General features: G+C 42.6%; 3 protein-coding genes across 4 annotated transcripts; all 3 read right to left on the bottom strand.

Annotated features, from left to right (window-relative positions):
- Positions 1–1,806: 1,806 nt before the first annotated feature.
- Positions 1,807–3,300, bottom strand: LOC148009274 (uncharacterized). The gene is made up of 4 exons (XM_087673625.1): positions 2,999–3,300; positions 2,456–2,529; positions 2,053–2,220; positions 1,807–1,944 (listed from the first exon to the last, which is right to left on the bottom strand). The coding sequence occupies exons 1-3, from the start codon at positions 3,156–3,158 to the stop codon at positions 2,080–2,082; spliced, it is 375 nt and encodes a 124-aa protein (XP_087529751.1). The 5' UTR covers positions 3,159–3,300; the 3' UTR covers positions 1,807–1,944; positions 2,053–2,079.
- Positions 3,301–45,985: 42,685 nt separating this feature from the next.
- Positions 45,986–51,249, bottom strand: LOC148009273 (uncharacterized). Its single transcript, XM_087673522.1, has 2 exons — positions 51,229–51,249; positions 45,986–46,384 (listed from the first exon to the last, which is right to left on the bottom strand). The coding sequence occupies exons 1-2, from the start codon at positions 51,247–51,249 to the stop codon at positions 45,986–45,988; spliced, it is 420 nt and encodes a 139-aa protein (XP_087529648.1).
- A 56,945-nt stretch (positions 51,250–108,194) lies between these two features.
- LOC148009272 (vacuolar protein sorting-associated protein 9A-like) lies at positions 108,195–241,530 on the bottom strand. 2 transcript variants are annotated; one of them, XM_087673512.1, is made up of 5 exons: positions 241,154–241,527; positions 181,962–182,109; positions 180,899–181,069; positions 121,663–121,830; positions 108,195–109,564 (listed from the first exon to the last, which is right to left on the bottom strand). In XM_087673512.1, the coding sequence occupies exons 1-5, from the start codon at positions 241,231–241,233 to the stop codon at positions 108,638–108,640; spliced, it is 1,494 nt and encodes a 497-aa protein (XP_087529638.1). In that variant the 5' UTR covers positions 241,234–241,527; the 3' UTR covers positions 108,195–108,637. The 2 variants fall into 2 exon arrangements, with proteins under 2 accessions (XP_087529638.1, XP_087529639.1); XM_087673513.1 differs by lacking the exon at positions 180,899–181,069 and having other exon boundaries at positions 241,154–241,530.
- Between the last annotated feature and the right edge of the window lie 46,828 nt (positions 241,531–288,358).

Genomic DNA, 288,358 nt, shown 5'->3' with positions numbered 1-288,358 from the left:
TTTTATTGTCTTTTAAATTGTCTTTCCTCTCTCTATAATTCTCTTTCTCAAAGTATGTAAAAATTGTCATAAATTTAAATTTAAAAATTAAACAAACTTAATTAAAAGAGAAAAAATAGAGTGAAGTTTAAATAAAAAGTTTATCGAACTAAAAGAGAAAAAAAAACCCTCTGTTTCTTCTCTCCCTCTCCTCTTTTTTCCTTTTTTTCTTCTCTCTATTTATTTTCTCTTTAATTTTTTCTTCTCTTTTAAATTTTTTCTTTTCTCTCTCTATAATTCTCTCTTCTTCCTCTCCTCACTCTCTCTCTCTCTCTCTCTCTCTCTCTCTCTCTCTCGCTCTTCCCTTTTTTTATTCTCATTTAAAGCATGCAATCATCGAATTTTATGAGAAGTTATTTGAAAGAAACAAGTCAGAGAAGTATTGGATAGTAAAAATTGGAGGGCCGATGGAGATAATTTAAAAATGCCAAATTGAATGAATGAACAAACAAATAACCGAACGGCTATGTACATAATGAATAATTGGGAGAGCCCTAGTTTTCCTCGTCTTCATTCTCGAGGTTCCTTTTCATACCTCAACTTCCTTCCTCTGCCACAAGGCAAGCTCGCTATGAACAAGGATCTCTCTCTCTCTCTCTCTCTCTCTCTCTCTCGCTCTTCCCTTTTTTTATTCTCATTTAAAGCATGCAATCATCGAATTTTATGAGAAGTTATTTGAAAGAAACAAGTCAGAGAAGTATTGGATAGTAAAAATTGGAGGGCCGATGGAGATAATTTAAAAATGCCAAATTGAATGAATGAACAAACAAATAACCGAACGGCTATGTACATAATGAATAATTGGGAGAGCCCTAGTTTTCCTCGTCTTCATTCTCGAGGTTCCTTTTCATACCTCAACTTCCTTCCTCTGCCACAAGGCAGGCAAGCTCGCTATGAACAAGGATAAACATTTCGGTAGCTTGCAAATTTCGCAGATACCGCACTTTGATCTACCGCATTTGTTCTTCCTCACATAGATCTCCTGTACATGCTCATGACAGGGTTTGAAGTCTTTCTTTAAGCTTCATAAACTGACTGATCATAGGAGAAAGACAGGGCCCTCCTTTAGCCCAAGGAATATTCATGCTGTAATTGTGTACAGATCTCCTATATATGCTCATGACAGGATTTGAAGCCTTTCTGGAAGCTTCAAGATTCAACTGATCATAGCGCAAGGACGGCACACTCTCCTTCACTCGAAGAACATCCATGCTCTACTTGTGTCCCGATCTATATGTGCTATTGACAGGATTTAAAGCCTTGAAGTTTCCCAAAATGACTGATCATACCACAAGGACATCACTCCAAGGAATATCCATGCTGTAATTGTGTCCTTGAGTCTACTACACGGGAAGCCTCTCTGAATCTTGGTCCTGAGAGAAAGAAATCTTGACACAGCTTCACCCTTATGTTCTCCTCTGCAAAGCTTATTTCCGAGCATATGCACGAAGCTTGAGATTATATCAATTACATCTTTCTTACAGGGAGCTTTGCCGTATGTAGACTTCTATTGACGGGATTAGTCTAACAAATCTCCACTTCAGACAAAGAGCTCTCTCCAGTAATTGTTAAGACTTGACATATCTACAGGCATTCTACTTCAAAATCTAAAACAAGACCCTGATCAGCGATGCATAAGAACCAATTCTCACAAGATTAGTCGAACAATTCTCCAAAGAGAGATCTCTCCAGCCATTGTCGAGATTAATCTAACAAATCTCCACTACAGGCAAAGAGCTCTCTCCAGTAATTGTTAAGACTTGACATATCTACAGGCATTCTACTGCAAATGCTAAAAACAAGACTCTGATCAGCGATGCATAAGAACCAATTCTCACAAGATTAGTCGAATAGTCTCCAAAGAGAGATCTCTCCAGCCATTGTGGAGACTCAGCACCTCTGCTACTGCAAATATAAACGACAAACTTCTGAACAGCGATACATAAGAACTGATTTTGACAATATCATAATGTTCCTGCCTTGGCATTACAGCATAACGCACAACTTTCTTACCTTGCAAATCGCTGCCAGATATCCCGTTCACGGAAAGCAGCAGAAAAGTATTGAGAAAACAGAGAAGGGGCATCCGTCACACTTGATAATTCCTCTCTGTGACAAGGATGGCACCATAGCTGCCATTGGATTTGGAGCCCTGATTGTAGGCGTGCTATTAGGTTCTTCCTGCACAGCAAGTCCATATACCCTCCTTTTCAGCAACTAAGATTGACAGAAAACATATTGATCACTCGTGTAGTCTTAATTATTAAAAAGTTTGAGATGTGCCTTTCACCTAAAACCAGACCTCGGTTCATTGTAAACACTAACGTTATACTACTCACCCCCTTGGGATGTGGAAACAAAAGGAGAAGTGCAGAAGAGCGAGATTCAACGAAATAATGAAGTGTTTACGACATACCTTTGGCTGAACATGCATGGGAAGAGGGCTTGAAGGTGGAGTTTGGCATATCCTTTTCTTCTCATGATTGCACCCTGCAAAAGAGTTCTGACAAGGTTATTTTCAGGTTTTCTCTCTGTTATATTCACATGTATTCTCATAACAATCTCTTATGGTTATGCAGAATGGGGCTATGTTTGCCCCTGAGAGTCCTTAAACTTAGCAGAAAATGCCGATGGCGAGAATAAAACGAATTAAGCACGCATGCCGACAGACTTTACCAAGTTTGCTGTGGTTATGAATGACAATGAGAGCATGCTGATGCTTATAGAAAACGAATCAAACGAGTATGTTGGGACAGTGTGGTTACAAATGAAAAACGCAAAATATTATTTATGATTTAACGGAATCAAAGAAGCATTTTCGAAAGACCGTATTAGAGCTGTGGATACAAAATGGAAATGCTGCTAATGAAGATTAGAGAACCAAGGCCTGGATTTACTTTTCTGCAGGTACTGAAAATCAGGTTGAAAGAGGAAGATTCAAGCAAGGGTATATGGATACCAGCTCTCCTGCAGAACCATTCATGGTCGTCAATGGCGGGCTCTTCAGGCGAGGAGGTGAAATCCATCCATTTAGGAGCTTCGATGCTCTCATAAAACTCGTCCTTAACGAAGGTGTGATTCGCGGCACTTCCGCTCCAATCGATCTTCAAGCACTCCATAACCGAGAAACTTGTGCGTGCGTGTGTGTGTGTGTGTGTGTGTGTGTGTGTGTGTGCAGGCTGCAGGAGGAGGAGGAGGAGGAGGAGAAAAAGAAAAGATCCCGAGAGAGAGGAAGCAGTAGAAGAAGGTAGCGCAAGAAGAAAACCAGCGGCACGTCATACGGCACTATAAAAAAGATCTACACGTGCAACGGCACCTAACGGCCCGATTCTCATCTTTGCACCCCCGTTCACGCGTGCTCAACGTCGTGCTTGTGGAGCGATCTCGCACACAAGTCGACCTTAGCTTCTGGTATCCAAGCAAAAACAATGTGCACCTTTCTTAGTGACTTTCAATACACTAGGCGCTAGCCCCTCGATGAAAGATCTCTTATGTTAGCATATATGGCAATTTTCTTTCCAAATATCTTAAGAAGCAAAAACAATGTGCACCTTTCTTAGTGGCTTTCAATACACTAGGCACTAGCCCCTTGATGGAAGATCTCTTATGTTAGCATGTATGGCAATTTTCTTTCCAAATATCTTAAGAATATTTTAGATCCTATGAAAGAACTGTTCTTTGTTAATCAAGCTCAAATTGATCAAAGACTTCATGTTAAGACAAAAGTTTGGTACGTAGCATAAGCACATTGGACAAAGGCATGTGTGGATGATGATAGCTATTTTAAATTGTATTCGAAAAAAGGCAGGGATGGGATTATAATTATCATTACATTGAAAAAGAACAAACCTATTATGGGTGAAATTGAGACATGATGTGGATTTTTGAAAAACAAAAACATATTGCATTTGTTTGCCTTTTGACGAATAGTGGTGATGGATTACCCATCCCTTTTGCACCCGAAGGTGGAGCACCGCAGAGCTGCTTAGTTGTTTCAATCTTGAGACTTTCCACGACTCACACACCTATGCAACCAACCGAGCTGCCACTCATTGGTGCGTAATGCATATTTTTTAGGAATAAAAGTGAAACACAAATGCATGAGTCTGTTATTTTTGCGAGCTTTCGAGTTCATGCTTTTGCAGTTGAAATTAATTTTTCAAGTTTTTTGAACCTTGGATTTCTTCTGCAAATGACATCGACATTACAGTTCACTACATAAAGGTCATATCATACACTACTGCTCTTACTTAACATCAATATATATGATAGCTTGGCTATCCAAAGTAAAATAATTGGGAGTCTTTTGCCTTGGTTAGGCTGATGAGATGCAAAATAATTTTCTTCCTGCAAAATGTTACCCACTCTCACAAACATACACACCATAAAAGTAAAAAATACAACCCCTGCTTTCATTAGATTGAAGCAAGTGTAGCATTTAGGCACACCAAACAATCTTACCTCTTTGGGGGAATTTTGGAGCGTGACAAGCAATATAACTTGTCGCAAGTAATCTTCACCATGCTTGGTCTATCCCACTTAATCCCATATGATACTTTGAAATACTCTTCTCCATTGGGGCAAGATTGGCAATGGAGAGGTATTTCTAGCCATATGGTCTTTCAACCGTTCTTGCTCTCACCTCTTATGGCAACTTTAATCTTTTTTTGTGTTTCATAAAATTGACCAAGTACATCTCGCATTAGCCCTAGAGACACTTTCTTTCCTAGTTGCCTGGAGTGTTTAGATTTTTGCCCATCTTCCTTGTCATTTTCACCACTATTATCATTGCTATTTTCTTGAGGATCATTAGTGGCATTAGGCTCATCATTTATTCTTAAAAAGAAGCATGCATTTAACTTTACCATTTTACAAGGAGACAAATATGAAAAGAGATTAAGAATCGCATACATGTAGCCTCTATGTCATCATTCAAGTTGTTGCAACTTCTGCCTCATCACCACAACAAAGATGCAATGTTTTTTATGACGTCCTCTTTTCTAAGGAGGTGTGCTAAGAGGCACGACTCTAGAAGAGACTTCGTGATTAATTGTCCTTTTAGACATACAACCAAACCTAAGTTTCATGCTCTCATGACATCTACTTAAGGATGATGTAGACTTCAAACATCTCTTGGTTGATCTCTTTGGAGCCATGATTCCAAAGAAACTAGAAAACATCATAACACATAAATGTCAGTCAAAAATATAATTTTATACATATACATATACATCAGTACATGTGCGTAATGGCCATGCATGCATCATTATATCCATCCATATACATGCATGATTGTATGCCTACATCTATTTGTGCATACATACATGCATACATATATAGATGCCATTGTGCATACATACATTATATATACATCATACTAATTGCGGTAATCATATAAAATCAAGTGTTAAGGAGGATAGAGACACCCATGTAATGATACATCTTGCCAAATGAACAAAAAACTGCTATGGTATGAGCCCATACAAAGTATGGTTCAAATCATACATGTTCTTAATCAAGGCTAAGAGAATAACCTCCTAAGTCAAAAACATAATAGCAAGTGACTCTAAAGGAAAGCATATTTCTTCTTCTAAAATATTGCATCCTTTTCATAGTAAATATGAAAAAAGAAAACTTAGGCAAGGCATGATGCATATCTATATGACTTAGTAGAAGCATGCAATATTGAGCACCTAAACATGAGAGAATTAAAATATCAATATAAAAAGAATAAGCTAAGAAAATTAGTGTGACTTTTGTACCATCTATATCAATTGTAAATCATGCAAATATCTTCTATAATAGCTTCAACCTATACAAATTCAAATAATTACTTTTGTCGTAAAAGAGTATCGTTTTTCTTAGGGTCTGTGTTGTAAGTGATGCAATCCACACATAACTATGATTGTAGCTTGTGAGAGTACGTGGACTGAAATATTATCCTAAGAGTTCCTTAGCAACCAAATGGATAAGCTACTAAAGTAAGAGTTCACAACACCCTCTGCCAACATGGGACATTAGTCAAATCATAAACCATCAACTATAAGGAAATGGCATTAATGTAATGAATGAGAGAGAGAGAGAGAGAGAGAGAGAGAGAGAGAGAGAGAGAGAGAGAGAGAGAGAGAGAGAGAGAGAGAGAGAGAGAGAGAGAGAGAGAGAGAGAGAGAGAGAGAGAGAGAGAGAGATGCCCCTAAAACATCAAATATAAGAAAATGGCATTAATATAAGTAACATGTAGTAAGGGTGTCAATGAATAAAAGAGAGTGTGCACATGTGTGATAAGAAAGGACCATAAAGAAGGAAGATAGATAGATAGATAGATAGATGTGTGTGTGTGTGTGTGTGTGTGTGTGTGTGTGTGTGTGTGTGTGTGTGTGTGTGTGTGTGTGTGTGTGTGTGTGTGTGTGTGTGTGTGTGTGTGTGTGTGTGTGTGTGTGTGTGTGTGTGTGTGTGTGTGTGTGTGTGTGTGTGTGTGTGTGTGTGTGTGTGTGTGTGTGTGTGTGTGTGTGTGTGTGTGTGTGTGTGTGTGTGTGTGTGGAGAGAGAGAGAGGTGCCCATGTGAGTTGTAACTTTGTGGGAGCCAGAGAAATTGAGACAAATGTGCTTAAGTAGTGGAGAGGGAGGGGGGATGTGTGTGTATATGCACACGTAACTTGTAACAAGGAAAGAAATTTGCAAGTTATGAGAAACCTTGGTCACGAACATAAATGAGTACATATAATTAGGCTAGCAAGGAATAATATATACAACATCAGTGGCCAATATACTTTCAAAGTATATTCTTGTAAGTAGTTCTAGGTTTATGTCATCACTTCCATACATGTAGTATTTTTTGAGCAACATCCGACTACTTTAGCTTGATCTTTACTTGTTTGCATAAGATTACATCCCAAACACCCAACCTTTCTAGAATTTATAGCCACCTTTTTTTCCATTATCCATAGTTTTAGATTGACCAACAAAGTCTAGTCAGAATGTAGCTTTTTTTGGGCACATTAATCTTATTATAAAATCATGTAGAGTGTCCATAAAAATCAAATCTACTAGAGTCAAAACCATGTAGAGTGTCCACCTTTGTTTCCAATATCCATAGTTTCAGAATGACCACCCAAGTTTATGATTCAATGTCCATGTAAAACAAAATCTACTAAATTCATGATTCAATGTACATACAATCAATGTGCAGTAGAATCTAGTTAGAAACCATGCCCCCAAAAAAACCTAGGAAAAAATCTCCATTTTAGTATTCAACAACATCCATACCTCCACTGTTAATCTATGTGAAGCAACACCTTAAAACATCACAAGAAATAATATACCGAATTTAAAAAATAGGGGTTTAATGTGGTATCAAGTCATATTAACATGCATGACTCTTCACCTAACGTGCTCTCAACACATCTCACCACCTCTTACTTACATTGCTCTCTTAGAGTAATAAAAATATAAAAATGGCAAGAGTATTATAGATCTTGTTTTTGGTGTGTTGGTTTGACCATAGTAGCTTACAGATTTTTGGACATGATTTGCCATGTAAGTTGAAAGGTTCAACTTGATCATTGTATGGCCATGTGTTAACAACTTTCCTCTTATGCTTGTTATCACTTATTCCTATGTGTAGTTCTCAATTAGGAGTGTACCATACATCATGCATGTAGGTCGACTTGGTGTTCCTCTGAGATTGTAGTGCTTCTATTGGTTTTATGCTAGACTCGAGATTGCAACCAAAGATATGCATTGTCTTGTAACAGAACTCTGCAAACTGAATCTACACTTAGATTTAATGCTCTACATGAAAATTGAATCAATACTTAGATTTAATTCTCTAACATATTCTTGTCACACACTACAACATGACACAAGTCTAGTTAGGATTGCTTTACATGACAATCTGTATGACATGACACGAGTGGATAGTCATGACTCACACTTCTCATTCCAACTCCATTCTCTATTTCAAGATTCTTTGAGAGGGAGAGAGCTTGAGAATATGTGAAGAGGGTACCTAGGGAGTGTGTGTGGTAGTGTTAGAGGGAAGTCATGCTCTAAAACTAATGCTAATGGGAATAGTTTAAGGTAAGTGGCCAAGGTTTATGGGTGTGGCTAGGATTAGGAATAAGTGACTAGGGTTTGATCCATTTAAACTAAGAATTAAGAGGTGTAGTTTATATAATAGAAAAACCGAGAAGGCATAAATTAATATATATTGGCTACCAGCTGATGTGGTGAATAGAGAAAGCGTTAATTGGCTTGATCTGACATGATAAACATTCGCATTTTGTTGCCTACTCTATATGAATGATAGCTAAACCTAATGTACACTACAAGATACAGGCCTCATACTGACATTCAAAGTGACAAAAATGTTCATTAAAAAAATTTCCCCGATCGTCGCTAAACGCATCGGTATTAACGTCTCCATGAAACCGTCACTATTGGCATTGGTATATGCGTCGCAAAACCGATGCAGATACCGATGGCAATAGTGACTGTTTGTGATGTGTATTGCGACGCCAATAGCAATGCGTGGAGTAAATTTGGGATGCTAATAGCAATGGTTATAGAAAAAAAAAGTATTCTACAAATGGATTACATGTTAAGTGTGCAATGGTCGTCAAAATGAGTGCAAAATATACTTGAACCCACAAGACTGATACATATAATAAATACAAGATCGTTGTGATGAAAACTCATGGAATCATGGCAAGCTACAAAGGATGATAATAACATAGTACATAAAATATGCCTACATAAATCACACGACCAAAAAGGAAGAGAATGTGCACTCCATGAATCCAAGTGTGAGCTATAGATCCTTGCCATCAGAAAGCTCGTCCCGATGCAAAGGTGCAAAAACAACTACACATCAGTCTACCGTACATAATGCATTTTAATAAAAATAGTAACTACAGACAAGAAATATGAGTGACTTACTGGGACATCGCATGCATACAATCTATCGATCAATGCAATGAGACACTGTCTCTCTACGTATCAAGTCTGTAGGCTGGTGGGATTGCGGTTTGTAATGGAGTGCTGCAAGGACAACAAAATACAACTGTTAGAAATACGATTGTCAGTACAAGTGATATCGCAAAAAAGAAAGTGAGAAGAACAAAAGAAAAACTTACAAAGTCCTCCAGATAAGTCATGTGGTTGCCACTCCCAAGATGATGGACCACCCCTGCCTCCAGTCGTGCCCTCGCTACCTTGTGTTGCTATCTCCAACGTCCTAGAGAATCTATAACCTCCTCTCTAAGTCTTCGCTAATCATCTACATCTAGCCACTTGGGCTTTGAGGCCCCACTCTTAAGTGCCTTGCGTGCGTCTGATCGTCTGTGTGACATGTACGCATGCATGTACTCCATCATCCATCCTGTGGAAAACATATACTGCTGTGGTGGGTATCGGAAACTCCTCATGCAAGGATGCTACTATGTAGTCCTTGCTCCCCTCGGGTATGCTCTTCCAATGATCCAAGACTTTATGCCAAAAAACTTATTGGCTTAACTCTCTAATACAAGCCATCACCCTCCTCCCCTCATCATTCATGATGACGGCTCCTATCCTGTCATCTACAAGGTATCCATACCCCTCTGGGATATGTCTAAGATGTGTCCTCTCGCACCTATGATCGTGCTCCTGGGCATAACCAAGAGACCCCTGTACATCTAGTGTACCCTCGGAGTAGCACCCATAGTCCCTCGAGAATTCCCACTCCTCAGTAGAGATCTCCACCCCTTCATGAGAGGTTGCGAGCGATCAAAGCTCCATGTAACCATCGCATATACATACACCGTAGCATCTCCTCCATGCCCTCGAGATATCGAATCGATCGATGGTGCATACTGCATCAAAATTTCGATCGCACTTCTTCTCGATATTTCGTGGCTTGCTCGTACCTAGTGAGCCACATCTCCATGGATGCATGGTGCAACATATAAAAATGATTCAATTTCTCCTTCATTGCAACATTCATCATTTTTTCTACCCCATTTCCAACCACCACATCTTCGGTCAATCTATCATTGTCCTTTAGTGACCATAGCATATTGTTGTTTGAATCCACTATTGGTAGCCACTGTGAAATATGTATTAATGCCTTCGACACCAACCAACCTTTAGACATGCTACCTTCTGGCCAAGCTCATTGTCATACAAAGCCTTTCAGGGTTTTGCATGAAGTTCTCTAAGAAGAACATCCATCATGTATGGATAGGCTCCGCAATCTCCACTTTATCTACAAGATGCACCAAGAGGCGGGTTTGTATTGTGAGCATGCTGGTGGGCAAGTACTTCTCAAAGAGACAGACCATCTCCACTACTCTCCGCCTTGCGGATTCAATAGAGGATGTCTTGATCTCCTTCTATGAGATCCATTGCACTAAATTTGACAATTTGTAAATCGCCCCACGTATTTCTGGAGTGAGGCATCCTCTGATCGCGATCGGTAGTACAAACTACAAATTTTGACGATCATTTTTGGATTGGGATTTCACAATCAAACATGGCCATATAATGTACTATGCACTTGAGCTATCATCTAGATAATCTCGAGTATCATAGGGTAACATGTCCATATTATGCAAATGAAAAAAATGTGTAACCACACTTGTTTTCATGGCCACTTGGATAGACAAGTGAGCAGGGGGTATCCTATTATAGTTGAAGGCAACTTAAGCATTATTTGTCACTATTGTTAAAAATCTATGTCTTCCATTATAGTTTATACCTGCATGATCTATTATGTCCTACCATGGATAACAACATAATATGTTTGGCTATACATGTTGGAGAGCATTCATACAATGTCCAGCAATGAATAGGAAGGGTAGCTATTGAGAAAGTATGAAAGATTGTAAGCACAATGATGAAGATTGAGAACGGAGGTCCTTGTAAAGTTCAAATGATGGTTGCATGTCAAATATTATTGCAATCTCTTACCAACGAAAATGACTTAGTGGCAATTGACAAAGATCTCAATCACTTCCTTGAAGAAATGATGCCACTTATGCAAAACAAAGGGTGACATCCAAATGTTTTTAACATTTTTGTTTGCTACTCTATTGTGGATGTTGGTCATTGACATGATTTGTTTTGACTGCTAAACAATATTAAGGAGAGAATCTCACAAGAAAAGGCCAAACAAGGTACTTTAGTTGATGATGGGTACAACAACATACTACAACTACAGCGACGCTGCACGTTTCCCTTTTTCCATGGAAACATATTTCTTGGATGGGAGGAGCTTAGAACAAATGTTATTTGTTTAAAATGTTATTGTATAAGGCAAGTGTATAATGTGGGGCCTCACTAATAAATGGAAGTCAAAGAGAGGGCTTGTCTTTTTCATTAGGAGCAAAGCCTAAAGAAATCCACCAAGAAAATAGTTTCTTCAGATAGGTAGAGATATCATATAGACTTATACAAAGCATGGAGGCATGCAAAGATGACTCAAGAAGCTACTCAGTTAGCAGGAAAATTCAATAAAAAATTGGTGGGTTAGTCATGTGACTTTGGAAAACATGAAAACCCTACAAAGATGGTTGAAATTATGGGAGTAGAAAATTACACATTGGGGAGGCATAAAATTGGATATAAGTTTGTGTGTCAAGATTTCATGTTATGCATTTAATGTATGTTTTTACATGACCTAAATTCATAAACCTCCATATAGGCTAATAAAAGTCCCTAGGAATATGTTCAAATTCTAAGTATTAACATGTTTGAGAGTGTCCATGCTAGTTGGTTTCTTGATGAGAGTGGAAAGAGGAAGATATCACTATCTGATGCATGTGTCATAGATGTTTTGAACTCATAGATTCAATGTGCAAAGCATTGGTGGAGGGAGGTTTATTGGATCCTGTATTGGATGAGGGTGGTTATGTATTGGACACAAGCAAGAAATACTTTTACCCTAATTCTGTTGGTTATGTTGAGAGTATGCCATGTTGGTTTTGTTTTGGTGTTTTTTGGATACATTTGATCTAAATGCAAAGAGTCATACTCTTTTAGTAATAGTGAAGAATTGTTATTCTATTTTTGTATGCATGAAAATCGTAAACTAGGATCTTTTCCTATTTTGGTTGATTGTGCTTTGAATGTATGCATGAAAATCATGCATGAGCTAGGATATTTCCATGTGGGGGTATGTTATGTAGAGATATTTATATGTAGAATGGGTATGTTGCATGGAAAATCTTTAAAAAAAGGATTGATTGCAAAATAACAAAAAGGAAAGCTCACAAAATAAAAATCCCCCAAATGCGTCATATGACTATGCATATAAACTTTTCACATGCAAGATTTATGCGAGGCAGTGCTCTATGTGTGTGTAAAGAGTATTTGTATTAATTACCAAAACATAATCTCTCTCTCTCTCTCTCTCTCTCTCTCTCTCTCTCTCTCTCTCTCTCTCTCTCTCTCTCTCTCTCTCTCTCTCTCTCTCTCTCCATTTCACATGCTAGATTTATGAAATGATTGAGTGGTGTGTGTGTGTGTGCGTGTGCGTGTGCGTGTGTGTGTGTGTGTGTGTGTGTGTGTGTGCGTGCATGCAAGGGGAGCCATGGTAGCTCCAAATCTTGAGTGCTCACTTTCTTCCTCTTCTTCTTTACATTTTTTTTCTTGACTCTCAAGCCAAGAAAGAAAGATGGGAATAGTAGCAAGAAAAACAAAAGTTACAAGTCTTTCAAATGAAAAAAGAAGAAGATTCCACACTTGGGCCACACTTTAATGAAAATAAAATGCACTTCACACCTTTACCCATGCTCTATGTGGCAAGATTGTTGTTGGCTTGAAAAGCTTCACATGTAGACATCATAATTTGTTATTGCGATAATGTGGCCCACCCCTAGAGGTTCATCAACAAAGCATGTTAAATGCACCTGACCTGATACTTGCTTAAATGTTGTATTGTTTCCTTGTTGATTTTAGATCTTAGCACCCAAATTACATATGTTCCAACCTATGGCCTATATCAAAGTTGCCTTGAGGTTTGTAAGGAGCATAAAGCATCTTAGGCCATTATTTATATAACTACTATGTAAATAACAATATATAAATTTTTTTTATTCTTAGTCATACGTGTAGTTATTAATACTAACAATTATATTGATATCAATAACGATGAAAAATATTAATATTATACAAAAAAGTGATGATAATTACTATAGTATCGTAATAAAGTGATTATATTAACAACTAAGTTTAATAATATTAGGTATATTTATAATTATATATGTGAATATTACTCATATAATCTTATTAATATGTACATATAGTATTCAAATTCATATATTACTAATTTTAATTATGCATATAGTGATGAAAAATGTTTGCTAATTATTAACATTGTGAATGTTACATATAATTACTATCATTGCATGTGATGGTGGAACTTAAGGCTATGGTGTGGGATTGAAGTCTCATGTAATGATATACAAATTGACAACATTTTTTTTCATATTGAGAGAGAGAGAGAGAGAGAGAGAGAGAGAGAGAGAGAGAGAGAGAGAGAGAGATGCATGTGTCTCTAAGGGGTCACTCATTTCTATTTGAAGACCCATGAGGGTGGTGTAGGCCAACCCTCATGAAGGAAGTATGGTGGTGCTGGTAGAGGGACGATGCGCTAGTGGAGCATTGGTCCACGAGTGGGCCATGGTAGTGACGTTGAGCTCGATGAAGCCATTGATATGTTTGGAGTCGGGGGACTCCATGGCATTGTGTTATGATATACCATGGCGAGCCTCAAAATCAAAGTGTAGAACAAATTTCTCAAAGTTTTGAGGCCTTGTGTTATTGATGAGTAGAAACTTTGGAAGAAAAGAAACTAGACTCAAGGTTGAACTAAAGAAACCTACAATCTATGAAGAGGGAATGAAAATATCTTGTGAAAAGTAATGGAAGATGATTTGGTTAGGCCAGTTGAATGTGGAGCAACCTCCTCAATCTCATGCTTTGGTGCAACACATAGTCCCTATTCAAGCAGCCAATGCATAGACTATCTCAAAGAAAGATCTTATGGAATCACGGAGGAAGGTGATAAGGACACAAGAATATCAATAGGTATGTTATAATAAAGCTGGTCACTTAAGTCCAAATTATCCTTATATCTACCTAGAATCAAATGAATGATTATGCAATAAAAATAAAGGAGGAAGATGGTACTACTAGAATAAACACAAAAAGATAGGGAAGTCATAGTTGAACCTAATTGGAGTACAGGAAGGTACAGTACCTACAGTAAAATAGGAGGAGGAACCAAGCTAGAGATAAAATGAAACAATAAATAGACGAAGCCAAGGATGAAATCCAAAGAAAAGGATTTATATTTGAGAGAAGACCAAGGAAGCTATGATCTAACAAGAGACTTATTGAATAAAAAGGTGGATGTGACTTATGTTCAATTGATGGAATTATGTCCAAAATTGAGAACTACTTGGAAAATATTAGTGAGCCTTCCTAAATCTAAGCCCAAGTAAAGTATGTGTGCAAAGCATTGAGGATCTCCCATATATATGCCTAGTAGTAGAGGCTTAACATCATTTGAAAAGTATTATAGGACCATACATAGTTGGGGAGCCTAGGTTTGTGTCATAACTCAAGTATGTGTTTAGAGCTTGGGGACTAGAGAGGAAAAATCTCTAAGAATTTGGAATTTACTTGACCATTCATGCAAGGATATGGTGTCTCAGAGTAATCTAGGATATTGAGGTAAAAGTTTTTGGTATCCTTGCTAAAGTAAACTACCATGTCATACTTGTAGGTATAAGAGTTTTCTCTTTGATTCTAGGTTGGCTCTAGTTACTATACAATTAGCATGAGATTAGGGAAAATGTATTATTACCCTTTATGATAACGGTGAAGAAGAAGAAAAAATGCAAAGTAGAGGTGAGTGTTTTTTTTTGGAGAGCTTGCTTAGGAAAGCTTTTGAGCTCTAGAACTAAAAAGGAGAATTTTTGCATTATGCTAACCCAAAGATTGGCAAGTTGGTTTACATTCCATTATAAGCAAGAGAAGTAACCATTACCTACTCCTAAATACCCATCTACCAACTATAGTAGTTTAGGGTTGTAGTCTTCAAATCTATTAATTTACCTACCAATATACTAACCTAAACTATTAATCTACTCCTAGCCCACATATGTATTTACTAATCTAATATTATTACTAACCTACAAAACTTTTGATTTGATTTATCACTAATTAATATATTTAATAACTTAGCTAGTTAATGTAACATAGAGTAACTATTGCACTTTAGTAACCCCCAAACCTATAGCTAGTAAAACTATCAGTTGATCTTGAGTTAATATAATAGCTTGAAGTACCATAATTATGGATGACTAATAATAGTCATTTAATCTGGATAATGAATTTTATACCAATTCTATCACTATTATTAGCACGTTATCTAACCCTAGACTTAACACCTACCTACCAACAATAGTAGCACATTATTATTACTAGCGTGTAATATTTAGCAAAAGTTAGTAGGTGGCATGAAATTATTACTAGTAATTGTCTTTTATCTAGCTAGTAATTTAGGATTGCAAGTGAACAACTTTAGGGAAGTGTCAAGACTTTAGAAAGAAACCACATCATCAATTTTAGTGAACAACAAGCTAGCTACATGTAGGTGAACATGCACGTGAACAATGAACTTGTTATAGTACTTTCTATTCTTTCTTCTTAAAACAAAGTATATCAATCCCATAGCCAACATAGATTTTTCTAGACTCAATTAATATGACCATAAAACATATACTAGCATATATCTAATGATATGGCTATGAATAAAAAAGGCTATGAATACTGCTCACATAACTCTTAGACTGTATGTTGCGAATAACGGATGCGTGGTTTGCACGTAACGAATGGAAGAAGCTCCCTCCTTCTCTTATTTACTCATAAAATTGCACAGGACTCATGAGAAATTGAAAATAGACTAAAGGAGAAGGTAAAGTAAGATGAAATGACTCAAGATTGGGTTCAATCTCCCCCCAACATGAAGTGAGCAGCTCCATTCATGCCGTATTTATAATAATATTATGAAATCTTATTTGCCCAAGATTTAGACCCTTTACAATCACTCTTTGCATAAAGAGTTTGAGTGAACTGAAAAAGAGATAGAGTAATCTGAATTAATGGATGCTAGCAATTGTGTATCCCACAACTCTCTAGAACCATTAATATTTTATTGGACATATCTTCTACAAATCTATTTTTCTAATAAATATTTACATAGAGGCTATGCGCACGCTTTATAAGAAATAGCGGTGCATCTAATACAATAATCCAATAACTGCCAAATAAATTCTTAAGGAAATAATCTTTAGAATGCTTGCACGTGGCGCGCTTTTTCAATTCTTCTTGCTCTACACATCAACTGCTAAAAATTCAAAAAATCATGTTAGAATAATAACCAACTGAATAATTGCAGCTAGCCACATAAATCAATTAATTTGGAATTCCATACAATAATTAGTTCACAAAGACATTAATACTTGTGTCGATAAAATGGTACCATCCGCGTTCACACTTGCATCGATGCCCAGAAAGGATAGGCATTCCCATCGACCTTCCGCCTAAGACAATTCTTAAGAACGTGCCCCGCATTGACGGAGAACCATTTAAGGCGCTCATCCTGCCAATGTACACACAAAGGAGAACCATTTAAGGAGCTCATCCCTTTGCGTAGGTGCCACCTGGCAACATATCCCAGAGATGGGATAGCAATTGTCCTCAATTGCTATTGGCTGGATGTGGAGACAATAAATTGGAAAAAGGTCGCAAATCACGAGCATGCATCCATTGAGCTTCCTCAACATGGTGATTGTGGAATTTAACAAGATAACAAGGATAAGTATTTCCAGTTCTAGTGGTCATATAGTCAACATCAATAATTATTTCAGGGATTAGGATTTCATGGTCATCTTCAATCAAGGGTGGTGATTCATAAATAGGGTGAACAGGAAGAGAACCTTTGAGGGGACGTAAAAGACTAATGTGAAAAGTGTTGTGGATTTTCGAATGATGAGGTAACTCTAATTTGTAAGCATTAGGATTAATACAATGGAGAATTTTAAAAGGTCCATAGAAACGAGGAGCTAATTTTACATTTGGGTTCTTTTCTATACTATGGAGTCTTAAGTTTTTCAACACGTAACCAAACATAATCTCCTTCCTTATAAATCATAGCTTGCCTCTTTTTATTTGCTTGTTTCACATATGATTGTTGGGCCTTTGCTAGTATTTGTTTAACTTGCTCATAAATACTTGAATGATTTTGAATCTAATTGTCAACAAAAGGCATTTTTTGAGTTAGACGAAATGTGGGAGTTGGCAATTTGTGACCATAAACAATTTCAAAAGGTGCCTTTTGTGTAGCAGTGTGAGTGGCATTATTGTAAGCAAACTATAGAAGGTGCAAATGATTATCCCATGTGGCAGGAGAAGAAATTGTGTAAGCACGGATTAAATCCAAAATTGTGCTATTTGTGGCCTCTGTTTCACCGTTAGTCTCTAGATGAAATGCAAAACTAAAACCAATCTTAGTTCCTAAGTTAGTAAACAAGGTAATCCAAAAATTATTACAGAATCGAGGATCTTAGTCAGACACAATAACTTTCAGCAATCCATGGTGCACAAAAATATGCTTGAGAAATAAGTTAGCGGCTTGTGCAGTAGTTAAGGTCTTTTTACAAGCAATGAAGTAAGCATGTTTACTAAATCTATCAACTATGGTCCATATCATATCATTTTGTGAAGAAGTTTGTGGTAAACCTATAATGAAGTCCATAGAAATCTACTCCGAAGGTGAATTAGGGATAGGTAATGAAAGTAATAAACCATATGATTTACCATGATGCCTTTTTATGTGTTGACATACAATACAGTTAGAAAAAAAATTAGAAACATCACGTTGCATATTTGGCCACAAAAAAACTTCATGTAAATTTTTAAGTGTGGAGATAATACCACGATGTCCCATATATGGAGGCTCATGTACTTCTTGCATAATGAAATGACGAAAAGGTTTAGTAATACATAACCGTTTTTCATAAAATAGAAAACCATCGAAAATAAAAAAGTTATTAGTAGGGATCCATTGATTGTTAGATAAATTTACCCAAACATCATGAAAATCGGGATCTTGAAGATAAGTATTTTTCATTGTGTCTAATGAAGAAGTAGAAATGACAGAAATATTGTTTAATGATGGCCTACGACTAAGTGCATCGGCTACTACATTTTCCTTACCTAGTTGATATTGAATGAGTGGATGAAAGGATTGAATAAATGATGCCCACTGTATGTGTCTATCAGATATTTGTGGTTGTGACAATAAATGTTTAATACTTTGCTGATCGGTTTTGATCATAAACTTTGAACCCATTAAATAATGCTTCCATATGCACAATGCATGAACTACGACTAGTAATTCTTTGTCATATGTACCATATTTAACTTTAACAACTAGAGTATGCTATAGGGTGATTGTCTTGCATCAATACTGCACCGATGCCAGAACCACTTGCATCAGTAATAACCACAAGAAAGAATGGTCTATTGAAATCAGGTAACTGTAAAACTGGTGCGTGTGTGAGTGCATGCTTAAGTATTTCAAACGATCGTTGTTAGCTATCACCCCAACGATAAACAAGACCTTTCTTTAACAAAAGAGTTAACATTAAAGCAAGCAATGAAAAGTTTCTGACAAATTTTTGATAGAAGCTAGGTAGTCCTAGAAATGAATGAACTTCATGGACATTTTTAGGTGTTGGCCAAGACTTAATTGCGTCAATTTTACGTGGATCTATGTGTATGCCTTTGGCAGACACGATATGACCTAAATATTCTATTTCAGATTGAAAGAAAGAACTTTTGTTAGGGTTAACATATAGATGGTTTTGTTTTAATAAACTAAACACTAAAGATAAATGTTCTTCGTGTTCTTTTTCAGTTTTGTTGAAAACAAGAATGTCATCGAAAAAGACTATTACTGGCAATGCTAAAAATACAAAAATATTCTATTCATCATTCTACTAAATGTAGCTGGTGCGTTGGTAAGTCCAAAGGGCATTACCAAGAATTCATAATGTCCAAATTGTGTACGAAAAGCTGTCTTAAAAATGTCAGAAGTAGACATACGAACTTGGTGATATACTGATTTTAAATCAATTTTACTAAACACTGTTGCTCCTTGTAATTTATCTAGAAGGTCGTCTATTCTAGGTATTGGATACCTATTTTTAACCGTTATCTTATTAAGTGCTCTATAATCTATACACATGCGGTAAGTTTGATTTTTCTTTTTAACTAATAATACAGGAGCTCCAAAAGGTGAACTACTTGGACGAATTAATTTTCTACTTAGAAGTTCTTCAATTGCTTCTGAATATCTTTATGTTCTAATTGGTTATGGCGATAGGGAGCTTTGCAAGGTGGTTGACTACCAAGAAGTAAATCAATTTGATGGTCTTCGGGTTGTGATGGAGGAAGTTGTAAAGGTAAATCATTAGAAAAGCAATCAGAAAATTTGGCAATAAAATGTTGTTGCTTTGGAGTTAGTTCAGTTTTTGTAACATCAACTTCATTAATCCATACTAAGAAAGCTTTTGATTGTTTATGCAAAGCTCTCTTCGCCTGTGTATGACAAATAATTGGAAATAATTCAATTTTTATTAACCCTTCGAGTAAAATTTGTTTACCTTTGTGCTCAATGTGCATTGACTGTGTACTGTAATCTATATTGGGGTTGAATTGGTGATGCCATGGCATGCCTAGAATTACGTTAGCAGATTGCAAAGGTGCTACTAAAGAATTTCACTTTTCCTTATAAGATCCAGTACAAATTTCTAAATTATGAACTTCTTTAGTACCATTATATCGCTGTCCTAGAAATACAGCCTTAATTTTATCGGCTGATGGAATAGTTTTAAGTTGTAAGTTTCTAACGACTTTTTCTGAAACAAAATCATGAGTACTACCATCGTCATGCAAGATAGTCATATCATTATTATTGATTTTACATCGCATCTTTAATAAGGCATGCATAGAAATTTTACCAACAAGGTCTTCAGGTTTGTTAGAATTTTTGCTAATAAGTGTAGCCTCATCGAAGTCACGCATTGCTTCAAGGTCTTCATTGGATTCTTTAGCTCCAAGAAAATTTAGATGCGCCATGGGTTTCTTCCAATCACGGGTGTTGCCCATGGGACAACGACTTGCAATATGACCAGGACGCTTGCAATTATAACAAATTATGTTTTTGGAAATGGCATTGGAGACACTTGGGTTAACATTTTTAGGTTCACCAGATTTAGGCAAATTTGAAGGTAGATTGGGAGGTTTAGAATTGGAAATTGATTGAACATTTCGCATCCATGACGGTCGGTTAAAATGATTCTTTCCATATTGAGAATTGAAGTTACGAAAACGAAATTTACCCATGTTGTTACCATTGGATGCCGAAAATTGCCTTTGGTCTTTAGACTGCTTCTTTTCAGCATCGTGAGCTAGGGATATGGATTCGTCTAGGTTATTGGGCTTGAACATGTTGACTTCAGCTTGGATGGATAAAATTAAGCCGGACATATACTTTCTCTTGAAGGTAGATTCGGCCACTGGCTCCATCATTTGGAGCTGCAAGAGAGTGCTCCAAAATCTTTCTTTATATTGAGGGATAGACTCACGTTCCCGTTGCATGAATAGATCCCATTGTTGTTGCATGCGAAGCTCGAATTGTGTAGGGAGAAAATTTGCAAGAACCTTCTTGCGAAAGTCATTCCATGTGAGAGGACGATCAATGCTTTTACGCGTGACATCCCACCATAATGCAGCTTTCTCAATAAAATAATGAGATGCACATTTAATTTTATCACCTTCTGAATAATTCTCATTGTCAAAATAAGCTTCGAACTGGCTTAACCATGATAGAATTTCGTGACCATCTTTAAGACCATCAAAAGAATTAAATTTGAATATATGCTTGCTTATCTTGAACTCCTTTCAACTAGCATGGACATGCAAAGTAGCATTGATGGCGTGGACTAGGTTGTCGTTGTTGGTAGAAATTTCAGTAGCAGGATGCTTGAGGGACTTCAGTTCTTGCTCCAGATGTATGTGGTGTTGATGCTCTTCTTCAAGTTGCATGGATATTAAATCCATACGCTGCTCCAAGGTTGGTCCAAGAAGCGGCGATGCAGAGTCGAAATTGGCCATGGAGAAATCTGGAAATTTAGGACGCCTTACAAATGAAAAGATGCCTTGCTTGTCATTGAAGAATTTTCGCATGTAAGACCAAAATTTTAAACGGTCTTTGGACAAGAAATTATGGATGAAAGTAGAGTGAGAGGGAGGGTGAGGGACCAAGAGGGTTAAGCATGTGGATAGTAGATAGTGCTTTTCTCATGTGCTAGTTTTCCAGCTTCAAATCGTGGGGATTCTCATTAGCAAATCATGACTACAACTCCTCTTATTGTAATTCATGGGTCTGCCTGACATCTTCAACATTGTCATAATCTTCTCTTGCATCTATTTGTACCTTCTTTCTTATTGATTATTGGGTAGCATAGGAAACATTAGAAGTATTAACTTCTCCTACCAATTTGTGCCCTATGTTTGATTATTGTGACCTACATTGGAAACAACGTAATCATCATGATCTTCATTAGTTTGTGCATGTATCCCTTGCAGTTTGTGGCCAACATCATCAATGCACTTGTATTCCTTGCAATTTGTGGTCAACATCATCATTGTGACATGTTGCTTCTCCTATTTCCAATTGTAGATAGTAGATAGCACTTGTGTGCTACTAATCATGGGCATCCTAGATAGCAAATTTCCAACCCAATCTCTTCTAGTTTGCATGTGATTCTTGTTGTTATTTGTGGGCTACTCTATCATTATATTTGTTTGCATAGATTATGCTTCATCTTATGGTTGTGGACTACATAATTGTGGGTAGCAAATCTTCTTCATAACCACCTATAGGTTGAGTTTCATGCTACTCATGTGCATCAACATAATCATCATCTCCATCTATGTTGGTTCATACCCCTTTCTTTTTGCTAATAAAGGGTAGTCCAATCATCTTCACCATATCTATTCTCATCATTGGAATTGGGTCCAATGATCTTAGAATCTCCATCAAAGTATTCTTCATTAGCTCATGGGATAACCATTTGTGTTGACAATATTATCATCTCCTTCATTGGTGCTTCTTTTACCCTTTGCCTTCACCTCTATTGGTTCCCTTTCATCACCGTCACCATCATTTGCATCAAGGTCATCTTTAACACTACCATCATCCTCTTCCTCTTCATCCCTAACACCACCACCTTTAGGAATGAGAGAAACTTCTTTGTCACAACCACCATGGTTGCTAGACAACAAGTATGCACTAAAACCACATGTGCAAAGCATTCATTATATTGTGCAAGAGAAGCATATGCTAGCAAGAAGGACCTGTCAAGAATCGCATGGTGGGGGGACTTGCTTGAGCTGCGGCGCCAAACACACACTGTATACACAAGAGTAAGTTCACTCAAGAACACAAGAAGAGAGATGGAGGCCAAAACGTTTTCTTGCTGATTTCTTATTCTTCTTACACACACAATACAATGTACACAAAGTATAGATAAGATACAACTCAAAGGAAAGTGGCCTACTAAGTCAAACAGTGCATAACCGACTACACTAATCGACCGGCGCTATGTCTTTGCCAGTTGTAGGTAGGTGTAACAAACTAAATATAATAAGTGATAAGTCAGTGACTATGTGAGTATCATAATGACCACCAACGTGCTAAGTGTAGATGTGCCGACCCATCTAGCCAGGCGGTCCATCATCAATGTCCGCACGTGTTGAGCTTGCCATCTCAACACTCCCCCTCAAGCTCAACTCTATCTCTGCAACTCCAAGTAAGCTTCGAAACTTTCGACGCTTCTCTACACCCAATGCCTTTGTGCAAGTACCTTCTTGCTCACAAAGTGGTAGTGCAGCTCAATGTGTTTTGTCCTAGCATGGAACACTGGATTCCTAGCTAGCTGTATGCTGCTCATGTTGTCAGAATGAATGACAACTGGACCATCTCCGTGCACGTCCAAATCACCTAATAACTTTTGCAGCCATACCACCTCACATGCTGCCATAGCAGTACCTCTGTACTTGATAAAGCAATTGTAGGTTGCTTTTTGCTGCTCCATGTAACTGCTGCACTACCAAGGGAAAACATGAATCCACTTGTAGAACTTCTGTCTGACATGCTACCAGCCCAATCTATATCTGTGTATCCAAAGACCTATACATCCTTACCTGCCTCATAAAAAAGTTCATAATGTAAAGTGGACTTCACATACCTCAATATACGTCTAACTACATCCAAATGAGGCTTTCTAGGCATCTGCATAAACTGACTGACAAGGCCAACAGCGTAGCTCAAGTCTGGCCTTGTAATAGTCATGTAAATCAAACACCCTACTATCCTCCTAAAAATAGTAGGGCCTTCTATCTCATCCCCAACATTAGCACTCAGCTTCACATTTTGCTCCAATGGTACTGAAAGAGGCTTACATGCTATCATACCATACTTGGATAACATATCTAAGCCATACTGCCTTTGGGATAGCCATATACCATCATCACATCTGATCACCTCAATACCAAGAAAGTATCTCAGCTCACCCAAATCTTTCATCTCAAACTTCTTCAAGAAGTCCTTAACTTCAGCAATCCCAGTGTCACTATCATATGTAATAATCAAGTCATCCACATAGATGACTATGATGACCAAACCTACATCTCCCTTTCTCACATAAAGTGAGTGATCAGCATCAGAAATACAAAATCCAATATTGACAAGATGCTCCCCAATCTTTTTAGACCATGCTCCAGGTGCTTGCTTCAGCCCATAGAGTGCCTTCTTTAACCTGTACACATATGTGTGATGCTCTAAATCCTCATAACCTGCTCGCTGCTCCATATACACTTCTTGTAATTCATCATGCAAGAAGGAATTCTTATGTAATATTTTCACACGAAATATTAAAGAATTTTAACCACTACACACCCCGCACAAAAGTAGTGCTAAGTCATCTCCCGCGATGGAATAATGTTAGTGGCTAAGTCCTTACCCCTCGTGCTTCAATAAACAGCTCACCCCATCGAGCGTAGGAGGCCGAGGCTAAAAACCCGCAAGACCACACACGAACACCCTTCACGGGAAAGGCAAGTGGATAATGGATAAGAATTTTGCAAATTTTTTTATTAATCCCTCCCCTCAGCCGATGCATGGCAGGGGGAGAGGGAGTGTGAGAGGAGTAATGAGAAGTAGGAGAAGCACGGGGGGAGGAGAAAGTATGCAAGAGCCACGTGTGTGGCTATCTCGCCCCCCCCCCCCCCCCCCCCCCTTCCCCCTTAGCCTATAAGACTCCCCCCTTGAAGCTTGGGGAGGAGGAAAGGGAGTCAGAGAGTTGCCGCCGTATCGTGCTGCCCCAAGCCACCGCCATCCATGCCACGCTTTTGCTGTGCTGCTGTCACCCATCCCATTGCCATCAACATAATCATCACCCTTATCTTCTTCGTCGTCATCCTCTCCATCCTCCCCAACATCATCACATTTTTTTTCCCACATTTCTGTCAGATTCAGAGAAGCATTAGAAGCTTCTTTAGAAGCTTTTTAAAAATAAGGCTTCCATAAGCCTTGTACACACGACCTTTCCCCGGGTTTTTATAACCACGCCTTTAAAGGTAAATTCTGCGCGCAAGGGGAGTAGGCAGATTTTGAGGCTGATTTCCCAAAGGCTGGAGGGAGTTCGTAGATCAGATAAAGGCAAGGACAAGTTTGCGAAGTCAAGAATATACGTCATCGATGGCCCCCAAACAAAAGATGCGAGGTGCACACGCAGGAGCCTCCAACCCAAGTTTACGCGTGGACATTACTGCGAGTCCTCATGCCCAGGTTCTAATTGTATTTCTTGCATGAAAGGGATGCATTGAGTACGATGGGTTTTAGAAAATTTTAAGCGCAATTATCCATTCGTTTACGAAGTTAGTGCATGTCATGCCTTTGAAAAATGCTTGCACTTCCAAGTTGCAATCCCCCCCGGGGGGTCCACCTTACAAAATCATGGATATCACGTGCGTGCAAAGGCATATTTTAAAACCCCTCTGTGACCTTTTTTGCCCTATTTAATATATACCTCCTGTTATCTTTGTGGTATATTATAATAACCCTCCTGTAATTTTAAAATTTTAAGCTTATGCATTTCTCCCCCCCTCCCTGTATAATTTACATTACAAGATCTTTGGTACTACGCAAGAGTGGATTGCCAGACCCGATGAAGAGAAGTCCCTAACTATGAAGAGAAGTGTTCAATGAGTTTCTAGATTGAGAAAGCAAAATGCCCAATGAATATGCAAAAAAATACACGTGTTAGATATGCAATTGAACTCTTGCTTGAAGAATCAACGACGAGTATCAAAATACAACTAGATGGTGGAGTTGGGAAGAATAAAGGGTTAAAAAAGTATTAATAGCCTCAATTGCACCAGCCTTTGTAAGACCTACAAAATTGAGAGATGTCTATGAGGATCCACCACTACCATATGCCCTTTTGAAGTGGGAAACAACTGAAAACAAAAAGAAAAGAGCGTAGTTGTCAAAATTGGAACCACATGCAGAGGTATATTATAGCCATCCCATCTAATAGAATGGGACAAAGAATAGATGGACAATAGTAGCTGCACTTAAGGAGAGAATATTTCCTTGAGAATAGGTCTGCTAGACCCATCCGATCTTTTTATTTCTAGTATATTCTCCAATCCATAAAAGACAAAATTGGCATGACTTTGAGAGGATTACAAAAGAACACCCTAACTGCTTGAACCACCCAATCTTTCATGAACCATTGGGTGAGCCAAGCTTCAACCATAGGTACACCCCTCAGAAGTCACAAATAGGCTTACTTGAAGAGATAAATAAAGAATGACAGTATTGCATGCTTCACCATATTGATTTGGTGTGATAACCTTGTAAGAGTATCATTTTATGACTCTATTTCGCACATATTCGCATGGCTCATAGGCTTTCAAACCATGGCAACTATGGCTTATGACCATGTGTGCAACCACTCCTTCCACAATTAAATATTATGCTATTCGGCTACACAAATGTTTCTATCCACAAAACTGTCCATTAGTAGAAAGATGGAAGACGCCAAAAAAAATTTTGATAGCTTAGTAACAGAAAAACAGGTCTACTCTCAACATTTCTGCTACACAACTTCATAATGCCAGACTGCATAGGGCTTGCATGAGTCTAGACTTTGCTTTAATAAAGTCTTAAAATAGACGTATTCTAGGTGACAATCTGGCACACTTGGGCACTAAGACCTTGCTTTGATAAATTCTTAAAACAGAACTATGCTAGGTGTGACAATCTAGCACATTTGGGTACTAAGATAGACATTGTCAGAGCTGCAATAATCATTCAGGCCCACTTCTAGCACTTAGTTCCAAGCTAACACAGCCTTTAAATGCAACCCATAGAGACATTTTCTAGCGAAGGACCCTCCAACGACACTTAGCTAGGTATTCAGAGAAAGACCATTCTTGTCCATGGGACATGTGTCGAGGCTTTTGCTGAATCGTCCAGGCCCATTCACTTGAGGCACTGGATGGAGAAGACATTTTATGTGAAAAGTTTCCTTAACATCGTATGTGGCACTTGAAAGCACTCGGTTCAAAAGTAATCTAAAAAACTGGCTTGTCTGATTGCAGATCTTTGTCAAATGTATTTGATACTGCAACTAGAGAGTGGCTTTCCAACCTTGACTAAGAACCTTCATTAGGACAAAGAAAAACACCTATGCAGGTTGAAATCCATGCTATTAGGGCCAATACAGCAATAAGAAGCAACTGTCCATCTTGTAAAACGTAGTGCGGTGAAACACATCAGCCCTTTGCCAATATTGGGCATGCCATGGAGTAAAAAAATAATAATAAAGAAAGCGCAGCATTCCATATAGAGAAGAGAGGCAAGTGTGTCCTTGTGAGATCACTCCATAGTTCAACCCTTGATGCCAAGAGCTCGAAAAAGCAGGAGTCCCTACTCAGATTGCAAAAAGTTCTTCATGTTCTTATGAGACACAAAGTAGAGGCCAACATTAAGAAAATGACGAGTGTATCAACACTGACATTTTGGTCACATCTCAACCACCCTCAACATTTAGGGTATGAAGCTACAAAAATAATACGCTACTACATGGCAAAGACATGAAGACAATGAGGCTGCTAAATATAAATTTTTGACTTCACTATATTTCCTTGCATATGATTTGAGCACCAAAGAGAACTTCTTTATGCCACCAGCAGGCAAATGGGATAATCGGTACAAAGTTGACTTTGCATGCCAACGAACCTAATAAGGTATCACATGATACAACTCAGGGCAAATATGTTAGTTTTCTCACCATGCACCAGGAAGATTGTAGAGAGTATTACCTGCCTAAACATAGCGGTCACTAAAAAACTGCATTTCAGAAACCAAATTTGAAGCTGCCAACTTTGGCATCCATCACTGTGTCCCAAAATGAGCCAGCATTTCTTTGCTTAGCTTTTGCTGCAGCTTTACTCTCCAGTTCTTCAATAGAACCAGGAAACATCTCGACATACAAGCTCTTGAACTTGTCATGCAAATTTACACGGTCTCTTGTGCCTGATACCAGTTGAGCAGAATTTGGCCGCTTTAGAAAGTCTAATACATTGAGAAGATTGCTCCTGCTCAACAGTGTAAAAAATATCAAGTCTATGTTCATCATGAATCAGCCCAAGTTTACAGCAACGAAAAGTCGACAAAGAAAAGAATGATCATGGTGCTGTAACAGGTATAAAAAGAAATATGTTCAGCTACACAACTTTCGTCTAGTGGAAAGCTATCAATGCAAATCAACAGAAGAAGCTACCTTTGAGCTTTGTACTCCCATGAGCATGATCATATTGAAGCTTAAAATTAGATGGAACAATGGAGCTTTGTACAGATAGGTCTGCATTTTAAAAAAATGAAAAAGATAAGATGGAATCTAAAATATAACTGCCACTGACCTCCTTCACTTAGGCTCCACTTATTCTTGTGAAACTTTTATACCAAAGAAATACATAATACAAACAGTAAAGTGAACAATAGAGCTTACCTGGTCCTGTGTCTGTGTTACTGGCATGATTACCACTACCATAATCTTTTATAAGCCTCTCTTGAAGCTTCAGTTTTTGGAGTATTATATTAGAGGAGTGCTTATTTGCTTCCTTGTTGACCTCTTCGAGTTCGTCGTCACCTTCTGAAGGGGCAGATGCAGATACACCATCCCTCACAATGATATCTGGTGTTTCGCGACTTTTTCGACCGAACTTCAGCAAGCGCTTGAAACCTCTTGCAGGTTCTTTGGGTGGAACGATCACTACTATAGACTTTTGAGAGGAGCCCAACTTCTTTTGTGAGTGAGTGAGATCCGTATCAGAAGAATACTGAACTCCAGAAGAATCCCGAGAAGCAAGACTTCCAACTGGGGACTCCACAAGGGTAGCAGCAGAGGGACTGAAGTAGTCAGGAATGATAGCGCCTAGACGCTTCAAACTTGAGCTAGCCATGTACGCAGCTTTCATAGGAGAGACTCTGGGCGCATATTGCTCTCCACTTGCTAGATTAGCACGAAATGACGCAGAACCACTTGCTGAGGATGCAATATGCACCACCTGGCCAGTACTCTCAGAGAGAAGTTGAGACAAAGTAGCACTTGGCACTCCCTTTCCAGCTGCTTCATCCCAAGGTGTGTGAGGTACAGAGTCTGGCTCAGATGCAAACTTACTATCGTGACGTTCATTAGTGCCCAATTCCATGGGAAATGAAACAATGTGACAACCCCTCTCAACGTGTGGCAATTTATCATCCTTCAAAAGTTCAGTAGCCTTGGCATCTTCGCATACAGCAAAGAAGCCACCATCTGAGTTATGAGTTACATCAACATCTGACAGCTCTAGAGTCTGTGCTTTCCCTTTCTCCTCCTCCTTGTAAGAAGATAAGGAAGCATCTGCAACTGGGGCTTCCACAGGAATGCATTCCCCATCGCTGGTGTCCATGACGCTCCTTGCAGATGCATGAGCCTCTTCATCAGAAATTCTTGTAGGAGTTCCTGGGACATCTTCGTCAGAACTCTTCACTGCTGATCAACGATGGAGAAAGGCTGAATTTCCCTTTTTCTTCTCTCATATTGTAAAGAAATCAGTTCTTATCATTGCATAATAGATAATGCATGTGTGTTTGTACATCTTTGCATGATCTTGTGAGAGTGAGAATTACTTCTTCTCACTCTCAGGTTGATTGTAACTGAGCTCTTCTCTAAGGGACTTGGGTTGAGCAGAAATACATTCCTTCGGGGGGGGTTGCCCATCTTCAACCCTCAATTTTGTCTCCATTACTTTTACATTTTCATGGCTGTAATTTTGTGAGCAATTTTCATTTTCAGCTTTAAGTGTTCATTCTCTTTTATATTAAATCTCGAAAACAAGCGAATATCATAATTGTTAAGCATACTACGTTGTTCGGGGCGTTTACAGTTTCCTACAGAAATACAAATCCCAAGGCCATTAAATGTTCCGAAACCTTAGCCAATCAAAGACATTCTGTGTTGAGGTATGTGGACATGCCATTTGCTAAATGCTCAAAACCTCATCTATGAACAAAATCAATTGGTTGAGCATCACCAAAGTCCATGGATATCTAACGTGGACCATTTGACAATGATCTTCAAAATCTCAAGGGGTAATCACGTATCCTAGAGCTGAATGAATTACTAAATTAATTTGTGTACACTAAAGGATGCTTATGCTGGTTATCCCAATGGTGAGAAAATAGAAATAGCAGTACAATTCATCACCATCTATCATTAACAGATAATTTAAATGACTCCTACATCATTAAGCAAGAAAATATGGTAGTTTTTACCTGTCGAATAGAATGTCATTTGCCAAGTAGATAATATGCAATTGTCGTACATCATCATCTAAAGCAAGCACTCGCTCACGCAGGGCCTCAGCCAACACAGGTGCAAATGGGGACCTTTGCATGAACCAATTCTTAGCCCCCTTGATAGACTCCTTGGTGCCAGTTAGGTTCTCTAAGACTCCCTGTAATTCAACTGCAACATCTGTAGGAAGAGGGCCCGAAAGCCCCTTGAACCCAGATTCCTGGTAAGTAGGTTCAAAGTATGGCTGCGACTGTGGCAGTTGATGATGTGGCTGTTGCTGCTGATCGTAGTAGTGAGACAAAATTGGAGGACTTGGGCCACTGTGAAGAGGTGGAGTGAGGGATGCATTAAAATCCGGATTGAGAGACGGACTCACAGAATGGCTCAGAGGTGCCAGTGCAGGATTCAAAGGTGATAATGCCGGGTTCAAATGCGGCAGGGGTGCCGCCACGGGGCCCATGAAACCACCTAAAGGAGGATTGACCGTGATCCAAAGCTTGTACCTGTAGTAGCCATAGCCCTCGGCGCCAAACAGGAAAGCGTAGGCAGGGTTCTCCTTCTGCTTCTCCTTGAGCATTTTCTCAAACTCGGGGCCATTCTTGGCCGCATACTCGACGAGCTTGTCTATGCGCTTGTGGAGCTCAGGGTCGGTGGGAGGGGGCATGATGGGGGGCGGGGGCTCCCAGGGGTTGAAGAAGGCCTGGGGAACAGGCTGGAGGGGCACGGCTGGGGGTGCGAAGTGAGGGTAGGGTATGGAGGGGTAGGATCCAGGGTACTGCAGGGGGGGAGGCGGGGGCACAGGGGGGTAGATGAGAGGAGCGGCTACCTGCCCAAGAAATTGCTGCAGCGATGGCATGGGGAACTGCCCCACGGGCGCAGAGTAAGGGTGTCCGCCTCCATAGCCCGGCTCCATTGCACCTGCACCAACAGGAGAAGCCGCAAAAGAAGAATAAGCAGAATTGTCTGCTGTCTCAGTCCCAGTCCCTTTGAAAAAGGGCCCTAGTCGGCGGCCCGCCGCCCACAGCCCTGCCCAAAACTTCATTGATATTTAGATTTATTTATATTTATATTTATATTTATAGTTATTTCATTTATATTTATTTACCGGATCAAAAAGTTGGTTCCCTTGGAGTCATTATCTCTGGAATATTTGTATTTTCAAAAATAAAACTGTTTTTAATAATGTCCCAATGGATCCTGTAAGCGGTTTTAAGTCCGATTTATTACTACAATGACACTTCGATCTAAAGAACCTGGTTGAGACACCTAAAGCAAGATAAAGAAAAAGGAAAAGCGACATAGAAGAGACAAAGATGTTTGGAAGTGAAATCTACATAGATAGTATCCACAGAAGAATCCAAGCTACCCTTCATAAAAACTAGCCCATTATTCATTGCTAGTTGTAATTACGTAAAAAGTTATGGCAAGCTATCAAACTATTTATGCTATATGCATGCAATTATGCTTCTTGGAAAACAACTATGCTACCCCCTTTATTTTTTCTTTTTCGATATGTTTTTCAAGTTCTCTTTAAGAAATAAAGGTTCACAAAGCAAGTAAGGCAAGAAACTGACAAGGCGTCCAATATTCCAACCCCACATGCATGCAAGGGAAGAGGGTGGTGCTGCACAAAAAGCAAATCAAGGGCACTTTGTGACCAAAGTCTTGGTTGTAGACATGTAGAAGCTCAATCTTGCGAGAAACACTCTTTGGCGCTACTAGAAAGAGGATTCACAAACTATAGGTTATGTGACTTCCCCTTTGTGTGGTGCATCACTATAGACATGTAGAAGCTCAATCTTGCAAAGAAACACTCGTTGGCCACTACTGCAAAGAGAATTCACAAGGCTAGTGTCTCCCTATCAATTAAATCCTTCTACTCTATGAATTATGACTCCATGACTATAGGGTTGTTCTTCTATTTCATGGGGAGGGCACCTATAAATGGAGTTTAATAAACTTAACAAGCCCATGAAGGATACAAAGACAACACTGATTGAGTTTGGCTTTTACAACAAAAGTTATGTTCTTCTTGCCCTTCCTAGAAGATGGATTATTAAAGACTTGGGCCATTCAAAATCATTAGCCAAGTGAATCCACTCACTTATCATATATATATATGTAGAGAGAGAGAGAGAGAGAGGGAGGGAGGTACCTACTGGCACTACATTTATTAGTTGTTGATGGTTTCTCACGGGAGGAAAAAAAATCTTCATTTTGGGCTAAAGCTGGGGCCAGTGGACAATGGGCAATGGACATTGGGCACCGGACAATCCTTTGATAATGAGTCGTGACTCATAACATTCCCCCCGCTCTCCACTCCTTAGACTAGTTATCTTTACTACGACTAATAACACAAAAAAATGACAGGAGATTGATACATTTGAGCATGTCAATTGACATGCAAGGTTTTTCAACACTTGTCAAAGTGACAGGAAAACTTTTAAACATGAGTTGTTATTTGACAGAGAAATTTTTCCATTGCTTTTTTTGACAGGCAAAATGGCCCTTGATAGGAAAAACAGCCGTCAATTTTAGGCCTTGCATACCAGCCCTAAAGGCTGCACCCTCCCCACATGCGTGGAGTTGAGTGAGGGAGTGTTGGTGAGGGGGTTGTCGAAGGTGTGGATGGTGTGGTTGCTGAAGTCACAAGACATTAAGTACAGACTCTCTTTCTAAAGGCCCATTATCAACACCTTGTGACCAAAAATCGCCAAATCCAGGTAGCTCTCAAAATGGTTTCCAGTCCAAAATTCCAAATCAATCCTCTTATGAAACGGAAAAAAAGGCAATCAAAGACCTGGAGTAACACCACAGGCTGGGGTTTTCTATAAAAAGGGATTTGTGTATGGTTTATAAAATGAATTTTCTAACTACAATAATGATGAAGATGCCGTGTTTGTTTTTGACTTGATTTTATAGTACTTTTTGTTATATGATGTTGGGAGAGTTTGGTGTATTTTTTAAAAAATGCCTTTGAAATTTAGTAAAAAAACATCCTAGTTCTTGCTTTTATAGGTTTTGTAAGCTCTTGCACATAAGTTTATTTCGAACACTGGTAGAAACCCATCACTGGAGAGAAAAGGAAAAGATTAAGGTTAGGACTTTTTTTTGGCCTTGGTATACGCCTCTGTATAAGTCTCGGTATATGCCTCAGTATTTTTGTATACCGACGCACATACCGAGACGTATAGAAAGACTTATACCGAGGCATATACCGATTTTTGCGTCGATAGGCCATGTCGGTATATCCATAATACCTTGTAGTGTGTGTGTGTGTGTGTGTGTGTGTGTGTGTGTGTGTGTGTGTGTGTGTGTGTGTGTGTGTGTGTGTGTGTGTGTGTGTGTGTGTGTGTGTGTGTGTGTGTGTGTGTGTGTGTGTGTGTGTGTGTGTGTGTGTGTGTGTGTGTGTGTGTGTGTGTGTGTGTGTGTGTGTGTGTGTGTGTGTGTGTGTGTGTGTGTGTGTGCTAACAACCTAGTTCTGAAGATTTATGGATAAAAATACCCCTTATTTTAATTTCTCAGTATACAATATTTAACCCCCTTCTTTCATTTTAAATCTGTAGGTGAAACTGATATTAAACCCCCTCCTGTTGAGTGCACGTGCTACACCTACGGGCCTATAAGGTGGACCCCTCGGGCAATCCCCTTGAATGTATAATGCATAAATTAGAAGAGGGATCGTGCTAAGAAGGATAGAGTCGCATGTTGCACTTATGATTTAAATCCATAGACGTGATTCATATAAAGGTTAATCTTAGACGCCATTGAATGTTGTCCAAAGAATTGCATTGCATGAAAAGGAAACCATGAACTTGCCTGTTGCATGCGAGGATGCTTGCATTTTAAGTCGGGTTAAGTGCCATAGAACGGATTAAGTCAATAAATAGTCCTATGACATTCACTTATGCATGAACTTCCTTATCGAAGTTGTTTTAGAAGAAGATGCATTTCATATTAAATCATGAATTCAATGCATCGGACAAAGGGTTTATAGGTATAGTTCTTGATGCAATTCAACGCAGGCTTTTATAGGAGTTACCCATGAATTGTCTATCATTATAGATTAGGCAAGGAAAAGAAATGGTCATTTTACATTTTATAGTTGCATAGAAGGAAAAAGTCTATGAATCGCAATATTTGCATGGAATGTTATGTCTTGCAATAATTTTCTTTTAGGGAAAATATTGGCATCTCTAAGGAAAGATCTCTTCTTGTCGCAAGACAATTAGTTCAATTAGGTAATTCACTTGCAATGGTGTAACTCAAAACGATGACTACCCCAATGCGCTAGGAAGAGTTAAATCGCGATAAAATTCTGCTTAGTATCGCACTCGGATAAACCGACTTGATAATTCCAACCTCAAAGGTCCTATCCACATTCATGGAATGTTAGGGTTAGTTAGATGCCCATACAATATCGATCTAGGGTTTTTACCCTAGGATAAATTGGCCTAATACTAGACTTTTGATTTGAGTTTAGAAACCCTAAGGCCAAACGTTGTCGGCCTAGTTGGGTTAGGATTGGATTGGGTCAAGAGGACTCCCAAACCCTACATCTTGACCAAACATATTTCTTGACCAAGGAACGCCGTTTGATGGGAGAGATGATCCCATAAGTTAGATACGACTCCTATGCAACAAGTTGCAACGTCGCATGGTTTTGTGTTAAATCACAAAAATAGAATTGCCACTCCTTAGAACGAGGTTGGCAAGTCCTAAGTTCAAGTCAAACTATCTTGAGGATGAGTAGTAATCCTGCTACATCACCTTTCCTTGGGCTGATTTGCCAAGTTAGGGAAGTTATGTATTGCCGAGCAAGCAATTGACCAATCAAGTTGGGGCGATGAGGTTGCCCAGGATTTACTATCTTAGTTTAAGGAACCTAAGATGTTTGTTAATTTGGGTTAACAAGGTATAAACCCTAACCCAAGGATAAAAGGGTAAACAAGCAACGAAACCCTTGGGGATCTTGCCAAGTCGCAATTGATCCCGGATCGAATGCTGGATGCATTCAGAGAGAAGGATTCACACCTTAGTAGTTGGCCAAAAAAACAACCACTGGATTGATTGTGTCTGTATAGTTAGGAGCACTGTTTGTACTTCTTTGCTCAAGGAATCTAATGCTGGAAAATAACTAATGCTTCATGTTGAAGGCATGGAGGGAGAGGCAGCATTAGTTACCCCCGACTGTTTGCCTGACCCTAACCAATGGGGTTGTTAGCCGCGCCGGGTACGTGGACCGAACCCGCCGCAAGAGGTCTCTCCGTGGGTGCTACTTAGAGCAGGAGGATGCTTGGGTGCCAAGGGGGCTCTGGCCGTAAATCCCTTACCTCCGGGTCCTGCACAAGAGGCCAACGTGACTTGGGATTGGATCTCGAGGCCTGCATACTAGTCTACGGGCGGAAACTTGGATTAGTAATCCCTGAGGATTGCTGGATTGCCTTCGGGTGGATTGTGGAATTGTCTTCGGGTGGATTATGGATTAGCCTTCGGGCTGGATTATATGATGTATTCCAAAGAAGGATAAATAAGATCAATTGTTGAAAAGGAACTTTCTTGACATTGTTTTTCTATGTCAGTGCTAAGATTACGTGAAGGAATCGGTGACTAATTGGCTAATTAAGGAAGCTGTTTTTTGCATGTCCAACTAAATGTGGTAGGTAACTAGATAACTAAATTAACCCTAAGGAAAGTGTGGTGGATGTGACCATGGGTCCGTCCTACGGAAGGGTGGTCCCGATTGGTCGGGAACTTTTCTCAAAGGAAATTGACAGCAAAGAACAATGACCTAGAATCTAGAGTACTAGAGTCTCGATTTATATATGCCTATTTTTTCTTTCTGCACCACCATTTTGTTGTGGGGTATACCTGCAAGTAAATTGCCTCTTTATCCTGTGAGTCCTCAAGAAACCACTGAACTCATTAGAGAGGTACTCTCCCCCTCCATCTGATCTCAAGCACTTCACTTTTAAGCATGTTTCTGTTTCAATAGCTGCCTTAAAAGATTTGAAGTGCTCAAACACATCACTCTTTTCCTTCATGAAGTATACCCATAACTTCCTTGAACAGTCATCAATAAATGTGACAAAATATTTGCTGCCACCAAGAGATACATTCTGTGTAGGCCCCCAGACATCTGTATGTACTACATCAAGTATGTTTCTGCTCACTTCTCTATCATGCGAGAAGGGTTGTCTCGCCTGCTTACCAAACTGGCATGCCTCACAGACTTTATGCAATTCTGCAACTCTAAAAGAAGGCAACCCTGTAATCAATCCTTTGGACTACATTAATTTTAGCCTTTGCACATTTGCATGCCAATATGTTTATGCCATATTTCAATATCTGCAACTACTCCTTTCACTTTAGCATACATAGCAGTATCCATTGTAGGAATTCTAGTATCTAAAGTGAACATTCAGCCAACTCTACTTCCTTTTGTGACTAACCTGCACTTATCATTAAAGTCTTCTACAAAATAACCTTTTGCATTGAATCAGACCTGCAACCCCTGCTCTACCATTTGGCCAATAGATACTAGATTCTTTGTAATTGATGGCACACGTAATACATCTGTGTAAGGAAATGGTTGTACAGTCACTTAGCTACTCAACAAAGGTAAGACTTGTCACTTGGAGTGATATATGAAGGTGCCAACAGATGCGTTTTGGAGCACTATCAGAAGGTGGAAGATTCAAGCGAATTGTGGCATGAAATTTTAAGCCTTCAATAGTTCTTTTCATATCTTCATCACCTTCTTCATACATGTTCTTTATCATGTCCATCAGTCCAGCCATGGGATCCTTGTCAGCTTCCAATTTAAGCTTCAGCTTATCTGCCTTGAAGTGTAGTTCAGGCCAATTGCCCTTGTCAGTCTTCTTGAGTGTGATTATGATTCGATTGGGCTTGACAACAGTAGTACACTTCTCAGGTAATATAAGTTTGCTTAATGTGGATACAGCACACCGATAATTTTTGCCAGACACATCATGAATCTTGACATCAAAAGAAGTAGACTTGAAATCTGTGATAACATTTTCCTGGGAAGTAGCTTCACTATCTCGGCGTCTTAATCCCAGCTGAAGCTAGACAAGGTTGTGTATCGAATTTCCGGTGTTGATGGGACCTTAAGGAGGGGTACAGGTGTTGAGTGATTAGATGAAAGCGGAGCCTGAGCTCTGTCTAGGCTTTGAATCTCTGCTGAGAGTAGGATTTGGACGCGAGGCCGTTTGGCCTGGCTAAGCAAAGCTTTGAGCTTTACGACATCCTCGGATAAGTCCAATAGAATCGAGCAGCCCTGTTGATTGTTCAGAACATTGCGCCTTCTTCACCTCGTGTTTATGCATCACTATTACAGCGACGGCTATCTCTTCCTTGTCCAGAAGCAATCCATTACAAGAGATTAAAGCGATTTTCAACGGTTCTTGTTCAATGATTAGGAGATGAGTCTCGTGTGTATCCTCGAGAACAACGACGATGTCCGAGCTTGTAGATCGTTTATGCCAGCAATGCAAAAGCTCGCCGTCTTGCTGTATTTGTCTATTTCCTTTGCACATCCTCCGCAGCTTCAAGTCAAAGCATTTGTCCTTCTTCCTCTCGGCTTCGTCTTTTGCAGCTTTGTCATCACCTTATAGCATCGTCTCCTCATTTTTCATTGATTATGCCTCCTCGTTCCTCATCAATTGTGCCTCCTGTCACACACAGCAAAGCGCCCGAGAGGCGGGTACTCAGAGAAGGTTTCCACAGTCATGGGCTTGGTGGAGTTCTTCTTCACAAACCCAGCTTCTGTTCTTCAGGAATTTCAGCCATTACCTTCCCCTGTTCATCGAATTCCCCCCCTTTGTATGCAAAGTTCCTCCCCTTATCGCCTTCATTTTCTGATTCTTCCTTCCTTCCTTCCTGATTCCTGAATCCCCCTTTAGTCTCCTCTTTTTCTTCCCTTTTTTCGTCTCTCCTCGTCTTCTATTATTAGTTTTCTTTTCATGCCGTTCACTGCGTGCCACAGTGCCAAAAATATACGAGGAGAAAATAGGGCCTCCCCTCGAATCAAAAACCATTCTTCCTCTCCAAAACAGCCTGCTTTTTTCCCTCGAAAATCGGTTTAAAAACCCAAAAATAGGTTTCCCCTCTTCATCCTTGGATAACCTCTTATACCTTTAGCTTTGGCGATTATCTTCCATTCTGCCAGTTTGCTCGTTGAGAAATCCAAATGGGGATCAGTGCATGGTTTTAGATCTGAAGATCCAGCACCAGTTTCATGACTCAACAACTTCTTGCTATCTGATTTAGGACTTGTTTCTTTGTCTTCTTCCCATGCATTGCCACTTCTCTTTACGGTCTCTTTCATTTCTTTTTGTAGGCTAACCTTGAAGACCCCTTTTACTACTTTTTCCACAACACCATCCACCTTTGAGCCTTTCTTTTAGGGTATTTTTGGAGTCATCAATTGCCCCATTAACAGACAGCTTTGTGATGGGTGATCTATGCACAAACTGCAACTTCTGCCTTGAAGATTGGATGGCAAAGTATTCCCTCGGTGCTTCACTAACACTTTGCTCGCTTCAGAACTTTTGAGAGACTTCCTTCAACTATGTCATGGAAACTTTTGAACTAAGATGATCGCTTCCACAAACCTTCCTTTGATTCCATAATTTCCTGCACTTTTCTTAGAGATCATCATTGAAATTATCAGCTTGATAATGTCCTTTGGCATCAGTTTTTCATATTTTTCTAACACATACACATCATGCATCCAAACAAAATCATGCACATGCACTAAGGGAATATATACATTGGATGCGAATTATCAAAATGCATCACACAAACAATGAATCACAGGCAGAAAATAACACAAATGCACAACAAAAGAAATGGAGGTGTATACGACTCGGATGCGCAGCAGCATGACATCCACCCCCTCTAAACCTGCGCATCCTCCAGATGTGCCAACTATCCAGGATCATTCAAGTCCACAAACAGGTCGAGTCCATCATCTGTTTCTAGTAGACCTGTTTCTCTATCAGCTTCATCATCTATGTTCTCTGCTTTTTCTGCTTGTCTTTTTTCTACCTGCTCTTCTTCTGTCAACGCTTCAAGTGCATATTCTTCATCTTCTCTTCTCTTGAAAATCTTGACTCGTTTTCCAGCAATGGGCACCCTCAATACTGTTCCATCTAATTCAGCCAACTCATAGGTACCATTGTCAAAAACCTGTTTCACCTCATACGGTCCAAACCATCTTTGAACCATTTTTCTCATACTACTATGCTGATTCTCTAGACTACTGTCGTAGACTAGAACCCAATCTCCTTCTTTTATGGCTCTAGGCGTCAAGCGATGCCTTAAATCAAACCTGTCCTTGTTTCTGAGACGGGCTGCCTTCAAACGATCAACTGCTAGCTGTACATCTTCTGTCCTTCTCTCTAGTTGACGAATCCGAAGAGCTAGAAGCTCTTCCCTTGATAAATTCTCATGCCACGGAAGAACACTCCAAGTGAGAGCACAAATTTCTATAGGCATGACAGGTTTTTGCCCATACATCAACTCTGCAGGCATGTATCCAGTAGTCACACTATGTGTAGAGCGATCAGCCCACAACGCAAAAGGTAGTAATCTCGGCCAATTCCCAATCCGACCTCTACAAGCTTTTGCCAATGCTTTAACTATTGGCGGATGTCCTCTTTCACTCTTGCCATTTCCCTCTGGATTATAGGCAGTAGTAAGAGCCAATTTAATCCCAAGCCGTGAGAAGAATTCTCTAGCTTCATCTGCATCTAGCTCTCCACGATCAGCTGTAATCTTGCCTATACATCCATACCTGCAAAATATTTCTTCCAACAAGAATTTACATACTGTAGTGGTGGTCTTTGTCCGCAAAGATATGCCTTCAACATAGTTTGTAAGATCCTCCCTAGCCAAGATAAGATATCTCATGTGCCAAAGTCCCATTGGCAAAGTAACCAAGTCTACCACCCACTTATAATGCATACATAGTGGATAAGTCGGATGCAACTCATCACAATGTCGCACTAAAGAGTAAAGCTGGCAGTCCCTGCAAGTCTCCACAAAATGAGAAACATCTTTATACATCCCTTTCCACCAGTATCTTTCTTTGATTTTCTCATAGGTAGCCCACACACCTCTATGTCCAGCCCATGAGCTCTCATGAAACTCTCGCATAATCTGTATCTGCATCGCTATATCACAAACTACTCTCAAGGGCAAGCCTTCTCTCTTCTTTGGATGCTTCCAAAGAAAACCATCTTTCAAGAAATACCCATAAGCCTTCCTTCTGATTTTCTTGAATTCATCATCTGTCCTTGCAGCCACTCGTCAACATAAAGTTCTTCAATAAAGGATTCAACAGTAGATACATGACAATCATGAACAAGGACAGAAGCAGCAAACTGTGTCTCATCATCTTCTGCAAGCATTGACTCCTCATCCTCATATCTCGCTCTAGATAGCATGTCAGCAACTGGATTATCTTTCCCTACTATGTGTCGAAATTCTGGATTCAATGATTTGATATAGGCAATCCATCGAAGCATCGCTATATCTGGAGTCGAGCAACTAGTAATCATGCCAAGCAAAGGCAAACAATCTGTTTCCACAACAACTGAAGCTCCAATAAAAAACTCTTTGTCACACTTCAGTGTAGTGACTACTCCCCACAACTCTCTTTTGATCTGCGGATATCTCCTCTGTCGCTCATTAAGAACTTTAGCTCCAAAGTGGATTGCATACCTATTTCCATCAGCATCATCCTGTCCCACAGCCCAACCTATGCCAATAGGGCTAGTATCAACTGTCAACATGATCGGCCGTCCACACTGATAATCCGCCTTGCGAAGAGTAGGAGCTGAGTGCAACAGCTTCTTGAGCTTATGCATGGCTTTCGAATGCTTCTCATCCCAATGAAATTTCTGCCCTTTTCGAAGCAGTTGATAAAGAACATCTACTATATGAGAAAAATGAGGAATCCAAATCATGTAAAATACACAAGCTCCCACAAATCTCCGCACCTCTGAAGTAGTCGAGCAATACTCTGCAATCCTGTTTATGGCATCCACCTTTGCAGGAGAAGGCTTCCTGCCATAATATCCAACCATATGCCCAACTATAATGACTTCATTAACACCAAAGATAGATTTCAGCCTTGAAAGTGTCAAATTTACCTCCTCTAATCATGTCAATATTTGCTCACAAGCAACCAAGTGGTCAGCCACAAACTGTCTACATCCACAAGAATCAAGACTTTCATTCTTTTCTTCTTCTGCACAACCCTTAATAGGCACATCATCTAGAAAAGGCATGGTATACTGAGGAATATAGTCTCGTAGAACTCTATGCATAGCATTCATCATATGAGCAACTGAGTTTGTGGCACCTTGGGCAAGGTACACATCCTCACAAGACCAATAGGTGTCCGCATAGTAGTAATATCCCTGCTTTCCAAGGCAAGCTGAAACTGATCATAACCTGAATACAAGTCACCTAGAGAATAGATGGCTCGTCCTGCAAAAGCCTCAGCAAATTCATCCACAACTGGACCTGTTCCCACATTCCTGATTGTCACTTTGTTCACGGGCTGCATATCCTGAATAAATCTCAAAGTACCATTCTTCTTTGGTACAGTAAACCACCTGTTAGAATAGGGTGTAGAAGAGGGTTCCAAAATCCCCATTTTAATCTTCTCATTCAGCAACTCTATCAGCTTTGGCAAGTGTGCTTTAGGCACAAGTATAGGACGTATATTCCATGGTACATGAGGAACAGTGAAGATGACCATAGGTGCAACCAATTCGGGACTAATGCAGCCAATTTCATGTGGAAAGAAAGCAAATGCCTTACCATGACGTCCAAGCATCTCTCTAAAACATTCTTTTTCCACTGGAAGCAAAAAATCATCATTTCCAATCTTCAATTCTGCAAGAGTTTCAGCTGTAAACTTATGTCCAATATTTACAGGGTCTCTCAACATAGGCTGCTTCATAGCTTTTTCAATCTGTTCATCACTATCAGAAGGAAGCGGGCCTGCAACCGGCTTAACCTTCTTATCAACTGTTTTATATTTTGTGTCAACCTTGGCATCATTCAAGCACTCTTTTCTTTGCTGCAATTTCCGTAAATTTTCAGCAACTTTCAACTCTGTTGGCTGAAAAATTTCAGCCTTTCGCTCTATGGACTGCATGGGTGCATCCTGAAACTCTGTATGCAGAAATTTTTCTGCATTCAACTCTGTTGGCTGAATGGATTCAGCCCTCGGCTCTATGGACTGCATAGGTGCATCCTGAAACTCTGTATGCAGAAATTTTTCTGCATTCAACTCTGTTGGCTAAATGAATTCAGCCCTCTGCAGCTCTGTTAGCTGATCAAGATCAGCCATAAATTCAGTTTGCTGAATTTTCTCAGCCTCTAACTCTGTTTGCAGCATAAAACCAGAAATTTCCTGAAACATATCCAAGGTTTGCACAGGTATGATCTTTGAACCCTTACATACATTAGTTTTCAGCATTGCTCCCATCTCAAACAATGTATCTGCATAAGACATCCCTTCATACAATCCATCTACATGCTCTTCTGCTTGCAAAATACCTGCATTCTTCAACTCTTTCTCCTTACGACCAATGTACTGCCTGGCAGCTCTAGGCAAATCTGAAATTTTCTAATAACTCACTAAACTATCTGAAGAAAAACCAACAAAATTATTGGAGAAAGACTGGCTGCCAGGAGGCGAGATCTCCTCTTTTCTCCGCTCCGTACCACTGGCGTCTCGCAAGACAGCAGTACCTAATGAAAATCCAACTCCTTCGCAGGTAGTGGTGCCTCACGCAAGGAGTCCCTGTTTCTCGGATGATTTACCCCAACAGTCATAAACTGAACAGCTCGCATACCATCTTTACTGCGTATCCGCGCATAAGCTGACCCGTCATCCATCACTTTCGTTTCCATTCTTGCTTCTGTAATGAAAGGCTGTCCAAGAATAATCGGATAAGAGCATGAATCCTGAACAAAGCAATGATAATCCTCTTCAACATTACCAATAGAAATTCTGATACTCGGACAAGCAGCATACATATCACCAGAAATATTATTGGCGGCTCTCATGCGCCAGCCATGCTCTGCATCCATAGGCCACTTGCCACTCTCATAAACACCTCGAGCAATAAGATTAATCTCAGAGCCATGATCAACTAAAGCGACCAATGGAATTTGTTTCTCTCCAATCCTTACCATTGTCTCAGTGGTTGCTCTAGCCCAATGACTTCGTGAAAGATGGCTGCGAGGAATGAGAATAGGGGTATCATCATCTTCATACTACATAGGCTGAACTATTTTCTCCAATTGCGGATTAACAGAAGCATTCTCAACCATCACTGCATTATCATGCTCTTCCCCAAGAGTTCCATATCTCAATCCCTGTAAAGCAGGTCCTTCCATCGCATGTCGTTTCCTCCATAAAAGATCCTGCATCTGATCCTGTATTTCTCTTCTAGCAATCCCAAGTGCTTCTCCAACAGTAAAAGTAACTTCACTATTCAAAATTCTTTCATGAAAAATCTTACTCATATCCGTATGCATATCAAGGTCTGACAAGAGCTTGAATCCTGGCTCCTTTCTTGGTTTCCTCTTTTCTTTCATCTGCTTATCTCCCATAGGTTGTTCAGGACCTGTTTGAGCTGGAGAACTTGCCATAGGTGGAGCTGTAACAGGTGGTGAAACAAAGTCACCCCCTCTAGTCTTTTTGGAGGTGCTGGGACCCTCCTCATCTCTTCTTCTCTTTTCCTCAACCATGGCATCTAAACCTTGCGTTTTAGCCATATAAGCAAAAATAGAATACCTGTCAACAGGAGAATCCCATCCTGTTTCTCCTCGGATACTGGAGCCCACACAAGTCATAGTAGATGCCTGAACTTTCCCTCTTCTCGCTTTCTCCAAGGCAGAGGACCATAAAGCAGAGTCTCCATCAGATTTCTGCTCAAGCTGGACTCCAAAAGCTGAAGCATCTCCTCTAACACTCACATAAGCTGATCACGCAGCCATATCATCAACAAGCTTCTTCATGCCTCCCTTACCGAAGTTTGTGTCAAGAGGAGCGCTAGTCTCTATCAGCCATATCTTCCCATCTTGTCCCCAGAACACTACATTCTTTATACGTGCTTCCTGAAAAGCATCACAATCTCTGCAGTGTTGGTGCTCTGTACTATCGCACCAAATACATCGTCGCCCTTTTCTTTGACCAGCTGGAAAAGCAGTCGCTAGAGCAGGTGCTACAGCAGGTACTGACATAAGTTGCTCCTTTAACTTACCAACTTCAGCTTTGACTGCTTCAATCGTCAAATCTGCCAAGCCTTTAATAACATCATCTACAGATAAGGGTACTGGAGCAGCAGGAACTGGTGGATTCACAGCAGGAGGAGTAGGCTTAGGCAAAGAAGTTGCAGCAGGGGTAGAAGAAGAAGTCTCCAAGGATTTTTCAGGAACTGATCCTGTATTACGATGCAATCTTACTCTCCTGCGCTGCTTCTCAACAAGTGCATTCACAGCATCAATGACATGTCTCCACTCAGTCTTTAAACCTGAATCAGTAGCTTGATCTTCCAAAAGATCATCCAACTTTTCCTGTAAATCAGCATCAACAGCTTGCAAAAATAACTCCACTTTCTGCATCTCCAAAGCTTGCTGCTCAGTCCCATCCAACTGATCATAGCGGCTCTCAAACTCTCGCAGAAGAGCGGTAACAGAAAGTCCCTTATTAGGCATAGAAACCCATGCTAAAAAATTCCTGTGATTCATAAGACCTGTATCCTCCAGGAAATATTCATCTTTTAATGCCTTCTTAAATTCAGCCCAACCTGCATGTGCTTCTTGAATTTCTGCAATTCGGCCGTCAAGAGCGCGCACCACGATCTGCAAGAAGTAGCAGCTCCAAACATCTTGAGAAACCCCAAAAAACTTCATCTTTTCTTCATACAAATGCAGGTAAGTTGACACTTGCTGGCCATTAAACTGCTTCATCTCCTATTGGACAGCTTTCAAGGCATCCATAGCATCACTGTCACGTTTTGCGTGAGCTTGCTGCTGCATATACATGGTAAATGACTGAAACAGGTTCTTCATGACATTATCATCTGTCATCTCTTCTTGCGAGTCTCCCATCTTGCTGAAAAAATTGACGCAGCACTTTCACGTCGGGTTCACCAGAAATGTCGTAGATTTTGTGTAAGGGCTGCTGAACACGGAGTTCAAGTTACAACAAGGAAAGAAGCTAACAAGAAGAAAATGAATTTTTGATGCCAAAGTTCACTATATTCCTTGCCAAGTAAATTACATGAGGTCCATGTTCAGAAAAATTTGTAGTATCTCATAATCTGTTTTACATTCAGGTGTATGAAGTCAATTTTGCCATTGGCACATAGTCTTGAAGAGTTTTGCTGGAAAGAGTTCTGCTGGACAGCAATTCTGAGCCTTTTTTCAATCTAATCATTGAGCAATCAACCCATATGTCTACTCAACATTCAGCACCAGTTCTAGACTGTTCTCAGCATTCAAATTTCAGCAAGAGATTGCCACAAGAGAAGACAATAGCAGTGAACAGCAAAGAAGGCAACACCTTCAACGGAATTAAGACTGAAGAGGGAAATGGGTTAAGGTTATATATCTCTGTGCAAACGAAGATGATGGCTCTTGGTGGAAACTTAGAGTTAGCCATGTCCTGCCATGAGCAAATTGCAACTCCAAGTCACAGTTTGCCTTGTCTGAACTTCATCTTGGGGTCTTCCAGAACATTGAGTAGGTCAGAAGATACCGGCAGTGATCTTGTTGACTTGTTTTAAACAAGTTCCAGGAGTGATGCACCAGCCTTGGCATATGGAAGAGGCAGAGAGAAAAGAATCGGTTGCTGAAGTAGACTAGTGATAGCCTTCACAAGAGATTCCCCATTCAAGTCTTCCAAGATCAGGTTTCTTCTCAGTTTGTGCCTCTGTCCATGCTTCAGCAATAGTTCTTTTCATATCTTCATCACCTTCTTCATACATGTTCTTTATCATGTCCATCAGTCCAGCCATGGGATCCTTGTCAGCTTTCCATTTAAGCTTCATCTTATCTGCCTTGAAGTGCAGTTCAGGCCAATTGCCCTTGTCAGTCTTCTTGAGTGTGATTATGATTCGATTGGGCTTGACATCAGTAGTACACTTCTCAGGTAATATAAGTTTGCTTAATGTGGATACACCACACCGATAATTTTTGCCAGACACATCATGAATCTTGACATCAAAAGAAGTAGACTTGAAATTTGTGATAACATTTTCCTGGGAAGTAGCTTCACTGTCTCATCGTCTTAATCCCAGCTGAAGCTAGACAAGGTTGTGTATCGAATTTTCGGTGTTGATGGGACCTTAAGGAGGGGTACAAGTGTTGAGTGATTAGATGAAGTCGCAGCCTGAGCTCTGTCTAGGCTTTGAATCTCTGCTAAGAGTAGGATTTGGACGCGAGGCCGTTTGGCCTGGCTAAGCAAAGCTTTGAGCTTTACGACATCCTCGGATAAGTCCAATAGAATTGAGCAGCCCTGTTGATTGTTCAGAACATTGTGCCTTCTTCACCTTGTGTTTATGCATCGCTATTACAGCGACGGCTGTCTCTTCCTTGTCCAGAAGCAGTCCATTACAGGAGATTAAAGCGATTTTCAACGGTTCTTGTTCAATGATCAGGAGATGAGTCTCGTGTGTATCCTCGAGAACAACGACGATGTCCGAGCTTGCAGATCGTTTATGCCAGCAATGCAAAAGCTTGCCGTCTTGCAGTACTCGTCTATTTCCTTTGCACATCCTCTGCAGCTTCAAGTCAAAGCATTTGGCCTTCTTCCTCTCGGCTTCGTCTTTTACAGCTTTGTCATCACCTTATAGCATCGTCTCCTCGTTTTTCATTGATTATGCCTCCTCGTTCCTCATCAATTGTGCCTCCTGTCACACACAGCAAAGCGCCCGAGAGGCGGGTACTCAGAGAAGGTTTCCACAGTCATGGGCTTGGTGGAGTTCTTCTTCACAAACCCAGCTTCCGTTCTTCAGGAATTTCAGCCATTACCTTCCCCTGTTCATCGAATTCCCCCCCTTTGTATGCAAAGTTCCTCCCCTTATCGCCTTCATTTTCTGATTCTTCCTTCCTTCCTTCCTGATTCCTGAATCCCCCTTTAGTCTCCTCTTTTTCTTCCCTTTTTTCGTCTCTCCTCGTCTTCTATTATTAGTTTTCTTTTCATGCCGTTCACTGCGTGCCACAGTGCCAAAAATATACGAGGAGAAAATAGGGCCTCCCCTCGAATCAAAAACCATTCTTCCTCTCCAAAACAGCCTGCTTTTTTCCCTCCAAAATCGGTTAAAAAACCCAAAAATAGGTTTCCCCTCTTCATCCTTGGATAATCTCTTATACCTTTAGCTTTGGCGATAATCTTCCATTCTGCCAGTTTGCTCATTGAGAAATCCAAATGGGGATCAGTGCATGGTTTTAGATCTGAAGATCCAGCACCAGTTTCATGACTCAACAACTTCTTGCTGTCTGATTTAGGACTTGTTTCTTTGTCTTCTTCCCATGCATTGCCACTTCTCTTTACGGTCTCTTTCATTTCTTTTTGTAGGCTAACCTTCAAGACCCCTTTTACTACTTTTTCCACAACACCATCCACCTTTGAGCCTTTCTTTTAGGGTATTTTTGGAGTCATCAATTGCCCCATTAACAGACAGCTTTGTGATGGGTGATCTACGCACAAACTGCAACTTCGGCCTTGAAGATTGGATGGCAAAGTATTCCCTCAGTGCTTCACTAACACTTTGCTCGCTTCAGAACTTTTGAGAGACTTCCTTCAACTTTATGTCATGGAAACTTTTGAACTAAGATGATCGCTTCCACAAACCTTCCTTTGATTCCATAATTTCCTGCACTTTTCTTAGAGATCATCATTGAAATTATTAGCTTGATAATGTCCTTTGGCATCAATTTTTCATATTTTTCTAACACACACACATCATGCATCCAAACAAAATCATACACATGCACTAAGGGAATATATACATTGGATGCGAATTATCAAAATGCATCACACAAACAATGAATCACACGCAGAAAATAACACAAATGCACAACAAAAGAAATGGAGGTGTATACGACTCGGATGCGTAGCAGCACGACACCGGTACGATCAGACCAGTCGGACAAATTGGACCGCCCAAAATCAGACCAGCCCAGAATCGAATCCCTTGGCCGATTCTTCGAACACTTGCCCGTCCGATTTTTGAGAATCGGACACACGGACCTGATACACCTGGTCCGATTCCCACAATCGGACCGCTGGTAAATTGGATTACTGGTAAATCGGACGTCCGATTCCCAGAGCCAAACCAGAACAAAACCTGACCCATCCAGGGACACAGTGGGGCACTCCCCCAGCGGCCCACCCCCGCGTGAACAACAGAAAGCAGCATAGGACCCTAGAACCCGTAGAACGGCCAGAACTAGAGTAGCAAAGCCTGTCAGGCCCAAAACGAGCAAGAGTGAGTGAGACACCGGGGAATTGCTCACAGCACTCAGGTTGAATTTCCGCACTTGAAGTACACTTAGGAAAGCCGAAAGCCTGATTGAGCACAAGTGCATGAGGAACAACACACTCACGAGTGACCATAAGTTGAGCACTGCATTCAAAAATTAAAGGAACTCACTCAGATAAATCGCCCAAAAAACCCACCAATAGGAGAAGACCCAAGGTGTATGCAAACGCGCGGAGCGCAGGGTAGGATCAAGCAAGGAGCGTCAACGACAAGGATCTGACTTACGACCAGGCGCAAGAATTCAACCATGACAGAGGGAGGCTCAGACCATCGGTTTACAGGGGAGCTAGATGTTAGCGCATTCCCAGACGCCATACAACAGATGGTGAGTAGTTACGATGCGCATGCCAGGTACGAGCACCGTGGCAGGATGGCAGATGCAATCATTGCGGACCTAGAGGAGGAGAGAAGGCTAGCCCACAAGGCATTGCAGGGCATAGCCGAGTACAATAGGGACCAACAAGCCAGGAGCCTAAGGTAAAGCATGGAGCTGCATGAGGTGCAGCGAGTGCTGAACTTGGCTGGCCGGAACCGGACAGATCAGGAAAGAGCACTAGAGGAAGACCTGACGCTGGGCGAGCTCCTCATGAAATGGCTGCTCGATAACACTGCGGTAGAACAGAATGCCACTGCGCTAGCAACCTCGCTACTTGTAAGGCTGGGGGCAAACCAAGGCTCAAAGAGCCAAGCCAAAATACCTATTGTCGCCAAGCAACTCGACAAGTACCACCGGATGACCCGTACAGCTTTGTCGAGCAGTTTGAGCAAGTCTGTGAAGCCAATGGCCTCAACGACCAGGCCCAACGTTCGCAAGCATTCAGACTTTGCTTAAGCGATAAGGGTAGGACATGGTATACAAGCTTAGACGCCATAGAACGAGCCAACTTCAATAACCTCAAGGACCTTTTTGTCAAGAGGTTTGCCGAACCCGGATACTCTGACAACCTGCTAGTACGCCTGATGAACGTCAAGCAGAAGGAGAAGGAGGGCATCCGCGACTATGTGACCCACGTGATAAGCCTCCTTAAAAGAATCCCCTTAGGCGAAAGACCGACTGACAGGGCAGTGTCGACCGTATTCATCAGCGGGATTCGGAATGAGGAATTGTACAAGGCACTAGCAGGTAACTCAAGCTTGCAACGAGACGTGGTGGCTAGGGTTTTTGAGGAATCCATTAGGGTTGATGACCAGCTGAAAGAGCGGAGCTCCAGGTGCTCAAACCTAGAAGAAACCAACCCACGAAGTTTAGAGCGAACGCCAACCTCTAGCGATCGATCAAACCCATCATCCCAAGATAAGGGAAAGGCCACTGAGACGGACCACGGCTTGGTCGAGGTCAAGACGGAATTGGAAAAAATACAAGACATGTTGAGGCGACCGATGCATCTGCACGTTCAGTGCATATACTGTGGAGGAAACCACCTGCCTGCAGAGCGTCAGGACCCTAGGTCAAGACCCTGTGCTAACTGCGGTAGGTTCGGCCACGATGCCGCACACTGTAGACTACCACGAAGACTACCATACACGCAACCCTACGGCCAGCTTTACCCGGCTAATAGACCACAGCCATTCTTCGAAAGGGAAGCCCCGCTAGCCCTACCGGTGCCTAACGATATGAAACCAACGATCCCTAGGTTGGACATAAATCCTACTGGTATTCCTAGATCGCCTGGTCCCTATGTGACCCACCCACCGAGCGATGCTCCCGTACACTATGCAGAGGAGCCCAGTGACGAAGAAACCTACATATACCCTTATGTCTCGCATGATGACGAGGGCAATGCAATCCTCATGGATTACTGACCTGTGCCGGTGATGGCATTAGGACGAGGACGGGGTAGAGACCTAGGAGGGCAGCCACAGGATCCGGTCACTTGTTGGACTTGTGGACATCCCGGTCATGTCTCATCACGCTGCCCCGAGAGAGAGCACCAAAATAGGGACAAAGCTGACCAAAGGTGCATAGAGTGCGGAATCACCCATCTTTTCATAGACTGCCCAAAACGGAAGTCGCCTTCCGGTTCAGCTAATTTTCCATCCGTCCCGCTAGGGCTATTTGGTGTTGAAAGCCCCTATGGGGAGGCCACACCATGATTCCCTTGCGAGTTATGACCCGAGCACAAACAAAGCAGGCCGGCGTCTCTCTGCCAAGACCTAGCAATCTTGACGTGACCTCAGTAGGAAAGAAGAGCCATAGGCGGAAAAAGAAGAGATCAGAGGCTAAGGTCGCACTAAAAACCGACAGTGATACGACCTTACCCCAAGGGAAGAAAGTCTCAGATGCAGAGGCAGAGACTTCAGCCCCTAAAACAGCCCAAAAGGGAAGCGCTAAGGTAGGGGAATACCCACACCCCAAGCGGCAATTGGAAGCCATAGAAAAGGTGAAGGAATGGGTGAGGGAGGCTCAACAGCACCTCAAGGATGTTGAACCCATCACGGAGGACGAGATTGAGGATCTCTCCAGCATGAGCACGCCACTATCACTGCCCCAACCTAAGTCTGCCGAGGCTACTACACCATAAGCAGTGCCATCGAGGCCAAGTCTAGACGCAACAGACCTGCAGATCAGCCGCGGCCATTGTCCCGGACAGTCTGGGCTAAGGGAAGAACGAGTGTTTAGCAATCTCCTGACCACACTAGTGGCCACCCCTGTAACAGTTGGCCTGGGAGATCTGCTTAGGCAGCACTCTGCCCTATGTCAGGACCTCAAGCATTGGGTCGAGAGACCGCAAGAGCAAGCCCCGGCAGATACTCAAGACCAGGATGTGGAAACACACTTGCCAAGTTTGACGCTACACTCCGGGCCTAAATCCTTGCACGTCAACGCCTTCTGGGAGGGCTCGAAGAGGCACACAGTCCTGCCAGTCCTAGCCCTGGGAGATGCAACGAGGAAGGGGATTGTAGACACAGGAGCTGGGGTTAGTGTGCTTAGCCACGCAGTGTTACAGAAGTGGGGAAATCCGCCTGTCGAAGCTACTCGGTTTAACGTCACGCTAGCAAACGGTATGCGAGTGAAGCCATTCGGGGTCTTGAAGAATTGGCCAGTGAAGATTGCAGGAGTCCAGTTCTCTGTCGACTTTATCATCATGAAGGGAGTGGACTATGATATCTTATTGGGTCGACCCTGGATGCGCAATGCTAGAGTTGTCGAAGACTGGGGTAACAGCCTGATCTTCCTGGGCAACCAAACTAACGCTGTGAGAATAGAGATAGACACTTGGAAGACCTCGCCAGTCGACCTAGACGCCATCTCTACTCTGCTCAAGGGAAACACCTAGGACAAGGAACCCTATGGGTCCTTAACTAAGTATATCCCATGCCCAGAGGACGAGCGGGATTGGATGCACGTTCTCGCTACACTCGACCTGCCGTTCTCAGATCATGAGGCATACGAGCAAGCTGTCAAACAATTGGCAAGCCAAAAGAAACACTCCCTACACCTGTCTACATGATGGCAGCAAGCCTCCATGAAGGGCCTAAGCCTGTCATTTTCCAAGTGCCTACCAACAGGAGGGAACTCCAGGGAATACTAGGGCACTTAACGGACCGACTGGCACGCAACGCAGTCGCCAATCTCAAGCCTCTCCAGGACCTCTTGGAAGAACCTGAGTGGAAGTGGACCAGGGTACATGAACTAAACCTCAGGTATAACTGGGCGTTGGTTCCCGACCAACAAGACGAGGCAGAGCAGGCCTTGGGGGATGATGAGTAGTCTAGCGACGCAGATTCCTGTGACGAATACGAAGATTGCCAATCCTTCGATGAAGGAAGTGAGGGTGAGGTGGATACCATAGAATACGACACCGAAGGGCAAGAAATTGAGCAAATCCGGGCAGATGCTAAGCCGCAGACGAGACCAGCCCTTAGAGTGGACCAAGGAGTCATGTGTACAAAATGTGATCGTGCTTGGTTGGAATGGATGGGAGCTGTGGATTTTGAGCAAGCCGGCCTGGCCCAACCAGGAACGGCAACATTGCTTAGAACCGAATCGCCATTTGAACTGCGGCCGCCAGGGGAGACCACCTCCTCTAGCGAAAATGGAAAATTTAACTCTGAGTCTGAAGTTACTTCAGATGGTGACCCAGAAATCCCTAGGCCACCCATGACCAGACGCACCAAGGGAGACTTACCTGTCCACCTGAGGCACAGACGGTTACGGCAGGATGAGGCTAAGCGTCCCAACGATGCGCGATCAGAGGAACAAAGGAAGCCACAAGACCTCCCTAAGCGCTTTTCGAAATTCAAAAGAGCGAACCAATCGAAGGGCCAGCCAAGGTCAAGGAGGTAAACCTAGCCCTGGAAGGGGAAGTATCCCGACCAATGTTCATTGCCGAGGACTTGACCACGGAAGAAGAGTCTAGTCTTGTCACTCTTTTGCGGGAGTACCGGGATGTATTTGCTTGGTCTTTAGATGAGCTACGAGGGGTAGATCCGAGTGTTGTGACTCACAACATACCCATGACAACGGATGCAATGCCGGTCAAGCAACGACCATACCCCATGAATCCAAAGCACGCTCATGCTGTCAAGGAGGAAATCGATAAGCTGATGAGAGCCGGATTCATTTACGAAATTGAGCACATAGACTGGGTGTCACCCATAGTCATTGTGATGAAGAAAAATGGCAAGATTCGAGTGTGCATCAATTACAAGAAAGTAAACGCCGCTACAAAGAGAGACAACTACCCCTTACCGTACACCGAGCACATGCTTGAGAGAGTGGCAGGTAAGGAAGCCTACAGTTTCCTGGATGGCTTCTCGGGGTACAATCAGGTGCAAGTGCATCCTACAGATAGGCACAAGACCGCCTTCGCCACTGAGTGGGGCGTCTTTGCATACGTAGTCATGCCCTTCGGGCTAACCAATGCCCCCGCCACCTTTCAACGCCTCATGTGCACCATATTCAAGGACATGCTTTGCAAGGAGTTGGAGGTCTTTGTCGATGACCTGTGTGTCCATTCGGCCTGGACCGAACATCTCGACAAACTCCGCGCGGTCTTTGAACGGTATTGCTTATACCGTCTCTCCCTCAACCTCCTGAAATGTCAGTTTTGGGTGAAGCACGGATGCATCTTGGGACACGTGGTGTCCAAGAATGGCATTGCAATGGACTTCTCGAAGGTCAAGGTCATCGTGGACCTTCCATCCCCAGGTAATTACAGGGGAGTTCAATGCTTCTTAGGTCACACAGGATACTATCGACGGTTTGTACTGAACTACGCGTTGATCGCTAGGCCATTGTACAAACTGCTAATTGTCTTTGAGTGGATTGAAGCGTGCCAGCGGGCCTACGAAGAATTGAAAAAAGCCCTAACAACGGCACCTATCCTACGAGCCCCAGACTAGACTATGACTTTTCACATACACATCGACGCCTCTAAGTTTGCCGTGGGGGCAGTGTTGTGCCAACCTAGTGAGCATAACCTAGATTACCCAGTGAGTTTTGCTAGCATGCAACTCACTGAGACATAGATGAATTATTCGACAACGGAAAGGGAGGGATTAGCCATGGTATTCGCCGTGAAGAAGTTCTAGCATTACCTACTGGCCACCCCCTTCACCTTCTTCGTAGACCATCAAGCCCTGCTCTATTTAGTGAACAAACCTTGCGCTACAGGACGTATAGCTCGATGGCTTCTCCTGCTCCTAGAGTTCGACTTCTCAGTGGTGGTACGGAAGGGAAAACAACATTACATGGCTGATCATCTATCCCGTATACCCACAGGAGAAGCCGCTGGACAAGGCATCATGGACGAGTTATCGGACAACCACTTATTCCATGTATCCAGCGAAAGAGACCTATTCAGGGCCGATCTGACACCATACTGGGCAGACGACATAGTCCAAGTGCTAGAGCATGGGCTGCCCAAACGACCAATAGTACGGGCACGGCTTAGGCACTTAATCCTGAAAATCCAGCCCTACTAGCTGATTGCAGGCCAGCTCTATAGGCTGGGGCAAGATGGATTGCTACGTAGATGCGTATGTGAGCATGAGATGCACGATGTGCTCTCAGAGGCGCACAACGGTATTGCGGGAGGACACTTTAGCGGGGACACTACAGCACGAAAGGTGTTGCAGTCCGAGCTATGGTGGCCCACACTCTTCTGCGATGCCACACAATTTGTCAAGCATTGTGACGAGTGCCAACGGACAAAAGTCCCGGTTCGTAAAGATCAGATGGAGTTAACCCCTGTTATCGCCCGCCAACCCTTCGAAAAATGGGGGATTGACTTCATAGGACCCATCAACCCCGCGGCACAATATTCACAAGCCAGGTACATCGTGGTGGCCATGGATTACCTCACCAAATGGGCGGAGGCGAGAGCCACGCGGAGAAACGACGCTAGGACGACTGCCAAGTTCTTATGGGAGCAAGTAATCTCGCGTTTTGGTTGCCCCATCGAACTGGTTAGCGACCAGGGAACGCACTTCATCAATGAAGTGATAGCCCATCTCCTATCCACCTTTCTCATCATCCATCGCAAATCCTCGCCATACTACCCTCAGGCTAATGGCCAGGATGAATCAACCAACAAAATTCTCATCAATGTCCTGACCAAAGTAGTCTCAGCCTCACGAAGTGACTGGGATAACAAGTTAATGGCAGCCTTGTGGGCCTACCGAACAGCTTATAAGACGGCCATCGGTCAAACGTCTTTTAGGCTAACCTATGGGACTGAAGCTATTCTCTCATTATAATTCTTCGTCCCTAGCCTGAGAATAGCACTCCAAGAACAATGGGAAGGGAAGGAAGCATGGGCGCAACGCTTGGTTGAGCTAGAACGCCTGTCAGAAGTTCGTCTCCTAGCCACCCATGCACTTATTTGTGAGAAAGCCCGACGCAAAAGCTGGTTTGACAAACATGTCAAACAATGAGAGTTTGAGCAGGGTGACCTAGTGCTCCTCTACTCAGTTAAAGGACATAAGCAAAAGATGAAATTCAAAGGTCTCGGACCCTTTAAGGTCCGCACAATCAGCTGAACTAGTAATGTCGAGCTGGAAACACTGGATGGTGAGGGAATGGGCTTCTTCAATGGCAGTCGAATCAAGAAGTACTATCCGCCCACTCATCCGCTGCATGAGCCACCAATGGTAGAACCACTCGTCAAAATACGAGTAGCCACAATTACGAAAATCTGCGAGAATGAGGAGGAGCCTGTAGAACCCGCCTACCTCCGCATCATGGTCACGGCCAAGCGGACGTGCTCCTTCAATGCCCTGATTGACGAGGGGGCAGATTTTAACATTTTGATGCATGAGCATTGGACCCGGCTTGGTGCACCAATACTTCATCCCACAACAGCCAGATTGAGCCCATACGGGGCTCAATCCTACCCGATCCTTGGCACGTGCTGAGTCGTCGTTTCTATCGAGACTGAAACTATTCCCATGTTGTTTTATGTCTTGCCAAATGCCATGGATGCAAGCACAGAGTCATTGCTCGGGCGAACTTTTAAAAAGCAGACCCGTTGCAATGTTGATTATGAGTCGCAACGCATCCACTTAATGATCGGGAACGTGCCTATTGTCACGACTTTCAGCAAGGGCCTCGTAACCCCATCACCGCTCATGGGGCCACCGATAGAAACAACCGCACCTAGGACTAAGGAGGGGGGCCATGCATATCTACCACACCCAAATCCCCACGCACTGCGGCCCGCCGCACCCAAAGCAAAACCCCAACAGACTCACTTGCAATGGGTACCTAAGAAGCCTCAAGAACTGCCTAGAACTAGACGCGCGTATCCGCGGAACACCTACAAACCTAAACCTAGGAAACCAAGACGCCATCATCGCAAGTGCCGCGTGATTAAACAAATGTGGGTCCCTAAAGTCCTCCTGCGTGCACAAGGCTACTATGAGGGGAATGCCTCGCTGTGGATCCCTAAAATCCCAACTGTCACAGGCCCTCGTTCTACGTCGACCTCAAGGCCTTGTCCCCCGACACCTCAAGACCACGAATCACAAGACTCACCCCAATCATCCGACTCCTCTGCGTGTCAACCCACGGGCGTCACACACGTCCAACGACCCAAACAACGGCCATCACCACAAGTGGCATCATCCAACCAACCCAACCTGCAGCTCAGCAGCCTAGCTGACTGCAGTAGCATAGCCCCTAAGATCAAACCCAACCCATCCGTCCAACCAATGCCCAGGTTGCCGACTCAAACGGGCCCCTAGCTGCAGCTCTGTACTGTCAGAACCTCCAGCTCCAGCAAACCCCAACCACCCGCCAGCCTTAAGCCCTCCTATGAACGGAAGTCATTCCTAACGCTGGCCGCTGACCTCGCAGAGGACACTGGGGATGATGTGGTGGACTGCATCAAACAGCTTGATGCCACCTTTGTTGCACTGGCCCTCAGCTATGACCGCGTGGACTTGGGACTATTAGCAGAACCCCTTGCAACGACGTGTGCAATATGCCTTGCTCTTGGGAGACTTTTGAATTCGCCTTTGCACAAGCTTCTCGCTCTGCCGCTGAGTTGCTCGCTCGTGAGGTCTCCAAAGAGCAAGCCATTAAGCAACGCCTCATCACATCATTTGACCCACGTACGACATCTGCCATCACTAGCTAAGAGAAAGCAAGGTTGTCCCACCTGGCGGATACGGAATCACCCTTCTTGAAGCAGTGGTACGCTCTTAGATTGAAATGGGAAGTCGATGGATGCCGCATAATGACCAACGCCGAACAATGCCGAGCCATCAAAACGGCCGAGTATGATCTCACCTACGTCGCGCCTACCTCGTATCGAGTGTTAACCACTCTTCGAGGTCGGACCATGGACGATCATATCTTAGGGCACCCCTATCTCGACCGCATCTTGACAGAAGAAGAGCTCCACATCACAAGTCGGGTCAACTCCAGTGATTTGCTCACAGATGTTCTCACGTACATCACCCATGTAGGCATCCGACCCTGTGACCTGGACTGCGCTGCACACCTGGAATATAACCCCAACTTCTACGATTGGCTCCTACACAAATAAACATGAACACCTTGGCCCCACAACCTCCAATAATGGGATGGATTTTTCTTTTCCACGAGGGGGATGGGGCAGTAAATGGAGTTAAAACTAAAAAGTAAACCAAGCATGAAAAGGCTCAAAATTGAAATGCCATACAAAAATAGGTGATAGAAGTTTGAAAGGAAAAGTTAGGGTTATGAACGATAAAATCTGCTATGTTTGTGGTCGTCCAGCAAATTGGTTGCCAAAAAATACTAAAAAGTTAATTGACTGAATGTGCAGGTGGCGACCATGGCAAGTCAAGACAAAGCTGGCAAACTCCCCTTCTCGGAGGAAGAACAAGTGAGGTACGGCCTCACGATGGAAACAAGAGCATTCAATCAGCTGAAGTTCCGCCACATATTCAACCTGGAAGACATGGTCATTGAGGAACCAACAGTACGACAAATTATAGAGCAATGCCACTTACAAAGGTACCTGGACGCAGTGGGCCAGAGGATAAACTACACCCTGTGCGTCGAGTTCCTGCGCACCTTCAACAGAAACAGCGGCACCGTCACGGTGCGAGACAAGGAAGCCACCAGACAAGTGCAGGTCGAACTGACCCCCGAACTAATAGAAAGGGCACTAGGGCTTCCAAACAAGGTGGAGAAGAAACCAAAAAGGGACGTCTATGCCATGTTGGGAATGGACAAAGTGAAGGTCCACACCAACGATGGAATCATCCTGGCAGACATCCCCAATCAAGAGATTCAACTGCAGGCAAAGATGATGCATACCCTGTTTTCGAGTCAGCAGTACAACCGCATCATGTCCAGAATCAATGTACCTCTACTCGAAAGCATCGCTGCTCAATCATTGGACGAGGTGAACCTCAATGGGTTTGTAAGAAAGACAATTGAGGCTTCGAAAAAGGCCCTGGCAATAACAAGAGGAAGGGCCATAGCAGGAGAATCCCCTTCACCCCGATCAACCCGCAAAGCCTCATCCGCCAAGGCCTCCACCATAGGTTTTGGAGGTGCCCTCACCGCGATCATCCACGAAGCGATAGGGCAAGGACGAGCGGGAGAAGACAAATAGGGAGATGACGAGAAAAGTGATGAATCACCATCGCAGTCCCAGCCTCATGCAAAAGAGCAGTCTAATGAAATGGAAACGGACACCGACGAGGAGGGAGAACCCCAGGCTACACCAAAAAGGAAGGCGGAGCAACGGACTAAAGCCCTACACGGAAAAAGAGAGGAGGAGCGAAGGAGAAAAGAGAAGGAAGAGCTCGAATGGGCCCAAACGGAGTCGGTAAAGGAAGAGGAGGAAAGAAGAAAGAGGGCTGAGGAGGAGCTGAGAAGGAGGGAAGAAGAAGATTTGGAGCTGGCGACCCGTCGCTCCATCGAGGAACAGCGAAGAAAAGACGTGGAAGGAGCAGGGAGTCCATACCAACCTGAAGCACCTAGTCTCAGCACTGATGTACCGGAAACTGTGCACCTGCCTCCTGTAGAAGGAAAAGGAAAAGACCCAGTCAGGCCAGTCTCCCCTCTCCTAGTGCCACCCATGCAAGCCACCCCCATCATGGTGACACTCCCTACCACCGCCACCCAGGGGCACACCCCAAAAATCAATGAAAGCAACGTGGTCACCTGGTTGCAGTTTTTGGTGGAAAGGGAGCTGCCAAGGAAAGCGGCCGGGGCCACCCCAGCTTCAGGTGCCAAAAGGGCAGCAACTGCCAAACTGGAGCCAGGGCCGGAAGTGAAAAGACAAAAATTGGAAGAGATTGCTACCACTACAACCATGTCCCACCCCCTACCTCCAGCAGGCCACTACGATGACTACGTGAAGGAGCTGCTCGCACAATTGCAAATGGCCAGGCAAGAAAGGAGGATAGCTGTGGAGGAGCTGGCAGTGGAACGTGAATCACAAGCCGCCCTCCAGCTAGACAGAGTGAAGCAGATAACAGAATATCAAAAGAAAATCGCTATGCTTAGGGAGGAGGCCAGCACTAAGGAGGCAGAAGAACTAAGAGCCCTGAAGGAGTGTGACGCTACCTGGGAGGGAAGAAGGAAAATCCTAATGGAGCATCTCAACAGGGAGAGGGCAACAACTATCCACCTTCAGTGCAAGAATGACTAGTTATTTGTAGCCAACCTAGAAGCGCAAAGTCAGCTTGAGAAAATTAGACAGGAGGCTGCAGAGTTGGATCAGTTAAGGGCAGAACAGGTGCGCAGGATGCAGGTAAAGCTGGACCAGCTCAATGCACAGATCGCAGAGGAACACCAAGAGCAGTCCCGCCTGCACCATGAGCTTGAAGCCCGGCAACAACAACTCATGGCAATGACCCTCCATCAGGGGGAAAGGCTGGAAGATATGGAGAGAAGGGCAAAAGAATGGTCCAATCATAATGAGCAGAGAGTACGGGACTTAGCACGCCGGCTAGCCAAGGCCGAAGGAGACAGGGTGCTGGCTGAGAATCAGGCAGAGGCAGCCCAGCTCTCTATGATAGCTCAACAGCGCACTTTTCTCAACTCGCTGCTCCACGCCACTCGACCAAAAGGAGATGAAGCCAATGATCAGCTGCAAAGGAAGCTAACCATTGCGCGCAAAGCTCTCACAGCGGGCCTGCACGTGCCGCTGCAGCTAGGAGGCCCGCTGCAGAGCCTAGAAGAGCAGAGAAGACATCTGGCACAAGTAGGCCTGTCGGCACAGGAGATGGAGGACCTTGGTTTTACAGAGGAGAAAACATAAGAAGACGAGCAAGCAGAAGGGGGTGAACCGGAGCTCGACCTGGGGCCTCAAGAAGAGGAGTATGTTCCACCACCCCCTCAACCACAATAAGCCGAAGTGTAACCCCCTGACACATCTGCCGAGCGAAGAGCGGCCCAAACCAACTGTAGAAAGGAGATGGTGGAGAAGGCAAGAAGAAAGCTGAAGGCCAGACCTGTCCAGAAACAGCCTGCCCCTCTTCCACTGCGCATCCAAGACTCCCCTGCTGAATACCGTGCCGAAATGATTATCTGGGAACAGCAGGAGTATAATCGCGACCCCTTTGACATGCGCTTCGAGTTTTCCACTGCCTTGAATAGGGTGCTACCTATTCAGCTGGTGGAGGATGTCATTGCCATGGGGGCCAGGCTCAAGGCCAAATGGTTAGCAGAGCGTGAGGCCCATCCAACTGCTTGGGGAGCCGAGGACCGCAAGTTTTGGCAAGACAAAGTCCTCCAGGTACCTCGAACAGTGGAGGGCTATAATTGCCAACCCACCTGGAGGAGGCGCATTTTTTACGTCAACTTGGAAGCGTGGATGGCATTTTGCAACACCCTTCCTTCAGAGAGGAACGACCCCACCTTTATGCCGTATCCTCGAAGGGTAGGAGTGGACTTCAACCCGTCCATCCACGGCAGGTTCGACTTCCCCATCGTTTATAATGCTAATACCACCTCCCATAGGAACGCTCTCCTCTTCACCCTTCCCGACTTGTACAGCTCTATAGATAAATTCCTTAACGAATTCACCTCTTGCCCCGACCCTGCATTCATCACCACCTGTAATTATCTTAGGTTAATTAGGATCCTAGTACACCAGGAACCCACACCTCAAGAATGCCACCTTCCACCCCTCTATTTTGACCCCAACGCCATAGACAACAACACCATGACTCGCCTCATGATGCATGCTGCTCTTTTGCCATCCTTCTGTGGTGCACTGCTGGAAGACATGAACGAGAGCAAATTCACCCAGTGCAACCACCCCTTTCTTTCTACCACCACCCTCAAAACCCGTCTCCACATCAAGGGCTACTTGTTAAGTCGTAAATTCCTTAACAAGGCCCCCCGCCCCCCACCCACCCTTACCCACTATTCGGATGACGAGGAGTAAAACTCCTGTTATGCCTTGTACCGCTGCCTCCATGTACACGCCTTATCATGGCCCAAAAAAAAGAAAAGAAAGAAAGCAAGGTTTCGACGACAATGGTAAGCCCGTAATGACGTCTCCAGCAATCTTCAAAAGTGTACTCCATCTCTTCATTAACACATTTTTTCACCAACTTAGCTCCTTGCTCTACAAGGCACCACGCCGACAAGTCTTCTAACTAAGTAATATCTAAGTATGCACAAGCACCGCACTCACATAATGCCTACACTGAACTATATTCACAGTTTGGGTCCTCAAGTGCAGGACAATACTCTCAGCTTGCTTAGAGTTTGACCTGTCTCCCAAACTAATCAAATATGACTTGTGCACAATACAGAAGACTAGCACTACCCTTAGGGAGAGACCACTTGAGAGGTTTTCAATTGCAGGTGTTGAAGACCACAACGAAAGTGTCATTCGTTCTTCATCAACGTCCAACCCTAATTGCCCCCCTCAACATTCGACAAGCCCGGAATGAATCATCCTCGGCACCATCCCCAACAAACCCCCACGTGTGCCGATCACCAGTGCACGCCCCAAGCGTCCCTGTCACCCAAGTCTTTGGTGCATACTACCACCTGCTACCTACGACAATGAGTGCCATGGGACAGGCACTCGTCTAGGAGGGGGGTAATATTAACCCCAACACGAAGAAAGCAAAAGAAAGTGGAAAAGACGCAGGGCAAAGGCGGAAAAAAGGTAGCCCGACTGAAGAAAGAAAAGGAGAAAAGGCCAAAAGCACAAGGACAACCTTAAAAGTCCAAGGCAAACACAAAAAGGGAAAGGCGCATTTTTGAATAAAAAGGTGCACCCTAAAATCTTGTAAAAGAGCGCCGGGCTCTCACCCGTGCAACTTATAAATGTAGAAGGGCGGTGAAAAGGAAGCTAGGAAGATAAAAGGACAAGGGAAAACAGGGCCTAGGCTATGACCGCCATGTAAAAAAGGGAAAAGGGGATGACCATCCAAAAGGGAAGTAAGGTTTTGTATATAAAGTTGAAAAGTGAATGAGAAGCTCATTCTTTGGTGTGTGGCAAAACTAATCTTCTTCTTCCTCTCTTCTTCTCCCCTTCTTGCTTGTGTGTGCTCTTGAGAGAGGGAGTGTGAGAGTGTGAGGGAGTGAGTGTGTGTGAGAGTGAGGGATCAAGAGGGTGAAGCTATAGAGGATGGAGCTTGGAGATGGAGGAGGCTTGAGGATGCTTGAGCTAGCATCTAGAATCGTGGAGCTACCGGAGTGCAAGAGAGAGGAGGGTACTCGATCGAGCATCAAGGTAAGTTCACTGCATTTGTAGGATGACGGCGCATCAGCTAGGTGAGAGATAGCCATTAGAGCTCGCTTGGAACGCTTGAAACAATAAGCGGTCCGTGGGTCTTGGTGGTTGAGCGAAAGCTCCCACATCCTTTGTGAGAAGCAGTGAGGGCTCAGGACCAGAATCCCATATGCACAGTAGGAGAAAGTACCACCACTCAATTCCTATAAAGCATTGTACTTGCACTCTTTTTCTAATGCAATGATAGTACTCTTTTCTTTCCAGTAAAGTGTCATGTCACTGTCAATACACAAGATTTTGTTTATGAGTCCAAGTCTCAATCTTGGAACCTAATTCACTTGTGTAACAATTTGTCCTAGTCAAGATCAATGTCTTCATGAGTTTCTTTTTCCTCTTTCAACCTCCATAGCTTCCGCATCTGCCATGCTCTTGATCCCACATATTTCACATGGTATCAGAGCTCAGTTGAGCATGGCCCAACTCTCCTTTCACTCCTCTCAGCTCCTTTCCATCTCTTCTTAGCTCAATTTGAGTACTAGACCCTATCTCCAACTTCATTTGCATTCCTACCTTCAATGAAGCTTCCATGGCAGCCATAGACAGCAGCACCCTATTAGTTTGAAGCTTTTATATCTCTCTCCACAGGCCAAATCTCTCTAAACTTCCTTCTAGAGAAGTGTTTTTCTACTTCCAAAGCTCCTTCTTGGTACCTCTATCATTGATATTGGGCAACTATAGCTTCAGAATTGCCTCTTTTCAGAGTTGCTGCCATAATTGTGTCTGTGGACAACACCTACCTACCTTTGTTGGAGCAGCCATATCTCATCAATCAAGCCATACCTCTTCAAGATTTCTTCTGAAGAGTTGTTCTTCAGATCAAGGTGCAACTTCTTGGCACAAAAATCAAGGAGATTGACGCACATCATGCGTGTCATTTGCATTTTCCCAAATCTAGGCGCAGTTTTGATAGTGACCACTTTGAAGGCTTAGATATCTCAACTCGAGCATAATGAGTACAAACCCTCTTAGCGGGAGCTAGATCCATTAGTGAGGTTCCTCTATCTCAAAGGTTTTGAGCAGATTCAACCTGTGGAGTGCGTGGGAGCTCATTTACTAGTTGTTGGTCCCTGTTTTGACAGGACAGCCATAGCCACTTACCTTTAAGCTCATTTTTCCTTCATTTTCTCTCTCCTGCCACTTAAACCAAGCCAAGGCCACTCTAATCTGAGGTTTTTAGCAAGTATTCAACCATCAAATCAGCAAGGAGGGAAATCTATGAAGAGTTTTTGAAGATCATCAAGTCAACTCAAGCAACAAACATCAAATTTCAAACTAGTATCTTTTGATACTTCACTGCCATTGCTTGTGTCTTTTAACACATACAAAGATCAACTCATTCCTGGTTATTCTCAATCATTTGAAGCTAATTTGCTGCTGGTCTCTCAAGTCGAATATGGGCAAAGATTCTCCAATTGCCCATTTCAAAGGAGTCGGGTTTCATACCTGGCAGACCCGCATCAAATTGATCCTGATGAAGAAGGGCCTTTGGGCCATTACCACTGGAAAAGAAAAGAAGCCTTGTGATGCAGATCTTGCTATCACTTGGCAAAAGAATGATGATAAGGATCATTCCATTATCAAACTAAAGCTAGATGACAGCTATATCCACCATGTGGATAACTGTGAGACCTCACATGATACATGGAAGAGACTTGACACCTTGTTCAGTGCACAGTCTAAATCATCAAAGTATGGTCTCCTAATTGAGTTTTTCAAGCTTGAAATGAAGTCCAGCACATCACTTGCCACACATTTAAATTACATGGAAGGACTTCTAACCCAACTTGCAGGAATTAACATTAAAATGGAAGAAGATGTTTGCATCGGTGTTCTACTTAAGAGTTTGCCTCCTGAATATAATAATGTATCAACAACTTTAATCAACATGCCAAATCCTGAACTTGTTGATATCCAAGCATTACTGCTAGAGGAGGAAAATAAGCTAAAAACTAAGGAAGAACCAAGTACCTCTAGAGATGAGCATGCATTATATGTTGGCAACAGGTACAAAGGCAAGAAGGATCAGCTCTTCTGTGACTTCTGCAAAAGGACTGGACACACCGAGAAGTTCTACCACTCCAGAAAGAGGTCCCAAAAGGCCTATCTAGTTGCAGTCAAAGAAGAAGAAGAAAATGGAGCAAAGGAAGAAGAAGAAGACCACCAGGAGAAGAACAAACCTCATCAGTCCTTCTATTCAGATAGCCTCTGTACACTTTGTGAGGTCCCTGCTATAGCCTCTGGATGTCCATCATGTTTGTGGTACCCACACTTAGCCTTTTTCTGCGACAACCTCTGGTGTTTTTGCCATGTTTATAGTGTGCCCACACTTTCAGGTGTTGCTTTCACTAAAGCCTCTACACACTTCGTACTTTTGGTTGTGATTGAGGAGGGGTGTTGAGATGTTTGCAATCACACCTACTTTAGTCCCTTTGTGAGAAGTAGTGAGGGCTCAGGACCAGAATCCCATATGCACAGTAGGAGAAAGTACCACCACTCAATTCCTATAAAGCATTGTACTTGCACTCTTTTTCTAATGCAATGATAGTACTCTTTTCTTTCCAGTAAAGTGTCATGTCACTGTCAATACACAAGATTGTGTTTATGAGTCCAAGTCTCAATCTTGGAACCTAATTCACTTGTGTAACAATTTGTCCTAGTCAGGGTCAATGTCTTCACGAGTTTCTTTTTCCTCTTTCAACCTCCATAGCTTTCGCATCTACCATGCTCTAGATCCCACGTATTTCACAACCATGTAAAGAAATAGGTGGATGGCTTGTTCATAATATATATAGCAATAGCAACTACTTCAACCCATTAATAATGAGGCTTTCTTTCTGACATCAATGCACAAGTCACCTCAGTAATATGCCTATTTTTTTGCTCACAGAGCATTTCCATTTTGTTGCAAAGTATATCTACATGTATACTACCTCCGTATACTATTTTTCTACAAAAGACAAAAAATTCATTGGACAGATATTCTCCCCCTCCATCCAACCTTAGGCATTTAATATACAACCATGTCTTCTTCTCAGTCAATGCCTTAAAGCTTTTAAAGTGAGTGAACACCTCACTTTTCTCACACATAAAGTAAACCCGTACTTTGTGAGTATAATCATCAATGAAGGAAACATAACACATGTAATCACTCAAGGTTGCAGTCTTTATAGGACTCCAGAAATTAGAACGTATCAATTCAAGTGGCTTCTTGTATACATGCTTTTCATGTGGAAACACATGCCTTGCTTGCTTTCCAAATTGACATGCTTCACATACTTTATGCATCCCATCAACTTTAAACTTGGGTAAATCATCTACAACTTATTTTGACTATATGCCTTTCAACCGATGCACATTCACATGACCAATTCTCTTATGCCAAATTTCAATATTAGTCACGACACTTGAACCTTGTACAAGCATGGTAGCATCTATTTCAAGAAAACTTACATCAAGAGTATACAATCTACCTACATGTTTCCCTTTTGCAATTAATCTACAATCATTTTTGAGATCTTCTACATACAACCATCAAATGTGAACCGAACTTGCAATCCCTGTTCTATCATCTAACCAAGTAAAATCAAGGTTTTTGTAATATTTGGAACAAGCAATACATCAACCAAATACTTATTTTTTCCATCCTACATACTCCAAAGAACATCTCCAACATAAGTAATGGGGTGAGTTGTATCAATCTTCTATCTTCACATAGCCTAGAGACTGTAGAGTGTGCATCTCTCTAAACCACTCTCCATGAGAAGTCATCCGGTTAGAGGCACCTGAGTCTACATATCATATATCATTCTTTGATGAGCCCTCAATAGTCATAGTATTTATAAAGTTCTATATAACAAATAATTGTTCACTTCTATTATCATTATTTCTGCTCTACTAGATGCATAATTACCTTGGTGCTTTTTTCCATTTCTAATTTCAGCCTTCTTTTTGAATTTGTTTTTAGAAATGTCGCCTTTCTAACTAGAATGCCAGCACTCCTGAGAGAAGAATTTAAACACCCAATACATGCCAAAAAAGAGTGGAATGATGCAAATTTAAATGAAATTTAAAGCCTGACAGAAGTGAAAGACGCAAAGTCAACAATTTTAAGTCACCATTGGACAATATGAATGCAAATTTCAACCTTATCAGTGGTTGCAAAAATTTCATAATTTTTCTAAGTGCCGGATCAAAGTAAATTGACTTATGATTCATTTAGGACCTCAAGAAGGATGCGTAGGATTTTTTGAATCGTGAATCCAGTACTGAACAAGCAAGAAACTAAAGCCAGACATTTAAAGGGCCAAAATTTGGCCAAGATTGGAAAAATCATGACCCTTAGGGCCAAAGGGCCCTAATTCTTTCACATTAGGGGGAAGGGGGGTGAGGAGGGGAGGGGGATTTTCACGAAGGCGACAGTAGCATGATGATTCCATGACGATTTTGATGGAGGGTCATTGTGGGCTGCAAGTGTGAGATAAAGTGCGGTTTTATGGGTAAGTGATAAATTTCATCATTTTATGGAAGATCTTGGTTGCAAATGGTTACAAATGATTGCTCTTGATTGTCACTGATCTTTTTTATGAGAAACATTAAGAAAATCAACAAGAATCGATCATCTATTGATTTTTCCATAAACACGCAAAACCCGTAAATTTGTGGTTTAGGGTAAATCATGGATTTTGAGGGTTTTGATGTGTCAATGGTGTTATCATAGGATGGAATGAGGAATGAAAATAATTCTCAGTAATTTTAATCAACTCACATTAGAAAATTAGAAAGTATTAGTATTTATTGATAAATAAATAGAAAAAAATAGAATTAGGTTTTCAAACTTAAAAAATAAAAAAATTGTGTATGTGGATATATGGTAGGGTTGAGGCATGAGTTTTTGCCTCATTTAGCCTATCTTTATGTTAAAGTGAGTATTTATCAGTTTTTATAAAGAAAAGTACATCAAAACGCTCTCTAAACCTACCATCGCGAATGCACAATCCTAAACAGTAGGGAGAAAAAGGATTAATAAGTGTTGATTACATGTTGAATCTGATTTTTTTCTAATGCACTTCGCACATAGGATACATTTATTTTGAGAATTAAAGGGTTCAGTAGCATGCACATGCTTAGGGTTGCTAAATGTATGCAACGCAGCAATTACGCTTAGAATGAAAGCATGAAAAGAAATCATTTTGCACTGTCACAATGCTATTTTAAATTAATAAGAATGATTGAGCACTATGAATCATTCACAATTGCATTGCATTCAACATATGATATCATCCTAGATGCATGGCATTTGTTTTTATAAACATTGACGCATGCTGAGAGTGAGGTATCCTAAGCCACAGTGCTAGTTATTCATTTTCTTTGGGGAGTGTGTAGTGAGGATTATATTTTACCTCCTGGAACGATTGTTTATAAGAGAGGACTATGTATTGTACATGCTTTGTGTGTTCATAGCACATCTTAGGGTCAATCCTTGAGGTGTAGAAGAGTTGTAGATGACGAGCTGTGGCAACTAGCCAAGGAGGGCTCCCTATGTTTGTTTTACATGGTGTATAATACCAATATGTGTAGGGGCTCCCTATGAGGATTTTAGAAAGGGTTATCCATTGGACTACAAGCCATATAAACTCTTATTTGGTTAAATCAGTGTGTAGCCTCCGACGCTCCTGGCTAGGAGGTCATGGGGTGTTTTGATTAAGCATAGAGATCCAATTAGAGCCTTAGAGCTAGTGTCAACGGGTCCCGACAACTCCCTGCTATCACCAAAACTTTTTTTTCTATTAGAATTTGCAACTAAGAGTGTTTTAGGTAAAATGGGAAAAATCCCATGTTATAGGAAAATTAAAAATTCCAAGGACAACATTTGTTATAGTAAGTTTGTCTAGTTTTATGAGTCTAGGAAGGGATAATATGGTTGAGAAGTATCATTTTTAGTATTCTTATTATTCTCTTTTGATTTTGAGCTTGGCTATGTGACCAGGCCATACATCTATGCTTTGAATATGATTAGCCCACTTGACTATTACTAGCTAATATTGTTATTTTATGGTGAATATCAATATTAGCAAGGTCATTGATGATAGTATATGATGAGAAGTATGTTGGACTAGCAAGGCTTCGTAACTCTATATTTTAGTAATAAATCTCAAGAAAATGTGGGTGGTGTTTTAAAACACCATTTGAACTCCTTCCAATTAGTCACAAGTACTTGTTTAGGGTTACATTGCTAGACTATGTCACAGTCTTCACAAGACAAAAGATCAAATAAAACTTGCATAAATTTAAATGAAAACTAAAATATATTTAATGAAATTTGAATATCATTAACATCATTGTAGTCAAAACACAATAGTTAACAAAATATGATTTAAGGAAACGTGATATTGAAGGCATTGTTACTTACCCTTTGTGCTCATGAACTAAAGTTGCATGTTATGTAGGCTTGATTGTGCCTTCTCACCTTTGGTATCTTTACTCTTTTATGTTGAACTTGTACATTTTATTTCCATGCCCAAACAATTGAATCAACATGTTCCCATGCCTTTTGGTCTGCCTTATTCTCCATCCAATACTTATTCCAACAATCATGATAAACATCAGCATCAGTCATACCCTTGCTTTTTACACATGGTGCCCAATACTGGATCAAAAATTTTTGGTAGTTTGGTGATGTCCTATCCACCTCAACATTTAACTCAACAACAACAAGCCAAATGGGATAGATGTTGTTGTCATTTGGACATAGTAGGAGGAAGTCTACATGTTGCATATCAATATACAACTTAAATTCTTCCTTTGGTTTCAAAGAACACGCGTGACCCACAATAGTGTTCATTCCATTGCTCAAATCCTAACCATTTTTCATCAAATCATCTATTTGACATGTCCTTGGCCAAAAGTTTGCATATGATGCAAAATTTTGCTTTGCTTGACTAACATGATCTCAATCTCTTTAATAACATTATCCCAATAGTCAATAACATGCTTGAAGTACAAAGGGATATCATGACCCTTTCCTATGTTCTCCCAAAACCTCATATGAGCCTTTATTCTTGGTATAACTAGATCATGATCCTTGACAAAACTAGCTAGTGGCAACAATTCAAGACATCTGCTGAGAAGTAGTGATCTACCTTAGGCATCCTTCTTCCATGACTCTATACACCCGTCCTTAGGCATCCAATCAACTATTTTTGGATGCACTTTATATTGCATGACTAGACTAGTTCCTTGCACAAAAAACCGAAATGGGAGTGGCTTTCAATGGCCAACAAGGGCATCCGGTCCATCCCAAAGGTATCCATCAACAAAATTCTTAAAGTTAGGAACTCGTGTAAGTAAAAATGGGGTTGGCATGGATGATGATGATGTTCGTAGTACCTCCATCAAATGTGGGAATGTGTATTATGTTTCTATTCTCAAGGTTTCTAAATATCGACCAAACATTGCATCTACATCCTCATGTGTATGACCCACCATAAAAAAACCAAGATGCATAGTTTTGAAAACCCCCCTTGCAACAAGAAGTGAGAGATATGTGAATACATATCTATTATTATTCTCTAATGCACAATTGTCCATTTGTAGTAACAAATTTTCTGGGAGCTTGCAAAATGAGTGCTCCCAAGTAGAGGAAGTACTTTGATGTTGTTGATGATCTTTGTTGATATCAATCACCATATCCTCTCCATTTAATGAGTAGCCATTTATATACAACTTAGCACTACAAGGATGTTCATTGGGTGGTTGCAGTTGTCATTTGCCACCATGAGCTATATTATCTAGTGTATTTCTACAATTCAAAGCATTAGACAATGAATTTTTACCCCTTGATAGACCACTAGTCACTAGATCCCCAAGCTCATGTCTATCTGCTCTCTCTAAGTTATGCAAACAAAATGCAAGAGATCCAATTGTGAGATTAGGATCAAAAGGCCATAAATCATTTAGCACAAAGTGCCCATAGTGACCTCCTCCATGATTATTAGTGATTGGTCCAATAAGTGATACTTGGAGTTGCCATGTTGAATCCAACTCTTTTGGGACTCGAGTCAATCTAGGGATTGGAGTCTTCTTTTGATCCATTTTATCATGAATGATGCACACATATTTTCTGGTTGAACCTTTGAGTACTTACACCATGTGTAGTAGAGGTTCCTACAACTTACTTGTTGTGTCATATGAAGTTGTCTATTTGTGGATATTCTGTCTCTCTTGGATATCCCTTGTGGCTTTGAGTTGAGCTTTTAAAGAGCTACAAATGGTGCACTTGGAAAATTGACTAGACCTGCTCAATGCCACGTGCAAATACTCTTTATTCCAGATTCTATTGAATGTTGACTTTGACATTCCTTCTTTTTAACCTAGTTGTTGCAGTGATGAATTCACTTCATGTAAAATGTCAACTTGCTTATATGTATCTGGAATAACCAATTGAGTTTCTCTGACCCCATCAAGCAATGTTCTACTTCTATTTGGCATGTGTTCTCCATTTTTTTCAACAAAATCTTTAAGAAATGACCTTGCCATCCCCAAATATGCTTGAATTCTCTTTAGTCTTTTTGTATTTCCATGGACATAACACCTTTCTCCAGTCTCGAATTTGCTTCTATAACGATAAAAGGTTGTTTTAGGAATTCCGTGCATTGGTGTACCATGCTTTGCAACATACTGTGGAACCATATACCTTGAAAGTGTACTTGATCTTCCTTGTACTGTCATGGTTCCAAGCAATGGAAAGCATATCATATATATAATTAGCCTCAAGATTCAAAGTCTTGCCCCCAAAATTGTCTATGTATTTGCATCATACTATCACTATTTGCATACTGGCAACATCTATTAGAGCAACAATCCACAGTAGCTACTTGTTGTATTGAACCAAGTGAAGTATATGTGCTAGCAATTGTTGGAGACATGTCTCTTGGAACCCTCTTGATGAAAGTATGATTCCTTTTCTTAGAGAATGGTTTATTAGAAGCCATATCTAGGATTCCACCAATTGAAGTACTTAAGTTTTCTACTAGTGATTGGTCCAAAGAAGAACGTGGTAGTGGACTACCATCCAACAAAGTCACTTGATCAATTGGCCATCTGATTATATCAAGACTATTCATAGCATGCAAGTTCTCTTGAGAACCTTCAAGGAAAGTATACTCTACGCTAACCCCAATACAACTCTCTCCCAAGCGGTCAAAATGTATAGCATTATCAGGATGCACAAATAGTATAACACCTTCGTGGCATTTGTGAACCTTACTCTCATCCCATAAGGTGACACACTGATCATTCCATGATTGACGAATCCTTAAATATTTTTCTTTTTTCTTTCTTTCTTTTCTTTTCTTATTCTTTTACTTCTTCTTTTTTGTGGGTAAAATGAATACAACCATTGCAATACGTTGAGGCTATCAATCTTTCATTTGGATTGGGAAATGTCGAGATCCAAAGGTTGTGAAAAATGGAGATTACAAAGATGATTGTGTTACTATCCTTGATGCTAGAGGAATAGTTGTTGAGATGGAGAGATACACTTGAGATTTTCCAAACCTCTTTGTAACATGTGAGATATCGATACAATTGAGGTAGCAATTGTAGTGAGCTATACATGGACAAGGGATAGACCATCTGGTAGCAAATGGCATCCTGGTAGACAAAGAACTATTTGCCTTGTCATTGTTGAGAGCATGGCTCCAACCCGGCTGTTGAGTTTAGCCAAGAAAGAAAGAGTAGCCAATGACTATGCTTTGGGCCATGCACAAATGCACTACGTGCTTTTTGTATGGTTGATTTTCTCTTCCAATGGGGCTTCCGTCCGGCTCTTTTCTCTTGGTATTTCTATCACTTTCTACGTAATGCTTCTTTGTGGGGTTGGTGATCTTGTGGTGACTTGGACCTTAAACACTTTTGTTACGAAGACCTATGTCGTACGCTTCATGAGAGTATATGTAAATCACATGCGTCAATTATGATGAACAGAAGTTGCAATAAGATATTACTTCATCTAAATCCTATGATGTTGACCTGCGATGCATCTCATTGGCGCTTGTTAAAGACATGCCATATATTAGTAGTAAGGGAGATTTTTACAGTTGGGGGGAGCTTGCCCCTTTAACCACTTAAGAACAAAAAGTTATGGCAAGATGGCCTTTGTTAAGCAGCTTATACAACATAGGGGCTATTCTATTTGTATGAGGCAGGGTGAGTTTGGGTGGTCGGGCGACTAGGGCTGTGCCAGTGAGGGGCTCCCATCAGGTTGGGCAAGGAGGGAAGATATCGGCCGGGACCAAAATGGTGTAGCCCCTGGCTGCAGCTATTTCAAGAATGCTTTTAAATAATTCATCAAATTCCTGCTTGTTTCTAGATGCCTTGTGGAAAGATAAAAATCCTTCCTAGGATTGAATAGGATGAGGCAAGAGCGTTAAAGCACAGCGTGGTGTGTTTAATTTGACAACAATCACTCACTGGTAGAAATTTGGGTTGTGACGGTCAAGTTCATGCGGTCTAATGGATGCTTGCGTGATATACGTTAGGACATCGTGTAGCACATCGCCAGATTTGAGGCGGCTAGCAACATGTAGCTCTTCTTCTGTAAAGACTTGGTCGATGTAAGGATGGGCCAATAAATGATCGTCAAGCAGTTTTTTGTGCATGATGGCCATAACCCTAAAAGAAGTAGGAGCTACGTATGTGGGGTCATATTACACAACTTTGATTGCGCGTCTCTGCTCGGCATTTGTCATAATTTGGCAACCTTTCCGCTCCCATTGGAGGCGTAAGGCATACCATTGCTATAAGAATGAAGAGGTAGAGTTTGGAAGACTTAGGATCTCTTCAAGCTCTTGGATTGGTGCAGAGACGGTAAGCTTTTGGTATGAGGTCAGCATCCTACTAATGATTGCTTGCTCCTTTGTTGAGTGTTGAAATGACTTGTTTTTTGGCTGATTTTTGTGGTTTTTGAGAGCTGAATGATTGATTTTATGAGATGATTGGTTGATTAGGAAGTGGTTTGAGAGTGTTTTGGATGATATTGATTGTGTTTTGGAAGATTATGATGTTTGTTGATGGTTCTGTGATGTTCTGATAGGTTCTGAATGGTTCTGTATACCTTCTGTTTTGTTCTGTTTTGGTCTGTTTTTGATCTGATTGTCTTCTGTAAAGAGGGATGGAGTATTGATTGATGAAGAATGAGATATTGTGAAAGCTTAGTGAATGGTTTGTGAGAGTTTTGAAATGGTTTGAGAATGAATTATGTAGTTTTGATGACCTTCTGTAACCTTCTGTAGGTCTTCTGTAGAGCTTCTGCTTCTGTTCTGTTTCTGTTCTGTTTCTGTACTGTAACTGTTCTGGTACTGTTCTGTAGACTGTTCTGTAAGTGTTCTGTGGAATGTATGTGTGATTTTGGGAAAGTTTTCTAGCCTTGGAAAGAGGTGAATACAAGTGCAAAAGAGCTGAAAGAAGTGGAAGAAGTAGCTGTTGAAGACTCAAGTGAAGACTAGAGTGAAGTGACAGTAGTGAGCTGTGAAGAGACACTGTAGTGGCTCTGGTGACCTTTCATATCAGACATACCTCTTGGGAGGGGTATCCACGACCTAAGAGTGATTATTGAGAGTAATTTTTGAGAGATTGTAGTAAGGATATGATGTATTATTGATGGAGTGTGTGTGAGAGAGTCAGAGATAGCCAATTCTACTAAAACAGAGTGATTGTATATGAGAGATTGAGAGAGAAGACTATGAAGATATTGAAGATGAATACTATGTGATGTATTTCCATTCAAAGATGGTGTACTTCTTTGTTTTCTTTGGTCTATTGATGGATTTTGTGAAGATGTTGAAGAATATGGTTGATTCTATTAAAAACCGTGGGAGATTTACATGATGCTGCATGAAGATTTGTTGTGCCTGGTGTTCTTTTCTTCATTGTGACCATATGAAACATGAAAAACAAGCTTGTTGATGTTACAAGATAGATTTTCTTGCAAGAGAATTCCCTTTTCCTTGGTGTTCCTCTCGGGGCTCCATGTTTTTGGTGCGCAGCCGGGGAAACTTGCCATCAACAAGCACCAAAAGAGGTTGAAAATGAAGGAATTGGCATTACCAAGAAGAGAAGAATTCAATGGATGTTTGTAAAATTCCTTCTTCCACTGAAGAGTTGGAATTTCTCATAATAAAAGCCACTTTCCACAAGAAGTTAATCCCACAATGGCGGAAACACATTACCATCATGATGCATGCTCTATGTGGTGAACAATTTCCTCTTCCTATTGAAGCAGCAGAAACTTGCATCTTGGTGGCAAACTGTTTGGGAACAAACTGAAGAACAGAAACAGAGAGAATGAACATCCATGGAAGATTTGGCATTCATTGAGAAGTTTCCAGACAACATCAAGTGGGAGATTGTGAAGAAGCTTCAGGAGTCTTGGTCTGTAGAGGTTCACAGGGACAAGAAGGAAAAGAGTTGGAATTTGTTCGTGGATGCTCAACAGCAAGATACATGGGATGCTTGGTGTACTGATAATCTTCTGTTTGTTCAATTAGCAACCCACTGGAAGTTGGTAGACAGAGTGTTTTTCACAACATACACTGTTGAAACCATCAGAAGCTGGCATTACTATGATGATGGCACCACCACAATGCTCAGACGTATGCATTTTGACACCTTCAGAACCGAATACCTTCCTCTGTGCAGTGGCATGAAAGCAGAATTCAGGGACGTTGAAAAGAAAGAAGTAGAAGAAATGTTGGCAAGAGAGTCCTCCAGAGACTGAAGCCTTCTGTTAATCCTCTGTGGAGCACTAACAACATAGTGGAGCCAACCCCCTGATGAATGACGCAATAAAAAGGCAAGCGTTAGAACGAGTCCAGAGGTACGTGAGAAGAGAGAAAGCAAGAATCAGAGCCGAGAGCGAGCTCGCAGCAGAAGCCGCCTTTGACGCCCTTGCGGAACTCTTTACAGAAGTCCCAATGGCACATCAAGCCCTTCCTCCTCCTGCTGGAGGTCCACTTCCAAGCCAGATCCGTCCTCGAAATATTGATGACAGACCAGCGAATGTAGTCCCATTGCCAGTTTTTAAGGGAGAGTACAATGAAGACCCCGATCTTCATGTAGCAGAGTTTATGGTAGCATGTGTGGCTAACAATGCCAGAACCCCTGAGCATTGGTTAGCAATATTCCCCGCCACTTTCAAGGGCGCGGCGTTTCAGTGGTATGAGAGACAAGCAGCAGGAACTTTTGGCACATGGGACGACCTGAAGTTGGCCTTCCTCACTAAATTCAGGCGTGAAGGCTTTGAAGAGCGGATGAGAGAGGAATTTATGAACCTAAGTCAGTCCTCTGGAGAAAGAGTAGAAGCCTATGTCTCACGAATGGAATCCATCTTGAAGAGATGGACTAACCATAATCTAGATGATGGCATTCAGAAGGGAGTGTTTCTCAGAGGATTACAACCAGAAGTCCGTAAGTTTGTGGAGCTACAAAGACCAGCCACCCTGCAAGCTGCAACAGAAGGTGCAAGACTGTACGATGAAGTGGAAGCTAGATTAGCAATGAATACAGGAAGAGGAGTCTTACCTCCTCTGGTGCCAGGAATGATGTACCCACCAAATGCAGTCCCAGGGACTGTTCCTTATCCATACCAACAGATGCCCCCGGTCTCACAGTACAGTGCACCAAATCCACAGTGGCCACAATCCATGCCTCAAATGATGGTTCAACCACAACAACAATGGTCCCAACCAATTTCCTCAATGCCAAATCAGCAGCAACAGTGGAACCCTACCAACTGGAGTCAACAGCCAACAGTTCAAACAGGAGCTCTGAATCAGAACCAGAACAGAGACCCCTCTGTACCAGCTCAACCCGTTTATGCAGTGATTACAGAGCCTCCTCAAAACCCTCCTGCCAGTACGCCCGGAGGAGAAAGCTTGAAGGATTATTTATCCAACTCAGTTGCAAACATAAAAAAGGAGTTGATGGATGTGATTACAGAGCAACTGCAGACGCTGAAAGTGAACACAGCGAGCATATCCAACGTTGCAGGAGCAGGAAGAGATGTGATGCGGTCAAATACTTGGTGTGGTAAGTGTCATCAAGCAGGCCATTTAGCCACTGAATGTACACGGAAACCAACCATTCCTGGGGCCTTCTGTTCCTACTGTTTGCGGAAGAACCATACAGAGGACATTTGCTCTCTGAAGGAGATGCATGATAGGAGAAGAAAGGAAGAAGACGCAAGATTTAACTTGCTGGAATCCAAAATGACAACACAAGATATTGGACCCAAGCCTAGAGAGTTTGGTCCTAATTTCGGACCCAGAAGATTTCCTTCTCAAAGTTACAGAGGAAGACAGTCTGGCGGTGGTCAGAGATCAGAAGTCGAGTGTTACAGATGCGGAGAAAAGGGACACATCTCACCAAATTGTCCAAATCCTCGAAGGTCAGTGGATTACAAGCCCTTATGCAGTCGATGCAAAGGAGAAGGCCACACTGCAAAAGACTGTCCAAGCCCAGCCCCAGTGAAAAACAGTGCTACTGATAGTCCAGCCAAGGCCCAAGAGCCTACCTCCAATTTGGTGGAATTGGAAGTTGCTGCCATCACGCGTGCAAAGCAGAAGGAACCACCTATCCAGAAAGAAAATAACCCTCCTGCCAGAACAGTGAAGTTCAGTCTTCCACCAGCAGAACAGAACAGAACAGAGCCTAACAGTGCCGTACAGAGCCCTACAGAGCCACAGAGAGTTACAGAGACAGTTACAGAGACAGGACCAGAGGTCCAGGATACAGAAGAGGAGGAAGTGCCAGAAGTGGCAGAAGAAGTTTCTGTAATGCCTCTGTTGGAGGAAAGAGGGAAAATGAAAATGGGTGTTGCCCCATTTCCTAACCGATTAGAAAAGCCAGTGGATCCTATTAAGGAATACGATCTGGTCAGAGATCTAGATACCTTCAGACCAAACCTCACATTCCGACAATTATTGTTGTTGTCTCCCAGTTGCCGAAAAAAGGTTCAAAAGTATACTGACGAAAAGACGTGGTTTAAGGATTGCTCCCTCAATAGCAACAAAGTCCAACAAGGCTCCAGAGCCTGTAAAAGAAGTGGATGTGGCTAATGCTTTCCTAGATCCGGGTACTCCAGAGACTGGCATGTGGATAGAAGGCTGCTTCATTGCAAATGCACTGATTGATGGTGGTTCATCAGTGAACATTATGACGGATGTGACGATGAAGGATCTAGGCCTACAAGGTGTGCAACCAACCCAATGGCTCATCAGACTGGCGGATCAGAGCAGAATCAAGCCTCTGGGCATTCTTCCATATGTGAAGACTACAGTGGCGGGAAAAGATTATTGGCTAACCTATCTGGTGGTGAAGCCAAACTCTTATGGTACATCCTATCCTCTGTTACTGGGCAGACCATGGCTTTTTGAAGCCAGAGCAAGGACGGATTGGTTTAAAGGAACTTTGACCTTGGGTCGAGGACCCAACAAAGTGGTGCTGAAACTGTATGGTTCTCAAAAAGGACATGGCTCCACCTCCTTGGAATTATCTTCTGATTCCCCTAACGAGGCTACAGATGGAACGTCAGCAGACGAAGATGCTGTCAAACAGATCCTTCCTAAGAAAACAGTGGCACATTCTTTAACAGTGGATACTGTAAGCCGACTTCCAAAAGATGCAAAGCCATTATCAATGGGTGAATACTTCTTGCCTGAACCAGGAATGTCTTCTGAAATCACTTCTGACAGTGAGATAGAAGCATGGATGTACTGCTCTCCCTGTTACATGGTCACAGCAGAAGCAGAAGCAGAGACAACGGCAGGAGAGGAACCAGAGAATCTGTTCTTCTGTTACAGAGCTCCTACAGAGACAGAAGCAGAAGCAGAAGCAGACGCAGAAGCAGAGACAGAGACAGAAGAGGATGAATATGATATGGACGAAGAGAATGATGAAAGCGAGCCAGAGGGGTCTATCCCACCTGAAGAGGATACATTTGGGGAAGAAGTTCCAGAAGCATCAGAAGCCGATGAGCTCATGCTATGGGACAGAATGGCGATGGTACCATTTGGTCTGGTAAATGGATCATCTCATATGCAAAACCTTTATAAGAAATGGATGAAGAAAAACAAGCCGTCTTTCAAGTGTGGCTCCTGCCGTCCTAACCCATCCTTGCCAAAGAAAGATGATGATGATGCACCGTGCCAACAAGCACCAGTCCCATCAACCCAACAAGCATCAGAGGGTCCCTGTTATGTGACGTTCCTGGATGTATCATCAGAAGATGAGTCTTCAAGCCAAGACGTAATTAATCTTGAAACCAACTCCGAAACGGCGCTTATCCCATTCCAACGTCTTAAGGAGCAACCTAAGTCTCCACCAAAAGACGAAGTTGGTTCTAGTGGGACATCAGAAGAGGACACCACTCCCTTGAAGGAGTCGGATCTGTATCCAGAAGCAGTCCGCGGGACCTTCATCCGTGAAGTAGAAGGTGAAAGGCAGTTGACCTTTGTGGATGCAGAAGGCACTGAACGACACTTAAAGGTGGGTAGCAGTCTCCCAGAAGAGGAATTGTCAACTTTGTACAATTTGTTGAAAGAGAATTTGGACGTGTTTGCATGGTCTTACAAAGACCTAAAGGGGATTGATCCCACAATATGTCAGCATCATATTGACTTGGATCCTGATGCCAAGCCAGTACGGCAACGACAGCGGCGAATGAACCCGAATTATTCCACATTGGTGAAAGCGGAGTTGCTGAAGCTTCTGGAAACCGAGTTCATTTATCCAGTGGCAAACAGTGAATGGGTTTCACCCATCGTGGTTGTACCCAAGAAGAATGGAAAATTGCGAATATGTGTGGATTTTCGAAAGCTTAATTCCAAAACAAAGAAGGATCATTTTCCAATCCCTTTCACAGACCAACTGTTGGACACAGTGGCAGGACATGAACTTTATTCTCTTCTGGATGGATTCAGCGGATACAACCAAGTCCAAATCGCAGAAGAAGACCAATCCAAAACAACCTTCACCACAGAATGGGGGACCTACGCTTACCGAGTGATGCCATTTGGGCTCTGCAATGCCCCTGCTACTTTTCAACGAGTCATGATGGCCGCATTTCAAAATCATCTGCATGACTTTATCGAGGTATATTTGGATGACTTCTGTGTCTATAGTTTGATCAGTGAACACTGGGGACATTTGGAACAATGTTTTGACCGATGCCGGGAGTATGGGATTTCCCTCAACCCCGACAAATGCATCTTTGGGGTCTCTTCTAGAGTCCTGTTGGGCCACATTGTCTCTGCACAAGGGATATCAACAGACCCTGCAAAGATTGAAAAGATTGCAGCTCTGAAAGCACCCACCAACCTCAAACAGTTGAGGGGATTCCTAGGCCATGTGGGTTACTACAGAAGGTTCATAGCCCATTTTGCGACAAAGGCAACTTCCTTGCACAAGCTTCTGAGGAAAGATGCAGAGTTTACTTGGACAGAAGAATGTGACAAAGCCTTCCACACTCTGAAGCAGTGTCTGATAGAGGCACCCATTCTGCAACCTCCTGATTGGACGAAAGAGTTCCATGTACACACTGATGCATCAATTGAAGGCTTAGGTGCTGTCCTCTGCCAAAAGGGCTTCTCGAAGTTGGATCAACCGATCTATTATGCAAGCCGAAAAGTCACTGATAGGGAACGAAACTATACAGTGACAGAGCTGGAGTGCTTGGCAATGGTGTTTGCCCTGGAGAAGTTTCGCCATTACCTCCTATCCACCCATTTTAAATTTTATGTGGATCATGAGGCCCTGTCCTTCTTGATGAACAAAGCAGATGTGAAAGGACGAATGATGAGGTGGCTCCTTTTATTCCAGGAGTTTGACTTTGAGGTGATTACTAAGCCTGGTCGTTCCCATGTCCTGGCTGATCATCTGTCGCGTATCCCACAAACTGCAGACGAGGAGCAGGATGATCCAGACCTCCCTGATGCTTCCCTATTCTTGGTGGAAACTGTAACTCCCTGGTATGCGGATATTGCCAATCTGCTGGCAACCCAACAATACCCTCCTGGTATCTCCAGTCGGGAAAGGAAGAAGCTCATGCTAGAATCAGCCCCATACACCCTGCTAGGTGGTGCACTGTACAAGAAAGGCAAAGATGAAGTGCTCCGAAGATGTGTTGCAGGAGAAGAGATTTGGATTGTTCTGAAGGCTTGCCACGACGAGCCATGTGGAGGTCACTTTGCAGGAGAAGCTACGGCCCGGAAGGCTCTGCTAGCAGGATATTGGTGGCCTACCATTCACAAAGATTCCTATGATTACTGTAAAAGATGTGATGCTTGTCAAAGAATGGGGAAACCCACCAAGACAAGTGCCATGCCATTGCAACCTATCCTTCCGTTGAAGCCGTTTGAGAAGTGGGGCATTGACTTCGTAGGTCCAATCGATCCTCCTACCAGAAGGAAGCAGAATAGATACATCCTCGTATGTACGGATTATGTCACAAAGTGGTGTGAAGCTAAAGCCCTCAAGCGGGACGATGGTAACAGCGTGGCCCTGTTCATGTACGAGAATATCATCACCCGTTTTGGTAGTCCCTTAGAGCTGGTAAGTGACAGAGGCACTCATTTCCTTAACAAAGTCATGGAAGAGTTGACAGAATTGTATAAGATCCGCCATCGCAAGTCCACTCCTTATTACCCTAGAGCCAACGGCCAAGTCGAAGTCACCAATCGCATCCTCTGCTCGATTCTGACAAGAACAATTGCCGCACATCGTCGTGATTGGGATGATCGACTTACAGAGGCCCTCTGGGCGTACAGAACCTCCCATAAAGCAGCAACGGGACAAACACCTTTCCAGTTGGTGTATGGTACAGAAGCTGTTTTTCCTGTTGAACTGGAACTACCCTCTTTGAGAGTGGCTATCAAAGAGCGTTTGGGGGATGATGATTCATTGCAACGCCGTCTCCTGCACTTGGAATGTTTGGACAAAATTCGTCGGATGGCTCTACAGTGCATGGAAGCCACGCAAGCTCGACGTAAGGCTTACCATGACAGTTTCATCAAGCACAAGGAGTTCAAAGAAGGTGATTTGGTCCTAGCCTATGATTCACGATTTGGCAAGTTTCTTGGCAAGCTCCAGCAGCGGTGGATGGGCCCCTATAAGGTACTTGCAGTCAACCCTAATGGCTCTGTCCAAATACAGACCCTGGATGCCTCTGATGATCCCTTTCTGATCAATGGTTATCGCCTGAAGAAGTACTTCCCTCCTTGGGGATCTTGACAATTACGGTCACTTGATCCTTTCCCTCGTTGGCGCGGCATTGTACTTCTTATGATGTTACTTCTGATAGCCGTTCTTCAATCACTTCTGATGAAGAGGGTGCAACCCTCTGTCCCCTCAAACCCCCCTTCCAGCCTTGATCTCTTATCCTCTATTTTCCACCAGCATCAGTGGCGAGGTGGGTTCTGACAGATGGTAGTTCTACCATTCCCTTGCTCAATTCGGAAAAAAAAAGAAAAGAAAAGAAAGGAAAAGAAAAAAAAAATGAAAAAAAAACAAAACATATCGGTCATGGGGGAAAAGGACTTAGGTCCCTGTCATGCCGACCTATTCTTCGAGAAAAGGTGGAAACACCCTCGGGAATAGGGGAAAATAAGAAAAAGAAAAAAAAACAAAGAAGAAAACAAAAACAAACAAAACAAATCTGTTATGAGAGAAAAGGAACCAATTCCCTGTCATAGCAGGCCTCGTTCCAAGAAAAGGTGGTAAACACCCTCGGGCGGGAAGCTGGCTGTGGAAAAGGTGGTAACACCCAGCAGTCCAGAAAGTGGCTTCATTGATTGATATCCCTCGGATCCAATCCCGAAGCTGCCTCCCTTGGTACGCTATGTCTTGGGTCTTTCTGCAAAGTGAGTACCTGTTCTCCAGCAGACGACATGTTCCTATCCAACACAATGTTCGATTTGATGGCTACCTCCCTGGGTACGCCTCTTCAACAACTGATGACGCGATCTTCATCGACAACCCCTTGAGTGATGTGAGCTTTCATCCTAACCGGATGGGGAAGTGAGTATGGGCTGCCCTCCTGTATCTATCAACAGAGAGTAAGACAGAGGGTGGGGCGAGAGACCAGTCTTTTCCCTTCAAATCGAATGAGAGGTGAGAAGTGTGAATGAAGTGTTGCACGCACGGGATGGGCCTCTCAACGCACAAAGCACAATTTGTTTCTGTGCACTGCACCATAAGGCTCCCTGGCCTTCCTTCTCGCACCGTATGCCGGCACAGGGCGGGATGCACAGTTGCACCATCAAATGCGCACAAGGCATACAATCTTTGCACAAGTGATTGTGAGGATTACATCAATGGGTTTCAGGAAAAGGCTGCCCTCCTGTATCTATCCACAGAGCGTGAGACAGAGGGTGGGTTGAGTGTGACTGGAGTTTCTTCAATCAATTACCGAGAGGTGCGATTGAGAGACGTTACGACACTTGGAGTCAGGTATGTTCCCGTTTCCCTATGCACCCACGGGATGGATTTTTACTGTCAACACAAGACACATCACCCTGTTCTGTGCACTGCACCATAAGGCTCCCTTGCCTTCCTCCTTGCACTTATGCCAGACGGGTTGGACGCACTAATGCACCATCAACTGTGCACCCTGGCATACTCCTTTCTACACCATTTCCCCCTTGTTGATTCCTCAACCGGGTATGCGTTACGGGTTTTAATCATTCTTTCTCGAGTGATATTAGTCATGGGGCGAGTGACTGTTCCTTCATTCCAATTGAGTGACTGTGAGTTGAGTGCAATATCCCTCATCATCGACGGATTTCTTGCGATTCCTTCCATCAGCTACCTCCCTGGGTGCTGCTGCGTGGTCCCTGCCATGACGAACGTGTGCCGAGAAGATGCCTTGGTCCCTCCAGCGCCGACAACCACACTGGACGTGCCGTTGACACTCAACCTTGATTCTTGACGAAACGGGCCAAGTTTTTCTAACCCTACAACTTCTGTTTCTTAGTGATGGTCATGTTTTAAGTGTGGGGAAGTTAGTGGATGGTCTGTGGCATGGTCCTAGGTCCCTGTTGCTCGGTTAACCCTATCCGTTAAGGTCTTAAGTGTGGGGACGCGTCCCTGCGCGTCTACATTGCATACCCTTCTGCATATGCCTTATCTTGCTCATGCATGTATACCATGACTTGCTTTTACCTTCCTGGGGTCCCTTCCCACCCACCCGGTTATGTTCCACCCACCCTTGGGGCTGTTCCTTTGCAGTTTTCCTTCATTCCCTGATTTTGCGGTCCTGTCCTGTGAATGCACCCTACGTTCACTTAAATCCAAATCCAACCTTATAGCCCTGTTCCTCTCTTTGAACGGACCATTTTTCCTTTTTACCTACCCCTGTTCCGGTGCACGGTTTTTGAGTTATTAATTTTTGACGCATTTTCCGCAATTTAGCCGGTTTTCCATATGAACGCGCTTTTCTTGCTTCAGAACCGTGATTTGACCTCATAGCCCTGACCAACGCTTTTCCCCTGACATTTTTTCTTTTTATTCCACATCATTCTGATACACGGTTTGTCCGTTATTAATTTTCCGGCTTTTCGCGACTTTTTCGTGCGTATTTTTGACATTTTTCTATGTGAACTTGCCCTATTGGCATCGGAATTCCAATTTGATTTGACAGTCGTGTCCGCTGTGCCTTCCCTTACCTTTTCCCCTTTTCCTCCACCCTTTTTCGACTTCTCGATTTTTACTTATTAATTTTTAAATGACTTTTCGGGAGTATTTTTGGAGTTTTTCACATGTGAACCCCTCCTATTTCCGCCGGAACTGCGTTTTAACATGATAACCCTGTGCCACTCCTTCTTGCGGACATTTTTCCTTCTTATTGCATGTCATTCCGGTAAACGGTTCGTCCGATATTAATTTTCGATCCCATTTTCGGGTTTGTTTTTTGGGTTTTCCCCATGTGAACGCCTCTTATTTCAGTCGGAATTATGTTTTGATAGGATAGGATTGTCGGGCACATCTTTTTGCACCGTTTTCCTTTTTGCTGCACCTCATTCCGATGCACTGATCTTTCGATATTAATTTTTAAATTGCGTTTTTGGTTCATTTTTTGTGTTTTTTGCACGTAACTACCCTTTACTCCTCCCGGAACCCCCGTTCCGTATTTTTCCTGTTTCCCTCCTGTCGTCCTGCCCACTTTTCGTTTTTACGATATTTCGTTTTGACATCCGGATTGGGAGTTATTAATTTTTCTTTATTTTTCCATTTTTTTTCGCGCTCGTTTTGCGCGTGAACGCGCCCTTTTTCGATTTTACGCGTTTCCACGCGCCCCGGTCGTGTCCGCGTACCCCGTACCGTCATCCCCGCATCGTTTCAATCCCGTCACGGCAAATTTTTTTACCTCGCCCCGCGCACGTGCGCGGGACGAGGATCCGTCCCCTCTTGACCCCGCCCATCCTCCCTTCCCCCTGCCCGCCCACCTTTTATTTCAAAAACTACAAAAACAATTATTTCAAAAAAAAAAAAAAAAAGGGTACCCCCTCCCGCCAACCGTCTCTTCTCTTCTCTCTCTTTTTCTTTCTTTCTTTCTCTCTCTCTCTCCCTCTCTGCGCGTATTCTCCTCTCCCCACGCCTGCTCCTTCTCTCTCCACTTCTTCTCCCTCTCCCTCCATCTCCACCATCTCTCTCCTTCCTTTCCTCTCCCTTCTCTCTTTCCTCTCCCTTCTTCCTCCATCTCCACCTCCCCTCCTTCTCTTCTCCCTTTCCTCCCACTCCTCCTCCTCTCTCTCTCTCTCTGCGCCTTCTCCATCTTCCTCCCCCCCTTCTTTCTCCTACCTCCTCTCTCTGGCCGTCTTCACCCTCCTCCCTCGCCGCCGACAGCGCCCTACCTCCTCCCTCTGGCCGTCGTGTTGTGCCCCACGCCGTTCGTGGCCCGCCCTAGCCGCCTACTCCACTGTGGTCGCCCCTGCCTTGGCCGCCGTGAACACCACCCCGCCGTCCTCAGCGCCCTCCTGCACGTCGCCTCTGCCCGTCGCCGCCCTGCGCCCGCCACGTGGCCGCCGTGCTCGCCTGCCCTGCGCTGGACTGCACGTCGCCTCTGCCCGCTGCCGCCCTGCGCCCGCCACCGTGTGCCCTGCCACGTGCCCTGCAACCAAACCCACTCCCCAACCCCCCTCTAAGCCCCCCTTCCCCCCCCCCCCCCCCCCCCCCCCACAAACACTAAACTAACAACCCCCCATCTAAGCCCCCATTCCCACCCACCTCTAACCCACCCCCCATTAACCCTCCACTAACCCCCATTCCCCCCCACTGCAACCCACTAAACCCACCCCCATCTAACCCCCCATTTCCACCACCCACTCCCTTTCCTCCTTTTCCACCCTCATTCCCCCCATTACCCACGTGCACCCTAACACACACTACCCTACCCAAGCCCCCGTCCTACCCTGCAGACCCGCAGCAGCTCACCACACCCCCTCCATGAACCCCAGTCCCACCTGCCACCACCCTTGAGCTGTCGACACGCGTGCGGGTGTGTACGCGCTTGTGGTTGATCGTGCGGTCGTGCGGGATCGAGTGCGGAAGCTCATCAGTTGGTTGCTGACCACATAGCTGCCACGCCGCCTGTTGCTGGGTATTTTTCCCAGATTTTTAATTAACACACCCGTAAATCCTTTTTTTTTTCCATTTAAATAACAACTAAAACACACACAAAAACATTGAACAATATAAATAAATCATTAAAAAACCACTTCATATTCTGACAAATTACAGAAAATCTGAAAACCTTTCCTTTTATTTTTGCAATCCATGGCCCTCTTTTTCTCCACCTTTAAATTTCAGAAAAAATATTTTTGCCTGTTTTTAAATTCCAAAATCTTTCACAATACCCAAAAATATGCTAAAAATTCATTTAACATGCTACAAAATTTCAAATTAATTTCTGAAAAATTCCTAACACTTCCCTTCACATTTTTATTTATTTTTGGTATCTTTTTCTTAGCTATCATAATATTTAATTTTTCCCCTAAAATTCCTTAAAAATACAATACAATAATCAATACAATCATTTTCCTTCAACACACCAACTAACCGTATCGACAAAAATCCAGATACCTTTTTGGATAGCGGAGAAGCGCATTCTTTGCATTTTCATACACACCCTGCCAGGTATTTATTTTCTGTTATTTATTTATTTATTTTCCCCCTTAATCACAATTAATTGTTAAAATAAACTCTTTAATTCACCCACCATGGCACGCGCATTCGCGCTAAACACACATCCTTTTTTAATTAAAATAAACCAGCCGTTCACTTCGCACGCGCTACGTGCGCTACAGAGGCACTCTAAAATTTTTATTAAAAAGAACCAGCCGTCACATGAGCACGCGCTGGCAAAAAAGCGCTCCACATCACCTTTAATTATAATTAATGAATTGCATTTAGAGACCCAGTCGGGAATCGAAGTCCGGGACTCGTGTAACTGCACCCGTTTAACCTAATAATTGGTAATTAAATTTGTAATAAGGAACCGCCGTTTTCTTATTAAGGTTTATCACCTAATAAAAATTCCCCCATTTTTAATAATTGATTAAAATCAACCCTTCATTAAATTAAATCCCCCCTCACTGCACTTAATTCCCTTTTTAATGAAACGTTTCGTGGGATGGGTATACGCAGTTCTTAGTGATGTTTTCGATGGTCCAGTCTTGGTTTATCATAGATGTCGTATTGATATGTGTTGGATATGGTATGGTTTTGGTTTCATGTCTTTGTTACGGTTACGGGTACGGTATGTAGTTTTTTTTCTTTTGTTGCCTGATACGGGGTTCAGGGTGTTTGTCTGATGCATCGCATGAAGCTTTCGGTCGCATTTGTCTCGAGGTCATGTCAAATTTTTTCTAGGATGTGGTTTGCCTGGGGTTAGTAGGTCGGGTCACGTTTTATTTGGTAATCCTCTTATCCTTGGTTTTTGTCTGTTGCTTTGCAGGCATTCACCTTGATTGTCTGTGTTTGTGGTGTGTGTGTAACCATCTGAATGGCGCCTTCTCATGCTCCTCCCCCTATCCAGTACGTCCCACTAGTTAGTAGGGATTACTCGTCCCTACTTACTTTTGAGCCCCTCACGAAGGCAGGACTTGCTGCTTTTGTGGCCACTCCTTTTCCATTACTTCCAGAGGATCCGTCCGTATGTGATGAGTTCCTGGCCTCTTACAGCAAGAAGACAGGAGTAGTCCAAGGCATGTCTATGACATTGACGTCTCGAGGCTTAGGGAAGGCTCTGTCTTTACCCTTCAAAGGAGAACCTTTCGTGACCACTCGACAACTCTTCTCTAATGAAGAGATTCTCAAACTGTTGCAGAAGCAGACAAGGGAGGTCCTTGATGTTAAGAAAGTGATAAACTCTTCAGGAGTTTCGTTTTCTATGATTACTGATCCCGTATGGAAGACCATGTGCCAGTTCCTTCAGGACAGGTTTATGCCTGCCAAAACGCCATCCCATTATTTGTCCAAAGAGCTTTTCATAGCTTCCAGGATGGTGCTAAAAGGAGTTGCCATTGATTGGAGCACATACCTCCTTACTAAGATGGATCAACATTTTGTTAAAGTCACGAGGGGTAATGTTACCAATGTTACCTATGGATCCTATTTGTCTGCCTTCTTGACCTATTCAGGTTTACAGAAGACTGTGCCTCTACCTCCTCCATCAGATCCAGTACCACCTCCTCCACCTTCCGAAGAGTCAGCACCTATTGACATTGAGGATGATGATTCTCCGCCTCCCCTGGTCATACAGCGCAAATGCTTGAAGAGGGTAGCGGACAAAGCCCCTGCTGTACTTCCCTCAGTGCCTATCCCTGCTACTTCTGGCAGTGACCTCCCTGGGTTTCTCACTTGCAATAACCTATTCAGGGCACATAGAGATGGATCCTTGGATATCTCCGTTCCTTCCCTGAACAGTCTCGTTTCAGGAGATGCCATTCCTTTCCTCTGCAAAGATATTCAAAGTTCCATTGAGTTGTCAGTAACAGCCTGTGTTCAACAGCTGTACGCATCTTTCTATGAGGAGCTCATGCAGTCCAAAGACCAGTTGCATAAGGCAACATCTGAATTAGCATCTACTAAGGATACCCTAGCAGATCTATTCAAGCAAATGGAACAGCAAACCCAACTGGTTGCCACCCAAAGTGATGAGATTTCTTCATTGAAAACCCAGTTATTCGAGGCTCAGTCACAGGTTACTAGCCTTTCAGCAGAGAAGGCGCGGATGTCCACCGAAGCGAAAGAATTCCAAGTTCAATTAGATGACAAGCTTTCAGCTTTACAAATGGTTAATGACACAGTGGCCAACCAAGCCTCCCAAATCCAGCAGTTGCAAGATCAGCTTGCAAAGTCCCGCTCTGTTCCTCCAAGCCCTCCTGTTCCATTAATTCCCTCTCTTTCACAGCAGGACTTGGCTGCATTACAGAGACAGGCTACTTTGTGCCCTTTATTCCAAGACAAAGTGGAAAGATTGCAGTCCAGAATGGACTTGTTATGGTCTACTTTTGAACAATTTCAGGACTATGTCTTACCAGACCATTCTTTCTTTGTCCACTACCATTTACAGAAGCTGGTCTTCTATATGAAGCTTTCCACGATGGATTTACCTTTTCCAGAGGATGGCTGGAGTGGGGCTTGGTCTGCTGAGTTGTTGACAGAGGTAGTTAGAATGCTCTTTGAAGATTCTGTCACGCCAGACACCATGCTGATGGCATACATGTATCTCCGAGGAGATTTGTTAATTCCAGATGAAGTAGATTTGGCATGGTATGTGGGGGATGTGGTCTTACAGGCTGTTCTCTATGTCAATCATTTGGAGTTGCGCATAGCTGAAATGTTTCAGAGTTATTCCTCCAAAGTGGCTGATTGTCAGGATAATTCGTGGCATCCCATGATTGAGTCAGTGGTCCTAAATCAAAGACAAAACACAGCTCCTACCTTTGTACAGAGTACTAACCAACTGAGGATGGATCTTTTAACCTATCTTTCCAAACATAATCCATTTGATGCTACTTTCTTTGATGCCTATCAGAGACGATCTCTCTTGGGACCTTCTGTTCCTACCCTCCTTTATTATCAACAATTGGCTCACCGTTATGCTATATATTTTTCCCTTTGTCAAACAAATTCCACAGTAATTTTACCACTTCTTTTCCAACCTTCTAATTTTCCTCAAATTCCTATTTTCACCTATTGTTCCTTTATTGAGGATAGGGTATTTTCCCCTTCTCCACCCTGTCCTTCACCCCTCATAAATGTACCCTCCACATTTCCTATTTATCAATTAACACCATTCCTTAGTGATTCCTTACAAATTTCTGCCACTCCTTCTTTAACCTTTTCTTCCTTTTATGATTTTTCCTATCCTTCCCTACATCCACTTTCTCTTATTCCATTACCCTCTCCTAACACTTCCATATCTCAACCACCTCAGTTGGTTAGTGACTGTGCCGGTTTTGATAATCAGATTTCCAGAAGAAGGGGATGGAGTTCGGATGATTGCCTTACGGGACCGCAGATTAATTGGCCAGTAATTCCAGGGGAATGGACAGTTTCAAGTCAAGCTTATCAAAACTATGTTCATTTTGCCCAACAATATTCACAGTCTGCAGATCCCTCAGTGAGATTAACTGCTCACTTTGCTTGGTATCTGGCGTATATGCATAGGCACTCCCATACTGATTCAAAGCCTATCCCAAAGTTGTGCATGAATGTCAATGTTAGCATTGATTCTCAACAGTTGGAGATACTGTATTTTCATGCCCTTTGTTTGCCTAGCAGATACCTAGTCCTGTTGGAAAGGATGTGCTGTCTCCAATTTTTCCAAAATCCTCCTAAAAACTTTGTAGATGAATCCTTATCTATGGATCGATTCAGACAACATCAATCTTTTAAGAGGGATCATCTTCATTGATACCTTTCCAATGTATGGTGCAAGCTTTTTAATGCCAAACTCTTCTTTTTGAAGAAGTCATTCAGATGGTTGTGTTGTGTATTAGTGTTGTGAGTTCATTTATGTCAAACGAACGTGGTGGTTTCCTATTGGATCTTGTGTACGAACTATGTTTTGGAGATTTGTCGAGATGGGGTCGTGGTTGGAGAGTTGAAGCTGATGCTGAAGAAGAAGAAGCAAACTCTTATATCCTTTATAAATTTGTTGTGATTTTTAGTTTGATCAGAAGTGTTAATGTAAAAAGAGTTTTCCTTTCTTTGTATTTTTATATCAGAAACAGGTTATAAGTTGGGGTCGTAGTGGATGGATTCTTTGTAAAAAGATAATGCAGATCAAAGTGAAGCTTTTTCTTGAACTTGTATTCCCTTTTTCCTAGGTCGCGAGGACGCTTCCTTATTAAGTGTGGGGATATGTTGAGTGTTGAAATGACTTGTTTTTTGGCTGATTTTTGTGGTTTTTGAGAGCTGAATGATTGATTTTATGAGATGATTGGTTGATTAGGAAGTGGTTTGAGAGTGTTTTGGATGATATTGATTGTGTTTTGGAAGATTATGATGTTTGTTGATGGTTCTGTGATGTTCTGATAGGTTTTGAATGGTTCTGTATACCTTCTGTTTTGTTCTGTTTTGGTCTGTTTTTGATCTGATTGTCTTCTGTAAAGAGGGATGGAGTATTGATTGATGAAGAATGAGATATTGTGAAAGCTTAGTGAATGGTTTGTGAGAGTTTTGAAATGGTTTGAGAATGAATTATGTAGTTTTGATGACCTTCTGTAACCTTCTGTAGGTCTTCTGTAGAGCTTTTGCTTCTGTTCTGTTTCTGTTCTGTTTCTGTACTGTAACTGTTCTGGTACTGTTCTGTAGACTGTTCTGTAAGTGTTCTGTGGAATGTATGTGTGATTTTGGGAAAGTTTTCTAGCCTTGGAAAGAGGTGAATACAAGTGCAAAAGAGCTGAAAGAAGTGGAAGAAGTAGCTGTTGAAGACTCAAGTGAAGACTAGAGTGAAGTGACAGTAGTGAGCTGTGAAGAGACACTGTAGTGGCTCTGGTGACCTTTCATATCAGACATACCTCTTGGGAGGGGTATCCACGACCTAAGAGTGATTATTGAGAGTAATTTTTGAGAGATTGTAGTAAGGATATGATGTATTATTGATGGAGTGTGTGTGAGAGAGTCAGAGATAGCCAATTCTACTAAAACAGAGTGATTGTATATGAGAGATTGAGAGAGAAGACTATGAAGATATTGAAGATGAATACTATGTGATGTATTTCCATTCAAAGATGGTGTACTTCTTTGTTTTCTTTGGTCTATTGATGGATTTTGTGAAGATGTTGAAGAATATGGTTGATTCTATTAAAAACCGTGGGAGATTTACATGATGCTGCATGAAGATTTGTTGTGCCTGGTGTTCTTTTCTTCATTGTGACCATATGAAACATGAAAAACAAGCTTGTTGATGTTACAAGATAGATTTTCTTGCAAGAGAATTCCCTTTTCCTTGGTGTTCCTCTCGGGGCTCCATCCTTTGAGACTTCACCACTACCGATAAGCTCAAGTGCAACCTTGGGGAATTTGATGGTCATGAGCTCGTACTCTTCCCAAGTGCATGATAAAGCACAGACTTCAAAAGCAAGTGGCTCATCAAGAAGGGCAAGATCTAGCCACTCGTAACTTCGAGCAAAGGTCGTGAATGTGTTGTCCAGCATTTTAATGCAAGTAACTAACTCATCACCTGAATTGGCAGCAACGTCCTTGGCCATAGCAAAAAAGGAGTGTTGCTCATATGAAGGCCTAAGACTTGCTGGTGGTTGTGGTGGAACAAAACTAGATGGATGCATTAGCGATGATGTTCTATTAGATTGCTCCTTGGAATGAGCATCTGCTTGGAAGGTTAGTTGTGTGTCCTGCGGCTTGAAAAACGTGCAACCTTCATTGTGAGCAGCTTTGAGCATGCAAGAGTTGATCGCATTAGATGATTACGGGACATCTGGCTGATGCGTAAGTTGATGGGTTTGTGAGATCTCGAGAGACATAGTGGGTTCAGGCTACATGAGACTGACTGGTCGAGTCTCTAGAGACTTTACTCTGGCATCATTAGTGGGCTGGTTAAGAGCAGCGGGTTGCGGCTTTGGCCGATAGATGGGCTTAGGTTTTGGGGCTTCGGCCTTTGTGGTTGTCATAGATTTGATAGCTTGGGTCTTAGGTATGGCTGGTTGTTTAGTGAACATGCTGCTTGAAGCAAGTGTGGCCGCAAGTTGTGTAAGGGGTTTGTTCTTAAGGACTGATGTCTTGGGCACCTAGATCCAACTATTTCCCTAATAGTATCCTTGAGCACGTAATAGGGTTATGAGGACCATCGCGGCTTAAGGGTTCATTTATGGCTTTGGCATCTAGGCTGCTTTCTAGGCTTTGCATGAGAGTTCCTAGGTCTACGGGGTTGCGTTTGCTTATTGTGGGAAGGCTTGCCTTGATGTGTTGGTACCCATTGAAATGTAGGTTGCTTAACCTTAGGAGTGGGTTTGGTGGGGTGGTATTTTGTGGGATGAGTGGGGTGTGACACATCAGACCCCCCTCCTTAGCCTTAGGTATGGTCTTCTCTATTGGTGGAGTGGCGGTCTTGGAGGGACCCGCACTACCCTTGCTGAAAGTTGTCACGACGCGTATATTTCCTATGGCGAGGTGGATACACTGTAGGTCATAATCGACATAACAATGGTTTGTTTTTTGAAAGTGCACCCTAGCAATGATGCCTTGCTTGCCTCCTTCGTGTTGGGCAACACATAGAAGATGATTGGCAAACTTTCAGACTCAATAGAGACAATGATTTTGCACTTCCCAAGGAGTGCATAGGATTTTCCCCCAAATGGGCTAAGTTTAGTGTTAGCTGGCTGGAATTGGGGTTAACCAATGAGGGTCCAATGAGCATGGGTTAGGATATTGACGTCAGCTCCCTCATCGATCAAAGCATCAAAAGAATGTGTCTTTTGGGCTGTGGCCGTGATTCGTAAATAAGATGGATCAACAACTTCTTCATCATCCTCTATCTCGATGATGGTTGTGACACAGACATTGACAGGGGCCTCTATCATAGGGGGCTCATGTAAAGGATGTGTGGGAGGGTGGTACTTCTTCATGCGACTACCATTGAAAAAGCATGTACCCTCACCTTCCAATGTTTCAAGTTTGATATTGCCCGCCCTACTGATGGCATGCACTATAAAAGGTACAAGGCTAGCCTCCTCATCCTTGGTCAGGTCGTCTACTATGAATACAGGTCGAGACTTCTCACCTTCCCCTGCCAGGTTGACTTCCTTGACCTTGGCGAGTCCTTCAATAGGCTCGCTGGTCTAGCCCTGCCTCTTTGCTCCTAGTCGAACCACCACTCTGTCACCCTTCTTGAACTTAGTGAAGCGTTTGGGTAGGTCCTATGGTTTCTTTTGTCATTCTGCATCTGACTCTTTTGTTTGTTTCTTTCTTTCCTCCTTTAGCCGATTGTGCCTTAGGTGGACTGGCAAGTCCCCCTTAGTGCGTTTGGTTTTGGATGGCATGGGTATTTCAGGGTCGCTCTCCGTACTGACTTCAGGCTCTGATTTAAACTCATAGCCCTCACTGGAGGAAGGAGTCTCCCCGGGTGGTCGTAGTTCAATAGGTGCATCTGTCCTAAACACACATACCACTGGTGATTAGGCAATTCCAGCCTGCTCATAATCCACTACCCCTATGTGTTCCAACCAAGAGCGATCACAATCCAATCTCATAACTCCTCTCTTGATCTCATATGCATTCCTTTCTTGGGGCCTAAAGTCTGCTCTTATCTGCTCTATCACCCTTCCATAAGTATTATACTCCATAGTATCAATTTCCTCCTCGTTCTCCTCACTGATGAAGGAAAAATTCTCATATTCATTGTCAGAACTATCACTCCCTGACCGCTCGTCGTCTCTTGGGTCCTCCTTTCTAGCGTCTATCTCGTCAGTGACTAGAGCCCAATTGTATAGCAAGTTCAAGTCGTGAACTTTGGTCCACTTCCACTTGTGCTCACCTAGGAGGTCTCTAAGGGGCAAGATATTAGCAAAAGGATTGCCCTCCAATTTTCTTGTCAAATACTCTAGGGTTTCCTGAAGTTCTAGCTTATTATTTGGGACGTGGAAAGTGACAGGTTTGGGCCAACCACACACACTCCTTGCCATCATGCAGAGTGGTACTGAGTGTTCCGCATCTGGCTTGCACATGGCTTGTGCGGCTTGCTTATACTCCTCCTCATCGTTTGAGAATGGGAGATTGATGGTTGCAAGGACATGTATCCAATCTCGCTCATCCTCAAGGCCACAGGGGATATACTTGGTCAACGGCCCATACGATGTGGTTGGTTGCATGTCACCCCTCACTATGACTGAGATGGCATCAAGATCAACAGGTGTTGTCTTCTAGGTATCCATCTCCACCCTTACTACTTCTTTCTTATTCCTTAAGAAGATTAGACCGTTGCCCCAGTCCTCGATGACTCATGCATTCCTCATCTAGGGTCGGCCTAGCAGGATGTCGTAGTCCACTCCCTTCATAACAATGAAGTGTACAGAGTACTGGACACCTGTAATCTTCACAAGTCGATTCTTTAAAACTCTGAATGGCCTTACCTTCATTCCATTTGTGAGTGTAACATTGAATCTGGCAGTCTTGATGGGAGGGTTTCCCCAAGCCTGCAAGACTGTGCGGCTCAAGACACTAACCCCTGTGCCCGTGTCTATGATTCCTTTATAGGTCATGTCTCTTAGGGCCAAGATAGGTAGCACAACGTGCATCTTGGTGCCCTCCCAAAAAGCATTTACATCTGGATATTTAGGCACTGAGTGCAGTTTCAAGCTCGGTATCTGTGTGACTGCATCATGCTCATGCAGGTCTGCAGCAGCAGTCTGCTCAATTGGTTTCTCCACCTAGTGCTTCAGTTCTAGCCAAAGCATCGGATGCTGCCTAAGCAAGTCTCCTAGGCTTAGGGTTATTGGGGTGGTTACTAATTTCGTGAGGAGGTTACTCATCATTTGTCTCCCCTCCATCCCTACACCTCTAGGCCATTGGCTTTGGGTGTTTTATTGGCCCCTGGCTCCTAAGCTTCTCATGCGTGGTGCTGCCCGTGGCATAGGTGCATCTCTTGACCTTGGTTGAGAGGGTGAGACTAGGGTGCTCACACTAGAGAAATCCTCAGTTCCATCTTCTATGATGGCCTCAGCATCCTTCAGGAGTGGGTAAAGGAGTGGGCTTCCTTTACCCACTCCTTGACCTTTTCAATCGCTTCTAATTGGTGCTTCGGGCGAGAGTACTCCCCTACCTTAGCATTCCCTTTCTCTGTTGTTTTCAGAGTGGTGGTTCAGCCTCAACATCAATTACCTTCCTACCACTCACTAGCATCGTCTCTCCATCAGTTTTGAGAGTGATCTTAGCATTGGTTTTCTTCTTTCTGCACCTATGACTCTTCTTCCCTGTTGAGGAAGCATCTAGGTTGTTAGACACAAGCAGTGATATGCTAGCCTGCCGCATTTGTGCACGTGTCATGACATGCGGCGGGTTGGTCCTAAAAAACCTCTGCCTCTTCCCCTCCGTAATCCATGAGAACTAGTCAATAATCCATGAGAACTAGATTACCCTCATCATATGAGATGTAAGGGTTCACATATGACTCCTCGTCATTGGGCTCTTCCACGTAGTGGATGGGAGCATCACTCGATGGATGTGTCACGAAGGGTCCAGGTGGTTTGGGTATGCCCATGGGATTGATCTCTAATCTAGGAATGGCCGGTTTTGCATCATTAGGTGTTGGAAGGGCCAATGGGGCTCCTCTTTCAAAGAAGTTACGCGGCCTATTCCTATAGTATGGTGAGTTGTACTGTTGTGCGTAAGGAAACCTTCTTGGCAATCGACAATGCATTGTGTCGTGGCCAAACCTTCCGCAATTTTCATAAGGCCTGGATCTTGGATCCTGGTACTCAGCAGGGATGTGGTTGCCTCCACAATGCACACACTAGACATGCAGTCGAGTGGGTTTGTTTACCAACTCCTGCAATCGTGCTAGCTCCATCTTGACTTCGGCTAGCTCTTGGTCTTGTGCCGTTCTCTTGCCCTTATCATGCATGTCAGGGGTTGGACGATCTCAACATGACACCCCAACTCGACACACGACACGGGCATAGCACGTCACAACTTGCCCTTTGGACTAGGGACCCAACATGACACAATAACATGATACGGAGGTCGACGACATGACATGATATCACGACACAACACGACATTGACGTGTCTCAATAGTCCACCATATCATCTGCCCCCGAAGGACAAGGAGTTTCCCATGGCACTTGAACCCTTCACTATGAGTCAACACCCCACTCGCCTCTCACCCCACAAAAAGGCTACATATCCCCCTCACTCCCACTGAATACACTCACCTATTCCGGGTGGAAGCCCCAAGCCACCTAACCATGCCCAGGTGATACACACTACAGCCCCATGCCACCGTGACACACCTGGAGAGCCATGCCTCAAGAGAAAGGTACCTCCACTATATCCACCCCCTACAAAAAACTCAAAGCCCACTTCGAGTTATGGCACTACTAAGAGTTTCTTATATATAAGGAGAAGCCCAATACTCATACCTGGATTCAAAAAAGTGAATGTAATTATATGAGCAGCCATGCTTAGTTATACACTCAAGTGTATGTACAAGCCACACCGCAATGCCGCCACCCTATTAGATGTACCAATGCTAAAACGTGGTGTTGATGTCGCAACCTACTTCACCTGTTAGGATCTTGGTAGCCAGATCATTCTTTGATGCCTCGTTGGAAGAAGATGCGGATGTGCGCTGAATAGCCACGTATCGCTTTGCCCTCCTTGTCATGTCCATGGCACCCACGTCGAGAAGTCCCCCACATTGTGCCTTCGTCACTTAAGACATGTGCGGATTTGCTTGCATTGGGGGGTTTAACTTGGCAACTCCTTATGCGGTAGACAATCTCTTTGTAAAGGCCGCATGTTGCCTAGTGCGAAAAGCGCAATCCCATTTGGCCTTACCATCCTTGGTTCTCCGACTTCTTTTGGAAGTGTCCTACTTGGCACGGATCTTTGGGGATGCCTTTGTGAATTTCAATCATTGAAGCCTAAAAAGACCATTAAACCTCAAAAGAAGATTGCTCATAAGAAAGGACTACCAAAGTCATATTTTGCACCATGCACGATGCTAATCTTTCTTTTGTCTGAGCACATAGTCATACACGATTTGCATTAAGCATAATAATTAAAAGGTATCAGAAAAACCTCCTGGATGCATGGCACTTGTCTTCCTTAGGTTGTGACCAACGATGAGCGTGAGAGGATATCCTAAGCTGTAGGTTAGTCGTTGGGTCCTAAGGGGAAAGTGTGGTGAGGAATGGTACATCCTGGAATGTAAAATATTGGTACTTTGAGAGGAGGTTGTGCTCATTTGTGTTATATGTCTAGCAGCGCATCAAAGGGCCGATCCTTGCGATGTAGGAGAGTTGTAGTGGGGCTCCGACTATTAGTCAGTGGAGTGCCTCCATATGTGTGTGATCGTGGCATTGCCAATGTGTAAGGGATCTCCCTTTGAGGAGTTTTAAGAAAACATTGGACTATAAACTATAAACGCATGAATTAAGCTTTAGGGCAGTTTGTCCTTTAGCAAACTCCTTTTGAAGTTGCATGCTGACACGCCCTTATGCAAGGTCCATTCTCCCCGCATGTATTGTTCGCCTTCTTCTTGAAGTGCTCTGTCTGGCATGGATCTTCGAGGCTATCCTAGTGAAGTGTGTGCTAGCTACTTTCACAGCCACATGCCGACGTACCCTCCTTACAAGGTCCATTGTCCCCACATGTGTTATCCTCCTTCGTTTTGCACCATTCCTCACATAAGGGGTGTGGAAAAGAAAATAGTCTCGGCTAGATCAGAGTTGCTTGCACCTGCTTGCTGAAAACTGTAGTGTTGACCCTCTCCGGCTGATCTATCTCGATGATGCACAAATGGATGCAGAGGCCATCGCTATCAAGTTTCCACACTGCACCGGCTTGCATTAAGAGGCCTTACTTGGTCAGACTGAGCTGGATCACCCATGTGTAGGTTAGAGGAGTTTGATGAAAACCATCAAACCTTCTAGCCTATAACGTTAGGGTCATCTTCCTTACTGTGCCCACCTCGAAGTAGCCCTGTTTGGCCTGATTCTACAAGTAGGTCCATAAGAGCTTATACAAGTTGATACGTAGGGTTGCCACATACCTTGCCCTCACAACCAAGTCCATTTCTTTGGCTATCAACACCGGCCTCTCATTGCTGAGATTAAGCATTGTGTTCTGAGTTGAGACCAAGCCTTCACACTTGGCCTCGGCAACTATTTTGGGCTCCTAACCGAAGTTGATGTGTCTTTGATCGCTTGAGGGTGAAGCCTTTGCACAACCTACTAAGCTCCACCATGAAGCCATCCGACCATGATAGCGTCACCTAAGAAGTTGCATCCCTTTGGTCCTGAGACCGAAATGGGCTTGAATGTGCAAGTAGACTTTGATGGTGAAGAAGATTCCTTGAACGATACTCTCATCCGCATCACAAGACTCCTAGCATCCTGCACTTCTGCAACTTGAGTCTCATTCCAAAAAATCCACTTGTCGATGTTGGTCCACACTAGGGACACCCCAGTACCCCCATCTTCTTTGCTGCATGAGGGCTCACCTCCCTCGCAATCATCCACTATAGCACTGTCTCTTTCCCCATTAGTTTCGTAAGAGCAAACTTGCACCTCATTGTGATGAAGCACACACATTTCCCCTTGCTAGCTCACTCGGTTTCTTGTGGCTCCAGGGTTGACTCGGTCATCTCACCCTTCCCCTTGTGGTTTGAAACATCATCAAATTGATCCCCTTCCCCTGTTTGGGCCTTCATTTATGCCCTGTTCTCCACACATCTCTCTTCTTTTTCATTGGCCCCATCGGCCTCATCAACTATCTCAACACATTTGGCCGTTCGTTTAGGCTCATGGCTCAGAAGCTCTTCAACACCACCTGGCCTTTCATGGCCCACTACCTCATTACCATACATCTTTTTACACCCCACAGCCATTCCTTTATACTCATGGCTCATGAGTTCCTCAACACACCCCATCCCCTTGGCCTCATCTCCCAACTCAACATAAACAGCACATTCATTTAGACTCACACCTCAATGAGTTTCACCCACCTCAACCTTAAACACGGCCATTCGTTTATACTCATGGCTCACGAGTTCTTCAAGAGTTGGCCACTTGGCCTTTACAAAACACAAGGCCTTTTCTTTAAACTTATGACTCATGAGTTCTTCAAGAGTTGGCCACTTGGCCTTGTCATCCATCTCCACATTAGGTTTGGCTGTCATTTTATCCTCCCCGCACGAGGAGTCTTCTGCCCTAAGGCAATCCATGTACTCCGCCATTTCTTTAGACTTGCGGCTCAAGAGTTTTTCAAAGGTTGGCCACATGGCCTCATTTTCCTCTTCTTCAGCCCAATAACCCTCATCATCCGATTCATTATCCGTTCCATCCAAAGAAAAGGCTTCTAGCCCCCTTTCACTTCTTTCCTCAACCCAAGCCGTTTCCTCATCAGCACATTCGGGCTCAGACCCACTCTTCAGCACATTCGAGCTCAGCACATTCGCGCTCAGACCCACTCTTCAGCACATGATGGTTCAACCTATCCTGGGTTATTTATACTCCCCCTAGGTGCAAGAGTCTCTAGATCTGCCTTGATTTCTTTATACTCCCTCCAGGTAGTACAAGAGTCTTCGGCTTTGTTACCACGTACACCTTCAATCTGCTCTTCGCTCATTCCATAGATTAGGTGCCCATTATACAGGTTGTAATTTTCTCTTTGTTCTTTTACTCTTCACTAAGGCACATTTTCCTTTAACTAGGAGGTTGTTGGAGGCAAAGGTGCTTATGCCTAGTCTACCACGTTTACTCATTGTACACTGTATCCACACACTATACAGTGCACGTACTATGCGCTCATTATTTTCACTTCAATCTTGATTCTTTTAATGGCTATTGAATAAGGGAAGGCCAGTCACACATTGTGACTATTGGAGTTCCCACATACGGTGTCTCCCTCTATTTCTCTCTTACTCCATCAGCCACAACTCTTGCTTCTCTTACTTCAGCTCATGCTTCTACCTTCCACTCACATTTCCACTCAATGGTAACTACTTAAGGAGTAGTGAAATAGAGTAGAGTAAGTAGCATTCATGTATGCATTTTATATTCATGCATTCTATTTTCTTACATTATATTAGAGAAATTCTCCATTGCTATATCACTTTCACTTTCACTATTCTAGTCTCACACTCTATTTTCTAATAATGTTAGTGCATAAAAATAACAAACAAAGTGGATGTAAAAGAACATTTAAAATTATATTAAAATTGCACTCGTGAGCACCTTTAAATTTTCATTAAAACTTACACTTGCCATTCATTGAATAGATGCAAGCATAGCCATGCATCTCATCATATGATTTAATGCTAGCAAGACTAGTGCCAAACACACTCCTCTACATAGGTTGAGTTGATCATCAATCACATTGTTAATACTAGAGAGGAGGATATATTTGATGTAGCTAGCATTGCAAATGCTACCCTAGAGCATATAACGTTCCTAGGTTTCACTGGGAACATCATTGCTCTATAGGACCACATCGATCACACAAGCCAACATAGACATACTAAAGTTAATCACACAAATATCAATTAGCCTTGGAAATAAAGAATGCAATGATCTAGGCAAGATGGAGTGAACATGAGAACCATGTCAACTTTGGAGATACAAGTAGGGTTGTCACCACCATCAATTCTTGTGGAAAAGACAACGTTATTAAAGTTAGAGGCCATGTTGCACCAAATACCCATAGGCGAAGTAGTGGCTTATAACTCAAAGTTGTAGTAATGTTGCCACGGTAGGAGTTGGGGGAGTTCCTGCTGGATCCAAGGCTAGATAACCTTAGAGTGACTTTACACAACCAACTAAATTAATGTATGTAATGTCTAGATGGTGTAGTTAAGGATAAGAAATTGAATCAATTACTAAAATTTATCTTCCCTTGATCTAGGAAAGTTAAGTACCTTGCATAAAGGGATAACAAAACCCTCATATGCTATTGAAGGACTTTTTGTGTGCAGTGTGCAAGCACACTCAAAGAAGAATAATGGATTTTTCTTTGTTCTCGTATCATTGTAGAAATATTATTTTTGTTAATTTTTATGCTTTTTTATTTTCTTTTTCTTCCCATCATTCTTCTTCTTCTTCTTGACATCCTCACTTTCAAGAAATAAACAAGATTTTCTTTTCCTTTTTCTTCATAGTTCAAAAGAGAAACTCAAAGGAGGGGTAATGAAGGACCATTCCATGGGTGTATAGCCAAGCTAGAAGAAGGAAAAAAGAATTTTCTTTCTCTTTTTTAAAAGTAAATGTGGGTAATTTTTTATTAATTGGATTACTATGTCGATGTTTCAAATTTTATCTTTTATTGATTTGCTTGTTGTATTATTTTGTTCAATCTAGTCTATAAAATCATGTCATGCACATGTTTAATGAACATTAGACATGTTGATTAACATGCTTAGATACACCATTGATAGTAATATAGTATAAACTTGTCCAAATTTATTGCCTATATTACTGTAATGATAGCCCATTATGCTCTTAGGGTTAGTTTATATCTAGTTTCTAACTAAAGCTCTTTTAGCATCAAAGCTAACTAACATTAGTTTCCATGTGCATGAAGTTTGACAAATACTAGTTTAATATTAGTAGTTAAATCAATAGTAGTTTGATTTACATTTATTTAATTGTCGTTACTTTTACATTAGTGTCATTTTATTCATTTGGCTTTTATGTTAGTTCAACTAATACTAGATTAGATAAGACTAATGCTAGCTCAATATTAATTTAACTATTAGTAGCATCTTAAGCATTCTAGATTTAAGATATACATTTATTATCTTGCCCTTTAAAAACCCTAAACCTTAGACTTTAAACCTTAAGTGATAAACCCTAAATCCTATATCCCTAAACCCTTGACAATAAACCCCAAACATGTATCCTCTATGCTAAGCTTGAGTACATCGAAGTGCATCCTAGATTGAGTGGCGTTTTTTAACTAGGTATTATAAGAGAAAAATTCTATATAGGAAGTTTTTTAGAGTCCTTGTGCACGCGCGCGCGCTGGTACCTGAGGATCAACTTCACTTTCATTCTACCCTTGTGCATGATGCATTAGGCTTGCATGCGATTGTCGATCTCTCTCTCTCTCTCTCCCCCAACTTTGTGTGTCTATTGAATATTAGCATGAATACATGATTTTCTCTATCTCTGCATGTCTGTTGAACAACATGATGTCAGAGGTTGATACGTGTCTACATGCTTTTGAAATTCTCTCCACTTCTGCATGTCTATATCCAATTAAACGATGACTGCGCCGAACATCAATCGATTGCAATTTATTGATTTGCAATGATTCCTTTGATCATGGTCTTAATTTATGTGTTGCATGGGCATAATTTATGAAACAAGTGGTTCATACATTCATTTACTTCAATGATTAAGGATTCACATGGAGTGATTAAGGATCATCCATTCATTGCATGTGGATTCATATTCTTGGATTAATTGTCTTAGTGTCGATGAATTTTCACGCATCAATCGATACATTCAATTCCAAATGCAATCATGTACCTTGTATAGTCAATTCATGGATTCATTTGATGGTGGTGGTCATGGTCTTAATTTATGTTCCACAAGGACATAGTTTCTAAATCAATCTTGATGTATCTACTTCATGTAATGCATTGGTGATTATCATGGTCTACATTTATGTATTTGTTTACCAGGTAGTGTTCGTGGATGCATTTGTTAATGGATTATTTATCATAGTCTCAATTTATATGATGCATTATCATACCCTTTGCTTCAATGATCACAAAATCATGTTGTGTCCAAGATTTCACATTGGGTGATTAAGGATCGCCAGTTCATTGAGCCTTAGGGAGTCATGTTATTGAAGTTATCATCTTGACTCAATGCATGTCTCTGCATGAATTCATATATTCAATTCAAATGTAATCATGTAGATTGTATAGATAGTTCATGGATTAAAGTAATTGACAATCATGCTCTCAATCCGTAGTGAATTTTTCATTTGTTCACAGCCTTGCTTGCAATTCACCACATTGACCACACAAGGAATTTTGTATTATATTTTGCATTGAATGAAGTCTCATTAATTGTGCATAGGGTATCAAAGATGCATTGATCATTCCATTCATGCTATTGAATTAATATTCACATCTTTGGACGTTCATATCGTTGGATTCAATTATCATAGTCGTAGTATCAATAGTCTCACATGGAGTGATTAATGATCACCCATTCATCAAGTCATTTCAAATCATGCAATGCTGACATTAAGGAATATGCATACATGCAATGTTTTTTGAATTCATGTTGTTGAATTGGTAATAATGGTATTTGTATGTGTCTTTATTTACTATCTCATGGTCATGGATTCATCTATTAATCAATTTCATTGATCATGTTGTCAATTCATATGATGTAGTAATTATTAATTAGACTTGATTCATTCATGGTCATGGGTTCATCTATTAATCAATTTCTTTAATCATGTTGTCAATTCATATGATGTAGTAATTAATAAACATAGTCTTGATTCATGTGGTGCATGATCATAGTCCCAACTTCCATGATTATAGAATCATGTAGTGTCCAAAATTCCACATGGAGTGATTGAGGATCAATCTTCTTATCATAGTCCCAACTTCCATGATTATAGAATCATGTAGTGTTCAAAATTCCACATGGAGTGATTGAGGATCAATCTTCTTAGTCTTAATAAATGTCTATGCATCAATTCATATATTCAAATCAATATTATCAAAATAATGCATAAGTGCATTGATGTTCTCTAATAAACTTCATGAATGATTGGCATTTGATAAGATAGGTTGAATGAATGACAAGTTTCCTTTTTTAAATAATAAGTTACAAGAGCAAGCCACACAGAAAACCCAAGTAATCCCTAGATACTTGGCCATTATGTGTTCACTTACACTATTACAATTGTAAGCATTATCTAAGATGATGATGATGACATTCTTTGAACCTCCCAATTTTTCTATGGACCACTCAAAAATACTTTCTACAAAGTGAGCGAGGTTTACTCGAAGAGATATATCAATCTTCTAAGAAAGTTATAAGGCTAAGAATGTGATAAGAATCAACTTATACCATGGAATTGTGCAATAGATATTACAGAGAATACTGTAATAATAAGATGATTATAGATTTCTTTATTTATCAATTCCCATTATCTATTTATCGCACAATCATGAATTAATATACATAAGTGTTGCATGTGATATTGGTAGCATTATGCTTGTAGATAGATGGTAGGGAACTAATATGTTTAGTATTACCATGAGTAGATTATGAGGTCAAACTAAATAAATTAGTATTTCTCAAGAATTATTGAGTATAAATAATCTTTTGATGAATCTATCTAGTAAGTGTATGTATAATAATATGTATTTACATTATATTATTATTATTATTATGCTATTTTTGAATTATGAGTTTAAGCTTCTTGGACATATAGTGACCACATTAGTTAATAGCTTACAATACGTAACTTGATCTTTTAGATGTGTCTCAAAAATATGTTTTGATTCTAAGTATTTTGTGTGCACATTTTTGTTATAGTGTAGTAAAGTGAATCCAAATTACTGTGAATAGTGTCTCGAATGGCACTAAAAGAAATACCAAATGCTACAACGTTTGTCCAATTCAAATGTAATATTAAGTTATTTTACATCTCAAAGCATATCCCCAACCATTCTTGGTGTGAGCTCTATCTTGCATGAGAGGATATTGTACCACCTAGATCTACCAAAGATTAGATTAAAAAACCTATTGCATGAAATCAACTTGCCCCACTATCAACTAAAATATGTCCAGCACTAATCTCATCAAACTCCTCAACTCTAGAAGCAATTCCTATTTCTACTTCTTCAAGAAGGTCAATGCATGGCCTTTTGACTTTTTAATTCTAGGTTTTTTGTTCTCCCAAAACTTCCAAAACAAGACTTTTACACTAGATGTATGGTCTTTTGACCTCTTCAATTCTATGTTTATTACTCTTCCAAAACTCCCAAAACAAGATTTTTACATTAGATCGGATTAGTGCAAGCAACTATGTTCCTTTGAATTTTTTAAAGATACTCCTTAATGCATGAAGCCTCACCTTTCAAATCATATGCCCATATAGAACACCCATTTGAATATTTCAAGTTTTATTGCTTGCTTTATGCTACATTATACTTTTTTTATGTATCATGTAATATTTATATCTCACTTCTTCTAGAGTAGTTAAAATTTTCTTCTACGTTCCTTCCTCATTTCAAAGTCGACAAACCTATCTCCAAAGTTTAATAGAACATACAAGACTACTTGAAGAATAAATTAATCAGGTAGAGGTACTACATTTCATCCCATCCCAAACAAGTCTATGTGAAGGATAAATTCATCAAGTAAGGCTTCTAATATCCTAAAAGTCTCGTTGACTCATTATCATTGTCATTTGCTTATTTGGTAATTATTATTGCTATTTTAATATTTTAATTTCAAATAAATTAATTTTGAAAAAATATTTTAATATCTTAAGGTTAAAATACACTCTTTAAAAATAAGATTATTTTTATCTGCTAATTTTTAACTAATTACACTAATTAAAATTATTGCTATGGCTTAAAAATCTCATAAATAAACTGATTAAATTAATATATATTCTCTCTTTCTTTACCCTTGTCCTTACAATTTCTCAACTCAAAGACTAATGAGACAAGATTGGGTATTGTTCAACCCTAAAATTTATAAGGAAATGGAATAATTGTTAATACAAAAGAATGATTGTTCTAATCCTTTTCTTAATGCTATATGATAATGGATGTTTGATAGCATATCCTATATTATACCCTATATGTTTAAGCATCACCATATAATAGCCACATGTTTTCTATATTATATCAATCCCATATTATGCACTATACAACCTAGGTTACCATCGGTAGGTTCTTTCAAAAAAACATGATATTTTACACCACTCATATTCAAGCCTCAAGGTAGCTAATGAAGAAGTCCTCTTGGCATCCACGAGACAATCTACGATTAGCAAATTCCCTATCAATTGAAAGTTTGGGTCATGTTAGAATGTTTTCTTGGAACGTAAAATAACGAGTTCACCCCCATTTGATTAAGATGGCAAGACTTGACTAGGCCTCTGTTGTTGATGGGCTAAAGCTCATAAGCAACACCCTAAAATCATGCTATTTAGTCTGAAGAATTTTCATGTGTGCTTAAACGATACCATGATATATATAGGCCACAATTTCAATTTCTTTACTGATCTGATAACCCTTTCCTGACATGGACTGACAACATGCCGAGCGTCTACAAATAAGATACGTCTTTGCTTATCAAGGATCATGCAAGGACAATTCCCGTAAAGCGCACAACTTGGCCAATCGAAAATGATGGTGCATTGGCTCAATACAATCCATCCCTTTTCATCCGACGAATGTCTTCCACTTGCAGCTGCGCAATTTCCAATGGCTCCTTGAGACGCCGAATTTCCAATGCAATGCAAGTCTTCTCCACAGACGATCCGGCTCCATCGCTGCTGCCATCTCTTCAATCACACCGCCTATACTTGGTAGTTGTGTGACTTGTACGTTCAATGCTTTGTAATAAACATACTTACCGATTAGAGAGGGAGAGACAGAGAGAGAGAGAGATCAGGAAATTACAATAGCCATCACCGTTTGAGGCAAGAACAATTTTACAGCTTCTCTCGATCTCCAGGACCCTCATTTCAACAGCAGAAGATGAGTTGGATGACCAGAATTGATTCCCGTGGCGTTGAGCCTTTGGTGACACTCTATTGGCCCTTGTACCATAGATGGGACTTTTTTTAGGATCGAGATCTTCTAGCACAACACTAAACATCAAGGACTGTCGAAAGGAGCCAGGTAGGATCTTTTTTTCAAACAGGGAATGACATTCTTGCATTGGTTTGATTCATCTTATTTAGACACTGATCAAGTTAGATATTCAACAACTACCACTATTCAGACATCAGTACAATTTCTGAAAGAAATTCCGTGCATCAATGGTTAAACAACTAAGAAAGATGCCTTCCCTACCAGCACTTGCAAAAGCTACAATACCTCTTGATGATCTCATTACATTGCATCTACCAATGATCTACTACAGAAGATAGATCGGGTGAACATATGCCGTCCCAAGAAGATTTGTCAATGTTTTTTTCATCCATCCACCCTTATCACCTAGTGTGTCAGGAGTCCAGAACATGAGCCAGCCTAGCCACTTGGTTTTGGCTCTACAATGTTACACAATACCCTATTGATTGCCCTCTGATCCAGTTAGAACTCTAATGGCATTGTGCAAATTGAATGCTCAATAACTCATTACGACCCACACCCTTCAATTGAAAATCAAGCACTTCACCTCCCTAAAATGTTCATGCATGGTCCAGGGAAAAAATCATCCTGCAGTCATTTCCTAAATTATGCATGTTGTTACAAGATGTATACATATGATGCTTGAAGCAGCTCATTAAAAAAGAAAGATAACTATTTCTAAACCTCATGTTTGCTGCTTTCCATTTCAGCTTGATTCACAATATCCTGACTTGCTTGTTTAAGTGCTTCCCCTGAGCTAATGCTCTCTTCCATCCTCTCAGCTGACTGCTGATATGAAGCATGAAATCTCACTTCAGTATTTGAGCCTGCTGTTATGTCAATAGTTTTTTCAGAGTTGTCATGAATGGACAGACCAGAAAATACATCGTTGCTGGTGGACATATCATTTTGGTCTCCTGTTTCTGTTCCTCTACTTTCTGTTAATTCTGCTGTTAGGTGGTCCATGTCCGTAGGTTTTTCCTTTTGTAGAGAGGCATTTGCAAGTGATTCTTCACCTCGTCCATCAATTGCACCTGCCAAATTACTACTCTTCAAGTTGCCACTTGCATGCTTCACTGGTGTTATACTCTCCACTGCTTTGCAAAGAGCATAATACTTCAAAACTAATTCTTTGTAATCATTGAGAAGCGATTCAATGTCCTCAACCTGCAAATCTCCAACTTTGGCATATAGGAAAGGGAATTCTCTTGCAAGATGACCTGCTTTATCGGCTTCTAGTACAGCACTAGATCCATCAGCCTGCAACTTTGGCAGTGATATACTTGCCATAGCACCAATTCCTGCAATAGAGCGACTCTGAGAAGGTGGTCCTTGAATTTCTGATGTCTTGTTGGGCTCCACATGGGTCTGCTCTGATGGTAGCTCAGGTGCATGTCCATGCCCATCTAAAGATTCCCTTGCATACTGCATCTTCCTTTCAAACTCCTTTTCATCCATAGATATCGATTTTGCATCTAAATTTGCAATGAATGACTCAGCTGAAACAAGGTTTGTATAAAAATAAGCTGCTTCAGAGACTAGCCTGGAATGATGCCTATACCTCTGAATATACAAGAGGTTCGAATAGAGCTGAGGTGGATTGGCCTGGACAAGAAAAACATTCATTCATTCCCTCTCTCTCTCTCTCTCTCTCTCTCTCTCTCTCATCAGCTATGGAATGTTTATTGTTTATTTTCCATTTAGTTAGTCATAGCATTAGATGACAGCTATTTTGGGACTTGGAAAAATTCCCTGACGTTTTAGATGTAACACTTTGGTCTCATAGGCCGATTTGGCATTTTGTAGGCATTAATATAACTCTCTCTCTCTCTCTCTCTCTCTCTCTCTCTCTCTCTCTCTCTCTGTGAGTAAAGGGTAATTATATTAATTACTGAAAAGGTACAAGAGTCATAAATGAACTAAAAGGACAGCAAAGCAATGGAGGAAACTGCCATATGCGGTGAGACCAAATCCTCTTGGGGAAGAAGCTCTGCATGCTGCACAATATCAAGCTGCCAGTGAAGAAGGCCTTTCACTCGAGAAGTATGACTCTGAACACCTGAATGTGTGTCAAAAGTAAAAGCATTACGGATGACCTAGTTATGCCAACAACCCTAGAAGTGCAAAAATTGGAACACTATCTTCATGTGCAGCTCCACAAGATGTGAAAATTTTGCCTTGCCAAAGACCCAATCACATGGACACAAACATTCTCTTTTTCTCGTAATCAAGCAGTTACCCTAGTGGTAAGGTACTTATTTTATTAACCTACAAACATGCTCTCTCTCTCTCTCTCTCTCTCTCTCTCCACAATGAGTAATTATATTAATCACAAGAGAAATACATGAGTCATGGCAGAGTAGTAGAAGAAACTGCCATATGCCACACAACTAAATCCTTCCTAGAGAGAAGGCTAGCATGCGAATAAGATCCAACTGCCTATGGAGAAGACCCTTGAGCTGAGTAATATTACTCTGAACCTACAGGCAAAATCAAAGACGAAGGCATTCCATGTGACCCAATTGTGCCAAAGCCCCAAAATCTAAGAAAATGAAATACAATCTTCATATGTGGCTAAAAGGGAGTCGAATATTTTGCCTTACCAAAGATCCAATGTCACAAGGACATGAAATTTTAATGCTTTGCTTAGCATTTGATTAAAAGTTAATCAAATGTGCAAATGTGACTCGCACATGTGAGGTACAAGTTAATTATTTCACAAAGCCGTTTCTAGCCAACAAGAGACCCTCCAAGAGCTAGTGACATGCCCAAAAGAGACCACAACAATAGATGATAACAATTTGAGAGCTGTTTCAGCCAAGCAACATCATATTCAAAGGTATTCCATCAGTGGAGACTACATAAATGGTTGTGTATACAAGGTCAACTGTTGATTTCTTCCATTTTCTTGCCATGGAGGTCTGAATTTTCTCTCTTCAGCATTCTCTCTCATTCTTCAACCTATTCTCATCCTTCCTCAGCAATTCCCAGCAAAAGTAGCCATTGGAGGTGAAGATTTTGACTAATCTCTACTATAAATCCTAATTTACAGAAGAAATTTAAATTTAATCTCAAAAAGTATGCTTAAAAATTAAAGGCCTAGAGACTTGAATTTCAATCATTGAAATTGGGGTAATTTCAAGAGATTCAAGTCACCATTCAACTTGCAAACATTTGGGGTTGAATTTGTCACCCAAGGAGCACGATTGAAGGCTAATCCCTGAGCAAACCAAAGGAAAATTTGGTTGGAAGGCTTGCTGGTCATTTATGAGCAAGAGGCAATTGGGGAGCCAAGGAGATTCAAGGAATGTCATTGTATCCCATCCAAACCGCAATTCAAGATAAAAATATACCACAAGAGGCACTAGTTTTAGGGCCAGCAAGCTGTCCATTGTCCAAGATGAAGTGGTAACATTTGCATTTTCAGTTTATGTGAATTTTATGCTTGCTGTAATTGTTGAATAATCAAGTCATTACCATCCACTCCGAGAAGGAAGGTTGGTTTCATGGTTCCATTGGCAAGATGCCGCCATTTCCCTTGACTTGGTGGGCTTGAGACACCTCACTGAATATTAGAAGCTTTGCTCTAGTGCTGAAATTGTGTTCAGTGTAGCATTTACAGCAAGTATTTCTTACAGTAAGATGGGATCAACTAGTGATGATGCTTCTCACTCTGAAAATCCACATCATAAAGGGGAAAATGCAATGCCTAATCTTGGAATAGGCTTATAGCATGGACAGCAAGGAGAGAATGTGGTTGTTGACCAAAAGCGGGTCCTTTGTCATATGCATGCAATGATTGATTCACATGCTAAAGTGATCAGCAGAAGGGCAAGGCCCATACCTTGGATGTAAAATTAAAAGATCTGTCCATGTTGTATCAACTAGTGCTATTTCTAAAGTAATTAAAAATTACCTTTCAGTGTACTTGGTTTTCATTAGGAATAAGGTTAATAATAAAAAGGTTGGGAACATGTATAAGTTAAAAAATGATGACATCATTTTTGAAAATGTATAATGATTGCTTTTCTCAATCATTACTGAGGCAACTACCGTCTGAAAGGCCGGAAGATCATGGCATAGATCTTAGCCCTAGAAGTAGCCCTCCTAATAAGCCACCCTACAAGGTAAGTGCAGTCCAACAAAAGGAGACAATGAGTCAGGTGAATAAGTTGCTGGAAAAAGGATTGAGTTAGCCCTACTCATCTCCCTTTTGTTCTCCAATGCTTTTGGTTTTTTTTAATTTAAAAAAAGATCATGGCGTATATGCATTCACTATCTGTTGGGATGAGTGCACAGTGGAATGCGAGTCAAAAGTGGAGCAACAACAGTGTTGAGTATAAGAGAGAGAGAATCCCAACACGAGTATACCAACTTGTCACGATACACAAAGAATAAAATGTATTTATATGTTAGGGTGCAAATAAGGGTGTTTTCACAACCGTGTAAGTTTATACACGGAGATTAAGGGACTTTACATCCAAAGGGACTTTACACCCAACAACCTCCCACTTAAAGGCCCAAAGTGGTACCTTTAAGCTAGCCAAATCCCACTAATCAAATGCAATGCTCATGATGAGCCTTTGCAAGACTCTTAGTGAGAACATTTGCACTGTTATCTTGGGTTTTGACCTTAGTCAATGTGACAAGACCATCATCCAAGACCTATGGAATGAAGTGGTACCGAAGATCTATGTGTTTGGTACGTACATGAAACATGGCATTCTTAACCAAACATACTACACTCTGGCTATCACAACCAACCACTAGAGTACGTGAAGAGAGACCAAAATCCTTAACCAAATGACCAAGCCAAATAGCTTCCTTGGAAGCTTTTGTGGCTAAAATATATTCAGCGTCTTTAGTACTCAGTGCCACAATTTTCTGCAACCTTGAATACCAAGAGATAGCCCCACAAGCCAAAGTAAAGACGTACCCACTGGTAGATTTCCTAGTATCAAGATCTCCTACCATGTCTGAATCACAAAATCCCTGCAACTCTAGTATACCATTTCCATTACACTTCTCTTGTATACCTTTTAAGTAACTGAAGATACATTTCACTGCTTCCCAATGTGGTTTACTAGGGTTAGACATGAATCTACTAACAACTCCCACTGCATGATCAATGTCAGGGCGAGTTGCAACCATGGCATACATCAAAGATCCACAAGCTGATACGTAAGGTATGCCCTTCATAGCACTGGCAATTGCATCATCTTTTGGACAATTAGTTTTGCTAGGCTTTGTATGTGGCAGTAAAGGCATACCAAGAGGCTTAGCATCAGCCATATCAAAACTGTGAAGTACTTTGCTAATGTACTTGTCTTGTGAGAGAAACAACAAGTACTGCGCTCTATCTCTTTTAATGCACATGCCCAAAATGTATTCAATTGTCCCCAGATCTTTCATTGAGAAGGCTGAACTCAACCACCTTTTATGACCATTCAAAACACCCTTACGCTTTTGTGCAATTAGCATATCATCCACATATAAGACCAACACAATAAGGCTTCCATCATCTACCTTTTTGGTGTATAAGCAATGATTTGTATGACTGAATTTAAATCCATGACTGAGCATAAAAGTATCAAATTTTTTTTACCACTATCTAGGGGCTTGTTTCAGCCCATATAAGCTGCGTTTCAGTTTACAAACCAAATGCTCTTTCCCTGGAATAGCAAAACCTTCGAGCTGTTTCATATATAGCTCTTCATCCATGTCACCAATCAGAAAAGCAGTCTTCTCATCCATCTCATCCAACTCTAAATCCAAGGATGTAGTGAGAGCAAACAAAACACGGAGCCTATTCATCTTCATCACTCGTGAAAAAACCTCCTGGAAGTCTATGCCTTCCTTTTGTGTATAGCCCTTAGCAATCAAGCATGCCTTGTACTTGGGCTTTCCATCAATATATTTCACCTTGTAAACCCATTTATTAGGGATAGCTTTTCTATCCTTGGGCAAAGCTACAAGCTCCCATATGTTATTTGTATACAGAGACTTTATCTCTTCCTACATAGCACGCTCCCACTTTCTCTTATTTTCACATGATTGTGCCTCTCTAAATGTTAGAGGCTCACCTTTATCAATCACAAAAATGCAGTCCAAAGATGGTTGAAACCTCTGTGGCTGCCTTTTGAGACGTGTAGACCTTATCCAATGATCTGTATTGTTAAGCAATGGGCCTACATCCTCAAGTATGTGCACATCATCACCTAGTGGCTGATTTTCAGCATTTTCTTGCTGCTATAACTTGTTTTCAGCATGTTATTCTTGCTGTTCTATTCCATCCTGTGCATCTATTTGCTATCCATTATCTTCTGGCTGTAGCACAATAGGTTGCTACTCATTTTCAGCATCAAAAGGAACACAATCTTCAACTAATGGTTGCTGAATGGCTGGTTGTTCATGCTGAAATTTAACCTTCAAGGTCACCACGTATTGCATGTTTCAGCAACTTTACCTCATTAAATACTACATCTCGACTACGGACTATCTTCTTACCCTGAGAAAGTCAAACTCTATAACCCATCTTTTCCTCATCTCCATAACCCATGAAGATGCCCTTAATGGATTTCATGTCTAGTTTAGTCCTCTGATCTACAGGAACATGCACAAAAGCCATCACAACCAAAGGCACGTAAATGGTCACCAGAAATACATCTGCAACAATCCCAGATCTGCAAATGATCACTAAGACTGCTGCACCATGAATATTCAGCAATAAATCAACTCAATAGGAGCTGCCTAACATGTGTATTGCATACATATGTGCCCCAAAGCACTTCTAACACATAAAAAACCACCGAAATTCTCTGTAATTTCTTATAAATCTCACAAGTGGGAGATAATAAATATGAATTACACTTCCTACTGCACCAAGATTGCATCACAATGTCCCCAAAGTGCATTTCACACATCATTATTATCAAAATTCACAAATTTCAGCAAAAGCCCCAAAATTTCACTGAGCAAAAGCCAAATGCACTCTCTGATCCACATAGCATCGAAGCTCCTCTAAAACTGTGTTGTGGTCATCCACGAGGACCACACAAGTGAGACATGCAAGATCGTTAGAATGTAGCTCTCTATCATCCATGGCTGCTAGAGACTTGTAGGAGGATGTAATAGTGCTGCAAATTGATTGATAGTCTTACGCATCCATGCCCATCTCTTCTCTACTATGTCAATTGTGTGCACACTATGACTGTAATTAACGTGCAAGCCCAGACCTCCACCAATACTACTCTAAAGAAGTAAATAAGAAGGCCCATGGTGGACCCCTCACAATCACTCATATGTAACACCCTATAAAAGGGAGTCACAACAATCACGATCCCATGGACTCTTTGCCAAAACTGCTCATCGAGGCACAAGCCTTGCATGGCTATCACCTCCTCTGTCTCACACTCATCCCGCTCATTCCATAGAGTAGACACCACCGTCGAGCGAACGTAGCGACCACACCTCATAAAGGCGCTCCAACAGCAACCGCATATTAGCAAAGCAAGTTTAGAAAAGCTTCTTCAACTCAAGCATACTATGCTCGTGATATATCGCAAGCACCTTCATTTTCACCGTAAAGAAGGTGACAACATCAATGCACCACCCTCTTCACCCATTTGAGCTTTCCATTGTTCTCCATGAGCAAGTCCAAACAATGACTTGCACATGGAGTCCACACTATGAAAGGAAACTTAGCCTCAAGCAAACGGCCCATGCGCCGACAATCGGATGCATTGTCAGTAACAACTTGCACCACATTTGACGGGCCCACCTACAACCACATCATACATGGCACAAATTCAAAATTATAATAAGAAAAGCTTTGGGGGAATATAAATTAAAAATTATAACAATGAAAGCAACAACTTTAAAATTTAAAAAGACAATGTATACCTCAATGATAGCTTACCGAATGTGGTGGTAGATGAATGTGCTGGTCGTTTTGCTTTCCCTCTTGCCAATGTCTACAGCCCGTTAAAAAAATGTGCTGAGTGGACATGAAACGAGTATGTTGACGATGCCTTGTTTCCTACATTCTCTCCATCCGTCAATGAAAATGAAGCAACCTTATTTTGTCCATGTGGCTTGAATAGGAGCAAGGGTTTTATCAATCCTCTCCTCTTCATCAATCTTCTTTGTCCTCATATCATTGTATGTAGCACCGCTCCGTCCTTCACATGGACCCACATTGGCAATGGTCCTCACCAACTTTCTCAATTGCTCATGCTTTAGGACATTAAATGCAAGATTATACTCGATCACCGTACGTGCAATCTCAATGTCCGCTTGTCATTGCCTTTCTCTGAAAAAGGCAACCAATCCAAGCATACGAGCGGAAGCTTTTGAGAGAGAGGAATGCCTCTTTGGTGCCACATGAGCCTCAAATCTTTGCCTTTTGCCAATGCCTGAGCTAGAAGCTGATGTGGAGACAGCACTACCAATGGTGGAGGCCTCATCCACATCAGTTGAAGATACGCCTAAATTTGAGGCTTCCTCACGAGTAGACATAGGTGTAGGTGCAGTCGTTGATGCGCCACTTTCTCCTCCTCTAGTATATCCCCCTCTCATCTTAGCGAGAATCTCCTTCGCAACAATGTGTTAAGAGATTGCCTTGCATGCAACAACTTGCCCCCCCCCCCCCCCCACCATCTTAAAAAGATGTTGAAGAAGCCAAGTCGCACCGCTTATGTGGCGCTTCCCGCAATACTTGCATGTCCCATGGTGGGAGTTGGACTCCTTTATGTCCTTCTCCACATGGATGGCATGCAAGTTGAAGGCCTCATGTTTCTCGCATGTTATGATGCCAAGGCGTCAAGACAAGGCTTGATGGAGAGAAGAGGGTTGAGACTTGTCACTCCGATCGGCAATCACGATGATTCTTGAAGGGGAGGGGATAGGAGGAAGAGGAGAGGAGTGAGCACTTTAGAGGCTTGAAGATCCAAGAAGAATGGGGTGGGGAGATGATGCTTCAAGAGGGAGGGGATAGGGGAAACTTGGAAGAACAATGAAGAGGGAGGGGATGAGGGAAAGAGGAGAGGGAAAGAGGAGATGATGCTTAAAGAGGGAGGGGATGGGAGGTTGATGCTTGAAGACAAGAGGATGGGGATGACCCGTGAGGAGACAGTGACACATGAGAGAGTGTGCAAATGAGCCCCAAGTCCACAACCCGTCCCTTTTTGCCAAATGCTGCCCCGAGCCCCGGCGAAAATGGACTGAAATTGTGCTGCATAACCAGTTTTTGTCCGCATGATAGGTGCAAAAAATGCACCGAAAATTACATAGACTTCGTACAATACCATACAGTACGAACCTGTCCATACATCATATAAAGGCAACTACATATGTGAGCAATTACTTAGTCTAATCACATTTGTTAAATGTGTCACCTTCATCGGTTCTAGTGAGAGCATGGAAACCTTGGATTGGCTGCAAGTTTAAGGGTCAATTTCAGAAAATCTAAACGACTTTGTCTAAATGTGAAGATTTTGTCATTTGTTATGGACAAATGACATTCCTTATGCATGTGATTTCTAGACACTTGGGTTACCCTATTGGCTGGAATATTACCCTCAAAACAAACATCAAGCTTGGTACACGATAAACTGTGAGTCAAATGTGACTATTGGACATTACTTACATGGCCATGGCCTGTTCACTTGCCAATCATTCTATCCACTATTGTGGCTTATATCTTCTTTTGTTTTAAACTCTCATTATGTGTTCAAAAGCTGATATTTAATTATTTCATGTCAATGGCCATGGAGTTTCTATAAAACTGAGAGGCATATGAAAAGTCTCAAAATTTTGGCTATGGACTTCCTAAAAACCACACAGCAGACTGAATGTTCTCAGCATGCATTATCATGTATTGGCACGCAAATTGGCACCACTCCAGCAATTAACTGAAGAATAGCAACCTTGTTCTAAATGTTAGCTACTCTGTGCACCAACGCCCATATGAATGCATTTGATAACTGGATCATTCATGCTAAGGATTGGATTTTGGGGTGTTCCCAAGGGTTTATTTATACATATCCTTTTGCTACCAAACAGGTTGCTAGCTAGAAAGAACCCCTCCCTCATATTAAATGGACTGGTAGGCCTAAAACTGAAGGTGATTCACTTATTAATGAAAGTCTGCATTAAAGCAATGTTTTTTATCCTCTGCCTCTTGCTAAACCAAGAAAGCTAACTTTTTGGCAATGAGAGGCCTTTCTCAAGTGGCTATGCTCTCTCTAGTCAAGGTACTTTTAGGACTTTTCCACATGCTCAACAGATGCATGCTTTGGGTCATCATTACGAACCTATTAAGACACTCATTACAGCATGATTGAACCTTTTCAGCCAGTTCGCAATTTGAACTGTGAGGATAGGATACATGTGAAGATGTGAAGATTTGCACTAAGAAAACACAAGTGACAATATGTACGAACACGACTAAAACACAATAACTCAAACATTAAAGCAATAAACGCAAAACGCAAAAACACAAACACGAATAGAGAAAGAAGAGAACTCTGAAGTGAATGAATCAATGCTGTAAATGATGGAAAGAATGTACAAGATGCTCACTCCACTCGAGAGCTATCCAATAGCCAATGGCTCTCATGGGAGCAAGCTGAAGGAGTTGGAGTAGTCACAATGTGACGTCCACTGGAGATGGATCCCAAGTGTTGTAACCACCAATCGAGCTGAAAGAGTGCTGAATGTACAAGGGCAGCATGTTGGAACCACTGCCAACCATCCCTTTCTCCATTTCAACCAAGCATCCCATGGAATGGTTGTCTCCTTGTCATAGAAGGGACAATAGATGTCTCCCAGGGGCCCATCTCCTTCTACTATGCCTTGCTAGCAGCAGCATACAGTCATAATCCAACAATAACAAAGTAGAAGCAAATATGCAAAAGTGTAGGGACAATTGCCAAAACTACAAGAATCAACCAATGGCATCCAAAGACTGAGGCAAGGCACCTCCACTACAATCAAACTACTTATCGGTTTGCAAGACCACAACACACAAATGTCAGCCGGGTAAAACACAAGGACCAAGATGGGACACCTCCTCCATGCATGGGGCAGTCACTAAATAAGAGAGAAGTAAAGAAAATGAGAGACACTGATAAAGCTAAGCACCAACAATTAATGCATTGAGACAAAACTATCAAATTCAAGGGTATGTCTATGTAGGCAAAGTGGAAACACCATCTAAGGTCATAGAGAAAACCCTAATAAACTTAGGATAAGGACCCTAATGAGAAAGTGGATCAAGCACCCCAGCCATTTTTTTTGTACGGGGGCAACCTAAGAGGTTCCCTTTTCCATGTTTTAAAACAAGAAATGTGAGATAACGGAAGAAGGAACATGAACACAATGAGAAGGAAAGAGAGAGATAGCAAGAATAAGAGGGAAGAAATCTGCACAGACTGAAAATGAATGCTGAATACAAAGGGAGGACTGATCGGTCCCTGCACGCAGCCCTAGGTGTTAGGGAGAGCACTAGATCAGGCTGGAAATGATGATGGCAGCAGCAGCAGCAGCAGCAGCAGCACTAGAGACGAAGGAGGATGCCAAAGTCGAAGGAGCAATGTGCAAAAGATGATGGCCAAAGTGAAGAGTGGCCAGCTATAAATAGCGGAGGACCATCAAATCTGGCTGACCTGCAAAAAGTGTCCTAAATCTGGCCAACCGGCTTGCTGCAAATAACCTGGGGGCTGCAATAAATGCAGTCCAACTGCATAGGAAAATCCGACAAATAATGAGGTGGCATCCTGAAAAGTCTAGAAGCAAATAGGCACTAGCAACAGGTGTAAACCAATTGACAAACATAGGAAAAGGGCCTAAAATAGGAGAAATGCATACTAAAAAGAGACACAAGCTTCTTCCAAGCCTTCACAACAGTCTTCAATCTACAAACATACACTAGGACAGAATCATGTGATCTCATAAACAGAAAGAATCTAGCTCAAGAATTGAGCCAATCCCATGGGGTAGCAAGATCCATCAGACAACAAGATTCTCCACAAGACGAGGTATAGGATGAGAAACAAACTCCCAAATGTCGAAGGTATCGAGGATACACTCCACCTTGCATGACCACAAAGAATAGTTGGAACCATCTAAGCAGTCCACCTTGAGCAAGGAAAAAAGCACAGGCACCTATACAGAGAATGACACGAGGGCATCTTAAGACCAAGGTGTCGGGTCTTATGAGAAACATGAAGGGAGGAAATAGGAGAGGGTTCCTGTACAAATGGGCTTGGTGGCCTTCATTCTTCTTGATCTTCACGCAGACTAGCACGATAAGCTCTCGGTCTCTCAAAGGAATGATGAGAGACCTCATCCTCTCAACCATCAAAGCCAAAAAAATGATGATGAGACATCTTCAAATCCTACAAGCACCCAAAAAAGCTACATTGTGCTACAACAACACAAAAACAAAAGGGAATTAACTACAGTTGAGGTGTAGATGTGCCCCCTGCACAATAAATATTGTCACCTACACCTAGATGATGTCGCCTACAATCAAAGACTGTCGCCTAGCAAGAACTCTCGACTAAAAGTAGCAAACCTTGTGTTTTGACAAGCAAATGCTATCACCTGGTGGAATTAGTTGTCCCTTGGACAGATGATGCTATCGCCTACTGCCAGATGTAGTCACATGCACCAGGGAAGGTTGTGTTTGCAGCAAAGGCAAGGTTTTGTACCTACGTTTTGGGGCTAGGTGGTGTCCTCGTCAGATAGACTGCACTGTGTCCTCTCTTGGGTGATGATACCATGTGGAGTCCGCAATGGAAGAAGGAACATGAACACAATGGCTTGTGAGAAGGAAAGAGAGAGACAACAAGAATAAGAGGGAAGAAGTCCACACTGACTGAAAATGAATGCTGAATACAAAGGTAGAATTGATCAATCCTTGCACACAACCCAAGGTGTCAATGTGGGTGCCAAATCAAGCTGGAAATGATGATGGTAGCAATAGCAGCACTGGCAACTAAGGAGGGTGCCAAAGTCAGAGGAGCAACCTGCAAAAGATGATGGCCAAAGTGAAAAGTGGCCAGCTATAAATAGCCAAGGACCACCAAATCTGGCCAACCTGCAAAAAGGGGCCGAAAACTAGCCGACCTCCTGCAAATTACTCAAGGGGTGCCATAAATGCAATCCGACTGCATAGGTAAATCCAACAAATAATGAGGTGGCATCTTGAACAGTCTAGAAGCAGGTAGGCACTGACACGAGGTGTAAACCGACTAACAAACATAGAAAAAGGGCCTTAAACAGGAGAAATGCATACTAAAATGCCAAAGCTCCCATGTCTCCATCAGATTCTGACAAAAGCTCACAACCAGGAGATGACAGACTGTACATGACTAAAATAAGCATGCTAACAATATCATATCAAAAGTTATTTTAAAATTGAAAATACTGAGCTTGGCAGCTTTACTTTGGAACAGCATTGAACAAAGGCAGACTAGCAGCATTTTTTGTCTCAAAGAAAACATGTGATATCATATCATCCTAATGAGCAACCACCAAAGCCAGATTATAGCCTGCATTGTTTATCTAACTCTCCTATTTGTTGACACCTGTTGTGGATGAGAAAAAATAAAAAAGAAACCAGAATTTGCATAAGTCATTACAGCTGCAGCTTCACATGAATACTAATCACAGCAAGAAACAGCATTATGCCTGCTCACCTTTAATGTGATGTAAATAAGCACTGGTAAGAACTCATCAGCACCAGGAGGATTTTCATTTGTTGCCATGAAAACATTGCGTATAACCTTGCTACAATTCAGTATACTGACAAGTTTATCCCGGGGTGCTTTGTACGTGTTTATGTTCTGAAGTTCTTTTTGAGCCAACTTGGTCCCCAAGAAAACAATGAAAAATCATCAGTTATAATCTCTCTCTCTCTCTCTCTCTCTCTTGTGTGTGTGTGTGTGTGTGTGTGTGTGTGTGTGTGTGTGTGTGTGTGAAGAACTCTCCTTTTTTTAACATAATCATGATCTCTCTCTCTCTCTCTCTCTCTCTCTCTCTCTCTCTCTCTCTCTCTCAATGGGTAATTATATTAATTATGAAAAAAAGTACAAGATAACAAGGCTACAGAATACAAGGTGGCTCTAGGCCATAATATAAGACCCAAATACAATGGATTCAGCAAGTGAAGAAGGATGAGAGTGTAGGAGGCACCTTGGCACTAGATAGACCAAAAGGATTAAGAGTGTTGAGAGGATTTAGCCGCATGAGCCTAGGCCTTTGCTATCGATGTCTCCAATACACCATCTTCAAAGAAGTCTCCTAGCACCACAAAGGGATTGGGCCTTGTTGGGTTTAACTTGTTACAAACACGGATCTAGAGCATAGCAGAAGTTATGGAGGATGAAAGATGAAGTCAAGAATCATGTTAACATAGACAAAGAGAGACCAATTGTTGCACAAGTGAATTAAGTTCCAAGATAGATTAGCTTGGCCAAACTCATAAAGACAATCTTGTGTAATGAGCTGACACTGGCAAGGCACTAAGTGAAAGTACAACATGAGAGACTGATTTGGAGTTCCATGGGATCATGGACAAGAAGGTGCCTGTCCTACCGGCTCTTCCATTGGATCAAAAGCTTGATGGTGACAATTACCGCATCTGGCGGGTGATGATGTTGGCCATTTTGAAGTCTTATGATTTGGCAGAACTGGTGATGGAGCAGATTAACAGGCCCTCGGTGAGGGATGAATCCAAACTCTCTTCCAATGCTCGTGCGGAGTTGACCAAGGCCCACTCTCATTGGAACAAACTGAATGCCAAGATTCGATCTTTTTTGTTTCTGTCTTGCACTACAACCGTGACAGCTCACATCAAGTACTTAACGGTGGCTCGAGAGATATGGCTAGAGCTCGACCAGATATACAACCGGATGTCCCTAATAAAGAGGGTTTCTTTGGAGGTGCAGATGCAGACCTTGTCCGTGAATAAGTCTTCTTCGCTTCGGGAACACATCAACAGGCTTCGGCAGCTTCAGATGCAAGTTCAAAATGCGGAGAAACCTATTTCCTCCGAAGACATAGCAATCACTTTATTGTCCCAGTTGCTACCACGATTCGGTACCTTTTATTCCGCTCTTATTGCTTCAGGCTGGGAGTCGACTCTTCGGTGGAAGAGTTGGTTCCTATGGTCTTGGACCAAGAGGAACAATTGAAGGGACAGAATGCTTCCAAATCGGAGGCATTGGTTAGTCAAGCCTCTCAAAAGAAGAGGAATGACCAAAAGAAGAAGAAGGAGGATAACAAATCCAAGAAGGACAATGAGAAGGAATCAACTTGCCATATTTGTGATAAGACCGGTCACTAGAAGAAGGATTGCCCCGACAAAGACAAGAAGGACACCAAGAAGAAGGACACGAAGGATTCTGGAGCGGTGGCTACACCCTCATCAACTCCTTTTCTACACTTAGCAATCATTGAGGACTCTACATCTAAGACTTCTGATCCTACCATGACAGCTCCCCAAACTCGAGAGTCGATTGTGAACAGTGGTGCCTCACGGCACATGACTCCTTCCGATGGTGTTGCCCATTTGCGACCTTCGTATGGGCAGATTCTCATTGGAGACAACTCTTCTGTGTCTATTGTTGCGCGGTGTGAGATGCAGCTTATTCCAGATGGATGTGGTGGTACCCACACTTCCGAGGTGTTGCATGTGCTAAGCTTAGGGTATCATTTGCTTTCGGTTCATAAGATTTGTGCTCTTGGTCTTTTGGTGAAGTTTGACTATGATACTATTCACGTCCTTGATCGTGAATCCAGGAAGGTTCTCTCTACATGGTATGAGGAGGATGGCATCTACAAGTTGAAGTCTTCCCCAACTCTTATCTCTCTTCTTCTTACTTCTCAGACACAGTCCAAGCTATGGCATGCTCGGTTTGGCCACCTGAACTATGAGTACCTTCGAAAGGCATCGCGAGGGTTGTTTGTCCGAGGATTGCCGGACATAGTGGTGAGCCATCAGCCATGTGTCTCTTGCATTCGTGGGAAACTGCATCGGGATGCGATTCCAAACAAAGCTTCTAAATGGTCTACTTCACCCATGGAGTTGGTATCTATGGATCTTTGTGGCCCGATGAGGATCGAGTCCCTAAAGGGAAGCTTGTACTTCATGTTGATCGTAGATGACTACAGCAGGATGACTTGGGCCTACTTCTTGACTTTGAAATCGGAGGTTTTCTCTCACTTCAAGAATTGGCTTCTCTTTGAGAAGAACCGTTCTAGCTGGCGACTAAAGACCTTACGTTCAAACAAGGGAGGTGAATTTATGTCTAATGAGTTTGCTCGCTTTTGTGCAAATAGGGACATTCACTAGGAGTTTGCTAACACCAACACTCCCCAAGAGAATGGCATTTTGGAGCAGAATAACCAAAGTGTGATCGAGATGGCGCGCACCATGATGAAGCACCGTCAGACACCTCAATTTCTGTGGGCCGAGGCAGTGGCTACCGTAGTTCACATCCTCAATCGATCTCCCACTTCGGCCGTTGACTGGATGACACCTTTTGAGGCTTACTTCGGGACTAAGCTTGATGTCTCTTATTTCAAGATCTTTGGGTGTGACGCTTGTGTGCACATTCCAAAGACGCAGCGTGACAAGTTCGAGGTGCCTTCCCGACGTCAAGTTTTTATTGGCTACAACTCCTAGTCCCAAGGTGATCTCTTTGATCCTGTCAAGCGGGATGTCTACACGAGCCGCAATGTGCGGTTCGTGGAAGTTCTGGCTACAGAAGGGGGTGAGGAGCACCCCGTTCTTGGAGATCTAGGGGAGAGTTGGGCCCCCGAGAGAGTTTCTTTGGAGCCAGAGTCTTTTGATGGAGATTTTTCTTCTGATTCCGAGTCTTCACTTCCACCGGCCACCCCCGAGGAGATTTTGCCGATGGATGTTCCTGAGTCTTCAGCAGATGGAGAGCGATGGGGAGAGGTTCATCCTCCTCCTTGTTGGGCCCGTGACAAAAACTGAGATTCAGGGATCCGAGGGGATCCCTAAGGAGTGAGAACCGCAGGATGGACCGCAGAGGTCACGGAGGAACCATGCACATTCTTCAGAGCTTGTTTGCTCTAACTATTGTTTGCTACCCGTGTTATGCAAGATCGTGAGCCCACTTCAGTGAAGGAGGCTTTGCAATCTGATCATTGATGGAAGGCTATGGAAGCCGAGTTGGAGGCTATTGAGAGGAATGGCACTTGGTCTCTTGTGCCTCATCCCTCTCACAAAAAGGTGATTGGTGTCAAGTGGGTCTTCAAGACCAAGTACCTTAGCGATGGTTCTTAGGATAAGCACAAGGCTCGCCTTGTTACTAAAGGTTTTGCTTAGCGCCCAGACATTGATTTCCATGATAATTTTTCCCCCACTGCTCGTATGGCGACTATTCGAGCTGTTATTGTCTTGGCTGGCCATAGGAGATGGCCTGTCTATCAAGTGGATGTGAAGTCGGCCTTTCTAAAGGGCGACTTGCAACAGGAGATCTATGTTGAGTAGCCTCCTGGCTTTGGATCCTCGGATGGGAAAGTTTACAGGTTGAAGAAGGCCTTGTATAGCCTCAAGCAGGATCCACATGCATGGAACGAGAAGATTGACTCATTTCTTCAATCGAAATTGGGATATCGGCGCTCCAAGGCTGATCCACAGCTTTATGTGCACACTTCCGAGGTTGATCGTGTGTTGTTTGTGTTATATGTTGATGATTTGATTCTGGCACGGGATCATGCACAGAAGGTCCAAGAGACCAAGACAGCTTTACATCAGGCATTCGAGATGACGGATTTGGGACTTCTTCATTTCTTCTTGGGTCATGAGATTTATCATTCTCAAAGGGGGATTTTCATCTCTCAGCAGAGGTACATTCAAGAGCTCTTGGTGACTTTTGAGATGGAGACTTCTCGGCCCATTACTACTCCTATGGATCCAAATTGGAAGGCCACTTCACACTTAGATTCTCCCGTGATGGATGCTTCACGCTACCATCAGTTGATTGGATCCTTGATTTGGCTTCTCAACACTCGTGTTGATCTTTGTTTTGTTGTGGGTCTTTTGGCAGGGTTCATGATTGAATCCAAACAGGTGCATTGGCAAACTACCCTGAGGATTCTTCGGTATTTGAGGGGGACTTCTGACTTAGGGATTTCTTATCCCATAGGTACAGATGCTTCTGATCTGGTGCTTGCACGTTGGAGTGACTCGGATTGGGCTGGCAATGTGGACCACCGACGGTCTACTACATGCTACTGTTTTACCTTGGGTACAAGTGTTATCTCTTGGAGTAGCAAGAAGCAGCCCACAGTAGCCCTTTCTTCTACTAAGGTGGAGTATCGAGTTGTGTCTTCCACCACATGTGAGGTTGTGTGGCTTTGGAGATTGTTAGAGGAGCTTGGCTGCCCCCAAATTCGTCCTACTCTTCTGCGGTGCAACAATGAGAGTTGCATTTCCTTGGTACGGAATACTGTATTCCATGCCCAGACAAAGCACATTGAGATCCAGTATCACTTCATTCGGGAGAAGCTTCTGGATGGGACCATTGATGTGGAGTATTGCAAGACGGAGGATAATCTTGCAAGTGTTACGCAATCATTTCCTAGACAGTCGTTGGACAACTAGACAGTCATTTCCTGGTCAGTCATTGGACAGCAGAGTACGGCAGTGCCACGTCAGCAAAGTGCCATGTCAGCACCTGCAATCGGACAGTTTTACTGCACAGTCGGTCAGTTTACTGCAGTTGGCTACATTTAATGCAACCGACCTGGTGCACTTGTTTCCTATTTTCTGGCTATTTATAGCCGGTTTATGGCACACTTCAGCATTCACTTCAGATTCTGATCTTGAGATCTGTTGGTTGAGACTCGGGCTGACAGAGATCGAGGTCATTAAGTCGGAGACAAACGCAGATATTTCCTCTGCCCCCGTGTATATTTCTGCACTCTAATACAGCATACTACACTGCAGATTTTCTGCGTTTCACTGTCTCCTTTTCTCTCTCTCTCTTCTCTCTGTGTTCACTCCTGCTCAGTCTTTGTCCTACACTTCCACATCGCTGCACTTTGACACTCCTTTGGTGTATAAGAGATTTTCCCTAGATGATGGAATACCATCTTTTGCATTCTTGTTCTTCTATTTGTTCTCTTCATCAAGAAGAGAGTGCTCGATATCTTTAAGTGAGAGACTAGAAACATTACTTAGTGTTGAAACAAGGTTCTCATATGGTTCATGATTAACATTGGCAAGTAGTACTGCTATTGCCTCATCCTCATCAATGTTCTTTTTAAGAGTTGCTAGCTGAGTTTTAAAACTCTTGAACTTATTGATATGTACAGTCATAGATGAACTGTCTTTTATATCCAACTTATAAAATTATATAAGTAATTTTACCTTTGAGTTCTTTGCTTGTGTACCAAAGATCTTGTCAAGTTCTTCCCATGCCTTCTTTGCATCCCCGATGCCAGAGATGTGGTGTAATACATCATCTGATAGACCCCAAGCAATAATGCCTAGAGCTTTGTTGTTCACCTTCTTTCATGCCTTTGTTTTAGACTGGTCTTCTGCAGCATCTTCTTTCTTGTCATCTACATCATCTTCCTCAAAGAGATCCAAGAGGTCTTTCCTCGTGAGATGGTACACAGTTTTCTCCTTCCAGGCGTGGAAGCCTTCACCATTGAACTTTGCTATCTGCTCCAGTTCAGTCATCTTAGAAGGAGGTCTTACTACGAGGACATTCGAGTAGTGTCTATCCTTTTACAATGAGATTGAGACTTACAAAGACTTGGATCAAAATTTCAAATCATTACAAACTCAAAATAGGCTTTGAACTAGCCGAAATGAAATCATAAGATGAGTTACTCTTGATTAAGCTAAAGCCCTAAGTGCCAAGAAGCACTAGTTGAGTATCAATAGATACTATGTCTTGAAGATCTTGATATTTGGCTCAATGTTGCCAAGTAATCTTTGAACTTCCTTGGGCACTTCCAGATTTGCAAGCTTCAGAGATAATGTAAGAGTGACCAAAGTCACTATTGATGATGGCAGTGAGAAAAGACAAGGTTGCAAAGCTTTTTAAGTTTCTGGCTATGGCTTCCACTGTTTAAGGGTTTCAGACAATCCTGATTTTTTTGTTGCCACAGGAGACAGGCGCAGCAATTCGGGCCAAGAATTGGATGGAGGATAGCCTATAGTATATAGACTTTGAATGCCCCATATAGGCAGGATGAATCGCAGCCTCCACAGGTAACGCAAATAGTACAACCGTCACAGGGCACAGCAGAGACAGCAAGGTCGAATTCTTGTAATGTCGGGCTCCACGGTGAACAATGTCACACTTTGATGTGATAGGGAGCTGCATTGGGAGTAGAGGAAGAGTTTCCCAGAAGACACCTCGAGCTAAAATCACCTGTATGAGGAGATCTAAGTGCTCAACTGAAGGTAGGTGCAATCTAGCTATGGTTGCCAAGCAAGGCAGTGAGAAGAAAGAGTAGAAGATGGGGTTCTAGACTTGTTCTAGGCTGGACTGAGCTCAAGCTGAGCTAGATAAGAGTGAAACGAAGTTGGAGGATTAGTGCCATGCCCGACTAAGCTCTAATACCATGTTAAAAACACGGATCTAGAGCATGGTAGGAGTTATGGAGGATGAAAGATGAAGTCTAAGACTCATGTTAACATAGACAAAGAGAAACCAACTATTGCACAAGTGAATTAGGTTCCAAGATAGATTAGCTTGGACTCATAAAGACAATCTTGTGTAATGAACTGACACTGACAAGGCACTAAGTGAAAGTACAAAGCATCATGATATTATATTCATTCCATTGTCAAGTACAATGCTTTATAGAAGTTGAGTTGTTCCACTCTCCTCACTGTGCATATGGGATTCAGGTCATCTCTTCCTGGAGCATACATCATTAGTCTATCTCTGAACATAACTCGCACCTAAGCTCACAAAGGAGTGTTGGTGATCCTCAATAGGACACTCGGGCACTTTCTACTCTCCGTAAGAGAGGTTTTTTTCCCTAGATTTATTTATTTTTATTTTATGTGCCTATGTTACATAGTTTGGGCACTTATCGTGTTTTACACCCTTTGAGTGTGAACACCCTCTTACAACCCTAAGATTTAAGGGTTGTACTTTGTACTTGCACTTTACACTCTTGAGATTATTGCATTGGGTGTCATGCTATCACACTCTCTTCACTATCAACTGTACTCTTAGCTGAGCTTCAACCTATCCATCTCACAGGCCTCTAATGTTTTGTCTGCAAGGGAAGGCCCATTTGCAAGGTGGATAGTAGGACTAGATATTTGCAATCCCATGCCATGATAACTCAACCAATAGCATCAAAAGCCAATTGGGCTAGAGGGTCACGGAGACCTCTCTCTCTCTCTCTCTCTCTCTCTCTCTCTTTTTTTTCGTAAAAGGTAATTGTATTAATTACGAAAAAAAATACAAGATTACTTGATTACAAGAACATGACGACAATCCAAGCCATCATGTGAAGAGGTGCTAAGTACTACAAGATACAATTTAATGGAAGGATGCGGAGGAAATTGCCATATGCCAAGGTCGGAAGTCCTCTGTAGAGAGCAAATCAGAACGATGGAGAAGATCTAACTGACAATACAAGAGGCCCTTAAGCCTTACAATATGCCGCTGAACATTGTGGGCGGAGTCAAACAGAAAAGCATTCCGAATGGTCCAGTTATGCCAACAGCCCCAGTATCGAAGAAAATGATACATGAGCTTCATATGTGGCTGTGCGGGAGTAGGGTATTTGGGCTGGCCCAAAACCCAATCAAAGGGGCGCAGTGTGATACCAACCACCCCTCACCAAACGGCCGACAAAAATACCCAGACTTTCTTAGCGACGGGGCAAGAAATAAATCGGTGGCGGGCGGATTCCATAGTAGTGGTGCAAAAGAAACAGGTGCCATTGGAGATTCGTCGCTTGGAAAGAGCCGAAGCAAGCGGAAGACCCCCAATCATCACTCTCCAAAGAAAGACTTTGTATTTAAAGGGTGTCTTGTTGACCCAGCCTTCCATCACAGTTGCCCTCCACCATGACCGGGATTTGCGCAATCCCCATAAGGCATTCGCTTTAGTAACTAGCCATTGATTATCTTTAATCAGAAGATGATACACTTGGCTAGCAGAAGCTTTGCTCAAATGCAGCCGGCCTTGTAGGTCCCAATCCTGCCAGGGATGATCCGAAGCAAGAGCAGGAAAGGGTTGTCTGCTCTGGATCACCGTCAAAAGCTGTTCCCATAAAGGCCTATATCCACGAGGGATCCTGAAAAGCCGTCTAGCAGTACGAAACGATATAAGCACATTGCGACTGGCAAGGGTGGCATCCGCAACTGAAGACAAGCCCAAACGTGCCATTCAGTTGAATTGTGGTCTAAGCTCATGTTTACCTTTCCATGAAAGTAAACGCGAGACTGCCAGTAATTCCAATTGAAAAGAGTTAGTGGCCAAGCGATCCTCCCGTGGGTGCCACTGAGCCTTTTGAAGGACGTGTTTCCAGGAAGACACCAAATGAGTAAGCAGCGATGAAGAAGAACTGGAAAACCGCGAATCAGCATTCAGAACATGCCACCAAGAACTCCGGAGTTGGGTATTGCCATGCCGAAGCCCATGGCCCTCGAGGAAATAACGGACGATAGCGACCCACGGATGATGATCATCCGAGCACATGGCGCGGAAAAGGGACCAACGAAGTGCCTGCATGTGAGTTTGGGCATCTAAAATAGCTCCGCCACCCATGCGTTTGGGGGTGCACGCATGCGACCAGGAGATCCAGGAAATACCTACATGCAATGAATCCTTCTTCCATAGCATGAAGCGAATAGACTGAGTGAGAGCATTCAGAGTCGTAGGAGTCCAGGGCAACAATGGCAAGAAATATGTGAGCATTGGCAACATAATAATCTGGGCTACTTTGAGGCGAACATGAAAAGGCCAGGCCTGAGACTTCCAATACATAAACTTGGCCACCATTTTCTGAGAAATCCACTGCAGAAGCTGCTTTGGGGGAACATCAACACCCAAAGGGTATCCAAGATGCCTGACAATGGAACCTCGAGGAACAACCAGACCCTGCCAGTCCAAGGACTGCAAATCCGACTCCGTGCAGCTTAGAATGGCTGATTTGAGCGCATTGATACGAAGGCCTCACGCCTGACCAAAGAGACCCCAAACATCCAATGCTTTTCGAAGGTTATCCTTGTCCGCACGCAAAATCATAAAAGTATCATCCGCCAGGGATTGGCTAATGAAGTGTTGTCCTGTAGGAAGCGACAGTCCGGCCAATTGGGAGGAGGCGGCCATATGTGATAACATGGAAAGAACTGGATGTGTCGCAAGGGCAAAGAATAAAGGGCTCAAAGGGCACCCCTGTCGAACAGAACGGGCAAGGACAAATGGCTCAGTAACACCTCCGTTCAGCATGACTCGCGAAGACGCCGCAGCGCTAATGGTGTAGATCAAACGAGACATCCGAGCACCAAAGCCCATAGCAGACATAAGGTCAGGAACGAAAGACCAGTCCAGATAGTCAAAAGCCTTTTCCAGGTCTAGTTGAATCCGTACCACCTCCTAATTAGAATGCCGGGCATAATCAATGGCCAATTGGGCATTCAAAACATTGTGTAGAATATTTCGGCCCTTAATGAAACCATACTGGAGAGGGTGCACAAGGGCAGGGAGATGCTTATGGAGCCGATTCGCCATTACTTTGGAAAAGATTTTGTACATTGAACCCATCAAAGAAATGGGGCGCCACTGTGTCAACTTAGATGGCGAAGGAACTTTTGGAAGCAGTTTAATAAGTCCTTGTTTCCATGAGGGAGGCATGATCCCCGTTTCCCACACCTGCTGAAACAAAGCCTGCAATGGTTTCGCCAGTTAGGTAGCGAAAGCTTCAAAGAACTCATTGGTGAGACCATCCCAACCCGGACTTTTATCTTTGGGCAAGTGTAACAAGACATCCATAACCTCTGCTTCACCAATATCTGACTCCAGAGTAACTTGCATGTCCTGCGGAAGCTGATTGCGGACCAGGTCATAAAAAACCGAACGGGCCTGAGTAATTTGGGCGGAAGGTGGAGAAGCGGAACCGAGAAGGTGACGGAAATAATTCCTGCACATATGCACAATAGTCTGTGGATCCAGGATAAGGTGACCTTGTGCATCCTCGAGTCTGGTCATATTCTCTCGAGCAGGAGAGGCATGGAGAGCTCAAAAGAACTTATGGGTCTGACATGCACCATCTTGCAAAGTCTCTGTCAGATATTGCAATTTGGCCTGCTGATACGATTTTAACTGGAATTCTTTAATAAGATAGGCCACCCGCATGGCCAGTGCAAGCATAAATGCATCATCCGGAGTGTCCACCAGCAGGGAGCGAACCAAAACCAGCAGGTCCTCCGCTGCCTGTCGACGGCGCCGACAAAGAGAGGCATGATAGATCCCATATTGCCGAGCAACCCGCTGCACATTAGAGAGCAATCTTTCAAATGACGCAGTGCCCTGAGAGGAAAAGTCCAAGAAGAATCTGTCAAGCAATTGCTGCATATAGCCCTGGAAAATTGTATGCTTTAAGTAGGACGAGTTGAAACGCAAAGGGAGTCTCCAGAAATTGCTTGAAAGGGGCAACGGGTTGTGCAAGCAACTCGAACTGCAGAGGGAAATGGTCCGACAAGACATATTGCTGCAACACTTTTATTTCGAGCATCTCAGGCAGAAAATCATCATTCTGCATGATATATATACGGTCCAACCGCGACCATGCTGTGGCATACTGGGCCGAATGGAAAGTAAAGCCTGGAGAAGATGGGTGTAGCCAGGACCAAAGATCTTGCTTAAGAACAGCAAGAGCCAACTCTTGCCACATACGACTTTCCGGCGCATCCATAACCGAGTGTTCCGATGTAGACTGGGAAGAATCAACACACATATTGAGATCCCCCATGAAGAAGCCCCGTCTACCAAGTGACAAGGAAGTCTGCAAAGTCTGCCAAAGCTCCCGGCGAGATAACGAATCATTCAGAGCATAGAGGCCAAGTAACCATAGGATTTCCCCTTCGAATAAGATTTCAACCACCAAAAAGCGGCCATGAACATCATTTTTAATAAAAACAGGCTGATATTTGGCATGGACAATCATGAGCACACCCGAGTAATGCATGGCCTGTGTTCCTGCATAGAACAAACGAAAGCCATGGCAATCCACAACTTTACCGGCATCACTGTGACTCTTGTGCTCAACAGCGCACAGGACATCCCACTGATTCTCATATAATGCAGTCCACATGGCATGTTGCTTGTGACGAGAACAAATTCCTCGCACATTCCACGTGGCTATTTTCATGTGTATACAAAACACAATCAGGTACGAGGCACAGCTTGCCTCGATTTGACTTTGTCGGCGAGAATGTCCAGGACTCCCTCATCCAAGAAATCCGCCAACACTGCAAAAGAGTTCGGAGGACCAGATTCGGAAGTAGACGGCATATCTGCTTGCTTGGGGTTGGAACGTGGGTAACGACGGTCCCACGGAGTAATGATGTTGCCTCTGGTATCAAAAGCCAGCTGTGCAGGTGGACCCTTTAGACGATCCGAATACATTTTCCTGGCGGGCTGATGACGGGGAGCTGAAGAAACCATAGCAGGAGCAGAGCGCTCGGAAGACATCATTTCCTTCCTACGCATATATGTTCGCATGGAATCGTGTGAGGTAGTAGGCTCAGTACTCTCCATGCCAGCACCAATCCTGTTGCCTTTTTTGGCACGTACTTCAACCCAATCAGTGGCACGGGAATCCAGACCCGAAACCTGTTGTTTACCTTTGGCCAGAACTTGGGGCAGGTGGATAGTATCCAGCGACGGAGCATCACACACCATATCTTCCATGGGCGGAGCAACATGAGCTGCATCTGAAACATGTTCTTGCTCGGGGCATTCAGCCATAAAGTGCCCCAACTGTCCACAGGAAAAGCAATGGCCGGCAAAATTGCCCCATTTCAAACGAAAGTGTAACGGATGCATGCCAGAGCAATTGAGGCGTAACCAAGCAGGTCGTTTCCTTGCAGTATTCCATAACATGTACAAGTGGTTGCGATTCACAGCCCGGAGACTGGGAGGGACCAAAACCGTGCCCACAGCGGCCATAGCATCCTTTAATAGCGGCCAATAAACAGCCGGACAATTTTCCACTTCTACCCACACAGGGCATTCACGTTGCAGGAGGCGCTGGAAATCTGCCATCGGGCGCCATGGAACCACATGAACCAACCGACGATCAAAAAACAAAGGCAGTTTAGACACGAGAGCAGCACGGTGCGTCTCTGTTTTCAAGAGGACCTCAAAAAAACCTCGAGAGCCAACAAAAATCTCTTCAACACATTCCCCTTGTAGCAGACTCTGCAGCCATTGGCGAATACGGGAAAGCAGCGGGATTCGACCACTGAAGAAGAGTATCACCGCGCGATCATAAAATACCGAAAAGGAGCGCAGGACAGTTTTTGGCTCGACGGTAGCTTCCAGAACATCGTCTGGAGCAGAGGCAGAGAAGGCTTCCTGATTATGTTGAACATATTCACCAAGCAGAGTGTTGGCAAATTTCAACAGATGCTCCCAGTCCACCTCCTGAGAGTCCACAGGATCCGAAGCAACCTGCGCATAGGAACGATCCGGAGTAACACCTATCTCTTCCGGGGTGTGCTTGGTACGTTTACCCGCAGGCTGGATGTCAGGACCCGGAGGCAATTCTTCAGTGCACGGAACCATATCCTCCCGTTCCTCAGCATCAGAGTCCGGGCCAAGTGCTGCCACCGTTTGGTCTATGAAATCCAGATCCAAACCAGCCATCGTGTATGACGAACTGATCTCGAAGAAGGACTGACCGACACACACACTCTCTCTCTCTCTCTCTCTCTCTCTCTCTCTCTCTCTCTCTCTCTCTCTCTCTCTCTCTCTCTCTCTCTCTCTCTCTCTGTGTATACAGAGCAGGGGGCACACGATCCCGGACGCTGCCTCTCTGACGAAGGTCAGGTTTAGGGTTTCACAGGAGCTGGGCGCCTCTGCACGAAAGGAGCACACGCAGGCGGAGCCTTGAACCGCGGCAAAGGGGAAGTTGACGGGCGGCTGCAGACGATTCAGCGGGACAGGCAGGAGACACGGCGGATCCGCTGACTCTCGGCGTCAAGGGTGGGCTACCGTGGATAGGGCGTCTGGGCGTGGACAGGGCGCCAGGAGCAGAACGTGCTGGCGACTCCAGGAGCAGGGCGTCTGCTCCCGACGGCTCCAGGAGCGGGACGTCAGCAAGAGGGCGCCAGGTATTCCGCTGGCAGCGCAGGGAGCAGGCGCAACTGGCAGAAACAGGCGTCGCTGCAGCCCTCGACTATGTTGACAAAACGCGAAGTAGCGACGAACAGAGGCGACGACTGGGCTGGCGCGAACGGGGGGTGACGACAGGCAAGTCTTTAGGCGGCGACGACGCAGATGAAGGCAACAGCAGGGCGCGCCAGACCAGGCGATGACAAGGCAGCACGACGGAGGAGGACCATCGCGACTCTCTCTCTCTCTCTCTCTCTCTCTCTCTCTCTCTCTCTCTCTCTCTCTCTCTCTCTCTCTCTCTCTCTCTCTCTCTCTCTCTCTCTCTCTCTCTCTCTCTCTCTCTCTCTCTCTCTCTCTCTCTCTCTCTCTCTCTCTCTCTCTCTCTCTCTCTCTCTCTCTCTCTCTCTCTCTCTCTCTCTATGATTGATGTATTAAAAATGTTGGAATGTACAAATGCATGAAGTGCTCTATATGCACAAAAGCCCAATCCAATCATGAAGAAAAATCCTATAATCCTAGAAATGGAGAGTGTTGCCAATGTGTCCCTCCACTTTGGTCCATATAAATGGGTCCCAGGACTTCAATAGTACTAATGTATAAGGCAAGATTCAACAATCTTGACATCCTGTTGAAGAGAGTCCTAAGTGTGACTACATGATGCAAAGTAGAATACTCCTTCCTAAAACTAGCTTGCCTAATAGCTCTGTGCTAGTGTTTCTTTGCCCAATAATTGTTGAGATAAAATTGCATTAGCTTCTTTGAACAGCCCCAAAACATGACTAATTAATGAATATGACCAAACTTTATTAAAAGAAACACGATCCTGGAGAGTGTCTATGTCCCCCATGCAAACCCTAATTTGGAAGCACCCAAACTTTCTATAAACAGATAGGCTACTCTCCATAATCTAATTTTTGCAATTTGCAAGTGCTAAAGCTTCAGTGTCCACACCTTGTTCGCATAGGATAACTCAGTCAAGCTGTCCATTATCATCATCCATCATTGGTGCTTACTACTCAATCTTCCGCTGCTGATTTTGACTGTTTCCAGCAGTTTGAGCTTTGTTATACAACTGTATTTGAGTTTTTGTGTTAGGGCATTTCTTTACATGGCATCAGAGCTAGGTACTCTCTAAAGGAACCTAGGTCCTTGAGCTTTTCTCAAAAGCAAGAACAATAGAAGGAAAGATGACTTCGAACACTACACCACCACTTTAGTATCCCAAACCAAGCATGTCAAGAAATGAGCAAGAGTGAATCTCTCAACTTGCCCCGCACAGTTCTAGTATGGGAGGAGAGACCGGAGTCCAAAGACCTTATGAGATCGCTCAAGCTACGTACCACCTTATTTTGATACATCAAGCTCAACAACAAATTGAAGGTGAGCCTAAGTTTTCCCCTTCATATTCAATGCACTCATCTACTGACTATCCAAGAACAATGGACCCTCCACTAAGTACTAGTCATTCCCATGTGGAAACCGGCACAGAGTATACACCACTTCATTTCTCTTCTCCAAAGTAACTTCTGATTTATGAGTCCCAAAGAAAATAGATAACTTTTACATAAACTCAAGACAAGGTGAGCAAAAGATGAAAGAATCTCTTGTAAGTGTTCCTTATCAATCTTTTCCTTCAAATTTATTTACTACTTCTCAAGGTCACTTTGAAGTTGGTGCTTCTTCATCTCACTTTAACACATTCACTTCTCCATCTTCCACACCACAATTCTCATTCCCCCCCATCCCACCCTCTTCTTCCACTGTGTCTCCATTTCCATCATTCCCTACTTCATTTCAGTCATCACATGTTTCATTCCACTACACCGAGGGTTCACAAAACATATGCACATCTTTTAGGACCTCTTCTTTTCCACATCCAAGTGGCACCAATGCACATTTGGGGGAGGCTAGACCTCCATCGCACACACTTTTGAGATATGCCCCGCATGGAACATTCTCCTAGGCATTCTCAAGAATGGATCAATTGGTACCATAGTTTGCCTCCATGGCTTTACCTACTCGACCTACTAATTCTATTGTTCCCCAGTCGACGTTTGGACATGGCTTTCATGTTCCAATGCCTCCACCTCCATCACCACCTATGGAAACATTCATGTTCCAGTGCCTCCACCATCAGCATCATATAGACACCCACAACCCATTTTTACCTACCCACCTTATCCTTCTCCTTGTCCCCCTCCACCTCCTTCCTACCCTTCTTATCCAACACCTCATGGTTCATCTTCCTCATTGGCCAAGCATGCTTTTCTAACAAGACTTGTTTCAATGCATCTATCTATATCACCTGGTCCAAATTTGATCGCCACTGCCATAGTTCAATTGATGCAAGGCCTTTTCCCTTAGTTTCACTCCCAATTACATCACTTTGACCTAGCATCTAATCGATGGGCTTACTTGACTGACAGCTATGCAGCTCGGGATAGGACTCATAATATCATACTTGACCATGAACTTCAAAACTTCAAAATCTCTGACTAGGATGACCTCAAGGTCAAGTTAACTGAGATTTTTGGCAACTTCTCACTCAAATCTCTACCACCACACAGGCTCCCAAGTCCTCTGATGACTAGGCCACATTGTTTCCAAAGAACCTGCCAAAGAAATACTTTCATTTTGCGCAGCACATGATCTCACGACATAACATGCCTACATTCTATAAAATTGAATGTCAACTACTGCATACACTCCGTTGTTCAATCAATTTCATAATACTTCCTCTTTAGAGAGGAACCTTGTTGCATCTTCTCAAAAGGGGCAACAAAGGGAAGGGGAAACAAACCAAAACCAAAACCAAAATCAACTAGTGAGTCACAGGGAACTTCCAATTCTTCTCTCAAACTAGGGTGGCAAAATATATCTCTAAGAAAAATAGGTATAGTCAACATTGTCAAAAGGCTCGCCATTTTAACGACAAGTGTCAATCAAAGGCAAGAGTCACACGACCAAAACCTAAGAATCAAACCCCCACCCCCTCATGCAAACCCCAGCAAGGGAGGCAAGGTGGTGACAATCAAAATCAAGGGCAATGGCATAGTCAAACCCACATTGCCACCAGTCAGCCATCACCAATCAAGGTCGTTCTCAACTTCAAAGGGCTTGTCTAACCGATCTGCAAAGGCCCACCTCATCTCTCTAGAGACATCCAACAATGTGAGCCTCATCCACATCTATAAGTTATCTCCTAACGAGGTGACTACAAAGGCCCACTCTTCGCAACCTAGCACTTCTTGTCCCCCTTGGATTGTGGATAGTGGAGCCACACATCACATGACCACCATCTAGGATATTTTTCTCACATAAGCCCTTGCAACAACCAAGCATGTCCAAATTGAGAATAACTCCTCGGTCAAGATTCACGCTCACAATCACATCAATTTGCTACTGACTAGGTCCAAATCTTGCTACGTTGGACGATGTCTACTATGTCCCCTAGCTTGGGGTAAACTTCTTATCCATTCATAGCTTTGCCAATTGGGGCAAGCGGTCTTTTTTATAGTGACCACAATCAAGGTCATTGACTCTTAAACTAATTTAGTGATTGCTCACGGTAAGGCACAACCTAGTGGCCTCTACATGATAACCTAGTTTCTTTCCGAGCTGACAGCTAAGGGCTCAAAGTTCCACCGCTTCTAGGTGTTAGCTACCACATGGGAGCCTACAAACAATGAGTGTCTTTAACATTACCACTTGGGACATCTTGATTACAACTCTCTTTACGAGCTATCTTGCAAACAAACGGTTGAGCACCTTCCATGCTTAAAAGTATCTAAAGATGTCTACAAAGCCTATCAACTAGGAAATACCATTACCACTTGGGGCATCTCGATTACAACTCTCTTTACAAGCTATCTTGGCGACAAATTGTTGAGCACCTTCCATGCCTAAAAGTGTCTAAAGACGTCTACAAAGCCTATCAACTAGGAAAAACAGCACCACACTCTATCCCCTCATGTATCAACAATCCACACGTAGAGTTGAGGCACCCTTGAGATTGATCCATGTTGATCTTTGCAAGCCAACATCCATTGCCACCTTGAACGGCACATTGTACTTCTTTTTGGTGGTGGATGATTTCTCCAAAGTCCTGTGGATGTACTTCTTAAAGCATAAATCTAACGCATTCACCAACTTTTCTACATGGGTGTTGCTGGTTCATAACCAAACTAGTCTTCATATACATTGTATGAGAAGTGATTTTATCTTGTTAGATTTATTTATTCTCATGTGTGAATACACGTTATTGTGTGTAAAAGTATGTATTTAGATGTGAACACCTTTTACACCTCTTAGCATTAGATAAGAGTCAAAAGGTGTAGATATATATACCTCAGCCTATATATCCAGGCCCTATCACTTGTACTTTCATCCCACTCATCGACAAGTATCACATCAATCTATTCAACTTGTTGTGTACTTGCAAGAGCGCTCTCTCTCTCTCTCTCTCTCTCTCTCTCTCTCTCTCTCTCTCTCTCTCTCTCTCTCTCTCTCTCTCTCTCATGGAGCTTTACCCTCCATAGCCTCCTAGTAAATCTTCATGAGCTCTATACCCAACAGTGGTATCATAGACATCTACTACTTCTAACAAGGCCCTTAAGGTATCTGTTCAATCATTGTCTCTTGGTGATACTAAACCCTATCAATATGTGTTTTGAATTAGATCATAAATAAATGAATAATGTGTTTTGAAATTAGACACTAACCATGCCAATACATGTGTTAAGACCTTTCCAAGCACATACTTTTACTGTGTAGGATACTCTGCCCAAATTTTTATCTAAGAAGATTCGTACTCTCCTTTTATGATTCTATTGGGAGCTATATTTCAAGGGAGATTGTAGCCACTTACCACAAGCTATACCCATGTATTTGGCCTCTAGTCATGTGCCCAATGCCTCTGAGCCACGCTAACTTTTGATCAACCTCTAAGCTATACACACGTACCTCTGAACCATGTCTTACTTCAGGTGCTTGAGTTTTTCCGTAGACCATGTCATAACCATCCTCACATTGCATCTCTCTCACTTATGTATCTCCTTTTCAAAATCATTGTATAGAATTAGACACTCCCTCTTTGATAAGACCTTCCCTTTTTCTTTTTCATATGTTTCATGTCACGGATTCATCCACCCATGACCTGAAGGGGGGTTTGTTAGGTCCATTTATCCTTGTGTGTAAACACACATTATTGTGTGTAAAAGTGTATATTTAGATGTGAACACCTTTTGCACCACTTAGTATTAAATAAGGGTCAAAGATGTATGTAGATACCTCAGTCTATATATTCAAGCCCTATCACTTATATTTTCATCCCACTCATCAACAACTATCACACCAATCTATTCAGCTTATTGTATACTTCCAAGAGTTCTCTCTCTCTCTCTCTCTCTCTCTCTCTCTCTCTCTCTCTCTCTCTCTCTCTCTCTCTCTCTCTCTCTCTCTCTCTCTCGTAATGGATGTTATTTATAAAGTACTAAACAACAAAAGAGTTACAAAAGTCATGGCAAAGACGCAAAGGAAATTGCCATATGCCAGGGAAGTAAGTCCTCCCGAGGGAGTAAGTCAGAGTGTCGAATGAGATCTATCTGCAAATGCAAGAGACATTTAAGCCTCGCAATATGTCCCTGAACATTAGAGGCTGAATCAAAAAGAAAAGCATTCCGAATGGTCCAATTGTGCCAGCAGCCCCAGTATCTAAGAAAGTGAAACAAGATCTTCATATGCGAATGTGCCGGTGTGGGGTATTTGGGCCGTACAAAAACCCAATCAAAAGGGCTTAGCGAGAAACCAACCACTACTCGCCAAACCGCTGACAAGAGTGACCAGATTTTCTTAGCAAGAGGGCAAGAAATAAATCGATGACAGGCCGATTCCACTGGTGGTGCAAAAGAAACAATTGCCGTTGGAGATTCGACGCTTCGAAAGGGCTAAAGCAAGAGGAAGACCACCAATCATCACCCTCCAAAGAAAGACCTTGCATTTGAAAGGTGTCTTGTTCAACCAGCCCTCCATCACAGTTGCCTTCCACCATGACTGAGATTTACGCAACCCCCATACAATATTAGCTTTAGTAACCAGCCATTGATGATCTTTAATCAAAAGATGCTACACCTGGTTAGCTGAGGCCTTTTCCAAATTCAGCCGACCTGCAAGGTCCCAGTCCTGCCAGGGACGATCGGAAACAAGGGCAGGAAAGAGTTGTCTGCTCCGGAGCACCAGCAAAAGCTATTCCCATAAATCACGGTATCCACGAGGGATCTTGAAAAGCCTCCTGGCTGTACGAAACAATATCAACACATTACGACTGGCAAGGGTGGCATCTAACTGAAGTCAAGCCCAAACGTGCCATGCGGTTAAATTTTGGGCTAAGCTCATGTTTGCCTTCCCAAGAAAGTAATCGCAAGGCTGCCAACAATTGCAGTTGAAAAGAGTTAGTATCTAAGCGGTCCTCCGCTGGATGCCACCGAGCCTTCTGGAGAACCAATTTCCAGGAACATACCAAATGAGCAAGCAGGGATGAAGAAGGACTAGAAAACCGAGAGTCTGCATTAAGAACATGCCACCAGGAGCTCCGAATTTGGGTATTACCATGCACAAGCCCGTGATCCTCAAGAAAATAACGGGCTATAAAGACCTACGGGTGATGATCCAAGCACATGGCATGAAAAAGAGACCAACGAAGTGCCAGCATATGAGTTCCGGCATTCAAAATAACCCCACCACCCACGCATTTGGGGGTACATGGATGCGACCAAGAAATCCATGAAATGCTTGCATGCAAGGAGTCCTTCCATAACATGAAACGAATGTACTGAGTAAGAGCATTCAATGTAGTAGTAGTCCAAGGCAACAACGGCAAGAAATATATGAGCATTGGCAACGTAATTGTCTGAGCCACTTTGAGACGAACATGGATGGGCCAAGCCTACGACTTCCAATACAGAAACTTAGCTGCCAGTTTTTGTGAAATCCACTTTAGTAGTTGCTTTGGCCGAACATCAACACCCAAAGGGTACCCAAGATGCCTGACAATGGAACCACAGGGAACAACCAATCCCTGCCAGTCCAATGACTGCAAATCTGACTCCGTGCAACTGAGAATGGCTGATTTCAAAGCATTGATATGAAGACCAGAAGCATGACCAAAGAGAGTCCAAACATCTAGTGCTTTGCGAAGATTATCATTGTCCGCATGCAAAATCATAAAGCTCTTATCAGCCAAGGATTCACTAATGAAGTACTGTCCAAAAGGAAGAGACAATCCAGCCAACTGAGTAGAAGCTGCCATATGAGATAACATCGAAAGAACCGAATGAGTCGCAAGGGCAAAAAAGAGAGGACTCAAAGGGCAACCCTATCTCACAGAGCGTGCAAGGACAAATGGTTCGATAACACCACCATTTAGCATAACTCGCGAAGAAGCCGCAGCACTAATGGTGTAGATCAAACGAGACATCCGAGTACCAAAGCCCATAGTAGACATAAGTTCTGCAATGAAAGACCAGTCTAAATAATCAAAAGCCTTTTCCAAGTCCAATTGAATCAATACCACCTCCTAATTAAAGTGCCTTGCATAGTCAATAGCCATTTGCACATTTAAGACATTAGGCAGAATGTTTCGGCCCTTAATGAAACCATATTGAAGAGGATGCACAATGGTAGGAAGATGCTTATGGAGCCGATTCGCCATCACTTTGAAAAAGATTTTATACATCAAACCCATCAAAGAAATTGGTCGCCAATGTTTCAGCATTGACGGCGAAGGAACCTTTCGAAGCAGTTTGATAAGACCTTCTTTCCATTAGGAAGGCATGAACCTCGTTTCCCAAACCTACTGAAACATAGCCGTCAATGGTTTCACCAGTTAGGTAGCAAAAGCCTCAAAAAATTCATTGGTGAGGCCATCCCAACCGAGACTTTTATCCTTGGGCAAGTGTATCCCATACTACCGAACAACCCGCTGCACATTAGAGAGCAATCGTTCAAAAGAAGCATTGCCCTCATAGAAAAATTCCAATAAAAATCTATCAATCAATTGCTGCATATAACCCTGAAAGATTGAATAAGACGAGTTGAAACGCAAAGGGAGTCTATCTAGAAATTGCTTAAAAGGTGCAATGGGTTGTGCAAGCATCTCAACCAAGAAACCCCGTCTGCCAAGTGACAAGGAGGTCTGCAAAGTATTCCAAAGATCCCGGCGGGATAAAGGGTCATTTGGAGCATAGAGGCCAAGTAACCATAAGATCTCTCCTTCAAATAAAACTTCAATCACCACAAAACGACCATGTACATCATTTTTAATAAGAACAGGCTGATATTTCTCATGTACAATCATAAGCACACCAAAATAATGCATGGCATGTGTCCCTCCATAAAACAAGCGAAACCCATGGCAATCCACAACTTTTCCTGCTTCACCGTGACTCTTGTGCTCAACAGCACACAAGACATCCCACTGATTCTCATGCAATACAGTCCACATGGCATGTTGCTTATTGCGAGAACAAATGCCTCACACATTCCACATAGCTATCTTCATGTGTATTCAAAAAAGAAAATCAAGAACGAGGCAAAGCTTACCTCGATTTAACCTTTTTTGCTAGAATGTCAAGGACTCCCTCGTCCAAAAAATCAGATAACACGGCAAAAGAGTTCTGACGACCAGATTTAGAGATAGACGGTGTATCCACTGTCTTGGGAATGGAACGGGGATAACGACGATCCCATGGGGTAATCACGTTACCTCTAGCATCAAAAGCCAACTTAGCAGGTGGGCCCTTCGGACCGTCCGTATATACTTTCCTAGTAGGCTGATTGCGAGGAGTAGAAGAAACCATAGCATAAGCAGTGTGCTCTGAAGACAACATTTCTTTCCTGCGCGTATAAGTATGCAAGGAATCTTGTGAAGTATTAGGCACAGTATCCGCCATGCCAGCATCAAACCTTTTACCTTTCTTTGCATGTACATCTACCCAGTCATTGCCACGGGAATCCAAACCCGAAACATGTTGTTTACCTTTATCCAAAACTTTAGGTGGCTGGGTTGCATCCTGCGACGCAGCATCAAGCACCATATCTTCCATGGGAGGCAAAACATGCTCAACATCTGAAGTCGGTTGCTTCACTGGGCATTTGGCCATAAAATGCCCCAATTTTTCACATGAAAAACAATGCCCTATAAAGTTACCCCATTTCAAACAAAAGTGCAAAGGATGCATGCCAGAGCAATTAAGACGTAACCAAGCAGGCCTTTTCCGATCAGTGTCCCATAGCATACACAAACGGTTACGATTCATGGCCCTTAGGCTCGGGGAAACCAAAACAGTGCCCACAACGGCCATGGCATCCTTTAACAGTGGCCAATAGACAACCGGACAGTTTTCTACTTCAACCGGGCATTCACGTTGAAGCACGCACTGAAAATCTGCCATTGGGCACCATGGCACAACATGGACCAAACGGCGATCAATGAACAATGGCAGTTTAGACAACAGATCGGCACGATGCTTCTCAGATTTCAACAGCACCTCATAAAAGCCTCGGGGCCCAACAAAAATCTCTTCAACACACTCCCCTTGTAGTAGACTTTGCAGCCACTGGCGAATATGGGAAAGCACTGGGATTCTACCAGTGAAGAAGAGTATAATAGCAGGCTCATAAAACACTGAGAATGAGCGCAAGACATTTTTCGGGTCCACAGTGGCTTCCAGAACATCTGCAGTTCCAGAGTCAGAAAACGCTTCATGATTATGTTGAACATAATCACCAAGCAGAGTATTGGCAAACTCCAACAAATGCTCCCAGCCAACATCCTGAGAATCCACCGAATCAGAAGCAACCTGAGCATAAGAACGTTCTTGATGATCCATTGTATCTTCCCAAGTATGCTTGGTGCGTTTGCCCGCAGGCTGGAAGTCAGGACCAAGGGGCATCTCCTCTGTGCAAAAAACCATATCCTCTGGTTCCTCTGTATCAGAATCCGGACCAAAGGCTGCCACCGTTTGGTCGATAAAGGCCATATCCAGAGCAGCCATGTTATATCACCACTTGTGCAGGTCAAATGCAGAGTCATGATCCGCAAGTAAGACGACCTTCAAGCAGGATGTGCTGAAGACTACCCGGACAGCAGGACTGTTTCTGCCTCCCAACCTGGCGTCTGTGTCTCAAGAACAGATCTGGACGCCATACGAACAGGTTGCATGCATACACGAGCAGAGGTCACGAAAGGCAGGTACCGATGATAGGTTGCAAGCGTGCAGGGACAGAGCTCGCAGGATGACAGGGAAAAAGCAAAGCTTACGGAAGGCAGAAATGCACAGCGTGGCGCCCAGGGGCAGTAGGACACATGACTGATGTCTAGTGGGGCAGTAGATGCAGAATACATAGTCGTGGCGTAACACTTACTTTCGTTGATGATGAATAGTCGAGATTAGGGTTTTTTGTAGTGCGACACCTGTGCAGATCAGGACAAGCACGATTAGGAGGGCCGTTCGAATCCAAGGGGCATCTGCAGCGTGGCGCGAATTAATGAGTCGCAAGTCTGTTCCGAGAGGGCGCGAGTAGGTCCAAGCAACAGCAGTGACGCAGGTCCGAACGTTGGCAGGCGACGGCAGTGACGCGCAAGTCCGGCAACAACAGGGATACGCGGGTCAGATAGGCGGTAGAAGGGCTTCCATCTCCTCTCTCTCTCTCTCTCTCTCTCTCTCTCTCTCTCTCTCTCTCTCTCCATCATGGAGCTTTACCCTCCATAGCCTACTGGTCCATCTTCATGAGCAACATAGCCAACATATGTCCCACAAGTTCACCGAGTTTCTATAGCAGTATAGCATCTATCGCCAGCTCACTTCTACCAACTTCCTTTCTCAGAATGGAGTCGTAGAGCATAGAAACCGGACAATCATAAACATGGTATACTCTATACTATTCATAGCAAAGCTCCTTGAGTGCCTTGGGATCAAGGCTATTGACATTTCAGTGTACATCCTCAACTGGTGCCCAACTGCGGGGATCTCCCAAATGACCTTGTATCATGTATTCTTTAGCTCTCGACCTAAAGTATCCCACTTTAGAGTCTTCGAATGTTACGCGGTTAAGCACTGGGAAGAACGTGAGAATGAGAATACTTTCCACTTAACCAACTCAATCAATTATCACTATGAAAATTAGAAGAGAGAGAGAGGAGTTGACACCATGTTGGAAGGGAAACCCGCCCCTCCTTTACAATAATTTATTGAAACAAAACCACGGGCACGAAGTGCTTGAACCATATACAAAAAGAGTTTATTTGTTGCAATTCTAAAAATCATTGTTTTCATACCCTAATTTCTACAAACTCCGAGCACCAAGCTGATTTTCTTCTTTAGCGCTTGGATAAGATCAAGCTAAGTAGAAAGTGCTTCTTGGACTGATAGGAGAATACAAAGCATGTGGCTAAAATTTTAGCATGAGAGCTTATTCCAAATTAGGAGAGAGACCTCCAATATATAGGTGTGGGACTTAGGTGCTCAAAAGTGAAAAGTAAAGGCTACAAATAACAAGTATTTGTTGCTGAAAATGACAAGTGTAGGGACACTTGTCTCTTCAAAATGACACACGTCCTATTCTAGATGCCACATGTCACTTTTTTAGATAAAATAGCTTCCAAACCTTCTACTTTAAAAATCTCTCAAATGGTTAAGAATTTGAGATAGCTACTAAAGACAAAATTGTTCCTTGCAAAATTCTGGAGTCTTTGACGCGAACGAATTTTCTATTTGAGAAACTTTCGAAAATAGTAACCTTCTAAATTTCAAAAGTCGCCAAATTCAGCTTCTACAAAGCTTTATTAAATAGATTCATCACCGGTTCATGGTTTGTTTTTTCGATCATGAGCAACTAGTTTCACTTTCTGGAACCACTCATTATATGGACTTCTAGTCAATGTAACTATCTGAGTGTAAAAGTCTTAGTCATCTAATATTTCTGATCAATCTAACCGCTCAATTAAACTTTTAATTTCTCTTTAGGCATCTTGTCAAGGACGACCCAAGTATAATAATAGGGCACTCTAGCCATTGACCACCGTTAAATAGAAGAATGAACATTTAATCATATTTTGAAACATTTAAATAATACAAATCGCCTTTCAAAGTACATGAGTATCAAATTAATTTGCAATATGTCTTCATAATAATTGATATACAAAAGATTTGTTACATGCAAATACATACACTCCTAATCATACGATAGGAAATCTCAATCGCAAAATAATCTTCTTATTTTCGTTGGATATTTCTTAGAGGCAAAAGCCTTTCGTTTCTTCAATCCTCGAATAAACAAGGTGATTATATGGAAAGATGTCGTTTTTTTATTACAAGGATATTGTGCAATCTTCTATGTCAGTGTCCGAGCCAGTTCCTCCACATACACTATCAGAGATAGTACCTTCTTCTAAACCGGATCTACTACCTGCTCTTAACCTTCCCACATATTTTTTAGCCCCCATCCCCCCTCACGAGACCTAATTTCTCGTTGGTACCAACAAACCATGCGGGATTCAAAGGTCCTTCCACTAAATTCCACTTTGGAGAGCCCTAGAATATCTGCTCCACTTGCTCCTCGAGCTTTATTTGCATATATGTTTACAACATGCTACATAGAATATTTCGAGCCGAAAAGTTGGCAAGATGTACTTCAACATCCCTAATGACAAAAGACCATGAAAAAGGAGCTAGAAAGTATTGACCAAAATAAGACTTGAGCCTTGGTGGATCTTCCGATTCACAAGTCATCGAGATCAAGTGGATTTTTAGGATAAAGCTAAAAGCTGATGGGACCTAGATAAGTACAAGACTCACCTTGTCGTGCAAGAGTTTCAACAAAAGCAAGGTATTGACTATGAAGAGACCTTTGTCCCTACTGCGTGGTTGATATCGTTCCATTTATTGGTCGCGCTAGCCACTCACCACAATTAGTCGATCTATTAGATGGATATCAAAAGTGCCTTTCTGAATGGTTATCTGAAGAAGAAAGTCTATATTAAGCAGCCACCTAGGTTTCCTTCTAATGACCGAAAAATTAAGATCGTTTATTTGTAAAAAGCCCTTTATGGACTAAAGCAAGCACCATGGTCTCGATTCCAAAGGATAGACGAGTTCCTTAAAACTCATACACACCATTCTATCCGTTATGACCGGAACTTATATGACTATATCACTTCCGAGGGGGTCTGCTACATCCTATTTTACTTAGATGATTTACTTATCACTAGCTTAGATTCTACAACCATGGTGAAAATTAAGACCCAGCTTAGTGCTACGTTTGAGATGACCGACCTCGATCAATTGTTCTTTTTTGGGGGAGATGGAGAGAGTTCCATCTGAGGATATTATTTTTGTGCCACAACAAAAGTACACTCTCAATTGGTAAAACAGTAATACACAAATCAAACACGGCCTATAGCCAAGCCTCTCGATCCCACTGTCCACTTATCTAAGGATGCTCTGAGTCAACACTTCAATGAGCATATCTATAGGTCTATTGTAGTGAGCATTCTTTGGTTGATTCATACTAGGCGAAATTTAGCATACTCAGTTAGCTTGCTTAATCAGTATTTCATACATCTAGGATGTCACATTCGACTATTTATTTATGTGTTTTGAGATATCTTCGGTGTGCCTGTCCTTATGGTTTGACAGATGGAAGAAAAGAGAAATCAGTAAAGAAATATGATTATGTTCATCAACCCATGAAACAGAAGATTAAAAAGAGTTCATGGATACAAAAGAAGTTAGAGTAGTCGTGGTTTATGCTTGCAAGGTTGCATTGGTTTTAACTAGGTAGGAGATCTCGACATCTCACATTCCCACGGTGGCTTTCTCTTTTTCTTGGGCACGGCTCCCATCTCTTGGTCAAGCCATAAGTAAAAGACAGTATTGGCTTTCACGACCAAGGCTTGTAAAGAAATACTCTAAACAAAAAAACGCAAAACTAATTGTACGACAAAGCACAAACTGATAAACCAGAGCACAATTAGTGTTAGGGTTAGGGTAACTCAGAGACAATGAATACAATGAATAATAAAGTGAATAAATATTGTATATACACTAATCATGCAGCAAACACACTATGTAGTGAATATTGAACCTCGAACTCTTGTATGTCTAGGATGAAGGCAAAGGTTATGAGCGGTAGAGTATGTCTTACTTTGAACAGATCCTATATCACAACAAAGGCAACCTTTGAGTATCAAACACCAACAAACGCAGTCAAGGAAGGCTGAATCTAATGTAGATAGTAGTGTAAAAGAGAGAAAGACTAAAAACGCAAGTACTTGGGAAGAGAGAAACATTGTGTGACAACTGTTAGGTTCAAACACAACCTTTGGTGATTGAAGAGAGAAAATCAAGGTGATAGCCAGAAACTATAAACGCAGCCTATGGAGAAGAGAGAAGATCAAGGTGACAGCTCCAAATTGCTAGCGACAGCACCAGATGCTGACGTCAATATCAAATACAACACTCAGGCAGTAGACAACAGCTCAAGGATACCAAGCGGCAGCTACAGACAGGTGGTCAAGGCTGAAATCAAGGGCCAAATAGTAGCAAATAGCTAGGCAAAGCTTTGACCACAATGTTCTCCACAAAAAGGTTGTGAGCAACAGTGCAGGGATATGGCTCTTGAAACCTGCAAAAGCGAGATTAAGGAAGAGTGGTAGACTGCATGCCTATTTATAAAAAGTTTAGGGCACCCAAATTAGGGTTTTCCATGTGGCACATAGGTACTCTCTAGGATTGCGTTTCTTTTTTAAATAAAAATTTTCTTCATTAATTAAACACATTTTGGGGTTGTTTAAGTCAAGTTAATGCATTTTTAGCTCAACACACCCTCTCAGGCCCAAAACGGAGCCATAAGAAATAAGCCATTTATGTTTGTTTTCTTTTACCCCAAGGCGTCCCACCCCAAAGCAGCCAAGGTATCTGGCAAAGGGTGCGCGTCGACTGCCTGATGACCTATCAAGACTATAGAGATAATGGTTATCTTACCAAGGGAGCCCAAGTGATCACCCCAAAGAGGCTAGGACATCAAACCAAGAGTACACATTCGCTACCCAAGGGCCTACCAAGTCCTGCAAAGATGAATGGAGTCAACAGTGGACTTTCTAGGACTTTTTCCTTTTAAGAGAGCTTTTGGTATAATTTGTTCAAAAGATTTAGCATTAAGTTAGAATTTCGAATTTGTTTTCATTCCATTGAGCCACCATGCCCCAAAGTACAAGAAAATAAGGATAGATAGCCCTAGCCCCACTACCTTCATAAAACAAGCAAAACAATCCCATATATGACTAGGATAAGTGCTTGGGGATTTCTCTGTGTGTGTGTGTGTGTGTGTGTGTGTGTGTGTGTGTGTGTGTGTGCATCAATCATATAGACAATATGTGGAGAGAGAAAGATAAAACAAATAAGCAAGCACAACAAGCAAAGCAAGCATACAGGCATAGGAAAAAAAATGCCTTTGGAGATTGCCATGTACAATGCTACGATTATGTAGATCAAAAGTCAACTACTCCAAGGGTGACTGAAAAGAGATAAATACGCACATATGCATGTTTACATGTACAAAATGCTAATGCATAGAATAATGCAAAGAAAGATGCAAATTTTCATGCTCATGCAAAATGCGATGCAATAGTGTCACTTGGACAATGCTCTCAAAAGAAAATTGTTCACTTGTCCAAACGTCCTTTTACAACCATGCTATCCTGACAGTATGGATGAAGTTACAAACGTCCATAATATATAATACAAAATAAATAAATGTTTGAAAGTGAAAAATTGTAAAAAATATCAATATCACTATCAAGAGAAGAAAACTAACCCCTCTCAAACTAAAAGGAAAAGTAGAAGGAAAACACCCTCTCCCTGTCAATCGAAAGAAGTAGAGAAGGATGTACTCAATCTGCAGTAGAAGGAAAAGTAGAAGGAAAAGTAGAAGGAAAACACCCTCTCCCTGTCAATCGAAAGAAGTAGAGAAGGATGTACTCAATCTGCAGTAGAAAATACTATAGAACCGGCCGGTTGACCACCTTGGTCAAAATATCTGCAAAGTTATCACTAGATAATACAAACTCTAGGCAAATTATGCTTAGCTCAATCAAATCTCTAGTGAAGAGATAATAAACCGCCACGTGCCATGTCCAAGGCATGATGATAGGATTGCTGTGTCAAAGGGGTGATGATAAAATTGCACGCAAGGGCAATATGGATAATAGCACTCTGATTGTCGCAGTAGACAATTATAGGTGACTTGCAAGGAAATTATAGTGCAGCTAGCAAATTGCTTAAGTAGATGGCTTCCGTATACCATCGAAGAGAGCTCGATACTCTGCCTCGACCGTGAAAGCCGCCATTGTCTCCTGCTTACAGCTAGCCCAAGAGATGGGTGTTGTACCCAAGGTATAAAGGTAGCCTCGATAGCAACGCCGGGTGTCACAATCTCCTGCCCAGTCACAATTAGTATACCCCTATGAGTATAAACCATGACCATAAGTTAGTCCATAGTTATACGTATACCATAAATATCTTAACACACGAAGACAAGCAATCCAATGAGACATTCTAGCTGCATTAAAATATTGACTAAGCAAAAGAACCGAGTATACAAGATCTGGCTTAGTATGAATCAACCAAAGTAATTTCCCTATAATAAAACGATAGATGTAAAAATCAAAAGGCTAATACGATGTATTTTTGTGTAAATGCACAGTGAGATCTAGAGGTGCAATCATTGGTCGTGTCTGATCAGTGCTATATTGTCCCACCACCTATAGGATGTACTTCTGTTCTGACAAAAAGATACTTTCCTTATATCTAATAATCTCTATTCCCAAAAAATAAGACAAGAAACCTAAGTTAGTCATCTCAAATGAAGAGCAAAGTTGTACTTTAATTTCTACAAGAGCCGCACAATCTGAGCTAGTGAGTAATATATCATCAACATACAACAAGATAAAGCTGACTCCCATGCTAGTGGTATGTACATATAGATTTGGATCATAGGGGGTAGAATGATATCCATGAGTTCATAAGAGCTTTGCCCATTCTATGGTACCAAGATCTCAGCGCTTACTTCAGCCCATAAAGAGCTTTCTGCAAGTGAAATACCTTATCAATATGGTCAATGGAAGACAAGCTAGGAGGCTGCTCCACATAGACTTACTCCTCCAAATCATTGTTCAGAAAAGCACTTTTGAGGTTCTTCTAATAGATCAGCCAACTGTAGTGAGCGGCAAGTGCAACCAATAGACAAAATGATATCAACCGAGCGGTAGATGCGAAGGTTTTTTCATAGTCAATGCCGTCCTTTTGTCTCAAATCTTGCACTACAAGACAAACCTTGTATTTGTCTAAAGTACCATCAGCCTTTAGCTTAATCCTTAAAATCCACTTCGTTTTGATGACTAGCTTGTGACTAGGACGATCCACCAATGTCCAAGTCCCATTTCGATCAATACTATCTAGTTCCTTCCCCGTGGTCTCATGCCGCAGAGGGTCCTAGCCTCTTGCCAACTGTCCGCCCAATATGTGCAATGTGATCACCCTAAACAGTGGGAACGGCCAGGATACTTCCGCTACGTGGCAGACGCGGGAAGACCTAGATCGCAAAACCCGTAACATTCCATGGGAGTGCCGGGCGGAGTTTTCTAGACATCCTTTCCGATGGACTGCTAAGACGTGTCCTGGATGATACTAGTGGACACGTTACAGTTGGTATCAGAGCCGACCAACAACGGAATTGTTTTTATGAGATCTCAATAAAATGAAGTAAAGAAATTGTTGCTGTCCAAACATTTTCTCACCTTCAATGCTGTCTTGCAGAATTATGAAGAGTGGAACAAGTTTTTGGTATTTCGGATCATGTTTATGAATGCAATGCATTCTCCCCTTTATAGACAAAGAATTGGGATGATGAACATCCTGGAGCAGATTTATAATCCATCACCTTTATACATAGAACGAAGATGGACGGGATCTTCAGGAATCTACTATATAGCCGCCCACCGGTTTGCTTATCTACAGACCAACCTAAAGAGGATCAAGTGGTTGGAAGACTTGAAAGTCGTGAAGCTGTTCATTTTTGTGGAAACTCACGTAAATTCGACTTTACATATTCAAGGTCGGAGGGTTGAAATGAACTCATATGTATATGAGGAAGTAACCCGTGTAATCCCAGCCGACAGGATTAAAGTGTTGGGCCGCCATGAGAAGTATGGATTCCAACGGAAAGGGTATCCTGAACTTCCAATGAACTATCGATTCCTAAAGATCCATGACCCAAAACCCTACTATTACACAGTTCCTGTAGACAAATGCAATACAACGTTGTTCTCCCCAAACTGAATGTAATGATTGGCTTATCATCACACGAAACGTTGTATTCAAAAAGGCTATGCCCATGTAAATACAAATAAAGACTTCTTTTTATCAATATCTGGCTGTGCATAAGAGTTGTTAAAAAGTTAAGTAGCTACATTGTTTACGAGATAGCTGAACTAAAAATGAAATATAAGCTAACGTCGATTATCATATAATAACGTTAAGAAAACTTTTATCCAGGCACAACCCCAGGTACAGGTTCCAAATTCGCCTCCTACATCAAATACTGCTGTGACCCAGGAGAAGATGTTCCTCCTCAAGCAGATAAAGCCACCCGAATTTGACGGAAGAGGCAGATTCGTCCAGGCTGAAGCTGAAATTTGCATTGAATCCATGGAGGATTACTTTGAAGCAGCTAGTACTGCACCTACCAATCAGGCCATACTCGCCAAGTTAAAGCTCACCGGCGAAGCCTGACTTTGGTGGAAGCAATGGTGCAGGGATCAAGGGATTTCAGAGGAGTCCGTTACCTGGGAGAAGTTGAAGAAAGCCGTGCAAGGAAGATATTTACCACCTGCATATCGTACGCAGAAAATGAATGAGTTCTACAAGCTAAAACAGCTAGGACTCACTCTTGACGCATACTACTCTAAATTCGTCTCACTTTTAAAGTATGCGCCACAGATGGACATGACGCAGCAGGTGTCCAAATTTTATGCGGGCTTAAATCCACCCGTAAATACCCGTCTCGAATCTATGCGTCCATCAGATCTTCAGGATGCACTCATTCGAGCGGCGCCTATAATTCAGGAGGTGCAAGCTAGACCAAGGGATAACAAAACTTGGTCCTATAGTGATCCGAACAGAGGAGCATTCAGACCTCAAATGAAGAAAGTTCAAGGTCATAATTAGGAACAAAGGAAGAAAGTAAGGACAAATAACATCAACAACTTTGTTCCTACTCAAAGTAATGGCCGAAACCTCCGTTGTTTCCACTGCAACGAACCTGGTCACTTCAAGAGGCAATGTCCCAAGCTCAGCGGAGGACATCGTCAAACGCCTTTCCAAGGTGCAGGCCGCGGTCAAGGAGCCGTTACCCGTGGAAGAGGAAGAACCGCTTGCATTGCCAATAGGCAAAGATGCGAAGAAGAAGAAGAGGAAGATCCGACTATGGAAGCTGAATTCGAAAAAGCGACAGTCCATGCCGCTTTACACAAGAAAGGGCCGAATCGCCAGTTCTCGGTGATTCAGACACCGTCGGACTATCAAGGTAAAGGTTTCAAAACCTTGATTGATTGTGGCAATACACATTCCTTTATCTCACCAGCATGTGCAAAAAGTTTAGAAATAACCACAGTAGAAGCACCTACCCTGCTTGTAGAGTTGGCAAACGGTCGTGAGGTAACTTGTACCAGGCAAACTGCTAAGGTGGAATTCTTTCTGGGAGGAAAGAAGACTTCAGTCAAATTCAGAGTCATGAATTTAGGTATCCATGAGTGTCTACTCGGGATGGATTGGCTTAAGCCTAATGACGCCCACATTCATTGTGGAAAGGGTCAAGTTTCCTTTCGAAACTCTGAAAGGGAATTTGTCACAACTCAAGGTGAGGCAGGAGTGCCAAGAATCCACTTAGCCAAAGTATCTCGGATCATAAAAGGAGTCAGAAAAGGATTACCCGTTTACCTGATCAAACTCAACAAGTTAGATCAAAAGCAAGAGTCTCATGAAGGACCGTCTTGGCTAAAGGAATACGCTGACGTATTCCCTGAGGAATTGATTGAACTTCCGCCTCAAAGAGAAGTAGATCATGAGATTAGGCTAGTGCCTGGAGCTGCACCAATTGCAAAGAGACCTTATAGAATGTCCATACCGGAAGCAATTGAGTTGAAGGAACAACTCAAGCAACTGTTAGATCAGGGTTACATCCGGCCTAGCAACTCACCGTGGGGAGCTCCAGTACTATTCCAGAAAAAGAAAGATGGGACACTTCGACTATGTATTGATTACCGAGGGTTGAATCAATCAACAGTCAAGAACAAGTATCCTATTCCTAGAATAGATGAGCTTCTTGATCGTCTTCAAGGTGCAAAGATCTTCTCCAAGATTAATCTCAGGTCAGGTTACTATCAGATAAGGATCAAGGAAGAAGATATTCCAAAGACGGCCTTCAACACAAGATATGGGCACTTTGAGTTCCTCGTTATGTCATTCGGGCTTACAAATGCACCTGCCACCTTCAATAGATTAATGCAAGATATCTTTAGACCATATCTTGATGATTTCGTACTTGTCTTCTTCAATGACACTTTAGTCTATTCTAAACAGGAAGAAGATCATGAACCTCAACTTCGGATTGTCCTTGAGACAATGAGGTCTCATAAGCTGTATGCAAAAATGAAAAAGTGTGCATTCTTCAAGCGTCAGATTGAATATCTGGGATTCATAGTATCATCAGAAGGAATATCAATAGACCCAGCCAAGGTCAGAGATGTGCTTGAATGGCCAATACCAGTATCCGTCAAAGAGATACGTAGCTTTCTTGGATTGACAGGATGGTATAGGGTCTTCATCAAAAACTATGCTTTGATTGCAGCACCTCTTACAGACTTACTAAAGAAGCAGACTTCCATTACATGGTCAACTTCCCAAAAAAATAGCTTCGACAAATTGAAGCAAAGTTTGGTATCAGCACCTATTCTAAAACTTCCTGACCTCAATAAGGAGTTCGAGGTAGTAACTGATGCTAGCGTTCTTGCCTTGGGGTGTGTACTTATGCAGGAAAGTCATCCAGTAGCATACTCTTCAAGGAAATTGAAGAGTCATGAAAAGAATTATGCCACGCATGATCTAGAATTACTAGCTGTCATCCATGCTCTAAAGCTTTGGAGACACTACCTGTTGGGTAACAAGTTTACTCTAGTAACCGATCATAAGAGTCTCAAATGGATTTTTACCCAGAACGAGCTCAACATGAGGCAACGTCGGTGGATTGAAGTATTGGAGGAATATGATTTTGAAATCAAGTACCGACCAGGGAAAGAGAATGTAGTTGCCGATGCAGTTAGTCGCAAGGCATTCCTAAACTCCCTAATCTTGCAGAATCCATCAACGGCCAGATCTCTGGCTACAAAAGTATCTATGCCAAACAATCCTATACTTGAACTAGCTAGAGAGGAAGCATGCCATGATTTGGCCTACCAAACAATGATAAAGGAAATATCTACCAAGGAGCAGAATCACAAGTTGCAAGCTAAGTATCAGGAATTTTCCATTGATAATGGACTTGTCTACTACAGAATAAGGCTGTGTATACCAGCAAGCCAGTCACTTAAGCAGAAGATATTATCGGAAGCTCATGATTCTCCTTTTGCAGGACATCCTGGCTATGCTAAGATTCTTAATGCAGTTAGGAAGAGCTACCATTGGGAGAGGCTTAAAGGTGAAGTTCTTAAATATGACACTGAGTGTTTGTCTTGCCAACGTATCAAAGCCGAACATGTCATGATGCCAGGGAAACTGCAACCGCTTGACATTCCCCAAATGAAATGGGAATTCATCAGTATGGATTTTGTTATGGGCCTACCCCAAGTCCAAGGAGGATACAATTCCATTATGGTTGTGGTTGACATGCTTACCAAGGTTGCACACCTGATTCCAGTAAAGACAAACTATAAAGCCTCCGACATTGCAAGATTGTTTATCAAGGAGATATTCAAGCTACATGGGTTACCTAGAAGAATCATTAGTGATCGAGATTCTCTCGTCACATCACACTTCTGGAGAGCTATCTTTGAAGCTATTGGGACTGAACTCTGTTTTAGCACCGCTTACCATCCCCAAACGGATGGCCAAACAGAGCGAGTAAATCAAATCATCGAAGATATGCTTAGGGCATACTGCTGTTGAGAGCCGAAGAGATGGATTCAATACTTGCCATTAGTTGAATTTGCCTACAATGCTTCTTACCAGCAGAGCATTCTGATGACTCCTTTCCACGCATTGTATGGTCATGATTGTCGAAGTCCACTAAACTTTTCTGATCCAACCCTGAGAGTTGAAGCATCAAGACAGATGTTGGAAGACATGGATGATCAAATAAAGTCAATAAGACAAGACATACAAGCGGCCAAGGATAGACAAAAAGCATACGCGGATTTAAAGCGTCAAGATAGAGTCCTCGAAGAAGGAGACATGGTCTTCATTCGCGTACGTCCTAAAAAGAGTTCCCTATCCTTAGGAGATTGCAAGAAGCTAAGTCCAAGGTATTGTGGACCGTACAAAATCCTCAAGTGCCTAGGACCTAATGCTTATAAACTGCAACTCCCGGAAAACCTAAAGGTTCACAATGTATTCCATCTCAGCCTATTGAAAAAGTATATACCAAATCCTAACCATGTACTTGATGATCAACAAGTTGTAATGCCTAGTCAAGGAGTCCTTGAACTAAGGCCTGACAGGATCTTAGATGTTAGAGAGAGACAATTAAGATCCAGAACCCTGAGAGAATGCCTCGTCCAGTGGAAAGATTATCCCAAAGAGGATGCCACTTGGGTAGATGAAGCACTCTCAACCATCAATATCCCCAGTTTATCTCGAGATGAGGACATCTCGATTCCTCTAAGGGGGAAAGAATGTAATATATCAAATACTGAAAAGGTTAATGGGAAATTTTTTTTTTCTTCTTCTCCCATCGGCGACATTCGTGCTAGAAGGGGAGAGGGAAATAGAAGGGCCAGCAAGCTCCTCACTGGAGCTTGCTCAGCCTTAGGGCCATGCCGCCTGACACGTTAGGTGACGGAGGATCCCTCCCCTCCCCTATTTAACTAGAAGTGAAAGATGACTTCAGGAAAGACAGAGAGAAAACGATGAAAACCCTGAGCACGAGTGATTCTTCTCCTCCCAACCACGCCTAGATAAGTGTTGGCCCCTCTTTACCCATTTCCTCTGCCAATCGTCCACTATTAGTGAGTCCTACTATTCTTGGACTCTCTTACTCTTTAGGCTCCCCTTAACCCCATTCGGACACCCAAGAGCCCGGACGGTCATTCTCGTGCATGTTCCCCTAGATTTACCTTAATGTCACATTCCATATTTATGACCTTAACGTGACATTAAATGTCACTTTTAATATCACATTAATGTCACATTTCCTTCCCCTTAAGAATCGGTTTCGTCCTCGGAAACGATACTTGGAAGGTCTAACTGTAAATCGGGAAACCTTTTCTTTAAAGTACTTACTCGCTCCCATGTTGAGCTTTCTTCTGAACAATCTTTCCACTTAACCAAACATTCCCGATAAATAGTATTCCTTCTTCGTCTATTACGAACATTTAATATTTTTTCTGGTTCATGTGGATTAGATTGGTCATTGAATAGCTCCTCAATATCATCATTTAAGATTAGATTATCCAAATCACCCAGCTTCTTCCTTAATTTACTTATATGAAAAACTGGATGTATTTTACTACCAGCAGGTAGTTGGAGCTTGTAAGCCAATTCTCCCACCCTTTTAAGTATTATGAAAGAACCACAATACCTTGGTGAGAGCTTTGGACATTGTCCCTTTTTCATAGTTTTAGTTTGTTCAGGCACCTTAAGATAGACCAATTCTCCTTCTTCAAAGGAGATGTCTCTTCAGTGAGGATCTGCATATGCTCTAGCTCGATTTTGAGCTTTTTTAATATTTTCTTGAGCAAATTTTAACATACTATTCATATCCTCCAAAAAGTCTTTAGCTGCCTGAAACCTTTCCTTATGCAGTCCTACTGCAAAAGGAGCTCTGGGCTGAAACCCATACATTAACATAAATGGACTATATCCAGTGGAAGAGTGCTTGGCCCTGTTATATGCAAACTCTGCTATCAGTAAATACTCTTCCCAATTAGTTTTCCTTTTACTTACATATGCCCTAAGCATATCTTCAAGAATTTGCTTAACCCTTTCAGTTTGCCCATCTGTTTGCGGATGATCCGCCGTACTCATGCTAAGTTTAGTATCCAATTTCCTAAATACCGCACGCCAAAAATGGCTATCAAATTTTCTATCCTGATCAGAAACTATATTTGCCGGAAGGCCATACAATCGGTATATGTTCTCTACGAACAATCTAGCCAATTCTGGTGTTTTAACATCAGTTAAAGTTGGAATGAACCTAGCCATTTTGGTTAACCTATCCACAATCACCCACACAGAGTCGTGCCCCCTCTGTGTTCTAGGTAAAGCAACAATAAAGTCCATGGAGATACTCTCCCATTTTCCTGAAGGAATTTCTAATGGATGGAGAAGTCCTCCCATTTTTAATCTTTCAGCTTTATTAACCTGGCATTTATTACATTTGACCACATAGTCAAGGACGTCCTTATTCATTCCAGGCCAATAGAACTGCCTTTTAATAAGACTATAAGTCTTATTAACTCCTGGATGTCCCGCACTAGGGGTATCATGACACTCAAAGAGTATCTGGCGCCTTATTTATGTATCTTTCGGGACACATACCCTACCCTTGTAGAGTAAATAACCATTATCAATGGTAAAATTCTTCCACTTGAATCCAGTTTGAGCAACCCCTGATGCTCCATTTCCTTGTTGAACATCCTCAGATATTCCTTCCTTAGTAGAAACACTTTCATTTGGATCCCCATTTTTTATTGCTTCCCATATGTTGGAATATCCCGGATCAACCTGGCATTTCCCTTTTAAAGATTCAAGCAAATTGGAAGTGAACCGAGTAAAACTCAATTCATTAATGATGGGCATTCTGCTAAGTGCATCAGCTACGATATTATACTTTCCTTTTCTATATCTTATCTCATAGTCGAACTCTTGGAGGAGTTCGGTCCATCTGGCTTTACGCCCGTGTAAATCCGGTTGATCATTAAGCCACTTAATGCTTTCATGATCCGATAAAATCAAAAGTTTGGCACCATACAAATAGTGCCTCCATTTCTTCATTGCATGTACTATTGCATACAGCTCCCTCTCATAAACAGAATAGTTCTGTTTTGCACAATCTAATTTCTTGCTTTCAAAAGCAACTGGTCGATCTTCTTGTAATAAGACCGCGCCTATCGCCTTATCACTGGCATCAGCTTCAACCACAAATGGTTTATTGGGATCCACTATTAATAATACTGGAGCTGTAGCAATAGCTATCTTAAGTTTTTGAAAACTTTCATTTTGATATGTTCCCCAATTAAAACTTTTCCCTTTCCCTTTAAGTCGGTTTGTCATTGGAACAGCTATTTTGGCATAATCTCGAATGAATCTACGATAAAATCCAGATAAACCTAGGAAGATCTGCAGCTCTTCCAGGTTCCTTGGAGGTGGCCATTCAATAATTGCCCTTACTTTTTCTGGATCCATGTTGATTCCCTCTTTCGAGATAATATGCTCCAAATATTTGACCTCTTGTACAAAGAATTCACATTTAGTTTTCTTCGCATAAAGGGAATGTGTTCTTAACAGTTGGAATACTAGTTGTAAGTGTTCCAAATGTTCTTCTCTTGATTTACTAAAGATCAAGATATCATCCAAGAAGACTACTACAAAATGTCCTAGATAGGGCCGTAAAACACTATTCATCAGCTTCATAAAGGTAGCTGGTGCATTAGTGAGGCCAAAAGGCATCACCAAAAAATCATAATGCCCGTATCTAGTACGAAATGCTGTCTTAGAAACATCTTGTGCCTTAATTCTTACTTGGTGATAACCTGATCTTAAATCTATCTTTGTGAAGAATTTTGCCTCTTGCAATTGATCAAAAAGATCTTCCATTCTGGGCATAGGAAATTTATTCTTCACCGTTATTTTATTAAGTCCTCTATAGTCAACACAAAGTCGCATAGAATCATCTTTTTTCTTTACCAATAAAATTGGTGAAGCCCAAGGTGAATTACTGGGTTGAATAAACCCTTTATCCAGGTAATCCTTAATTTGTCTTTCAACTTCTTGATGCTGTGTTTCACTTAACCTATACGGTGGTTTTGAAATTGGGTGTGTATCCTTATTTATATCAATTGGGTGATTTATATCACCCCTATCTGGTGAAAGGCCACTTGCTAAATTAGAAGGAAATACATCTTTAAAATCATCTAACAAACTACTCAATTCATTATTAACATTCAACTCACAAACATAAGAAAATTGTTGCTTTATATTACAGAAAGTAAAAGTATTCTGTACAGGAAGAGACCATAGCATATATACCTCACAAACTTCCTTCTTTATCAGCTTCTGAACTTCAGTAGAACACAGCAAAGGATTATCAGATACTTCATGTTCACCTTGAATAACAAAAGTCTTACCATCCCTTTCAAATTCCAGTGTATATTATGATGGTAACTACGTTTTAAGGATGGTTCCAATCCCCATAGCCACTCCCTTCCTAGAGCAATATCAGCTCTTTCCATGTTCATTATTTGGAAATCAAGTTTATCTTTATATCCTTGGATTTCAATTTCCAAATTGGATACCATTGTATCCCATATTTTATTGTCTTGGCCTTGCATCATACGAACAACATATTGATGCCCACTCTTTTGTTGGGGAAGTTTCAATTTTTTGACAAGTGCATAATTTATAAAACTATGTGTGGCAGAGTCATCAATCATGACTCTAACCCTCTTTCCAGCTATCAATCCATGTACTCTAAGTAAATCATGTGGCCCAAAAGTAGGCTGCCACATAGAAGTTGACATACAACACTTATGTTGTACATCCATGTGCAAGACCTCTAAAGATTTGTACTTTTCATGCCCCTTTAATTCTAAGGTCTGCAATATATGGATTTGTTTTTCTTTTCCCTTGCCCTTGTCCTTATCCTTTCCTTTGTCTTCCCCCTTTTTCTTTTGAGGGCAATTCCAAGCAGCATGGTTAGGGGATAGGCAATTGAAACACAACTTTTCTTTTTTGGCCTTATCAAAGTCATCAAGACTTAACTTTGGCCTCATATATGGTTTCTTTTCAAAAGGTTGTTTTTTACCCTTTAAAAATGGCATTTTCCTTTTAAATTTGCCCACAAATTTTGAGGTTTCCAATTCCTTAGACTTGGGCTCCGTATCAGTGAGACTAGTGAGTGTACCTGGACGCATACTATCTTCATGAATTAATGCAAATTTAATTGCATCTTCCAGCGTCTTAGGTAAACTCCATTTTACTTCTTTTTTACAAGCTTTATCTAGTCCCCTAATGAATCCTCTTGTTTTTTGGAATTCATCTATTCCTTCCAATTTGAGGATTATCTCACGATATTTTTCCAGATGTGTCAGTAGGGGTCGTCCCTTTTGTCTGACATAATCCCAATCTTCCCAATTTCTTTCCATTTCATTTTCAGGAAGAAATTCTTTCAAAAAGACAGATTCAAATTGAGCCCAAGTTTCAGGTATTTTATTTGCCTCCTTTAAAGTTCGCCACCACTTATATGCTTTGGGCCCCAAAGTTAAACTAGCCGCCAGTGCTTGGAGATGTGGTGGGGTATTTTTTAAATTTATGTAAATCTTCCCATTTTTGGAGGAAATTAAAGATTGTGTCTTTATTCCTATCTTTTTCCTCCCCGTAAAATTGAGGTGGTTTCATATCCTTTAGAACTGGATTATCCCTCAATTTATGGTAAGGTTGGGGTTCCTTAGGATCTCGCATAGTCACATCTAAATCTTTCGATGAAGACGGGACATCCGAGGTTTCTATCTTATTCTTATCTCTTTCCAACAATAAAGTTAATTGAGATTTTATTTCAGTGAGTGTTTGAGTTAAAAATTCCATTTGAACCCCCTGAGTTTGCACACGAGCAGTAAGATCATCAAATTGCTCTCGTATAGCAAAAAATTCTTCCCATTGTTCTTCTTGTATTTCTGGTTCATGGGGATCTACCATAGGTTGGTCCCCAGAACTAGAGCTTTCCATTACTCTTTCTTTCCCTTTTTCTGCCATTAATACACTGGAATTTGAAAGCAAAGATAAGAAATTTGCATATAAAGTAAAGTACTTCCCTGATTTTAATGGCAGGCAGTGATTGCTGGTTTGGAAAGAAATCCGAAGAGTAAGGAACAAATTTTATCTTCCCGGAAAAAGTCGATCACGCCGAAAATGGAGCTTCTTTGCAGAACGACTAGTATTCAGCTCCCTTATTTAATAATCACGCAGACCATCAATGTCCTTTTCCTGAATTTACTTTCTACTGAACCTGTACTTGTAGTATAAATACAGTCGAGGCTAAAAAGAAGAAGTCCGAACATGCAGTCGACTGATCCAACACGTATCAGAAAAGAACTTCAACTTCAGCCCGTGAAAAGGAGAAGAATGCGTGTCTTGTTGGTGTGTTCATGGAGGAGCATTCACAGACAGGCGTGGGCAAGATTTGATGGCCCACGATCAGCTTACGCGTTTTTTTTTTTAAAACAGGCGTAAAAACGAATGGCTTGGCTGCCCTTTCGATACGTTTCGTGACCACAATTACACGTCACGTTAAGTTTTTCGTGACGTGTCACGTCACGTCTGACCAGTGGCTTACGGGTCGTTACGGGTCCGTCGACTGTTGTCGACTAAATGAATAGCGGGCACTTGACGTTTGACCACGACTTAACGGGTCCGTCGACTGTCGACTGAACAGATCGTGGAGCACTTGTCCACGACTGTCGACTGAACAGATCGTGGAGCATTTGTCCGACGCTACCCTTTCGTTGAAGATCTCCAGGAATCCTCACGGCTCTAATACCAATGAAAGATGACTTCGAGAAAGACAGAGAGAAAACGATGAAAACCCTGAGCACAAGTGATTCTTCTCCTCCCAACCACGCCTAGATAAGTGCTAGCCCCTCTTTACCCGTTTCCTCTGCCAGCCGTCCACTATTGGTGAGTCCTACTATTCTTGGACTCTCTTACTCTCTAGGCTCCCCTTAACCCCATTCGGGCGCCCAAGAGCCCGGACGGTCATTCTCGTGCATGTTCCCCTAGATTTACCTTAATGTCACATTAAATGTCACTTTAATGTCACATTCCATATTTATGACCTTAACATGACATTAAATGTCACTTTTAATGTCACATTAATGTCACATTTCTTTCCCCTTAAGAATTGGTTTCGTCCTCGAAAACGATACTTGGAAGGTCTAATTGTAAATCGGGAAACCTTTTCTTTAAAGTACTTACTCGCTCCCATGTTAATGTGACATTAATGTGACATCAAAAGTGACGTTAAATGTCACTTTAATGTCACATTCCATATTTATGACCTTAACGTGACATTAAATGTCACTTTTAATGTCACATTAATGTCACATTTCTTTCCCCTTAAGAATTGGTTTCGTCCTCGAAAACGATACTTGAAAGGTCTAACTGTAAATCGGGAAACCTTTTCTTTAAAGTACTTACTCACTCCCATGTTAATGTGACATTAATGTGACATTAAAAGTGACGTTAAATGTCACTTTAATGTCACATTCCATATTTATGACCTTAACGTGACATTAAATGTCACTTTTAATGTCACACGAACGGTCATTCTCGTGCATGTTCCCCTAGATTTACCTTAATGTCACTTTAATGTCACATTCCATATTTATGACCTTAACGTGACATTAAATGTCACTTTTAATGTCACATTAATGTCACAAGAAGGGGGGTTGCTGTCGAGGGAAGGAAATGAAGGAAGCTGAGCGCCGTCGTGTTGACCAAAAGGAGGGAGTAAGTCCCCCTATTTAATTTGTGAGAGAGGGAGTGAAGGCTGCTGCCGTCGAGTACAAAAGGAGGAAGGGAGGGCCGCCACAAGCCGTGCTGCGCGTGCTGGCGAGAAGCTGCCAAGTGGCCGCTGGGCCTGGACATCGTCGCCTTTGCTGTGGCCGCGCTAGCCGTCAAAACGCCAATACGGAGTTGAATTTTCCCCCCCTCCTGCCACGTACCAAAAAAGAAGTTGTAGAAGCTTCTAAGTGAAGCTTCTAAGGGGGCTAGATAAGCCCCCTTTCCCCTGGCTTCGAAACCCCCCCCCCCCCCCCCCCGGTTTTAAAATCCCCTTAGCCCCCATTCCCTTGGCCTCAAAACCACCATCCCCCTCCCCGCGCGTGTTAAACTCATTAGCTTTTGTCTTGGGCTTTACAAGCCCTTTTCCCTACTTTTAAAACCCCTTATTACCCCCCGTGTTTTTAGTTTAAAAGCCACTTAGCCCCTTTCCTGAAGCTTTTTTTTTCGTATTTTATAAATCCTCAACCACACCCCCTGTGTATTAACCCTTAAACCCCTAACCCTTGGCTTGGGAACCACCCCTCTTTCCTCCGTATTTATACCTTCCCTAGCCCTCCCCTTGTGGCGTATTCAAACCCCCTTTTAAGTTTGACTTAAGGGTCCCTCGACCTTATTTATAACCTTTACGGTTACTATATCCCCTTAGAAGTTCTCTCCTGCACCTTGTGTTTTTTCCATCCCTTTTCGTTCCTCGTTTGAGCGAGTCATTAAAAGACCATTAAGCCTTCCCCATGGCTTCAATGGGTCTTAATCGTAGAAGACTCTGAAACACCCTTTCGAATTTCCCTGACTTCCAAGGAGGGAGCCTTCCAAAAACTACTATCGACGAGCGGGGTGCAAGGAAGCGACGGTGGAATTCCTAGGAGGAGTTGTAGAGCTGCTTCCACGTTCGAAAAACTACAATTGCGATGCCTCCTAAGAAAGTCCAAGGCATAGCCGCGGGAGGGTCATCTCTGTTGGGTATTTTACTACTCACGCTTTACTTACGCCTACGCTCATATGGGAGTGTCGGTGATCAGTAGGACACTGGGGCACTTTTTACTCTCGGTAGGAGAGGTTTTTTCCCCCAGACTTATGGTCTTATTATCGTATGTACTTATGTGCTTATGTTACACACATTTAGGCACTTAGTGTGTGTCGGGTGTGAACACCCCCCTACAACCCTAAGGTTTAAGGGTTGTACTTTGTACTTTCAGATTACACTCATTCAGTCTATTCTCTTGGGTGTTGTGCTTCAACTCTGTCTCTCACTCTCACACTGTCTACTGAATCCCAGCTGTACCTTGATCCTCTGTTCTCACATTTGGTATCAGAGCTCAGCTCTGAACTCAGCTTCTGCAGCACACGCCAGTCCTGCTCCAGTGTCAGACGTCACGTCAGCACAGGTACAACCTGTCGTCAGTTCTGTCAGCAGTCAGGTGTTGTTCCACAGAGCTGCCTCAGCACTACAGCTCGTCGTCAGCCTCCACCAGTACCCTGCCCGTCAGCAGTCGTCCACGTCAACAGTAGTCCACGTCAGCAGTCGTCCGTCAGCAGCTCGCGAGCAGCACCACCAGTACGCCAGGGCCCGTTTCCTGCAAACGTCCGTCAGCAGCTCGCGAGCAGCACCACCAGTTTCCCTCTGCGCTCGTGACCAGTTTCGTGCAGGCGGAGTCAACGCCTGCTCGCGACGTGCTTCACGCTGCCTGCCCTGTCTACGCGCAGCCCGCCTGCCCATCACGACTGGTCAGCCAATCAGATGACCTGCTCCCGCCTGCCCGCCAGTCTACGTCACGTCAGCAGCTCGCGACGTGCTTCACGCCCAGGTAAAATTTTCAAAATTATTATTATTCCAGCCCAGAATAAAATTCTGGAAGCGGCGGTTCACACGCGGTTGGCACAGATCTACTGGAAAAGTAAATTTCATGCAAATTTCTGGACTGAATGGTCAGAAATTTTGGGGCTTTTGTGTATTTGGAGGACAGATGCATTTAAACTGCTGATACAGTCACAGAACGACTGTTTTTGATAGAGATTTTGGCAAAAATTTTGGGGATTTATTCATAACAGTGTTGCACTGCACTGTTTGCACCTTGGGAAGCGTGCAGTAAAGGACAGTTTTCTGACAGAGTACGCCCTTGCACATCAATTGCAGAAAAGTATTTGCTGCAATTTCTGGAAATTTGTAGATTTCTAGTTCAAACTGCTTTGACATTGCTCATATTGTCTTTGGAAATTTGTCATCATGGCAAATCAGGGAGGTGATGTTTTTACGTATGTATCCAAAGAGGACAGACTGGACGGAAACAACTATTCCCTTTGGTCATTTATGATGAAAAATGTATTAGTGGCCAAGAATTTATGGGATTATGTCAGTAGAGAGGAAACTCGGCCGGGAGTTGTAGCTCCCGCTACTCCTCCTCCCCATGGCGCACGTGGACAACGGGGACCTCAGCCCGCTCCACCACAGCCACTTCCTCCAACAACTGCAGCTCAAAAAGCTTGGGATACCCGTGATGCACAGGCCTTGTCGCTGATTGCTTTGGCAGTTCAGCGGTCCATCATACCTCATATCCGTTCGGCATCGTCTTCACGAGATGCATGGTTGACTTTGGAGCATATGTTTGCAGGAAAAAATGAGACACGAATCTCTTTCTTGAAGAAAGAGTTGGAAACTCTGAAGATGCATGAAGGTGATTCTATGCAGGATCACTTAAACAAGATTCAGGACTTGACGGAGCAGCTCATGAATGTAGATGAGTATTTTTCGGATGCACAGTTGATATCCACCACCTTGAATTCCCTACCTCCTTCGTACTTGTCTTTTCATACTACATTGAACCTCACAATGAGGATTGCTGAGCACCCACTCACTTTTATTCAGCTGGTTTGCTTACTTCTAGAAGAGGAGCAAACACGGAAAAATAGTGGTGTGGATGCTATAGTCTCTGAGCAGGCTTTTGTGGCAAGACAGAAAGGCAAGAACAGCAAGGTGAAAAATGCTCCACAGAGTTCTGTTTGATGACTTCACACGTTTTTGCTGGGTCTATTGTTTGAAAAAGAAGTCAGAAGTGTATGATGCATTTTTGGCTTTCAGTGCACTTGTTGAAAACCAATCTGGATGCCACATTAAGACTCTCCGTTCGGACCGAGGGGGGGAATACATGTCCTCTATGCTGAATTCTTTTTTGCAGCAGAAGGGCATAGTGCATCAGTATACTACAGCTTATACTCCACAGCAGAATGGGGTAGCAGAGAGGAAAAATCGGTCACTCATCGAGATGGCCAGATGTATGCTGAAGGCAAAGAGCTTGCCTCATAGTTTTTGGATGGAAGCAGTCATGTGTGCTTGCTATATTTTGAACAGATGCCCTACCAAAGCCTTGAAGACCATCACACCATTTGAGGCTTGGAACAGCCGTAAACCTTCTGTTGGTCACTTTCGTACCTTTGGGTGTCTTGCCTATGCCCATATTCCAGAGGTACTTAGAAGAAAATTGGACAACAAGGCTGTTAAGTGCATTTTTATGGGATATAGCAATGAGAGCAAAGGCTACAGACTCTATGATCCCGTTACTAAGAAGGTTTTTGTCAGCAGGGATGTTGTTTTTGATGAAAAATCAGAATTATCCTTGGCTGGTTTGGACACATATCAGGCTGCCCGTGATGTTTTTGAAGGGCTGCTGCCCATTACTTTTGGTGACTCAGCTGGAGGTTCACAAAATGAACGTACCGTCATTTGTGAGCACCTCTTCCTTCCTCATTTTCAGCATGGCATAAACATCCCTTTTTTGTTTCCTTTTTGTCTTTGGTACCACTCCCAAAGGCTTCTCCACCAAGGCTGGATCCAACCGGACTTGTACCTGCTTTGCACCCTCTCCTCTGCCCACTATTACCATACCACTTTCTTGGTTTGGGTTGTATGTTCTGAGGAATTCTACGCACTTTAGGTGGTCCAGCTCCTGCGAGAATTTTTCAATATACTTTGTGAGGTTGCATTGTTCCACCACCCTCCTAGCTGCTTCCTCCTTGGCCACCACAACTTCTATGTTGTTTCAGCCAGCTGCTCCTATGGAAAGTGCAGAAATTCAGCCATTGGCTGATCGGAATACTCAGCATAATGCTGAAACAGAAATTCAGCAAGAGCTTGCACACAGCCAGGATGCTAGACAGCTACCTAGATGGTATTTGCAGACTATGCAAGATAGTCCTTTGGATGCACCCATGGCTGGACGTACTAGAAGGCAAACTCGTTTGCATGATTCAGCACATACTATGGAGTTTATTATGGCAGCAAGTACTTTTGATAATGAAGAGCCTGAATGTTATGAGGATGCAGAACACAGTGTGCATTGGAAGGCAGCCATGCAAGCTGAATTAGATTCTATTACTAAGAATCACACTTGGGATTTGGTGTCCTTGCCATTTGGGAAGAAAGCCATTGGAACAAAATGGGTCTACAAATTGAAAAGAAAAGCAGATGGATCCATTGATAAATACAAGGCACGGCTGGTAGCTAAAGGCTACGCACAGAAAAAGGGCATTGATTATGAGGAGACATTTGCTCCTACTTCCCGTATGACGACCATCAGGTCTATGATTGCTTTGGCTGCACATTATGGTTGGACAGTTCATCAGCTAGATATCAAGACTGCATTTTTGCATGGGGAACTTCAGGAGGAAGTTTATGTACAGCAGCCCATTGGTTTTGCAATTGAAGGCTCAGAACATTTGGTATGCAAGCTAAAAAAGGCACTATATGGTTTAAAACAAGCTCCTAGAGCTTGGTATGAAAAGATAGATGCTTTCTTGCTTGGTCAGGGGTTTCTAAACAGTTCATCTGACTCTACCCTTTATGTATGTAAAGAAGGGGGATCTATGCTGATTTTATGTCTTTATGTTGATGACCTTTTACTCACTGGAACACATGCTGATCAGATTTCAGCATTCAAACAAAATTTGCAGCAAACTTTTGACATGTTTGACTTGGGAGTTTTGCATTACTACTTGGGCATCCAGTTCATACATACTGCTCGAGGTATTGGGCTATCACAGTCAAGGTATATTGGGCAGCTTCTTGAGAAATTTGGCTTACAGGATTGCAAGCCAGTTTGTACTCCCATGGAAGCTGGACTGAAACTGTCATTACATGATGACAGTGATTTGTTTGATATACATACATATGCTCCTGCAGTTGGATGCCTTATCTATCTATGCAATACTAGGCCGGACATACAGTTTGCAGTTTCAGCCTTGAGCAGGTATATGCATCAGCCACGTATGTCACATTGGCAAGCTGTCAAGCGTGTTTTCCGCTACTTGCAGGGTACTCGTTCTCTTGGGTTGCTTTATGCCAAGGGGGGACCACTGCATTTACATGCTTACAGTGATTCTGATTGGGCTGGTGATTTTGATACACGTCACTCTACTAGTGGCAATTGTTTCTTTCTTAGCACTTCTTGCATTTCTTGGCTTAGCAAGAAACAATCCATTGTTGCCACATCGTCATGTGAAGCTGAATACAAGGCAGCTTTCACCACCACAGTTGAATGCGTATGGCTTAGACGCTTGCTAGCTGATTTGGATGTATCTGTTACTGAGCCTACTACTTTGTTCACTGACAGTCAGAGTGCCATTGCAGTGGCACGGAACCCAGTGTTTCATGCTCGCACGAAACACATTGAGATTCACTATCACTTTGTCAGAGAGAGGCTACATGCAGGTGATATCAGCCTTGTCTATTGTCCTACCACCAGTAATGTGGCAGACATCTTCACCAAAGCTCTTCCTCGTGACAAATTTGAAGCATGTCGCGATGCTTTAAATTTGATATCCTTTGGTGGCGGATGATCCTTGTACTCTTGATCACTCTTCACTCCAGGGGGGTTTGTTGGGTATTTTACTACTCACGCCTTACTTACGCCTACGCTCATATGGGAGTGTCGGTGATCAGTAGGACACTGGGGCACTTTTTACTCTCGGTAGGAGAGGTTTTTTCCCCCAAACTTATGGTCTTATTATCGTATGTACTTATGTGCTTATGTTACACACATTTCGGCACTTAGTGTGTGTCGGGTGTGAACACCCCCCTACAACCCTAAGGTTTAAGGGTTGTACTTTGTACTTTCAGATTACACTCATTCAGTCTATTCTCTTGGGTGTCGTGCTTCAACTCTGTCTCTCACTCTCACACTGTCTACTGAATCCCAGTTGTACCTTGATCCTCTGTTCTCACAATCTCCCGGTATCCATGTGGATATCTCACCCCAAAACCAGATTTTTCTTCTTGGCTTTAATTCGGTTTTAAGTCAATCATGCAAGGAGAAATTATTGGGGATAGGATATATTTGTCCGAGTTATTTGTAATGAAGGAGTTTAGCTTATTTGAATGAATGATAATGTATAGAACTTAGTTTCCTTCGAATTGCATCAAGCATTATAAATTACGAGCAAGATTATCCATTTACTATAGTAGTATATTTTAGTTAAATCCTAAAGGTATAGAAATTACATCTTGCACGATTAGTCTTATTCCTTTCACAACAAATCATTGTAAATGATTAAATTCATGAAAGGTTTCTTTCGTTGCTCAAATTACTAGGAAGTTATCATTGCTAATTGCACATCTTAGCAAGGGAAATGTTTGTTATTTGGCATGAGTTCATCTGCAAGGAAAAAGGAAGTTTAAATTGAACTGTATTGACTGAAAAGTAAATTGTCACAAGGATAGCAAATCCGTGACAAGACGATTAATATTACCTTCCAAAAGATATCCAAATCAATCTAAACATAAAAATATTCATACCCTAAGCACTTGACTACTTTTCTTATTGTAGGGTCAAAAAAAAAAAAATTCGTAAAGATAAAGAACTAGGGCTGTCCTCGAGATCCTTAAAAAAGAAACCCTAGGCCCGACATACGTCAGCTTAAAGAATCTAAAACAGATTATTCCATCGCAGGACTTGCACAGCAAGTACGAAATCATTTAGTCTTGTGATTGATTCACAAGGAGAAAGGGTAATATTTTTTAATTTTTAAAAAAAACCTCAACAAGGATGGCAGATCCCTACGCAAGTTATCTTGCAAAAGGACGTATTTTTGGATATCCTTCTAAATAACGAAAGTTGTAAACCGGAAACTAGCATATCTAAGGAACTTTAGGGTTGACCAAGTTGGGTTAATAAGGTACGCCCTACACCAGAATGTAAAGGATCTTGCCAATTTACAAGACACCTTGGAAACGAGTGCTGATACACTGAAAAAGGAAAGAACACTTCCTTAGCAGTTTGCCAAACAACACGGTTGATTAATGGAAATGTTTGTGCTTGCTAGAGATTTTAGGGCTCTGTTTGAATTATGAATTACAAATTAAATGAGTACATATACTTCAAGTTAAAGGCCTGAAGGAAGAGGCAGTTTCAGTTACCCCCGACTACCTGCCTAACCCTAACCAAGGGGGTTGTTCACCGCGCCGGGAACGTGGACAGAACCCGACGAGGTCTCTCCGTTGAGCTCTACTTGGAGTAGGAGGACGCTTGGGTGCCAGGGGGGCTCTGGCCGTAAATCCCTCGCCTTCCGAGTCCTGCACAAGAGGCTAACGTGACTCGGGATTGGATCTCGAGGCCCGCATACTAGTTTACGGGCGGAAGCTTGGAATAGTGATCCCTAGGGATTACTGGATAGCCTTTGGGCGGATTATGGACAAGCCTACGGGTGGAACTCCTTGTATTTCAAAGATAAAATGATGAAATGTTCTTTAAAAAAAGAACTTGCTTGATATTGTTTTTCTATGTCACCTGATAAGATTACGTGAAGGAACCAGTGCTTAACAGGATTAATTAAAGAAGCTGATTGTTATGTGTCAAATTAATGTGTTAGATAATTACATAACTAAAACAAACCGAGGAAAGTGCGGAGGATGGGCCATGGGTCCGTCCTATGGTTGGGTGGTCCCAGTTAGCCGGAAACTTTTCTCGAAAATCTCGAAGAACAGCGGGATGATCATCATCATCAAAACGAATAACAAGAGCGATGACCTAGAGTTACGTCTTACCCGATTTACGCTGTTTTAGAGGAACGGAATGGGACTATGCCTTATGGCAGAGAGATTGAGCCTTGCATCCCTCTCGTTTCCCATTCTCCTTGAACCAAGTGCAGCGTGAATCCGCTTCGGACCTGGCGTTTCTGCGTAAAGTAGTTCGCTCAGGTCTGACGCTAGTTGCTGTTAGCTAATGACCAATCAGGAAAACCCTAATTCCGGTCGATCCTAAGTGGGAATGGCCAGGATACTTCCGCTACGTGGCAAACGCGGGAAGTCCTAGATCGCAAAACCCGTAACATTCCATGGGAGTGCCGGGCGGAGTTTTCTAGACATCCTTTCTGATGGACTGCTAAGACGTGTCCTGGATCATACTAGTGGATACGTTACACAATGCAACTCTCACTGTCACATTGCAGCAAAGTAGGACGAGTGTGGGGGGGACCCAAGCTCCTCCAATAATCTCCGAAGCCACACAACCTCACATATGGTGGAAGACGCGGCCCGATACTCCGCCTCAGTAGACGAAAGGGCTACCGTGGGCTGCTTCTTGCTACTCCATGAGATAACACCTGCACCCAAGGTAAAACAGTAACCTGTAGTAGACCGCCTGTGGTCCACATCACCGGCCCAATCTGAGTCGCTCCAACCTGCAAGTACAAGATCTGAACCATTTGTCCCTGCGGGGTAATGAATCCCTAAATCAGACGTCCCCCTCAAATACCGAAGTATCCTCTGAGCAGCCTGCCAATGCACCGTCTTAGGTTCACTCATGAACCCTGCCAAGAGCCCAACAGCAAAACATAGATCAACCCTAGTGTTGAGAAGCCAAATCAAGGACCCAATCAACTGACGATAGCGGGAAGCATCCGCCAAAGGAGAAGCTGAATGGGAAGTGGCCTTCCAGTTCGGATCCATAGGAGTAGAAAGGGCCCGACAATCCTCCATCTCAAAAGACACCAAGAGCTCCTGTACATATCGCTGTTGAGAGATGAAGATCCCCCTCTGAGACTGATAAATCTCATGGCCCAAAAAGAAATGGAGTAGACCCAAGTCCGTCATCTCGAACGTCCAATGTAAAGCTGACTTCGTCTCTTGGACCTGCTGTGCATCATCACCTGTGACAATCAAATCATCAACATATAAGACAAAAAGCACACAACCATCCTCAGAAGTGTGAACATAAAGCTGCGGATCGGCCTTGGAACGCCGATATCCCAACTGAGACTGGAGGAACGAATCAATCTTCTCGTTCCATGCACGCGGAGCCTGCTTGAGGCCATGCAAGGCCTTCTTCAACCTGTAGACTTTCCCATCTTAAGATCCAAAGCCAAGAGGCTGCTCAACATAGATCTCCTCCTTCAAATCACCATTGAGGAAGGCCGACTTCACATCCAACTGGTAAACAGGCCATCTCCTATAGCCAGCCAAAGCAAGAACAGCTCTAATGGTCGCCATACGAGCGGTGGGGGCAAAAGTATCATGACAGTCAATCCCTGGGCGTTGTGCAAAACCTTTAGCAACAAGGCGAGCCTTGTGCTTATCCAAAGAACCGTCGCTAAGGTATTTGGTCTTAAAGACCCACTTAACGCCAATCACCTTCTTATTCGGGGGGCGGGGCACGAGTGACCAAGTGCCATTTCTCTCAATAGCCTCCAACTCGGCTTCCATAGCTTTCTTCCATGGTGCGGACTGTAAAGCCTCCTTCACGGAGGTGGGCTCTCGATCCTGCATAACACGGGTCATCAAACAATAGTTAGAGCAAACAAGCTCCGTAGAATGTGCCTAGTGCCGCCCTGACCGCCAGGGACCATCCTGCGGTCCCCACTCCTCAGGAACCCCCTCGATCCCTGAATCACGGAGTGTGTCACGGGCCCAACGAGGAGGAGGCCGAACCTCCCCTCGTCTCTCTCCATCAGCAGAGGACTCTGGAATATCCACCGATAGTAACTCCTCAGGGGTGACCGGTGAAACAGTAGACTCTGTGTCAGAAACAGAATCATAATCAAAAGGCACGGGCTCCAGTGGAACTGTAGAAGGAGCCCAACTCTCCCCTGGATCTCCAAGAACGGGATGCTCCTCACCCGTTGAGATAGCCGGAACCTCCACAAACCGCACATCGCGGCTAGTGTACACATCCCGCTTGACGAGATCATACAATCGATAGCCTTGGGACTGGGAGCTGTAGCCAACAAATACCTGTCTTCAGGAAGCTGCTTCAAATTTATCACGGTGAGCCTTGGGAATGTGAACATAGGCATCACACCCAACGACCCGGAAGTAAGAAACATCTGGCTTCGTCCCAAAATAAGCCTCAAACGGGGTCATCCCTTCCACGGCCGAAGTAGGGGATCGATTAAGGATGTGGACGGCGGTAGCCATTGCCTCGGGCCACAGAACCTGAGGGGTCTGTCAGTGCTCCATCATCGTGCGCGCCATCTCGATCACACTGCGGTTCTTCCGTTCAAGAATGCCATTTTCTTGAGGAGTGTTGGTATTGGCAAACTCCTGGTGAATTCCTTTATCTGCACAAAACCGAGCAAACTCATTAGAAACAAATTCACCGCCCTTGTTGGATCGCAAGGTCTTCAACTTCCGGCCCGATCGGTTCTCCTCAAAGAGAAGCCAATCCTTGAAGTGTGAGAAAGCTTCTGACTTTAATGCCAAAAAGTAGACCCATGTCATCCTGCTGTAGTCATCCACGATCAGCATGAAGTACAAGCTCCCACGCAAAGACTCATTCCTCATAGGGCCACATAGATCCATACATACAAGCTCCATCGGTGAAGTATACCGACGCGAAGCTGTGTGGGAAATGGCATCCCTATGTTGCTTCCCCCGAATGCAGGAGACACATGGCTGCTGGCTCACCACTATATCCGGCAACCCTCGAACAAACTGTCCACGTGACGCCCTCCGAAGATAATCGTAGTTCAGGTGACCAAACCGAGCATGCCATAACTCTGACTGTGACTGAGAGGTAAGAAGAAGAGTAGAGAGGGCAATGGAAGACTTCAGTTTATAAATGCCGTTCTGCTCATATCCGGATGAGAGAACCTTCCTCGATCCACGATCAAGGACTCGCACCGTAGTACTGTCAAACTCCACCAAAAGGCCAAGGGAGCAAATCTTATGAACTGAAAGGAGATGGTACCCTAGGCCTGGTACATGCAAAACCTCTGAGGTATGGGTACCACCTCGTCCATCGGGAATAAGCTGCATCTTACCCCGACCTGCAATAGATACTGAAGAGCTGTCTCCAATGAGAATCTGCCCACACGAGGGTCGCAATTGGGCAACACCATCTGATAAAGGAGTCATGTGCCGTGAGGTACCACTATCAACGATCCACTCTCGAGCCTGGGGAGCCGTCATCGCAGCATCAGAAGCATTCGGTGAAGCGTCCTCAATGACAGCTAGATGAAGAAATGCAGCTGATGAGGATGCAGCCACCGCTCCAGAATCCTTGGTGTCCTTCTTGTTGGTGTCCTTCTTGTCTTTGTCAGGGCAATCCTTCTTCCAATGGCCAGTCTTTCCACAAATATGGCATGTGGAGTCTTTGTCATTCTCCTTCTCCTTGTCCTTCTTGGACTTGTTATCCCCCTTCTTCTTCTTTTGGTCCTTCCCCTTCTTCTGAGAGGCTTGACCTGTCAGTGCCTCCGACTTGGAAGCATTCTGTCCCTTTAACTGTTCCTCTTGGTCCAAGACCATAGAAACCAACTCTTCCCACCGAAGAGTAGACTCTCGCCTCGAAGCAATAAGGGCAGAGTAAAATGTACCGAATCGTGGCGGCAACTGGGACAAAAGTGTGATCGCCATGTCTTCGGAGGAAATCGGCTTCCCCGCATTCTGAACCTACATCTGAAGCTGCCTTAGCTTGTTAATGTGCTCCCGCAGCCAAGAAGACTTGTTTACGGACAAGGTCTGCATCTGTACCTCCAAAGAAACCCGCTTCATAAGGGTCATCCGATTGTACATCTGATCAAGCTCCAGCCATATCTCCCGAGCCACCGTCAAGTGCTCGATGTGAGCGATCACGGCTGTAGTACATGATAGAAAGAGAAAGGAACGAATCCTGGCATTCAGTTTGTCCCAATGAGACTGAGCCTTGGCCAACTCCGCACGAGCATCGGAAGAGAGTTTGGACTCATCTCTTACCGAGGGCCGGTCGATCTCCTGCTGTACCAGCTCCGCCAAATCATAGGACTCAAGGACATCATGACGCGCCAAATGCGGTAGTTGTCGTCGTCGAGCTTCTGATCTGCAGGAAGAGCCAGTAAGACAGGCACCTTTCGGTCCATAATCGACTGGAACTCCAAGTCAATCTCTGTAGACATCTTCACCTGTAATGCCTTCACAAATGCAAAAGCAGCCCCCTCTGACTGGGAAAACTCAGCCTGCTAAGGCTCTTCCGCGTCCTGAACCTTCTTCACCCGCCGAAGGCGATGAAAAAAGCAAAGCCTGCACTTGTAGGCTGAAAACTCAAACTTCCTCCGCGTCAAACAGCAGTAAATCCACCACCTGGACTCCTTTCCTGCGCGCCCACACTCGCTTCAGCCTTGTTCCAAGGCGCAGCCCTCCTGTCTGCCCTTAAACGCAAAAAACGCAAATTTGTGTCGCGATGGAAACTCCTCTTCAGGTTGATTCTGCGCTCAGTCAGCCCTCTAACACTGCTCTGATACCATGTCAGAGTGCAGCGGTGCGGAAGCGTAGGACTGAGAGAGAGAGAACGCAGAGAGAGAAGAGAGAGAAAGAGACAGTGGAAGATGAAGATCTGCTGTATAAAGTGTGCTGAATACAAAGATATGCAGATATATACACGGGCGCAGTGCGCTGGACTGCATGTCTCCACCTCGACGATGCAACCTGCTGTTCACCTCGAAGTCCACTGCAGTCTGCACTGTCTCCTGTCTGAAATCTGCGAACAGAGACGGAATCTGCGTGTGTCACCGGTCTGTAATCTGCGAGCAGAGAAGTGTAGGAGACTGGAAATCTTCAGCTATTTATAGCCAGAAAAACAGGGCGCAAACGGGACAGGTCGGCTGCATTAAATGCAGCTGACTGGGCTGCAGGCAGTCGGACTGCCACGTGGCAGTCCGACTGCACAGTCCGACTGTGCAGCCGACTGCCTGCCTGCCTGGCTGTGATCTCTAACAAAATCAAGGTGGCAGACTCTCTTTCTCAGAACATCTTCCAAGCCCTCTTATTGTCCTGTCCCAAGAATATTTGTAAATCTCTATCTCAAGCCTGGCCAAGTAATTACTTTGTTTCCTTTGCGCTAAATGTCGGAAGAGCAAGTTTTCCTGCATATATGTACAAATTCCAAGTAGGATCTCTTGTTGTAACTTTGCTTGTATATCCTAGCATTCCTCATCATACCGGTTGTTTTGAGGGGTGGTATTATATGGAGGAATACCCTAGGGGGCACTACTATGTGGAAAAGTATTTATTGCCTCTTGTAAGCTCTTTTGGAAAGTCGTGGGTCCATAGCCCATAGTCCCTTATAGACAGTGATGCTATGTATTCTAGTTATGTCTTGCATGAAATGATATCTCGAATGGCTGCATTTATATGATATGAAATTCCAAGTCAATGCTATGCAAGCCACTAAGAATGAAAGGTATGTATAATCGGTTGTCATTCCAATGGGTCTATCACGTATTAAAAAGTTTCTAATATTGGTTATCAAGCTAGGAGATCCCATCAAGTAGTTGATTGTGCTAGCCCTCCCTTTAATATTCCAATAACTAAGGGCACCTAATCCTAGCCAATGTGATAAACACTTAAAAAGAACAAGTCCATGAGAACCCCCTAGTGTCAAAAAGTGTGTTTCACATTGTGTAACATTGCCCCTATCATGTGAGGTTCTTTGCATATCCACTTCTGTTGGGAACTCTTGATACATAGGTTTTCTTGTGTGATATAGTGTTGTCTACAAACTACCTATACTAGTGCATCCTACTTATAAGATGTCTCCCCTTTAGCAAAGCACATATATCTGGTTGTGGCCAGAAGGCATAATCCCATATGTAGCAATGTAGTATTGGGAGAAAACTCCCTACACATTAATGTGTCTCTATATAAAAGTAATGTCTTTATTCTTATAGGTTACCTTAAAATAGCATGCACATAAATGTAGGCTCCCATTGCAATTCAGTATTGTGATCCTTAGAGTCTTATAGGCCATGCACTCCTAGCTGGGCCTGCTTCCATAATGATCATCCTCCAATCCCGTCAATGTATATTTTTGTGCCTTTAAGAGCCCTGTGCAAAGAAACATTCTTGTTCCTCAGATGCACCTAGCTTTATACCAATTACCTTGGCATCCTCCTTTGGGCTTCCCTCTTCTTCTCCATTTGTACCCTACACATGCAGGATCCTTGCTGGCCTCCTAACTTCCTCTTCCAAAGTATCATTAATAACTCCTATCATGTTTGTAGGAGTGGCTTTCCCCTTTTTGGCTACTGCTATCCATTTCATATTTTCCTTTGCTTCTGCCTTTGTTTGTGTGGCTACTTCCACAAAGGATTAATGTCTTGCTCTACATGTCTTCAATTCCTTTTTTTTTCTGCTAGCTAGGGTATCACATTCATTTCATGCCCCTCCAATTGTTTCTTGCAAGCTGTGAATTCCTGTTGGAGCTCATCAGTCATTGAGTCCCTGTCTATCACGCTTTTTTCCATAGAAGCTTTCCAATTTTAGAAATCATTCAGTGTAATTAAATTTGCATCTGTGTTTTATGACGCTATTGCTGCTACAGGCAATGGCATGCCTGCAATAGCCGTTGCCCTAGAAATCATTCATAGTGTCATTAAATTTGCATCTGTGTTTTACGATGCTATCACCTGCCATAGCCGTTGCCCTAGTTCTTGGAGAGTATATCTATCAGTAGAAAGCTTTATTTTGCTGCAACAAGTTCACTCGATCAATATACACTTGCATTTCTGCTACTGGAGCCCCTGGAGGTTATTCTTCTTTATCACACAGCTATGGAGGACCACGTTTCAATCTTTTCATTGCTGTACACCTTCATCCAGTTTCTTCTTCAACAACCCCCTAACTAGAGGACTGCATTTCACTCCCTTCACATAGCATCCCCCTTCTACGAGTGCTGCCACCTTGATTACCCAGGACAGTGCAGTCACCTCGAGCCACTCCGTTGACTACAAACTTCATGACTCACACTTTAGCCCCTTTCTTCTTCAACAAACCCCTAACTGGAGGACCACATTTCACTCCCTCCACATAGCATCCCCCTTCTACAAGTGCTGCCACCTTGATTACCCAGGACAGTCACCTCGAGGAAACACTATATTGTAGCCTATGAATATAATGGGATACTATCAACAAACCATTCCAGACGTAAAAGTAACTCAAAAGAGAGTTTTTTTGCAAGGTGTGTGATGTCAAAGCTGCATGTCTAGCTGTTAAGAAACAAAAAGGAAGCTAGACTTACAAGCCATGAAGATTCATTCTGAAACTTGGGTGGTATATCAAGATGTTCTGGCCTTACAAACTGTTGCAACAAAGATATTTTCTCAAAAATCATTTGATCATGTTCTCTTTCTTCTGCAGTTGGAGCAAAAGTCCTACTGAAAAGTCTGGTCATCAGATATTTCTCCAACCCCTGCAACCACGTGCACAAGTGCTTAAAGTCGCCCCAGAATTTCGCGAAGAAGGACACCAAAACAAGCCTTTGTAAATATGCATCATGGATGAGTGGCCTAAATTTCAAACTAACAAATGCATCTGTAGCAAGAAGACACTTGATAATATCCTGCTGATCTAGATGATATTATTTTGTACATTTGTCAAGTTAAAGTGGATGATCTTTGTGGACCTTGACAATTTTGACCCCACTGTGTAACAACAAAAACATTTTTGCCTCAAAGATCAAAGGTAGTAGCTTTAAAGCAGCTTGCACAAGCATATAGCTAGCAAGTAACTGCTTTTGAGAGACTGACGCCAATTTTGAAACATGAGTCTGCAAGTAGATGGTTTGCTCAGTTTTGCAGGAGCTATGCAGCCAACTAAACATCTAAAGCAAGTGTGTTTCTTAAACATTCCAAGTTCCACAAGGATGTCATCTTCAGAAATGTAAAAAACTTAATTAGTAGAAAAGAAAGGTGGAAAACATAGCAAAATATTGAGAAAAAGAACTCATCTATAGAGGGGACACTTGCTTTATTAAAATTTGCCAAACCAATGCAGTATGGCCAACACCTTAAAGGATGAGTAAATTTTATGCACAATGTTCATACAGTTTTCAAGCAGGATGCTCCCAGCAAGAAAAATAAAACAGTGTATGACAAATTTTCTAAAAACTAGCCACAATGGAACCTGAGTGAGAGAAGAAGTGGATTTTTTTGAAAATACAATGATATCAATCACCAGACTAGAACAATGATGAATAACTGCAATGCTTTGATTTGAGACAAGAAACTAGTTATGCAAATTTGCAGCACCAGTCAACTGAAGCATGCTAGGAGTCTTCAACAAAAAGGCCACTACAGACTAACCTCTCCAGCACTCTCTAGCTCTTCACTTGTGGCACCTGCCCAAACAGGATGGTCTTTGAACGTGAGTTCCATGCTTGTCATGAAGTCTTGGACACTTTTGCTGTCAGTTTCTGGATCAGGTAGTTTAGCAGATAGGTCTGCAATGAATCTGCATGTTGAAACAAATAAGAAGATCAAGTGAACATATTATGTTTGATAGTAAGAAATGCCCGAGTTTATACATGATTTGTTTTACAACAGATACAGCATCGTATTTGGCTGGGATCAAAGCAAAACAATTCAAAAAATAGATCATTACCCCGGAAAATAAATTGTTCAGTAGCTAAGTGCCCAAAAGGCCACACAAGCCATTTTTTAAAAATCCCCAAAAAATGTAATAAGGGCTCAGGCTGGCCAAGTTAATGGGTAGTCATCTTGTACAAAGAATGAGGGGAGGCAGTTTTTCCCTCTTAGAGGAAGATGAAATGGGGGGTGTTGAGTAAGGAAAAGCAGTAGCAGTGTAAATGGATTTTGAAGCATGAGGCACAACCAGCACTTGCACATGATGCTTGCACATATAGAAGAATTAAGTAATTAATACGCAGATCTAAAGATAATGACAATTAATCAACAAAGAACCTTGACAGTCCGCTAAATAAATGGCTGGATGGACACAAACCAACCTCCTTAAATAGGGCCAAATGGGCATAGCTCGTAGAGTTCCCACATACACTACTCCTCAGATACTTTATCTGTTATGTTGGTTATTTATGACTATTACTTTATCTGGTCATTTATGACTATTCCCAAATGGTTTGGGCTTGCCTTCTAAAGTTCAGAACAAAAACTTTTGATGCCTTTGAAGACTGAACTCGATTTGCAAACAACCAGTCAAAAATAAAATTGTAAAGTTTTGAGACCCAGAAATCAAATGAAGTTTTGTAATAACAACAACTTTGCAAGAAGAGAAGAATAAGGTAACAGTCACTGCTCCAAATACTTCTCAACAAAATGGGGTTGTGGAGCAATTTAAAAGGCACCATTTCAAAGTGGTATGGTCAGAGTTGCAATATGCATTTGATAACCTACCACTAAAGTTTGGGAAGAAGTTATCAACAAAGTTGCATACATCCATAATCTTACAGGTTTTGTGTATTTTTAGTAATAATTTTTAGCTCTATGCAATAGATTAGGGTGGATGGGATTAGTAAGCTTTCAGCTGGTGGACAGTGTGGGAGCTGGGTAATATCAAAGGAATAAAATATTTCTGGAACAAACTTCAATTTTAGTGCCACTTGATTTTAAAATGCATGGGAACAGCTGTGGGTACAGAAGTCAGGGCAGGGTCACAAAGGAGATGCCTGATGTCAAGATACTAAGTCATCTCTTGCCAAGATATCAACATGCTGTAGAAGATGAAGCTGCCACTGAAGAAGTCCCTTAAGCATCGCAAGATGATGCTGGATGCCCTGAGGCGGCAGCAAAGATGAATGCATTGGAAGTGTTGGGAATAAAGGCTCACCATGCCTTTTACGGTGTTCGTGTGTGCACGCACCCTTGCACATGTACTTTATATATATTATCAAAAAAACCTAAAGTGGTGCATTTTGTCATTGTACCCACACATTGAGTATCATGCTCTCACTCTCTTCCTCACTCTCTACTCTACTCTCACTCCCTCTCTCATTATGCATATTCAGCTGCACTTTGTCTCAATCCTCACGCACACTCGTCAACAAATTGGTATCAAAGCGGGCAAGAGGCAGCTCAAGAGTGCACGATCCTCGAGGCAGTCAAGCGATGCAGGCAAGAGAGGCCATGTTAGCTGTGAGCTGGACAGTCACAGGCGGCGGGCGGCACATGAGCAGGCAACTACCTGATGCATGCAGTCGACACGCAGGACCAGCAGGCTTGGCGAGCAAGCAACATCGGACGCGGACCAGTCGACGGGGGCGCAGGTAGGTGACAGGCGACGGGGGCAGCGACAAACTGCGACGGGTCAACACAGGCTGATGGAACAGGTGACGGGCTGGACAGGTCAGCCATGACCAAGCAGGCCACGGCGTCACAACTCTACAGCATTTTTTTCATCATTTTTCCTTAATTTCTCAAATCTGCACCTCTCCCACTGATGGCCATTTGCATGCCTATGCACAGTGTGCAGTTTTGACCCGAAAAAATAAGGGCTTTTTCCGGATTTGGAGATTTCGACATGGAACAAGATAATCTGACTTTAAAATTGCAAATTCAGTGCACATTTACCAGGGAAATTTAGGGCTTTTCACATTTTAGTGAAATTTGTTCAATTTCACTGAAATTTGTGCACACCAAACCCGGGAAAATTGGGGCTTTTGCAGAATTTCATCAATTTGTGCAAGAATTGCCTAGTATATGCACTTGGGTCCATGTATTGACACAATCTGGGCAGATTTCCTTTTGAAAATTTAGGACTTTAGAACAAAATTGTCAAATTTGTGCCCAAGAATGCTTTTGGAGCAAAAATTGCAATGGAATTTTGGGGATTTCACATGTAATTGGTGCATTGGCGTATATATCTGGCTGTAATTGGTTGTAGAGTGCAGCAGCAAACATTCTCTAATTCTAGAAATCAATTTGCAAATCTGAAATTTCTGCAATTTCTTGACTTTCACTGTTGATTGGTACTTGCAATGTCCATGGTCAGTGTGACATTTGGGCTTACATTTGTTGACTTTTGAGTCAATTTAGTGCTGCAAATCATGGCTCGAAAGAGTGACAACAGCAAACTTTTGCACATCAAGAAGCTTGAGGACGCACACAATTTTGCAATATGGCAAAAACAATGCTACAATGTCTTGGTGCAGAAGAAACAAGTAAAGCCAATCAAAGCGAAGGGAATAAAACCAGCAGGTATGGAACAAGAAGAGTGGGATGATTCAAATGAGCTTGCATGCTCTACTATAGAGCTCTCAGTGTCAAACAACTTTCTCTTTAACATTGACAAGCTGAATTTCTGCATATGCAATGTGACAAAGACTTGAAGAATTGTATGCTCAGAAAAGTGCAGTCAGCAAGGTTTATTGGCTAAAAAAGTTGATGGAACTTCGCATGAAGGAAGGTACAGCCATGTATGTACATTTGAATGAGTTCAACTCAATTTTCAGTTAGCTGATTGCTTTGGATTTCCACATTGATGATGAGTTCAAGGCTACCTTCTTACTATGCACTTTGCTTGAAAGTTGGGATACTTTCAGGAGACAGCTTTGAGTAACTCAAATGCTTAGTTGTTATATTCAGATGTGGAGAGTTCTTTGCTGATGGAAGAACTCAACAAGTAAAATAATTCAGCAAACAAGTCTTCTAATGCATTGCACACTAGGGGCAGATTTCAGCAAAAGGGCATTTCTAAAAATAGAGCATATAGCAAGTCTCATAGCAAAAATATGGAGTGTTATCATTGTGGCAAAAAAGGGCACTACAAACGGGATTGTTTACAATTGAAGAAAGAGAAAGGCAAAAACAAAAACATTGAAGACTATTAACAAGATTGAGAAAAAGGACAACCAACCTGCAAAGAAAAACAGTGTGAAGATAGAGGAGGTAAATATAGTCACTCATCTAAAGCAGGTCGCCCGAATTCATTTGCAGTATTGGCTGATTTTCTGGATGAGGGTGTCCTGGATGCCCTCGCGGAAAAGGTGCACTCGAGGCAACAGGCGCCTCGTTCCTGACTTCCTTTTTTTGAAAATATATGAAGATTGCCACGTGGAACGTGCGAGGCATTTGCTCTCGCCATAAGCAACATACCATGTGGTCTGTCTTGCATGAGAATCAGTGGGATGTATTGTGTGCAGTGGAGCACAAAAGTCACGGTGAGGCAGGAAAAGTTGTGGATTGTCGTGGATTCCGTCTGTTCTATGCAGGGACACATGCTAAGCATTATTCGGGCGTGCTGATGATTGTTCATGAGAAATACCAGCCTGTTCTTGTTAAAAATGATGTGCAGGGCCGCTTTCTGGTAATCGAAGTCCTATTTGAAGGCGAGATTTTATGGTTGCTGGGACTTTATGCTCCGAAAGATCCCGCATCCCGACGGGATCTATGGTCGACTTTGCAGGGCTCCATGGCACTTGGCCGCAGAGGGCTTTTGATGGGAGATTTCAATATGTGTATTGACTCTTCTCAGTCCACCTCAGGGCATTCGGTAATGGATACGCCAGAAAGCCGGGTGTGGAACTCCTTTGCTTTGCACGTACTTAAGCAAGATCTTTGGTCGTGGCTTCATCCTTCTGTTTCAGGTTTTACTTTTCATTCCGCACAATACGCAACCACGTGGTCGCGGTTGGACAGAATGTATATCATGCAGGGAGATGATTTTCTTCCCGAGATGCTGGAGATGAAGGTCTTGCAGCAATATGCGTTGTCAGATCATTTTCCCCTCCAGCTTGAGATGCGGGCACAATCTATTGCACCTTTTATGCAGCTGCTGGATAAGCTCCCTTTACACTTCAACTCCTCTTATTTGAAGCATCCAATTTTTCAGGGTTATATGCAGCAACTGATTGAGAGGTTCTTATTGGACTTCGCCTCTGAGGGCTTGGCTTCGTTTGCACGCCTGCTCTCTAATGTGCAGCGGGTTGCTCGGCAGTATGGGATTCACACTGCCTCTCTTTGTCGCCGCCGTCGACTTGCAGCAGAGGACTTATTGGCCTTGGTCCGTTCCTTGCTCCTGGATTCCCCAGATGATGATTTTCTGCTGTCACTGGAGCGGCGTTTGGCCCATCTTATTCAAGTCTTTAGCTTGAAATCTTATCAGCAGGCCAAGCTGCATAACTTGACTGACACATTGCAAGATAATGCCTGCCAGTCTCATAAGTTCTTTCGCGCCTTGCATGCTTCTCCGGCTCGCGAAAATATGACTCGACTTCAGGACTCGGAAGGTCGCATGGTCACTGATCCGCAGACCATTATCAATATGTGCAGAAATTATTTTATGGATCTTTTTGGTTCTTCATCCTTGCCGTCTAGCCAGGTTACGCATGCCCGCTCGGTCTTCTATCAGCTGGTCCACCAGCAGGTTCCGCTTGATATGCAAGCCTCTTTGGAGGCGGATATTTGCGAAGAGGAGGTTATGGATGTGTTGTTACACCTGCCTAAGGATAAAAGTCCTGGTTGGGATGGTCTCACTAATGAAGTTTTTGAGCACTCGGCCACGCAGTTGGTAAAGCCATTGGTGGTCATGTTCCAGCAGGTTTGGGAAACAGGGGTCATGCCTTCTTCATGGAAAGAAGGCCTTATCAAACTGATCCCCAAGGTCTCTTCGCCGTCAAAGCTGCAACACTGGAGACCAATTTCGTTGATGGGCATGATGTATAAAATCTTTTCCAACGTGCTCGCAAATCGGCTTCACAAGCACCTCCCAGTTCTTGTACACCCTCTCCAATATGGTTTCATTAAGGGACGCAACATTTTGCACAATATCTTAAATGTGCAAATGGCTATTGATTATGCCGGGCACTCCAATCAGCAAGTGGTCTTGATTCAATTGGACCTGGAAAAGGTGTTTGACTGTGTGGACTGGTCTTTCCTTGCAGATCTTATGTCTGCTATGGGCTTTGGTATCCGCATGTCCCGATTGATCTACACCATTAGTACTGAGGCTTCTTCAAGAGTTATGCTTAATGGTGGGGTCACAGAGCCATTTCTCCTTGCACGCTCGCTCAGACAGGGCTGCCCTTTGAGTCCTCTCTTCTTTGCCTTGGCGACTCACCCGGTCCTTTCAATGTTATCCTCCATGGCGGCTTCTGCCCAGCTAGTAGGGTTATCTCTTCCTTTGGGGCAGCACTTCATTAGCCAATCTTTGGCTGATGACTCCTTTATGATTTTGCAGGCGGACAGGGATAACATTCGCAAGGCATTAGATGTTTGGGCGCTCTTTGGTCAAGCTTCTAGTCTTCGCATCAATGCCTTCAAGTCAGCCATTCTCAGTTGCACGGAGCCTGATTTAGAGTCATTAGGCTGGCAGGGCCAAGTGGTTTCCCGCGGCTCAATTGTCAGGCATCTTGGATACCCATTGGGGGTGGATGTACGGCCAAAGGACCTGCTGGAGTGGATTTCACACAAACTGGCCGCGAAGTTTATGTATTGGAAGTCGCAAGCCTGGCCATTCCATGTCCGCCTCAAAGTGGCTCAGACAATTATGCTACCAATGCTGACGTATTTCCTGCCATTACTGCCATGGACGCCTACTACTTTGAAGGCTCTCACTCATCCCATTCGTTTCATGCTATGGAAGAAAGATTCACTACAGGCAGGCATTTCTTGGATTTCATGGTCACATGCATGTACCCCTAAGCGCATGGGTGGTGGAGCTATTTTGGATGCAGAAACTCATATGCTGGCTCTTCGTTGGTCGTTGTTTCGTGCCATGTGTGTGGATCATCACCCGTGGACCATCATAGCCCGTTATTTTCTTGAGGACAGGGGGCTCCGCCAGGGTAACACACGGCTTCGGGCCTCATGGTGGCATGTCCTTAATGCTGACTCTCGATTTTCCTGTTCCTCTTCCTCTTTGTTACTGCACTTGGTCGGCTCTTGGAAAGTGGTGCTCCAAAAGGCCCGTTGGCATCCTGTAGGGGACCGCGTGCAGACTAATTCTTTTCAACTGGAATTGTTGGCAGTATCCAGATTACTTTCATGGGAAGATAAACATCAGCTTAGACCAAGATTTAACCGCATGGCCCGTTTGGGTGTGACTTCGATTGCGGATGCTACCCTTGCTACTCGCAATGTCCTGGCATCGTTTCGGACTGCTAGGAGACTTTTCAGGATCCCGCCCGGATACCGTGATTTATGGGGGAAGCTTTCCTCGGAACTTCAAGGTAGGCAACCCTTTCCTGCCTTGGCTATGGATCGCCCTTGGCAGGACTGGGACCTTGCAGGCCGGTTGAGTCTAGAAAAGGCCTCTACTAATCAGGTGTATCATCTTCTCATTAAAGATCACCAATGGCTGGGTGTGAAAGTTAATACTGTTTGGGGCCTGCGGAAATCACTATCATGGTGGCAGGCAACGCTGATGGAGGGATGGCAGAATACGACACCTTTCAAATGCAAGGTCTTTTTGTGGCGGGTAATGATTGGTGGTCTTCCTCTTGCCTCGGCCCTTTCCAAGCGTCGAATCTCGAATGGCAATTGCTTCTTCTGCACCACTTCGGTGGAATCGGCCCGACATCGTTTTCTTTCTTGCTCGCTCGCCAAGAATATCTGGTCACTCTTGTCGCAAATCTGGCACGCGGTGGTGGGGTCCTCACTGACTCCTTTCGATTGGGTTTTTGTGCGCCCGAAGTATCCCACAACGCCACCGTTACATATGAAGATCCTATTCCATTTTTTCAGATACTGGGGATGCTGGCACATTTGGACCACCCGAAATGCTTTTCTCTTTGATTCGGCTTCTAATGTACCGCAACATATTGCAAGGCTTAAAGGGCTCTTGCATTGGCAGCTAGATCTCATCAGGCACTCTGACTTGCTCCCTCGGGAGGATTTGCATTCCTGGCATTTGGCAATTGCCTCTGGGTCCTTGCCATGATTGGTGTAACCTTTTAGTACCCTAGTCCGGGGATTTCCCACACGTTGGCCTACGGCCCTCATGTCTCTTGTACTCGTGTAATCATGTAATCTTGTACTTTTTTCGCAATTAATACAATTACCTTTTACGAAAAAAAAAATATAGTCACTCATGAGAATAACACTGATGGTGATGTACTTCTTGCTTCTTTGAGTGCACATGCACGGATTGTAGATTCTGAAGATGACATGCACACTTGGATACTTAATTGAGGTGCGTCTTTTCATATTACACCACATCATGAGTGGTTTTCTAACTACAATGGTGGTGCACGTAGTGTTGTCCAATTGGGGAATAACTATGCATGCAAAATTACAAGTATTGGTAGTGTGAAATTGGAATTTCAGCATGGCTCTATGTTGTGTTGCATAATGTGAGGCATATACCTCAGCTCAAAAAGAGCTTGATAGACACAAGGTAACTAGATGACGAAGGCTGTCACACCACCTTTGGGGATTACGAATGGAAAATTTGTAAGGGCTCTCACATTGTTGCCAAAGTCTCCAAAAGTGATACTTTTTAGCCTTTGCATGTATCTAGCATGCGTGACCATGGAGTCGCCATAACCAAGCAGGCAAGTGTTTCTTTGTGGCATAGCCAGTTGGGATACATCAGTCAAACTGAAATGAAAGTGCTTTCTTGCTTGGGTTATTTGCTGTCTTTGAGATATACTGATTTTAAACAATGTGATCATTGTATTTATGGTAAGCATGCACAAACGTCACATAAAAAATCTCTCTCTCTAAAGTCTTTACCCTTAGAGTTGGTACCTTCAGATGTATGCCAGATGCCAGGGTTATCTCTAGAGGGAAAGAAGTATTTCATAACTTTTGTTGATAATACCACACGCAAAGTATGGATTAATCCAATCCGTTGTAAAGACTAAGGCCTCGGATGAATTTAAAAAATTCCTGGCACTTGCTGAAAATCAGACCAGCAAGACATTAAAGTGTCTTAGCTCTGACAATGGTGGGAAATATGTGTTCAAAGCCTTTCAGGACTTTTGTGACAACAAAGGGATTAAAAGGGAGCTCACCATCCCTCACAATCCACTCCAAAATGGTATTGCAGAGCGCATGAACAAGATCATTCAAAACAAGGTCCGTACAATGATGTCACATGCTGCTTTACCTCATGGATTTTGGGCAGAGGCTGTTATGACAGCCGTAGACTTAATTAATCGGTCACCAAACAGGTCTTTGGGGGGGCGAGTGTATGTGTGTGTGTGTGTGTAGAGGAGTCCCTCAAGAAGTGTGGTCGGGTAAACCACCTTCATATGCTCACTTGACAGTGTTTGGCTGCAAGGCATTTGTGCACATTTGCAAGGAAAAACACAGCAAACTTGAGCCAAAGTCCTGTAAATGTATTTTCCCAGAATATGGTGACGAGAAAGAAATGGGATATCGATTATGGGATCTTGAGAAATGAAAAGTAATACGCAACAATGATGTTATCTTCCGCGAATATCGCATGCACAAACAGTCCGAAAAGCTAGAGAAGGTCGTAAGAATTGTATTCCAAGAGGATGTACCAATAGGACAGTAAAGAATGCCCGCTAGACAACAACAAATACCTGCTGCAAATGGCCCTAAAAATGTAGCGAATAATGCTGAAAATGATTAGCAAGATATTGCCCATAATGTACCAGAAATTCAGTAAGAACACATGCCTTTGGAACAACCACAATCAACTGTACAACATGCTGAACCTATAGAACAGCAAGCTGTTAATGCAGATTTGCAAGCTGAACAGCTAGCAAATCTTGATCATTGGGTCTGTAGGTTGAGCAGAATGCAAAGACAACCAAATAGATTTGTTCCTGGTGTCAATTTTATGGTTAATTATGTCATGTTGACAGATTGTGGTGAGCCGTCATGCTTCAAGGAAGCAATGGACAAAAGAGACAGCAAGAAATGGCATAAGGCTATGTTGTCAAAGATAGAATCTCTAATGAAAAATGGCGTTTAGGATTTGGTGCATTTTCCTAAAGGGCGAAAAAAAGTGCTATCATATAAATGGGTTTACAAAATGAAAGTCACTTCTCGTTCTTTACCAAGGTACAAGGCACGACTGGTTGCTAAAGGATACAAGCAAGAACATGGAATTGATTTTGATGAAATTTTTTCTAATGTAGTCAAAATGACTACTTTGTGAACCATTTTAGGCTTGGTTGCATCTAAAGATATGGAACTCATACAAATGGATGTAAAGACAACTTTCTTACATGGTGATCTACATGAGGAGATCTATATGCAACAGCCTAAGAGTTTTGTTACAAAGGGGGAAGAGCACATGGTATATAAACTCAACAAGAGTTTGTATGGGCTGAAACAGGTACCATGAGAATGATATCATAAATTTGATACATTTATGCAATCTCAAGGAGTCCATAGATCTCAAGTTAATCACTGCTTAGACACCAAGAAGGCAGCAGATAGCAGCCTTATTCTGTTGGTCTTGTAGTGGATGACATGCCGATTGCAAGCAAGGATGTTCATGCCTTGGACTCCTTGAAACAAAGCCTATACAATAGCTTTGATATAAAGGATCTTGGTGAGGCCAACCATATTCTTGGCATGCGTATAGTCAAGGACAGATTGAAGGGTCTTCTCTATCTATTACGGCAAGAGTATGTTCCTAAGTTTTGCAGCATTTCAATATGGGGGGGGGAGCCATTGTTGTACTGTTGCCTCCATATGTGAAACTTAGTGCAGATGACAGCCCTACATCTGATGATGGAAAGGCTGAAATGGCCAAGATTTCTTATGCTTCAGTTGTCATAGCTTGATGTGTGCTATGGTTGCTACAATCTTGACATTGCATTTGAGGTGGGAGTGGTTAGCAAGTACATGGCATATCCTAGGAAAAAGCAAGCAAAAAACATTAGGAAGCAATGAAGAGTATCATGAGATACCTTAAGGGCACAAAGAACTTGTGTGTCTACTTTGGAAAGCAGAAGTCGTCTATTGTTGGCTTCACGAATGCAGACTATCCTGGTCATCCTGACTGTAAAGTCTACTTCAGGATATGCGTTCACGTTCGCAAGGGGAGCAATCTCTTGGATATCCAGGCTGCAAAAGCGTGTTGCATTGTCTACTACAAAGGCAGAGTATGTGGTTGCCACTGAGGCATGCAAGGAGCCTTTATGGCTTTCACGTTTGGTGAGAGAGATTGGCATTACAAAGGTTCCTATCCTTCACTGTGATAGTTAGAGTGCTATCATGATAGCACACGGAATCTTGTCTTTCATGCAAAGACAAAGCACATACAGGTGAAGTATCATTTTATCAAGGATGTACTTGACAGCAAGAGCATTGAACTTGTCAATGTACATACAAATGATAATCCTGCAGATCTTCTCACGAAGGGTCTTCCAACAAAGCGGTTTGCTCATTGCCGCCAAATGATAGGGATTGGATAGTATATATGTATTTCAGCTTTATACATACATAGACTTAGCCAATTCTTTCCTCTACCTTTAGGCACATTGCCTTTAGGTGGAAGATTGTTGGGAATAAAGTCTCACCATGCCTTTTACGGTACTCAGGTGTGTACGCACCCTTACACATGTACTTTATATATATTATCAAAAAAAACCTAAAGTGGTACATTTTGTCACTGTACCTACACATTAAGAGTCATGCTTTCACTCTCTACTCTGCTCCTCACTGTGCATATCTCAGCTGCACTCTGTCTCAATCCTTGTGCACAGTCGTCAACAACAAGTGACCCAAATATGCCAGCAATCCCAAAATCTGAAAAGGTGAAAAAGAATCTTCATATCAAGTTGTGTAAGGCATTAAAGTTAGCTTTACCAAGTACCCAATCAAGAGGACACATACCTAGTCCCACCACAACATGCCAAATGTCCAAGAGGAGGTCCCAAATCTTTTGAGCAAAAGGACAAGAGATGAATCTGTGATGGGGAGACTCAACCATAGTGGTACAAGATAAACAATTCCCATTAGAAATACCCCTATGGTGACGAGCCAACGCAAGGGAAGGTCCCCACCAACATTCTCCAAATGAACACCTTACATTGAATTGGTGCCTTGTCGATCCATCCCTCCATTATTATCACCTTCCACCGAGCTTTAGATTTATCCAATCCCAAAAGTGCATTGGCTTTGTTGGCCAACCATATGCAGTCTTGGATCATGAAATGATAAATCTAATTAACTAAGGAACACTGAAGGGTCAAACACCTTGCAAGATTCCAATCCTACCAGAGACAATCAAAATCCAAAACACCAAAGGGTTTCCAGTCCTACAAAAGATCGGAGACCCTACCCCAAAGATCAACATAGCCACAAGGGACCCAAAAGACCCATCTAATAATACGAAAGGAAATCAGTATCCCTCAAGGCAAGTGAAACAAGCCTTCCTTCTTTAAAAGGGTGGTAATTCCCTTATTAAGCACTTAATTACAGCAATAAACAAATGGGCATAACTTAAAATGCACAAATTACCTTAATAATCTCAAACATTGGACACCCTAGTGGCCCCAAAATTGGCGCCCCTTTCAGTATTTCTTTAACTTGATTACTAATAGAATGAGTACAAATTGAGATTTACAATCTCCTTTGCTATTCCAAAAGTCTCTTTGCTATAGCAACAATCAGCAATCAATTCACGTCAATTGGCCCTTGATTTTTCACCCAAGACTTGCACGAATGGAACCTCCAATTGGCCAAATGCTGCCCCAAATTACAATGAATGGGCTGACATCTGAATTCCCTAACAAATACCCAAGTTCAAGTGTTGAATTCAATATACAATGTCTTCGCCAATTGACACGGGTCCCGAGGTGGCTATAAAACCCTAATTTATGCAAAAATTTAGGATTTACGATAGAGATATCTCTATTGTCCACCAAATTTGACTGAGATCTGCTCAAAATGGCTGAGAAATGATGAGATCTCTTGAGAGTGGGTTGGAGAAGGTGAGAGAAAGCCAACATGAGAGAGAAATCTGATTTTCTTCCTGAGAAAACCCTAGATTCTGCCTACTGCCTGCTCCAACCTACATTTAATGCAGTCACCTACTGCCAAACACCTCCGAAATGCTATTACCTGATCAGCAGTTTTATTGCCAGCCCCTAGAAGGTTACTCCTTGCTGTCCCCTGCTTGCTAAGGCCCCCAAATCGCTGTCTTTTGTAGCAAACTGTTGTTCTCTAATCAGAAAATGGGCCAACAACTCTCTCTCTCTCTCTTTTTTTTTCGTAAAAGGTAATTGTATTAATTACGAAGAAAGTACAAGATTACATGATTACACGAGTACAAGAGGCACGAGGGCCATAGGCCAACGTGCGGGAAATCCCCGGACTAGGGTACTAAAAAGTTACACCAATCATGGCAAGGACCCAGAGGCAATTGCCAAATGCCAGAAATACAAATCCTCCCAAGGGAGCAAGTCAGAGTGCCTGATGAGATCTAGCTGCCAATGCAAGAGCCCTTTAAGCCTTGCAATATGTCGCGGTACATTAGAAGCCGAATCAAAGAGAAAAGCATTTCGGGTGGTCCAAATGTGCCAGCATCCCCAGTATCTGAAAAAATGGAATAAGATCTTCATATGTAACGGTGGTGGTGTGGGATACTTCGGGCGCACAAAAACCCAATCGAAGGGAGTCAGTGAAGACCCCACCACCGCGTGCCAGATTCGTGACAAGAGTGACCAGATATTCTTGGCGAGCGGGCAAGAAAGAAAACGATGTCGGGCCGATTCCGCCAAAGTGGTGCAGAAGAAGCAAGTGCCATTCGAGATTCGACGCTTGGAAAGGGCCGAGGCAAGAGGAAGACCACCAATCATTACCCGCCACAGAAAGACCTTGCATTTGAAAGGTGTCTTGTTCTGCCATCCCTCCATCAGCGTTGCCTGCCACCATGACAGTGATTTCCGCAGGCCCCAAACAGCATTAACTTTCACGCCCAACCATTGGTGATCTTTAATGAGAAGATGATACACCTGATTAGTAGAGGCATTTTCCAGACTCAACCGGCCTGCAAGGTCCCAGTCCTGCCAAGGGCGATCCATAGCCAGGGCAGGAAAGGGTTGCCTACCCTGAAGTTCCGAGGAAAGCTTCCCCCACAAATCACGGTATCCGCGCGGGATCCTGAAAAGTCTCCTAGCAGTCCGAAATGATGCAAGGACATTGCGAGTGGCAAGGGTAGCATCCGCAATCGAAGTCACACCCAAACGGGCCATGCGGTTAAATCTTGGTCTGAGCTGATGTTTATCTTCCCATGAAAGTAATGTGGATACCGCCAACAATTCCAGCTGAAAAGAATTTGTCTGCACGCGGTCCCCTACAGGATGCCAACGGGCCTTTTGGAGCACCACTTTCCAAGAGCCGACCAAATGCACTAACAAAGACGAAGAGGGACTGGAGAAACGAGCGTCAGCATTAAGGACATGCCACCATGAGGCTCGAAGCCATGTGTTACCCTGGCGGAGGCCGCTGTCCTCAAGAAAATAACGGGCTATGATGGTCCACGGGTGATGATCCACACACATGGCACGAAACAGAGACCAACGAAGAGCCAGCATATGAGTTTCTGCATCCAAAATAGCTCCACCACCCATGCGCTTAGGGGTACATGCATGTGACCATGAAATCCAGGAAATGCCTGCCTGCAGTGAATCTTTCTTCCATAGCATGAAACGAATGGGATGAGTAAGAGCCTTCAAAGTACTGGGCGTCCATGGCAGTAATGGCAGGAAATACGTCAGCATTGGTAGCATAATTGTCTGAGCCACTTTGAGGCGGACATGGAACGGCCAGGCTTGCGACTTCCAATACATAAACTTCGCGGCCAGTTTGTGTGAAATCCACTCCAGCAGGGCCTTTGGCCGTACATCCACCCCCAATGGGTATCCAAGATGCCTGACAATCGCGCCACGAGAAACCACCTGGCCCTGCCAGCCTAATGACTCTAAATCAGGCTCCGTGCAACTGAGAATGGCTGACTTGAAGGCATTGATGCGAAGACCAGAAGCTTGACCAAAGAGCGTCCAAACATCTAATGCCTTGCGAATGTTATCCCTGTCCGCCTGCAAAATCATAAAGGAGTCATCAGCCAAGGATTGGCTAATGAAGTGCTGCCCCAAAGGAAGAGATAACCCTGCCAGCTGGGCAGAAGCCGCCATGGAGGATAACATTGAAAGGACCGGGTGAGTCGCCAAGGCAAAGAAGAGAGGACTCAAAGGGCAGCCTTGTCTGAGCGAGCGTGCAAGGAGAAATGGCTCTGTGACCCCACCATTAAGCATAACTCTTGAAGAAGCCTCAGTACTAATGGTGTAGATCAATCGGGACATGCGGATCCCAAAGCCCATAGCAGACATAAGCTCTGCAAGGAAAGACCAGTCCACACAGTCAAACGCCTTTTCCAGGTCCAGTTGAATCAAGACCACTTGCTGATTGGAGTGCCTCGCATAATCAATAGCCATTTGCACATTCAAGATATTGTGCAAAATGTTGCGTCCCTTAATGAAACCATATTGGAGGGGGTGCACAAGAGCTGGAAGGTGCTTGTGAAGCCGATTTGCCAGCACTTTGGAAAAGATTTTATACATCACGCCCATCAACGAAATTGGTCTCCAGTGTTGCAACTTTGACGGCGAAGGGACCTTGGGGATCAATTTGATGAGGCCTTCTTTCCATGAAGAAGGCATGACCCCTGTTTCCCAAACCTGCTGGAGCATAACCACCAAAGGCTTTACCAACTGCGTGGCTGAGTGCTCAAAAAATTCATTAGTGAGACCATCCCAACCAGGACTTTTATCCTTAGGCAGGTGTAACAACACATCCATAACCTCCTCTTCGCAAATATCCGCCTCCAAAGAGGCTTGCATATCAAGCGGAACCTGCTGGTGGACCAGCTGATAGAAGACCGAGCGGGCATGCGTAACCTGGCTAGACGGCAAGGATGAAGAACCAAAAAGATCCATAAAATAATTTCTGCACATATTGATAATGGTCTGCGGATCAGTGACCATGCGACCTTCCGAGTCCTGAAGTCGAGTCATATTTTCGCGAGCCGGAGAAGCATGCAAGGCGCGAAAGAACTTATGAGACTGGCAGGCATTATCTTGCAATGTGTCAGTCAAGTTATGCAGCTTGGCCTGCTGATAAGATTTCAAGCTAAAGACTTGAATAAGATGGGCCAAACGCCGCTCCAGTGACAGCAGAAAATCATCATCTGGGGAATCCAGGAGCAAGGAACGGACCAAGGCCAATAAGTCCTCTGCTGCAAGTCAACGGCGGCGACAAAGAGAGGCAGTGTGAATCCCATACTGCCGAGCAACCCGCTGCACATTAGAGAGCAGGCGTGCAAACGAAGCCAAGCCCTCAGAGGCGAAGTCCAATAAGAACCTCTCAATCAGTCGCTGCATATAATCCTGAAAAATTGGATGCTTCAAATAAGAGGAGTTGAAGCGTAAAGGGAGCTTATCCAGGAACTGCATAAAAGGTGCAATAGATTGTGCCCGCATCTCAAGCTGGAGGGGAAAATGATCCGACAACGCATATTGCTGCAAGACCTTCATCTCCAGCATCTCGGGAAGAAAATCATCCCCCTGCATGATATACATTCTGTCCAATCGCGACCAAGTGGTTGCATATTGCGCAGAATGAAAAGTAAAACCTGAAACAGAAGGGTGAAGCCACGACCAAAGATCTTGCTTAAGTATGTGCAAAGCAAAGGAGTTCCACACCCGGCTTTCTGGCGTATCCATTACCGAATGCCCTGAGGTGGACTGCGAAGAGTCAACACACATATTGAAATCTCCCATCAAAAACCCTCTGCGGCCAAGTGCCATGGAGCCCTGCAAAGTCAACCATAGATCCCGTCGGGATGTGGGATCATTGGGAGCATAAAGTCCCAGCAACCATAAAATCTCACCTTCAAATAGGACTTCGATTACCAGAAAGCGGCCGTGCACATCATTTTTAACAAGAACAGGCTGGTATTTCTCATGAACAATCATCAGCACGCCCGAATAATGCTTAGCATGTGTCCCTGCATAAAACAGACGAAATCCACGACAATCCACAACCTTTCCTGCCTCACCATGACTTTTGTGCTCCACTGCACATAATACATCCCACTGATTTTCATGCAAGACAGACCACATGGTATGCTGCTTATGGCGAGAGCAAATGCCTCGCACGTTCCACGTGGCAATCTTCATATATTTTCAAACAAAGGAAGTCAGGAACGAGGCGCCTGTTGCCTCGATTGCATCTTTTCCGCGAGGGCATCCAGGACACCCTCATCCAGAAAATCAGCCAATACTGCAAATGAATTCGGGCGACCTGCTTTAGAGGTAGAAGGGAAATCCACTACCTTGGGAGCAGGGCGGGGATAACGCCTATCCTAAGGAGTAATCACATTGCCTTTCGCATCAAACGCCAGCTTAGCAGGTGGGCCCTTGGGGCCCTTGGAATAGACTTTCCTTGAAGACGGATTGCGGGGGGCTGACGGGGCCATGGTACGCACAACCTGCTGTGGGGTGACCATGTCTTTCCTGCGCGTGTACGTGCGCACGGAATCCGGGGAAACATGAGGCCCAGGATCTGCCAGGCCTGCGTCCAACTTTTTACCTTTTTTTTGTCGTGCCTCAATCCAATCAGAGCTAGGAGAATCCAAAGCTCGGACCTGTTGTTTACCTTTTTCCATGACAGTAGGGGGCTGAAGGGTCTCCTGTGTCTGGGTATCAAGCACCATGTCATCCTTGGGCTGCACAACCTACGCCTCCTCAGAAGACAGTTGCCGTTCCGGGCATTCAGCTACAAAATGCCCTAATTTACCACATGAAAAGCAGTGTCCGGCAAAATTGCCCCATTTCAGGCGAAAATGCAAAGGATGCATGCCAGCGCAATTGAGGCGAAGCCACGCAGGCCTTTTCCTGGCCGTATCCCATAACATGCATAGACGGTTTCGGTTCATAGCCCTGAGGCTGGGGGGAACCAGCACTGTGCCCACAACTGCCATCGCGTCTTTCAACAATGGCCAATATACCGCTGGACAATTTTCCACTTCCACTCACACCGGGCATTCGCGTTGAAGCAGACGCTGGAAGTCAGCCATAGGGCGCCATGGTACCACATGGACCAAGCGGCGGTCAAAGAATAGTGGCAACTTGGACAGTAGCTCAGCTCGATGCGATTCAGATTTCAACAGCATCTCATAAAAGCCGCGAGGGCCAAGGAAGATCTCCTCAACATACTCCCCTTGCAATAAGTGGTGCATCCACTGGCGAATATGTGAGAGCACTGGGATCCTGCCGGTGAAAAAAAGTATAACTGCACGGTCATAGAACACCGAGAAGGACCGCAAGACTGATTTTGGGTCCACTGTCGCTTCCAGCACATCATCCGCAGCCGCAGCAGAGAAAGTTTCATTATTATGCTGGACATAATCGCCAAGCAGAGTATTGGCAAAGTCCAGCAAATGCTCCCAGTCTATTTCCTGCGAATCCACAGGTTCGGAGGCAACCTGCGCATAGGAACGGTCCTGCGGACCCATTGGCTCGTCTGAAGTGTGCTTAGAGCGTTTGCCTGCCGGCGGCAGTTCAGAACCCGGAGGCGGCTCCTCCGTGCATGGCACCATATCCTCCGGCTCCTCGGTATCGGAATCAGGGCCAAGGGCTGCCACCGTCCGGTCGAGAAAATCCATATCCAGGCCAGCCATACCGCTGTCTTCTCTCTTTCGCTCGCTCCCTCACTGCAGCAGCAGGATGCACTGTCTACAGTCTCTGCTCTTCAATAATCTGCTGCCTCCTCGGCACAGATCTGTCCTTGTAAAATGTCTATCTGCCTGTCCCTTCCTCTCTCTCTCTCTCTCTCTCTCTCGCTCTCTGTCTCTCTCTCTTGCTCGCTCCGCAAGTCCCGCAGACTGGCACAATCAGGGAACCACCTGGCTGCAGCAACAGGACTGCAACGGGGCACCTGTGCAGAACAGGACAGACGCGCGCCGGTGAACCCCTGACGAATAGGGCGTGTGAAGGCAGGCGAGCAGCTGAGGGCACAGATCCAGGTGAGTGTGCAACGTCCGAGGGGAGACGTCAAGCAGAACTCCTTGCAGTGGGCCACAGTCGCACAGCAGAGGGCGAGCGGGTTTGGACCTGATGGCCACGGCAGAGGACGGATGCGACGGCAGGAAAAGAGGCAGGGACGATGCAGACCTGTGAAGTGCGGGTGTCGTCGGCGGGTGGGTCTTCAGGCAGGTCGTCAGGCGGCGCGCAGGCAGGTCGTCAGGCGGCGCGCAGGTCGTCAGGCATCAGGCAGGTCGTCAGGCGGCGCGCAGGTCGTCAGACATCAGGCAGGTCGTCAGGTCGTCAGGCATCAGGCAGGTCGTCAGGTGACGCGCAGGTCGTCAGGCGGCGCGCAGGCAGGTCGTCAAGCAGGTCGTCAGGCAGGTCGTCAAGTCGTCGCGCGGGCAGTCAGGCGTCAGGCGGCAGTCATCAGGCAGGTCGTCAGGCGGCGCGCAGGTCTAGGCGACGACAGGACGGGGCGCACCGACGGCAGCATCGCCTCTCAAATTTCAGAATTTCTCTCTCTCTCTCTCTCTCTCTCTCTCTCTCTCTCTCTCTCTCTCTCTCTCTCTCTCTCTCTCTCTCTCTCTCTCTCTCCCAAGCTGCCTGAGTGAATGGCTGAGACCCAACCCCCAAAAACGTTTTCTCAATTTGCATGGGCATTTTTGCCAAGTGGCAGCCTTCTAAACCCATTTTTCAACATTATCCACGTCCCCGTGACAAACCTCCCCCTTGAAATCCCTGCAATGGTCCTCAATTGCATTGCATTGTGCCAAAGGAAAAGCATACTACAATGGAATTTCCATAAGGCATCACAATCACAACATTGCACACTATTGTCCAACCATGCTACATGTCCCAAACATGTTGAAAATTTTCAGCCAACATATACATAACATAAAATTGAAAATCAGTCCAAAACTGTTGCTAGAAACTCATTGGATACATCCATAACTCATGCTTCTCAACTGTTCTGACTATCAACCATAGAAAAGCATCAATTCAACATAAACCATGGCTGAAACTATCAATGGCATTTACTAACATGCTATTGTCCATGGAACCGGCTGTAAACCATTGAAAACTGAGCATAATCTAATCATAAATTGATCACTTGTTGATCTAAGAACTAATCACAAGCTGCTGCAAATGTGAACCCAAATTGATCACAAACTCATTGCAAAAGTTGAACAGCAATCACCGCAAAAACTAATGCAAAACTGATCCCAAAAGTGACCATAAACGGTTCTCAAATCAATCAAAATTTGAGCTGAAACTTATCAATATCTCAAAAATGAGACAAAATTCATGCCAAATTGATCATAAACTGATACAAAAGTATAGTTCCAATGCCCAAGTGAAACTCATACTCATCTGCATAAATCTCACACTGACTAGTACACTAAGCAGTGATCTCATGGCAAACATATTGTTAGCACAGAACCTTGGATGCATGCTAAATACATTTGAGATCCACTACATACGAGAGCTATCCACAATTAGCGAAGTGGGAGTGCTACCTTCCCCTTGAGCATCAGGTAATACTTTTGGACCCTTGCTCTGTTGAACCGAATTGAGCTCGAACTAAAGTTGGCTCTAACTAAAAGGCGTCTAGGTAAAGCTGCAACAACTGAGAATGGTCTGCCACGTCATCCTCTTCCATCCATTCGGCATCCATTGGTGAATAATTCTAAAATTTCACGACGTCTCTTCTAGAAACTTCACCTTTGACATTTCTTTCCTTATGTGCCAAAATCTACTCGGATACCAAAATCTCACCCAGCTCCTCAACCTTAGGCTGAATTTCAGCAAACATATCCTCTGGCACATCACCATGAAAAGGCTTTAATAAACTAACATGGAAGGCATTGTGTATCTGCCAATGTGGAGATAATTTTAACCGATATGCCACATCACTGATCTTCTCTAACACCTTGAAGGACCCATAGTATCTCATACTCAACTTCCGATACAAACTTTCTCTTCCTTTCATCTTTTCCAGCCTTGCCTTTTCAAAATGCAGCAATACATAATCGCCCTCTGCAAACTACAAAGCACGTCTATGACGATCAACTGCCCTCTTTTGCTTTTCCTATGATCTCTAAAGTGCACACTTTATCTTTGCATAGGCTACATTCGAGTTTTTCACATAGCAGTCAACCTCAAAGATCTTATCCTTGGTTTGCAAGATAGGTAGTACCTTTTGGCTACCGTCAACCACCTCAAATGAAGCTTTGCCACTGGAACTATGCATTATGTTGCTGTAAGCAAACTCAACCAAGGGTAAATACTGCTCTCACTGTGTCTTGTGATCTAAAACATAGCACCTCAAAAGATCTAACACTGTGAAATTTGCTTCCTCAAACTAGCCATCTATCTGCGGATGGAAGGATCATGAGAATTTCAACGTGGTACCCATATTCTCAAAAACAACCCCTTCCAAAATAAGCCGGTCATCCGAGGGTCTCGATCACTAACGATTGACTCCGGCATGCTATGATACTTAAAGATGTGTTGCAAAAACAATCGTGTCATATGATTAACCTTTATTTTCTTCCTCGCCAAAATGAAATGGGCTTGTTTGTTAAACCTGCAAATGACAGTCTATATCCCATCATTCCCTATAGGTATCTTAGGAAGCTCAAAAATAAAGTCCATTGCAATGCTTTGCCAAGGCCTATTTGGAATAGGCAATGGCTGCAATAAACCTAATATCTTTTGCCTATCATGCTTTACCTTCTGATATATGATGCTTGTCCTAACAAACTATTCTACATCATGCCTCAAAGCTGGCCAATAAAAGAAATGCTCCACTACCTTAACCGTGGCATCAATACCTTTGTGTCCTGCATACGGAGTATGACTTTCAATGATAGCTCTGGGCCTTAATTGCTTTGTGATACATAGTTGTCCATGCATCATAAAAAATCCATCTCTTAGCACAAAGTGTTCATGCCTTTGGCCATTGCAAAGCTGACCATAAACATTAGCAAAGTCCGAATTAGCAACATACACTCTTTTATGGCATCCAACTCACTGTAATAAACCGTGCTGATGGCTGAAATTTGTGGCTTGCATGACAATGCAATCAACCACAACATTCTTTTTACTATCAATATGTACAATTTGAAAGTGAAACATAGAGAGAAAATTTGTCCATCTCATATGCTTCTCTGACAACTTTGTCTACATCCAAAAGTACCTCAAAGTTTGATGGTCTGTCTGCACTATAAAGTCAGCCCCCAACAAAGAATGTTTTCATGTAGATAGTGCATGAATTATAGCCAAGAGCTCTTTCTCATAGATCTACAAATTCTTTTCTGCACCGTGGAGAATTCCGCTCTTATAAGCCACAACTCGCCCGTGCTACATAAGAACAGTCCCAATGTTATTACCACATGTATCACACTGAACTACGAATGACTTCCTTAGATCCAGCAACACAAGCACAAGATTTGAAGTCATCTTTTCCTTCAACGCTTCAAATGCTGAAATTTCCATTGTTGTCCATCTAAATGGCACATCCTGCTTCTGCAAAGCATGCAATAGAGATGCAATTTCAACAAACATGCATACATACTTTTTGTAGTAAGAAAATAGACCCAAGAAGTTACGGATCTCATGCAGATTTCTCAAAGATCGCCATGATTGTATTGCATCAACCTTTGCAAGGTCCATGCGAATACGATGAGCAAATACAATATGTCCCTAAAAGTAGATTTCATTCAAAAAAAATTCACTTTTCTCGTCATTGATAACCAACCTATGCTCACGCAATTCATTGAACACAATGTCCAAGTGTCTTCTATGCTCTGCCTCATTCTTTGAATAGATAATCATGTCATCAAAGAAAGTGCCCACAAATCCTCTATGTGGCCTGAACATGCGATCCATCATCCAATTAAAAGTGACAGGAGCATTCATAAGTCCAAATGGCATAACAAGAAACTCACACAATCCAAAAGATGTCTTGAAAGCTATCTTAGGCACATATTTCGGTCTTATGCATATCTAATGATACCCACTATTCAAATCTATATAACTGAATATGACTGCCGCTTGTAATCTATTCATAATATCATTGATCCGAGAAATTAGAAAGTGATTCTTTATCGTGATCTTGTTCAAAGCACGATAATCAATGTACATACGCCATGAACCATCATGCAATAGAGATGCAATTTCAGCAAACATGCATACATACTTTTTATAGTAAGAACATAGACCCAAGAAGTTACGGATCTCATGCAGATTTCTCAAAGATCGCCATGATTGTATTGCATCAACCTTTGCAAGGTCCATGCGAATACGATGAGCAAATACAATATGTCCCAAAAAGTGGATTTCATGCAAAAAAATTTCACTTTTCTCGTCATTGATAACCAACCTATGCTCACGCAATTCATTGAACACAATGTCCAAGTGTCTTCTATGCTCTACCTCATTCTTTGAATAGATAATCATGTCATCAAAGAAAGTGCCCATAAATCCTCTATGTGGCCTGAACATGCGATCCATCATCCGATTAAAAGTGACAGGAGCATTCATAAGTCCAAATGGCATAGCAAGAAACTCACACAATCCAAAAGATGTCTTAAAAGCTATCTTAGGCACATCTCTCGATCTAATGCATATCTAATGATATCCACTATTCAAATATATATGGCTGAATATGACTGCCCCCTGTAATCTATTCATAACATCATTGATCCGAGTAATTAGAAAGTGATTCTTTATCGTGATCTTGTTCAAAGCACGATAATCAATGTACCTACACCATGAACCATCCTTTTTCTACACCAAAAGCACTGGAGAACAAAAAGGAGATGAGTTAGGCTGAATCAACCCTTTTTCTAACAACTCAATCTCTTGGGCTGCACTGACTATGTAGGGTGGCTTATTAGGTAGGCTAATTCCAAGGATGAGATCTATGGTATGATTTTCTGGTCTTTCAAGCAGCAACTGCCCTGAAAGTGACTAAGAGAAGCAATCAGCCTACATTTTCAGAAATGATATGCGATCCTTCTCTAACTTAGACATGTTCCTAGTATTCTCACTATCATCTTTATCCTTAGTAAAAACCAAGTACGTTGAAATATGATTTTTCATTACTTTCATAGTTGTTTACGTAAGACGTATGGTATTGTTCGTACAATACGTATCCTTATGTTTTCGTACATTATTTTGAGCTCTTTTTGGCCACCCCTACTACACATCCTACGTCCTGCGTCCCTTGTGGCCCCACCTTTACTCCTATGCGTTCCACTTGCCTACATGGCACTTTTTGGGGAGGGGTGGGAAGCCTTGGATACCTCTTCCCACCCCCTTTTCCAACCATGCACTCCCCCTCCCCAAGCCCTCTTTGGATTCCTTCCAGCTAGCAACCCTCTCTTTGACCATTGACACCTCTTTCACTATCTGAACTTTGACCCTTCTCTCATCTACAAAAGGTGCTCCTCTCCTCCATGCTTCCACACCAATTCAGCAAGCACTTACCATTCTCATCTTCCTCTCTTGGATCTTGAATGGACTTGTGATTTGTCATTCTCATCTCCCATCCCCTCTTTCCCACACCCTATCGAAGCAGTTGTCATTCTCAAATCTCATCTCCCATCCCCTCTATCCCACACCCTATCAAAGCATTTGCCATTCTGATCTTCCATCCCCTCTCTCTCACTCTTGCTCTTTCAACTTTACCCTAACCCTCGGGCCTCTCGAGTCTCCCTCCCTTTCAACTTTCAAGACTCAAGTTTCAAGAGTCAAGACTCAAGCATCTCTCTCTCTCTCTCTCTCTCTCTCTCTCTCTCTCTCTCTCTCTCTCTCTCTCTCTCAGGCCTCTTTATCCATCATTGACACCATGACTCATGAGAAGTATGAGGCCTTCGATTTGCATGCGATCCATGTGGAAAGGGATACAAAGAAGTCCAACTCCCACCATTGGACATGCAAGTATTGCGGGAAGTGCTATATAAGTGGTGTAACTCGGCTTCTCCAACATCTTTCCAAGACGCGCGGAAGGGGGGGGGGAGCGCGCACGCAAGTTGCTCCATGCAAGGAGATCCCTCAAAACATCACGGAGGAGATTCTTGCCAAGATGAGAGGGGAATCCATAAGAGGAGGAGAAAATGGCTTATCGGCGCGAACTCCTATGCCTACTAACAAAAAAGCATCAAATGTGAGCGTATCTTCAACCAATGCAAGAGAGGCCTCTACCATTGGTGGTGGGGACTCCACATCCACATCCGACTCCGATAAAAGACAAAGAGTGAAGGCTCATGCGGTGCCGGAGAGACAATCCTCTCTCTCTCAAGCTCCCAGTCATGTGCGTGGATCAATTGCCTTTCTTAGAGAAAGACAAAGACTTGCGGACATTGAAATTGCATGCACGGTAATTGAGTGCAATCTTGCATTCAATGTCCTAAAGCAAGAGTAATGGAAGAAGATGGTAAAAGCCATTGCCAATGTGGGTCCATGTGAAGAATGGACCAGTGTTACATACAACGACATGAGAACGAAAAAGATTGATGAAGAGAAGGAGAGGATTGATAGAGCCCTTGATCCTATTTGGGCCTGTTGAGAAACCCTTCACCCGCAGTTTGCGTTTTTTATGTTTCTGCGTTTTGTTTTCAAGGTTTGCAACCCCAAAAAGGGGCGCCATCCTAGACGGATTGTGCCTATTTATAGGCCACTCTCTTATTCATTCTTCACGGCTGATTCATTTAGTCCATCACCTCTTCTCTCCAACCTCTCCACTATCCTCACACCCCTTCAGGAGGAAATTGCGGTTCGTGGTTCATGGTTGTCTTCATCATCTTCCTTGTGCTACGCCACCCTTGTTCCCTTGTATCACATTCACTCCATGATTCAAATCTTCATCATTCCATTTATCAAAGTTTCTTCTCTCTTCTCTTCTCTTCTCCATGTTTGCCAAGTTCACTCCATGTTTCTCCCCGCAAACCCTACTATCTCGCTAGTACGTCATCTTTTGACATAGTATCAGAGCTAGATCTGCTCAAACAGCAACAAAGATTCTCCACTCTAGTGACGACAAAGACCGGTGGCGGATTTGGCATCCACTTCTCTTCTTCTTCCGTTGCATCAAAATCTCGTTTTTGCAAGTTTCAGGTGCTTTCAGCTTGCTGCCCACACCCCTTTCCTGAGGACATCGCAGTTCCAACTGTACCTTGCTGTCATCTACAGTCTAGCGCCTATTTCCAGCCTTCCACCCGCAGTTTGCAGCTGTAAACAGCAGAGCGACTATTGCTGATCGCTCTCCATTCAAAAAACAATCTCGTTTTTGCAGATTTCAGGTATTTCAGCTTGCTGCCCACACCCCGGACACGGAGGACATCGCTGTCCAAGCTGGCCATTGCTGTCTACAACAATCTGGTGTCTGTTTCCAGCCTATCACACACTGTTGGGAGCTGATTTTAGCATGCTGACTGCTACTGCTGGTTTTTTCTTGCGTTTTTAGTCTTTCTCTCTCTTGCACTGTCATTTGCATCAAATCCAACCTTCCTTGGCTGCATTTGCCCACAAAGATCCTCCTCATCAAAGAAGACAAAGACCGGTGGCAAGTTCGGCATCAACATTTGATTTCTCTATCATTTCTACTGCGCATTGAGAGATATCCTTTTTCTCCCTCTCACCCTCCCTTCTCCAGTTTGCCACACCGGTACCATGGTGTCTCCACCGACAGATTGCCAGTCATTGGGTGTTCCTACTGAGGCACGAACGGTCATCCCACCGAAGACGGTCAACATCGACCTTTGCTCCCCACCCCTCCGGAGTATATGCGTCTTCCACCATACACTCCTTGTGCCACCTCTCCTTTCTGGGCCTCAGAGATCGTTCTGCATAGTCTATCAAAGTATTATACTCAAGGCAATAAGCCACACCTGACGTGCACTAAGTCCTTTCCAGCACACGAAGGCTCTAAGACCTTACGAGGCAATAAGCCCTCTTAGAGACCACCACACTGCGCAGAGGTTTCCCCCACCCACTTCTGGGTACAATGGCTTCCCCGGCCCACATCTCCTCCATAGTTCACTCTCCTAAGAGCCCGCAACTATTCCTCACCCTTGGCTCATCCTGAGCCTCCTTCTTCCCCACCCTCTTCCACTAAGGTTCGAGAGGCCACTTTTGGGTGCTTTCCGCTTCTTCTTCCAAGCCCCAGATACCTTCTTCGGTACAACCGGCGGCACTTCCTTCGTCATCTAATGCTTTGCAATCCATGAGCCATGAGTGGTTGGATTCCCTTTCTCTCTCAGACTAGGATTCAGATGGGGATTTTCTTGCTTCACCCTCAGAGGGGGCTTCCAATTCTTCTTCGGCTTCAGAGGGGGCTCCTACTTCTACCCCTTCCGATTCAGAGATGAACCCTATGTGCCATGAAGTTCCTCACACACGACCACCTTTCACTTTCAAGGAGTGGCTCTCCTTTGAGCAATTATTTTCTCTACTCATACCCAGGATCTAGAGGATCTACCTAGATTGGGACCCTTGGGTCTTCAGCAACGACTTGGTAGCTAGGCCTTCGTATTCCTTCCAACATGGAGTCACGAAGCTAGTGGCTTCTCTCCCACGGTTGAGTTTCGGGTTCTACAGCTCATCCAGTCTCCTAACTATCTTCAAAAGTCTCCTTTCAGGTGGTATTCTCAGATTACAAGGTGGATCTTCTTCGTCCCTTGGTCAGCATGAAGCCATCTCCCGAGATCGAGTGCAGGCATATCCTTATGGTTCTCGGCACCGCACAAAGTTCGACATTCCTCATATGCATTGCATGTTTTCATCATCTTTGTACTAGGGCACTTGGGCAAGTGAACAATTTTCCCACGAGGAACATTGTCCAAGTAGCACCTGTTGCATGAGCATTCTTCAACATGTAGCATTCCATCTCCACCTCACTCTTCTCTTCTTCTTCTTTTTGGGCCCGAGAGGGAGTATTAAGAAACCCTTCACCCGCAGTTTGCGTTTTTTGTGTTTCCACGTTTTGCATTTAGGGTTTGCGTTTAGGGTTTGTAACCCCAAAAAGAGGCACCATCCTAGACTGACTGTGCCTATTTATAGGCTACTCTCTCATTCATTCTTCACGGCTGATTCATTCAATCCGTCACCTCTTCTCTCCAGCCTCTCTACTACCCTCACACCCCTTCAGGAGGACATTACGGTTCATGGTTCGTGGCTGTCTTCATCATTTCCTTGTGCTACAACACTCTTGTTCTCTTCTATCACATTCACTCCATGATTCAAATCTTCATCATTCCATTTATCAGAGTTTCTTCTCTCTTCTCTTCTCTTCTCCATGTTTGCTGAGTTCACTCCGTGTTCCTCCCCGCAAACCCTACTATCTTGCTAGTACGTCATCTTTTGACAGGGATGCATGGATAAAACATGGTTGCTTCATTCTCACCGACGGATGTAGTGATCGTAAGAAATGGGGCATCATTAACATACTCGTCTCATGTCCACTTGGCACTCACTTTTTGCAAGCCATAGATACTGGCAAGAGGGGGAGGAAAACGACGGGCCGCATTCATCTACCGCCACATTCGACAAGCTATCATTGAGGTATACATTGCCTTTTAAATTCATTTCACTTTCTTTCATTATGATAATTGATTTATGCATAACTATCTATCTCCCTATTCTAATTTCTCTCTAATATATATCTCGATTCTCTCTTTCCTCTCGAGTCCCAACCCCCATCTCTCTTCATTCTTGAATCTTGAAAGTTGAAACTTGAAAGGCTCAACTCTCTCTCTCTCTCTCTCTCTAACCTCCAAGTATTGTTAGTATCCTTACTTGCAATTTGTAAATTGTGGTTGTAGGTGGACCCCTAAAATGTGGTGCAAATTGTTACCAGCAATGCATCGAATTATCGACACATGGGCCATTTGCTTCAGGCCGAGTTTCCTACGATTGTGTGGACTCCACGTACAAGTCATTGTTTGGACTTGCTCATGGAGGACATTGGGAAGCTCAAGTGGGTGAAGAGGATGGTCATCAAAGCTACATCAATTGTCACATTCTTCACGGTAAAGGTAAAGGTGCTTGCGATGTATCGTGAGCATAGCACACTGGAGTTGAAGAAGTCTTCTTCAACTTGCTTTTCTTACATGCAGTTATTATTGAAGGGCCTTTATGAGGTGCGGTCACCGCCTTGCGCCAGACAATGATGTCTACTCTATGGAATGAGTGGGATGAGCATGAGATAGAGGAGGCCAAAGCCATACAACGCTTGTGCCTTAATGAGCAGTTTTGGTAAAAAGTCCATGTTGTTGTCATTGTCATGACTCCCTTTTATAGGGTGTTACGTATAAGTGATTGCGAGGGGTCCACCAAGGGCCTTTTTGTTCGCTTCTTTAGGGCGGCATTGGTGGAGGCACGTGCTTGTACAGTGATCACAGACACATAGCACGCACATGTTTTAGAGATAGCAAAGAGGAGATGGGCATGGATGCATAAGCTCATCCATGTTTTTGCTGCAATGGTACATCCGGCCTACAAGTCAACGGCAGTCATGGATGATAGAGAGTTCCGTTCGAACTAGCTTGCTTATTTGACTCGTGTGGTCCCTATGGATGACCACAATGCAGTGCTAGAGGAGCTAGAATGCTATGCAGATTAGAGAGGGCATGTGGCTTTTGCTTCTCCCACTTATTGGAGGAGAGAGTCACTTGTGAGGCCTTTATTTTGGTGGCAAAACTTTAGATACGCATTGGAGACCCTTCAGCCCTTAGCCATGAGGGTCCTTGCCCAAGATTGCTCTTTAGGTGTATGTGAAAGAAATTGGAGTGCATATTCTCTCATTCACACAAAGATTCACAATTGGCTTAGCACACGACAGTTAGAGTGCTAGTCTATTGCCACACTAACTTACGTATGATGAGGGCTATGATGAGCATGGGTAGTCCAAAGTAGGTAAAGTTTAAACACTTAACCATAACATTTAAATTTTGTTGTTTTAAACTTTGAACTTTGAAGTTTATACTTTACAATTTAGACTTTAACATTTCCAATCTTACGTGCATCACTGCATTGTGTAGGAGAATGCTGATACATTCAAGTTGACGGGTGACACTCTTCTGAGTATACATTAGGAGGTGGACGAAGAGAAGGAGATGATTTTTGCAGAGCTCTATAGAGAGCTTATAGTAACAGATACTCGTGACACTCACAGTCAACGTGCTCATGGGCGAGGAGTTCGAGTGGCTTGCAAACATATGTACGGTGAGGCTCTAGTAGCTTACATCCTCTGCCTCATGTTGACATCCCCCCCTTACCTACATAGTTGCCACCTAGGGAGCCATCATTTGATGATGATGGTAACCTCATCAATGAGGATGAGTATGAGTGTGTCTCATCATCCAATGCCGAGGAGTCATCTTCAGACTCTCTTGATAAGCACTCAGATGATTCTAATGATAATAATGATGATGATGATGATGATGATAGTGATGCCTCATCATAGATTCATAGGTCTCTCTCTTTTTTGTATCAAATATACTAGACTATAGTTGTATCGCATGTTTTGCACAGCCCATGCAACCGCGATGGTCACCCTCATGAATTCATCTTATTCTGTAATGAAATGGCTATTTCCACTTTAAACATATATTCTATGATCTATCATTTAATGATTTATGGTTTTTGTTATTTAAAAAAACATCTTTTTTTGTACTAATATCATACCATACCTTATAAAATCATAAGGTACCATTTAGTACCGTATTTTATCATACCGTACCGTATTGTACCTTTCGTACCTAACAACTATGATTACTTTAAAAATGACACTTGCAGATACAACATGAACAGTTCACCTTTTAATTTTACATCAAGTGTGTGCGAGTGCCTTTCCCTTATGCTGAATAGTGATCTTTTTTGCACAAAAATCAATCACTGCATGCATACGATGACACCATGGCATACCAAGCAATACATCACAATCCTCAAGTGGAGCAATAAAGAACTCTTCACTGTCCACGTATCCCTATATATGCAATTGAAGCTTTCCAAAGAGCAGTGTAACAGGCTCTGCATGGCCTTTACATGCCATTCCAACTTTCCCCATGGGTTCCATCTTATCCTCTTTGATACCTAGACAGGCTACCATGTTAACAAAGATGAAGTTGGCTCGTGCACCATTATCAAAGAAAATCAATGCATGTTGATTTCTAATTTTGCCCCATGCTCTACACAACTCAGTAGCATAATCATTGGATTGATCACTAACAACATCAGATATCAATCCCACTAATGTTTTAGGCTTCTTTCCTTTAGAATCTCCCTAATTTCCTGATTTTCCAACTTGCTATCTATTAGGAAAGTACCTTGCAATGTGACCCTCCTGTTCACAAATAAAATATTTATTTGCAACCATTAATTCCCTACATTGGGCCAATGTTTTGGAGCCCTTTCTTTGCTGATTTGGCATCTTTTTAGGCTGATTTTCAGATCTCTCCCTTTTCTCAGCCTTAAACAACTTTTTATTTGCCTTCTCCCCACTCTCTAGGAAGCCCAAATCCTTCCTATGCAACAAAGCATCGGCTATAACAGCAATCTCCATGGGCCGAGACATGCAAGCAGCTAGCACGGTGGATTTAATGCAAAAATCCCTGATTCATTTGAGCAGCCCACAAACATATTTTTCCACTTGCTCATGAAGGGGTATGGGGCGATAAGAAGTAATAGACAACAATGCATCCCAAAAGTTCTTATTATATTGCTCCAAATTCTTACATTCATTAGCATCCAACTTATTCCAAGCTGTCATGATGTCCACCTCAAAAATACCAGTCAACCAATTTGATGCAAACATTTGCTTGAATTGTACCCACATTGATGGTACTCTACCTTGCATCAAAAGAGTGGACCACCACCATAATGCATTCCCCTTCAAGAAAGTGGCTACCTTTCGAATCTTCGAGGACTCAGTGAAGTTCCCCTCTGAATAGGCTGCATCAAACTACTAAATGAAAGTCAAAGCTTTCAGTCTATCTTGTGCACCATTGAAGGACTCAAACTTCACTGCTTTTCTGCCCTCATCACTGTCTTTTGTTGCCCTTTTTGGGTGTCAAGTTGTCATACATTGGCTGCTGCTAAAAGAATACAATTGCTGAATTTACATCAAAACCAACTCCAAACAAAGCATTTGTATGACTAGCATTCATTCCTTGAGCTCCATAAGCATTAAGGGGTGCAAATGTAGTACAAACATGCTATTTTGTGTCCAAGGTATCAAACCAATGCTACCATACATAGGGTTTTGCATATTTCCAGCCATACCTAAATACATTGGGCCTTGCACACCATGCATTGGCTGCTGCATACTATAGGGATTTGTGCCATACATTTCCATATGTGGTCCATATTCAACCATAGCATGAAAAATTGTACTTCCACCAAAGTATCCTAGCTGCCCCATCATAGCATGCATGCTGAACTCTCCAAAATCCATTGGATTGGCACTTCCATGATGGCCTTGCATTTGCGTTCCTTACCCCGTAGGTACCAGCTGTTTCACTTCATTAGCATCTTTGGGAGCTTCAAATTAAGGCTTTGGTATTATCTTTGGTGCACCTTGCTGTCTCGAAGGTATAGAAGACGTCTTTTTCTTCTTGCCTTTGTTGTCCATCTTCGAAGCATTCAAAAATTGAGTAAATTGAGGATCATTTTCCAATTCAGCAAAGATTTTTGCTGCTATCCTCATTCGATTCTTGAACTTGTCATCAAATTCCTCTTCACTTTGCTGATCATCAGCCTCGTTATGCCTTGAAGGCCCTGGATCTTGTCCAATAGCAACATTTTCAGCTTGTTGTCCAGGTTGGAGCCATGTCCAAGATCAAGCATTGCATTTCCTTCATTTCCTTGTGAATGTTCATACTGAGAGGCATCATCATTGCTGAGTCCATCTCACTGTATGAAAACATATTGCTATAATTTCTCAGCTGAGAGCAAAAATCAGCACTAGCACAAAGCTTTGCCTTGCAATCACGTGCCTTGGGTCCACCAAATCAAGAAATTGAGTGGTATCCCGGCAATGGAACCATGTAACCAACCTTCCTTATTGAAAAGGGTGATAATTCCCTGATTAAGCACTTAATTACAGCAATCAGCAAATGAACATAACTTAAATACACAAATTACCTTAATAATTTGGGACATTTGACACCTTGTAAGCCTCAAAATTTGTGCCTCTTTCGGTATTTATTTAACTTCATTGCTAATGGAATGAGTACAAGCTAAGATTTACAATCTCCTTTGCTATTCCAAAAGCCTCTTTGCTATAGCAACAATCAACAATCAATTCGCACCAATTGGCCCTTGATTTTTGCACAAACGGAACCTCCAACAAGCCAAATGCTGCCCTAAATTACAATGAATGGGCTGACATCTGAATTCCCTGACAAATACCCAAGTTCAGGTGCTGAATTCAATATACAATGCCTTCACCGATTGACAGGTCCCAAGGTGGTTATCAAACCCTAATTTCTGCAAAATTTTAGAATTTACAACAGAGATCTCTCTACTGTCCACCAAATTTGACTGAGATCTGCTCAAAATGGCTGAGATTTGCAAGATCTCTTGAGAATGGGTTGGAGAAGGTGAGAGAAAGCCAAGATGAGAGAGAAATCTGATTTTCTTCGCGAGAAAACCCCAAATTCTGCCTATTGCCTGCTCCAGGCTGCATTTAATGCAATCAGCTACTGCCAAGCACCTCTAAAACACGGTCACCTGATCAGCAATGTTATTGCCAACCCCTAGAAGGTTACTCCTTGCTATCCCCTGCCTACTAAGGCCCCCAAATCGCTGTCTTTTGTAGCAAATCGTTGTTCTCTGATCAGAAAATGGACCAACAGCTCTCTCTCTCTCTCTCTCAAGCTGTCTAAGTAAATGGCTGAGACCCAACCCCCAAAAACGTTTTCTCAATTTGCATGGGCATTTTTGCCAAGTGGCAGCCTTCTAAACCCATTTTTCAACATTATCCAGCTATTTAATTAATTTTCAAAATTAAATAATCCTGAAAATTAATTTCAACCCTTCTGACCCTGCCTAAAATTAAATGTGTCCATCCATAATTAAATTGGCTAGGCCATTTGCAACCTGGAGTGGTCCCCAACCTCTATTGACCCTTAGACTAGCATTAATTAATGCTAGTCCCTAGTGTCATCACCAACACTTATTGGCCAAATAACTGTCCTAGGGTCAAAATTGAAGCCAACTAACCCCCAAAGCCTAGTTGGCATAGCTTATCACAACTTTTGCCTTTAACAACCACTGCATCCTCGAGGTCCTTGGCATGTTATCATGAAATAACTGCCATGTGCATCACGTTTGCTAAATAACCTTTCACATTTGATTAATAACTTAATCAAATGTTATCAACAAGATTAAGGCATCTGTTCATGTCCCCGTGGACAGCAAGAGAGTGACATTAGCCACCAAGGTCAATCCAAGGTGAGTAATGCAATTAAGCTTAGGTCTCTCCTCCAATTTGCCCTTCCAAGAAAGTAAACGAGCCACCACTCGAATTTCCATCTACGATGAATTGGCCACTTGTCTGTCCTCTACTCGATGCCATTGGGCCTTAGAAGGTACCATTTTGCATGAGCACACCAAAGGACTAAGAAGAGCCGAGGCAGATGTAGAAAAATAAACTCCAACGTTAAGCACATGCCACACAAACCCTAAATCTTCATACTACCATACCAAAGGTCCCAATCTTCAAAAAGAGCACGAGCAATAAGAGTCCGAGGTTGTTGACCAATACACAACACCTGAAAGAGTGACCGAGAAAGGGCTGTCATATTGTCTCCACATCCAAAACAGCCCCACCTCCCATGGATTTCGGGGTATAAACATGACTCTGGGATATCCAAGATATATTTGTCTGCCCAAAATCTTTCTTCCATAGTGTAAATGGATCTCTCTCTCTCTCTCTCTCTCTCTCTCTCTCTCTCTCTCTCTCTCTCTCTCTCTCTCTCTCGAAGATAATTGAATTACGTAGAAAACATTTACATCAGACCATCACGTCAGCAAAGAAAAAAACACAGATACAACTGAAAGTCTAGCACAACTCTAACACAGAAATATCACTCAAAAAGGACAGCTAGTGTAGAGTGAACAATATCCAGCCAGGGAGCAGCAATGTTAGGAAGGAACCAGATCAGCTGACACCATAGAGGAGATCTGCCATAACACTAAACCATGAACATGGGCCACATGACCATGGATGCCCAATATTGAATCAAAAATAAAGGCATTCCAAGTACGCTAAATATGCCGCAAGGCTGTCCATCTAAGGAAATGGAAAAGGCAATTGCAAAGAGGACGTAGAAGTCATCTTTCTCATAATCCACGAATGAACTAATATCCGGTACTGAGTTGTCGCAGACCACACACAAGAAACAAAACTCCAAATTTGTCTAGCAATAGAGCAAGAGACAAAGAGATGAAGCACTGTTTCATCACATGTAGTGCAGAATACACAACGACCAGCAGAGATCTTACGAGCACATAGCACATCGCCAGTTGGAAGACACCCAATAAGCAGAATACATCACATGTAGTGCAGAATACACAACGACCAGCAAAGATCTTACAAGCACGCAACACATCACCAGTTGGAAGACCCCCAATAAGCAGCCTCCACATGAACACTTTACCCTGATACGGAACCTTAGACTTCCAGAGCTGGATGAATCTTTCCTATCACTTCTTTTTGCTATCCCGAATATGCCATAATTTATTAACCTTTCCCATGACCCATCTCTTGGCCTCCACCATTTGATGATAAATTTGGTTAGCTGAACTTTTCTCAAAATCATCAAGAATCACAAACTTCCAATCACACTAGGGAGACAATGGTTGTAATGCTTGATACACCGAAAAGAATAAAGACGGGCATGTCCAGGAATGACACCATCAAGGACTGTCTGCAACCCCAAACAAGCCATCGGATTAAACTTGTCTCTTTGCAAATCTTTAACACGCCAATCCAACTTGGAAGTAGCCAGCAGTTCACCTTGCAGGGAATTTTCCTCCTTACGAAAATCAAGAGGGCACCAAACTGCAAAAAGTAACATGGCCTACCAAGATGCAATCAAATGAGAAAGGAGAAAAGATTGGGAGACCTTTACAGATCTTGTGGAATTAAGCATATGTCACCAAGAAGCATGAATAACCGTGCTACCATGAGAGATTTCAATCTTTTCTATAAAAAATTTTGCAATATCTAACCAAGGATGACTCTCTACACATAGTGCCTACAAAAGAGCTAGTCTCAAGGCTGCCATATGCAAGTTAACATCCAACAAAGCTACTCCCCTCATCCTTTTAGGAGTAATAATATGCTGCCACGAAATCCACACCTGGCCCAAGCTATTCCCTTTCTTTTTCAACAACATAAATCGGATAGGCTTGACCAATTCCAAAAGAGACTTCTTAGTCCAAGGAAGCAGAGGCAGGAAAAATGAAATCATACTGATCATGATGCATTGGCAACTTTAAATCTCACATGAAGAGGCCAGCCTTGAGATTTCCAATACATGAACCAATCATGAATACGGGATGACATCCCATCCAACAATGCACAGGGAGCTACACCCACACCAATAGGATAACCCAAGAGTCTGATTATATTTCCCTTAGAAATTACAATTCCATGCCAACCCAAGGCCTACAAATCATTCTCTGTGCAAGAAAGCAGTATAGATTTCTGAGTGTTAATATGAAGTCCCGATACCATAGCAAAAATATTCCACACAACCATTGCTCGATTGACATTCGAGCCATCAACCTTAAGAAACATGAAGGAATCGTCTACCAAAGATTGACCCAAAAGTTGGGCCCCATTAGGAAGAGACAGGCCAACAATCTCACCTTGATTAATCAACTTGTCCAACAATGAAAGCATCGGGTAAGTGACTAAAGCAAACAGCAAAGAGCTGAGAGGGCAAACTTGCCAAAGAGACTGGGATAAGGCAATTTCATATGTGATCCCTCCATTAAGTGAGAAGCAGGCCATAGCACCCTAACTAATGGTATCCACAAGAGAAATCATACAAGACCCAAATCCCATGGTGGTCATCAACTGCCGCAAAAAATACCAGCTAACATGATCAAATGTCTTTTCAATATCAAGCTGAAGCATAACAACCTGCTAGGCTAAAGCTTTAGCATAGTCAATCCATTCAAAATGTTGTGCATTATATTCCAGCCCCTAATGAAACAGTATTGGCGTGGATGAACCAAATGCGGAAATACTTTATGCAATCTCTTAGCAAGAATTTTAGAAAAGATTTTATATAAAGAACCCATAACAGAAATGGGTCTCCATTGTTTCAAGGAGATTGCAAGGGAACCTTAGGCAATAACCGAATAACAGCAATCTTCCATTCTGAAGGCATCTTACCAGGATTCCACACTTGATGACACAAACGAGTCAATAGGTCCTTAAGTTGCTCCACATGGGGCCTAAAACAGCTCATTAGGAAGTCCATCCCAACCAAGGCTTTTCCTTCGAGGCAAATGAGACAGCACCTCTTCCACTTCCTCCTCAAATCAACCCATGTTAGCTTAACCTGGTTACCAACCAAATTGCAAATGTATTGGCGGGTAGAGTGAGCCACATCTGAAAGAATTTCCTATGGGTCCAACAATGATTTATAAAAGTCAACACACATCAGAATGATAGAAGCAAGGTCAATCACCATAACACCTTGCTCATCCATCAAACGCACAATATTTTCTTGAGCGTATTTCTTGTGTAATTGAGCAAAAAATTGATGGGGTTGACAGTTATTGTCGTGTAAAGCTTCCACTTTGGCCAACAATTTGTATTTAGCATATTTCTATTCCAATAAAGATTAAACTCTACCTTTCAGCCATTCAATGCATGTGAGCAAGTCATCAGTGGAGTCCCCCGATTGACACAAAGACGATGAGTGGGCCAACAATGATTGCGCATGTTGCAATTCAGTGGGTAAAGAGGAAGCATGCTGAATACCATACTGTCAGGATAACGATCGCGGGCATTATCCCTAAAAACAGCCCATGCTTCCGTCCCTTCAGAGAGAACCCTGAAGCTAAAAGAAGCAATCAATTGCTGAATACATTCCAATAACTGATTTTGCAACAAAAAGGATTGATTGAAACGAAGAGGCAAACGGGCAAGGAGAGCCTTAAAGGCATGGACACGTCTATGGTTCAACTCCAAGACCAAAGGATAGTGATCCGACAAAAAATGCTCTCTCTCCACCCACATATCAATAATTGCAAGAAGAAAGAATCACTTTGACAAATGTAGATCCGATCCAGTCTGGCCCAAGTGTTTGGATGCTGAAGAGAGCAATAAGTATATCCACCCTGAGAAGGATACATCCAAGACCATATGTCTTGTTTTAAAGATACAACTGCCAGAGCATCCCAAGCCTGACCAAGTGCTGTGAAGTTGCCTGATCCACAGATACACATGCATTAAAATCACCCATAACAAATCCTTGATGAGCCATGGCAAGGCAGTGCAAGTCATCCTAGAGTTGACGACATTTGCAAGCAATAGAAGGAGCATACACCTCCACTAGCCACAAAACCTCTCCCTCAAATAGGATTTCCAAAAGCATAAATCTATCGCAATGGCCTTGAGAAGCTAGAGATGATTGCATGGAGGATTTGACAGCCAACACAATTCCAGATTTATGTGGAACACGACCACTAAAAAAGATTGAATAATCCTTGTATACATAGGTAGAACCTACCAAAGCATGTTGTTTATGCTCCACAACACAAAAAACATCCCAATTTTCAGCTAACACAACTTTCCACAACTGATACTGCTTACTGCCCGAAGAAACACCTTCCACATTCTATAAAGCAATTCTCACAATAAATCAGAGAAAAAAACTACTAAACCACCCCTTTTCCTTTCCCTTTCATATCAACAGCTTTAGTTGCCTAAAATCTCTCCATCTCACTTCGGATCACATCTACAAGATCTGCTCTCTGCAAACTAGCAATCGAATCACGGGAAGGAAACTGTTGTTGCTGAGAACGGAAAACATCACAAGGAGGCACAAGCCTCCCGCGCGCGTCAAAGCGCAAAGCAGAATCAGAGGCCCTTTTATCCTCTGCACTAACTACAAGAGCACGTGAGGGTTGAGGCTTCATATAGAAACCCCTAACTTTGCGTTGAAAAGTCTGAGTGATAGGCTACGGAGGTGGGTGGGCAGCAGATGAACGAGGCTCCTGTCTAGCATTGCGGCTAACCACAGTGACCCAAGAATTATCCTGCAGAGGCAAATTCCGACCAACCAAAAGCAATGCACACTCTATACCACTTTGAGAAGCATCCTTCTTTCCATCGTCATGTCCATGTTGGACAATTAGCTTTTGGCTGCTGAACCAGCTGCTGCTGGGGATGATGTTTGTTGGGAATAAAGGGCCATTGTGCCTTTTATATGTGCATGAGTGTGAACACACCCTTAGCACATTGTACTTTCATACATATATCTATCTAAAAACCTAAAGTGGTACACTCGTCATTGTACCGAAAAACGTGTTCACTCTCTACTTTGCTCTCTCACACTCTATCTCTCTGTTACTGCGCGTAATGACTGTCTACCTCGATCTCCGTGCCTAACCTTGCCCTACAAACTGGTATCAGAGCCAATGGCTCACTCGAGCTGTTGAGAGGTGCAATACGAGCACGAATCGCTAGCGGGCAACAGTTGTGACTGCCAGAGTTGCTGCTGGAGAACAGGCGACCTTCTCGACGGGTCAGGCAACTGACGCGTTGCCAAGCGGACAAGATACAACTACCACGTGGTGACTGACGGACGTGTGTGTGGCAGGCAACTGACATACTGTTAGGCCGGCAATGACAGGTGACGCGTTGCAGCTGGTCAAGGGCCCAGTCAAGGGCGTAATGGTGAACAAGCGAGCATCACAGCGCATGACTGACAGGTCAACGTACCCGTCAGAATTTTTCCAAGAAATTCAATCTTTTTTTGAAATTTCTTTCACCCACTGACGGGGTTTCATGCGCGTAAGCACAAAATCTCAGATCTGTGCAAAATCGGCTCAGAAATTTGGGGCTTTTCTTGAATCTGGGGATCTCAACACAAAATTGGGCAATCTGACTCAGAAATTGCAAAGTCGGTGCACATTTGCCCGGGAATTTTGGGGCTTTTCACATTTTAGTGAAATTCTTTCAATTTCACTGAAATTAGTGCACGCAGGACTTGGAAAATTTGGGGGTTTGTCCAGATTTGGTGCGAGCAAGATGCAACAGTGATATTTGTCTCAGAAATTGCAGGTATTTGTGACATTTTGTCCCGGACATTTGGGGCTTTTCATGTACATGCACAAATTGGGCTGAAATTGACCCAATTTCTCGACATTGAGACACATTGGACCCCATGCCATTTGGGGCTTTTGCCATTTCGGCAAAAATTGTGCAGCATTTGGTCATCTTATGTACATGCAAGTTGAATTCCGCGCAATTTGGACATCAACACTTGGTAAAAATTGGGGGCTTTGCTGAAATTGCTTTATTTTGGCAAAATTGGACAGTCCAATGCATGAGAGAGGAAATGCAGATGTGTGTTTGACGCTTTGAGCACAAAATTTTAGGGCTTTTGACCATTCGTGTCAAATTTTATGCCCATGGGTACATGTACAACAGAAATTGCAGCTGAAATTTTGGGATTTCTCATGTAATGCGATGCACATGTCCTTTGGAACAGCTGTAATCAGTTGGATAACGCTGTAGCACTTGGTTTGGTGCTTCTGAAAACTTAATTACAGATCTGAAATCTGTACTTCTACGTGGTCATTCATTGCTGATTGGTACTTGTTTGTACCTTGGTCACTTGGGTGACAGTTTGGGCCTGCATTTACTGGTTTTTTGGTCACATTTGGGCTGAAAACCATGGCTGGCAGCAATGACAGCAGTAATTTGATGCATATAAAGAAGCTTGAAGGCGCACATAATTTTGCAGTTTGGCAAAAACAGAGCTACAATATCCTGTTACAAAAGAAGCAGGCAAAGCCGATTAAAACTAAAGGGGCAAAGCCTGCGGACATGGATCAGGACGATTGGGATGAGTTGAATGAGCTTGCACGCTCAACCATAGAGCTATCGATTTCTGATGCCTTGCTCTTCAACATTGAAGGTTTGGATTCTGCATATGCTATATGGACTAGACTGGAAGTACTGTATGCACAAAAGAGTGCTGCAAGCAAAGTGTATTGGCTGAAAAAGCTTATGGATTTGCGTATGAAAGAAGATACAACAATGTCTACTCACTTGAGTGAGTTTAACTCCATTTTCAGCCAGCTGGTTGCCTTGAAGTTCATGATTGATGAGGAATTTAAGGCTACTTTCTTGCTTTGCACTCTACCAGAGAGTTGGGATACATTCAGGACTGCTATGAGCAATTCTAATGTGATCCTTTTGTATGTTGATGTCAAGAGTGCTCTATTTATGAAAGAGATGAATCGGCACAACAATGCACCCAATAAGTCTTCCAGTGCTTTGCATACTAGGGGCAAATCACAGCAAAAGGGCAAATATGATGGCAAGGTACGCAGTAAATCACGTGGCAAAGATGTTGAATGCCATCATTGTGGCAAGAAGGGTCACTTTAAATGTGATTGCTACAAATGGAAGAAAGAGAAAGGAAAAGGCAAGAAGACAAATGATTGCAAGGAAGAGAAGAAGGACAGTTAGCCTAAGAAGAGCAGTGTAAAAATTGAAGAGGTGAATGTAGTCACTCATGGCAGTGACAGTGGGAGTGATGTACTCTTTGTCTCTTCACATTTTGGTGCACATGCTCTACTTGCAGATACAGATGATGACATGCATACCTGGATTCTTGATTCAGGTGCTTCCTTTCATGTCACCCCTCATCGTGAGTGGTTTTCCGCCTGTACAGGGGTCGACATAGTGTCGTTCATCTTGGAGACAACTATGCATGTGAGATTGTAGGTATTGGCAATGTGCAGTTACAGTTTCAGCATGGCTCTGTCTTTACACTTCAGCATGTACGGCATGTACCTTAGCTCAAGAAGAGCTTGATTAGCACAGGGCAGCTAGATGATGATGGTTCTCATATCACCTTTGGTGATGGAAAATGGAAGATCTGTAAGGGATCTATGGTTATTGCCAGAGGTTGCAAGAGTGATACGTTGTATCCACTTCATGTATCTAGTGTGCGTGACCATGTTGTTGCCGTGACCGAGCAGCCAAGTGTTTCTTTGTGGCATGGCCGGTTGGGACACATGAGTCAAACAGGAATGAAAGTACTTTCTCGTTTGGGTTACTTGCCTTGTCTTTGTTATGCTGATTTTGAGCACTATGATCATTGTATTTATGACAAACATGCATAGACTTCTCACAAAAAGTATCTTTCTTTGAAATCTTCTCCTCTAGAGTTAGTACATTCAGATGTATGTCAAATGCCAGAATTATCTTTAGGGGAAAAGAAATATTTTGTCACCTTTGTCGATGATGCTACACGGAAAGTATGGGTTTACCCTATTCGTAGCAAGGATGAAGTGCTTCACAAGTTTAAAAAATTCTTGGCATTGGCTGAAAATCAGACAGATAAGACACTTAAGTGTCTTCGCTCTGACGATGGTGGGGAATATGTGTCCAAAGCCTTTCAGGCATTTTGTGACAGCAAAGGGATAAAGAGAGAGCTCACTGCCCCTCATAATCCACCCCAAAATGGAGTTGCAGAGCATATAAATCGAACCATACAGGATAAGGTCCGTACGATGCTGTCTCATGCTGCATTACCCCATGGTTTTTAGGCAGAGGCTGTTATGACAGCCATTCACTTGATTAATCAGTCACCAAACAAGTCTTTGGGGAGGGGAGTTCCCCAAGAAGTGTGGTCGGGCAAGCCACCTTCATATGCTCATCTAAAAGTGTTTGGCTGCGAGGCTTTGTGCACATTCGTAAAGAAAAATGCAGCAAACTTGAGTCAAAGTCTTGTAAATGCATTTTCCTAGGATATGGTGACGAGGGTGAAATGGGGTATAAATTATGGGATCCCGAGAAAAGGAAAATAGTACGCAGCAGTGACATTATCTTCCGGAAAGATCGCATGCACAAACAGCCCGAAAAGACAGAGGAGGTCCGTAAGGTTGTATTCTGGGAAGAAATACCTTTTGGACAGCAAAATGTGCCTGCTGTACAACAGCAAATACTTGCTGTAAATGAACCTGCAAATGTAGGAAATGATGCTGGAAATGATCAGCCAGCTATTGCCCATGAAAATGAGCCATTACATGTGCAAGAACAACCAGGACAGCAAGCTGTTAATGCTGATTTGCAGGCTGAAATGCAAGGACAGCATGCTGAAAATGGAAATTTGCACGAACAACCAGCAAACAATGACCATTGGGTTAGGAGATCGTCTAGGGCTACTAGACAACCTCACAGATTTGTTCCTGGTGCAATTAATGTGGTTGAGTATGTCATGTTGACAGACTGTGGTGAACCGTCTTGCTTCAAGGAAGCAATGGATAGACAGGACAGCAAGAAATGGTATAAAGCCATGCTGTCAGAGATGGAATCTCTTGAAAAAAATGGCACTTAGGACTTGGTGCAATTGCCTAAAGGGCAGAAAACCCTTCCATGCAAATGGGTTTACAAGATGGTCACTTCTGATTCCTCACCCAAGTACAAAACAAGATTGGTTGCAAAGGGGTACAAGCAAGAGCATGGAATTAACTTTGATGAGATTTTGTCTCCTGTAGTCAAGATGACTACATTGAGAACCATTTCGGGTTTGATTGCAGCTGAGGATATGGAGCTCATACAAATGGATGTAAAGACTACGTTTTTACATGGTGATCTGCATGAAGACATATATATGCAGCAGCCTGAAGCGTTTGTTGAACAAGGGAAAGAAAAAATGGTATGTAAACTCAAAAGGAGTTTGTATGGGTTGAAACAAGCAGCAAGAGAATGGTATCATAAGTTTGATACATTCATGCAATCCCAAGGCTTTCATAGAAGTCAAGTGGATCACTGCTTGTACACCAAGAAGGCAGCAGATGGCAGCCTAATTATCTTGGTTTTGTGCGTAGATGACGTGTTGATTGCTGGCAGGGATACTCATGCCTTGGATTCACTGAAGCAAAGTCTTCATGGCAGCTTTGACATGAAGGATCTGAGTGATGCAAATCACATTCTTGGCATGTGAATACTCAGAGATAGATCTAAAGGCTTACTCTATCTATCTCAACAGGAGTATATCTCCAAAGTTTTGCAACGTTTCAATATGGAGGGGGAGAAAACAATTGGGGTTCCATTGCCTCCATATGTGAAACTCGGTGCAGAGGACAGCCCTACATCTGATTATGAGAAGGCTGAAATGGCCAAGATACCATATGCTTCAGCTGTTGGCAGTTTGATGTATGCTATGGTTGCTACACGTCCTGACATTGCCTTTGCAGTGGGAGTGGTTAGCAGATACATGGCAACCCCTGGCAAAAAGCATTGGGATGCAGTGAAAGGTATTATGAGATACCTCAAAGGCACGAAGGAGTTGTGCATCTGCTTTGGAAAGCAAAAGGCATCTGTTGTTGGCTTTATGGATGCAGACTATGCTGGTCATGCGGACTGCAGGAAGTCCACTTCTGGGTATGTGTTTACTTTCACAGGAGGAGCAGTCTCTTGGATCTCCAGGCTACAAAAGTGTGTTGCATTGTCTACTACAAAGGCAGAGTATGTAGCTGCCACTGAGGCATGCAAGGAGGCTTTATGGCTTTCACGTCTAGTGGGAGAGCTTGGCATCACAGAGTTAAATGTTCTCCATTGTGATAGTCAGAGTGCTATCATGCTAGCACGGAATCCTGTCTTTCATACAAAGACAAAGCACATATAGGTGAAGTACCACTTCATTCGAGATGTACTTGACAGCAAGAGCATTGGGCTTGTCAAAGTGCATACAAATGATAATCCTGCGGACCTTCTCACGAAGGGTCTTCCAACAGAGCAGTTTGCTCATTGCCAACAGATGATGGGAGTTGGATAGATATATTTATTTCAGCTTTGTACATACCTAGACTTAGTTGATTATTTTCTCCTCTTAAGACACATTGCCTTTAGGTGGGAGGTTGTTGGGAATAAAGGGCCATTGTGCCTTTTATATCTGCACGGGTGTGAACACACCCTTAGCACATTGTACTTTCATACATATATCTATCTAAAAACCTAAAGTGGTACACTCGTCATTGTACTGAAAAACGTGTTCACTCTCTACTTTGCTCTCTCGCACTCTCTCTGTCTCACTGCACATAATGACTGTCTACCTCGATCTCCGTGCCTAACCTTGCCCTACAATGCTCATGCATATCCGTGTCAAGAACCATTGAACGCTACAAAATGCAGGGCTTCTATCACATTCAAAAATGAAATGGCCCAATCGGCCACATCTGAAACAGTGTCCAACAAATGTACCCCATTTCAGCTCGTAAACCAACATTTGCAATCCCGAAACCTCAAACCGAATAGTTGAGGTTTCTCTGTATCCCAAAGCATGCAAACCCTACTCCTATTGCGGGAGGCCAACCGAGGCTCCACCAACACCTCACCAAGAGTTCTCAATACCAAAGAAAGAAGTCTCCAAAGATCTGCAGGAAAATCAACCACCTCAACCCGAATTGGGCACGCTTGTCTAAGTACCTCCTGAAACTCTGCCATAGACCTTCAAGGGACCATATGTACTAACTGACCATCCATAAACAAAGGGATACGTTGCATAATAAAAGCACGCACTTCCAGGGAACGAAAAAGGACTTCAAAAAACCCCTTCAGTCCATCATAAATCTCTTCAATGAGAGGGGCCTACACTTGCCCTGAATCATCATCTTGACCCATCTCAACACTGATAAGCATAGACTGTAACCACGCACGAACTCTAGTGATCAAAGGGGTCCTTCCCATAAAGTAAAAGATGGCTGCCCTCTCATGGAAAGCAGCAATCTGCTGTAAAACCAGATCTGTACCCATAATAGTGACCACATGTTCCCCTTCTGATAAAAAACTCACTTTACCCTCATTGGCATGAGCATAATCCGACATTAGATTATTGGCAATGGCCAGCATATACTGAAGAGGCCCATCAAGCTAAGAGCATGAAGCATGAACATTTTGTTGAGGCAAATTTTGGGCACACAAGGCCAATTCATCAACCGATATTTTACAACATTTACCCATCTCATCCCCATCCATCAACTGCCCAGAATCTTCAGCTGATGAGTCACCATCCGATTCAACCAAATCTTTATCATCCCCATTCCCTATATGCTGGTCAAGAAAGGCCATATCAATACCATTTGACTCCTGCACATTCGCCATAACCAAGCTTAATGCTTATTACAAGCTCTCTTTTCAAACCCTAAAAGACTATCTCAACTATTGCTGTTTTGTGGACTTTCGCAAGGCCTTTGACACAGAGTGCCACGTGCTAGACTCATAAGAAAAATGCAAGACATTGATATGCCCATAGAGATACAGTGGAGTATCTATCCCTTATATGAAACAATGGCACGCAGAGTACGGACACCTGAGGGCATCTCACATACACGGACACTATTTGGGCTGTACATAGATGAAATTTCAGAATATGTGGACAGAACTGGTGGGGGGAGCCAGCCTAGCTAGAGTGCTGATGCAATCACTACTTTATGCAAACTATATTGTAATTATATCTGACCCACTTGAGGGACTAAATAGACACTTGGATGCATTATCAGCTTTTTGCAGGGATAGAGACCTTAAGGTGAACCTTGGGAAAACTAAAGTTATGGTATTTAACACTTCAGCTGCTTAGGTAACGAGAACTGAGCACCAATTTACTTTTGATGGAGAGCCAGTGGAGATGGTCAGGCAAGATGTTTATTTGGGGGTCACATTGAAGGGACCACAATTCTCTTGGAGAGAGACATCAAAGGCTCATTTGGCAAAAGCATATGTAGTCTTAGGTGCATTGGAAAGGCCATGTACTCACATACAGTTTCATGAACCATGCACCAAACTATGGCTTTTTGGCACCCTAGTTACACCCACAATACTATATGGGGCAGCTATTTGGGGTTGGAGTCTCTTCCACACAAGGAGACCAGCTTTGGGAGGCCAGGATGAACTAGAGAAGGAATACTATGACAGGTGGGAGCATATGGAAACTTGAAAGACCACTGGTCATGATGATTGTTGGGTATTTGACTCACGCCTCACTTACGCCTACGCTCATATGGGAGTGTCAGTGATCAGTAGGACAGTGGGGCACTTTTTACTCTCGGTAGGAGAGGTTTTTTCCCCCAAACTTATGGTCTTATTGTCATATGTACTTATGTGCTTATGTTACACACTTATGGGCACTTAGTGTGTGTCGGGTGTGAACACCCCCTACAACCCTAAGGTTTAAGGGTTGTACTTTGTACTTTCTAGTTACACTCTTTCAGTCTATTTTCTCTTGGGTGTCGTGCTTCACTCTGTCTCTCACTCTCACACTGTCTACTGAATCTCAGCTGCACCTCGATCCTTCCATCACACATTTGGTATCAGAGCAGTCTGCAGTCTGCAGACTGAAGCTCCCACTGTCTGCAGCCCCCGCCAGTTCTCAGATCTGCTCTAGGCCTTCAGCTCCAGCCGATAGCACAGCTCGTCTGCCTACTTCTGCTTGTCAGGCAAGACCTGTAGCTCGTCTGCTCACCAACACCGCCTGTGGTATCCAAGCGCAGCCTGTCTGTGGCCGCCTGCCTGTGGCACGCCACCTGTCTCTGCGCCTGTCCGTCTGCCAGCGCGCAGGTTCAGACGTCGCCTCCTTCTCGCCGTCAGATGCCAGGGCTCCACGTCGTCAGACGCCAGGGCTCCACGTCGTCAGACGCCAGGGCTACCCATTTCCTGCGCCGCCTGCCTGCTACACCTCAGCACTGTCGCCTGCGTCTAACCAGCGACCAGCAGTCCGCCCACACCGTCTGACCAGCACGTCAGCTTGCTCCACGTCAGGTACATTTTAAACAAAAAAATTTAATTTTAGCCCAGAATAAAGTTCTGGAAGAGGAGGTTCATACGCGGCAGGCACAGCACAGGATACATGCAATAAATTTGATGCAAATTTCTGGACTAGATCATCAGAAATTTTGGGGCTTTTATGTATTTTGAGGACAGTTGCATATGAACTGCTGATACAGTCACAAAAAGACTGTTTTGACAGACATTTTGGCAAAAATTTTGGGGATTTTGATATAACAGTGTTGCTGAGCATTGTTTGTACCTTGGGAAGCGTGCATTAAAAGACAGTTTTTGACAGAGTACGCCCTTGCACATTAATTGCAGAAGTGTGTTTGCTGCAATTTCTGGAAATTTGCAGATTTCCAGTCCATACTGCTTTGACATTGCTCATTGTCTTTGGAAATTTGTCATCATGGCAAATCAGGGAGGTGATGTCTTTACGTATGTATCCAAGGAAGACAGATTGGACGGAAACAATTATTCGCTATGGTCATTCATGATGAAGAATGTATTAGTGGCCAAGAATTTATGGGATTATGTCAGTGGAGAGGAAACTCGACCGAGAGTTGTAGCTCCCGTTACTCCTCCTCCCCATGGTGCACGTGGACAACGGGGACCTCAGCCCGCTCCACCCCAGCCACTTCCTCCAAGAACTGCAGCTCAAAAGGCTTGGGATACACGTGATGCACAAGCCTTGTCGCTGATTGCTCTGGCAGTTCAGCGGTCCATCATCCCTCACATTCGTTCAGCATCTTCTTCACGAGATGCATGGTTGACTTTGGAGCATATGTTTGCAGGAAAGAGTGAGACTCGGATCTCTTTCTTCAAGAAAGAGTTGGAAACTTTGAAGATGAATGAGGGTGATTCTATGCAGGATCACTTAAATAAGATTCAGGACTTGAGGGAGCAGCTCATGAATGTAAATGAGTATTTTTCGGATGCACAGTTGATATCCACCACCTTGAATTCCTTACCTCCTTCGTACTTGTCTTTTCATACTGCATTGAACCTCACCATGAGGATTGCTGAGCACCCACTCACTTTTATTCAGCTGGTTAGTTTGCTTCTAGAGGAGGAGCAAACAAGGAAAAATAGTGGTGTGGATGCTATAGTCTCTGAGCAGGCTTTTGTGGCAAGACAGAAAGGCAAAAACAGCAAGGTGAAAAATGCTCCACAGAGTTCTGGCACTTCGGGCACATCGCAGAATCAGACACAAGGAGGGACGCAAGCTAAAAAAGGAAAATGTCATTATTGTAAGAAGCCCGGCCACTATATCACTGAGTGCAGGAAGCGTATTGCCAAAGAGAAGAAAAAGGAGTCAAGAATGTCTGTTTCTACTACTCCTTCCACTACTAGTGAGTCCGCGTCCTTTGTTGTGGACAAAGACTATTGTTTTTACACTTGCAGTTATGACATCTCTTGGGCCGATAGAGCACTTAGCTCTACAGAGGATGCTGACACTTGGTTCTTTGACAGTGGTGCTTCTAGACATATTACATCTCGCAGAGATTTGTTTGCTTCAGTTAGTGCACCTCCCGTTGGGAAATCGGTACAGTGTGCCAATAATGCATCATACCCTGTTCGTGGTATTGGGGAGATTCAGCTCACAACCATTGATGGCTCTATTCTCCGCCTGTAGGATGCTTTGTTTGTGCCTGGAATCAAGAAGAATTTGCTTTCTATTTCTTCTTTGGCACGTTGTGGTTTGCAGGTCATATTTGATGATGACCGTTGCATGGTTAGAGATGAAAAACGCATGACTTTGGTCCTGACAGGATCTTTGTGTCATGGTTTATATGAGTTGGATGCTCTTTCAGTAGATCAGTCGGCATACTTGGCATCCACTCTTACTCCTGCTATGATACAAGCAGAGTTATGGCATGCTCGTTTGGGGCATGTAAACTTTGGCAGCTTGATGCTTTTGCAGCGTACTCAAATGCTGGATGGCTTACCTCTCTTGGAGAGACCTCCTGAGCACTTATGCGAGGGATGCATTTTAGGGAAAATGCATCGTTTCTCATTTCCTCGTGATGTTGCTTTCAGAGCAACAACCAGATTGCAGTTGGTGAATTCCGATGTTTGTGGGCCTATGCAAACCATGTCATTGGGCGGTTGTTATTATTTTGTGACATTCATTGATGACTTTACACGTTTTTGCTGGGTCTACTGTTTGAAAAAGAAGTCAGAAGTGTATGATGCATTTTTGGCTTTCAGTGCACTTATTGAAAATCAATCTGGATGCAAGATTAAGACTCTCCGTTCGGACCGAGGGGGGGAATACATGTCCTCTATGCTGAATTCCTTTTTGCAGCAGAAGGGCATAGTCCATCAATATACTACAGCCTATACTCCACAGCAAAATGGGGTAGCAGAGAGGAAGAATCGGTCACTCATGGAGATGGCCAAATGTATGCTGAAGGCAAAAAGCTTGCCTCACAGTTTTTGGATGGAAGCAGTCATGTGTGCTTGCCATATTTTGAACAGATGCCCTACCAAAGCCTTGAAGACCATCACACCTTTTGAGGCTTGGAACAGCCGTAAACCTTCTGTTGGTCACTTTCGTACCTTTGGGTGTCTTGCCTATGCCCATATTCCACAAGTACTTAGAAAAAAGTTGGACAACAAGGCTGTTAAGTGCATTTTTATGGGATATAGCAATGAAAGCAAAGGCTACAGACTCTATGATCCCGTTACAAAGAAGGTTTTTGTCAGCAGGGATGTTGTTTTTGATGAAAAATCAAAATTATCCTTGGCTGGTTTGGACACATATCAGGCTGCCCGTGATGTTTTTGAAGGGCTGCTGCCCATTACTTTTGGTGATTCAGCTGGAGCTTCAAAAAATGAACCTAATGTTCAGCCAGCTGCTCCTATGGAAAGTGCAGAAACTCAGCCATTGGCTGATCGGAATATTCAGCATCATGCTGAAACTGAAATTCAGCAAGAGCTTGCACACAGTCAGAATGCTAGACAGTTACCTAGATGGTATTTGCAGACTATGCAAGATAGTCCTTTGGATGCACCCATGGCTGGTCGTACTAGAAGGCAAACTCGTTTGCATGATTCAGCACATACCATGGAGTTTGTTACCATGGAGTTTGTTATGGCAGCAAGTACTTTTGATAATGAAGAGCTTGAATGTTATGAGGATGCACAACACAGTGTGCATTGGATGGCAGCAATGCAAGTTGAATTAGATTCTATTACTAAGAATCAAACTTGGGATTTGGTGTCCTTGCCATTTGGGAAGAAAGCCATTGGAACGAAATGGGTCTACAAACTGAAAAGGAAAGCAGATGGATCCATTGATAAATACAAGGCACAGCTTGTAGCTAAAGGCTACGCACAGAAAAAGGGCATTGATTATGAGGAGACATTTGCTCCTACTTCCCGTATGATGACCATCAAGTCTATGATTGCTTTGGCTGCACATTATGGTTGGACAGTGCATCAGCTAGATATCAAGACTGCATTTTTACATGGGGAACTTCAGGAGGAAGTTTATGTACAGCAACCCATTGGTTTTGTAGTTGAAGGCTCTGAACATTTGGTATGCAAGCTCAAAAAGGCACTATATGGTTTGAAACAAGCTCCTAGAGCTTGGTATGCAAAATAGATGCTATCTTGCTTGGTCAGGGGTTTCTAAACAGCTCATCTGAGTCTACCCTTTACGTATGTAAAGAAGGGGGATCTATGCTAATTATATGTCTTTATGTTGATGACCTTTTGCTCACTGGAACACATGCTGATCAGATTTCAGCATTCAAACAAAATTTGCAGCAAACTTTTGACACGTCTAACTTGGGAGTTTTGCATTACTACTTGGGCATCCAGTTCATACATAATGCTCAAGGTATTGGGCTATCACAGTCAAGGTATATTGGGCAGCTTCTTGAGAAGTTTGGCTTATAGGATTGCAAGCCAATTTGTACTCCCATGGAACCTGGACTGAAGCTGTCATTACATGATGACAGTGATTTGTTTGATATACATACATATGCTCCTGTAGTTGGATGTCTTATCTATCTATGCAACACTAGGCCAGACATACAGTTTGCAGTTTCAGCTTTGAGCAGGTATATGCATCAGCCACGTATGTTACATTGGCAAGCTGTCAAGCGTGTTTTTCGCTACTTGCAGGGTACTTGATATCTTGGGTTGCTTTATGCCAAGGGGGGACCACTGCAGTTACATGCTTACAGTGATTCTGATTGGGCTGGTGATTATGATACACGTCACTCCACTAGTGGCAATTGTTTCTTTCTTGGCTCTTCTTGCATTTCTTGGCTTAGTAAGAAACAATCCACTGTTGCCACATCGTCATGTGAAGCTGAATACAAGGCAGCTTTCACTACCACAGTTGAATGCGTATGGCTTAGACGCTTGCTAGCTGTTTTGGATGTATCTGTTACGGAGCCTACTCCTTTGTTCACTGACAGTCAGAGTGCCATTGCAGTGGCACGGAACCCAGTGTTTCATGCTCGCACGAAACACATTGAGATCCATTATCACTTTGTCAGAGAGAGGCTACATGCAGGTGATATCAGCCTTGTCTATTGTCCTACCACCAGTAATGTGGCAGACATCTTCACCAAAGCTCTTCCTCGTGACAAATTTGAAGCATTTCGCGATGCTTTAAATTTGATATCCTTTGGTGGCGGATAATCCTTGTACTCTTGATCACTCTTCACTCCAGGGGGGTTTGTTGGGTATTTGACTCACGCCTCACTTACCCCTACGCTCATATGGGAGTGTCGGTGATCAGTAGGACACTGGGGCACTTTTTACTCTCGGTAGGAGAGGTTTTTCCCCCCAAACTTATGGTCTTATTATCATATGTACTTATGTGCTTATGTTACACACTTATAGGCACTTAGTGTGTGTCGAGTGTGAACACCCCCTACAGCCCTAAGGTTTAAGGGTTGTACTTTGTACTTTCTAGTTACACTCTTTCAGTCTATTTTCTCTTGGGTGTCGTGCTTCACTCTGTCTCTCACTCTCACACTGTCTACTAAATCTCAGCTGCACCTCGATCCTTCCATCTCACAATGATCTCACATATGATACGAGCGAAGAGCTCGACCCCACATGAGATTATCAAAGTTGAGTTGGGAGCATCACTCATGGTGGTTGAGGCCTTGATCCAACCAATGACTTTCATACATAGACAATGGGAGCTCCCCCTAGATATGTAGATACACACGGCTAGCCCTAGCCTCTTCCAGACAACTAACAGTAGATGGTGACAGACATTGTTGGTATGCTCAAATGAGTACATGGATGAGTTTATGTGGGCTGCAAATTGATAGACTACCCCCCTTTGACTATAGCCTCGACTGTCCTACACTTAATGTAAGCTGATCAAAACTGAACCATGTGATCAGAGCAAACATACTAAGGTTAGATAAAGAAAAGACTTGGATCTAAACCCCCTCCCCCCATGGCACAACGGTGGCACACTATCAAACCCACTTCCTTCAAGTATCTGAGGATGGTTTCATCACCTGACCCAGTTACATGGATACACAACTACCTCATGGATTGCGCACAGTTAATGGTCAAATCGACATATCATCCCACCACCTAAGGATTGAAACAAGTAAATGGGAGGCCATACAAGCAAAGAAACATATATGCCCACTATGCAATAAAGAGCCAAAGACAAAGAAACACTACATCCGCCGATGCACGGTATATTATGATATACGAGGCAGATACCACTATCTATTTCGAGAGGGTTTTGGACCCTTGAGATGAATCATGCAATTTGAGGATCAGAGATGCTTGGGTTTCTTCCTCTTGTAGCTACAAAGGCATAGAGCATCTATTCTACCAGAGTAGGAGGCCCCCACATCTCTCGGTTCACATAGACAAAGACCGGTCATTGACTTTTCCACTGCTACACAACAGAGTATGGCAAATACCACTACTATTGTCACACAGTCTACAAGAGTACATCATCATTGGACCTCATCTTCCGTAAGTGTCCCTTTGGATAGAACAATGGCACTCAGCCAGCCTAGACACCCAAATCCACCTAGACATCCACACCACAGACAAATTAGATCCATCATTGAGCGCCATAGGAGACAGATGCAGAGACACCTTAGCCATGCAAAGATACATCTCGCTAGAGGATAGACATCTCATTGATGGAGATTTTCTTTTTTCTACTTTTAATTTTAGATCACTTGACATGTTTATAGGACACTATTTCACTTTTCAGTATTATAGGCATATTTTTCATCTTTTCTCATTCTAGATGAGAAACACACCATCATTATATGTTTTGCTTTGGTCTCACACGCCACATTGGCCATTTAGAAACATCAATACACACACACACACACACACACACACACACACACACTCTCTCTCTCTCTCTCTCTCTCTCTCTCTCTCTCTCTCTCACACACACACACACACAGGGGTATTGATTGATCGAGCAACCCAACTTGGCCAACCCAGACATCCTAGACCCCAACACAAATGTCAAAACACATTCATAGGCAGGTACAACTAGAGCTCTCTCTTTTTTACATATAGTTTTTAGCTTTCTTCTACTATTCACTTACCTTACATTTACTATTCTTTTCAAACAATTGTATCATCATACAAATTATTGTAACTCATGGTCTCATAGGTCATTTTGGTCTCTTGCAAATGTTAATAGGTCATTTCATTTCTCTCTCACATGTAGTGGGTAATTGTATTACTTACAAAGTATAGAAAGTACAAGAGCCACATGACTATTGAATTTCAAACACGGCAATTAACAAGCCAGTATTGTGCTAGGTTGCCATATCAACTCTAATAAGAAGACCCCTATATTCAATGGTTCTCAATTGCCACTAAAGGAAATCTAGTGACAGCTGATAAGACTATGCATTCTAGAATGAGAATCAAAAATAAAGCATTCTGAATAGTCCAATTATGCCAACAGCCCAAAAATACAAAAAGTGGAAGACTACTAGCAAATGTGGCTGCACAAATCCTACCAATTTCATGTTGCAAAAAACAAGGTCGCTCTGATGCATGAAGCCTCTGGTAACCAAACATCAAACTCAAGATAGTAGAGTCCATATGCTTGATATAATCAAGCATGACAAAAACTTATGATAAGAGGTCTCCTCAGCTGTACTACAAAAGAAGTAAGAGCCATTGAAATGTTGCATGTCGAGAGGGCAACAAGAAGCATAGTTTCTTCATACGTCAGACACGAAAATGTTTGAAAGTATGATTCGAGTGTGATCTTGGAGCTGAATCATACATGACCCTAATTTTTTAACATAGTTCAACAAATTCTAAGAAAACAAAATAACATTAAAATTTCAGCACTAAACTAACATGCATCTCCAAAACAATATCAAACAATAGAAAACAGGTGTCGAGTTTTAAGCCTCTAACTTAAAGCACCTAACAGCACGACCCCACAATCATCCAAGTCTGAAATCCCCACATCATACTCCAAGTTTACCAACGTTTGCAAATGTCCAATTCAGATTTCAAACACATCTAGAAACAAGTATGTCAAGCAAGTTGGAGACTACCCACCAAGATTTACCAAATGAACACTTCACATTTAGAAGAGGTTGTATGAAGCCATCCTCTCTCTCTCTCTCTCTCTCTCTCTCTCTCTCTCTCTCTCTCTCGCGAAGGATTGTTAGTGACCAGAAATATTTACAAAGGGCCTTCTAGGCAACTAAGTAGACTCAAAGACAATGCAGAAAACCATGAGGCCACAAATAACATAGGGCTACATTGATAGGAGAAGCCTGTGTGTGTGTGTGTGTTTCAACAAAGCATAGTTCAAGGGCCAATGCCAAAATTGCCTATATAATATTGAAGAGTACAAATTATACGAATAAAACAGTTGTTGATCATAATCAGGGTATAATAGGCCAGATTCCACCATCTTCAAGTTACAAATATTAGGCAAGACATAACATGGGAAATGCATTCATGAAGGAGGGATACTACCTATTACCTTGTTCATATGTGTACTTATTTATTTATTTATTTGGCCTTGTGTAGACATAAATACAACTTTTTCTTTCTTACCTCCCCCCACCTAAAACCAACCTTCCTTCCTTGGACAAGGGTGGTAGTAGACCTGATTTAACTTTAATTACAGCAAGCAACGAATTCACAATTCTGAAAATAACACTTTACCCGATTAATCTTGGACAACTGACACTCAATTGGCCCCAACAACTAGCACCCCTTGCAATATTTCTTTAAATTGTAAAGTCTGTTCACGAAGATATAGGCTGATTACTCTTCAAATTCAATACAATGGGCTGTCGCAAATGACCAACAACAACTAGAATCAATTTGCCCTTTGATTAGGCTACAATTGGGCACAAGTTGGTCTTCAAGCACTTGCATGCGAATCCAATCAAATGGGGATGGTAAAACTCTTCAAATTAGCTGCAAATTCTTCATTCACAACTGCCACCCTGATCGCCAAGTCTTCAATTAGTGGACACAGCCTTCGAGGTGGCTGAGAAACCCTAATTTCTGCTGTAAATTAGGATTTTGACGGCAAATGTCTCTATTGTCTACCTTCAATGGCTGTGAAAATCTGAGAATGGATGAAGGAATATTGGGAAAGGTGAGAAATGGCTGAAGAGAAAGGAAATTGTCGAATCTGTTTGCCAAGACCTGCCCTGAACAGCAGCCATCTGGTGCCTACTGCCCAAAGTGTTGTCGCCTGCTGTTTTCAGCCTCTCAGCAAATGGCTTGCTGCCCTACAACCTATCGATGTTGTCGCCTGCAGTCCTGGGGCCTTCTAGGGCAGTCACCTACTGCTAGTTGCCTCCCTAGTGGCTGCAAATCAGTTCTACAGCAGGCACCTACAGCTTGGACAGCCTCTCTCCTCCTCCACCAGCCTCAAAATGGCTGTCCCAACCTCCCAGGCTCTAAAGATAGCCAAGCTCTCCCAATAACCTCTAAAGCCACACAGTCTCACATGGTAGATGATGCCATGTTGTACTCAACCTCTGTAAAAGATAAGGCAACTATAGGTTTCTTCTTGCTACTCCAAGAGATAGCACCTCCACCAAGTAAGAAGCCAAAACCAGTTGTTGATCTCTGAAGATCAACTTCACCAACTGAATTGAAATATGTCCATCCACGCAACACCATGGTGGTGTAACATGAACCTACAAAATGGAAAATGCCCAAGGTCGAGGGTACTCCTAAGTAATTGAAAAAGCCTCCAAGCAGCCGGCCAATGAGTTTTCTTGGACTCACTTGTAAACCCTAAGAGCAAACCTACCATAAAACAAAGATCAATGTAAGTGTTAAGTAACCTAATCAAGGACCCAATCAACTGCCAGTAGCTAGAACACCAACAATGGTGAATCTGATCAGCTGAAATCTTCGAATTAGGATCCACATGAGTACAAATGGGACGGCACATAGTTATCTCAAAGGCAGTCAAGAGCTCCTACACATATCGTGGTTGAGAGAGAGAGAGAGAGAGAGAGAGAGATCCCCCTATCGGTCTACCATATCTCATGACCTAGAGAGAAATGAAGAAGACATATGTCAATCATCTCAAACTTCCAGTTAAAGGCATCCTTTATCTACTGCACCATAACTACGTGTTATCCTGTAAGTATGAGGTCATTCACGTATAGCAACAAGACCGCATGCATATCAGATAAGGTGTAGACATTCAAATACAGATCAAAATCCAACCTCCAATAACCCAACCTCTTCCATAGAAAGGTATCTATCTTTTCATTCCATGCCAAAGGAGCCTATTTAAGGCCATAGGGAGCCTTTTTCAGCCTGTACACCCTACCATCCAAGCTAGAAAACCCAAGAGGCAGCTACACATAGATTTCCTCCTTCAGGTCTTTGTTAAAGAATGCTGATTTCACATCCAACTATTAGACCAGCCATCTCCTATGGTTGGCAATGGCAAGCACGGTACGAATGGTGTCCATAAGTGCAATAGGAGCAAAAAGTATCACCAAAATCTATGCATGGATTTTGAGCAAATCCTTTGGTCACCAAGCAAACCTTGTGTTTGTCCAATGTACCATCATTGTGATATTTGGCCTTAAAGACCCACTTCACTTCAATTACCTTACAAAGAGCGGGCCTAGGCACTAACTCGCAAGTGTTATTCCATTCAATAGCCTCCAGTTCGTGTTCCACAGCCCCATGCCAATGGTCATACTGTAATGTCTCTCCAATGGATGTGGGTTTCTTGCTCACCATGGCACGGGCCATCAACCACAACTTGGTATATAAGACTTCTCCATTATGTGCCTAATCATGACAAGAACATCATGATCCTTCCAACCAATTCCACTCCTCAAGAATACCCACAATGCCTGCATCGCAGAGGGCCTAATGAATCCACCGGGGAGAAGGCCAATACTAACCCCACTCCTCAATCTCTAACTATGTCTCTGTATCAGCCACCGACTGAAAATCTGGCAGCATAGCAATCTCCTCAAGAGCCACAAACTCCAATGGCTCCATTGAGGAGGAGGTTGATACTCCCCCCCACTCCTCAATCTCTAACTATGTCCTTGTATCAGCCACTTACTAGGAATCTGGCAGCATAGCAATCTCCTTCAGAGCCTCAAAGTCCAAGGGCTCCACCTACATTGGCTATGGCAACCACTTGTCACCAAGATCTCCAACCATGGAGTACCCCTCATGGCCCCCCAAAGCTGGAATAGCAAGGCAACTACTGTGCAAGCATTTTTATCACAAAATAGACACACTATCTGAGCTGTCAAAGAGTCCTCTTTCAACTCATCTCTGCCCTAGCAAAGCTGAGACACAAAGGTTTGAGGTTCATCTTCTGTTTTCATTGTGTTACTAATTGTACACTTTGAATTAATCTTCTTTGTTCAAGTATTTCTTTACATGGTGTTCCTGTTAGTGAGTATGGTCATCTCTTGGTTGTGATCTATCTACTTACCAATGAGGGACATTAGGAGCTCCTTCTGGGTCTCCTCTTTTAGGTTAGTTTTAGTTTTATTGTCTTTTGTCCCTATTCTTCGGCCCCATCCATCTTTTTGGCCTGGAATGCCACCCGAGAGTATGTTAGGGTTTCTTGCCTATTTATGGGCACACCTGTCCGTTGGTCATTATCTATTATCACTTCCTACCTTCTCATTTCCCGTGCCCTCACTGCTTTTAGTTCTTCTAAATTCGTGTATGAAATAGTCACTTCATTTCCTATGTTATTTTGTACGGTGACTCAGCCAGCTGAGTGGGAAATTCTTGTTGCAGATTGATGGGTCAGTGACTGGTACTGTAAGACCCTGGCGGCTCTAGAGGAAGGAGAGATCACGTAACAAGACAACTGCATATGCGCACGGGCACATACAAGGAAAGAACATCACACGGGGCCATGGTGCATACAGTCATCCACTAATTTTGCAGCTCCTGAGGGAAAAGAAGCACTATAAAATCGTGGAGATGCAGTGACAGCAATGTGACATCTGCCCATATCTCAACGTGAGCCCAAAAACCAAAAAAATGGCCAAAGGAGCCACAGCTACCTTCTCACAGAGCGCACCAGATCAGCTGCAGCAGGGTCGCGCATTCTGTCGAGGAAGTCCTGGAAGTTGGGATTCTCCATGGCCTGCTGCAGAGAGACCCCAGTTCGGGAGATCGCTTGAATGGCCCTTTCAGATGCTTGGACCCGAATTAGCACCTCCCTGTGCTACTTGGGTCGTCCATATCGATTGTGGGCTCGTTATTGTTGATCCCACGCAGTCTGCAGAACCTTCCTTCCAATCCTTCCTGGGCTGATCCGGAATGATGATGATCGCCTGCGTCATCTCTCATGACCTTTCTGCTGTCGTGGTGTTCCTTAGATTACTTTTCATGTTGCAAGCAGTAGTAACAATTGGCACGAGAATCACGATGTGTTATTTCACTGGGGCTCCCGGAGCAATCTGTAGGCCCTAGAGGGCATCTTCACACAGTAGGGCACGTGCTTTAGTTCATGGTTACTTGCTTTTCCCCAAGGCTGAGGCCTGGCTCACTGCCAAACTTGCCTAGGTTATACGGCCTAGTTGTGTGTTCAACACTAGCCCTATATTTTATTACTGTCACACATTTTCATGCAAACTGAAAATCTCTAGTAATGCATCTCATATGTAGGATTTTTTGTGTTTGATTGTTTATGTGACTATTTGAGTTGTTACTTTCTAGCAAATTTTTTTGTATTTGCTTAGATTGGGAATTGTTTTTGTCATTATTTTGGACTTGATGTGTTTGAGAACTTGATTATCTTGGTTGAGATTGGTGTTTTCTTGGACAAATTGGAGCTAGATTTTGATTGTAGCTGCTAGACATCCTAAATCAGGAATACCTTCTGCTCGATATCCTTGCATGTCACAAGGAATAAGGGTTCATGAGCACTTCACGTTGTACTTGTTGGATACACTACATTCAAGGGTCATCTCTTGATTTTTTTCAATTATTTCCATGCCATGGTTTAGGTAAATACATTCATTGCACCATCATTGAGCACTAGCATGGCATGATGCCCAATGCAGCTATATGCAGTAAAACTTAGATGAATGCACACTTAAGATAGCACCTTTTATTATGCACACATTGTTTTGTGCACACACGAGAGTTGGAATATTCATCACCGAATCAGGAACCATAGGTTGAGAGGGAAAGGAGGTTGGGTGAGTTTGAGAGTCATGATAGGACTCCTACAATTATGAGATGGGTTGTCTACTTAGTCAACTTCTTGAGGGCCATTTTTTCCTCGAGTAATTGTGAAATTTAGGTGGGTGGAGAGAAGCACAATCATTTTTTCCTCAATGAGATTGTCATGAAGGGACTTAAGAGTAGAGAGAAAAAGGAGAGAGAAGACTATAAAAAAGAGAGAAGAAAAGTGCAAATGAGAGAGAAAGACTAGATGAGGAGAGAGAGAAACACTAGAAATGGAGAGAGAAATATAGGTAAGAAGGAGAGAGATAGATGGCAACCATGAAAGGATAGGAAGAGCTTGAGAGGTGAAAGACAAAGTTGTATTATTGTGAAAAAAAATATGATCCTATACATATGTCCTTTGTCATTTTTATATGCCCCTACCCACTCTCTTACATTCTATCCCTACTCGAATGTTTTTGTCCTCAAAAATAAGATTTAAGATTTATGACAATGTATGAAATAGGAATAGAACAAAGTATTACTCTAGTATAATGGAAAATCAAGTAGACCAAGTAAGCATCCAAGTAGGTTGATAGATCTGAGAACTTGGGCACCGTAGCATCATGAAAGGCACATGCAGATAATGACAGCAAGCTGCCTACTACATGACCCTATTATAGTAACTCTAATATAGTTTTCTGTAGAAAACTCCGATCAAGGCAGCACGCTACACATCAAAACGGAGCTCTTGGTAAGTGCTTTTAGTCCATGTAGGTTGGATTTTGCTGTCTAGAGTTCAAAGTAAAATCTAGTATAAAACAGCGAGTTGTCAACAATCTGCATGTACTAAAATAGGGCCATAGATGACCAGTCTTTAGCCAAAAGAGCCTATCAAAGATAAAAAATTTCCCACAAGATGGATATTAGTTTGAATGAGGTCCCTAAGCAATCCATTGACCTCCTAGACCAAAAGGTGTTTCAATATAATGATTGTCCAAGAGAAGAGAATGGCCATCAACCACATACTCCAATACACCTAGATCAAATGGATACAAGGAAGTATTTCCATTCAAGTCCATAATCTCCTGGATAATAAGGAAAAACAATGTCATCTTCATCTTCATTTATACCCGCATTATGTGTTACATCATCATGATATATATACCAATCATCGTAACCATGATCAAGATACTCATTATCAAATGCATTTAATGGTTGTTGTAAACCTTGATTAAGTATAAACTGATGCTCAATAAGATCATCATGAAGTTGCTCCAAGACTCAAAAAACCTTCAGCATTACCATCTACATCTATGATTGCCTCATGTGATTCTTCAACTAATATGACATCAGCTTGTACATCTTCTTGGTTATTGTCCTATTCTTATTCATCTTCTTGCTAATCATGTTGCTCATTATACTCTACTTGTTCTCTAGCTTGCTCATTTCCCTCTTTGTCATAATTAGTACCTTGAAAATAAGTCAGCATGACATTTGGGTGATCGTGATGTGCAAACTGATTGGGAGGTAGGATACCATGGGAGTTAGGAACTTGCTAATGATCAAAGCTAAAAGGGTACTGATAAGTATGTCCATTATCATCATGTCCATAAGAACTAGGCTACTAAATCATAGAATGCTCATATGTTGGAATGCATGGATCTAGAGCATGGCTATGGCAACTCAAAGTCTTGACTAGACACATGAAGACACTGGCATGATAGAGACCAAGAAACTTGACTCAAGAGCAAATGACAATCATCAAGTACACTATAATGAGGAACAAAATGACAATGACATTACATTCATCTCATGTGAAAATGACAAGCAAGTACAATGTTAAATAGAGCTCGGTAGGTGATAGTCTTTTCCTCTATGCCTATGGGATTCCTGTAGCCTAAATGTCCTTAGCCCATCTACTCTTACAAAGAGGCAGCATGGATCTCAATCACAACCAGAAGTACAAAGTATGTAGAGGCTTTAGTGAAAGCAACACCTGCAAAGTGTGAGCACACCATAAACATGGCAAAACTCCAAAGGCTGTCATAGAAAAGGCTAAGTATAGGTACCACAAACATTGTGAACATCCACTGGCTATAACAGGGACCTCACAAAGTATACTGAGGCTGTAGTACAAGGCTATATGAGGAGTTTACAAGCTTATGATAAAGGCATTTGGGATTTAGAAATTACAAGGCTAAAACAATCTATCAGAGTAGGCATAGAAGGACTGATGAGACTTGTCCTTCTTCTAGTGGTCTTCTTCTTCTTCTTCGTCCTTTGCTCCATGGTCTTCTTATTCTTTCATTACAGCAAGATAGGCCTTATGGGACCTCTTTCTAGCGTAGCAAAACTTATGGGTGTGTGTGGTCCTTTTGCAAAAATCATAGAAAAGCTGGTCCTTCTTGCCTTTGTACCTATTGCCAACATATAACACTTGTTCATCTCTAGAGGTGCTTGGTTCTTCCTTAGTTTTTAGCTTCTTTTCCTCCTCTAACAGTGATGCCTGGATATCAACAAGCTTAGGGTTTGGCATATTGATTAAGGTTGTTGATACATTATTATATTCAGGAGGCAAACGTTTAAGCGGAACACCAATACAAACATTTAATGTTGATTCTTGCAAGCTAGGTTAGAAGTCCTTCCATGTATTTTAGATATGTGGCAAGTGGTGTGCTGGACTTCATGTCAAGCCTGAAAATGTCAATCAAGAGACCATACTTTGATGACTTAGACTGTGCACCAAACAAGGTGTCCAGTCTCTTCCATGTATCATGTGAGATCACATAGTTATCCACATGGTGGATGTAGATGTCGTCTAGCTCCAGTTTGATTATGGCCTGAGCCTTATCATCAAACTTTTGCCAAGTGACTGCAAGATCCGCCTCATAAGGGTTCTTTTCTTTGCCACTTGTGATGGCCCAGAGATGAATGTAATGTCATTGTCACATGAGATGAGATGAATGTAATGTCATTGTCACATGAGATGAATGTAATGTAATCTCAGGTTTCACACCTAACAAACCCGCATCAAGCTCATCTCAAGTACCCTTCTTCATTAGGATGAGCTTGATGCGGGTTTGTTAGGTGTGAAACCTGACCCCTTTGAATCGAACAATTGGTGAGTCCTTGCCCATGTTGGAGTTGCAGGATTATCACCAAATCACCTCCCAAATTCTCATATTTCAGCAGCAGAAGAGTTGACCACAAGTGTCCTAACAAGCACAAGTGCTAAGAAGCACTAGGTGGTAGTATCAAGAGATACTTGTGGAGCCGAATGCTTGGAAAAATATTCTATAGGTCTTCAAGAACTTCAAGAATCTACTCCAAAAACTGCTCTAAATCTTCTAAATCCCCTCCTTGATTTCGTGTTGACAACAGAAGGGTTGATTGTGTTAACAAACTATCAATAGATACTATGCTTTCTAGTGCTTGATGTTTAGATTTCTCCAAATTTTTCAAGAAGCTTGCTTTGCAAATTTCCCCTTCCTTTAAATATTGCTAGGAACTAAGTATTCAGTGTACTCAGGATGGCATTTTGTCAAGATTGTGGGAGAGAAGGAAGGAGTCTCGCTTGAAGCTTTCTTGCTTGCACAATGGGGGAAGACACACAAGGGTGGAGGCTGAAAACAGTTTTCCTCTTCTTAGTTGTGTAAGCCAAAAGAACTCTCTTACAAAGAAAATAGAAGAACCCTAAATATGGGTCTCAAACCAAACTCAACTAACTAAGGTGGCATACTAACTGAGCCACGAACTAGAGTAGATAAGGATAGCTATCATGTAGCTATTATTCATGGGCGGTGTACCAACCGCGTCTGCAACTGACAAGTCGGTGACATAAATACACAACGGTCACCCTGGCGTATCACGAGTGGAGCTCGATATCTCAACACTCCCCCTCGAGCTCAATCCCAATTCCTGCACACCAAGCAGGTCTCTGAATTTGCGCAGCTTCTCTGCGCCCAATGCCTTCGTGAATATGTCAGCTACCTGATCCTCTGTGCTGACATAAACTAGATCAATAAGACCTAGTAAAACCCTCTCTCGCACATAGTGATAATGCACCTCAATGTGCTTTGTTCTAGCATGATAGACTGGGTTATTTGCCAAGTGTATACTACTCATGTTGTCACAATAAATGACAACTGGCCCATCTGTAGACTGATGCATATCATAAAGTAGCTTATGCAACCAAGCTACCTCACATGCAGCCATTGCTGCACCCCTGTACTCAGCCTCTGTGCTCGACAAGGCAACTGTAGGCTGTTTCTTGCTGCTCCAAGTGACTGCAGCACTCCCAAAAGAGAACACATATCCACTGGTAGATCGTCTATCAGAAATACTACCAGCCCAATCAGCATCAGTGTATCCATGCAACTGTATCTGAACCCCAGTCTCATAAAATAGTCCATACTGCAATGTGGACTTCACATACCTGAGTATGCGTCTAGCCGCATCCAAATGTGGTTTCCTTGGAGCCTGCATAAACTGACTTACCAATCCAACAGCATAGCTCAAATCTGGCCTGGTAATAGTCATATAAATCAAGCTTCCTACTATGCGTCTGTACATAGTAGGGTCTTCCAGAAGCTCACCTGCATCTGTGCTCAGCTTCACATTCTGCTCCAAAGGAACTGAAATAGGCTTACAGCCTGTCATCCCATATTTGGACAGCATGTCCAATCCATACTGCCTCTGCAAGAGCTGTATCCCACTTGGTAATCTAATCACCTCAATGCCCAAGAAATAACGCAGCTCTCCCAAATCCTTCATCTCAAACTTCTGCTTCAATAGCATTTTCACATGAAGGATATCTTCATCACTGTCACCTGTCATAATCAAATCATCAACATAAATGACAAGTAGCATAATACCTTTCTCTGTTTTTCTCACATAAAGTGAGAAATCTGCCTTGGAAATCTGAAAGCCAATAGTGACAAGATACTGTCCTATCTTGTCAGACCATGCTCTAGGTGCCTGCTTCAAGCCATACAAGGCTTTCTTCAACCTGCAAACAAACTCAGGATGAACAGCATGCACATAACCTGGTGGCTGCTCCATATATACCTCTTCTTGCAAATCACCATGCAAGAAGGCATTCTTTACATCCATCTGATGTAAAGACCATCCCTTTGATGCAGCCATAGCAATGACTGCTCTTACGGTTGCCATCCTTGCAACCGGACTAAATGTTTCTTCATAGTCAATGCCATATGTTTGTGCATACCCCTTGACTACTAATCTTGCCTTGTATCTGTTCACAGAACAATCAGCATTGTGCTTCACCTTATAAACCCACTTACAGCCAATTGCATTCTTACCTTTAGGCAAAGGTACTAACTCCCATGTAGCATTTGCTTCCAAGGCATCCATTTCTTCATCCATGGCTTTCTCCCATTTTTCTTTTCCCATGGCTTGCTCAAAAGATGTGGGTTCTGGTTCCTGTATCACTTTGACCATATATGCATAGTGAATGGCTGTAAATCCATCATATTTCAGCCTATCCACAGGATACCTAGCTCTCGTAGACCTGCGCAAAGTAGGTTCACTCCCAGGTGCTCTCAAAACATCCCTGGTCTTCCTTACTCCAGGTGTAACAATAGAAGGAATACCCAACTCATCATCAATGCTCTGTTCTGAGCCACTGGATTCACCATCCACATAAGAGTGACCTGCATTCACATCAAACATGGGCTGATCAACCTTCTCTTTTCCTTTTCGTGATACCTGCATACCACTATCTGCATTACTTTGAGAAGATTCTCCTGATCTCAATCTGCCTGTCCATGGCGAAGAATGTGAACCACTAGTAGAGGACGCTCCAGGTCCACTAATATTTTGTGACTGCTGCTGTGAATTCTGTGCAGCATTACCATTTTGTGCATCTTCATCATCAATCACATTTACTGGTTTATACCAGCTACTCATCTCATCAAAAACAACATCTCTGCTCACTGTAAACTTACGAGTAGAAGGGTTATAGCATCTATACCCTTTTTGCTGCAGAGAGTAACCAATAAAGATGCACTTATCAGCTTTTGGATCCAACTTGGATCTCAGCTCATCTGGCACATGTACATAGGCAATGCAACCAAAAATTTTCAAATGAGAAATATCTGGTTTCCTACCAGTATACCTCTCCTCTGGAGTCATTCCATGTATTGCTGCAGTGGGAGTCCTGTTCATTATGTAGACTGCTGTAGCAACTGCTTCAGCCCAATAAAAATCTGGCAAGTCTTTTTCATTGAGCATGGCACGAGATACCTCTCCAATATGCCTGTTTTTCCTTTCTGCAATTCCATTCTGTTGTGGGGTATAACTGCATGAATATTGCTGCTTTATGCCATGCTCCTGCAGGAACCTTGCAAACTCATTTGAGAGGTACTCTCCCCCTCCATCTGACCTTAGGCATTTTATTTGCAGACCTGTTTCTTTTTCAGCCATAGCTTTAAGAGTTTTGAAATGCCCAAAAACTTCACTTTTCTTTTTCATAAAATACACCCAAACTTTTCTGCTATAGTCATCAATAAAAGTGACAAAATAATGACAGCCTCCAAGAGATGCAGCTTTAGTAGTCCACACATCAGAGTGGATTAATTCCAATGGCTTCTCACTCTCTTGAACATGTCTAGGAAATGGTTTCCTTGCCTGCTTTCCAAACTGACAGGCTTCACATACCTTATGCATTTCTGCAACCTTGAATTTCGGCAAACCTGCAACAATATTTTGGGCCTGCATTGATTTAAGTCGCTGTACATTAACATGACCAATGCGTTTATGCCAGATATCAATATCTGCAACTACACCGGTCCCATGTGCAAACATTGCTGCACTCAATTCAGACATGTCTGCATCCAATGTAAACATTCTGCCCTTCTTCTTTCCTTTTGCTATCAAGCGACCTTTATTTTTCATATCCTCAACAAAGCATCCATGAGGATTAAATCTGACCTGCAAGCCCTGTTCAACCATTTGACCAACTGAAACCAGATTCTTGGTGATATTCGGGACATGAAATACATCGGACAGGTATTTCTTTTTCCCACCCTGCATAGACAAGGGAATTTTTCCAATCTGCACAATAGGATGTGCAGTATCATCACCAGTCTCCACAAATCCTGGTTTTTCCATTTTTCTTGCATCCTCCATCCATTCTGCATGACCTGTCATGTGGTTTGATGCACCTGAGTCAACATACCATACATCATTGCTTTCTTCTGCACTTGTCATAGAATTGTTCATGTGCTGCACCATGAACAAATGCTCATTTCTGTCATCACCCTGTCTACTAGAAGATGCATAATTCCCTTGTTGCAGTTTTCCATTCATGATGTCATTCTGCTTTTTATAGCAGTCTTTAGCCATATGACCCATTTTACCACAGTAGTAGCATTCAACATTACTGTTTGCATTTTGGCCTCTTTGCCATCCACCACGACCTCTTTGGCTCCCCCTGCCTCTAGAGTTACCACGTCCTCCTCCATAGGACTGGTTTTCTTGAGTTTGCTGCATATTCTGATTTCTACCACGGCCTCCAAATCGGCCTCCTCTACCTCTGCCTCTACCTCTTCCAGCATTTGAGTAGAAGACAACTTCTTTTGAAGTTCCTCCTGAAGAAGATGCACCACCATTTCTCTGCTCCTCAGAAATTAGAAGAGCAATCAACTCCTCAAAATCAGGAAATCTTTCACGAACTGAAATGGATGTCCGAAACTGTGCATAATCCTTTCCTAGACCATTCAAGGTCACGGAAACTAAATCATCATCTTCCACTGGCGACCCAATGGAAGCAAGTGCATCTGCAATCTTCTTCACCTTCATGTGGTAGTCGTTGATGCTCATATTTTCTCTTTGCACATTGTGCAACTCTTGCTTGAGCTGCATTTTCCTGGCTTGCGTATTTGTGCTATACATTTTTGACAAAGTATCCCATGCCTCCTTTGGCGTACTTGCATCCTGAATATGCACAATCATAGAGTCTGAAATGCTGATAGACAGCCAATACATAACTTTTCTGGCTCTCTCATGCCATGTTTTAAATGCCTGCATTTGTTGTTGATTGGGAACATCAGGAAGAACTGGTTCTTCTTCATTTCCTGCAACAAATTCCCAATATCCTTTTCCCATAAGGAAATTCGTCATTCTAAACTTCCATGCCTGGAAGTTGTTCTTGTCAAGCTTTTCAGTGACAATCTGTGAAAGAGAATCAGACGCCATTACAGAATACGGCAAGAAATTCTGTCACTGCAAAAAACACAGCTTCACCCTCACAAGGGCAAATCTGCAAAACTGGCGAAAGTGGTATTTGACCACACAGTCACTTCCTAGTGACGATTTTGCATAAACAGGAACCAAGGATGATTCTGAAACTCCCAATGTCTCTGCGCACAAGCATACGATGCAATTTCTACAGTAACTTTTCACCGACCTGTAGAACAATGGTCGCACAGCATAAAACTGAGCCTTTTCCTGAGTGCGTGCAGAAAACTTCTGTCTGCAAAACAGGCCCCGAAATGGCCTCAAATAAAAAAAACAAGGTCGCCGAGGGCTACCGCGAAGGGCGTCTCAACCTGAGACAATGCACTCCTGCAATTTCCGGCTGTGCTACCTGCAGAGATCTGCTCCCAAAACAGGAAATGAAAGCAACACTGCTCCTCTTACCAGACCACCGCGAGCTTGGCTTGCTTTCTTGAGCTCCTTACCACGAACAAGGCTCTGATACCATGTCAAGATTGTGGGAGAGAAGGAAGGAGTCTCGCTTGAAGCTTTCTTGCTTGCACAATGGGGGAAGACACACAAGGGTGGAGGCTGAAAACAGTTTTCCTCTTAGTTGTGTAAGCCAAAAGAACTCTCTTACAAAGAAAATAGAAGAACCCTAAATATGGGTCTCAAACCAAACTCAACTAACTAAGGTGGCATACTAACTGAGCCACGAACTAGAGTAGATAAGGATAGCTATCATGTAGCTATTATTCATGGGCGGTGTACCAACCGCGTCTGCAACTGACAAGTCGGTGACATAAATACACAACGGTCACCCTGGCGTATCACGAGTGGAGCTCGATATCTCAACACATTTGAGTGGCAGGAGAGAGATAATGAAGACTATGGAGGACCGTGTTAGGGTTTCAGACCCATATGCGTAGGCATTCCGGCCAATCTTGGGTGGGGAGTAGGCCTATACAAAGGGCTAAAGAAGCCCTATACTTGCAGGATGATGCGCAACATATGCCACAAACACGGACTATGCGACCAAATGAACCCGAAAACCAAGCAGTGACCACAAGCGAGTAGCAATGTCGATAATTTAGGTGCTGGGATGAAGCGCCCTGAAGTGTAGAGCAATCCTCTAGAAGGAAGCGTGTGGAGTTAAGGCATGTATCAAGAGATTTGAGAGCTCCACCAGAGGTAGGTACTGTGTGGCTACAGCTGCCATGGCAGATTTGTGAAGGTAGAGTTGAGAAATGAGGTCATTAGTTAGCCTTGAGATGGGCTGAGGTTGGAAGGACCTGAGAGAGCAAAGAGGAGACTTGAACACACTAAGCCATGCTCAATTGTGCTCTGATACCATGTTGGAATGCATGGATCTAGAGCATGGCTATGGCGGGTCAAAGACCTTGACTAGACACATGAAGACACTGACATGATAGTAACCAAGAAACTTGACTCAAGAGCAAATGACAATCATCAAGTACACTATACCGAGGAACAAAATGACAATGACATTGCATTCATCTCATGTGAAAATGACAAGCAAGTACAATGTTAAATAGCGATGTCTTTCCCTCTATGCCTATGGGATTCTTGCAGCGTGCATGTCCTCAGCCCATCTGCTCTTACAAAGAGGCAGCATGGATGTGATGGAAAATCTCAACATCATAGGTATAATCATGACTATTGTTGGGGGTAAAGGCACATGTGCCTAGCTGCTACTCATATCAAGGCCATTGCATCGACATTGAGAAGCTCTTCCTCTTTAGTTTACTTCAGCCTAGATTTGAAAAGCTTCAATCATATATCTTAGATACGCTCGTTCTTTGCGCTCTTCATTCAAGGCAGCCATGGATTCTTAACCCCAAGGTATGTATTGAGCTATATCTTTTATGGCTTCTTCTTCCCTTTGAAGTTTGTTCTAGGGTATCACTTGGTCTAATAAAGCACCATGGAGTGCTTTTGAAGCTCCATTATCACCAGTAACATCAACCACATCAATAGGGACAACCAATGTGATTTGTGTCTATTGGCTGTTGTTGGTTGTCTTGCTCTTTCCCCTGCTTAATCCCACCTCTTTCTAGTTGGAAGCATTGCTTCCGTGCTTGGCAACCTTGTGGACTCTTTCCCGACATTTGTCTCGTGATTCTAGGCATCACTTGAAGCTCCCAGGATCAGCCATTGGCTCATTATTTGTAATAGTTTGCTGTAATATACTTCAAGATAGCACTTACCTCATTGTCTGGAGTTCACTTATGCTTCTCACGATGTCTATTTGATGCCAAATCACTTGGAGATGCTATGTTAATGTATTGGAATGCTATTGGACTAATTTGAGTACTCATTTGCTCACTTTTATAGAGGTTTTTTACTGCTATAATCAGTAGAGTTGAATGCTATTTTGTTAGAGAAACTTCATGCATATTGCTTGTTTGATGTTTATCAACTACTCGGCATGCTACACTCAGTCTATGGTTGATGCCACATACTTGGTTATGCTTTCAAAATGTTCTTGAGTTGAGATTGGAGAATTGACTTTTGCCATTGGCTATCATTCATTGTTATGTATGGTCATTAGATGCTATAGTAAGAGCTTTGTAAGTTACTTGGATTGGATGCTCCTAGATATATGCTACTTGGATCCTAGATGTATGGATTCCTTTCACATGATAATTTGAGCCTTGTTTGCTCATCTGGCATTTAACTTTTTGTCGCAGTGGGAGCTACTGAGCTTTATATAGTGAGCCCAATTGACACTTGGATGTTATATTGAGCATTTGGTTATGTAGTTGAGCTTGAGGGTCTTATAGTGAGATCATGTGGCTTGGTGACATGTACATGATCTCATCATGCTTTACATACACAGTTGATGCTTAGTGGGCTCATCTAACATTACTTTTGGACCAACACCCATCTCTGTTATGCTATTGTCAGTGATGTATGTATCTTGGTTGGCTATGTATTGAGCTTCTGTTATATTGTTCAATTAGTTGTGCCTTTAGATTGTCCCTTTTGTTACCTATGAGACCTACTCTATGCATGATGGTTATGCCATTTGGTTATGTAGTTGAGCTTGAGGGTCTTATAGTGAGATCATGTGGCTTGGTGACATGTACATGATCTCATCATGCTTTACATACACAGTTGATGCTTAGTGGGCTCATCTGACATTACTTTTGGACCAACACCCATCTCTGTTATGCTATTGTCAGTGATGTATGTATCTTGGTTGGCTATGTATTGAGCTTCTGTTATATTGCTCAATTAGTTGTGCCTTTAGATTGTCTCTTTTGTTACCTATGAGACCTACTCTATGCATGATGGTTATGCCTATGGGATGTATCTCAGTCCGACACATTGATCCTTTGATAGTTCTTAATGCTAATTACATATTCATTCACTATTAGTTGTAGCCATTCCTTGGCAACTGTAGTTTGTCTTATCTTAGTGATTGCCCCTCTTTGGCATTGATTCTTACTGTTGTACTTCATTTTCAACATGTTGTAATTGTAATTTATTGCAATGTTTATGTAAGCAATCACCTCCATTTGACAGTCTTTTTGCATTGAATTTGTGGACAGCTTATTACTTGGTTAGTACACCCTTGTGTTCAACTTGATTTGGTAGTGGATTTGGGGTTGATTTGAGGTTATTACATCCGTCTGCAATTTATTGCAATGTTTATGTAAGCAATCACCGCCATTTGACAATCTTTTTGCATTGAGTTTGTGGATAGCTTATTACTTGGTCAGTACCCCTTGTTTTCAGCTTGATTTGGTAGTGGTTTTGGTGTTGATTTGTGGGTTATTACAGCAACATGTAATTTATTGCAATGTTTATGTAAGCAATCACCTCCATTTGACAGTCTTTTGCATTGAGTTTATGGACAGCTTATTACTTAGTCAGTACCCCTTGTTTTTAGCTTGATTTGGTAGTGGTTTTGGCGTTGATTTGTAGGTTATTACATTAGTCTGTTTTGCCCTTGTGCACTTGCTTTGTCTCATTATGGTTGGTGGTTCTAATGATAGTGCTATCTTTAATATTGACAAGCGTGATAGCACCAACTATAGCTATTGGAAGGTCCAAATTTGCTAAGTTTTAGTGTAAAAATTGCAAATTAAGCCTTTAAAACATAAGGGTGTCAAGCTCGAACATATTGATATAGATTATTGGGCTGAATTGGATGAGCTATGTAAATCCACGATTGTTTTGTCCCTCTTTGAGCAGGCTTTCTATAATGTTGTCTCTGATGGGTAGTCCGTATGGGACTTATGGGATAAGATTCGCAATGTCTATGACAAGCAAAGCCTTGTTTTTTCTGAGATGTATTAGTTGAAGCAACTCATGGATCTTTGCATAAAGGAGGGCACCTCCATGTCAGCCCACTTAAAAGAGTTTCATTCCATTCTCAACCATTTGTCTTTGTAGGGGATTGAATTCAAGGGTAATCTTCCTCCCTTTTCCACATTGCCTAAATCATGGGATATATTCCATGCTACTATGTGTGTAAACATACCTATTGGAGGGCTAAAGTTATAAGATGTAGAGGGTGCGCTCTTGAATGAAGAGGCTAAAAAAAAGAATATCGATGCTTCGTGTACCTCTCATGCTTTGATAGTTACAGGCAACAATGGTAGGAGTGATAATGACTACCACGGGAGAGACTCTTAGCAATCTCGTTCTCAATCACATAGACAATCTTGCAGTAAGTCTTGTGGCTATAAGTCCTTATTGGCTTGTTATTACTATGAAAAAGCAAGACATATTCAGCCATAGTGCCATAAAATGCACAAGGACAAGTGCAAGGAAAAGGACAAGGGTAAAGTGCAAGACAAAAAATGATGATCGCAGTATTGTCCCTAACAAGTCTAGCATCAAGATTGAAGAGAGTAATATCATGCATACTGAATTTGATAGTGATTTCATACTTGGAGCTTCTTCTCTTGATACTTCATAGCTGACTAATGCCCTGTTAGGATATGCTCAATGTTGGTTGATAGATTCAGGGGCTTTCTTTTGTGCAACCCCTCATAGAGAGTGGTTCACTCTTATTGCAGTATGACTAGATCTATCCATTTGGGTAATGAACTAGCATTAGATGTTAATGGTATTTTGAGAAGGCAAATTGAAAGTGCAAGTGCTACATCCTGTTTTTTGGTGGATATTTATTTTGTGGAGCTTCAGTGTATTATTTTGGGCACTTGTGTGTATCATGGACATCATCAGAATATCATGGATATATTAGTTTGTGAGAGCCGCTCCGGCTCATTCCTATGTGCATTGTACTTATCACCCAAAGTTGTATTTGTTGCACCCGCAAATTTTGTGTGGAATGCGCACATGTATTTGTGGTTAGATTAGCATAGAATTGGTCTATTTAGGCTAAGGTTGAAGCATGTAATGATGTTTGACCAGCCTAGAGCCCACTAAATGGGTAGGATGCCCAAGAGAGGGTGCAAACCCTAATTCACATTTGTGGAAACGCTAAACACAAAATACAAAAGGGACACAAATCCTAAATGCAAAAGGGACACAAAACTTAAACACAAGACGCAAACCCTAACCTTAACTCTAATTCTTGGTCTACATAAGGGTGGGAGGTCTCAATTGTATTGACCCTTTTGGCATATCCATGCTGCGGAAGCTCTATCAGTGTGATACTCAAGCTTTCTATTCTATCTTTCCATTCTATCATCTTGCTTCCATTGCGTTGAGAGTGATTGAGAGGGAGAGAGTGAGAGGTGTGTTGAGTGAGGGACTAAGGGAAGGTGAAGTTGTTCGTTGTCTTCATGCTTTTCTCTTCTTCTCTACTAGCTCGTCAACTCATTAGTGTGCTTGGTGGTGGATGCGAAGGAGCGACGGCATCAGATCGTGTTAATCATGGTCATGGAACCATCTTTGAGCCTTTGAGTCATCAAACGCAAGAAGGTAAGTTAGGTGAGTTCGCTACAACTTGAGCTAGTCTTGTGTTCTTACTTTCTTGGGTTGGAGAGGAGGATGCTTGGTTAGTTAGAGTGGAGTGTCGAGAGACAAGGTGAGAGATTGTCGTTGAAGTGAGTTGCAGCTTCTGAAACAATAGAAGTTTGTCCACAGACGTCTCGACTATTACTGCGTTTGGCTTAACATTTTGGTTTCATTGTTGAGACCTAGGTCAGTGCAACTGTCGAGGTTCTCACACTCCCACCATGTGGCAGAATAGGAGGCTTGTGCATGGGCGTGGATGGGATTGATGGGATATTGATCATCCGTTTGTGGCTAGCATTCTAAAACCCATACGACTAGGTTAGGAAGGCTGAATCAGAAGAAACTAGTTTGTTAGATTGAGATTGGAATAGGGTAGAGTAGAAAAAAAACATTGAAATACAAACTAAAAAACACAAAAACACAAAATTCAAAACTCAAACACAAAAAAACACAAAACACAAACTCAAGCCCTTCTTGTTGGATATCTTCTGTGGTAATGTAGGGTGTGAAAGGTTCATCTTGTGTGGCTTTGTTATTGCTTGTATGCATTCATGATCACAACCTAACCCAATGTATAGCTTGCATTACACTCTTCTTGGTTTTTAAGCTTCTAGCTGTCGAAGGATGGTCAAAAGAAGGATAAGATGAAGGTAATGAAGAAGTAGATGGAGAAAGAGAGGAGAAGAGAAGAAGAACAAGTGTTAGTGGAAGAAGAAGGGAGAGGAAAGAGACAAGCAAAAGAAGAAGGGAAGAAGTGTAGGAAGATGAAGAGAGTAATGAAAGAAGAAGAGAAGGAAAAGCCAAGAAAAGAAGAGGAAGAGGAAGTCAATGAAGGGCAAAGAGAGAGTTATATATATACATATATTCTATTGGTGATGTTTATCAGCTCCTTTTGGGTTGTGTTGTGGGACGCGATAGCTACTCATGGCATCATCATCATGGTTGTGTAGCAACTACAGGTGTGTTGGCTACATTTTGGGCGGTGTTGCGTTGGCATACTTGCTGGTGACTCATGATAGGCGGTGCTATTGGCGACAAGTACGTGTTTCTATACCCTTCATTTTCTATTTTGTTTTAAAGTCTCTTTTCTTTTTTGCCTTGATTCACACCTATTAGCCCACATTCACTCTCACTTAACACACACTTAACAAATTATTTGCATTCCCTCTTGCCACCTTCTATCCCACATCACCATAACGCACCCATAACTGTGCAAATGCACAAAAACACACATATTCAATCGCTTGCATTCACACACATCTATCTATGCATCCCCCACACTCTACATCTACCCACATACTCACTACACACACTCATTCACTTACCATACTCACACACACACACACACACACACACCTTCTTTTCGCACACAATTACACATGCGTGCATGGCACGTGACACACCCACACAAATACATATACAAAAACCTTTACACACAAAGCACATACATCACACACTCCTTTCACACACTAATGCACAACACCCACTTACACATAAAAGCCCTCATTCCCACACACAAAGCACACACTCGCACTCATCTAAACACACATGCTCTAATAAACCCATTTTCCACACACACAATCACACACAAACCTACTCCCCCACAGATCCTATCTCCCACACATCAACCCACTTGTCCGCTCTCACTCCCAAACATCAACCCTTACTTCTACACAATAACTAAACCACTTCTTCATACACTCACACACTCCTTCACACCACCTAGGTCACACTCACTCGCACCACTCATTCATCACTCACTAGAACCACCTTGACCCTAGCCCATTCACTCACATCCCCTAGGTCACACCCTCCTCACTACTCACTCACACCACCTCTCTCACTCGCACCACTTCCTTTGAACCACCTCACTCATGCAAACCACCTTGACCTTAGCCCTGCTAACCCTAGCCCACTCACTCGCATCACCTAGGTCACACCACCCACCTCACTACTCACTCGCACCACCTAGGTCACACTTGCTCACACCACTCCCTTCGAATCACCTCATTCACACTACTCACTAACCCTATTCGCACCACCTCTCTCACTTGCACCACTTCACTCGAACCACCTTGACCCCACCACCTCACTCACTCGTACCACCTCACTCGCACCACCTCTCTCACTCACACCACTTCATTCGAACCACCTCACTCATTCGAACCACCTTGACCCTAGCCCAATCACTCGCATCACCTAGGTCACACCCACCTCACTACTCACTCACACCACCTAGGTCACACTCGTTCGCACCACCTCACTACTCACTCGCACCACTTCCTTTGAACCACCTCATTCACACTACTCACTAACCCTACTCGCACTAGTTCACTCGAGCCACCTTGACCCCACCATCTCACTCACTCGTACCACCTCACTTGCACCACCTAGGTTACACTTATTTGCACCACTCACTACTCACTCGCACCACCTCTCTCACTCACACCACTTCCTTTGAACCACCTCACTCATTTGAATCACCTCATTCGCACCACCTCACTCATTCAAACCACCTTGACCCTAGCCCACTCACTAGGATCACCCAGGTCACACCCACCTCACTACTCACTCGCACCACCTAGGTCACACTCACTCGCACCACTTCCTTCAAACCACCTCATTTGCACTACTCACCCTACTCCTTCTAACCAATGCACTCACTTGCACCACCCCAACCCTAATCCCTCACAAACCCTAATTGTCACTCAAACCACTCACCCCTCACTTGAACCACCACACCTCACTCATACTCCTCTCTCACTAATCCCCCACTTACTCATCCACACTCATCTCTCACTCATCCCTACTCACTCATCCTCTCTCAAATCTCACTTATCACTGACTCACACTCACTCACATTAACCAATCACTCACACACTCACTCACACTCTCACCTACACTCACACCCATAGTCACTTAAATTATGCCTCAAGATTCACTCCCACTTGTCTTACTCACATTCTAAATATGAACCTTTTGCTTTAAGTATTTGCATCAAAGTGTTATCCTTACTTACCATATTGTCATCATGACATGGTTGTGATACTTTGAGGAATTGCTTGCGCCCATGCACATTGCATTGGAAAGGAAAGCCTGATTTTACACACCCCACTCTAGCGAGTTTTTGAATCAAAGTGTTGCAAAGTGCCATGATAACTTGTAGGTTTCGAAGTCAAGCATTTGAAATAAATATCTTAATGACTTAATAATTCAACAAGGAGCTTGTTAAACTAAGTAACCACCTCATCATATTGTAAGGACTTGGCACACATTATTGTACTTAGCACCTAGGAAACCTTGGCAATGCACATTGGGCTGACATTACCTTAGGTCATTTAGGATCATAGTACACAACCACAATGTCACTTTCACATCTTCATATAGGACACATTGCAAGTCATTAGGGGGGAAATCATCCAACCAAGCCGCTATCATCATGTGCTCCATTCCAATCATTACAAGGGCTTGATGAGTAAAATATTGTTGACCAAGCTACTGTAAGTCCTAAGCTCCTTTGAAAAATTTTGAACCACATTCAAGAAAGTGCCAAGACCACAACAATTGAGAGAAGAAGCCAACCACTGCACCCATAATTTCACCACTTGCACTTAGTGCAAATCACAAGACCAATTGACCAACGAGAGACAAATTTAAAGGATAGAAACTCCAAGCAACAAAGTTGCAAAATCCAAGAAGAATTGACAAGCCTAGAGAGTTGAATGAGAGCACCCACACCAAGAACCACACAAGACCATTGCAAGAAGAGTTGAAGAGTTTGTCATCTAGCTATTAAGAGCCTTACACTCTATTGATGTGCCTCATAGTGGACTCGCGACCTTAGGTCTCAAAGTCCTAAAACCTGATGAGTCAACACAACTGAGTGAATATTTCCATCCATCTATCCATGCACATGTTGCTAGAACTAGCAACGCAAGAGCCTAGGCCAAAGCTAGCAGGCCAAATGGTGCTCGATAAGTTTCCAAAGGATGACCTTAGATGCATTGAGTGTAGTGTTACTCACATGTATCATGACTGTCCACATGCAAGGTTTCATGTGGTACCCTAACTAGGTCTGCCATGCCTAATATATGAAAGGTCTAAGCCACAAACGCTGACCCAGAAGATGAAGAGCTGATCTCTCCTGCATATCTTAGGGTCAAACTAACTGGCAAGTGAGAGCTCATCATTGACACTCTCATAGACAAAGGTTTAGATTATAACATCTTGACCTATGAGGTATGGACAACTTGAACTTGTCCCCACCAATGCAGCTATCAAGATGTATGGAGGATTAGCATATTCCCTCTTAGGACAATGCAAAATTCTCTTGATTGTTGAGACTAAAAGCATGCCCATAGTGTTTTATGTGCTTCCAAATTGAGAAGATATGGGAAAGGAAGTCTTACTTGGAAGACCTTTCAAGCGTGCAACCACATGCATTGTGGACTACGAAGCACACCGTATACACCTAAGCTTACGGACGTGGAGATTGTCAGTACTTTCAACAAAGGGGACCTTGTCTCTTCTCTAGAGAAGGGCAAGAAGGTTGTCTCAGAGTCAAATCAAATGCCTAGAGAGGACAACCAGAGAGTTCTTAATAAACTACTCAAGGCACACGAGAATAAGAGAGCACTGCTCAGTAGGAAGCCTCCTGGAACCAAAGGAAAGATCATGGCTACTAGAAACACTACCACAGCTTCTCAAGCTATTGGGACTTCTATTGTAGTGAGTGTTGTTCCAAGGTGTGATCCAAGAAAGGGGTCCTTGTCATGTTTGCAAAGCAATTGTCAACATCAAATTGTCTTTCTAGTGTCAATAGTCCAAACCTGCTTGTTGACTTCATTCACTATCTCAGCTAGATTGAATCTCCCTAACCAACAATTTAGTTGACATTTCATTTTGCCAAAAATGGGGAGTAGGTCTTGTTGTTGTTGGGCCAGAAGTGCCACTTTGTTTGCAAGTCTTGTGGATAATCTTTAGGTAGGTAGAATTATGGCCTTTCGTCCTTCAACTAAAGTTGCTGCCTTGGAAGGCTCCAAAGACTTCATGAAAAAAGTTGTGCATGAAGTATCATATTCCAACAACAAAGTACAAGTATTTTATTAATGCGACAGATACTAAAGAGTATATTAAAGAGGTTGGAGTAGCCATTGTTGTCAAAGTTGATGGTCTAGCTACATGGAAAGGAGTAATTGTTTTAATGACTATAGAACATGCATTTAATGCCATAGATACAATGCTTATGGATAAGACTCTTGGATCAGTAGCAACAGGAGGTCTAGTCACCAGCTTCCACTATGGATGTTAAGGAGGTTGAGAATGGAGCAAAGCTTTCACTCAACCAAGATTCTTACATAGAAGTCAAAGCCATCAATTCTTCTGTGTTGCTACATAAGGGCCATGTGATGTTGCAAAAGGGCCATTATGATAGGCTACTAGATGACAATAGTGCTATTCTTCAGACTAGTTCAAGTGGTTTTGATAATCAAGCTTCCAAACCCCTTTAGCAGCATACAATAAAATGTCTCTTGAGAGGGTATCAAGAATTGCTGCTTATAGGCATATTGCATCTCGTGTTAGGAAAGATTGCATGAAATCTCTCTTTGATACTGTCTCTCTCAGAAACATAACCAACCCATGCAAAATGCAAAGGAGGAAGAGGACTGTTTGATCAACAAGATTTGTCATTATATGATGATCTCTCTTTTATTCAAAAAAGTGGGCTCCTCTTCAATCAAAGATGCCGACAGCCATTGTTTCAAATTAGAACTTATGTAGGTAGCAATAAACAATTCCTGTGCAAAAAATGATCCAAAAATCTATTTTTTCCTAGATAATGTTGAGCTATGGAGGGAGCTATACATAGCACCAAGCCTATAACTGTCTGGCGGCTATAATAATGTGTACCTAAGAGCATGGGAATATTTTCACAATCCCCTTTGAAGATTTTGCAGGTTGATTTTTGTGGCAACATTTGGTTGATTGTACCAAACTACATGATAATTTCCCAATTGAAATGTCTTAGCTTGGGTTACTAGGTGAGCTTACCAAGAATTTATGTTTTGAAAAGACGTCTTCAAGGAAAACAGGATGGAACTATACAATTTCTGAAATTGATAGCTTCCCAAAATACTCCTCAAAGGTAGAGATGGATATGATGGATCCATCAACCCATCAATAGTTCATTGACTTTAATGTTGATTGTGATTAATCAAAAAATAATTCTTCTCCTGACAAACTTTCACTGATTGATCAAGCATAGAAAAAAGCACTGATCAAGCAGATATTGAATCTACTCTTAAACCTTTAACAAGTTGTTGCCCGCTATAGCAGATCAGCTTCTGTGGACCTTTGGAAAAACATGTTGTTATTCATGTCTTTCTTCATAGAATGATGAAGGTGATGAGCTGCGCAATTGGAGGAGATATATAGCTATCAATAACAGCATGTGATCTTAAAGTAGATGAGTTCATAGGTAGAATGGCTACTCATGTAGTTGATAATTCTGTAGCCACAAGAGACATGCTGTCTTTCAAAATAGACATTACCACCAAGAAACAACTTAAGAAGCAACCCCTGTAGAGTCACACCAACATCCTGCAGTACCTCTGATGATCCATTAGCACTCTTTATCAGTCACAAGTGGAAATGGCCTCCCTTTGCTAAGAAAGAAGGCCCTTATATCTGTGTTGGTTGGGAAGCTTGCTAACTACCTTGTCTAGGGTTCCAAAAAATGGTTTTAAGAAGAGAACATGAGCTCAATTTTGAAGCAATAGATGCTTAGTTGATGGTTGACCATTTCTTTGCTGAGATTTGTGAGGAAGGGCTATTGAAAACACCAAGGATGTTGGAAAGAAAACTTAAAGAAGAAGAAGAAAGAAAAATTTGCTCCTTAAAGCCTCATCAAAACCATCAACAATGATGCTCCACTTGTTGCTCTTGAGATCAAGAAGGCCTTTGCTACAAGCTTTGATGGTGAGAAGTGAAGATCAAGAAAAGAAATGAAGTTTTTCTTGTTGGATAGATTTCTTCCATAGAAGCTTACCAAGACTTGAAAAAAAAGAGAGAGAAGAGTATGTTTCCAAAGTAACTATCACTTTTTCCCTTCGCTAACTTCAGTGGAGGTCCATTTTAGCATAATACACAAAAAAATACATATGAAAAAGCGACAACATGCTAAATTATCCATCCACAGTCATATCTATGTTCTCTTCCAGCTTCAAAGATCTCTAGATTTGTCTTCTTCCAACTGTAGGTGTCCTACAAGTCACTGCTAGTCACAGTCCATGTCTTGTACCTATTTTACTTGTCTGAAATAGGTTTTTATGATGAAAATTGGAATTGAATATGAAGGAAAAGAGGAGAAAATGGATCAAAGTCCAATGCTCTGATACCACTTGTGATGAACGGACATGAGAGGAGAGAGAATATTGTAGAAAACAGAGAAGAAGAGTGTAGAGGAGAGAGAAATACTAGAAATGGAGAGAGAAAGATAGAAAAGAATGAGAGAGATGGTTGGTAGCCATGAAAGGACAGGAAGAGCTTGAGAGGTGAAGGACAAAGTTGTGTAATTGTGAAAAATATATATGATCTTATACATATGTCATTTGCCCTTTTTATATGACCCTATCCACTCTCTTATAGAGCGATGAGAGGTGAGGCTAAGGATCCTAACCAATTAAGAAACTGTGTTCGCATATTCTGCATAATGCATGGGCACTCAATAGACCAAGCCAGGCATAAATCCTTTTAGTGCATTCATCTTTTCGTGTATTGCATCGATTGTTTGACTACGGGCATTGATTTTGCTTTGCATCTCCTCAAAAGTATGATTGGTTGAGCACGTGGTTCATTAACAAGGCATATTTTTTAGTAGGTGCATGACATAGACAGGTATAAAGGAAGCTGAAGATGTTAATATATGCATGAAGGGAAGCTAGGACACACTTGTGTTCTTCTTGGTATTCATTTTTTGGAAATTGACATTGATAATATATCGTATGAGACTTCATTGTCTTCAATTTTAGCTTCTGCATGCAGAGAGCAAAGCCTTGAAGAATCGAACTCTGATTGATAGAGAAATTTAGAAGAATCAAATCTGGCAACAATATACTCCAAGGTCTTTTCAATTGAAGAGTGCGAAAACACACCTATGTCCTTGGATGTGGGAAAGAGAATAAAAACGTTGCTTTTAAGTAATTATAAGATATGTTTGAAAAAATGAATCTCTCTTTGGAAAAGAACTTGGAAGAAAGCTTCGAGAAAAGCTTAAGGCTTAGTCTTAAAAGTAAGATTTTATTATAAGAGAGCTGTTGTTGAAAAATGGAGGTGGCTGTGAGGCTGAGTGGCCATCTGATGATGAGTGTGCTTTATGGGGGGACGCCTGTATGATACTTGAAGAGAGCTATGGGGCTGGCTCTTTTCTATGGACCGTTTTTTGAAGAGGTTGTCGTCTGCATGACTAAGAGGGTTGGTCGATGAGCTGAAGGTCGTGGGTACTGTCGGGAGAAGCTGGTCCTGCTCGAACTGAGCGGAAGCGGGGAGTGGATATCATGTTTCCGTAATTCTATGTAAAGCATGGGCAAGGTCGACGTTGGTCAGGGCACTAATGAAACGAAGGCTTCGTCAAGTTGGATCTGGCATCCAATGTCATTTATATGAGGCTGGCAGGCATGTATTCAGGAGGGCAGAAGACGTTGGTTCAGGGAGGAGAGAAGGAAGACGCGATTGCTGTTTCTGAGGGGGAAAGCTGCAGCTCGTCATGTTGCAGGGGACTACAATCGAAGCTAAACTGCACTGAGCCATTATAATGCAGGGTCATTATGATTCAAAGTTGGCCGTGGACGTGCTGAAGTAGGAGGACTGAAGCAGCATTCAGAAGGTTGGTCTCATGCTTGATTGATGGAGCAGGGTGCTACGAGAAAGATCATGAGAGTTAATAATCAGATCTAGAGGTCTGCCGCCATTTCAACTGACATGTTTTTGCAAGGGTTACAGTCTGCATGCATTTAAAAAGGTGGCCAATGTAGATTGTGATCAAGAGGTGGCTATCTCATCATCTGGGAGTGCTGTCGCTTCAAGGGGAGCTTATCGAACTATTTCAGGGAGTTTATGTTGCAGTACCCGGAGAAGGAAAGGCAGCAAGGATGCAATGGCATTGGCATTATTTTATCAAGAAAGGTGATGATTCTCGATTTCATGAGGCAGGCTTGATTCTTTCTCTTGCATGTGTTGTCTCTTTGAGAGAAGCATGTGTGTGCCCATTGCTTAAAGGACATGACGTTCGAGTTAGAAGGACAATTTGTCTATGACGCTTTAAATTGAGCTAAAAAGCATGGATTAATAATTTGGATTCTTGCATGAAAAATATATTAAGATATTATTAGAAAAGAGAGAGAGAGAGAGAGAGAGAGAGAGAGAGAGAGAGAGAGAGAGAGAGAGAGAGAGAGAGAGAGAGAGAGAGAGAGAGAGAGAGAGAGAGAGGAGAATGTTATTTTGAGGTTTTATGTCTTAAGCTTTTGAGGTATTGGCTATGTTCATCTTTGGTTATGTTGATGTTCTTCTCCATTGAGTAGAGAGACAATATATTATCGTATTGAAGTCACATGATTTGATTGTATGTGTGATACTTGAAATCGAACTCAAGATCTTCTTGTATGTGTTTCATGATTGTTGTTGCTCTTCTTTGTGTGTGCTTGAGGCCACTAGAGGCAATGTTATTCTTGGTGTTTTGTGGTTGTTGTTGCTCTTCTTTGTGTGTGCTTGAGGCTACCAAAGGCAATGTTATTCTTGGTGTGGCCATGTCTTTGGTGTTTGATTATATGTTGATGAAATTTCGAGCTAAGTTTAGTGCCTAGGCAAAGTCATACATCACTAGTGGCAGTCCTTTTCTCTTGTGCCTTCAAGTTGTGCAAGAGGTTTATCCTTGATCGCTGCTCATGTGACATTAATGCGTGAAATGGTTTTAACTATGTAGGCTAAGATGCACCCAAGTTAAGAAACCTCTTATGAATTTTTGGTTGCTTCTCTTATGAAATTAATTTTAAAAAATGATGGCATTTATTGTTAATTTGGCTAGCTAGTTGACCCGAACCAAGCATTTGTGTTTGCTTTATTGAGCATGAAACTTCAATGATCATCAAGACATCTATGTGAGACATATTGGATTTAGCATTGCATTAATTTGCCAACTTTTCTTTTAAGGAGCAAAGTTGTATGATGTGAACATGTCATGTATGGTTCATTGAGAAAGCACAAAGGTCTTATTGTGTTGGGCCTCTAAGACACTCGGCTAGTATCAACACACTAGAAACTAAGACAATTCACATTCAATACTCATAAAACAACATTTTTAGAACCCAACACAAAAACTTTTGATTTCAACAATGTACAAGCTCTTACTCAAAATTTGTAAGTTTTTGGACAAAGTATAGTTTCAATGATCCTAAATGTTAAATTTAAAAAGCCTTCTTCAAAAAGTTTCAAAGTATTTTTCCAAATTTAAAACTTCACTTAATACTAAACCTCAATTTTTCATGAATACTACACTCTAATATAGTAGTTTTTAATAGGTGGTAAATATAGAAGGTTTGATACTTTTTGAAGGCCTTCATAAGACCCTTCTACATGCCATCTTTTTCCATCACACAAAAGAAAATTTGTTTGGAAAGATGATGTTAACCTAGAAAGTTATTAATGGTGTCAAACATGAAATTTGAGCTTGCATAAGAGATCAAGGTATGACAATTAAGTGTCACACACTATAAGAAATACCCAAATGGTATGTTTGTGCCAACCAAAAAGATAAGTGACTAAACAAGTTACTGCACCCACAAAATCAAAATGATCAAGGTAAAGGATCTAGTGTTATGACAACAAAAGCATAATTAGAATAAATAAATTGTGACTTCAAGTTATCTTTCTTAGGTGTGATCCATAGGGATAGCAATTTCTGCTCCTCTACAAAATTAAAATTCATCTTTTGGCATGCCTAAAAATAGCTGCTTAAATACTTAATTTTCTAAAAACCCTAGCCATTGTAACTTGCTTTAAAGTTTGCCTTGTAAATATCAAACATGAAAATTTAGTAATGGAACACATGGACAAGTAGTCAATTTAAGCTTTCAGTCTACAATGCATCCTTAATATACTTATTTAAGTTCTGTAATCATTATCAATCAAGGTCAACATGACACATGCAATCCTGTTTGGACAATGTCACAAAAGTTACCAAGGGGGGTTTCCAAACTCACAATTTAATGCTAGTGTGAAGTATAGTTTTCACATAAGTTGGAAGCAATAATCTTAAAAGTTATTGTAACTTTTCTATTTGTTTTATCAACATTTGAGCGATGGTAGAAAGATACATGCAATCCAAAATTGGAAGGGAACCCTCTTCATGGCAACGCAAGTTGATTTATAGATTGCATCCACATCATCGAACACCCATCATGATACACAGATCCTTAGTTACCATCAAGATGCAAATATTAAGCTTTTTAAATTTATGTTAACCTTAAAGGAAGAAGGATGCAAAAGTCAAGTCAAGTCAAGGAGAAAGCATGGAAATCAAAATGCATGAATTAACGTGCATTTGCCTTTGACTCAACTTTTAAAATTGCCCTTACGCTTTTGGCCTTTTCTCCTCTTATCCTTATGTCGAGCCACCTTTTTTCGCTTTGCTTTGCATTTTTGAATTTTCTCAAATTTTCCTTTGCTTTTTCTTTGTCTTGCACTTGGGTTGACATTATCTTCCTCCTAGTTGAGTGCCAATCCCATGGCACTTGCGAGACTTTGTTGATGGGGGCTGGGATGATTGAAGTGTGATTATGTGAGTTGATGATGGGGCCTTTGTGGGGATTGGACATGGAAGATAAGCATGTCAAATTGATTGAGGTTGTGGAGACCGAGGATATATTGAATGGGCGACGGGGACCTCCAAAGTCGGTGGTTAGGTGCGGGTTGTTGGATTCATCCGAAAAAGAAAAGAGAGTGCACTACCTAGGGGTATGCCTACCTCGCCATGCCATGCATCATGTTCGTGCCAATGGAACTAGGATCTGGTCAAACTGCAAGCTTGGGGTATTGTCCCACACTTGAGGACCTGATTTGTATATGGGGAAAGTGTAGCGAGTGTAGCTTAGGGAGACATGTCTAACCGTAGGTGAGTGTGACCTCCCTAGGTGTGTCCTATCCTTGATGTGCCCTAAGCATGAAGAGGGGGCAAAAGGGCTAGCGGGTTAGGAATGGAGTCGACTGACCAAGGCCACTGGACGTGCCTAACTTGAGGGCCCCTAGGTGAATGATTGTGGCACTCATCAGTGAGGTGTGTTTTCCCACTTTTTATTTGATTTTCTATTCTTTTCTTGCACTTGCCTTTACTTTTTCTCTTTTCTTTCTCTTTTTCTTTTACTTGTTTCTTTTTTTCTTTTCTTTTTTTACTTTTTTTCTCTTTTGTTTTTTTTTTTGGGTTTTTTTTTGGAGTGTGCATGAGAAACTAGTCCTCAAATTCATGGTCGTGAGAGGAGGAGGTTGAGGGCTTAAGCGATTTACTAAGGAAGTTCCTACACCCTGCATATAGTCTTTAGATTCATGCATACATTTAGAGGGGTTGTTGACAAAAATGGATGACTACACCTAGTGAATCGACTGCCATGCATGTCCTCTAGCGAGGCCATGCAAAAGGATGGGAGGAGAGTGGCTCTCATCATGAGCCTACTGGCCATAATGCAGGACATGTGATCTGTCATATAATGTTTCTTGCCCTTGCATACAACCATAGAAAAGTAAAACTCTAAAAGTAGAAGTAACCACATCGAGCTATGCATCCAGTAGCGCAAGGTTTGTTGACAAGATAAAGCAAGGCTTGATGGTCAACAAAGAAGGTAAAGGGTATGGCCAAAAGATAATGTCAAAACTTATTTACAGCAAATACCATGGCCAAAACTTCCCTCTCCATTTGGGGAGTAGTTCATCTCTGTATTTGTGAGTTATTTTACTAGCAAAGCTCATTGGATAGTCAAGGTTATGTTCTCCAAGATGGCACAAAATGGCTCCAATGGAAAACTTTGACGCATCAATATGCATGTGGAATGTTATGTTCCAACCAAGGGCTCATAAAATTAGTGTGGTAGTGAGAGCCTTTTTCAACTCCTCATAAGTGCATTGGCACCCCTCGATCCACTCGAATACAATTAGTAACTTGTAGAGTGGTCTAGCAATCAATGCATAGTTTAGAACAAAGCATCGATAGTATCCTTGGCTGCATGTTTGCGATTTGAAGGTCTTCTCCTATTAGTGGGTTTCTTTAGGTTGCTTATCTTGCATGTGAGTTCCTCGTTAGTTCAGCCAGTCCTCAAATTTAAGTGTGCTCAAGTGTTCGTGGGGTACTTCTTTTCATGTTGCCCAGTGCAAAATCAAGCTTTTTGCTTTCTAAGTGCACTTCAAGTGATAGTTTAGGTAGTGCATGACTGTGACAAAAACATTGTGATGCAATACACTTTTTTGGTTTGCTCCCTCAAGTGGTCACTTTTATATGTTTGGTTGGGTCCTTTAAGACGTTTCGGATGAGTGGTCTGAGGGGCTTTGTTCAAGGTTATTTTCTAGGCAGTTGAGTCATGATCTCGAAGTCTAGAGGCTCAATGACCCACCTAATGTGTCTGGATGCCTTATAGGTGTGTTGCCTTGCTTCGGGTTGAGGTCTACTTGGCCTGGATGTGCTAGATTGGTTAGTTTTCAGGTTCTAGTTAGTGTGCTTGATTCTAAGAGGTCCCGATTCTGAGCTTGTCCGACTGGAAAAATCAGACTCGAGCCTAGTTATCTAAGTTCGAGTCTGGGTCTGTCTGACTCGGATTGACTAATGGTGTTTGATCTGACGACAGAGTATCGTAGGTGTCCGAGTGGACCGACTCAAACTATTCAAGTTCCAGCATTCAACTCTAGGAATTGGACTCTATGATGGCGAGTGTCTGATTTCAGCGGCGCAAACAGTCATTGATAAGGCATGATTTCGATTTGATTGACCTTCTTGGTCAATGCCAAGTGCTAAGAACTTCCAAAATCAATGATTAGATGGAGAGGAAGGTTTGTGTGTACTTGGAGTAGAAGGAAACCTTTGAATCGGTGTGCTCGATCTCATTTTTGCCTTGGAGCTCCAACACACACACACACACACACACACACACACACACACACACACACTCTCTCTCTCTCTCTCTCTCTCTCTCTCTCTCTCTCTCTCTCTCTCTCTCTCTCTCTCTCTCTCTCTCTCTCTCTCTCTCTCTCTCTCTCTCTCTCAAAGCTCACAAACTGAAAATGAGCTCACTTCCCCCTTTCTCAAGGTTTTAGATCCCCTCTCCAACACTCCTTGGATGTATTTTTCCTCTTTTTTTCTGGATTACAAACCCCGCTTTCCTTCAATTTAGGCTTGTTATTATACAAAACCCCACTATGGTTTTCTTTCTCTTACCTTATTTTTTCCTACCTAAATGCCTACAAATCCCTACAAATCACAAGCAAATGATAATGCTAATCAAACCAACTCATCCAAACTTTAAAAATTCAAAACACTTACTTGCATCGAAGATCAAATGCCCTTCCTTCCTACCTATCTACCTCAAGCGCCCATTTGGGAAAAACCCTCCAATGCTTGATTAGGAGTGTGCAAGCACTCAAGGCTTGAATCCATTGGTCTCGATAATGGAACCAAAATGTGGGAGCTTTCGCTCGACCACCAAGACCCACGGATTGCTTATTGCTCAACCATTTCAAGCTGACTGCTAATGGCTACCTCTTGCATAGTCGTATGCATTCTCAAGCCTACGAGTGTAATGAGCTTACTGATCGAGTACCCTCATCTCTCAAACACACCGGTAGCTCCAGGATCCGAGATGCAAGCTCAATCCTCCACCTTTAAGCTCTATGCTTCATAGCCACGTGCACAAGAGAAGAGAAGAAGGGAGGAGTTGAAGATGGAGAGCTTCTCCACTACGGTCCCTCACCTTCACACACTCACTCCCTCAATATCTCACACTCCCTCTCTCAAGCACAAGCACAAGCAAGCAAGAAGGCAAAGAAGAAGAAGAGAACCACATTTGCCACACACCAAGAAGAAGCTTCTCTACTCACTTTTAGCTTTTATACACGCCCTTATCCCTTTGGGCACCCATCCCCCTTTTTTACATGACCGGTCATCTTGCCAAGGTCCTCTTTTCGTATTCCATTCTATTTATATTATGCATTCACCTATGCCCTTCTACTCTTTACAACTTGCACAAGAGGGAGCCTAGCGTTCTTTTATAAAAATTTGGGGCACCTAAACATTTTAAAATGTGCCTTTGCCTTTGCCTCCACTTTTAAGGTTGCCATTGTGCTTTTGACATTTTCTCCTTTTATCCTTGTGTTGGGCCATATTTTTCCACTTTGCTTTGCATTTTTGAATTTTCTTTTGCTTCCTTTTTCTCTGACTTGCATTGGGGTTAACATTCTCTCAATCTCTCCCTCTCACACACAAGTAAGAAGCAAGAAAGCTTGCAAGATTGCATACCATAAGAATGAACTTATCCATTCACTTTCTCATTTTTATACATGGCCTCAATTTTCTTGGTCACTCTCCAATTGGATTAGCCTAGATTAGCCTTCTCTCATCTTGCACACACTATTTTACATTTTACAACTAGTTTTCGACTTGTTAAAAATGTCATGCATTAGATAGTAGCTCCATCTATTGTTTTGTATGCTCTCTTTATTGCACCTACTTGGAAGGGTTTAACACTGTATCTCTCTCCTAAAGTTGTACTAGTCCCATGGTAATCTAAATTCTGATGGGTTCTATTTGTAGCTAATGTTGGTTGGTGGTGTAGAGAGCGACTACTAGCAACATTGCAATTTAGGTCATAGTTGGTGGGAACAGGATTAGCTCAACCAAAAATGATGCCTAGGCATGTTTGGAAAATGTTCTCAAGTTGTGGATACTTCCATAGTTGTGTTTGGGTATTTATAGAAGGGTTGAAGGTTCTAAAATTGGAGATCTAACCACCTTCCTAGGAGGTTTCTTTTGGACACTTGCAATAGGGAAGGAGTTTCCTTTAAGTTTGCAAGTGATTGGAACTTCTAGCTACAAGGCTAGCCCTTATATAAGGCAACAAGACTTATGTGTGAGTAGTCATGACTCTAGTTCTATGAACCTTGTCCTCGAGGTATTAGTCATACATGTTTTTTATGGTATCTCTAAAGGATAGAGGTAGGGATTAATTCATGCTATACTATGTGATACTTGATTTAGTTCCTCCCAACCTTTATGTAGGCAAGCAATGTGGTCAAGGATGCTCACTTCCTTGTTGATATGCCACTCCCTAATCTTGTGATAGTTTGAGCTTTTTATCATACAATAGTTTCCTCCTCTTTGGGATTATAGAGAGTGTGCTCCTAGAGCAGATGCTTTGAGAGAAGTGTTCAATCAATGAGACACGTGTGGGAATTGTCAATCCAAACTCCAATTGAAATGACATAGTCTAGAAACTAGGATTGATTGTCATAGATCACAATAACTGCTAGTTGTAGTTTTAGTAGTCATCTAACTTGTGTCTACTCACAAATATTACCCTAAGTCTTGGCATGATATTTCTCATAGTGTCACAATCTAGGGTGCGAAATTCTATGGTTTTTAGGTAAATGATAGGGTCATGGAAAGCTAGCTTAGTTGACCAATTTGGATGTGCTAAGGCCATTAAGGCCTTGTTGAATCTTAGAGGCCTTAGTAAGTCTCATTAGAACTTAGTGTTCTTATTAAGGTCTAATGGGCCTATTGCCTTTAATGGAATTCAAAACTTGGCCTTAATCATTCTTAATTCAGGCCTACTCAATTGAGATAGCCATAAAGGCTTTGAATCTTGTCATAATTGTGGTCTCAATAGTAGAGTAGTTGATAGATAAGCCAAGGTGTCCAACTCAACATGTAGGATAGGTCAAGAGCGAAAACAAGTCTCTAAGGCTTGTAGGCATGGCCCCATTGATGTGGGGGCAACAAGGCTTATCCATTCAATTTGTAGTTTTTATGCATGGTCTCAATTTTCTTGGACACCCTCCCATTGTATTAGCTTAGACTAGCCTTCTCTCATCTTACACACACTATTTTATATTTCACAACTTTTTTTCAACTTGTTAGGACCTTTGAGCTCACACCTCATTTGGATTTTACAATTTGTATAGGAGTGAGCCTAGTTCTCTTTTACAAAGATTATTTCAATTAATTTTCTTATCCAAAAATTGCATGCATTAGACAATAGCTCCATTTTTTACTTCTTTTGTTCAGCATGCTCTCTTTGTTATACCTTCTCAAAAGGGGTTAAGGAGCATCAACTTTGTGATGAATTTCCTCTCTCTCTCTCTCTCTCTCTCTCTCTCTCTCTCTCTCTCTCTCCTACCATTGTTGTGTACTCCTTCTTTCTCCTTCTCGCCCTTTCAATCAGCCACATGTTTATGTTCTTTTCCCCTTAATTTCTTTGATTGAGTACATCAGTATTATGCTTTGCTATGTGTATGGTGGTATAATGGGTATCTAGGTTGGAAGATCAAGGCTTATCCTATAGCCGATATGAGTTTGAGAAAATTATGTGAGGGGTTTGCATGTCAATGGATGATAGTTATGTGATGATCTATTATTAGATCAATCAACTAGTTGGGTTGAGTTGAAAGTCATGCCATAGAGTGAAGAGACTTTGCAATGAGTAGAATGAGATGGATGCTTGAGTAGCAGTAGTTGGATCGAGGAGGAGGTAGTGGTGGCCATGTGGTTTGAGTTGGCTAGTGATAGCATGTATTGAGTATAGTAAAGTCGATATCTAGTCATCCGGTGGTGACAATAGGGATGTGCATGAACCTCAAGTCGATGACCACTCAAGTGCTCTATTAACCATAAGAAAATAAGAAGAAAGACAAAGAACATCATACCTACAAATTTTGATTAAACTTTGGAGAAAATTTTATTTTTGTAAAACTTGGTGCCATTATTTTATGAGAATCAAGTTCCCTTCCATGCCATTTGTACTTATTACTAGCTAGCATTCTGTGTCTAGTTTATTTCTTCGTCAAGAGTAAAGCTTACTTGGGCATGTAAACATGGCCATGACCATCTCAAAAGGACCACAAAAGGGGTAGGATGTCCAAGGGGATAGGGAAACCCTAAACCTAATATTTTTTCCTAGGATTGATTCAAGATTGCCCATAGAGTAGGCTAATCACAAGAGGAAGACAGAGGCAAGAATAGGTAGCAAATGGACATGGATTTTGGCACCTTTTTATTGTCCCAAACTCGTTCCATAATAGTCCACCTTTGGGGCATAGTCAACCTAATCTCTATCCATTGATTCTCCTTCACTGATTGATCTATTGCAAGCCAAACAAGCATTCGAAGAGTAGCCCACATAATCTATATAAGAATAAGAGATTGAAGAAGAGTAGAGGTAGCAAATACGGGATTTATAGTAGCAAAGTTATCAACCATGATTGCCCCGAATTACTTTTGAAACACCTACAACCTCATTTGATGCTCCCTTCTTCCTTTGCCTTGCAAGGAGTGGAAGAGCTTGATTAGAGATCAATGTGAAAGTTTTAGAAGAAAGAGAAGTAATTGAGAAGAAGGAAGAGCCATTAAGCCAAAGGAGGAAGTTGCGACAAGGAGCGAAGGGCCGCCAAGTGTAGAGCCAAGGGGAGCCATAGCCAACTAAAAAGGTAAGACTTCATCTAATTTTTATACTTTCGGGTAATAGTGGAGTATAGTTGTGCACTGCATGTGTGGCATTAATCAAGTTCAAGGATATGGTTGAGTTTCTAGGCTATGAGCATTGAAGTCATTTGAATGTTGTCTCTTGTCTCTAAGAATATTACATGATGCACAATACCACATAGGCACATGTACTAGCATTGACACACATACTATGTGCACTCATGTGCCTATGAACTTGCATTGTATTGTGATCACTTGAAGATTATATACTTGTCACTGCACACCAATGTGCATGCACATGACTTTATACACTCATTATAAACTAGGATTATGCGAGTTCCTCTTTCCTTTCCTCTCTTTGGTTAGGCACCCACCATGTTCATAAGGAGGGTTGAGAGCCAAAGGAGCAAGGAATGATGCACCTTGTAGTGCATGTATGCCATTCTATCACTCACTAGAAAATTAGTAAATCACTTTGCATGTCAAGTGCACTTGTGTGCACCCATGTGCTCTTGTGTGCACTCACCTGTGTGCACTTGCATGCTCCCCTTTGCACTTGTGCACTTGTGTGTTGCCATGTGTACTCTAGTGCATTGGCACTTGCATTGATTATCTTGTGTGCACTTGAGTATACACTTATGTACCTAGACTGCATCTTGCATTGCACCCATAACCAAGTATCTCTTGCACCTGCATAGAAGTCTCCACACATGCACATTCATTGGCACTTTAGGACTCACCATGGTGCATTGCATCTTTCACTAGTGCACTATCTCAACCATACTTGCACTATAAGTGCACTCCAATGCACTTACTATAGAGACACTCATCCTAACCCCATGCATGTATGCACACTTGTACTACTAGTGCATACGAGTGCATTAGCACTAGATCCATCCCTTGACACAGTTCACAACATCCCTACACACCATACTACACTAATTTCACATAATGTACTATACTAACACAGTTGCACTTGCATAGAGATTTTGAGTCTAGCCACGTGCTCTAATGCACTACCCTAGTGCACATATACTTGTGCACTATCCTACTCCACACAACCTTGCATTGCTACTTGCACTTAATATATACACCTTTTGCACTCATTTTTTGCTTGAATTCATTTAAGATCCCAAGTGCATAGCATGTGCTGCTCTATGTGCACTTGCAAGAGTTTCTTTCATCTCAATACCAACCCAAGGCCACTCTATTCATCACAAGGGAGGTTTAGAGGGAAGGAGGAGGGAAGAAAGTGATATCTTGTAGTGCACCCAGGCGCTTGCATGCACTAGTGTGCACATGTGTGCACTGGCATTGGCATATGCATGTGCACTTGAGTATTGTTGAGTGTACTAGTATCCACATCCTCACCCACTCTAAGTCCACTGCCATGAACTTTACATCTAGACTTACCTAGTTTATTTGTGTGTTGTGTGTGCACTTGGGTACACTTAAGCACACTTACACTAACACTAACACACACTAGCATTGACACACATTGACACTGGCACACCACATATAGAGCCACCCATACTATCCAAATATTCATTTGAGGACACCACAGAAAGAGACAAGTAGTGAAGAGAAGGAGGAAACCCTAGGCATAGTGATGACACTAGCAAGAAAAATAAGAATCATAGAGAAGAGGAAGAAGTAAGCTTATCTTTAGAGGATTCGAATGAAAAAGACACAAAAGAAGAGTGATTGATCATCCATGTTTCTAAAAAGAGCTCAAGGAAGGAATAGAGAAAGCTACTTGCTAGAATGAGGCAATCATAAGAAGAGTATGAAGGGGCTATTAGAGCATTGATAGAAGAGTCCATGCACACCAAAGGACTAATCCATCACACAACAAGTAACAAATCTTATAGCCCAAAAAGGAAAAGTTAGTTCTACTAAGGGGAAGGAGAGGGTGATAGAGGAATCAATCATTAATTATGCAAATCTTTGTGAGTTAAAGGCTCAAATAGGTATCATATAAGCACAAATTAGTGAGTTGGGAAAAGTAGAACCCATACTTGAAGTCACCAAAACCAATCCAAAAAAGAAATCTTGCCCAATAGACACCACTAAGAATGCACTAGACACTTCCAAGGGCGTAGACTACAACAAGAAGGATAGGAGCCCTTGAGTGGATGTGCAAAGAAGTAAAAGAAGACAAAGCCAATATACTCAAGACCAACCAAGAGCTCCAAGACAAATTGGAAAGGACACATGAGAAGTACAAAAGCTTCTTGATAGGATTTGAAAAGTAGGTCAAGGAGCTCCAAGCTCTATTGCAGGAACATGACAAAGAACTAAAGAAGATTTAAGAGAACCAAGAGTAGGAGTTTCAACATCAGTGCAACTTGGCACTTTGCAGATCTCCAAAACTAGCTAAAATAGCATGAGAATGTACTTAATGACTCCAAGAAAAACATGCAAATTTTTTTTAGAACTAGCAAAAGAAGCATGACTCAATGCATAAAAATCTCTAAGATGAGCTCTGCCTCTCTCAAGAGAAGGAGATGATTATGCTCCCTCTCAATAGGCACCAAATCCACTAGTGTAAATAAACATAGAAGGTTATTGTTATGTGATGTTGATCTACTAAAGGAAAACCTAGATGTGTTTGCTTGGTCATATAAAGACCTAACGGGGATTGATCCCACTGTGTGTCAACATCACATCGCTTGGATGCTAAGCCAATATAATAATCTCAAAGGCACATGAATCTTAACTATTCAGCCCTAGCCAAGACAGAGCTATTGATACTCTTGGAAGATGAGTTCATCTATCTAGTAGTAGCCACCAATAGTGAATAGGTTTCACCCTCGTGGTTGCACCTAAGAAGAATGGAAAGCTATAGATTTTTATGGACTTTCAAAAGCTTGTTTACAATACAAAGAAAGATAAAATCCCTATTCCTTTTATAAACCAACTCTTAGACATAGAGGCAAGACATGAGCTGCACTCTCTACTGGACGAATTTAGTGGATATAACCAAGTGCTGATCACCAAGGAGATCAGTCCAAAACAACCTTCACAATAGAGTGGAGGACCAATGCCTACAAAGTTATGCCATTTGAGCCTTGCAGTAATGCCCAAGTTGTAATGGAGTAAAAGTGCCTAAATGCCTTAGCCAATATTTAGCCTACTAGGGTTAAGTATAAAAGGCTAAGTTATAACTAGACTAGTATCTTTTTGCCATTTTACAACATTATATGTTTGAGGTCTCAACCTCCCACCATCTAAGAGGGTGTGCATACTCTTGGCCACCATAGCTTGGGTGCATACCATGCTGAGCCACTCATCAAGAAATAGACTAAATTCCAAGAAACCATAGCCAAGGTGGCTAGGCATGAAATGATATTACCAATGTTGGATGAGAATCAAATGATGAGTAGTTGTAGCATGGTATGCACCCCAAGCTATGTTGGCTAAGAGTATGCACCTCCTCAGATGGTGGGAGGTTGAGACCTCAAACATGTAATGTTGTAAAATGGCAAAAAGTTCCTAGGCTAGTTACAACTTAGCCTTTTTGACTTAACCCTAGTAGGCTAAATATTGGCTAAGGCATTTAGGCACTTTTACTCCATTACAAGCCATCTCGGCCTAGAAGAGCTTTGTCCTAAAAAATAAATTCGAGAACAAGATACAAGGATGAGTACATGAATATCTTGAAATAGATGAACTCATGTTAAAATAGGAGTCCATGTTGAAGAATACCAAATATGTTGATGAAGAAAGACTGTGTAAACGGAATAAACTACTGTAGGTTATCCAAAACAAGCTGCAGTACAAATTTAGCCATATCTTGAAGTAGAAGTGTCGAATTTTCATGTGTGAGGTATAGAAATGTAGAGGAAAATATATAGTATTTAGCCATGCCATCAAAATCAAATTTTGATGAACATAAAGCATTTAATTTCAGAACAAAAATTTATCAGAGCAAGCTGATTACTGTCCAGTAAATAAACTATCCTCTTGAAGAAGCCATGGAAATTGTTCCAAATATAAAGCATGTTGCTAAGAAGTTTCTTCCATAGGCAAACTCTTCCACTTTATAAGATACTCCACAAGAACTCGGTTTCTTAGAACTTTCTCCCACTTACCAATAATCTTTTCAAGTTCATAAATGATCAAACCATCTTCATCAAGGGAAGGTAGCTCTTCAAGAACTTGGATTTCAGGGCCAACATACTTCTTGAGCTGAGATACATGAAAGACAATGTGGATGCGTGCAATTGAAGGTAAATCAAGTTGGTAGGCAAGACCCCCAACTCTCTTAAAACTATTTGGTATGGACCATAATACCTATGAGCGAGTTTATTATGTCCTCCCTTAAGCGAAGCATAATGGGATTTTGGAACCTTCAAGAAAACCCATTCACCTTTATCAAACTCCACATGTCTTCTTTTCTCATCCACATAGGCCTTCATTGTCTCTTGAGCTTTTCCAATGTTGTCCTTGCATTGCTTCACAAGAGCCTCCATCTTCTCTAACTCTTCACAAGCATTACAATTTACATAATCATGAAACAATGTGGAAGGCACTTGAACCTTGTAACCATATAATGCTTCAAAAGAAGACATTCCAATACTCATGGGATGAGTATTATTATAGCCATTTATTGACCCTTTCGGTTTGCTCGTCCGTTTGTGGATGATAAGCTATACTAGGAGTCAAAATAGTCTCCATAGAATAGAACAAACTCCTCTAGAAGCTGCCCATAATCTTGGTGTCACGATCGGATACGATCTTCATTGGCATTCCATGAAGCTTAAAGACACATTCCAAAAATTGATCAGCCACTTGCTTTGTTATAAATTGAGCCTTTGTTAATGAAATGGGCGGATTTAGTCAACCAGTCTACCACCACATAAATGCTATTCCACCCGTGCTTTGTTGTAAGACAATCTCGTTATGAAATCCATGCTAATATATATCAGGCTACTTCCCATGAGGAATAGGTAGTGACTAAAGTAAACCATCGGATAGAAGTGTGGAATCCTTATTTTGTTGACATGGAAGAAAACTCATGACATAGTCTTTAACATCTCTCCAAATCTCTTTCCAATAAAAGCTATTATAAATATTATTGAATGTTTTGGACAAACCATGATGTCCCGCTAAAGGTGAAGAGTGCATCTCTTGCAAAATGCGGTCTTTGAAAGATGATTGAGGAGTCAAGAAAACCCGTCCTTGATACCATAAAAGATCATTATGCCATTTATAATTGGGATACTCTTCTCCTTTGCCTTACTGAAATTCTTTCATAATTTTGGATGCTTACTCATCAAGCAAATACTCTTCTTGAATGTCATGGACAATATCCTTATGCATGATTGAAATGGCAGAGTTAGAACATGCCCACATTCTTGATAAGGCATCTGCCACCACATTCTCTTTTCCAGCCATATAAGATATCTGAAAGTCATATCCTTAAAAAGTAGCTAACCATCTTTGTTGCTTGGGAGACAAATTTGGTCGTGAAAGGAAGTATTTTAGCACACGATGATCACTTTTGACCTTGAAATGGTTGTCATAAATGTAAGGATGCCACTTTTTAATATCATGCAATATTACCAACATCTCTTGCTCATAAACATGTAATTGATGCTCCTTATCATCAAGTTTTTGACTTTCATAAGCTATGACTCCATGGTCTTGACATAAAATAACCCTAATCCATCTTCCACTAGCATCTGCACATATAATAAACTCCTTAGAGAAATCTGAACATATAAGGATAGGTGCTGAAATTAAGAGAGATTTCAGCTCATTGAAACTTTGATTGGCGATGGAGTCCCAAAAGAAAGCCTCCTTTTTGAGTCTATCCGCCAATGGAGCTACCGCGTGAGCATAATTCTGGATGAACCTCCTATAGAAGGATGATAACCCAAGGAATCCTCTCAAAAAGGTTGCATTCGTAGGAGTAGGCCATTTTTTAACACATTTCACGTTGTTGGGATCCACTCTAATGCCCCACTTCTTCCCTTTCAAACTTGGACAAGTGATATAGAAGTTTGTCGCTCCACTTCTTCCCTTTCAAACTTGGACAAGTGATATAGAAGTTTATTGATGGGCTTTATGTTGGGCAATAAATCAACAGGATGGTCAACCTCTCGCTTTGGAGGTAAAGATGATGGTGGTTGAAATAAATCATTGTATTCCTCTAGTAGCTCTTTCAATCTTGGATCCCTTTTCTTTGTGGAAGAAGATGGCTATTTTGATGATTGTTCTTCATCTACTTTAGAAGTGAAGAAGTCAATATTTATTTCGTAACTCTTCATCTTGAAGGTTACGCCCATACTCGGTGGCATTATATGCACAAGATTGGGCAAATTTTTGTTACTTGGGAGGAGTTCAAGCAAGCAATGATTGATGTCTTCGTTTATCCTTTCAAAAAAAAAAAGGCTCCAAAGAAGATGGTATGCATGTGTTCAAAGAGGAATGTTAGTTAGAGACTATTCCAACACCTACTTGAATCTCTCCATGTATGTTGAAGGCATTTTAGATTTTTCTAAACTGAATAAATAGATTTTTGGTCTTGACCCTACCCTATCATCGGAGGTAGGAGCTCAACAACGAAAAACATTACATGAGACCATACAACTGGCTGAAAAATACTCCTTGAAGTACAAGAGAGATGTGAGAAATTTCCAACAAAGGAGTATATGCAATAATATTTCCAATCAATCTACAAAATATGGGCAAGTTTTCAGCCAATCAAGAGACTCTTTTAAGCAAGAAAAGAAGGGTTATAATGGTCAAAATAGTTATAACAACAAAGTGCCAACTTTTCTTACTATTTATGTCTCTAAACAGGGTGGAAATTATACACAGAAACATGTGCAAACTTTCAAAAATGTGGCTGAGACAAGAAGCACTTTTTCAAGAGCAAAAAATGCTCCTAAACTGTAGCAAAATAGTTTTAATAGCAACTTCCTTCCTCATGATAAGGTTAGAGAAATGCATGCAAAAGGATTATCCTTCAAACATGGGGAGAAGTGGTCACAAGATCATAAGATGAAGTGTAAAGCTAAGAACTCAAAAATCAATATGGTGATCACTCAAGATGTGGAAGTTGAAGAAGAAGAAGTTCAAGAGGGAAATTTACTACATGTTGATGCATACCCAATGGTTGAAGGGATTCATGAAGAAGAGCATGTCACTAACGAAGGATTCTATGATCCCATGGATGGATTTCCATTTGATCCGGGTGGTATTCATGATTCTCATGCTTCCTTGTGTACCATCTCACATGATGCATGGACCGGTTACAAAGGGAAAGTACACTTAGACTCAAAGGTTTCATTAATGGTAAGGTTGCACATATTTTAGTAGATACAAGCAGCATTGATAGCTTTGTTAACACCAAATCTTTGAACGGACTGAAGTTGCTAACCATTGATATGGATTCTTCCTTGCTAATACAACTAGACTTGATCATTTTGGATATGGGGCCTATTGACATTGTTATTGGATGTAATTGATTGAAGACTCTTGGCAAATTCACATTAGACTTGAAGGAAACGCAAATAGAATTTAATTGGCATGGACGACATACATAGAATTGAAAGGCATAGACCACAAACATATAGAACTTATCTCCATGAAGAAATTGCAAAAGTAAATCAATGCCAAGTCATGTATCTTCACTCTTTTCCTTACAAAAGTAGATGAAGAGCAATCATCAAATTAGCCATCTCCTTCCACAAAGAAAAGGGATCCAAGATTGGAAGAGCTATTAGAGGAATACAAGGATTTATTTCAGCCACCATCATCTTTACCTCCAAAGCGAGAAGTTGACCATCCTATTGATTTATTACCTAACACAAAGCCTATCAACAAAACCTCTATATTGCTTGTCCAAGTTTGAAACAAAAGAAATGGAGCGACAAGTCAAAGAATTATTGCAAATGGGTTTAATTCAACAAAGTTAATCACCATTTGCCTCTCCCATGCTCTTAGTCAAGAAGAAGGATGGATCATTTCACATGTGTATTGATTATTGGGATTTGAACAAGTCAATGGTCAAGAATAGGTATCCTATTCCCTGAATTGATAATCTTTTAGATGAGCTTAAAGATGCAAAGGTCTTCATGAAAATAGATCTTCGATCAGGTTATCATCAAATTCAAATGAAGGAAGGAGATGAGTCCAAAATAGCTTTTAGGACTGAAAGAGGGTTATACCACTTCTTGGTTATGCCATTTGGACTTTTCAATGCACCTTCTACTTTTCAAACTCTCATGAATAAAATATTATAGCCCTTCTTGTTCAAAACAATCCTTGTTTTCTTTGATTATATCCTTATTTATAGCAAATCCAAGGATAAGCATTTGAAGCATATACAAGAGGTCTTTGACGCATTACGAAGACACACACTCTTTGCCAAGATGATGAAGTGTTTTTTCATGGAAGATGAAGTTGAATACTTAGGTCATGTTGTGGGAGAGCAAGGCATTAGAGTGGATCCCAACAAGGTGAAATGTGTTAAAGAATGGCTTACTCCTATGAATGCAACCTCTTTGAGAGGATTCCTTGGGTTATTGTTAACCCTCAAACGAACAAGGTGGAAAAGTAAGAAAATCTAAAGCAGAAGACAAGGCCAAGGCAAAAGTGAAATAGAAGACGAAGGCGCACCAAGAAGAATTTGGAAACATAAGAAGTGCGGAAAGGTCCTAAATCAAGGAGAAAGGCACATGAGAAGAAGTGCAAATCAATACTTTTGTAAAAAAGGTACAAGGCGCACCATGATTTATTTTAAGAGTGCCGGCCGTGCAATTTGCAAAGGTAGATGGGCGGTAGGAAGAAAGCTAGGAAGATAGGAGGACAATGGGAAAAAGGGTCGGCCATGTAAAAAAGGGGATAAAGGGATGACAGCCCAAAAGGGATTTAGGGGTTTGTATATAAAGTTGAAAAGTGAATGGGAAGCTCATTCTTGTGTGTGGCCAAAAGTGGCTCTCTTCTTCTTCTTCCATTCTCTTCTCTTCTCTTGCTCGCGGCAATTGAGTTTGCAGCGCGGAGCTTGCTTGAAACTTGCACTTGGATCGTGGAGCTTCCAAAGTGCTCGGGAGAGGAGATAACTTGATCGGGCATGGAGGTAAGCTCACTACACTCGTAGAGATAGATAGTGCATTGACTATGTGAGAGGTACCCATTAGTGCTCGGCTTGGAACGCTTGAAGCAATAAGGGGACCGTGGGACTCGGCAGTCGATCGCCACTACATTTTGGTTCTGTTGCCAGGACCAACGGATTCAAGCCTTGAGTACTTGCGCACTTTGAATTGAGCATTGAAGTAGGGTTTTTCCCAAACCAGTGCTTCAAGGTAGATGCGTAGGAAGCAAGGGAGTTCTGGAAAAGAGACCCTCCTAGGAAGACCCTTCAAAAGGGCGACAAAGTGTGAGGTTGATTATGTAGCACATATGATACACTTGATACTATTGGGTGTGAGGATAGTCACAACCTTTAGCAAGGGTGACCTCATCGAACCTCGAGGGAAAGGCAAGGAAGGTTCTGACATAATAGGCAAGCCTACTAATGAGAGTAAGGACTTGTTGAAAGAGTTGGTACAAGTGCATGATGAACAGAGAGAACCAGTGAGCGAAGCCATGCTTGAAACAAGAAGGTTAGGAGACAATGCCAAGGATAGGCTTTGGACTTGTAAATATCATAGAAGACCACAAAAGAAGCCCAAGCCTTATAGACGAAGGTAGGCATGGAGAGCCAGCACAATGCCGCGATGAATATCCAAAGCATTGCCACATGTTCAAGGGTATTATGCAGGTAATTGATGGATTTGGGTACCAAACCCCCTGTTAAACAACCTTTGTCAGCCGAAGGCTAGGTCGCATCAAGAGTAAAGAAGCGCAGGAGGAAGTCTAAATGAGAATCCAAGTGTCGAGTTAAAAACATTGGAGTGATCAAGCCCCTCATGACTGAAACCAGGAAACCAACCGGAACTATTCGAAGGGTAGAACCTTAGCCTAGCATGCTTAACAAGTGAATATCATATGCACTCGTCGTGTGTGCACAAAAGCCACTAGCGCCCAATGAGCCTTTGATTTCCCAAGAGGATTACGAGCATCATAGGCACAACATTGCTCATGGTAAGGTTAATTGCTCAACAAAGCAAATGGCAAAATCATCTAATATCCATGAGCAAATCGTCTAGCCAATGTCAAAGCCACTTAGGAGTCCCAAGCCTCCTACACCCTCCTTCCCTAAATGGACACAAGAAGCACAACAATAATCGTGAAGTGCAATTGCTCAATCCCAATCTCTATCTCCATCTGAGCTTCCAAATGTCCAAAATGTGGGACATGACACCACCCTTAGCTCTCAACCTAAGGAGATGCCTATGCAATCCATCGTGACTAGTTGATCTATACAGGTGAATGCACGAAGGGCAACAAAAGACACGACCACTTCTGATCTACTTAAGGACTTGACACTATAGCCTATCAATAGTGGCCAGTCCGTTGAACTAGCCATTACTACTTCCAATCAGGAATCACATCAGTCACAGCCTTTAGCCGTGGCGATGCCCCTTGCGGACTGTGTCCTTAGCCATTCACCAGTGAAAGAGATGTTGCAACCAACATCCTTGATACCTCCAGCACTGCCGAAGCACCTAAAGCCTAAGCTTGAGGAGAAATCTCTTGAAGATGTGGCCAAGGAGATGGCGCATCTGACCAATCAACCTAACAAGGCTGTTCAGCACGTCATAACTACGTCCCATGAGAACACACCAGAGAAAGAGAGAGCTAAGGCCCAACCAAGCACAATGGCTTTAGGGTCTTGAGTGTTTACGGGAGACACCTTCATTGCCCACGAACAAGAGGAGAACACAGCAAACACAACGACAATTAGAAATGGTTGTGGATGCTAAGAAGATTGAGACCAATAGCATGGAAGAACTTGGGAATAAAGCATCGAGTCCAGCCACTAAGGAACCCATTGCCATCTCCCCTAATAGCGGTGAAACCTCAAAAACATCCATGTATTCTGAGAAGTCAAAGCAACCATCACCATTAGCGTCGGTTGCTTGCAAGACTCAATCCACCGACAATAGAACTTGCATTGACTAATCAAGAGTGGATACAACATTGTCACAATAGGGTGACAAATCTATACTAGTCACATCTAAGGAGAACCATGATGCAATAACAACAAAGCCTTAAGAAAAACATAGAAACCCCTAGGACATAAGCAATCCTAGAGTTGACCAATCTTGCTCATCTAGGCGTGAGCCCCTAGCTATGCTAAAGCCTAAGGAAACTCTTAGAACCTTGCATGAGATAGCAACCAAGCAAGCCCTCATTGAACATAGAAGTGTCTCAGAATGCTTAATTGAGTTGGATGCTAAGCTCAAAGTATTCGCATGTGTCTACGTCCTTGCAGACATAGGTGCATTCCCTAAGGAGTAGCTTGAGGAATACTTGTCATTTCCTCTATCCTGGAAAGAGCGAGAATATCTTGATGAGCACTATGACAAGCTCCTACATAACCACATGCAACTCATCTTTGATGAGGAAGACGACGACTTATGCTTGACTGTGACATTCAATGATGTGCTATACCAACCAAATCTTTTAGAGATAGAGCAATTAAAGTGACAATCAAAGGGTCAAAGTCAATTCAAAAAGTGTTGGTTTGAAAACCGTGTTGCAATGGGCCAAACTGGGAGTCGAGATTATGACGGTCTCAGAGGAGCGATTCAAAGAAGCCAACGAACTATGCTTGACTATGACATTCAAAGAAGTGCTTTGCCAACCAAATCTCTTTGAGATAGAGCAGCTAAAATGACAATCAGAGGGTTGAAGTCAATTTGAAAAACGTTGGTTTGAAAACCACACTACAATGGCCGAACTTGAAGCCCAAGTTATGATAGTCTCAGAGGAGCGATTGGCCAAATGGCGGTCTCAAAGAGACCCAACCTATGTGGCAGCAACTTCTTTTGAGTCTCGACTGCCATTAGGGGTATGTAATTAGCCAAAACTAGCCAAGAAAATGCTATGGGTAATAAGATTCTCATTAAGGAGGAGCTACATGTTGCGAGTAGGCTTGGACAAGGTACCATGCTACTCGATGTTGCAAAATATCTATTGTTATTGAGTAAGCTGCCACGAGTGCTGGATGCTTGTGCCACACTCCAATATAATCTTGAGTTCTACAACTAGTTTTTATCCTCACGAAGCGACATTGATGCATAATTTGTACATAAATGAACAATATGTTTGTGATTGTGAATAAATAATACCCAAGCAAGCACGTATACACAAGCAATGATAGTCAAGCATAGGGAGAAAAGTTGGGTTTGACAGAATGAGCTCGTAGGGTCCTCCTGTCACCACACATCTAGAAGTCGTGTGACTGTTCCTGCCTCCTGGTAGAAGGCAGGTGGTCCACATGACTGCCATGGGAAGCATTGACCAACACCTTTGAGAGTGTATACGGGGCACTGTCCCTTTCTACAAGCTCTCCCTCCACTTCTAATCTCCTCATCTAAGGACGAGTCCTGCTCCAGTTCATCACAACTAGTCCTTGTGATTTGGGGTGAGCGAAGATCTACTACTGGTTGGAATACGCCCCGTCGTGTCGAAGCAGTACGAATATTATCACGGGGGCCGTCCCTCTACAATGAGTACTATGTGCTTGATGATCTATTGGTTAATCCCTGTTATGTGAATAATTCCATCTTGCCTCTAGGCCTAACCCTTGGTTCACTTTTTGCAGGTTTTCTCACAAGCCATCATGGAGCACTCAGGGCAGCTGGCCTATAAGGACCCTATGCACCATCGGAGGGAGCATACGGCATAAGCTTCTCTGCCAGAGCACTATGTGCCTACCCTTAAGAGGTATGCACGAAAAAGAGGCCCTAAGCAACATCACCCCGGATGTAGGCCAAAAATTCCAAGGCTAGGAAAACGAAGGCTCAAGGGAACGCCCGAGGGAGGGGTGGTAACCCCAGCCGTGCAGGCCCTCGCCAGATGCTCTGGCACCAAGTGCTCGAAAGAGGAGAAGGCAGCTAGAAACAAGAGGTAATTCGATGAATTATTTAAAAGCATTCTTGAAACAGTTGCGGCCAGGGACTACACCATTCGGGTCCCGACCGATATCTTTCCTGCCGGGCCTGATGGGAGCCCTTCACTGGCACAACCCCAATCGCCGACCATCTGAACTCACCCCATCCCATAC

The sequence above is a fragment of the Lygodium microphyllum genome, unplaced genomic scaffold (genome assembly GCF_053477565.2).
Source record: "Lygodium microphyllum isolate KBCC unplaced genomic scaffold, Lygodium_microphyllum_v1.1.10 scaffold_31, whole genome shotgun sequence".
Taxonomy (NCBI): domain Eukaryota; kingdom Viridiplantae; phylum Streptophyta; class Polypodiopsida; order Schizaeales; family Lygodiaceae; genus Lygodium; species Lygodium microphyllum.
This window is presented reverse-complemented; position numbering and strand designations above follow the sequence as displayed.

What these genes read in the sequence shown, in the direction of transcription:
- LOC148009274 (XM_087673625.1), bottom strand. Translation starts at nt 3,158, where the DNA reads ATGGAGTGCTTGAAGATCGATTGGAGCGGAAGTGCCGCGAATCACACC. An exon ending in ATGGTTCTGCAGGAGAGCTG is followed by an intron (nt 2,530 to 2,998) that starts GTATCCATATAC and finishes ACTCTTTTGCAG; the next exon opens with GGTGCAATCATGAGAAGAAA. An exon ending in CCATGCATGTTCAGCCAAAG is followed by an intron (nt 2,221 to 2,455) that starts GTATGTCGTAAA and finishes CTTGCTGTGCAG; the next exon opens with GAAGAACCTAATAGCACGCC.
- LOC148009273 (XM_087673522.1), bottom strand. Translation starts at nt 51,249, where the DNA reads ATGGCCGCGGCTGATCTGCAG. An exon ending in TGGCCGCGGCTGATCTGCAG is followed by an intron (nt 46,385 to 51,228) that starts GTCTGTTGCGTC and finishes GCTACTTCCCAG; the next exon opens with GAAAATGTTATCACAAATTT.
- LOC148009272 (XM_087673512.1), bottom strand. Translation starts at nt 241,233, where the DNA reads ATGGAGAATCCCAACTTCCAGGACTTCCTCGACAGAATGCGCGACCCT. An exon ending in CTGGTGCGCTCTGTGAGAAG is followed by an intron (nt 182,110 to 241,153) that starts GTAGCTGTGGCT and finishes TTCAACATGCAG; the next exon opens with ATTCATTGCAGACCTATCTG. An exon ending in AGAATGAATCTTCATGGCTT is followed by an intron (nt 121,831 to 180,898) that starts GTAAGTCTAGCT and finishes TTGGGGACCAAG; the next exon opens with TTGGCTCAAAAAGAACTTCA.